Source organism: Megalops cyprinoides, chromosome 7 (assembly GCF_013368585.1).
Source record: "Megalops cyprinoides isolate fMegCyp1 chromosome 7, fMegCyp1.pri, whole genome shotgun sequence".
NCBI lineage: Eukaryota > Metazoa > Chordata > Actinopteri > Elopiformes > Megalopidae > Megalops > Megalops cyprinoides.
In genome coordinates this window covers 7,165,351-7,451,704 of record NC_050589.1, presented here as the reverse complement: position 1 = coordinate 7,451,704, position 286,354 = coordinate 7,165,351, and the positions used below count along the sequence as shown (strand labels likewise).

The window sequence follows — 286,354 nt, the reverse complement described above, 5'->3', positions numbered from 1 at the left end:
CCATACAAATGGCCATGTTACAGAGCTGTTGCAGACTCTTGACTCTTTACCCTGAACAGATCCACACTAGTGTCCTCTGTGCACCACAAGGCTTGTCTTCAGTCCCTCACACTGCCGGTCACTGGCACATAAAAGGACTGAATACTTACTGAGAGATGGTGGCTCTTTGGTGGTGGTGATTTTCCCAAGGATCTAATGCAGTTCATATCCTTACTTTAGAACAATCTTCCTTGGTAAATGAGGCAGAAATATAATGCTCTGGCAAAGAAGCACATGTGATCTTCATTGCTATCGCTGGTATGTTAGACACACGACTGCTAAATGTGTTTAATTACAGGCTGGTGTTGTAAGTCACGGTTATTTGCATGGTATATGGTTGTATGTCTACATTTACTGATGATTTTCATAGAGCTTTTAAAATGTGTTACTTTTTTACAAAAACTTCTATGGCACAACAACAACAACAACAATGACCCCTAACGCCCGTCATTGTCACCCAGACGGCCCGAAACATGGCAGGTGGTCTACCCAGGAAGGAGCGGGGGAAGCCCAGATTCGAGGGGTATTTAAAAGCAAAGGGAGAGGGTAATTTCCACCTGGCCTCTTCTGGGTTCTCAAAAAAAAAGCAAAGGAAGTGAGTTTCTCCAGAGAGACAACAGAGACAGCACTGTGTGAGCCCCTGGGGCTCTTAAAGGGACACTAACCCTGGCATCAGCAGACCTCAATGCACAAATGCTAAGTTTTATACTACCAACTGTAAACACGTAATTTCTAAGAGAATAACCAAGTCAGAAATAATACACTTGGAGTACATGTTTTTTTTTTACTTCCCTAAAAAGCACTATGGCTCCATTACGCTGCTGCTTCATTTGATGTTCACACTCTTTTTCACTCTCTTTTTTGCACCCGAAACTGTGAGCAAGAGTGAAAGACAATGATGTCCCTAGATCACAAGGCGAAAGGGATGCAATGTGTCTGATGGCTTGCATAAAGGGCAGAAATCACATGTAATTAGCACGAAAGAACGCAAATAACCTCTCAAGGCACAGATGAAAGCACCCCCCCCCCCCCCCCCCCCCCCCCCAAAAAAAAACATGGAGGACCACAGGTGCCACGTCTTAGTTCTGTAAGTCTTCATCCCACCTATGTCCTAATTAGCACCCAGACAAGCAGAGACCCGAGCCTGGGCTAGCACTGTCAGACAGCAAGCTACTGCAGGGACAGGTGGACAAGCGTGTGGACACAGAAGAGGACAAAGACAGCAGACGGACCGCAGCATGTGTTCAGGTCTGACTGAGGTCTATGGGGACATGAGATACTCAGTTATCCTCCGTATCACAAGACTCACTGGTCAACCGTATTGCTTTAGATTGGCTTCCTCGACAAATGATCCAGTAAATGTTTTGCATTTGGCCATATTTGTATTTGTATATGTATACAGGTGCATGCAAATCTGTATGCGTGAGTGTCAAGTGTTTATGCAACAAGAGAGCAAGGTCAATGTCCTTTAATACCTATTTCCACTTACTGAGGTGAAATTAACACCGGTATTCTCATGAGAGAGCTGTTATCATCAGGGCCCCTAACCAAAAACCCCTGGCCCACAGAGACGCAGGTCTAATATCATAGTGACTCAATTATACAGCACTTTCCTCAAACCCTGTGCAGAGAACATAGACAGAGGTGTAGTGTGTGAGAAAGAGCAATGATCACACTAGTAAACAATACTGCCACAATAAACACAAACAGCTGAAATTAAATATTAAACCAAGCAAAAACTGGTAGAAAAATACAAGCAACCACCAACAGCAATTAACAAGGGGGCAATTAGCAGAGTATCACACACCTGTTAGGATTGCAAGCATGTGCACACGGTTTTTCGACTTTGAAAGTGACACCGATCCAACGTCTACCACTTCTGGGTGGCAGCATCCAAAATCCCCAGTGCACCAGAACTCAGCTTTTTTACAAGGAGGCTGTCTGGATAAGCACGAGCTCAGACCTCTCCATCCACACGAACTCAAAAAAAAAAAAAACCCGTCCCCATCTCACCGCCCAGCCTGCGGCGAATCGCACTGGACCAGAGCCCGGACGCTCACTGGGCATGACAGCACAGTGGCAGAGAGGGAGAGCGTGCTAAGGCTAACCTCCGAAACAACAAACCCCCCCCACGACCCAATTTTCAAGTCACCCTGGTGTCAGGTCAGTGCAGCTTGAAGAACACTGTCATGGGGAGCAGATTAAAGTGAAGCTGAAAAGTTAAACACCAGCCAGCTCCAGACACCGAAAATAATTTGCTCTTTACATAACATGGATGTTTGTGGGTGTGATGAAAAAAAACTAGGACTTGCTAAGATGTTTTTTTAAGTTAATGGAAAACTGCTTTGTGGATAGATCGAATCATGCCCTTAATCGGTGTCAGCCTGTGTAAGTGCATGTGCGCGTGTGTGTGTGTGTCTGCGTGTGTGTGTGCTTGCATGCGTGTGCTTGCATGTGTGTGTGTGTGTGCATGCGTGGTGCCTGTGTGTGTATGCGTGTGTGTGTGTGTGTGTGTGCGCGACTGTGTGTGTGTGCGTGTGTGTGTGCGTGTGGTGCCTGTGTGTGTGTGTGCGTGTGGTGCCTGTGTGTGTGTGTGTGTGTGCGTGTGAGTGTGTTCGTGTGTGCGTGGTGCCTGTGTGTGTGTGTGCGTGGTGCCTGTGTGTGTGCGTGTGTGTGCGTGGTGCCTGTGTGTGTGCGTGTGTGTGCTGCTGCTCCCCATGCCCTGCGGAGGAGGAGGAGGCGGGAGACTGTGAGGCAGATGAGACGAGCCGCCAGCCGCCCCTCTCCCTCCACGCCCCTCAGGAAACCAGCGGTGCGCTGGGGAGGGAGCACTCACGGGGCGCCGTCTACAGCTGCCCCCCCAGGGAGGGAGAGGGCAGAGAGGGCGACACGGGGGATGGGAGGGGAGGGACGGGGAGGAGAGGGACACGGAGAGAGAGGGAGACAGAGAGAGAGACGGAGGAGGTTCAGGAGGAGATCAAGGGAGAAACAACCCCAGAATAAAGAAAGAGCGGTGACGATGAAAGGACTACAGAGGGGTGAAGGTAACACCTCAGCCAGACCAGAAAAATTCCAAAGAGACACAGTACACAGTAGACCATTCACCCTCTGCCACTTCCAGTTTCAGCAAGCGTGAATATCAGTCAACTCCAGCCCATTCAACTCAACTTCAGTCAATACAAACATAAAAGAATATGTTCATACTACGTCACAGCTAAACAGTCTTGGGACAGACTGATGAGACCTTTGAGCAGGTCTCCACAATATATTTTCCATGAAAGTAACATTAAAATAAATTACACAGTAACATTAAGAAAATGATAGTCATGTACTGGAGGGCGCTGATGTTAATGACCAATGGTATTGACCCCTAGCAAACTGCAGCCTCTCTGACCTGAGAGTTTTAAAGCACAGCTGTGTGTGTGATTCAAATGGATGCCACTGCCTGAAACAGTCTGCTCTACGTACTGGCATCAAGATCTGTCGGTAAATGAACAGCAGACACTGACACTAGTGCCAATTACCTCATTAGACCTTTACGCAAACTTTTATCTCTCATCAACAATAGAATGATGCTCTTCTTGGTTTAAAGAGACTCAGCAAAACCCAGCAGCAACTGTTTCAGTGTTTTCAAAGCTTTGTACTAAAACGTTGATTTGACCCTGTTTACACGACTGAATTCAGTAATTACAGCGCAATGTGGTTTTAAACAAAAGAAATGGCTTAAAATCGAACCGCAGATTAAGATGTTAGTGGAGAATGTAGAAAACAATCAAATGTAGAAATCCAGAGAGACCTAACGCAACGATTTACAAAAACCAGGTCTACACTGAACCATGAACCACAGCAATTGCTTGTTTTCTTACATAAGGAGAATTTTGAAATTAACCCTTCAAATACATTATCTCCAGTGACTAAGAATGCCTCTGAATTCACGTTTGTTCTAAAAAAAAATCCCTTGACTGCCGCCAAATGATGGCAGGCAGCGCAAACAAAAATAATAAAGCTCTTTAAAACCATTCCGCCCCTCTCTTCACTCCTGCCCGAAAAAAAACTGTTAGACGATCGGGTTACCTGTATCACCCGCACACCTCGCCAGCTTATCTAAAACGCCTTTGCGTTGCGTGCCTCACGCACGGTAATCACCGGGAGCCACGCTCAGCAGCCCGTAAGCCTCTTACACACTTCCCTCCAGATTAACGGTTGGATGCGACGACGAACGGGCTCATTTCAGATAAAAACGCAGCGCCGGCGTGGATATATGTGCTAGACCGCGAGTCGCCACTCCGCAAGCGGAGAAGCGCCGACAGATCCGCGATCCGCGCATGACTGAAGCCCGGCGATGTCGTAACCGCTCTTATTTCTAGGTCTACAGATAAAGTGACTAACCAAAAATGTGGATATGGACACAGCTACACAAACAGAGCACAGCTGAGCAGGACATCCACGGAAAAGAACAGAAGAGAGATGAGAAGGAAGACCACGTGCAAGGGCACAATGACTCACCCATTTGAATTATTATAATTAATTTGTTAAGAACATGCTTAATATAGAATACCTGTTTTGTAGCTGTTTTTCCCAGTGAGATATTAGCAATAATCACACGTGCCATTTCATACTTAGGTCTGGGCCGCCATTTCTTAATTTTGTACCCTTTACTCAGAAAAAGTCCCATTAAATTGCTCATGTGACTAAAGCTGACTAAAGGTCGGGTGAAGTTTCTGTTTTCATGAGATAAAAGGCTGGATGCTCTTGGTTTTGCTCTCCACCTCTCTGCAAACCTGTGCTCCTGATTCACGCCCACCAGAGCCAAGCCACAGAGAAAACCTGAGCTTCTGGGTTCAGTGTTAGAGGGGCGAGAGGGAGGGGTGGTGGCACTTCACCTCCAACCCTCTGACCTGACACCCTGACAAGGAAGGCCTTCAGTCAAACGCTCTTCAACCTGACACAGGCTGCTTTGGCCACCAAACAGACACACACACACACACACACACACACACACACACATTCAGCCATTATTCTTCCACTCTAGCACTTCACTCTCAGGAAGAAAGCAACAAAACCCAGCAGGTCCACATCCTCTTGTTTCACTCCACCTTTAAACCCAAGACATTTGTTTACCACTCAAAGCAAATCTGTTTAGCATAAGACTTTGGAAATGACAGGTCTATTCAAACATAAGGAAATATTGGGCCTGTTCTTATTGCATTCTGCTACGGTCAGAATAATTATGATACTGCTGCATGCAATAGAACCTAAGTCCAAAAACAAATAACCTACTTATCTATTGAAGAAGTTTCCCAGACACAAAATCAGAAACCCATAATTTGCCACAAGGTACAAAAGAAAAGATTGAAACACTCATCTGAACTGTAATCTTACCACTGGAGAGGAAATTCGACACCCAGGGCAATCACAGATTGGAGGATGTACCTGTAAGATGCCTTTGGACATAAGGGTCTTCAGACTTTTCCCTGCAGGAGGGAGAGAGGGAAAGAGAGAGAAAGAGAGAGGGAGGGAAGAAGAGCGGCGCATTAACGCTGGGCGTCAGCAGGGAATGAATAATAACACGGACAGCCCAATGACCACGTTGCCAATAAACCGAGCATAAAAGACAGTTCGCTTTAACCGGATTTAGCTTTAGCCATAATAAGGAATACCTATATGTGTTTAAAGCAGGAATTTCTGTTGCTTTGTAAATGCGTAGCTGGTATGATTCGTTCACTCCCCATAAAAGTACAGGTGGTCTGCTATAATCGATAAACTTTGATTTGGTAACGCGTGGCTAAAGTAACAATACACGGCATGTCGCACCATTTGAACTTTGCAAGCGAATAAATCGTTATGAGTAAATACCCAAGGCGGAAAAACAATGCTATGTTAATAACTCAGAAATGACCAAAACACAGGGAGTCAAATGATAATTTTCGCTTATTTACTTAGAAATAGCCTTGCTTCCCTGTGCGCCCCCGGAAACAGGCGTTTTTCTTTGAATCAGGAGTTAAGTATAAGACATACTGAAACCAGGAGGAAGTTGGGGAGCATGGGACTGTGTTCCAAAACTGCCAGACCTTTTCATTCTCTCAAGTCCGTGCCATTGAAGAACTCGTCACCTCCATCCCCTCCAAACATAATTCAGTGCATAAAAATTATTGTATATGAGGCAGTTTGGGGGGGGGGGGGGGGGTCTCAGCGTTAGCCGGATGAATATACATGTTATCACCACTTATAAACACAAGCAGGGATATGAAGCTATTTTTCACCCTCTTTTGCCCCGAAGACAATAAATTCCCCATCCTATTTTCGGTGACACATTTTCAAGTTAGTTCCGTGTAAGTAGCTTGAGGGGTGGGCCAAAAAAACGCGCGCGCACGCACACTTTGTAACAAGAGCAATTTTATAATAAGTAAGACTACCTTTTTAGTCCGAAAATATATAGGTTCACTGTATAGCCTAAACGGTAAAATACCAGCTCCTCTTAATTTACCCATACTTTGTTCTGAAGCATGCGATATTTCCATAAATCGAAAACATTTCCTCATGGTCCACGTTCCCATATTATGCATAAACCATTTCACTGTAATTTATTTGGTATCTTAATTTGGTGGTGTTTCGCACCAGGTATTGTGCGCCACAAATATTATTGTACTCTTCCTACATTGTTTTTATACGAACGTCTGGCTCACAAAGCCATGACTCCTCGAAGAAATGTTACGGACACTGACGACTACATGAAGTTAAACTGCAACTAATCCAAACAAATCCACATCTACATTCATCGCAGTTTCCGATACCTGGCTGCCTCTGGAAACAGCCGTTCAATTGCAAAGGTCCAGGTAACATGCAGTTAGGTTCATCTACGTGGTAATCCCCACTCCCGCGTAAATCAGAAAAATACACACATGCCATACCGTACAAAAACACACATCAACGCATTTCACCTTATTCCAAATGTTGGACTGCAGAAGCCAGTTTCGCTCATGTATGCCAATGAAAGGTGCAACCAAGTGCCTGCGCTTTTCTCTGCTCTTTTTTTACTCCTTTCAGTATACTATACCCACCGTAGCTGCTGTAGCGTTGTGTAACCCTTTAATTCCAAAACGCGGAGCATACTAGGGAAGAGCAAGGCGACAGGCTACAATAACAACAACAAGAAAATGCTATAAAAATATTTATCACGCGTATTCCTAGCAATTCCCTGCAGTTATAAGAAGTATAGAAACGAAGCTGCTTACCCTTGTGCCTGATACTACGTTTCCAGTCTTTGGCAGTTTCCCTTCCACTGACAAACTGGAACTCGTTCGGGGTGAGCCACTCGCCCCGATATTTGATCGAGGGTCCTTTGCTCCCCTGGCAAAGCTTATTAATATATAGAAAAGCCTTGTTCTCTCCACATTCCACCTCAATGCAGGGCTCCCCGTTGTCAAAAAACGGCTGAAAGTCGGGGATGGAGGAGAACCTCTCCAGCATTAAGTCTTCGGGATGGTGGTGGAGGTGTTGGTGATGCAGCGCGGTGTCGTGTAGTCCCAAGTAAGCGCGGTGATGGGTGAAAATATGATCGTACGCCGGTGGATGAGGGGTCACCACAGGGATAGAGGTGGCATTTAAAGGGGCAAGGTATTCTGGCTGGTTGAAGGCAGCCAATGCCATATCCTCCCCATCCAGTCTCTCCTTTTTGATAGCGGGCATGTTACCAAAAGCGTAGCGCTGGTAACAAGTGATTAGCAGCTCGTCCGACCCAACTTGTACGTCCTGTTTTCGGAGTTGGTCACCTCCGGACTTGGAGACGCGGCACTTTGTTTTGCGCAGGGCTCCGTTGTCGCTCTCTGACAGCAGTCCGTTTAGATTCACCCACAGTCTGTCATTCCCCGGTTCCCAGCTTTCAGCAGCCTCGCTCTCCGCCGGGCTCAGAGCTCCACTCGCGTGACGGGCTTCGCCACGCTCCTGCCCACCACCTCTAATCGGACTCGTAAAGCTAATACCTGACATCTTGGAGAGATTTCAGCCGTGGACATTATGTTGATTAAAATGCTTGATTCTATATCAGCGAGGCGCCGTGTTGAAGGAATTTTGTTTTAAAGAGAAACCTTCACGTTTTGTCACTTAAACTAATTTATTTTTTTTTAAACACAGAAACGAGGACACATCGCCCACAGAAATGTTCGCTGACAATTTCACAATGAGCAACTTTTTCTATTTTAATATTCAGAGAACAGTACGATACCTGAATAATGGACTCTAAGCATTGTCATACAGAGTATGATACGGAGGCAAGCTAAGATCACTTATTATCCACGGAGGTGTAACTCCGTGTGCCCCATTTACGTTCCTTATTTTAAGTGTTCCCGTGAAGTAAATGTCTGGAACTTGTGGAGCGTTTTTAGAGGCGTGTTTTTTTGTATATCTCTCTAAAGTCACGCTTTAGTTCAGAGACCTAGACCAAACAAGATTTGCACTCTTCGCCGCTTCTCAAACTTGGCCCATTTAAACAGCGGAGGCTCGGCAAGCGCGAAAATAACGAAGGGGGTCCACGACGGGCGCCAGTGTTGCATAACCTGGACGTGGAAATCTATTTATTTGCACTCAGTTCAACCCAACAGATGATGCACTGGTAGATTATGGCTCAAACTTGAATGATATATTATACCAACTAAATTAAGAATAGTATCGATCATACTTTTTAAATGAAAACGGGTAATACTATTATCTGTTTGATGCAGTCCCGTCTGCTTTAATTCTGCACGATCGCTATCAAAATATAACTGTGACAAATTATTGTCTGATTTATATTAATCAGAGCAGAGGACCACATTTCATATCTTGAATATATGAATCTAGCATCTATGTTGTAACTCCTGTTACAAGTTAAGAGTAGGTCAGCTCACACATAAAAAAATCAAGGTTTCTTGGCTTCAGGGGAATCTATACAGTTTACTTTATAACAGTAAGACGTCTTGGATATTATAAAATCCACATGAGAGATGTGACTTTCATAACTCCTACACAGGGCATCAATAATGATCCCTTCCTGGAGTATAACATTATAGTGCAGATGTTAATATTTGATAATACCTTCGTGGATAGATGTTCAGGCTGAGAATGACCAATTTGCAAGTAACACCATTCCTTTCATGCCAAAAACATCCTCCACCATAGAGCCATTTACCATGAGAACCATTGTCTGGCTATGCACAGTATTGCAGAAGTGGAAGGACCCAGGTCATACGGCTATTGACACTGACAAGCTTGAAATGTTGGACCCACAACTCCAGTACTGTGCCCATCCTGCACTGAACAAAATTATAAAAATCCTGATGCTTGGGCTGAACATTTGCATGTTTAGTCAAAAATGTCTCCCCTCCATTCAAATATCTGTAAGTTGTTCATCATGTCATCAACCTTAAGCCAATCAAAAGCATCACAAGAGGACTGCGGTGCGTGTCATATGACTCACTCTCAGTGTAGCTCCACACACGGAACCCATCAGCCCTGTAAAACAGTGATTCCTCAGGTCACCTTTAGTCAACTGTGGAATTTGTCATCCTCATTTTGGCAAAACTGATATAAACCCTCACAGAACAAAGGAGCAAAATTACCAACAAACAGGGGTTCGCGGCTCACTTTCTGTCATTTTTTTTCCAAACAGGGATGTCTAATTATTCCTTCGTTAACTTAGACATTTAATAAAATTGACCTCATAGAGATGAATACAGTGCTGCACACAATACAATGCAATTTATTATTTGTTAATGTGATTTAACTTCTCTTTTAGCTTTGGTATTTCATATTCACATTTAGTTATTAACCCTTTTCATCATTGTCCTTCCTTGAGCCTTTGACAAGGCACATACAACAATCTCATTTCCATGAATACAGACATACAGGCAATACTTTTGAAAGCATTTGGCACCAGTGACATACTTAACGTATGTCAAGCTCATATGGAAGCTTATCTGACATTATAAAACCTAGTGCCTGAAGTGGTTACACACACACATACATGCACATGCCCTACACATACACACACACACACACAGTATCTGAGTTTTTTCTTTACTGGTTGTAAATTCTACCATTCAGCCACTAAGATGAAGTGGAAAACTAACTGCTGACTTGGAATTCTGCTGTTTTATAACTAGTTCCTTAAATGATTTATTGAAGCCTCTAAATCAGTTTGATTCAGAGGTCAACTTCTATGTTGCTACAGCTACTAATGTGCTGTTTTGGACAACTTCATGCCACTTTCCAAACACAATAAAGTAAAATAATGTCTTTTTCTGGAATATTATAACTATTATTATAGTATATTATATTATTATGCAGCTTTGTTCTCATGGTGAAAAACTCAACACTAAGTGGATATATTGCACAGAACCAGCCTACGAACCAGTGGAATGATCCTGCCTCTATGTCACCTACTAAAAGAAGTCTCCTGACCCATACTTCAGAGTCGAGGCTGGAAGATGGATAAACACATTTTTCAGAGTGTAATTTTACTCTGAAACTCAATTCATTTGATTTAACAGCAGTTAAATGATCCGATGTGTGGCTTGGCACATCTGTGGGACAGAGACCTTCACCGAACTGTGTGAACAAACCTTCAGTATTCAAACCAAAATTAGTGACTCAGAACCAGAAATAAATAAAGAAGTTAAGAGTTGCTCAAACTTTGGCAATTGCACTTTAGGATCTAATGCTTTATTCTTATTAGCTTGGTATAGCAATGTGACACAAAAGTGAAAGTTTCAACTGTCGTTTTCAGTGGGAACCCAATGATCTGAAAACATTGACACAGAGTATATAGACAGAAGCAAAGCATAAAACCCATATCACATCTTGTGGCCTTGTGTGATTCATGACCTATAAGCTCTTCTCTCATAATTTTGGCGTGCTGACATTTAGGGGTTTTTAATGAATAATCTTCAGAGTCCAGGAAAAAAGTGACTAGGGCTGACGAGTTGTGTCTCAACTGAGGCGAGGTTTTGAGGCTGTGGTGTGTGTTGGTTAGGCACACAACACAAAGACTCACTCAGTGGCCTTCTGCTCAATACCAGGCAGACACACACACACACACACACACACACACACACACACAACACCCATGATCACTTCAGGAACACATGGAATAGCCATCCCAGAGCAGAGGTAGACCCCAGTTCGGAGCCCTATAAATCAGTTGAGATGCCCTATGAACCTTTGTGTGGGAACCGGATGAAAGACAACACACCAGGGCAGGAAATGGGATGGAGTGAAGGCATGATGCATCCCTAGACCTGTTGAAGTGGCGCTCATTAACGTCCAATGCCCCCCCCTCCCCCCCCCCAGGCTCCTCATCCTCATACCGAATGGCTGTTCTTTCTGTCCCCCTTCAACCCCCTAAAAAACCCCTAAAAAACCCCAATTCCTTCCCTTCACGGGTCTCGTTATTCAGGAATTAGTGCTACTTCTGGGATGTCAGTCTTAATAAGGGGAGCTGGGACTTTCTCTATCTATGGAATGAAGTCACAAATTCTCAGCTGTGGGGGGGTCAAAGTCAAAAAGCTAACTGGCCCAGAGAGCCCGAAACAGAGGAGGCACAGTCACAGCACTGGCTTTTTCATCACATGGCACACAGGCATGAAAACAGACCACAGCTGCTCAGGTCTACCCATAATACACCAGTCTGAAGCCCCTTCCCCCTTTCTCTTCCTTAGATCAGTGCAGTTGGACAAATGGGCCAACTGTAGGCCTCCCAGCCAGTTACTTCTGCCTGGATATTTCCGCAACTGAGGGACGATGGTGTCAATTCACACAATAAAAACGAAGAAGAAGAAGATTTTGACAGAGTAACAGTAAGATGAAACAGGAAGCATTCAAAGCTAGTGGAACTCACAACCGCATTTCAGCTAGTACATCTCGTAAGAAGAGTTCAGTGATTTCAGTAGAGCTGATTCGGACAAAGGCTGACAGAGTTAAAGTCCTCGTTGCGGGAGGCAGAAAGAGACAAAGTAGTACCGAAGTAGGGAAAGTATGGTGGGTGTCTCCACTACCTGAGCTGTGAGGGTTACCATTAAAGCCTGATCTGAGATCCAACTGGAAAAGCACTAATGGGGATCTTTTGAAATAAGGTGGGCTAATCTTCTGCATAGTGAACAAGGACGGTTAAAGAAATACCCAGAAAACCTATCAAGACCATGGTTTGTAAAAAGAAGTAGCTCTTGCCAGGACAAGCCCTTGGAAGAAATTTGAAAAATTTGCCAAAAACTAAGTACAGTGGAGGATACAAGTCTTCTCCCGCACAAGAGTTTGCACTAAGCCTAACTGAGACTGTGAATCTTAAAAAAAAAAAAACAATCTATTTCATCACATACACACAATGATTGACTGGAAAAAGGAGCGGGCGCGTGGCAGCGCCGCGCACCTTGAAGTGGGGCTGTGGAGCCACGGTGATGACTTTCCCGGGAGGGGATACCCTGGGTCCTCACGCCCACGACCCAAGCCCTCTGTATCACCACAGCCCATGATTCATACGTTCCAGGCAGGGGACTCCCGTGGCACCCACGACCCAGGAAGGGTTCCCCATAAACCAGGGACGTAAACAACTCAGCCTCAGCCTAAATGTCAGAGGGTGTTCAGCAGAAATGGCTGCGTGAGCTCTTTATTTTTTTTAATCTATTTTTATCTCTTTCCTTTTCTGATTAGCGGGGGCGACCTCCTCCACGGTGCGAACGCCAACGTAAAACGCTCAGGTTTAATCTTGCTGCACAGCATGTTACTCCTCACAGTTTTTCCACCAGTGACCTCTGACCCCTCTCTCTTCTCCATCTTGTCATATCTTTACTGTGACAGTCCTGCCAACGGAGTATTGATACACTAAATAGAAAGGACATAGATAGGCCTATTTAAACTTTGCTATTGTGTACTGCAGTTAATAGTAGCTTATGCTGGCGGAAGGTAGGCCTATATTCTTTCCTAAGTTCAAAAACACTGCTCACTTTCTGATAAGATTGTTTTCTTTTTTTCAACTTGATTTTTCAAACCATCTTCCAACCATAAAAAAACTCGTTTTCAACAATACCTTGAGAAGGACTCGGTCTCCCAGAATAGTAAGCTACGACACTTCCTTCAGACCTTTTAAGTATTCCTCATCTGTAATTTCATCATCTTTTCTTGCTTAAAATAAGACACGAATCCAGTTTGTGTCTAAATAAAGCGTATTGTGAGACGAACGGCAGACCGGAGCTTTTTTTAAACTCCTCGTCGTCTGTTGAGAACCCCCCTCGGTTCTCCACCGCCTCCGCTCCGTTGTTGGCAGCGGCCCCGGAGCCGCAGCGCTGCCGGCGGGGGAGAGAGGTAATAAATAACCCGGGGAGAGCAGCGGAGACCGCCGGGCGGTGCACAGTCTGACCTGACAAATACTCACTGGAAAACCATCAGAGAGCGGGAGCCCACCCCTAGTGCTTGGAGCCAGCATTTCAGACATGAGCTGCAAAATATATAGGCCTACCCATATTGGAAAAAGCAGCGTCTCCCTGTCTTTTTCCCCGTCCGTATCCAGACACTTTCAGACACACGGCTGGAGTAATTAACTCTTAAGTGAAGTATTGCATTTCTTCTCCTCGCCCTTGTATTTTAAAATCTACAGCGGTGACGTGTTTTCTTTTAAAATTTATTTGACACTATTTCTTCTTTTTTAATAGAGTACCCTCTTCAGGGCGCTAGTCCTCAGAAATTACATTGAATGAATGTTCCCTAGGACTACATTGGCGCTATCTTAATCTCTATCGAAACATCTTATTATATTAACATCATGAAACACTTCCTAAAATGAATAGATTTCAAATGTGAATTAGATTCATTCCTATCTCATGATGAGATTATGGACAGAAACGCTGGCTAGAAATAGATTCATACAGAAACAGTCTTTCCTGTCCCTGGACACAGTGAAGTAGACGTAGCTCACTTATTTCGGGTTGACAGTGTGATGATAATTGAAGTTTATTAAAACAGTGAAAACGTGTTGTATGTTTACATAAAATACGCGTTTTGTTCAAATGTGTTGTTTAAGAATATTTTCTATAGCATAGTTTGCCTTATGTATATTCTTTATACTACCTTTTCACACGCACGTTTTAACTTTTTTAAAATTACCATAAAGGCAAATGGCAGCACGCAACAACGGCTTTAAAACATTTTAACAGCTAACTGTTGGTGAGTGTCAGATGACGGTAGCACCAACAGCCCGTTCTGTTTCAGTGCTTCGCCAACGAGCAGACGCTGTAACATTAAACCCTCCGGGGCTCAGCGGGTTTATGCTGTCGTGCAGGCGCCCCTCGCCTCGCTCGGCGGATCTGAGGGGTCAGGCGGTTGTCTCTGATCCTCAACGGCGGCTCTTCCACATGGGATTTATTTTCCCAGCCGGATGGACAGGCAGCCGGCCCAGGAGGATACTCATTTTAGACCAGCGTCTGTGGCTGTCAGCGCCGAGTGCGGGGATCGAACACACGACACCCGACCCCGTCGCCACCCTCCCCAAACACCCACTCCCTCCCTCCAACCTCACACAAACACACACCCTAACCCCTCCTGGCTCCACTCCGCAGGAGTCCGTGCCAAGTAGGCCTACACTCCGCCACGCCGAGGCTGGGTCACTGCAACTTCATAATAACATCTGCGTATTTGCACAGTTTATAACCAACGACAGAATAGCGTAGCTCGGGCATATTTGTTAGTCTCTTTGTAGGCTGGTCCAGTAATCCACAAAATTAACCGTAAGTGCTTAAGCAAAGTCGAACCGTATGTCAGCGATTTGCTCCATGACGAATCGTACGCCTATATACCGGATAAGAACACACACACACAAAGCACAGCACCCGGAGCAATCCGTTCGTCGTTAATAATTTCTGCAATAAAGGATTGCGTGCCCCTCCGAGTTTGTGGGAGTTATTGGCACAGGCTTCCTACCACACTTGTGCGAGGCAGTGATAGGAACATAAATTATTTCTTATCTCTTCCGCAATCCATTTAAGGGGTTCAGTATCGCCGCCGCGAAGCAGCACAGACAGCCGACCCTAAAGAGCGACCATTTGCAACTGTTGGTTAATTAATATATCATCAAGTAGAACAGTCAATAGATACCCTCGCATTTCTCACTCAAAATCTTTTTTTTTTTTTTTTTTGATCTTGCGTACTGTAAATGTACAGAGAAAGTTTGTTTTACATCACTCTCTGAGGTTTTAGAAAAAATACAACTATATACACCCGGAATCTAAAATAATAAACATGATCATGGAAACAGTTCTGTACGTAAAATAAATACCGTTTCACGGGGACCTGGATACTGTCTTTAGAAACGATTTTTTTTTTCAATAAAGAAAAGATGAAACCCCAACTTCAGGCCAGACTTCATCTTCTCAACAAATTAATGTAACCATTCCAAATGTTATGATAGACTGTCGAATACAATCCATTACACAATACGTATACATAGAAATTAGAGTGCATCAACAGTAAATTGTTTGTCCGGAGCAGAGGTGCATGTTAATTAAAACCATAATTCTAACAGTAACTGTTCTTGGCTACGACTATTGTATTAAAAGGTAGCGCTAAGGTAGCCCTGTTCAAAAAATAGCCCTAACGAAAAAGACTTTTGTCTCCAGCGTCGTGCCTCGGTCTTTTTACACATCCAAATTCTGGCTATAGAAAGGGTTAACCTCAATGTGGAAAAAATAAATCCCTGATCTCCCAGTTCCTATTGATTTTTCTGTGTGATGTGAAACCAGCAATCAGCTTTGCGGTTTGAAATTGCCCTGAAACCGGAGCCGAGACGTCAATGAGCCGCCGACACGTTTCAATTAGCGAGCCGCCCCAGCCGTTCGGTCCCTCGGGGCGCAGCAGCTTAGCGGGCCGGTCACGCCCCGTAGCCGCCTCCGCGCTCACACGAGGCGGAGGGTTACAGAAGAAGGGGTGAGGGGTCCGAGGAGGAAAACTTGGATGCCACTGACAAGTCATCAATCACTTTCTGCTGGCATTTTCAGTGGCACCATTATATATCATCTATATCTGATTTAGTCTGTACACTATCCACGTTAGAATTCAAAATGAGATTTATTCCTTTTTATTATCATTTGTGAAAGTGGACACAAATAGCAGAGGTTCGTTAGTGCACTGGACACAATAATGTGATTTTATAAAAGGGTTTAACATTTGGGCCTATTTCCTGTTTAATCACACAATTTGTAAGATTCTTGAACCATTTTGTCTTAATAGTAGAAGCAAAGGAGACACACGTTTTTAACTACCTAAATGCTTTAACAGCGCACGTAGTAAACAGCTATAAATAGATAGCAACAAAAATCCCTGTTTCGAGGAATGCCTACGAAAAGGTGGCACGTGCGCTTTTTTGGAAAAGTTTAAGCAAAATACTTCCAAAATACTATTCCAAAGCTGCACTTCGGTCGGAGGACAAGCCCACGTCCTGGCTGATCGGCTCGGCAGGTGCCTGAGAGTGAGGGCTTCACGTCACGCCGAAGGAGACGGGACAGCGCGGCGCCCTCCAGGGAACGCGCCCAGGGACCGTTCGCGCCACACGCTGCCGTCACCGCGCTGGCACTGAACCGAAACGCCCGGCGCAGCCAGTCTCTCAGAACAGTGCCCCGTTCTGTCATGTCACAAGGGCGGCTTGTCACGGGAGTCACCCTGGCAGCATGACGTCCAAAATGCATTTGATTGATTGATGGCGAAATACTCTTTCTCTGTACCCCATCTCTCTCTCTCTCTCTCTCTCTCTCTCTCTCTCGCTACACATAAACACACACACACACACACAGTGTATATAATACATATGTAGAAAGAGAGGAAAGAGAGAGAGACAGAGAGAAAGTGTGTATTTGTTATGTTTGTTTCTGTATTTTTGGTTGTTTTGTGTATTTCTGTAGGGTCACATACTGTGTCTCTGTATGAAAACAAAACATTTTTGGGTCCTACGGCAGTTTGATGTTTGTTCGTGGATTAAAGACATGGTCACAAGTCTGTTTCTGCCTGCACTCCTAGATCAATGCACCATAATCACCTACAGAATAGATAAAAAAAAACATACGTAGAAGATACAGAAGATACATGAAGGAATTGGAATACAGCCCCAACAGGTGTCGCCATCTTGAAGCCCGATCTGTATAACCATCAGGTGAACGATGGACAGAACCATAAATGAACTAAAAGTGAAATTGTGACATTTGTCAAAACACTTATGAATCATGAATATTAATATCCTCACACTCTTGCTGCAATCCTGATAGATCGGCAGTATCAAATGATAAAAGGACCGATCCATATTCAGGTGACCTCACTGCAAAGAGATGGTGAAGGAGGGATAGTTTATTTCCACATTTCAGCACACAAGGACAAACAATCACTTTCCCCTTCATTTCTTCATCCTATGGTTTTTCTCTGTTGTTCTGCTAGTGTCGGCATGTTTCTGCGGGGGTGTGTAGGTTGCAGTTTTTGCATACAGCAGTGCGGGAGAAGTCAGTGCTGTGCGCCTGTGTTGTGTGCACAGGTGTTTGTTTCAGTGTGAGGGAGTGGATAATGGAGTGTGGGTTCTGTATCCCTGACCTCGAGCCATCCCTGCTCCTACAGTTTAGCAACAACAGTGGGCTGCTCACTGTGGAGGTGCAAGAAGGATAGGAAGGTCTGTGTGTGTGTGCGCGCTTGTGTGCGTATGCATGTGTGTGTGTGTGTGTGTGTGTGTGTTTTCAGGGGTGTTGTAGAGGTTGGGCCTCAGCCTGCCTGGATGATCCCCCAGCCTTCCCTCTCTAGTTCTCTTTCCCCCTCATTCTCATTCTCTGTCAGCCTGAAGCTCACCGCGAGCAGGACCCCCCGATACTGGATCAATACCTCTCTTTGCCTTTCATCTGCCCGCCGCTCTTCCTGGAGAAAACCCAATACCGCAGGGCTCAGAGAGCCAGTACTGTCGGCAGCCCCGTGTTTGCCGTTGTGCAGGGCCTGACGTTGTTGCTGTTACTGCAATTGTGTTAGCAAGGGGCACTGCATGTATACTCTGAGTTAGTGTTTGCGTATGGTGTGTGTGTGCGCGTGCGTGCGCGTGTGTGTGCATCTGAGAGTGTGTTGGAATGTACTGACAGTGTTTCTGTTTTAAAATTAATTGCCAGAAATTACATGGTGATTTGATTTACAATGATACAATGACAATGATTAATTTATTGTACGTGTGACTATTCACATACTTTACTTTCATATAATTATTAATTATACTTTCAGATAATTCATATGGCTCTCCACCTCTCTTGACTGTTGACACCTTAACATTAATTCATCTTATTGTGCACATTTCTGGAAAATACAGAATAAAAATATGTGTTTGTGTATGCCTCTGCGTCAGCATGCGTGGGTGCATGTGTGCGTGTGTCTGAGAGTGTCTGAGAGAGAGATAGTGAGTGTGTTGAATTCAGACGAAGCTCTATGAAAGGAATTATACAGTACATATCAACAGGGATGATTCTTCTTTGGGTCCTGACCTGAACATCTGTTTCCTGTCCTGTGGTATCGCCCCTCCCTTGCAATCCACCCACTCCCTCACGACAGGGCGCTCCCCTTCCTGGTCTGATGTTCACGCTGTGATCGGTGGGCCGCCGAGAGGAGGAAGCCTTCGCCTGTTGGAAAAAGGGACAATATTTCACTTCCTGTCCCTGTGCCTGTGGTGTCACAGAACACACGTGCAACGTGGTTTCATCAGTGCATTGAACTCACCTGGACCCCTGATCCCGTCTTGGAGACAGGCCCAGTTGTGGAGTTTTGATCCGAGGCCATTTTTTGAGAAGGTAATTTTTCAAGTTTCCTCACCACATAATCTCATTAACTGAATATGAGCCATTAGGGTTGTATTCGGGATCTGTCACCGTAGGAAATCTTTAAGCCTTTTAATTTGGGATTCCTTCCTCTCCAGGGCAGCTGACCTCTGAACAACCTTACCATCATCCTTCCTGTCTGAGGAGTATCACGCCCCCCCTCCCTCCACCCCCCCCCCATTGGGTCCCCTGGGTGCGGCATTCTCCCTCTTTGTGTTTTTAAACGCAGGAAGGTAGGGCTGAGCATTCCCCAATGTCTTTGTGAGACTGCCGGGTTGGCGGCTTGAGAGAGTTATGGGGGAGAGGTTTGCTCGGTGGCTGTTTTTTTTCTCTCTCTACCGAGGCGTGCGTTGGCCCGCGGGGAACGCAACACCGCCGCCTTTGCACCATTTCTAACCCACCAGTTCTGAAAGGATAAACATTGATGAATTCATCTGACTTTCCACCATGCTGTAGGAAGGAGAAGGCTGCATTGCCACGAGTGTATCCTTTACTTTTATTAACCATTTCATTGACCTGTCCACCAGTCAACTTCCAACACAGGTAGACAGGACATGCAATTAATGGCAATCCAGTAATAAAGCAGGTTTCTTTTTCCAGTAGGTTAGCGCTTCTGTGTTATAATGTTATCAGCTGTTAGAAGACAGAGGTGGCTAATGAGGACAGTTCTCCACAAGACCTTCTTTTTATGTTATACTTGTATCATCCACTAAAGGTCAGGCTGAGCCATTATTAAAATCCACATACATATATATATATATACACATAATTACTCATTATTATATATAATATTTAAACAGAAATTTAACTAAAATACCCAATGGACATCAATGACTTTAACAAATATTCCACTTTTTATTCTGAAAATGCAACATAGAATACAAACACTACCTGGAATAGAAAGATGTATGCATTATTAAGAAATGAACAATGTGCAATTAAGGTTTATATCACAGGAGACAGCAAGACGGATGTGTCTTTGGCAGAGGCCCAGCAAGACATTATGGCTTCTTTTTTTTTTTAGAAAACTATTTTTCCTTTCATTTATGCCATGCTAATGAGGACACATGCTGCTTTTAAATATAACACCAGGTATTCAACAAAAGGTGTGAGGTATTATCTTTTTTATGAAGAGAATAGAAGACATATGGCTCAAAGAAAAAATAACCTGAACATTTTGAGTCTGCACTAAAGAATTGTTGTGACTGGGTGTAAAACCCTTCTCGAACCTGTTCAGAGCCTTTCGGTGTCCCCAGTAGGATTCCAGCTTTCAGTGTGTCGTGAGGGAATGCCTCCCACGCCCCACCCCTTCCCCGAAAAAAAATTACAATCAGGATGTTGTCCAAACAGATGTTTAGTCTGCCCAGACCAGACCGCAGCGGCTTGTTTTTATTGGAGGTCTGAGCCGCCTGCTTTTTCCCCAAACTCTAGGAACGCCGCCTCGTGTGTAGGCAGTTTCCATTCCAAACAGGACGGTCGGGGTCGGGGTGAGGCGGGACGGCGGGGGAGAGTCGGGGGGGGGGGCAAGCAAAGGGGGTAAGCGAGGGGGGTGAAAGCAAACAGGGCAGCTGCCAATCTCCTGGGAATGGCACCCAGCGCTTAGAACAGTGCCAGTACCAGGGGACCTGCTGTCATTCTGTTTTTTTTTTTTTTTTTGGTAAATACAGTAAACTTACCACGTTCAAGTTACTCACTCAGAACAAAGAGGGGAGAGAAGACAAAGACAAGTGCACTAGCTCTCAGGCTTCCACGTGTCTTAATGTGAGGCACAGCTTGTGCCTTGTATGGTGTTGTGGTTGGGTTTCATTACAATTGTGTTTGTGGTCTTCAGTTGGAAGGTTAGACCCACAGCTATTTTTTGACAGCACCACCTGTAGCTAACAGAGGGATCCAAACAATAATAGCTTATTTTGGCGTACAAATACACATTGGTATTTTATTTGCGTCCGTTAGTCCAATTGTCGTCAACATTAGTTTGTCTTGTCTGTGCAAGACAGTGCTTCAGCAGAACTGAATTAGAGCCTAGATGTGTTTTTCTAGAGGTGATTTTCCAGTAGCTTTGTGTGCCCATACAGATCCTTGAATGGGTGTGTCTGAAATGGGTGGGAGCCCCTGTTGTGAGTGTCATGTCCCCTCCCACGACCCCCCCCCCCACCCTCGGCCTACCAAAAACAGGCAGATGTCAACTGACAATCTTCCAAACACATCCATCACAGTGTTTTTTTTTTAATGGCAGCGTTAAAAAATGGGTGTCGGTCAGCAATGACAGCATAAATAAAGTGTAGACGGGAAGTGAATTCAGGACAGCGGAGATCCCGGGCTGACGGGGGCCGCGGCTCGGGGGAACGCGGTGCGGGGGCGCTTCGCGGACCGATTCCTCCCGGCAGGTAGATGGAGTGCAGATCACGGGGAGCGGTATCGGGTGATTAATGGGACCGGGGAGGTGCTGGAGAGAAAGCAACGCGATAAATCACCTATTCCTCGCGACGGTAATTGTAATTGAAATGAATTTGTCTGCCCGCAGTGAGCGGCAATTGATATTGACTGGGACGGCGGTGGTCCTGAGAGGATGCTGCAGATCATTGAAAGCTAACTCGTTATTCGCAGCATTTACGTCAATGATACTTCGTTATTCTGAGGCGGTGCGTCCAAGACTGATCCTCAACTATGAGAATTATACAGAAGACAGAAGTGTCTGGGTCCCTAAAAACTCTGTTTTTGATAGCATGGGTAACTCTTACATCAATTTAAGGAAATGAAGTTCTTCTTATAGTCTAAGAGGTGTAATAAAGGCTCTTCCACAGGTCTGCGACTCCTGTATCGCATATTTAAATCAACACGTGGTAAACTGTGGTGTCCCCTCATTGCGTTACATTAAGGTTCTCTAAGATCTGTATGAATCGCCGCTAACGCAGACAGATATTTGATATATAAAAATACATTGTAATGGCTTCATCCAAGTATTTTACCAGAACAAAATAATACATTAAGGATAAAAACTGATTTATAGTGATCGGATTTTTGATACGTTCTAAAGTTAATACATTAGTTATTTCTGCTGACTCATTTTGCAGAGGTGGATAGCACCTCACTGTGAACCTAACCCTTAATGTGAAAGTACAGTTCACTCCACTTGAGATACCGACATACAAAATTAATCAACCCCATATAAGGATCAAAACCACAGGCCGGGGACAGAATCATTCATACACTAACACCATTTAAAAACAAATTTTGCTTGTAAAAATCAAGCAGCCCACTTACAACAACCAATTTGGGCTCACTTCCTACATTTAATATGGTACTCCTGTCTCAACTGCTACTTCTGTCCCTCAGGTGTAACGGAATAGCATGCAGACACCCCTACAGGGGCTCACAAACCATTTCAGAATTGATCACATTTAATCTGGGTTAGTCAACTTAGATTCCTCAGCCCTCTTAAAGTCTAATGTTTCTGTAATGAATGACACAGAACACAAAGTGATAAAAAATAGGGATTGTGTTTAGAATTTGGGAGAAATAATTAAGATGACATTATTTATTGTGACAGCAAAATTTCTTTGAAATTTATTCACCTGTATGAGGTGCAAAACCTACAATATTTAAAGCACAGAGTACTATCTACGAAACTGGTGTTCCATATTTAAGTACCCATGAATGAACACAAATTTTACAATCTACATTTCTGCAACAAGCATACTCTTGAATTTCCCTCTCTTAGGAATTAACACACAAACAGGAGATGATTTCACAGTCTATTTAAATTTTGAGACGTGACCTTTACAAATGGTTTTGTTATGGAGACATACAATGTCTTTAGCATTTTCAGAGGGCAATGTTACCCTCTTATTTCATACAAATGTTACCACGGCATGTTGGACAGGGTGTTTGACAATTTGACAGTTTTGTAGCAAGAACTTGTAGCAAATGTAATATGTTGCACTTTAATTTTAACTTTATAATGGTATATTTTCTTCAACAGTGCCAGTAGATTTAAAATAGATTGAATCTATATACAATTTCCGTACTGGGTGTAAAAGCAGAAGAAATCTTCCATCATTGATCACAGGGTTCCATTTTGGATCTATATTCTGACACAGGAAAGTATGCCCCCAGCTCACCATGGGAGGGACAACATGTCCTAGATTTTTAACACAGTGCACCAACACCTGCCATTAACGTTTTACTGAATGGTAACGTGTGGAATTGCCTTACTGAGATGAAAGCTGCCAAACTCAGACCACATCAGAAGAAATTAATTGCCGCAACTTAGGACAGTCACAAACAGAGAACTCAGAATAACTGCTTTAAAAAAAATAACCCCATTGTTTTATTTTTTAAAACTTTTGTAGGTTGGTGTGTTGGTGTTGACATCTGCGACTGTGAGGTCTGAAAGCATGTATACACACACTCACTCACTCACACACACACACACACACATACACACAAGCACACATGCACACACACACTCACACGCACACATGCACACACACTCACACGCACACGCATGCACACACACACGCACACACACACACACATACACACACACACATACACACACACACACACACACTCCCTCTCCTCATCTCCCTCCCCTTCTTCCTCTCCTCTTCATCACCTGCCGTAACGTGAATCCCTTCTTCCACAGATAACCGAATCCGGCCGCAGTTTGTGGGCGAGCGGCACATCGGGATCTGCAGGGCTCTAACACCTACACCCTCCAGCAGCTTACAGCTCCCTGCGCCCAATCCTCTTACCCGCTGCTCTGCACGTCCCGTCCACCGATCATCCTCCCCGTGACCTCCACAACGCCACCAGAGAGCTGTTAAGATGGGGCAACATGCTACATCTTTTCCTCCTCTCTGACTCTATATGTTTCCTGTATTTATCTGTGCCTGTGTTTGTGATGGTACCAGTAACTGTGCCTGTACCCACTCCTTCAGCTATATTCAGCTATATATCTGTATGTATCTGTGCTTGTATGCCCATCTGTACTGGTGACTCTAACTGTATCTGTACCTGTAACTTCATCTGGACCTGTAGTATCTATACCTGTAATGTTGTCTGTATCTCTGTTTCTACCTGTATCTCAGTTTGTACTTCCATGCCAAACCCATATCTCTATCTCTATCTGCAACTCTGTGTCTCTGCCTGTACCTCAATCTGTCCCCATATCTGTAACTACATCTGTGTCTGTACCTCTATCGCTACCTGTATCTCTACCTGTATCTCCATCTTTACCTGTATCTCTGTGTCTCTACCTGTATCTCCATCTTTACCTGTATCTCTATCTGTATCTCCATCTTTACCAGTATCTCTACCTGTATCTCCATCTTTACCTGTGTCACTATCTGTATCTCCATCTGTACCTGTATCTCCGTCTGTATCTCTGTATCTTTACCTGTACCGCCATCTGTATGTGTATCTCTGTCTGTACAGCCGCATGCATCTGTAGCTGTAGCAGCAGCTGTGTGTATTCCTGTGCTTGTACCTGTATCTCTGCCTGTTCTGAATTCACACAGCTGCCCCCAGTGCATCATCTATCTCTGTGCTCCTAGCTGTTCATTCTATCCTCCTTTCAACGTGGTGTTTGTTCCTTCTCGCTCTTTCCGATGATGTCCATAGGCCTGCTTGCCCTCTTCTGCCCTTTTGTTTTGTTGAAGTTCCAAACAAAGATTTGGGAGAAGACTTTTTAGGCAATCCCCGTGCAATCAACAAACTCATCCCATCCTCCAAGTATAAAAACCCGACCCACCCCTTCCTTTTCGTGTCAGTGGTTCACAGCATCCCCTCTCCACCTCATCTCCTCCTTATGTTCTATTCCTGTGTATGATGTCCAGTGGGGCGCTGGCTCAACAACCTTGGCCCACGGCAAGGTGTGACCCCTTCCTCGCCAAAGAACTGGCTCCGGGTCAAAGAACTGTACCTTATACTATACCCTATACCCTCAGCAAAAGCAATGCCTTTTATTGTAGTAAAATACATACCAGCTGAATTCTGAGTTTATAGTAGCTGGATGGTGTGCCCCTTTTGCCTTGAACTAAGCAGTAGTGGAGAAGCATTTGAGGAGGGGGGGCGCTGAACTTGAGAAGAATCCTCCAGAGAGGGCTTTCAGCTGAGCCACTCATGTCACTCACAACAGCAGGGAAATAAGGGGAAAATCTGTCCGTGTTCTCTGTGAAGCAAACATGTAAACACAAACAAGCATACAGGCATGTCTATATGGATGCATACAAGCAAACACATGGGAATGCAGATACACACATTCACAAACATCGAGACACACACGCATGCATAATAAGATTACAAGGTTCCTCCTTGAGCATTGAAATCTATTGTATGTGCAAATCAAAAAATGAAAATGAAAATATGAAATGTCAAGGAAAAAAAAACCCAACCGGCAAGTAGCCACTCTACATTCATTTCCATCTTTCTGTGTGCCTGGAATTGCCCACTTGACTTAGCACCAAGCCGTCTGTTAACAAGCTGCTCACTGACAAAGGCATCACTCCACATTCACGGACATGAATTTTTCCTCTTCCCTTATTAACACTGAGAGAGCCATATGTTATCCTTGCTTTTTTTTTTATTCCTGCTTTTTTTATCCCTGTATTACGGAGCCAGGACCAGGCGTAAGCGCTTGTCTCTCATACAAATTCACGCATTTTGTAACCTAAACCCTGAGCATCTGCATTCTGCTGCCTGCCTGGCACCTCAGATGACCAGTAGCTGGTTTCAGTTATTTTCCCCCCCATGAATCTATATTTCATAAGCGTGCTGTGCAGCGGCGTAGCCCAATTATCAGCAGATAAGGAAGAGTGCGCCCCGAAGCGTCGGGAGACAAATTTAGGTGCAGGAAAGCGTTCAGACAGGGACTTTAAACCCCCAGCGGTGTGAGAGCCTCACCAGGCTTCTTCTCTCCTTAACTGCCTCCCTTCCTCACCTGGATGCCCGGGCTCGTTTAACGGCTAAACTCACTGCCCGTTACAGTTGCCTGAGATGCCGAATCACCACAAGGTGGTCTAATAATGGTTGACTACCCTCTCCAACATACCATTATTAATCTGATTTGGCAAAAACATATATGCAATAAGAAAATGACCAATGATAAGTCTAACTGAAACTAAAGCTTAAATTACACTTGCTTCAGTTTGACCCCTCTGATGTATCTGCTCTTGTTCACAGCACCTATAAATGATGAAGCACAAAGATTGTGACACGAAGATTTATAGACCTCTTTCTCTTCAGGTCATAGGATGAAAAAAACAAAGGACTAAGTTACATGAAAGAATTTAGGAAAGGCAGGGTAAGTTTGCTTTGGAATTGTGCTTGTCTAATTAGTGTAAGGTAATGTTGCCCAAACTGTTCAGTGTAACATGATTTCATTTTCATATCAATAATTTTAATGGCAAAATTATTTCTGCTAGTGTTTCTGCTTACCTTTTAGAGAATAATTACTTAGCATGTGTGAGTAGTTTGGCATTTACACACATCTGAAGCTTGTTTGGATAGATTTAATTTTTTTACATGAGCCAGCCTTATTAGGGGAACATATTCTCAGACAGTGACATTGGGGATCTGTTTCAACCAACATTGTAGCACTAGGTGAAACAGAGGTCGTGGATTTGAATCAGGGATCGATTCAAGGGGACCAGCAGACCATATGTTCCACAGGGTAGACAGACCATAGATCAGAATTTTTGCAGGGGATTAGGAGCTGCTTGGAGGGGGTTGGGGGGGTCAGGCGTACAAGGAAACAGAGTAGTGATAATATCAATGTCCATCTCCCCACAGCACATGCAACAAGGACAACCATACATAATAATTCATGACATGATATCATGAGTTATTCAGCATGAAATGTTTTTTGAAGCCAAAGTGTACACAAATATTTTCTCAGTGTAGCCATAGGGGTGAAAGGAAATTCAGCTTTCCGAAATCAGGAATAGTAGAGTCACACACTGGGGACAGAAACACAGCAGTGACGTCAGAATGGGTGGGGGTGGGAGGCAGAGTGTGCTTTTCCCTTAACCCTGTTTCACCTCCCTCCCTCCCTTTCTTCCACTCGGCCTCCCTCGTCCACCTCCCACTGTCCCTGTCTCACCCTCTGCCTTATAAACACACATACACACACACACACACACACACACACACACACACACACACACACGCACACACATACACGCACGCACGCACACGTACTCACACACACACACACACACACACACACACACACACACGCACACACACACACATGCACACACTCGCACACACGCGCGCACACACTCACACTCACACACACGCACACGCACACACACGTACTCACACGTACTCACACACACACACGTGCGCACACACACACACACGTGCACACACTCACACGTGCACACACTCACACGTGCACACACTCACACACACACACACACACGTGCACACACTCACACACACACACACGTGCACACACTCACACACACTCACACACACTCAAAATTGCACCTAAGGAAAACAAACAAACAGTAGCTGACTATATGAAATATTTCTCTTGCATATACGGCAGTAAAACCTGATCATTTGCAGGCAGGAAAAGAGCCAGCTGTGACCTGCAGAGCCCAGCTGGTAACCCTCCACACACACCCACTTGGAAGCAGTGGGAGATGCAGGTCAATGATTGTGTACAGGTGGAGGCCAATTAACTGGCCTGCAATATTTATCACCTTAAAATCTTCATGACTCAGGTGCAATTGAGAATTGAGCAATTGAGCCCTTATTTGAGCTGAATGGAATGCCATGTGTCCAAAAATAAATAAAAAATATGCAAGATAAAAGTGCATATACACATTGACACGTTCTTAAGATCCTGAATTTTCTTTTCTAGGACTGATCCTCACTGTAGTTTATACATCTGTCACTTTTTCGCACACATGCACATTTACATGTGCACGCAGGCACACAAACAGCAACATAAGAAAAAACAAATTTTATTTTAACTACTGAGTTTCAGTGCTCACGCAAATGAAAAAGCGACATTCTACTGACTTCTCTTGTTTTAGGGAGACAACAGAGTCACATGACAGTAGCAGAGTAAAGTCCACAGACAGCCAGGCACTGAAGAGAAACGCGGGGGAGTAGCATCGGTTGCTGTTACTCCCATACACCCCCCCCCCCCCCACCACCACCAAATAAAGGACACAGAGGAGCAGGGAGAGGGCTGATGAGGCCACCCTCAAATCTAGTTCACCCCCAGGGGCCCTTCGTAGAACGTCCCTCCAGAGAGGGGAGGTGCCTCACGTCCTTCAAATAGGAGGCCTTCCTCAGAGAGGCAGAGTGTCCCGAGGGAGACCCACGGAGAATGGAGCGGATTACCTGAGACTTTGACAGAGATGTTAAAATGGTCACAAACAGAGAGAAGCAGCTCCTCAAACATCACCGCTCCCTCTAGATATCTCCCTCATTATCAGCACCTCTCATTCCAAAACCCTCCCGGACAACTTTCTTAGTCAGACAACGAGCGGCAACAACAAATATGCAAACTCCGCCAGCAATAAACCCCGGTCCCCATCTTTCTCCCAATTTAAGGATGGCGCAAACACAGTCTGGTGAGTCCGCAGATGAATACAGTAAATAATGGAGGGAGGAATCTGTCAGGTGCAGTGTGTCCATCGCCCATTACTGGCTGGTCGAGCTGACCATGAGCGTAAGGAGTTTTTTTCTAATGCCCCCCTCCCTCAGTTTCCAAGGCAACAAACTCACAGCTTCCTCTCTTTCTCTCTCACTCTCACTCTCCCTTTCCCTCTCTCTCTCTCTCTCTGCAGAGGTAATTCATGGCCCTGCTGCCTGACGATCAATCAGCAGGCAAATAAGAGATCTCTTTGATAATTCTCTTCAGAGAAAAGGAGACAAAGTTTCCCTTTGACAAGTATGTTCCGCTGCGAGAATCCCCAGCAGCCCCTGACATCTGGTTGCAGTTACCACGGTGACGCATTTCCTGCCAGGCTGAGCGACAGTCCAACATGACTCTCAAAAAGTTAGGGGGGGGGGGGGTGGTAATGGGGACAGTGTCATTTCAAAGTAAACTTATTTCATATACATACGTGCTTTTATTTATATCAGTAATAGTTCTCTGGAAGTTTTCAGTTCTGGAGAAAAATAAGTTGCTGGAGCTCAGTGAAGTGACATCAGGTTATGGTGAATTTAGAGGGGGTTGCACACATGCAGCAATGATCCAGATGCAAGACCTTCTTTCTCTTCAGGTGTTTTAAGAGATCAAATGAAATAATTAATACAAGCTCACAGTGTTTCATCATCAATCCTGTAGATTTAGACAGCATATTGAGTTAGGATTTGAATAATACAACTGAGGAAACTGCAGATTGGCATCATATTAACTCTTTGACTGATGACGGTGGGTGGGTGCCTGTCCAGTTAGTGTAAGGTGATTTGTTTTTTTTTTTTTTTTGGAAGGCGGGCTTCCAGTAAGGCCAGAAAGATCAGGCCTTATTAGCATTGTCTATTTGTATATGTGTTCATCAGAGTAACCGTTTGTAAGTCAAACTGAAGTGTTTCCTTCAGTAGTGAGAGCTGGCAAAGAATGACCCGAGGGAAGAGGAGATACATGGAAGGAAAGGTGTGAAGTGGAGTCTGAATACACATACACATACACACGCACGCACGCACGCACACACACACACTCTCTCTCTCTGTCCCTCTTTCTCACACACATACTCTCTCTCTCTCACACACACACACACACACACACACATACATACTACATACTCTCTCTCACACACACACATACATACTACATACTCTCTCTCTCACACACACACATGCACGCACACTAACTCACACACACACACACACACACACACATACTACATACTCTCTCTCTCTCACACACACACGCACACACACACTCACACACTCGCACAGACACACACACACACACACCCACACACACACACACACACACACACACACTCGCACAGACACACACACACACACACACACACCCACACACACACACACACACACACACACACACACACATACTACATACTCTCTCTCTCACACACACACACACACGCACACACACACTCACACACTCGCACAGACACACACACACACACACACACACACACACACACACACACACCCACCCACACACACACACACACACACACACACACACACACACTCACACACACACACACACACACACACACACCGCAGAGGGAAACCCCGTGCTCTGCGAGCACCAGCACAGCAAGGCCAGAGCCTGAGGATAAACAGGTGAGAGAGGAGGGGAGGAGAGAGAAAAATGTAACTGGCATGCAGCAGAGATGGAAAGAGAAATAACCAGAGCCGCCTGTGTCCGCTGGAGCTGTATGTGTGGGTCAATCCACCCCCATCCTCCACACAGCTGCTCCAAGCACATGGATCTCAGCTGGGGCACCACTCACAGCCACAGCTGCACTGAGCTGCCCTGAATTGGGAGCTCCTTTTCAGAGAAATGCAAGCAGGATCATGGTGACATTTTCAATACTACTGTCTACCTAATGAAGCAACTGGATGTGGTTAGGGTTTAGATTGGGTGATCATTTGATTTGATTGCGGGTCGAGGTTGAAATGGTAGGGTAATCTTACTGGTGTAGTGGCAGTGACCAAAATACTACAGCTCCAGCATGTCTAAACTTTGACGAAACTGTCAACTTTACATATACTTATTTTTTATGGGAAGTGTATACTCTCCTAATAATGCACTAATACAATAGCATATATAATAATGTATGGGTCTACATGAACAGTTTATCTAGCAGAGGTCTGTATTTTCTCAATCTGACAGTTTGAAAGAAACTGACTTTTTTTCAGTGGGGACCTTACAAATAAAGGGGTATTAAAGCCTTTCCAATCAGACTGTTAGGTCTTTATTATGACCACTATCTAAAGTACTGTATGCAAATTAATTAATAAAAACTGAAGAATAAACAAGTATGGTATATTGAATAACTATCAAAGACCTACAAATAAAAATGAATCTGCCTGTTGTCTGAGGCTTTGTAACTGAGCAAGATGGGCCTGAAATCCTATAAATGAGACTTTAGTCAAGAAAAATCACAATTGTTTGAAATACAGGATATTATAATTGTCCAAAGTTGAACATCAAGGATGGGAAATAATCCATACAATTCTAATGTTCACTGATTCTCCCTATGAATTCCAGCCGGAAACAAACTCAAGGGTTAGTGGAATTAATTGGTAAACCTTGCATTGAGTGAACGGGTTTCGTCTAAAGTAAAGGCTTGGTTCAAATCCCCTGACAAATGAATTTGGTTTTAAGCTTTTAAATGATTGTTTTCAGTTTCCGAAAGGAGCGAGAGGGAAAAATACAACTGCAAATGAAGGCAAATTAAAATTTAAGGAGGCGGTATTGATTTGCGGTGATGTCATGGAAAGGTCAGCGCTATCTCGGCATCAACAAACACGGAGCGGCAGGCCGCCTCGCTCCACCAGTCGCCTCCCGGCTGCATTTATTTCCCGGGGAATGAAAAACGGCCCGTGTCGCCGCACTTCGTGAACGATGCCGTCACCGTCGCATTCGCTAATAAGCTGCAGCTCCCACCTCCCCGCACGTCTCTCGCGCTTCTCTTCCCTTTCTCTCTCCCTGTCTTCTATTTTCTCTCTCTCCTATTCTGTTTCTCTTTTTCTTGCTCCTCTCTCACTTTCTTTTCTCGCTCTCTTCTCTCTCTCGGTCGGCCTCTCACTCTCTTGTCTTTTCTATGCTCTTCTGTTTATCTCTCTCACTCTTTTTTTCCTCTCTCTGTCTCTCTCTCCCTCTCTCACTCTTTCCCTCTCTTTTACGCTCTCTCTCTTCTTGGTCTCTTGGTCTTTCTCAATCTCTTCCTTCTCTCTCCCTTCCCTCTTTCTCTTGCTGTCTTCACTCTCTCTCCTCCCTCTCTCTCCTCCCTTGGTCTCTCTCTCAATCTCTGCGCCCATTCTTGTCTCTCTTTTCTCTTCTCTCTCTCTCTCTCTCTCTCTCTCTCTCTCTCAGGAAGCGTTGCGGTAACCTCCCTCCAGCGGTGTTCATATCCTGTCGGAGCCCCCAGGTTCCAACCTGTCAGTACCCGGCTCCCGCTCCGCTCAGCTCAGAATTAACCTCTTCACTGTCTGCAACAAAAAGCGGCGCACCTCTGCTGCACCCGGTCCCGTAAACGTGAAAATAGCTTCCCTTCAAGCTCTTTGTCAGATCATCTGAGCACCCTTCTCCTATCGTTTCATGTCTGGCATGATGCCATTCTCACTTTACAGAGGTTTCGGAAATTTTCTCTGTTGTTGCATCATCTGTGAAGAGAACTTTCGCAGGAGTTACCTTTCACACTGCTGAAATACTAGCCCCTAGAAAGCACGACGATACGGTGGGGATGGTTGAACGTTATTGCAATAGACATCTTTCCCACAGTCTTTTCAGTTAATGGCTACAGCAATAAATATAAAGACTATGCTCAACAATTATGGGTTTACCTGTTCTGAAATATTTAAGCAACAGATATTTCATCAGTTTTCTCTTTAAGGTAAATATGTATTTTTGTGATGCGGTGCAATCATGAAGAAATATCAGAGTAAAAAAAAACCACGCACAGCGTCGAATGTTAACAATTCATCACATCAATTTCACGTCGAAGAGAAAAGAAAGAGATGTCGACGGGAAAAAATCACCCTTCTGGGCAAATGGAAGCATACCATGGAAGCTACCTCGGCAGCACATCAAACGGCTCATCCTCATGTGCACTCACATTAACTCTCACTGACAGGCAAACACGCGGAGAGTCAAGCGAGGGGAAGAAGGAGAACAGAAAAGCACAGAAATGCACGTCTGCTCCTGCCTGTCTCACCTGCGAGGGCTTCTGGCCCTGAGCGGCTTCACCACGCACACACAGCTGCTCACGGGGGGGGCACCGACAGGGAGCAAAGCATGATGGGAGACATCAATAAAGCCCACAGGTAAAACAGCAACAAGGAGGGCAGTCTGGGCCTTGCCTGTGTGACTCACAGTCTAAGTTGTTTTTTTTTTTATTTTTCCACATGGAGAGGAGATAACTCCATCCATGTAAAACAATCAGGCTCTTTCCATCTGGCTATATGGTAATCCCTATCTTTGATTGACTAAATAACTCCCTCTCTCTGTGCCTCAGCTGGTGTGATGAGCATTCAGGCACAAAGATGGCTGCCATGTAGCACTAGATTACATTACATCATTGGCATTTAGCAGACAGTCTCACCCAGAACCACTCACACAGCTTACAGTTTTTACGTGTTATCCTTTTACACAGCTGGATATTTACTGAGGAAATTCTGGGTTGGGAAGTACCTTTCCCAACAGTACTGACGCAGTGCCCCTGCAGAGAATCAAACTAGAAACATTTCGGTTACAAGTGCTGCTTCATACCACTATGCTACACTGCTGCCACTGCATATGGATGTTGGTTGAGGTCAGTCACCCTGTCCCCCACCTTCACTGTATAGTGCTTTGAGACCCTTCAAAGGGGCTATATACTTGCAATCCTTTCTTATTGGCCAAGTTACAGTGTTACACATTGCACATTTTCAACCTCTTTTACAAAAGTTTAACAGGCCAGCTAAGGCGAAGGATCTTGCTCATAGGAGCAGCCCTCTGGTTCAGTGAGCCACCTTTCAGATGCAGAGGTGGCTGGTGACCAACAAAGAGGGGAGACCGCGCTTGACAGTTTTTCACAATTAATAAGCAAAACAAATGCGTAGGCATATATGTGCGTGTGTGTTTTGGTTTGTATGTGCACATGTGTGTGCGTGTCTTGCCTGCATGCATGTGTGTGTGTGCGTGTCTGTGCCTGCATACATGTGTGTGTGCATGCATGGTGGGCGTGTGCACATAAGCCTAGCATTAGCAGGCAGGCGCTAGCACGGCATGCGGATCACCTTGCTCTGAAGAAGGAGGGATGTATATTAACGTTTCCCCGGTGCACTGTGTACTCCTTATTAAATCCCCCTCAACCCCCCCCCCCTCCCCCACCCAGCCCCGTGGTGTCGGGTTCTGACTTCACGGGGGCATTACAGCCCTGCCGAGGAATGCGTCACTCTGAGCTGTGCCCATCAGGAACAGGTGCGATTTAATACCTGAGTGCCGGTGCCCGCGGGGTCAACGCTGTACCGCCCCACTTTGATCCCCGCCTGCTTGGTCTACATGGGACAGCACATCTACCCGGTCGAGCGTGCGTCTGCTTTTCTGCCATAGGGGAAGAGTGCAGGTGAAGCCTGTCAGGAATTTAACTCTTCCTCATATCCATCTGTTAGAGTGAACAGGTTTGAGAGTATCATTAGTATTATGTCTGCACCTTCACCATACTGTAGAGGTGCAGTAAATGACACAGACAAAGAAAAGCCCTGCTTTTTAGTGTAGTTATAACTATGTGCACAAATACAAGGCCACATGCTGCAACCATTAATAAAAAATCCTTGAATGTCCCAACAAATCCCCCAACCATTGATTGTGCCCATGGCAAAATTGCTTTTTTATGTAATGATGTAACATTTTAGTCATTGGACTTCATCTTTTGGGACGTCAATGTTTACTTTGGTTTGTACACCAAAGACTGCACTTAAACTCTTCCATTCACAATAAGTGCTTGCAACGTTTAGCAGCAGCTGAAAATTACAACAACTTCCTTCCTGCATGACAGGAGCGAGGTTCCATTAACGCCATTGTAATAATCGGTGCTAACTAGTGGTGCATTTTAGTGAATGGACTGTTTATTTTTGAATAAAGAAACTACACTCAAAGATACAAGAGAATCATGGCTTATACACTACCACAGACTCTGAAAAAAGTTAATGTCTGAAGCATTCAGAGCTGATTTAGATTTTTTATTTTGATAAAATACACCAAGCCTTATTCTACAAGAAGGTAAAACCCAGGGAACGTGTACCGGTGGACATTTAAGCATTTATAAATCAACTTTGTAAGGCATATTGACTTGACTTCTGCTTGGTATGTCCAAATAAACATTTTCACTGGGTTGTACCAATACATTTTGCAGTTGTTCTGTTTTTTTTTTTGCTCAAGAAAGCTACATGCTAGTTTGAAATTTGGATTTGATATTCATGTGAAATAATTGTGAGGTAACCTACAGATCATTTCCAGAAATGTTCGTTTCAGAGAACAGCATTGGGTGGCCCAGAAGGAGTACATAGAATTCCGCAGCAGAGAGTTGACAACACCCTGCTCTTGAGTATGGCTGGGCTGGGGTGTGTGTGTGTGTGGAGGGGGTCTGAACACTGAGGATTGTGAGTTGTTGTCATAAATCGTTGCCGTGGAGACAGCAGTTTTTAAATTTTCCGGAAGAAGGAACCTCGGCTTAACACACTGTGGGTACCGTAACACACCAGTCTTGTGTGAAAACGCTCATGAACGACTATTTATAAATAATTAACCAAGACATCTGCCGCTAATGAATTATAAATTTGTAAAGTGCAAGCAACAAAGACACAACCTGCCATGTACTAGCACCAGATTCATTGTCAGCCTGAGTCAGTTTTTACGTTAAACGCTTCAGGTTATGCACATGGTTTACACTTACACTGTGTAAGTGTACTGCAGCGTGCCGTAAAGGGATCTCAGTTTGTGTTCTAACTGAGGAATAAACTGCATTGCCAATACCCAGCACTCTTTTCAGTGAGCAGTTTCGGACGCTTGCGCGCTACCAATCAGATGCTGCTTCTGCTTTTGTTGCTGTGTGAGAGCGCGTCGCTAAAAGCTCGGGTCTTTTTTTACCTTATCAGATGTAGATAAGCTCGCACCGGCCTGGCCCAAAGAAAGCACCTGCTGTCTGTAAGGGGAAGTGTGAGTGGTGCTGGACGCTGGTGCGGCCTGCAGGTGGCCCAGGGCGAGCAGGCAGAGAGAGAGAGAGAGAGAGAGAGAGAGAGAGAGAGAGAGAGAGAGAGAGAGAGAGAGAGAGAGAGAGAGAGAGAGAGAAGGAGAGAGAGAAGGAGAGAGAGAGAGAGAGAGAGAGAGAGAGAGAGAGAGAAGGAGAGAGAGCGGCGGGTGAGTGAACAGCGGGCAGGCGGAGGAGACGCCCGAGACACGGCACTGTTGTTCGTCCGTCCACAGAGCGGCACAAGAGGCTACAGGCACTGGAGAAACACAGCTCCCCATACAGTACCGGTCAGAAGTTTGGACACACCTACTCATAGAGGGGTTCTTCTGTATTTTTAGTATTTTCCACATTTTATAATAACAGTAAAGACATCAAAACTGTGAAATAACAGAAATGGAATTATGCAGTGACCAAAAAAGGGTTAAACAAATCAAAACCGTCTTATATATTAGATTCTTAAAAGTAGCCAAAAATATTTTTTAAATAAATTTTTTGGAAAGAAACACATATGCATCAGCTTCACTATTTATATTTGTCTAAGAAACAAATGTCAAGCATCTAAGCATAAGCTTTTAGATCAAAATATCGAAATGTCTCTGAATGCATGTTTCCCGTTATTTTAATCAGGTGTGTCCAAACATTTGACTGACACTGTATGCCTCAGTCAATGCAAACACAGGGCCCAGCTAAATCAAGCAGAACAGGCCTGCGTTCAGCCAACTGACCAATTTGACTTTGACCTTGAAGCGCGTGTTAAACGTTCTGTTACTTTTTTCATTCTTCACAAGTGCAGTTTAGCGAGTTCATTACGAACCAAAATGAATGAAGAAAATGCGCTTGAACTGAAACTAATTATCAGCTGCATTCATTGGTGAGTTTAAGTTCAAAGGTCACCTGTTGATCGCACTTTGGAGACAGTACCAGGCAACTGTCACAGTAGTACACAGAAGCTATCGGTGAGATACAGCATGCAAATGCTGCCAAGACTTATTAATCAATATGTGTAAATAGGTGGCTCGACCGTTGTTATTTGAATAATGCCTCCCCTTCCTCCTTACAACCATAAATTGTGTACACTGACCCAGAGTAGTCATCATACGCACACACAGTATTACGCTGGGGCTGTAATGATTGCCTTTGATGATGATGTCACCATTGAGTGGACTGTTGTTGGTAAACACATTCAGGAAGGAAGGCGTTAACAGATAAGGCCCCAAATCCCTGGTGTTCCGCCCTCCTGAAGTCGGAACCGCTGTGCTCTTCCACGCTTTTTAGCTCTAAATCCATGCCTTTTCCAGAAGAAGGACCCTCACTCAACTGAGTAAAGCGGGAGGGCCCAGCCCTGCAGATATGGCTTCGATCTTGGCCTTTTTTTCGGCAGATTAGCTCCTTATCGCCTCTGAGAAAGCCGCAATTAAGAAGCGCCTCTAATTAGGTTATCTTCAATTACCACATGCTTCTCTCTCACAGAGTGCACAGACCGTCCAAGAACAGCGTCTTCACAAAACGAAAGCCCAGTGTGCTGGTGTCGGAATTCTCCGGCTGGGAGAAATTATGGGAGCGATTGGATTGTATACTGTAACAACGGCAACAATTCTATTATTATCTCACAGAAGAAATGACAGAATTAAGCGCAACCCAGGGAGATGTACTGGCGGCGGCAGCAGCGGTGCCTTATGGGATATATGCTGATGAGGAGATAACGAGAGCTGTCTAGCCTCGGGTGGAGGTGCCCCGGTGTTCACGTGGGCCCCCCCCAGGGGTCAGGCGGAGCGCGGTTACATTTGAGGCCCCAGCTGCGCTAATTGCTCCCCCGCTTAGGCATATCCGCCAATCAGCGCCAAGCCGCTAACGCCGCCAGGGCCCCCTTCCGAGCAGAGAGGAGCGGAGAGGAGAGGCGAGCCGAGCGAGCGAGTGGGCGAGGGAGCCAGAGGAGGAAGAGGAAGCTGCTGGGAGCGCGTGCAGCGAGGGGGGCAGAGAGGGAGGAGGAAGAGGAAGGGGAGGGGGGTATCCCCTGAGGAGGCAGGAACAGAAGAGTTCCCCCATCTCTCACATCCCTGTCTGAAGTCCAGGCTGGACACCCCCTCCCCTGCTCCCCTCCCCACCTCACCCCCCCCCACGCACAAACACACACTCACCCCGGACCCCCATCCCACTCCCCGACCCCCTGCGAGCTCTGAACTCTCTGCCGGGGGGATAGCGCCCCACCGTCTCCTTTATTGCTCCTCTGAAAAGCGGAGAGGGGGGATGATGAAACTCCAGAAAATCGATAGTACAGATGGATATCCGGATAACAGGGTCTGGCATGCTCCGGCGGCCAGGCAATCCGGAGGGTATCCTCACAACATGCGCACAAGCAGAGCGCACAAAACAAGCTGCCGTGGAAAAAAAAGGTGATCTGCCCGAAAGACCCAATCACTGCCCTGCACCTGTTCCCCCTCTGACATATCCCTGCTGCCTGCGTCCACGCACATGCTCTCTCACACCCCCATACACACACACACACACACACACACACGCACACACACAGACACATTTACACACATACACACACAGTCCCACACATATACATGCATTTACACATGCACATACATTCACACTGATACACTTACACACACACACCCGCACACACATACATGCACTTATATACACACACACACAAGCAAACAAAACAAACACTTATATACAAATACTCGCATACTCTCACACATCTGCGCACCTCTTTATGTGCTCACACATACACACACACACACACCCACAAGCACACACACACCCACAAGCACACACACACATGCACACACACACACACACACACCCACAAGCACACACACACACATGCACACACACACACACACACACACACACACATGCACACACACACTCACACACTTCTTCTACATGCCTCTCACCTGCCTGCCACACATAAAATATATATACCGACCCTTACTGTATACTACACCCCATTCATAATGGGACATTCAGTCTTACTCACCTGTGCTTGTGATGATCCAAGCAAATGAGAGAGCAGCGGGTGTTTAAATATTCAAAGAAGTTTTTGCAAACCAGTCAAAAAATTCATCCAACAGCCTTGGCAAACAATTAAAACTCATTATTTCCAAAAATGTTCACAATACTTTCACTCTAAAACATGTCCAAGTATGCAAAAGCAGACACAGAGAAGAAGTCTCATGAAATATGACTAGAGACAAAACAGGAAAAGGTCACAGTGTTTCCTAAGGTCATTAGACACAGTCTGTGTCCAAGCCTGGGAGGATCACAGGGTCAGGGGTCATCCTGATTTCAGTGGAACGAACCATCTTGATAAATGACTGTACCCCCGGGCAGGACACTGGACTGTCGCAAGGCCATTACCCCAATCCATCTCTATCCAGACTGCAATGGCTGCCAGGTTTAACGTCTTTGTCAGGAACAACACTATGACCGCAACATAGCTGAACCTGCTAACGCATTTCTCAGATTTACAGATTTGCAGCAATTAAATGCAAAGTGAAAGATAATGTAAAGAAGATACACATAGAAGGCATATTACTGTTCAGAGATATCACAATTAAACTGAATTAAATTACAAGCATGCACTGACAAATCATTTCCACTGATGATGACATTTTTTTTAAATGTACATGCCATTAAATTAATTACTCGTAACAAATTGCTGTTACTATCATTAACCAAAGTGCAAACATTTGAGGCCTCGGAACATGCAACGAGATGATGAATCACTGAAATCCTTTAGCCAATAAACATCTCTCTAGCGCCATCTATTGAACTCTTGGTTCATTTCAAACACTGTTTCAGGAAAAAAGAAACTTTCCCAGAGGCCTCAGCATTGAAACATAGTATCAATGAACTGAATAAAAAAAAACAGGCGCTGAGGCCAGATAGTGCTTCTCAGAATCATTTGACCTCATGTTTTTTCATTGGTAGGAAAGGATGATGCCGGATATAATGTTTTAAATAACAAGACTCTTATTCCATGTAACGTTAAGTTGCACTAGGGTACCCTTTCTAATGTGGGCTGCAAATTAAATACATTTCTGTTCAATTGGTGTCTCTTACAGATTAAAAACTACTTTGAATCAGACAACTGAACTGGGAGCCACAGAGGACAAAGGACAACGGGTTAGAGCTCTGTTCCTGTTCACCGCTCTGGATCACTATTTTTCCTCGCTCATTGTCACGCAGAGCCAGTGGAAAACTGCCTGGCACAGTTCTGTGCTCGATTCACCAGGTCTGCCAGAGGCCTGCGGGTTTCACCTGCCCCAGTACCACCGTTTGCCCTCTGACCCCGGCTCAACACTCTTGTTTCTATGGGAACCACTGTCCCTCTAAAAGGAACCATAACACTGTGACACCGCGAGCCCCAAGCTGCAGGACCTTGATGACCTCCTTCCCTCTGTCTCTCATGTGCAGGGACTCTGTCACTCACAGCTTTCTGCAGTGCATAAAGCAGTGACCACATTCACAAACACACAGAGAGCAGTACGCTACACCACAGTGTCCAGAAAGGAAAATGACATCTGCTAAAAGAAGGACAGCAGTTACACAGACAGTACAAGATAAACACAAGCCGAGGGTCTGTACATTCAGAGGCAATATCACTTGGGTTACGAGAGATGAGCAAGGCATGAAAAATTATGAAAAGCTCATATTTTGTATGAACACACAATCTGTAACCTGCCATTTGCAATTACAAAGAGCTACAGCATGGGGCTTTCATGCAATGCATATGAACACAGTGATGCAAAAGCAGAAGGATGCTGTGGAGCCGTGGAAAGTATTTGTAATCAGTGATCAGTCTGACTGGCTTCAGATCAGAAGCCTTCTGCCCAAATCATTACGTTTAACAAAAATATTGTAAGTCTAGCCATGGTCCACCTCGCGTGTGATTTAGCGGTGATTATTTTTTTCCTTTGTCTATGCTGCCCTCTTCTGGACACAAAGATGTATTGCATTCAAGTGGCACCTCAATCATTCAGCTCACTGTCAGCTCACAGCCAGCAGCAGCGGATTGACCTCTTTGCTTAAAACCGGCTCTCTCCAGCTGTGTAAGTGCAGCTATTCAATGTCAAAAAATAACTCCTTGAGACTGATGTGAAATCTGCAAACAAGCAGAACATAAATATGTATGTTATATAATGTACATGGCATAATTATCGTAGCTCATAAGCATCTCACATACCACAATATCTACATGGTTCTTCCACTGAGATTCAGCACTAAACATTACAAATTTGTGGCAGACCTGTATGGACTATTATTGGGGCTAAACTGATGCTAAAATTTCACTGTGTATTATAGGAATCAGTGGTCTGCGTATGCCATGTGCATGACAAAGTACAGAACATGCAAAGATACTTAGGAAACAGCTGGAGAGGGAAGCACGATGATGTGTCCATTTCTGACATCTTAAAAGAAATGTTTTTTAAAGACAAAACGCTGAAACTGCACCTCTGCTCCAACTGTGGAGTCTTTAAACTCTCCACCTGAAATGGGGAGATTTTTCACTGCCCTTTTCTGTTTTCACTCTGTTGCACTGATCAGTTTCGGGTGTTTTTTTCTCTCCCTCTCTCACCCTCACTGTGTTCTATATATATATAATCTTTTTACATTGAATAACCCCTTGGGCAGGTGAGTCACAGGGTAACCCCATCCACACTACCAGTGAACACACAAACAGGAAGAGGAAACAATGCCTCTGTAGAGAGAGAGAATTCAAGCTTTTTGTTCTCATTTTTTGCCTTGACATTTACTCAAATCTGTTTACCTGAATACGATGCAATGCAGAGGTCTAACACTTATAGGACAGACAATAGGCACAACCAAATATGGGGACATGTATTGTGCTTCAGCTAATTTCTTCACCTATAGACCATGACCACTGCAAAGTAAATGTTTCTCTTAAACTCCCCACATATTAACCATGAACACACTAACTTACAGAGCACATATTTCAGTCTGTTCTTCATGGAGTGATTCTAAGTTTGTGCTAAGCACGTAATTATACCAGAAACATAAGTTTTACATAGAGGAGTATACTGCTGTTACCATTCACATTAATGCTGCATTACGGAGTGGTTAGTTAATTACAATCTGTCTATGATGAAAGGGAAACTTTTATAGCTTTTAAATATATTAAATCATTATCAGCTGAGATCATCAGCCTTCCTTATGGTTTTCACTGAGTACTCTTCCTTCCTCATCAAATTTGGAATGAAATGAAAATGAAAATCATAAAATGAAACTCACATTTTATGATTGCTCTCACACATGTGAATTGATCAAGGGCAACAATAACAGCCTACATTATACACATAAATTCTTTCTTAAGCACCAGAGAGGAGAGAGCAAGAAAGACCGAGTCCTGGAGGTTTCTCCTGGCTGAAGCAGTGATGAGGGTGGATAAAGGATCCATGTCATGTTCCAGTCCGGGTTTTCAGGGGAACGGCTCTGGCCCGGAGGGGGGTTGGAGTCGGGCCCAGGCCTCATTAACTGTGCTGAGGAGACATATCAGGAGCCGTTTTACAGGCCCGACCCACGCTCGTTACAGCCTCGGTCCTCCCGCAAGCGCTGGGCTCACACACCGCACAAGCCCTCCAAAATCAAATCAAATCAGTCGGCCTGGGAAATAACTATTAAAAAAAGATACAGTGGGCACAGACTGCAAAGCACCCCCCCCCAGCCTGCTCCCCGTACGCACACAAAGGCTGAAACCCCGGGCCAGGCGGGGCGTTGCGGATCGGCCATGTGAAATGGAGTGTGACTTACGCCGCTCTGCTCAGCCCAGCTGAAACATTAGGTCATCCTCTGAGCAGGCGAGGCCCGGGTCAGGAGATGGCAGGAGATGCCAAAGCCCTCAGGTTTTCTTTCTTTTTTTTTCCCCAATTTCGTTTTTCCCTTTCTTTTTTTTCTTTCTAATGTTCAGCTTTATTGAGATCATCTCATTTGCTTTCCGAGTTCTATTTAAATTGCAGGAATATACAGTAAGGCTCAGTGGGTAGTAGTTAGGTCTGAGTCTGGGTTCGAGCTACATGTGAGACGAGTGTTGAGGGGTTCATCAATCTGTGTGTCACGGGGTTAGTCACGTTGTGTGCCAAAGGGGTTAGTTGTTCTGTGTGATGAGGGGTTAGTCATAGGGTTAGTTGCTTTGTGTGCTGTGGGATGAGTTGTTCTGTGGGCTGCGGGGTTTGTCATTCCGTGCGTCACATGGTTGGTTTTCCTGTGTGCAGAAGGGTTAGTTGTTCTTTGTGCCGTAGAATTTCTCTCTCCCTTTCTCTCTGTGCCACAGGGCGCAGTGCTCTTTCATTTAAAACTATCGTTTACTTTATCATAAAGTACTCTGCAATATACTTGCAATGTCAAGACTCAAAGTATTGTATTTCAGATTTTAGTGCAGCGCATTCAACAGGAATTTTGTTTCAACATTTTCAGTGATTAATACAGACAAGCAGAGGGAGCATGTCAGAGTATGGTTTCTGTTCCAAACTGTATCTCATAACTCTCAGTTATCAATTTTCACAACCCTGCCCCTGCTGAGGGTTACACAGTGAAAAGGGTAGAGATGTAAGATTATTACACGTCATAAACTCCCTGGATGCTCAGTCGTTTTGGTTTGACTGCAGCTATCATCAAAGTTTAAGGCCGGGGAAGTACAGTTAAAGGATTTAAATAATAAAATGTAAAAAAAAAATGGTTTGAAAAGCAGAGAAAAAAATTGTTTGAACTTTTGAGGGCTGCATATTGAAGCTATAAGGCCGGCGTGTTCCGTTGGTGGGAGGCTTACTTTAAACGGCTTTGGCTGGAGGGAGCGCGTGTGGTTTGGAACTGCCTGTTCCACTCCAGGCGGCTGTGGAATGTCTTTCTTTTCCCTACGGCAGCTGCCAGGTGCGTTGAAACTGCGGCCGTTGCTCTAGAGGACTCAGACAATGAGAGCTCGCGTTCGTCAGTGAGTGAAACTGCCTATCGCTGCAATTCGATCCACAGCGTGAGGGCATCAGAACTACTGAGAGTGAACACTGTTACACTCACGGGATTAGGAATTAAACCTTGTGGTGACTGACAATGAGAAGAATGTAATTCAGGATATTTTGTGCACTCCATACACGTGTTAAGCCCAGCAGGTTGTACTTTACGTGTGTATCGAAAACTAAACACTTTAATCCACCCTATCAACCACCTCTTTGTCATTGACCATCTAGTCATGACTGTGTCAATACCTGTTTGTTTTTCCCAATGATGAAGGCAGCCCGTATTGAACCAGAGGCAGCAGAAACAGCATCCAGAGTTTGGTACACTAGGGGTCAGGGCTTTCTCATTTTTCCCCTCTCCTCGCAGGGTTATTTCTGAGCGTACTGACACTGAGAACATTTACAGACTCAGTATCATCCTGTGCTGTCACCCTTTCTCCCTGAGACGCAGTGGCACAGAACTACACCCCGGTACAGTGTATCATTTCTTCATTCCCATCCCAGCCCCTCTGTGTACACCGCTGCAGACGTCAGCTGGAAGGACAGGCTACCTTGAGTCGGCAACAGGCCCCGCCTCTTGCAACCACAGCGAACAGATATGAGAAGGAAATACACAGAAGAATGACCATTGCATGCATGCTTTTGAAAATTACAACGTGCTGTCCTGCATAATATATGCATATAGAATACATCAAAATCAACTCCAGTACTCCAATTATTCAAATCAACTTCTTGCAACCACAGCGACAGATATGAAAAAGAAATGCACAGTAGAATGACCATTACATACATGCTTTTGAAAATACAACATACCGTCCGGAATAATATATGCATATAGAATGCATCAAAATCAACTCCAGTACTCCAATTATTCAAATCAACTTCTTCAATATGGAGCACTGAAATTAGATATTACAGTGGCAGCAGCCCTTTGGAGGCATTCATTTATTTAGTCAGTAATAAATGAGCGACAGCCTTTCTGTAATTACACTGGATTCTGTCCTTTTTATTACAATTATAATTTCCTGCCTTGGGTCTGTACAGTGAAGGCCAATGTAACCCTTGAATGGATTATGTGGTGTATGAATGCATGAAGAGTGATGTCCTATTCTTCCTGTTTCAGGTGGAATAATTTGATAAGGTCACCCAGCATCTTTGAAACACAATATTATTCGTCAGGAGTATGTGGGACATTCCGCTGTGGGGAGCAGAATGAAAGGCTTTGCTTTATTTCCATCTCCCTGCTCTTCCGTGCACAAAGAGGGTCAGGGAATCCATTACTCTCTGTTGTTCGCGGCGACGCTGTTTTTCCTCTAAGATGAATCATACTCAAAAGCGCGGGGACAAAGATTGCGCTCCCGAGCCAAGGTGAAAAGAGGCTCTGCCCGCTGCTGCCGCTGCTGTTTTTTTTTCTTTTTTTTTAAACATCTTATTTCAATCTGCTCTCGGGGAGATTTTCGCAGGGCCGGAGAGGTGCGTTTCGGCATGGCGGAGGGGGGTTATCGCCTCGCGGCCGAGGGCTCGGGGATCCAGGGCCTGGGATGGACGCGGGATGATTGATCACGCTGCGGCAGGGCGAAGGGGGGAAAAAACAAAAGGCGATCCGTACACGTCGGGGAAATCGGACAGCGCCCTGGAAAGGCCGGGCCGAAGCGGTGGCAAGGCGATCCATCACGGGGCGCACGGTGAACGTGCAAGGTCAGGGCGCCCCTGGAGCCGCGCGCCTCCTCCGCTTCGACTCCTCACCCCGGGGGGGGGGGACGCGGGGTCACTGCCTCGTCCGAGCGGGCCTCTGTTCCAGCAAACGGCTCCCCGCACCTCAGCCTCTGACACTGCTGTGTCAACGGAGAGGAGGCAGAAAGCACAGTGCGTTTGAAGGCCCAAAGACAACATCTGCGATAAATGGGTAGCCTGAGAACACTTGCCACCCCCCTCTTCCACGACACATCAAAGCGTGCAGCCAATCTTGGAGCCAGTCCTCATTCAGACAGGTGAGGGTGGTAGGTACGACTGACCGGGAAGGTCTCTCTCCTCCCATTGGCCTGTTTGTGTGTCTGTTTGATTTTCCCTCATAGCTGGGCGGCATTGTAGCATAGCGGTTAAGGAGCTGGGCTCATAACTTAAAGCTTTCCAGTTTGATTTCCCGCTGGGGCACTGCCGTTGTACCCTTGGGCAAGGTACTTAACCCACAATTGCCTCAGTAAATATCCAGCTATATTAATGGATAACATTGCTAAAACCTAATGGAAGAAAGTCTCTCTGGATAAGAGTGTCTGCTAAATATCAATAAAGTAATGTAATGTAATAGTTACATAGGCCTGCCTTAACACACACTGACCTCAATCACCTCTGTCTGAGATTGCAGGCAGAGAAGCAGAACTAGAGACAAACGGATATTGTTACTCTCATTGTGGCAGAAATAATATTAATATTGTGTTCACACACACACAGACACACACTCAAACTTTTTTCAATACTTGACTCTAAAGCAGTGGTTCTCAATATTTTTAGACAAGGAATATATGGGCACTTATTATTCCAGCATGCCATATAAGGCTGTCTAGTGAAGATGCATTTTAAAATAATAACATTCTCATTATGCAGAAGACTTATTCTGTTCCCACCCACAATACGAGGACATCAGTGTGTCTAAAAACAGAAACCAAGCAGAAATTGCATTATACATTTCAATGGCTGTTGTCATCTCAGAATACTGCAGGTAATTTTTTTTATTTTGGGATTTTTATTAACTCTTTCACCAATTTAGTGCATGCTGCCATTGTAACAGTGTTGCAATGTCTTCGCTAACAGTAATTACAATTACTGTGCTCAGTGCTGATTTTATTTTCTCACAGTAGTTCGTAGTTGTGTACTCTGTAATATCAAATACTGATTAAGAAACTGCTCTGAAGCTATGGGATGCAAGCACAATCATGTTGATTTTACGCTATACTCACACACACACATTTTGTTAGTGAGGTGAGTGTGCTTCCTCTTAAAAAAGTATACACTCCAAACCATAGAAGTCATGACAGGAGACAGATGTTGATTGGATTATGCCACTCCTCATACAGTAATCCATGGAAGCAAAGAGTATTTTGGTGCATTTGCATTTGATGTGCATAAATACACAAACCGATTTAATAAGTGCTCTCAGCACTTTGTGCTTGAGAGGAATAATTGATGTGGCTGTTGTGACGGCTTTGTAATCAGACTCTGAGTGCAAGGGAAGCTTATTAGAAGGAGCCGCTGTACTCCAAACTTCATTCAGGCGGTGTGAATGGGGTCTGTCTGAAGGCACAGGGACTACCCTCCGCGCTTCTCTGACAGAGCAGGAGGAGAAGTAGGCCTATTAGTCCGCTGTCACCGAGTGACTGACAGAGTACGTGCAAATCCGTCTCAGCAGGTAAGGCTGAATACTTGTCAGCAGCTTTCGGGGCACCAACATGCGCTCCAGACTGTTCTGCCTGGGATTTTTTTCACTTGCATTTTCAGCTGTCTGAGTGGCATTTCACACATCTGACAGCACGTAGAAAGGAAAATAAACTGTGGTCAAATACTCCTCAATGCCATCAGTGAAATGGGCCCAGTTTCATGAAATTCATAATAATTTCAGGATGCAATTCCTGTGTGAAACCGACAAGTTTTATGTTACATTACACTACATTATTGGCACTGAGAAGATGCTCTTATCCAGACCAGTTTTCAGAAGGTTACAATTTTTGCATGTTATCCATTTATACAGCTGAATATTCAGTGAGGCAGTCGTGGGTTAAGTACCTTGCCCAAGGGTACAGCGACAGTGCCCCAGCAGAGAATCAAACCAGCAACCGTTCAGTCACAAGCCCAGCTCCTTACCACTATGCTACACTGCCACCCCATTTATAAAAACCGCTGGTACAGATCTGAAGAAAAACAATCTGCTATCTGATTGCAGTTTCCTGGATGCACTGCAGGGGCAGAGATGTCACTGTGGGTATTCTACCACACCCCCATGCCCCCATCCCATTCAGAATTACCCCCCCACTGCATGCTGGGATAGCAGTGTCAGTTCCTGCCCGGTGCAGAGGTGCTGGGGACTGCGGTGCTGGGCAGACGTTGCGCTCACTGGCTCTGCAGACAGGAAACAAAGGCCAGCTATGGCTGGAATGCGAGAGCGGGGTGTGATTAGAGTCGGTGTCCGGCCCTTCCTCCATACCGAGAGTGCCGCGGTAACAGCCTTCTCATAAAAGCGCAGGGCTACACCGTACACCGCAACCCGTCTCTCTCACAGCCCCGAACCGGTAATGTGCGTAATGGCGTCTTCTGATGTGAGGGAGAGAGGAGGAAGGGAAAACGGGCGGTTAAAGGGAAGTCATTACCGCTTCGGAGGGGCGGTGGCAGTGGCGGTGGCGGCGGCAGAGACGTCCCTCATCAAAACATCCCTGGTGGCGAGCGTCATTAAGGAGGAAAGCCGAGATCAAACGCACCGTTAGCGACCTGCTCTGAAACGCCAGCCTCAGCTCTTCAAAGCGCTGGGGAAGAGCGGCAGAGAAGAGAGAGAGGAGGCATGGAACATGACAAGCACATCTCGCCTCGCTCCCCCCCACCCCCCCACCCTTGGAGTGACACCCCTCCCCCTCTCCGTCTCTGTCACCGAAAGAGAACAACAACCAGGTCCAACCAGGCCCAGCCGCTCCACTTTTAATTAAAGAGCAGGGCCCTCATTTGAAGTGTCGCCCTCCTTTTAATAAATACAGAATTACCGTAATCACTGGTTCAAAACATCAGACTTAATTAGTGGAACAAGATCTGTGGTAAAAAAAAAAAAAGGTGTGTGTATGCGTGCGCGTGTGTGTGTGTGTGTGTGTGTGTGTGTGTGTGTGTGTGTGTTGGGGGGGGGGGGGGTGCAGGTGGGAGAAGCGACTCAAACCCTTGGTTAATTACTCATCCAGAAAGTTGTTTTCAGTTTATGAGGTGATTTTGTGTCATCTCATCACTCTCGGCACTTAATGAGGGATGTGAGTGAGAAGCCCTGAGCTTACTCAAGAGGATGAAAGCTTGATGAAATCGGTCGACATCATGGGCTACAGATCCTCTCTGCCAACTCCCTAACGAAAGCCAACTGAAGTATCTTTTATTGGTAGAGAAGAGCATGTACTTACTCCTATCTTTCTCTTTCATTTAGACTGAATGGAGATAGTTCACTATCACTGTTATTCCTGTGGGGTGGGGTGGACAGATACCACAGTCAAGAAGTAGACCCATTACCCATAAGGCCTTGTGACCTCGCAGACTGCAGACTGCCGGCTGAATCCAATGTCTTACACTAATGGCTAAAACAGCAGTGTCCTGGTACTGTCTCAGTCTCTATTTGCCACTGCGTACAGTCTAAATCTGTGGAATACATCCACGAAATGCAACATGTCTCCCGAGCCGTATTCTATGCATTTTCAGGACAGACTGAAACACAGGCACTGCAAGCAAGCAGACGCCAGAGCAAATCATTTTAGAATGCGCGAAAATGACCCGAGCGTGTTCCGGACCCGGAACGAATTCTGAAAGGTCTTTTCATCATCGCGGAGGAGCCCGTACGGCGGGCACCGGCGGCGTCTGTGACACCGTGGAGAGAAATGCCAAGAAACGGGGGCCGCGAAACGGGGGAGGAAGAAGCACAGAGCTTTGTGTCACACTCGCACGGAACACAAAGCTACACGGTGCTGCCCGAAACAAAGGCTTCCTCCGGCTGACAGCTCTCGAGCAGGGGGGAGGACAGGTGATTCACCATCACAGATGCCACCTTCCCGCAGAAACTCTGACAGCAGCCGAGGAGTATTGCCCCCCCCTTCCCCTTCCTGTCAGCGGCATCAGATTACACTAACCTGCAGTGATACAGTATGACACCTTCTCAAAGCACAGTATCACCCCCCTCTGCAGACATCATGATATCCCTTCCCCTGCCTATGTGGTCTTGCTGGCAGAGGTGAGCAGTGGTACAAGCTGGAGTCTCTGGCTCTGTTAAATAATCTCTGGGCTCTGCTCCCGTCTCTCTCCACCTGAGCCGCTTACTTTGTCATCTTAAAGGGACAGCGTCAGTGCCCTCAGCGTTCTACATGAAAACATAAACATCCATCCTCTCTGCTTGCCACGACCTGAAATCTAGAAACATGGTTTTTAGAATTTAGAATATAGAATTTTAACGTTACAAATCGTCTCAAATTGAGCACATTCTTAACGCAGCCACTTAGTGGACACCACATTTATATTTGTTGTATATTTGCTTATGTTTTACCTCCTCAAGCTGTAAGCGGAGATCATCCAGGCACCATGAAACTTTTAATTTGAAATCAACAGGAGAGGACAGAAATTTCAAGAGCAAGCATATGCTGTTCTGCACTGCGTTCCAGATAAGAGAAATTAAAGTGTGGCCTGCAGATATTTTCCCAGGACAATGGAAACTAATGAGTTCTTATCACAGGCTCAAGGAGATGACACACACAATGAACCCTGTTACGGTTGCACTTCCAAAATTTTCTTATCAGGTGGCTGATTCCACATGGGACGCTGGTGCTTGTGATACATTAAACATGGACCCACGCTATCAGTCAAGATGTGCTAAAAATGAATCTGTGTATTTTGAAAAGCACGCTTCATTATAAAATTATCAGAGTAAACCAGATCTTTTAATAGGGCGTATCTGGTGTTAATTGTCTTTAACTTGACAACTAAGAGCTAAGCAAACTCTGGGGGCTCACCAATAATGGACAACAAAAGCCTCAGTAAGATAGGACCACCACAGGGCTATGTAGTCTGCACAGCCAGAACCACTCCCCTGGGAATCACAGTGCAGTTTGAAGTATCACTCTAGTTTTGTGTTTAACATACACATTTACACAGTATTTCATACAGACTAAGCCAGTATGGCACAACTTTTTGCTTGCCTCCCAGGGCCAACAGCTCATTGGTCTCATTTACAGGATGGCTGTTTTAAACTCCGCCCACTTAAAAACAGGAGCAAAACAAACTGGCAGCTGGCCAAACTGGACCTATCGGGTCCGCACCAACCGCCGACGGCTGAACAACTCACTGTTGTATTAAAAAAAAATGTCACAACGTAAAAAAAATTTTAATTGAGGTTTTCGCTAATTCTATTACGCGCAGCCATGGCATCCCGGCGCCGTGTGAGAAACGGTAATATGAATTCCAGGGGAGAAGCGGCAATTGTGCCGCGAGCCTGGAAGCCGACCAAGAGCGAAAAAGCGAAAATCTCCTCTGCAAAGCCCCCGCCTTGTTCGGCGCGCGCACAATGACAAATATGTCAGAAATGTCTGGGGAACGGCCTTCGGCGCGTCGCCTTCCTTTATCCGCGGAGAAACGGGCCGTTGCGCGGAGTGGGTGTGGGGACAAGCGCTGCGTTGACCAGCGTTAATCTTCTCAGCTCTCCTCCAGACCGACAGGCAGACTGCTCTCAATGCTCAGCTGACAGTCTGAGGAACGCAGAGCCACCCACATAGTGGGTCAATATTTGGAACTCAAGCATTTTTTTTTTAAATTACATCTTCATTGCACTTCTTTTATTTCATTTAAGCTTAAGTGTGAAAAGTAAGTAACACTGGTTCCGTTATCTGCCTATTTACCGGGGATAATTCTTTTTACAGGGGACCTGGTGTGTATACTAGGCTCAGCTCCAGCTTTTAATCATAATAAAAAAGTTGTTCATTTACTACATTTGATGCTGAACATTTTTCACTACTGAAGAGTGTATGTGTGCCACGTTCTGAGGAAATATCTGACAGCTGCATATTTAAGAGAAACGCACAGATGCGAATGTATACAGCTAATTAACCAACTGGACCAGTTAAGCCAGGGAAACTCATTAAAATGACATGCAGCCCTGCAGGGATTGAAATGGCTGAAATGGCTGCTTCTTCTTACAGAGAAGTTACCATGGAGGCCACTGCACAGAGGCTATCCTTATTCTTCGCATTGGGTTCAGCCATTAGAAGAGGAAAGATACATCGTCGTCTCGGTATTTGAACTTGCTCAGTGGTACAAGAGCTTCACTCTGAATGTGCTCAATCTACAGCACCTCTCAGTGGCCCACACAGCTCGGGGGGGGGGGGGGGGGGGGGGGTTGGTAGAACGAACCAGCACAAGGCCACACCCATCCTTCCTTCCACCCATCCTTCCAAAAACAAATGAAGGCAAAACCGAACGATGAAACCCTCATGTGGTGTAACTTAGTTTATTTTAATTCCACAAATTTTTCAAAAAAATTACAAAATACTCAAATGGAGAAAACACAGGACTCACAATTTTTTTCTTAATTATTTCTACTTTTTTTGTTTACACTGTGTCATCCCATGGCGAGAACTACTAATATATACAATAAGCTTCGAGATACCAGTATATATAAATCTTAGCAGTCAGAATTTACACTCTGCTATTGCTGCTTGGAAACGAGAAGCTAAACCATTGACAACACTTAACATCAAAGGTCTGAGACAAAAGCGGGGCGACAGAAAGTGGGGGGGGGGGGGGGGGGGGGATGCCGGAAAAGGAACGTGTATGTTTCTAATACATGGTACTAGACACAGAGACGGGCAGAGGATGGACTGAAATTTTAGGAAGTAGTTGACTCTTGGCTTTTGGATCATCAATACCAGGAAGTTGGGAGTCTGAATTACACCCACTCGTCCTCAATAACCCCACTAGTATCACTTCACAACAGCCCTCATGTTAAAGTAACCATTTGCATTGTTTATTATTTCTGTTTTCCCTCGCTGCGAACCTCCGGAACGATCATATATACTTCATACTGCAATAGCATATATTGGTCTTGAAAGTACAAAAATATACAGTAACACAGGACATGGAAATCTCGGGAAAAAGTTCATGGACTATAAAATCGTTACACATGGTCTGACGCATAACCCACATATGACAGCCAAGCCCACATGAAATAACAGTCTAAAGATGGATGATACAGGAGCCCTGATGTGAAAAGAACAGAAAAAGAGAACACCAGGAGCGGCCGCGCACCACAGGAGGTGCAGACCATGGAATGCAGAGAGAGCCTGGAGTGGCCACGTCCTGTTTGCCTCCACCTTATAGGAAACCCGCTCGCTTGTCTGGCCTCAGGCGTTCGACCCCCCCTCCCCTCTCCCCCCTCCCCACCACACCTCCACCAATCGCATCACAGTGAAAAAACAGTACCACGCGTTATGGGCTCCGGGAGACGGCGGCACGGGGCGTCCTCTGGCTGGAGGCGGAGCGCGGGGAGGAGGGCAAAGGGACACGCGACCGGGTCGAGGGGAGCATCGGCATGGTTGTTTTATCGTTAGCACCGATTTCCGTGTTTCGTCTTAGAAACAAGTCAGATTACACACAACTCAAACAGTGACTCCATACTAAAGCATTAGCCGTAAGGTAATGCCGTTGTGGGATAAAGTCAATTTGACGTGTCTACTTGTACTTTAAAACCGCAGTGTGGGGAAAAAGGATTAGATTGTGTAATTCGTTCACCAATCCTTCAGTTCTTCCTACTTTACATTTAGATTTATTCACTCTAATAAATATGCCAGTAAACCTTTAATTACTTTGGCACAGGGGGAAATTTCAGACAGCAAAATGACCAAATGTGAAAAGTGCATTTCATTTGTAAAGCCAATGTTACAATATTAAATACTGTGTTAGAACTGATGAGAAGCCCTGTCTTATCTGTGGTCTTTCAGTGCAATTTTTCTCTCTCTCTCCAGACTGCGGTCTCAGGGCGCTACTGAGTGTAACCCCTGGCAAACCACTGTCACGGCACACAAAACAGAGCTGCTCCTCTTCAAGTGTTGTTAGGCAAGAAACCCAGGTTTATAAGTTAACCGTATCGGGGAAAACAGTAACAGCCAAAGTCGAGGGATGGATATCTGAGTCCCGATCCACAGGGACGACAGGAGTGTCTTCCGTTTGAGAGATTCGCAAGAGTGTGGATACAATGTCCTGTACCTTTCTGCCAGCAGCCTCTATTCAGGCCATCTCTGAAACCATTTCCTGCTCAAATAATGCCATTGTGCTCCCCTCTGAAACAAAGGGATAATGCTTCAGAACAATAATATTGGAGGTCTAACACCTTGGTTAGGAATCCACACCTAATAATAATAATTATAATAATTATATTTATATATATTATTTACAGACTCAAAAATGCCATGCTGCAGCTTTCTTTTAAAATTATGAAAACTTCCTACAATGTATTAAAATAACTGTTGAATTTAAGATAGCACTTTAAAAGATTTCTGAAATAATGGCCCAACTCTGCTCTTTTTCATCGTTTTTTTTTTTTTCTTCGTTAAGCACAGTGACAAAGTGTCTTGTATTCTAGCACCTACAAAAAACGTCAGGGAAGTTTCTCAGAGAGTTTCACATGCAGGGAAGTCACAATCAGTCTTTGAGGACGTTGTCGCTACTTTGAGGGCTATTATATACCAAATAATGTCTATTTCTTTCAAAATAAAAAAACCTCCAGGACAGGAAATAAAGCCACAAAAAAAATCTTCCGAAGATCTTCTCCTGCCAGTTCTCTTTCCGCTCCTCGATTTCCTCGTTTGTTCCACGGACGCGAGAGTTCCCCTCTGAGACGGGCCCGCGTGCGGCCGCCTGCCGCACGCTCACCCCGCAGGCTACAGCTGCTTGTCACTCTCTTTCTTCAGACGACTGCAAAGCAGAACAGACACCGTGTTAGCACATCACCTGCGCAGCAGAGTCACGACCAATCACAGCAGAGAAACCGCATCTACAACCTTTTAGTACTGCTGCAGACTTTACACTACATTACATTATTGGCATCTAGCAGAGGTAACATTTTTTTTTTTTTTTTACGTTTTCCATTTATACAGCTGGATGTTCACTGAGGTAATTCTGAGTTAGGTATCTTGTCCAAGGGTACAGCAGTAGCACTCCAGTGAGGAATCAAACCTGGAACCTTTTGGGTACGAGTCCTCCTCCTTAACCACTATGCTACACTGCCTCTTCAAGAGGATTATAATACATCATAATCTTACATGATAACACTATTGGTAAGAGAAATTACTAGTAACGAGCTCAGAGTGAGTAAAGAACAATCCGCAGAACAGCTGTGATGCAGGGACTCCGGTGTTCTGGGCTGCGGTGCCGCTTCTGGTTCTGGTTCTGACCTGTAGTAGTCCTCCTGTCCGGGCAGGGGCCCGCCGTGCATGTGGTGGTGTCCGTGCAGCCACTGCTGCTCCATGGCGAGCCGCTGCAGCTCGGCCGACTGCGCGTGCATGGCCTGCAGCTGGTGCGCCGCAGACATGGGCGGCGGCAGGGCGCCCGGGAGGTCCCGCGGGTACGGGGTGCCTGGGAGAGAGGCGCAGCGCGTTACAGCGCCTCCCGGAGGCGGGCCAGGCACTCGCAGCATGCACGCACAGAGTGTGATATCTACAGTGCACTCACAGCTTATTCAAATCAATGTGCTATTGTAGTGGAACAGGGCTAAGCACAGTGTAGCATTTACAGAAAATGTTTGCAAGGGGACAAATTACACTCATACTGCAACTCATTCAAAAAGGTCTCGTCTCCAAATTTTGAAGGCAGCAGTTTCAATACTAATAGTTTCGATACCACACACTGAAAGATATTAGTCAGTGTTGCTTAAAGGACTGAGACGTGCAGGTGTTGCGTCTGGCCGGGTCGGTCCGCTCACCAAACACAGGATGTCGCAGCATCTCATGCTCGTGGGGCGGCTGGCCGAGCAGCGGGTTGGGGATGGTTCCGGGCGGGTACGGGAATCGGGCCAGGTGGGGTCCGGCTGCCAGGGGGTCCACCAGCGGATGGGCCCCGGAGCCTGGGGGACACACAAGACATTCACCACCACCTTCTGTGTGTCAGTGTCGTTTAGTGAAAGGAAGGAATCACATATTTACACAGCACTCTCACGTCCACCAAACATGCACAAACTGTACATAAAAAACAGAAATGCCTAGATTAACTAAGTTTCAACCACTTAATTTTAATGAACCACTCACTTAATTTAAAAGGAACTTTTGGGGGAGTATTTTCATTTAGATTACTTCACAAAGACAATTAAGAGGAGCTGATGACATCATAATGCTCTGATTACGACATCATAATGTACTGACGATGACATCATAATGCTCCGACTCATTACAGGCGTGAGTGGTGACATCACTCTCCCCCAACTCATGCAGACAGTAGAGAGGGAGTTCCCTCACCTTGGTGCAGCGGGTCCTGCTGGTGCAGGTGGAGGTGCGAGTGGATGTGTGAGTGCTGGTGGTGGTGCGGCGTCACGTTGAACATCTGCAGCCGGGCGATGGGGTCGTTGGCGACGGATGCCATGCGCTCGGCATGCAGCCGCTCGGCCGCCAGCCGCTCGGGGTAGGTCATCTCGGGCCGCAGCTGCGGGCCGGCCAGCGCCAGCCGCTCGCGCTCCAGCGGGTTGAGGCCCGGGTGGAAGGAGGCGAAGGGGTGGTGCCCGGCCATGGGCGGCAGGGTGATGGCGCCGTGCCGGGCGAAGTGCTCCATGGGGTTGGCGGCCGGGTGCAGGCCTTCCAGCTCGGGCGGCTTGACCTCAAATCCGGGCTTCATCCTCTCGCGGAGCTCGCGCTCCCGGATCTCCCTCTCGCGGAGCTCCCTCTCCCGCAGCTCCCGCTCCCGCATGGCGGGGTCGGCGTTGTACAGGCCCGGCATGTGGTACGCCAGCAGCGGGTCGGCCGGGTTCAGCGACACGAAGAACGGGTGGTTGCGGTTGGTGGGCGACATGACGTGCGGCCGGGCGTACTCGCTGAGGGTGCGCAGGGCGGGCGTGTCGGGCCCGATGTAGGGCGGAACCGCCGCGATGGTGGTGGGCGGCGGCTCGAAGGACGGCCGCATGTGGGCGGGGCCCGCCATCTGGGGGTCACCCATGCGGCCCTCGTGGGAGGAGCTGGGGGCTTTCTGTCAAAGAGAGAAACAGGAAACACTTCAGATACATGTTCAAGAAGGACGAATGAGTATCTGCACACAGACAACCAGGAAATGGGTAAAAAATGAGGAAGAAACAGGAAGGCACTTACAGCAGCTCTCTCCGCCTCCCTCTCTCGCTCCCGCTCCCTCTCTCGCTCCTTCTCTTTCTCCCTCTCCTTCTCCTTCTCCTCCCGGGCCTTCTGCTCGGCCTCCCTCTTGGCCTTCTCCAGGGCCTCCTCTCTCTTCTTAGCCAGCTTGGACGCCGCCAGAGGGGTGAAGTAGAAGTCTGTCCTGGCGCAGGTATTGTAGCCCCGGTCCAGGTACTTGTAGAACCTGAGAGACACACCACAACCAGGAAAAGTCTCATTAACAAGTCCAATACATTTTATCACCCAATTACCACACAAAGCTAACTACCACAGAGAGGTTATCAGGAAAATAAGGTCTTTATATTATCACGGGAAAGATTACTTAAAAGTCCTGAGCCATGACCCAAAAAGTAAGAACAATAATGACTATCTGTTTAGCACCTTTTTTAGATTTAGTACAAGGCACATTAACTAGAGGGATGAAATCAAACATCATCACTATTCATTACTAGTGTTGATAAAATTAAACTATATATTAATACATGCCTTATAACATACACTGCACATTATGAGCTGGCAGGAAAATAGTGTAGCTCGGATAAGAATACAATATGTATGAGATAATTACAATTTGCATAAAATGACTACACTGTATTGAATGCTGCATTAAATGATGTCAAATAAATGCATTAAAACATTCCTGTTCAAAGGAAACAGCGAAAAGATCCACTTCTGAAAAGAAGATAAGTGGAAAGATTCTGTGTAAAATGATCTTATCTCCTGTGGATAAAGTAAACCTTCCATTAAATTCGCTTAGCATAATGCATCTTTACTATGGATATAAAAACACTTCAGACACAAAGAGATGTCTGCGTTCACTGCAGCTGACAACATTCACAAAATCGATCTTTACTGTGGATATATAAAACTACTTCAGACACGAAGAGATGTCTTCACTGCAACTGACAGCACTTACAAAATCAATCTTTCCTGTAGATATAAAACCACCTCAGACAAAACGAGATGTCTGTGCTTGTTTGAAACATTCAAAAAACACAGTCACGTCTGAGGTCAAATAACTTACTTTCGAAACTTAACAGAATCAAGACCAAGGTAAGAAGCCACCAATTCATTGCGAACAATAATTCTGTCCTGGCAGATTCAATATTGTTTCAAATACGATATGCAAAGGAGTTTGTGACTCATAAATAACCTTTAGTGCGTTAGCTTATTTAGCATTAAAACCAATCTTCCGCCTTTTTTATTGCTGTCTGCATAATTCCCTTCTCCAGCGTGTATTAAGAGGCTCATCACTATTCATTACTAGTCCGGGCACTGCTTAAGAGACAGCAGCACATTACACTCCTATCAAAACATCCATATTCTAAATGAACCGTTTGGTGAAATAACGCCGTAATGAACCTCTTCAATATTCCCTTCCTGATAACTCAAGGCTAACAGGCAATTTGAGTTTTAGCAATATTCTCATCGGCACTGTCTGACTGGCAGATAAAAATCAGTGAAATTATTACAATTTTTTGTGTTGTTTGTCTAATCTTACGACTGGACACAACAGGGGGTGGTAAGATGTGCGATGCTGACCGGGAACAGCCCTGAAGATCGGCTGAGTTAGTGTGAGCGCTGCCCTTTATTTACGGGGCCGCTGGACCAAAATAAAACCTCGGCTCGTCAAAGAGGGATGGATGAGGAGATGAGATCTGAAGGTTGTTCGGCTTCGACAAACAAAAAACCCCCTCAGAAGCATCCATCACCTCCCTCCCCGCCGAGCTCTGACAGCCGAGGACCTCGCGTCCAAAACGGCGGATCACAAGGAAGCCATTTTGGAGGAATTCTTTCGCACTGGAAACGCAGGGAGATATGTACGAGGGGCTATGCGCGAACAAGGCTGTATCTGTTCGGTGTCTGCAGATGTGAGTGAGATCAAGAAACCCAATTAAACCTGTGAGCGGGAATTGAGTTAGCGGTACGCAGAGGTGCTTCAGAGCTGGGGAGGCGGTATTTGGCGGGTGGGAGAGCGTACCGAGCTGATTGGCTGGCGTGGCTGGGCGTGTTGACGATTGTGGGCTCGGGGGAGGGGCTCCGCTGTGGCGGGGGCGGGCTCTCGGGCTCCTCCGATTCGTCCAGGGGCTCCTCCTTGATCTGGACAGGCGGGACCCCAGAGGGGCCGGAGCAGGCGGTGCTGACGGAGGCCGGCAGGGGCATGGAGATGGAGGAGGAGGGGGGCTGCAGGCCAGAGATGGAGGCGGAGGAGGAGGAGGGGGCAGGGGCGGAGGACGGGGGCAGGACGGGTGAGGACCCGGGGATAAAGGGGTGAGGGGGGAAGGGGGGCTGCGAGGGGAGAGGGTGCGAGGACGAGGCGGAGGGGAGGGGGGGCGCAGGGGGAGCAGGGTGACCCGTGGCAGGGAGGGTCTGGGATTGGGTGAGGACTGGGGGCTGGGCGGGCGGGGGCTGCAGCTGCTGGCCCTGGGGCATGAGCTGTAGAGGGGGCGGGTGGGCAGAAGGGGGGTGGTGGGTGGACAGGGAGCTGAGGGGCTTGAGGGCGGGCGGCGGGGGCAGGTTGGAGGGCATTTGGGGGAAAGGGGGCGCAGAGAGGTGTGGAGGGTGCTTGTGGGACTGCGGGTTGGGCAGCTGTGGGATGGGCGTGGTCGGGGGCGGTTTGATGTGGGGCATGGACATGGGCGCGGGGGGCAGCGGCTGCTCCCGGGGGGGCTGCGAGGGACCCTGCGTGGAGGACTGCGTTTGGGACGGGGGCGTGTGCGACTGGGCCTGTCCCGGGAGAGGCGGAGGAGGAGGAACCTGAGACTGAGCGGACAGAGGGAAGGGCTGAGGAGGCAGCGGGTGGGGATGCGGGTGGGGCAGGTGGGCGGGGCCGGCCTGCAGCGGGTGGGGGAGGGGCGGGAGCTGCCCGTGGAGCGGGGGCTGGGGGCCCGTCTGGGAAGGGGGCGGAGCCTGAGACAGCCCCTGGAGGGGCGAGTGAGGGGAGGGCAGCCTCTGAGGGTGCAGCGGGGTCCCGGGCTGGATGAGGGAGAGGGGGGAGGACTGCGGGGGCTGCTGGGAGGGCCCGGAGGCGGGGGCGAGGGAGGGGGAGACCTGCGGTGGCAGGGTGGGGACGCCGGGCGCGGAGGCGGCGGCAGAGGAGGCGGAGCCCGCAGTGGCGGGACCGGGCTGCGATTGGATGACCGCGGGGTGCTGTGCCTGGAGGACCTGCTGCTGGGCAGAGGAGTCCGAGTCACTCTCGTTGTCGCGGGGGCTGGGGATGCTGGGGGAGGAGCTGCGGTTGTCCTGGTCGATGTCCTTGGGGTCGCTGCTGCCCTCGTCGTTGACGCTGCGGCCGTCCGAGCTCTCCCCCTCGCCCTCCCCTTCGCCCTCGCACTCCGAGGGGGAGTCCGGCCGGCTCATCTCCTGCGAGATCAGAGACGCGACGATGCGGCCTTACTCCTGACTTACCCCAAACCCCACTGACCCGACCCAGTAACCATCACCTCTTAACTTAATCCTTTCCTTTACTTCTCTGAAATGTTAATCAAATTGACTTATAGTTTTTTCTTGTAAAAAAACAAACTCATTCTGCAATGTTCTACGCAGCAAAGCACTTGAAATAACAGTCGATCAACACATGCAGCAGCATTAATTTCACAATCCTGAGAGTGAGTATGAGTGCATTAATCAGCACTCAGACTCAGACCTCACAGCTGGCAGCAGACTGAGTCAGGCAGTCAGACAGCGGCAAGGCGCTGCTTACCTGAGTCTTGGATTTCTTCGCCGTGGTTCTCTCGTGCTCCTCTGTGTCGGAAGCTCCCTTCTCTCTCTGGCGTTTGGCACTCTTCATGGGCGAGGGGGCCTCCTCTTTAATCTTCTGCAAAGAAAACCGGTCTGTTTACAACCTTTCTCAGGCCTGTTTTCACGCTCATTGAAAAAGAAAATGTGCGAGACAAGCTTACAAAGGAATGCATCAGGAAAAGGAGAAAAACAAAAATAAGTTTCCCCCGAAGGGAGACGGAACTACACGCAATATGCATACGGGAGTGAAGCTGGCGGCCAACATGCCACTTTTAAACCTTCAAAGGCTTTTTGAGAGGTTTCAGAATACCGGACATAGCAACACTTAAAAACATGCTCAACATTCTTAAAAACAGGCTTAAAGACTACACTGCCATCCTCTGAAGACAGAGAGGGCAGCGACACCGGGAGGCTTCGGCCCTGCGGGACTGTGAGAAGGGCCGGCATTACGGGCAGGCAGGCGCACCTTGCTGGGCCTCTTCATGGAGTCGGTCTTGCTGTCGGTGCTGGAGGTGCTGGCGGCGCTGGGGGAGGTGCGGCCGCTGGATCGCAGGTCCTCGTTGGTGGGCGAGGCCCTGCCATCGGGGCTGGCTGTCTGCTTCTTCCGGCCACTTCGGAGGGTAGACATCTGCAGCGGGGGAAACGGGGAGGGAGACAGAATTCAGAATGAAGAATAAAAACCTAAAAATAACAGACGGAACAATGGAATGGAATGCAGCTGCGGAACAACAGCCCCTTCCAGACAATACAGCCTGTTTTCAAGCAGAGCGAAGAGATGACTTATGGGAATGATTTCTCTTGTAATATAAAATCATTCACGAGCGTTTCAGCTCTTAGACAATAAACGGGAAGTGTAAGAGACACAGGCAGGCTGCGAGACACAGGCGGCGGCTTTGCAGAGCGAGGGGGAACATCCTGCCCTCTCGGGCCAGCCGCGCTCTTTGATTAAATCTGTTGTTTACGGGGGCTTGAGAAAACAGATGTTAAAGGGAAAGCTGGAAACGGGGGCAAGGGGAGAGGGGCGAGGGACAGGCAGGCGAGGGGTGAGGGGAGAGGGCGTACCGAGCCCCTGTTGCGCCGGGTCCTCATGCTATGCTTCCCGCCGAGCCCATCCTCTTCCTCTTTGACGGGTTTGAACATAAACGGCGGGGGGTCGACGGGCTTCTCGATGGGGGGCAGCTCCCCGTACTTCTTGAAGTGGATTCTGCAGTCAGTGCACAGCAAGATGTTCTCGCGGCCCCCGTGGTGCCAGTCCTTGGAAGCTGAAAAGAGCCGTTTTCCATCACGCTACACACATGTCCAGAACAGCAACACGCAGTAAAGCCGGTTCAGAGCTTTTCACTTACATTATTTTCCATTTAGAAGACGCTCTTATCCAGAGCGACTTACACAGGTTACAGCTTTTACATGTTATCCATTTATACAGCTGGGTATTTACCGGGGCGGCCTGGTTAATTACCTCGCCTGAGGGTACAGCAGCAGTGCCCCAGTGGGGAATCAAACCAGCAGCCCTGCTCCTTACCACTATGCTACACTACCACCCCAAATTTATATATATATATATATATATATATATATATATATATATATATATATATATATATATATATATATATATATATATATACACATATATATATACACACACAGAGACTATACTAGATCAATATTTAACACCAACACACACGTCAAACACCCCTCTACCCCTGACTACGAGCTGACACTCACTGCTGATAATACAGAGCCAGAGATGTCAGCTGCACTCAGCAACAGATGGGGAATCAGCGTACCAGCTGTGCTTAAATAAGTTTGGAGTTTCAATGAGGCAAAAACAAATTAGTCACCGGCAGGTCTGATCGAATTAGCCGACAAACATCTTTTGAGGTGCCTGTATCTGTCATAACCGAGGGTGAACGCGGCTGAGATGAGGGGACTGCTGGTTGTGATTAAGGCGCGCCTGTGATCAGCGTGGCGATAGCCCCGCCCCTTCCCCTCTGAGGCGCGTCGGCTTACTGGTGGTGAAGCAGTGGCGGCAGGCGTAGCCCTTCAGCTCCTGCTCGCTGTCCTCGCTGTCGAAGTCATCCTCGCTGGCCGAGCTGAGATCCACTGCGGGACGGAGAGAGAGAGAGGGGGTTCACTCGCACTGCGTCTCCCAGGCCGAAACGCTGAAGAGCTCAGACACACCTGCAGAGTTACACCCAGAAGCAACTGGTACTCGGGAACTGAACCCACTCACACCCGGCTCACCCTCCTGGGTGGAAGTTTCTGTCATGTCAGATTACCCAGATCCGAGGCAGTAAGAAATGCTGTTTAGACAAGCTCTCACAACAATGTGTGTGCACAACATCGTCCGTGGCCACCAAACATGCTTTTCACCATTCTAAGAAACTGTCAGGTTTGATTTCCTGCTTGGAAATGTTATCCCTATCATTCTGGGAAATAAAAGCCTGCTCGACAGCTCATTGGAATAGTACTCTTTGTGGCAACTACAAACATTCATTTGACACTTTTCTAAGAACTTCCTAAAAACTGACTTTTATTGTAATTCACACAGGTCTCTGCATGCAAACCGATGATGCCCACCCCCCCGGCAGCAGAATCCCAGGGAGGACTTACGGAACTCGCTGGAGGGGGGTCGGGACGGGGTGTTGACGGGAGTGGAGGCGGTGCGGGTTTTGATCCTGCGGAAGACGGGCTGTCGGCGGTGCCGGCGGTGGGCCCGGGAGCCAGCAGCCTCTGGGGTCTTCTTCCAGTAGTAATAGAAGGTAATCAGCTCGCCCTGCAAGACAGAAAACACGGGGAAAACCACTGTGTGACTCATCCTCGCTTTGTGCTGGACCACAACACACTTCTGCTGGTTAATCGATCCATGATAACGTGCGATTTAGCCACCCACTGTCTCATCACCCTTCTAGTTAGATGAGTAATTTGTTTTTATGCTGTTACTCAGGAGGAATAAAGCCAGTCAAACCCGTTTCAAACAGGATCGTTTTATCCATACCCACCAGAAACACGGCATTATTAGATTTCTGAAACCATTCAGAAAAGCTTTGCTTCGTCAAAAACAAAAAAAGCCACAAATGTTTAATTTGGTATAAATTTATGTAGCAGTTGTATGGAAACAATCTGTTTCCTGGGGTTTATTTTACTTTAAAGCTACCAGTCAGACAGCACTAGATACTGCCCCATTAAGAGCCTTTACACCAAGCATTAACCTTAGAAATGAACTGAAGATTAAAGATTAATTCAGAATTAAAAGCCAAAGACATTTCTTTTGAAACACAAGACACAAGTGTCACAAGTCTGCTAAAACAGAGATGTAAATAAAGGCTACAAAAACATTGGTTTAACCCATTTTAAATATTAACGATGACCTAGATAAAACAACAGCAGTTGAGTTCATTACATACTTCATATAAAATTCACACCATTATCTTTGCGTATGCAGTCTTCATTAAGGCTACTTTACTCACAGCATGACAGTGAAAATATTCTAGCGTTGCTCGCTGTGCAATAAAATGAAAATAAGAGCTAGCGGTGTTATGGTGGTCTTAATGAGAATTCCAGCTACACAAAAACCTCATAGCTTAGTCCCACTCCTGTCACTTTTCTATAATGAAAATACTGACCCCTAATGGGGGACCTAATGGGGAAAAGGAAAAATTTTATCTGAATTTTATCTTGAGAAACTTGGAATACATGCTGCCTTTTAAGACATGTTTTTCAGATTTAACATTAACAGTCAGACAGCTGTTAACGGTTAGCCAAATGATTCTGTTTTTTAACATGAGGGGTTTCTCTAAAATAATCACACTTTTTTAACACAAATGAGTGACCACCCAAAACAGGGGTGCTCGGTTCAATGTTCGAACAGTAAAACAGCAATCCAGGCTTTTTGCTCTAAGAAGAAACGTCGGGCAGAAACAGAAATCAAGGCTATTCTACAAACCTTGATGCAATATGCAGGCAAAGTGCACCACAACCTCCTCCTTAAATCATCCCTCAACATAATTATTCAAACAGAATGCGTCAAGCCACCTAATTAACATATTAAAGGTGGCCAATTACAGGGATTTTTGGCTCGTCTTCCTTGTTTTTATCGAGGACGAGGACACGGACACAGACACGGCGAGGTTCACGGAGGTAAAAAGAGAGAGAGGAAGAGGGGGGGAACGCGGGGAAGTCCATGCCAGGTTTTATCTGCAGACCGGTGTGTTTTGCTGCGGCCGTGTCTGTCCCAGGATTAGAGAGCGAAGCTGCTGAATGCTGGGTATTAGGATCAGTGCATTGGTGACTGCCTGGGTGGCAGGCACTTGAATGGGAACAAAAGAACATGTCGGGGAGAGCTTTGGCGCTACAAATAGGGAGTGAAATGGCTCCTAGCCCCTTCGCTGGAAGAGTCAATTGAACTTTAATCAAACATTCACAGTGCGCGCTTGCCAGGGAGCAGGGCGTATAAATCTACTCGCACAAAAGCCAGCCAGGAAATCAATACCCTACTGAAACATTAACACATGCAATCATGGATCACAAGGCTCTTTTCGCACAGGCAGCCTGCACAAATTAACTGCTGCTTTCCGCCCACGCTCCGAATAAAACGCATAACCAAAATCTGTCGGCCGTTATGCCGTTTACCACCCCCCCAACACCTCAAACGTAACCCCTTTGCATTCATACCCCATTTATCCTAATCTATTCATTCATCTGTAGCACTCTGCAGAAAATGCGCCACATGCCAAATACTAATTGTGGCGCTTTTAGCGTCCCTTTTAATGTTTACAGCATGGCTAACTGATGGGAGAGAACAGTCATCTGGTTTGACAGGGTCTGTTAAACTGGAGCTGAAAGAGAGCTGGGGTGTCTTTAATGCACTTCCATGTGCACTGATTGCTTTCCCTTTGCGTTTTTCAGCTGTTGTGCTTGACATAAATTAGTCATTAAAACATCGCTCCCTCTAATGCGCTAACAGGTTTGCAGCAAAACACTTAAGCACTTTCTGGCAGCAGGCAGGAAAGGAAGGGGTGCACCTGAAACACGGCTGGATTATTTACTCAGTAGAGCAGAATATATCTGTTTGTATTCATTGTTCACACTATTTACAGGGAACACGGGTCAAAAATAAAAGATATCATTATGTTTCATGATATATCAAGCGCTTAAAGGTACGGACAAGCATTCCGGATCGCACACTGAAAATCTATAACCCACCACAGATGATGCACCGCTCATTTAGAATGCATGCGCTAATTTGCTGTGAAAAGCAAGGCTTTCTTCTTTCGCACAAAGGACCTGCAGCTTCACATCAAGCTGTTTTGAGCTCAATTTATTTGTAAATAATGGAACTACAATGCACAACCTACACACTAAAAAAAAAAGTTTTCCTATACATTTCTTTGAGACTTTGCACAATCAGATGGCTATCCTTGGATACCCATCTTTTTTTGCGACCGGGTTTTTCCATCTCTGTCCGCTCTAATGAAAAGCTCTGGCTGGTATTGAGGCCAGCCTGCGTCACCGGCTGGAGGAGAGTGGGGTTCTAGGCTTACAGGCCCTGGTTTGGAATGCACAACCACGTGAGCAATCGCAGTGCTCAGCACACACCACAAAGTGACTGCTGTGGAGCCAGAGCTCTCTCCCAACCTGTGAAAGCACGCTGTTTCTCAGGGTTAGAGGGAAAGGCAGTCAGGTGGAGCCGGAGCACTCTCTCTCTCTCTCCCGATCTGTGAAAGCACGCCGTTTCTCAGGGTTAGAGAGAAAGGCAGTCAGGTGGAGCCGGAGCACTCTCTCTCTCTCTCCCAATCTGTGAAAGCACGCCATTTCTCAGGGTTCGAGAGAAAGAGAGTCAGGTGGAGCCGGAGCGCTCTCTCTCTCTCTCCCGATCTGTGAAAGCACGCCGTTTCTCAGGGTTAGAGAGAAAGGCAGTCAGGTGGAGCTGGAGCGCTCTCTCTCTCTCTCTCTCCCGATCTGTGAAAGCACGCCGTTTCTCAGGGTTAGAGCGAAAGGCAGTCAGACGGCAGGGTGGTCATTAAAGCAGGGCAAAATGACTGTGGAGAAACTGCAGATCTCCTGGGATGCGGTAAAGGTGTTATCAGGATTCAGGTGGGCGTAGTGTCTCGCTCCTCATGTCAGCAGTTCTCATATCTGCATGGACAGCTCTGTGTAATAGCTAGCTCTGTTCAGCCGCTGCTACGCCTGTCTGCTGAAACTACACATCAGATACGTCAACAGGCCGATGCATGGCAGCATTAACCTCTCCTTCAATCTGTATAATCATATGAAAGCTCCTGTTATTTAAATTATACATATACAAATATTTTACATTTTATTCTAAGATTATATCAAATAAGGTTTGGTCTTTAAAGTGTATTCAGTATATGAAAATTTAATTCATGTCACTTTGAAGCAACAAAATTGCAGTTTTCTGCTATTTTCTGAATATACTGTATATTGTAGAATATACTGTAAAATCAGACAAATTATACAGAAAATTAAATATAGTAAGTGCAAATACTTCATATATGCTGTGGTATACCCTGCATTTTGCAAAGTCAGAGATGCACTCCTCATACTCCACTGTTTCCGAAATTCAGTGAATACTTTCTGAGACTCCCTCCATGTGGCTGTGGGTTTCCTATGGTTTCCATCCCTACCCAAACCCCGTCTGGGACGCACATTCTGCCCAGGGCTTTGTGACTTAATGCAATTGTGTAAAAAAAAAAAAAAAAAAAAGAAAGAAACCTAATAAGAAAAATATGATTTGACTTGGTACTGATGTTTTATCTTGCACTGACATGATTTTTCATGAGGAATTAGATAAGCCCTGTGACAGTCACCTAGTACAAGATGTACCTCTATGCAGAAGGCTGCCTACATTACTGAGAGCAACGCCGTCTATGTGATGTACTCTCCAAATGAACAACCGGCACCATCCCCTTCTCAAATCCATGTTTATAAACTGATACAACAGATTTCTCGGTTTTGAATCCAAAAAACCACAAGGGAAATGCTGCAGTTTGTCCCGAGAGTAATGGCATTATGTCCTGATGCCTTCAAAAAAAAAAAAAAAAAAATCACTTCTGGAAGAAGTACAGACTTCCACAGGGCGCATCTGGAAAGGTGGAACCGAGGCTCCTCTGACTCATAGCACCCTGTGCTAGTGTTAGCGGGGTGTGTGACATTTCTCTCCAGCTCAACATACTGGCCAATTAAAGGGAACAAAAAACAAATCAATTAACAGAAATACATTAATAGTTAATGTGTTGGTGGTTGCTATTTGGGAAACACTACGGCTGAAGTGCTGAAAACTTCCCCGCGCCACTGTTTTCAAATGAAGCTTGCACAGCAGGGTCTGCAGGTTTCGTGTATGAATGACCTGCTCTTAACTGATCTCTCCTGAGCCCAATGGATGCGGGCCCTCAGTGAAGAGGCTTTTCGGGGCCTGCGTCCTTTTGTCCCCCCCCCCGATGGCCCCCCCCCCCCCCCCGATGGCCCCCGCCCCGGCAGCAGGGTGGGTACTGGCCCGCGGCGCCTCTGGCTCAGTCCGCGCGGGGCGCAGGTGCGGCCCGGGGGCTGGCAGTCGTCCTGATTCCCGGTCTAATTGAAGCGCGCGGATCAGAACCGTTCACCGGGGCACAGCGCCGGCCTCCTGCAGCAGCTAATGAGCGCTCGCGGTGCGACTCGCCTTCTCCTCCGCTGCTGCGGGCTACAGATCGCAACGTCCAGAGAAAAAAGGGGGGGGGGGGTCTCACACGTGAGCCTCTATCCCCCTTTCTGCTCTCCACAAATTTACAGAGAGAACGGCGAGAAAAGAAAATGCATCAAACGGTCGAATACCGCCGGCAAAAACATTCAAGGGATCGCCGAGCTCTGCTGTTAACATGTTGGTAAACACTCCTTGCTCAACTAAACCCAAAACCTTATCACCCCTCCACACTGACACGGCAACCTGCTGGAATGCACACATCAGCGATGCGATATTTAACGTCTGCGCTTGGACGTGACGAGCGAGGAGAGGTCAGAGATAAGGACTGCGAGGCGGAGGAAACGTCAAAGGGGGATCGTTAGCATCGTCCCTGACGTTCCCGAGGAGGAGAGCGAGTGACGGCACGGAGGCCGAGGTAATAAAGGTGCTACAGAGAGCGTCGCGACTCGGCGGGAGACGCAGCCGCGCCTGCCTTCCACGCCTTTGTCCCGTTTCATCTTTTTATCCGGCTCCCCCTTCAGGCTCCTCTCGCATTTGGCACCTGCTACACCACAAACAAAACCAGATTAAAATACTTTATTTCTGCCCTCTCTGTGTGGGGGGAGACCAAAGACGAACAACAGAGCACGATTCATCTTTTTTTTCTGCTGGAGGGGGACTCGTCTCGCACGGGAGGGGAATATACGAGGCCTGAAAGAAGGCTGAGACAGAAAAACAAAAATAAAAGATATTCTTGTGCTTCACGTATGTACGCGGATTCACTCTGCGAATTACCGTCAAAGAGACAAGATTGACAATATGAATTACCTGAACAACCTGCATGCGTCAGAACGGTTTCCTGTGAAGCCAAAATAAGAAAGTTCACCACACACTGAGCTTCTATCAACATCAGAAGAGTCACAAGCTCTTTGTCAAGATGGGATGAGGCAGTCTGCTCTGCACCAGCGGTAACGTGGCTTTTTTTTTTTTTAACGTGCTTTTCTTTACGTTGAGTAGAAATGTCAGCTTTCCAGCGTTTTCCACTTGTGGCCGAGGGGAGGGGGGGAGGGCGAAGACTTCCTTTCCCTCGGGCCCCCGAGCGAAAATCCCTGGCCGAGCAGAATTTTCCTCCTTTTCGATGTTCAGGCTTTTCCTGGCAGTGGACACGAGAGACTGCGAGGCGTACTGCAGCCTCCACCTCTGGCGCTGAGAGGAGGAAAGCATTTGCCCAGACTCCCGGACCTGATGTGTGACCGAGCGTTTAATATTGGATTTCTCCGGCTCTCCGCAAAGTCAGAGGGACAGAAGGCGGAGGAGTGATGCTTTGCAGAAGCAGTGGGAGAAAGGCATTTACGTTTAAGCATGAGACCGTCTGAGTGCATCCCTCAACAACAGAGAGATAAAAAAAGATAACTACTGAACTCCTGAAAGAGATGGCTCCTGAGAGCAATATCACCCATACAATTGCATGTTTTTACATTGCACTGAAGCACTGTTCACCCCATGTTTATTGGCAAAGGATTTTTAATGACAGGAAATAATTTGTGGTGGTTGATCTGAAAAAAGCAGTGAACTCCTGAGCGTCAAACGGCAATACATTTCCTTAAGTATGGTTCCTACAGTATGGTTTCCACTTACTGTAGTAGATGATCATAACGTGCAGATATCTGCATCTAGACAATGCATGCATGTTGAGCCTGACCTTTTTCTCCTATGCATGATCTAAGAAAAACGGCAAGTCTTTAGAGAAAGAAGGTAAATGTTTGCCGTCTCCATTATTCCCTGTAATGCAGCGCTGACGCAATCAGCAGAGGGAGGGGGGCACCGAATCGCTCTCCTCAATCCACCTCTTTCTCTCCTGCTCTCTCGCTCTCTCCTGGTAAACAAGGCTAAATTACAGGCAATTGCAAAAACATCTCCTCCTCGGACACATGGCCCTAGACCTGCCTAAAATAAGGGGAGGAATGAAACCCTCCCTGTCAGATGCGGGAATGTCCTTGTCCAACCCCTGAAAAAGAGTGCATACATGCATTGGCCATCTCCTCTGGTTCGCCATATTCCTCCCTGTCCTCCAGTGGGTTAGGCTTCCTTATTTCAGGGCTCTGCGTTACGCTGTGTACTAGAGAGCATGAGACAGTGACAACATAAGCTTGGTATTAAGAGATGTTTTAGTGCGCTTCCATCTCCAGGATATTTCTGGGGAGTGGATTAGCCGACAAGGCAGGGGCTTACCTCACATCTCTGAACTGATGCTGCTTTCAGAGCCGACCCACTTGCAAAGGAGGATCACGCGGGGCAGAGAGAAGCTGGGGGGGGGATTCCGGTTTCGCCCGACGGCATCCACCGCTAAAGCGTTTATTTCGCAAACGCACGCACGCACGCACGCACACACGCACACACACACAGATGCACCCCCTTGCCACACGTACATACACACATACATGCACCCCCTCGTCACACTCATACACACACACACAAACATGTGCACGAACATGTGCACACAAGTGCACACACACACACACACACACACACACACACACACACACACACACACACACACGACAGAGGAACGCCCCCCCCCCCAAATCATCCCTGTGTATTCTGCAGCAGCTTAGGCAGGGATGGAGAGGCGTTCTCCCTGAGCCGGGTGGGTGTGAGCGCTGAAGTCATGTATTTACACACTCATCCGAGCTCTGGCCTGCGCTGGGACAGATGGTTTCTGTTTTTCCTGGCAGGACTGCCATGGAGCCACACGAGGCCCCTGCTCTGACACACGGCCAAACGGTTTTTCTGCCACCAGAAAATGGAGGGAGGGGAAGGAGAGCGAGCGGGAGAGAGAGTGGGACAGAGGGATGCTGCGCTCACGGCCCGGTCTGATTTTACCAACTGCAGATCAGCAAAACACTCAGAAAAATACATACGAAGCAAGCTGTATGTGCTGTAACATATACAATGAACATAGCAAGTACTGTATGCTAAATAAATAAATGTAAATGTATGTAAATGTACATTTACATAAAATAAATAAATGTAAATGTAAATGTATATTGCATGTAATTATTTTCTCATCAACGTTATGTATTTCCTGTGCAGCTGGTGTGGTAAAGGGACACTGCACTGCAGAGAAGGTCCTTCACTTTACAAACACTCCATCCATGCCTCCAAATAACAGTTGTCAGAACAGTAAATATCACTGCAGTTCTCAGTATTATATAAAAAAATTGATTCTGACATGTCACCCCATCCAAAAGGAAAATGAAATGAACCCGAATAACGGCCACAGCAATGAAGCTGACGGCAGCACAGACAGGGGTTCAGAGTTTACGGCCAAGGCCAGGCCTTTACTGCTGGTAATGAGAAGCACGACACTGTCTAAATGTTTTCGTTGGCTACCACACACCATTAAGTGGCCCTATGCTGTCAATTTGTAGGGATCTGATGGATAAGACACAACTATATCTCACTGTTTTTAGTTTTTAATTTTTTTATATTTAACCTGGTAGGTTAACCAGGTAGATTCTTAAACATTCAGAACAGTCTCATGTCTACAAGACATCACATTTTATTTAATGCTTACCAAGCATGCAAGGAACGCTGAATATGTAAGTGTAATAACCAAATCACCCATTCAGAAAAACGAAGCAAATCTCTACATGATACACCTCCTCTGAGTCACCGAACAGCACCATGGCCTACATATGCTGTAGTGACGTCAATGCGGGGTTAGTGACGTCGCGCAGAAACGAATGTGCTGCCACATGTTCTAAACACCGCTACATCCCCTGCTCACAGCACTTCACCTTTGACGCTACGCGCGAGTCATGCACCTGACCCCCAATACATGGTGCTCTGACCAGTCCGAAGACCCTGGTCAGCCGAAGCCTCTGTTACACACAAACGAGCAGCTGCTTCAGGTCACACAGGCCCTTCCTCAGACTGCTGCTACATGCAAATTTGACAAAAAAGCTAACTTCACGTTAAGTCAGCGCCTGTGTGTTATGCAAATGCTACACTTTGCTGCATTTTGAGGTGGTGAATTTGAATTCAGCTCAGCGCCGCGGCAGCACCGCACTCGGTGCTAATGGCAACGGGGCGGGATTCTCCGGGCGGGAGCTGACATTGTAATGCAACTCTGGAGCAAGGTCAAACTCCCCACAAAGTTAACTGTGTTTAATGTAAACAGGGACATTACGCGCAGCAGAGAGGAGGAGGGAGGGAGGGAGGGAGAGAGAGAGGGAGGTGTGAAAGATACAGCAGCCTTGGCGGGAACGGCAGCTGAGCGGGACCCCGAAAAGGTAGCGCACCCCCCGCTGTGCTGTGGGTTTGTGCTGGAAAAGGGCGAATAAGCTCCGCTTTCACAGGTCAAAGATAGCCGAGCAGAAACACCAGCAGGCCCATTTCCCCGCGGTAGGGGCCCTCGCCAGCAATAACAGACTGTGTGGCGAGGGCGAGAGTTTCGCGGGGGGTCGGTCTGTCCGCCTGCTGACAGACCTGCGTGGACGGAATGCTGTCACATGGCCACATGAAGGCTGCAGCAGAGAGGACACAGCAGGACGCGCAACATGTCATCCGCAGTGCTGCCATGCCTTTTAAAATGTACTGAGAGTGACCCACGGACTTAATATGAACCAGGCTCCTCCCACATAACATTACATTATATAACCTTACATTATTGTCATTTAGCAGACGCTCTTATGTACAGCAACTTACGTCTGTTACTTTTTTTTTTTTTTTTAACATTTTTAATGTTATCCATTTATACAGCGGGATATTTACTGAGGCAACTGTGGGTTAAGTACCTTGCCCAAGGGTACAGCAGCAGTGCCCCAGCAGACAATCGAACCAGCAACCTTTTTGTTAGGAGCTGTTACTGAGATTAAATTAACAGAGATCCAAATAATAGAAACAGTCGATGCTGCTAAGCCTCGTGGCATTTTTAATTTTTCAAGAAACCAGCATTAGGCCTGTGTGCAGAGAGGAAGCTATCCTGTCAGCTCCATCCAGCTGCTCATAACCGAGTGCAAGGCTCCCAATTTTAGCCTTTTTAATTAGCGCCCCGACCACAATATTTAGATTGGCGCAGTGCTGTGGGGGCCGGCTGCGGAGATGAGCAGGCAGCGATGAATTACATGTGACGTCCGCCCCGCCACCACCGGGGCAAACATCTGCTACGAGGCGGTGCGGCGAAAACATTTCCATCATCTCGGCCGTCCCCGTCCCAAAATTACAGGGCTGGAGGGGGCCCGCGCCGGCCGCTCCCTGCGGCGCTCCAGCTCGGCGGTTTCATCTCGTCTCGGCGGCCCTGTTAACGCCCGACACCGGGCAGCATCCGTAATGTCTGTTTTCGCCATTTCGCCCCCCCCCCCCGTCCTCATTGAAAAACGCACAGAGACATCAGCCCCCTCCAGCTGGACCCAACGCCACCCCCCAACCCAACAGACAGAGAGGGACGAACACAGTTGCTACCCTGAGCTATTCTAACACACACCTAAAGCACACCTGCCACTAGTGTGATTTTATTAGACTCTATTTTAAAGAGCAGGAAATGGTGGGTGTTTTCACATTGTGAAATGTTAGCCAGAGATGGTGAAATGATACGACCCTCGAAATACACACACACACACCCCACACACACGCACAAGAAAACACACACACACAGATGCAGACACACACACAGACACACACACACACACACGAGAAGGAACACATGAGAAGAAACACACACATACACACACGCACACACACAGAAGAAACACACACACACACGCACACACACTTACTCCCTCCCCTTGCCCTTGATTTAGCTTTTATATAAAAGCAGCATTCCTGAGCAGCATTCAGGCCCAGAGTGTTTACACAGCAGAGGGTGCTTGCCCTTGGCAGGGCCAGTTTGAGCAGGCCAGGCACTTTGTGGGAAACAAAGCTAATCAGGGCTGGGGCGGTAACAGTGAGCAGCAGCAACAGCAGCAGCAGTGGCAGCAGCAGCAGCGGCGGGGCAGCACTGCACTGTATCGCCCCACCAAGCCCTGGCTGCCCGCCCAGAACTTCCACCACTCCCCCCCCCCCTCTCAGAGTTACTCATATCAGGGCCTGGACCCAGGGTGCCTTGCAGGAACAACTGTGTTCACGTGAGGTCAGCCTTCTGATAGGTCACAGACTCGCCATGCGAAAAATATTGAGAGCATTTTTTTTTAGGGGGGCATTAAGGAGGGAAAGGGGGAAACACTAGCTGCCATTACTCATTCTTTACTGTACCCCTTCCCTCCTTCAAGGACAATTCAATCCTTGAAATGTTTTTTTCTTCTTTTATAGAGCGAGAGAGGAGGAGGTGGAAGGGACACTCTTATGAAAATAAATCGTTCTTTTCCTCAGGGGTACAGACTGGCACTTAGGCAGAGAGAGAGAGAAGGCTTTTCCTCACAAAAGCCGGTTGGACCTTAAGCGAAAGGCAGGTTTTTTTTTTTTTTTAGCTGTGAGAGAAAGCTGGCTTTTCATAATGTCAGAAACGCCTGCACTTTCGCGCCGGTGCTCTCTGGCTCGCTCTCCTCCCCTGCTCTGAAAGGGCAGGTTGCGTTCGATCCGCGGAGCAGAATGAATCTTTCCGGGCCCTCACGCAGGAGGAGGACTTAATTGAGAGGGAGGAACTCGGCATCCCACAGGGCAGACAGGCTGTCCGGGGTAAATAACAACACTGCCACCGCTCAGTCTGCGAATATGTGGCTTTTCAAAGCCACAAACAGGCGAATAAAAAAATATATATAACACACTAGAGATGGTGGACTCTTTGACAGATTTGAACATGGAATTTATAATGCAGTCTAGCTTTTCATTTATGCATCTCTCCATCATATATCATGTGTGAAAATTATATTAGCCTCACTGAGCTAACGTTGGTATGCTAACCCGCATATCCACACATATTTACAGTCCCGTTACACTCTGCTGCATTGCGAGTTAGGCGGAGGGGCAACAAGGCTAGGAACAAAGATTCCTCGGTCCTCCTTCCCTCCCTGCTCCGACGTCTGAGAGAATACGCTGGAAAAGGCAGAATAAAGAGCTTTGCGTTTTTGAACATTTCAAAGCGGGAACACACTGCTACTGCATTTTTTCCTGCTTGCTTATTTTCAAACGGTACATTTTGGGTTAGAACCTCTTTGCTGCACTGTCAGAGGAAAGAGAGGAGAGAGAACAAAGGTGTCAATCAAACAAACCCTGGGCAGGGGAGGTGGACACAGTCCTCCTTAGCAGGTATTCTGATGCTGGCTTGTTTTCAACTACTAAACTCTTCGCATATTTAAGAGCTGTGTTACTTTGACTCGAATAATATCTTCTCAGTGCATTTTATTTTAGGTTTAGCATGCTATTGTTTTGTAATATACATTTTTGTGCTGCAATTTGGACAAAGGACTTTGCTGAATTAAATAATAATAAAACAACAATCACCACTGTGACACTGAGTTGTGTAGGATGTGTGAGAAACACGCAGGCAAGTCCTACTTTCAGTTGTTTGGCTGTGTAGCTGAGTCTTGGTTAATTATAACGAGCGTTAACTCTGACCCAGACCAGGCTAGCTGTTCACACAGTCGCTCACTGGTTAACACTGCAGTGGCAGTGGAAGCGGAGAGCAGCGTTTAAGAGAACCGCAAGCCAGCCAAGGAAAACAAACACAAACATTCGAGAGGGAAAAAGAGAGATAAAGCAGGAAGCAGAATGGTTGCGCAGGCTTGCCTTCTGTAACGGCCTTCATGGTGAAAGACGCTTAGAGGGCATTTTGTGGGAAGAGAGGTTTAGTGTTCACGGGTTTTTTTTTCCTTCTTCCATTGCCATGTTTCACTTTCTTGAATGACACTATAGAGTTTCTCCCCCCCTATTCATAGCATTCGCTCTGTATTCGCGTGCATTTTCTCACATCACAATGGGAGCTGGTGTGAGCTTGTACATGTTCTGTGAGAGTATGCACCAAGCTCGACCACTGCTCCCTGTCAATCAGTACAAGAAGTCACTGACACAATAATGTGTGCGCGCTTGTCTGTGTGTGCACGTGTGTGTGTGTGTGCGTGTGTGCATGTATTTTATTAGATGTGCAGATTTATCTACATGTTGCTGGTTACAGAGGGAAGCCACATTAGTAAATTATCACAGTTATCATTCTGATCAAACCACGGTTATACAAAGTAGACCGCTGTCATGTGTCTTAAAACTAGAACTGTCAGTCCACTTTGCGCTGATTAATTTCCACATTAATTAGTAATTTACTGACTTATTCATTCATTTAAGAGTAGGTAATGATGAGCAATGGGTTTTAATTAAACTCTCAATTACACCTCACTGTTGAGTGCTGACGAATGAGTCCTCTGCTAAAATAATCAAAAATTAAATATTTAGACAATGATAATCTTGATTGTTTCAATTAATCACAAAACTTGAAAGCTTCCACTGTTTAATCTACCAGATTTACGCACAAATCTGTACAAGTTAAACAAATCTGCACAAACAAGTGAGCTGGCCAAACTGATCTCGGCTGGAGAATTTCAACTCCGTGAGCTAGAAGTCTGAACATTGGAATACATATTACAATAAACTACAGTGTTTAGATCAGTCTGATCTTAGATCAGTCAGACTGCAATACTCCTAGTATTGTTTTTTTCTTTTCATTTTTTTGCAATTACTCCCTAATGAATTCCCAGCTGTTCAGCAGGGTGGTACAGTGAGGTCTAATATCACATTTCCTTCAAGGCCCGGCTCTCTGACCCCGAGCAGTCCGGTGTGTGCTCCGTTACCTCATTTTGTAAACAGCAGCGCTCCTTGACCTCGGCAAGAGGGACGCTCTTATACGATTCAGCTGACGATGCATAACAACACGTCCACCTACAGCACCCTGCTCAAAACACAACTCTGCGGGTCACGCTGAGAAGGGGCCGTGTCAGACCGCGGGGTTTGCTCTGATTGGCTTGCACAGGTGATGACGAAACATTGCTAACAGCGTGAGACCGGCCTATTGTGGCGAGCCGTGGCGGGGGGGGGGGGGGGGGGGGGGGGGGGGTGGGTTACGTAACATTTTATTAAAAATGCAATGTATGTGTATAGAGGGGGAGGAGCGGGGCTCTTCAGGAAGACATTTCAGAATTCATCAGTAGACACACTGCCCCTGAGGTACAAACACCCAGTGGTCTCTCATTTCAGGACTCATATTTACAGGGGGCTGATTCCAACGTTCCATTTAAATGGACTGGGCCAAAGTACAAGAGGAATTAATGGCTGTGTTTTTAGTTTTCCCATTAATGACAACACATAGTGGGCTATTCCCTGCTCGTTCTTCTCAGATGATTACTGGTGAGATACGCTGAGACCCTAACCAAATGTGATAAAGCATACGCCATCAAAGGACAGCGCTGGGGACACGGAGTCAAACTGGGACCAACTAAATTTGCCTGCCTATACAGTCCTGTGTTTGTGTATTTGGGAATTACTTGACATACACCGGCTCATTTATGATCTGTGGACAATTTGTTTATTAGCTCTCCTCTTTTAGAAGACTTCAAAACATTTTTTTTTCCAGCTTGACCAGAGCAGTATGAGTACATATACACTCTAGCAGCCCAGTGGACACATATGGAAAATGTCATGATGGGTGATCCTGACTACTGCGTCGCCCACCTCCACAGACTTATCCAGCAAGCTGTGCCGACCCTTCTGTTCACGTAAATAATTCCGACCCCAAAATGCAATCAAGACCCCCTTAACAGCTACTGGCGTTCCTCTGCTGGTAACCCACAGTGTGGACAAGTCACACTCACAAGGTGAAAAGAAAAATTGGCTGTTAGGAGCTACATTAAAGAACAAGCCCTGTAGCCACTGAACTAAGTCAGAAAGCGATGACGACAGATGTACCAGGGAAAAGTGATTCATTTACACAAACAGAATACAAGCAAAAGAAATAAACATCAGTGTGAGTGTTTCTGGAAAATGATGCATCTGATTTAAATGTGTTAACAGCTGATCCTGGGGTGGTGTCTGTACCTTTCCAAAGAGTTGCAACTCCTCTCTAGTTTTTCATTTACCTCACAGATATATATAAATATACTTTTATTTGACTTCCATGAGAACTCACAGCCCGGAACCATGTTGCTATGTTATTATAGACGTAATAATGATAGGAATACTTTCACTAATACAGCTGGCACTACAATTACGTAATCCAACAACAATAATAATCATACAAGCATCTTGCAACATGCTCAATTTCCTCTCTGTGTGAGGCAGCTGTTGATTGACAGGCCTGCTGAGGAGGTGCGCTTGACAGTTCTAGAATGTGCACGGCGTGAGGGTAGATGGCACATGACGAAGGAAACTGAAACCAAAACAATCAGTTCCAGTTCAAAGGTCGCAATCAGACTTGACTGATATGCTCTACTTTTAAATTGCATGAACACTACAAAGCATTCTCCCGAGAAGAAAAGTGAAGAAATTTCAATTTTCTGTGCCTCCTTTCTCAGCACGCACATACTCTACCGGTATTCATGCAGGCCTTTCCCACCCCTATCTAAAACCAGTTAGTGCTACTTTGTTTAGACAGCTAACTTGGTGGTAATGTTGATGTCTGTCTTCTCACAGAATAACAAGGGAGAGAAGATCAACAGTACAATGTAAGCATAAAGTCTTAAAATGGGAGCATGCCGCCAAGAGGATATTTTTAATTTTCTTTACTTTTTTTAGCGCAAATAACACAAGATGTCCTCAAAACTCATGCCTTGCAGCCAGTTTTTAAATGTGCTCTTGCATGTGCTCCAACAATATAAACTGAACACATATGTATGTAATTTTAATTCTAAATAAACTTCGCTCACCTTCACTCTCACAGCACTCCGGCTCGTATTTCTCACAGAGAGAAAATGCTCTGTGTTACTTACCGTTTCCTTGTTGGGCAGCAGCTCCTTCCGAATCCTGAAGAAGTTCTTGCCGTACTGCCTCAGCCCTTTAATGAAGCGCTTCTGTTTTTCCACAATTCAAATGCAAAAGGGAAAGAAAAAAAAACAAACAAAAAAAAAAAATTAGCCGCAATCAACACGTAGGTTACCACAAAACATACAGTTTCACAGAGCCACTGTTCTGTTATTTATTATTTTTTTTTTTACAATTCGTCTGAGGTTTACAAAGCTTTTGATCGTAATCAAGAAATCTCAGGGTTCAAACTCGAGTCCCTGCGCAGTTACGCAAAGGCAAAAATAAAAGGAAATAACAAAAGCAGGAAGACAGCCTTAGCACACAAGCCGCACAGCGGCTGTAAACATCACAGGCTTTTTTTTAACATTAACGCTGATAAATGATAAAAATCTCAGTGTTATAACCCTCAAGTTCAAAGCCGAGGAGGAACTTTGATAAGTTCCCGTGAATCGGGCAGCTCGACATCTCAGCGCACAGAGCGCTTTCCACGGTTGAGCATTTCTGCCGAAAACACTTAAAATGCAGCCCGGATCCTTCCACAAATCAAGCGAGTTCATGAGTATACTTTAAGCCTGAACTCTAGATGTACATACAACAGATGTTTAAAAAAAAAAAAAAAGGCAAGAGAGAGAAAGAGGAGAATGGAGAGGAGCACGGACAGAAACCCCGAGGTTATGTAAAAAACAACACTCCCAAATTAACTTTCACTTCAGACGCAGAGCAACACGCAAAATTTCCTCCCGAATCTGAACAACACACCGATGAAAGAGGGGAAAGAAATGTTAATACCTGTTCCTTTAAGAGCAGCGGACTTCGCGAGCCGCAGAACGCTGGCAAGCCAGCGAGCAGACGAGCGACAGATTTACTTTCACGCTCCCGAGGCTAGCTCTCTCCTCAGCGGTCTGATCCCAGCCCTCTCCACAAAGTAACTCCGCCACGAATCGGGGGAAGTCCGAGGAGAGCGTGGCGCAAATCTCCGCATCCAGCCACAGGTACACCGAAAAACCCCAGCCACAAATCCACAAAGTCTCCCAAGGTGGGCAGCTCCTTCTTCTTTTTTTTCCTCCTGTTTCTTTCTCTCTTTTTTTTTTTTTTACAAGCAAGAAATAGCTTGTCACTCTCTGCTCTTCCACTACAAAGGGGAATGCTTTACATGTGATCTTTCTGCTAGAGAGCCTGTGGTCTGCGGCGAGCCGGAAAACCTGGTCTGGAGCGCGGGGCTGCATGGCATGGCTCGGAGCGGAGCTGATGTCACCCGAGCTCCGCTTTCTCCGGGTCCCTCTGCCCCATGCGGACACGTACACACGCCCGTCCGCCCAGCTACCCCTCATTTTAACACCCGGCCTCCTTGTACTGCCTTTAAAGAGCCAGCTATCCTGCATCACCACATGCTTTAAGAGTTCTGAGACACAGGCACACAAGCATACACACACACACACACAGGCACACACACACAAACACACACACACAGACGGAAGGGAAGCTGCATGATTTGTGAGGGAAAAGGGCCTAGCCAGGGTAAAAGGAGACGTGCAGGGAGGAAACTGCTACAGAGTCGCTGCACAACCTCAGAACAAGCATATTCTTACATACAAAAGCACCGTTTCATAACCACACTGTTTAACCAGATTGTCTAGCATTTGAAATAACAAGATTATCAAAGCAGAGTCTGAGGGTCACATAACAAACACAAAGTTGTGGGCCCAAAGCTCACTTAACGCTCCAAATAAGACAAATAAAGTGTTAACAAAAGAAATTAATAACATTTTCACTACCAACACACTTCCCTCTGCCATCTTTGTGCCAGGTTATATATACAAACTTATTCTTCAATAGGATGGTAAAAAGTAAAAGAGTATTAATGTAATGGTTTAGTTGCATTTACCACCAGAGAAAAATAAATATTTGATTGGCATTAGAGGCTTGGAGGTGGCAGGGATTAGCCAGTAGGTGGAGCCAACTACACCATTAGTGTTCCTGCATTCACGTCTCATTAGACGGGTCCAAATATTGCCAGTTAAAGACCCTCAGAAGCACCTCCATTACATACTTACAGTGCTTGTCAATAAGGATACATAAACTACAGATTCAAGATAAAAATATCTTATCAAATGAAACCACAGCAAACTACCCTTTGGGAGCTGACTTTAACCAATAAGGCCTTTTTCAGTAGTCACCCCACTGAAGTGGTCACCTGTGACGTTCCCTGACCTGGCACACTCTTCCTCACGGCAGTGAGGATGCGAAAGAAAGCACAAACCTTGTGCGGGGGGGGGGGGGGGGTGGTTGGGGGCCACAATATCAGTGGATTCAGAACAGAACCCAGATGAGAACTGAATCTATTTCCACCTGTAAAGCAGTCATATCCTCCTGCAATATCAACCGTCAGTTTGAACCTGTGATGGGGAACAACAGAAATAACATAGGGGAAAATACCACATTTCATATTGGCTGTTTCAAAGGAAAACAAACAGCTGACGTTTCTGAGGGACTCCCTCCGCTTCACACAAATATTGAGCTGCACGCACGCGCCCGCAAAAAACAACAACCAGCTCTGAGTGTGGCCTCATCAACGAAGGTCTTGGGTCTGGGGGCAACGAAAAAAATCAATTACACCTATGACTGCAGCTGGTGATTCTGCTCCAATTAAGTCACCCTAATTAGGTTTTCCCCCACAGCAGTGTTTACACTGCCTGCCTGGTAGTCTGCTTGGCTGGCTGGGAGAGCTGTGCTTCGCCTCCCGCCCTCCCTCTCTCTCTGTCTCTCTCTCTCTCCCTCTCCCTCTCACTCCCTCCCCCTCCCACTCTGTCTCTTCCTCTCTCTCTGTCTCTCCCCCCCTCCCTCCCCCTCCGTGTCGGCTCCAGTTTAAGGCTCCATTTCAGCGGCCCCGGCTCTCTGCGCTCCCAGCCCAGCTAATAAATCATCCACCAATCTGCTGTGTGAATCACTCCGCCTGTGCTGCCGCTGCTCCAGCCTGCCGTTGCTAGGCAACTGGGGGACGGGACGGGGGGGACGGGGGGACGGGGGTGTGTGTGTGCAGGAGCGCTACCAAATTGCCAGGCGCTCTGCTGAAACAACAGGCTTCTCTATGTCAGAAACTGTTCCAGAGATCTGGCTCTTTTCCCTGATTCTGACTCGCTTGCCCTCTCTCTCTCTCTCTTCCTGTGCTCAACAGTTTGCGATTGTGAAGTGGGAGAGAACACAAAACAGAAAAGAAGACGAGGGAGAGAGGAAAAATATAACAATCCAAAGGGCATTACAGCAAGCTTCCTGCTCATAAGTTGATTACTGAAAGAAAGCCATAGAGCTGGGTAAAATCATACATGCACGAACATAACAGAAGAGATATCGTCAACACAATCACACACAAAACTACTAACACACACACACACACACACACACACACACACACACACACACACACACACACACACACACACACACACACACACACACAAGCTTGGTTTAATAGCGACCGCTACATTAATGTCTAAAATCATTTTACCCATTGTTTTAAATGGCCGCAGAGAACACCAAAGGGAGTCCTGTTATCTACATATTGAGGGAATTAAATTTTCATGCTATTTCTCTCATCTTTTTTTAAATGGCTGATTATATTTCACGTACCACAACAGTCCTGCTTAAAAACACAAGCTACACAAAAAGTTTATAAACCGGAAAACGTAATATGCATTTTGAATGATATGGTATTCAAATGTTCTGTAACTGCAAATACTGACAATAAAAATTAATTATTTTATAAGGCTCTCCTTCTTGACTGTCAGTGAGAAAGTTACCAAATTAAAGACTTGTTCTAACAAAAAATCAACTAATGGTTCAGCCGATCAATCAATGACCTCTAGGTCAAATGCTAATAACCTATTAAAGCTGCATTCATGCTCGACAGAGAAAAAAAAACTGCAAAAAAGACCCAAAAGGCAACCCTCTCTGTTCTTTTAAACATACTAATTTTCCAACAAACTCATTTAAAAAATAAAAACTAAACAAAAATGTTGGCTACTTTAATGAAATGACCACAGACAGTCAGAAGTGATCTATTGTCATGACACGTCAATGAGCCAAAACAGTTTAAAGAGCAACAGTTTAAAGAACAAATACTGTTACTAGGAACAAATTTGGCATCACTATTTCCAGAATGCATGCTGCTGTGGGACCAGGCCAACAGTGTCAGGAAACTCCGGGACACTCCCTTCCCCCAGACAAAAGCTGCTGTTTAATAATCACTGCGTTTTCCACAGAAAAGCAGGAAAAAATACTCAAAAAAAAAAAAAACTGAAAGCATGTATTGATGATGGTTATTTTGCAAGGAATGAACCAAACTGCATGAACTTTCATTTTGCAGAAACCTAACTGAGCTAACCTCCTTACCTTTCGGCCTGCCTCGTATTTATAGCCTTCCACTGACAGCAACTTTTCATAACCTAAAACCTTCATTTTGGATATGCGGTTACCCGAAACTGAATTCAATAACCGCTCTGTTTTAAGACATTGTTTTAAAACAGAGAAACACTGCTACATAAATACTGTATAAATACTAAAACATGCTTTCCTAATACTCAAGATGCTTCTCACTATCACTGTTGGGTAAAAAAAACAAAAAAAAAAAAAAAACAAAGTAGTACCTGTTTACAGAGGTAGCCTACCAGCATTGGCACCAGGTTTGTACAACCCTAGGATAAGTGACTGTGAAATACATGGTAACAAATGCTTGTGATACGAGGCCTCCATTTCACAGTTCCACGGGGACATGGGGGTGGGGGGGCAGAATGTTTGGGTGGGCGGAACGTTTGCGATTGTTCTGTAAGGCCCAGACATCACCACAGGGTGGCATTTCTCCCGCCTGTGACCGGAACATCACTCCACCACCCAAGCCATGTATCCAATGTGTGGCCTCATACATATCCATTCATCACACGCTGACAGGCCGGGAGATAATACACAGTAAGTCTGAGGAATTGATGCCCCCTCTCAGGGTAGATATAGATCAGCCTGGCTGAGATATTGAGTCCTCTGCTTGTTATTGTTTATTTGTCCCCCTTCGCGCTATCTGATGGATTCAGGGAAGAATATGGGGTGGAGAGGAAATATATTGCCATCAGGGGAATTTCCCAAGTGATCATTAAAAAATATATGTGTGTATATATGTGTCTCTATATGCATATAGACACACAAACACACAAACACACACACACACACACACACACACACACAGCTATGTTACGATTTCACAGTCACGGCAACATTTTAAAATATATCTATTTACTACCTCATGTAATGTAGGGATTTCACTGAGGCTCATACTAGAAAAAGCAATGAATACGTTGACACCACATCAGAAGAAATTTACTTGAGGGCGGCGGGACTCCTGCCAACACTGCTATTTTCCCCTGCATCTGACTCCCACTAATATTCTTCCTCACACATACTTAACCACTGTATTCACTGCATTTGCTGAAAAGGGATGCATTACTGTAATTTAGTGTATCTTGTGTTATTTTGTTTGGGAGAGCGTGTGACATGCACACCGCGGGTTTCTTTTCAAAACTGAAATGTTGGTGTGCTCACGCTACCAGGAGTGTGAAATCGTGTGAGTCTAGTGAAACATGAAATGCCAGCGGGTTTCACCGATGACTAAAACAAGCAATTTATGATTCATGTAATCCTGGTCTTTTCTGATCTCTTACTGGGTTATTTATTCCATGCAAATCCATCTAGGGAGATGTTCCATGTTTTACCAGCCTGCTTAACTTATTTGTACATGAGGAAAGGATATGTTGAAGTAACTATGAAGACAAGCAATGTGCTTTCCAATTTACCAAAATATTACCTATTTAACAGAAAGGGGCTTCTTAAAACAATCAAAAAAAAGTTGAGACTTCAAGTAACCCTGGCCTCTCATTTCTGATTCATGGATTTGTGGTTTATCATATCCTACCTGACCTACGCAACTGCTCCTTCCCTGAGCACCAAACAGTATGTGGACAGATCTGCTACCACCGGGGGAAGAGGGAGGTGGAAAAGGCGGGGGGGGGGGGGCAAACTGACCCTGGAGACGAGGCAGATGCTGTCAGTTCAGAGGCAGTCACTGTCACTTTCACTCACATATCAAAGAAAGGGGCAAAAAGGAGAGGAACAGAGAGGACAGGAACTGGATGGGGGGGGGGTTGTAATGTGGAGCGGCGGATGAAAGACAATAAATAAAAGAAGAGGAGTGGAGAGAGAGAGGGCCCCGCGCTCAAGGTCAGGGGTAAATTTACACCTGTCCCTCAAGGCTGCGGTGCTGTAAAGGCACAGCGCGAAATGAGATCACTGTGGGCTGCGTCCTCGGCTCTGCAACTGCAGGCCGTCTGCGGGCCGAACCCGCCGGTGGAGGGGCGGAGGGGCGGAGGGGCGGGGCTCTCAGGGACCGGGCAGGATCCAGCACCAAAATGCCAGGACCTTCAAGGATGACATCCGAGGCTTTCAAGGACCTTGTCTCAAATATTACTATTGGTAACCGATGCCAAAAAAAGGCTCGTCAACAATGACATTCACGTCACAGATTTCAGGCTTGTGCCCTGACTGAAAGGGTCATGTCTAACGACAACAACAGTTATTTAATACAGCACATTCTACAACCAGGGCTGTCACAAAGCGCTGTACACAGATTTCCCTCCAAGGCCAGTCTGGGCAAAACTGAAAATTATTCCCTGCCCCCTAACCATGAGGCCATTGACTGACCCCCCTGGAATAAATACAGCTCATATGTGCAGTGAGGTATGTGCAAATCATCAGAAAATATGCATAAGTATTCTTTTTTATATGCTGTCAACAGATGTCACTGTAATGTGAGTTCATCATACTTTGAAGCATGGTGCCTTTTACTAATGACATTAGCTTTCCAAATCATGTACATGTTCTTGCTAGGATAACGCAATAGCATGTGTGGTTAGCTAGCGCATTTCAGTTTTGCTCATGATCTTTTTTATATAGGGTAGCTACACAAACAAACAGATTATAAGATAGTCAACCAAGCTGTCTTATGAGCTAGTCTGACAGCTCTATAAGAGAGACGAGAGATTGCTTCTCCATGTTCCTTTTCATCTTTACCCTGGTCAGCGGTTGCCTTTTGGCAGAGTAGCTCATCTTGTGAACTTGAGGAAATGATCTGATAGCAGACCTTTCTTATCACTGTCGGCTTAAAAACTATCTGCATTCACTGTGTTTCTTATTCCTTCATGTTAATGTGTGTCAATGAATCTGTATGCCATCATTTCAGGAGGGAAAAAAAAAACACTTCAGCAAACTAACACAGAGATCTTAAAAAATCACTTTAATGACTCCGATTTTAAAGGTATGACACCAAAGTCATTTTCACTTCACTAGACCGGTCTGGATAAACGTATGATCGTGTGGTTAAAATTTTCAGCTACGCTGCAATGCTGAACTGCGACTACCTGAAGCTCACTCACTGCGTGTGGAACAGTACACTGAAACAAAAGAAATTACACTGGTGTTACTTACGCGTAATCATTCTCTGATGTTGGCTAGCTATGATTCCAGACTTCTTATTCATCTTACCACAGAACTCTAGTGACTAAGACATAAAAAGCTTGCTAAGTGCACTGATCTAGTCTCCATAGTAGCTAAAAACAAGTAAATAAAATCTATGTACACTTTATGAATAATATAAACCCTGTTCATAATTATTCATTGTCTATATGGCAGACATCCGTAACCAAGAGAACTTCCAGTTCCAATCATGTGGTTACACAAGCATATCCGATATCATGCCTGTTTACCATACATAATTGTTAAAAGTCGATTTATTGACTCGCTCATATGTCACTGCACAATGTGGTGAACATGTTTATTGGCAGTTGTTTTTTTGCTGGTTTGTTTTCAACAGCAACAAATCTTTTGATTTTTTTTCCCCTTCTTCATCTTTTCATTTTGCTATTGAAGCGTAAAGGCTTGATCCACCCAAACAGAAGAAATCAGTGGTTTTAACAGCTCGAGATACAGGCGCATTTTCACACGAATAAGAATATTAAAATCACGAAGACCGGCTGAGTGTTAGGGCCTTTTCCTCTGGTTGGACCAGGGCTCCAGTAATCAAGCTGCTGAAAGCTAATTAAGAGCGGGATGAGGGTGAGGTGTGGTGTGGGGACGAGGTGCTTGGTTCGGCAGTGAGGCCTGCCCTCAGCCTCTTTGCATAAACAAACGGAGGGGATAACTCCGCACGCACAGACCGGGTGACTTAATCTGTTTTGATTAGCTACACTTCTGCCTCGGGCTCCGGCTCTCTTTAAAAGCATCCATCACGTTTAATTAATAGTAAAAAAAAATGTTTATTTATTTATTTACTCATTTAAAATCTGGTTTTGGTGATGGATTTTCAAGGCTGTCTGACACGAGCTACCTGCACAGAAATGATCAAACCAGGCTTCTCCCTCAGGGTGACAACAGGCTTTTTTTGTGTATTTTCATCTATGGCCCACTGCACCTATTCCATACACAGTAATCTAATCCAGTATGTGGAGTGAAATTATTCACTGCATGCAGAATAAAACACCGATTAAGATCTCACAAATGGTATAAATACATCAGGGTACAGTAGCCGAGTAGCTGTCAACCAAACTGGCACCAAAACTTCTATGGTTTCAACTCTATTGCCATCTACACCTTCATAGAGCGTGAAAATGTTTTTTTTTTTGTATGCAAGTAGCTCTGCATCTCTAACATGCAATTTGCAGCCAAATCAGAACTGCAGGAGATAAATGCAATCATCTTAGTGCCTCGTCTTTCTCTGTGTGGAGATTTATACTGCCAGGTGTGCTCTCGGGCGGAAAACAGGATGCAGCTGCCCTGAACTCTCAAGGAAGACGGGCCCCGATAAGCGTGATTCACTGCGCAGCAACCCCGCGCATATTTCTCCCACAGACCTTTATCACACACGGACTCGCACAAGCAAATCCCATTACAAAGAGAACAACAATATCTCACAAGGAAAGATGGCAGAATGGGACCCGAGCCAATACATTTCACAAAGTAAACATGAGATGGAAAAATGCAGAGTGCCGTCTTTAAATTTGACACGGAAAGAAGGGCAGGAAAGGGCCTCGATGACAGCTGAGCTACCAGGTAAAAGGTTCACGTTTTTGAACCCCGGCCAGGCGAGTGTAAAGCATGTCTTACCACTTCATCTTCAGACCAGCACTTCTCGATCAGCTTGGGAACTGGCTTCTTCACCAGCCTCTGCAGGGCCTTCCCTGCGTCGTAGTTGCTCTCGTGAAGCTATGGGGAGAAAAAAAAGATCAAATTATCAATTTATATAATACATCAATATACATCTACCTTTATCTGTTATATATACTACATTAGATTACATTATCGGCATTTAGCAGACACTCTTATTTCTAACCCTGGCCCTATTTATACAGCTGGATATTTACTAAGGCAAATGTAAGGCCCAAGGGTATAGCAGCAGTACCCCTGCAGGGAATCGAACCAGTAACCTTTCTGTTATGAGCCCTGCTCCTTACCACTACGCTACACTGCTGCCCCGCATATATGGTACTATATATTACTAGTATATTTTCCAAGCAATGCATTTACATTTATTCACTGAACTGGTTTTAAGAGGGTTATATACGATTATATATGCTGCAGTCCTCACAAACACGGCTATGATTCTTAAATCGGCACAGGGCTGTCATGACATCATCCCCACAGATGTGTCAGAGATGCAGGCTGCTTTTTATTTTCACAGCCGGGATGGAAAGCGGAGAAATACCAGGCGAAAAAAAACCCGCCGCCAAGACAGTGGACCTAACGGCAGAGAAGAGCCGGGAGAGCGGCAGGGAACTAAAGCAAATAACCCGAGTCACTTCCACATCAGGACACTGTGTACCGCCAGCAACGACGCCGAGGCGAGGGGGGAACAAAGAGTCCGAGCATCGATCCGCCCGGAATGAGCTCCGCGGAGCGGGCGGCACCTGTACCTACAGCAGCCAGGACTCCTGCTTCTGCTTCTCTCCTGTCTTTTGTTTTCAGGAGATCTCCTTTCAACCGGCCAACGTGTCAGACTCGGCCCGCTCTCCGATCTGAGCCTACAGAGAGCACTGTGTGCATTTCTTCCACCATCACTATGCTGCAAACAAATGACACCTTTTAGAATTGCAGATTCGGGGCGTAAAAAAAAAAAAAGGGTCAAGAGACAGGTGACCCGCCATCCGCATTTATTCCGCCGCCCCGCCGAAAGTAATGTTCTATTTATTATGCTTTATATCGCACGGCGCATTCCCCTGCATTTATTTTGGACGCGGAGGAGAAATCTCCATTATCATGCATCATGCAGCAGGTGCTTTAGGGTAGAGGGTCTGGATTAGCATATCTCCCCCTGCCCGCCTTTTTCACCGAGGGGCTGATGGTGTCCTCTCTCCCCCTGCTCCCCGTCTCGCCCTGCCACAGCCTGTCAGTGCACAGCGGCGAATGAATTCCCCCTGCTGGCGAATTTCAGCTGTCAGGAGCCCAGCGAGAGCTGATGAACCCATGAATTACACCTTTTTTTCCCCCCTCTCTCTAATGCATCAAAATATTGTTCTTTGGTGCTCATTTATAACGTCGTTCGGGATACGCCCCTCTTTGTCTGTGACCTGCTCGAGGCTCCGGCGAGTTTCTGTCACAGAGAGCCAAACTGGGGTGAAATATGCAGGGTTTCGGAGAGAAACTGTAGGAAGATTTTGGAAACACGCGGAAGACGTGTTCCTGGAGACCTGCTTTGCCTGTGCATGTGCTGCCCCCGAGTGATCCGTTACGGTAGTTTGCAATTTAATGATGGGAGTCTGACCTGCTACTCAGGTGCTGCTGGCCTGCTAGCATCTTTAGAGCCGACCTCTCTCGGTGCCCTGAACATTTCCCTGTACTCATTGGGGAAGAAACTGCTTCTGTGACTCCATTTTGAGGAAGCCATAGGAAGAAACATTTCAACGAACAATGCCGATTATGCTCATATCGAGTGGGCAGCTCAGAAGGCAAATGTTCATTTTCTGGGGTGAGCCGTGAGCGATACATGGAAGAGACCCCACAGCCTTAAGCGCTGTTAAAATAAATATATTTCCCTACAGGAATTTTACAGGATACAGGCCTACTTCCATTTGGCTCAACTGGGCTTATCATCAATCTTGCCACTATATCTGAAGCTGGCCAACACACTGCCAACCTGGGTCAATATGCTATTAAAAGGCCTCGGGCACACACCACAGGTACGGCCAGTCCATAACTAAGTCCGGTCAGTGGAAAAAGGTCACCACAGCCTGCCAGGAATACATCCGATCTGACCATTTCCATCAAAGGACAAAGCAAATTACGGGCTGCGCAAATATTATTATTGGAGGGGTGTTGAATAAATCATGTATGACACAGGAGCAGAGCGATCCTGCGTTTTCTTTAGAGCCGAACAGCTCAGATGGCTGTGTGTGTTGGAGGCAGACGAGGCAGAGACGCCATTACGGAGATGAACGTTTGCAATGTGGAGGCACTCGGGCCCCCCAAGGGACGCCCCCTCCCCTCATCGCGACTGCTTGTTTGGTAAACCTTTGCCTGCGGACTCGACCCGCAGCGATTCTGCTGCCTAGAAACACTGGCTCCTGCTAAAGCAATTTCCTTGTAAAGCTCGACTCCCAGATGATCAATTACGGAGAAAATGACTCTTCCTGGTGCTTCTGGATGCTCAGAAAAACCATCCCCACTACTCCCCCACCAGCCTTATTGATGTCTTCTTATGTGTGACAGAAATCCAATCTCCTTACTCCTTCTATCTTTAGATCTCGTCTCTGCCTCATTGAATTTTACAGTATAAATATTGGAAAGGCTTTATTTCTAAAAATAATTGTGATGGTGCTTATTACTTTCTAATAATGTCTAGTAAAAGCCAGTGGCTGTAATTATCTGAAACGTACTCCAGAATGCTGGTATGAATTAGTGTGACAGCAGCCTTTTAAGCAGGGCCGTATCTGATGCACGCTACTGTAAAAAGACAGCTGTGGAGGAGGGGAGTGAAGCAGACGCTGTTTGTGTGCAGAAGCATCATTAAGAGACAGCACCGCAGAAGACATTTTTTATTACTAGAGAAGCCACGGTATGAAGGGAGACGAAAACTCTGCTTCATGGAGGCACATGACCAAAAGTGGATATAAGCTAATCTGAGTCTTATGATTCAAACTGGATGTGCAGTCTTTCTCACCTCTAACCCAACCCTGTAACTGTAAACTGTGATAGTCTTGGCTTCCACATGTAGAGGAATGAAAAACTCACATGACTATTTATAAATACTGTATAAAATACTATCTGTATATATAATATATGTTATATCACATTAGTTTATATTTTACACAAAGTAATTGGAAAAACAAAACTCCTCAAACACAGTTTTGACCACAGCATCATCTTCTATAATTAGATAATATGTTTATAGATGTACCTCTGGAAATAACTTGTGGAAATTAATGCTAAACAGTACACATTAAACAGTACATTAAAACTGACATTTCAGATTTTTCAGATTTTTTTTTTTTTTTTGCTTTAACCTGTTAAAACATCTGTGCAAATTGCAGTTAATTGCTTTAGAAAGCAATATGTGGAGTTGTGTTGGGTATTTGTGGTGGAGGAAGTAAATTCATTAACATGTCGTGACACTCGGCACAAATGCTAGACACATGGGAGACTGAGGGGGGAGTATATTTATTCACCTCTAATAAACAGCAGCCATGAAAAGCCATCTCAAGTCATTTGCAGCGTGTGTTTTAATTAAATGCCAAATGAGAGGTATTACCTTGTGCTTTTCACCAGCCAGCCTTCACCAAGCAGAAATTACATTTATAACCAATAACAGCCACTGCACAGCGCCGACACCTCTTTCAATTTATGAACGTTATTAAGCAAACACACATTCGCAGGTCGCCCGTTACGTTCGAGGAGTGACTGCAGACGTTGTATCCTTTCGCCTCTGCCTTCTGCAATTATCAAAAACTCTTTCGTGCAGGCCGCGGTGCAGGGGGTGGGGAGTATGATTACATAAATAAAACTCTGCAGGAGATGCCTGTCTGTTCTCATTTATCCACAGCGCTGCCCACGTAACTGATACGCTTTCACAGGATCCAGAGAAAAAAAAAAGGGGGGGGGGGGGATGGGGGAAGCAAATGGCTTTTCACACCGCGTTCCACTGTGAAATAAATCAAGGCCTTCTGAGGGGTAGACTCGTTTCGCGAGGCAGATTACGAAGCTCCGAATGCTCTCCTCCAGAGACGGACCAACAGCAGCACGGGCTGTCTCTCCACAGTCCACAAATATGAGATATCAATTCATACTATATTCATACTCCGCTACCACTTTGCGCACTTTGTTTCATATACCTTGTTTTTGGCAAAGTCGAAAGCTGCAGGATTTGATGGGAGACTAGCGGGGGCGAGGGGAGATGTGGCTACTTACCGTGTTTAAAGCGTTTAGAGTGGTGTCGTCCCGCGAGGCAGCTAAACAGCCGTCCTCTGTGGATCCCCCATCGCACATTCCCGCAAACGCTGCCATGCTCCTGAACACAGCCGGAGAAGGAACAGATTAAAGCTGTCTCCATATGCAGCTCAGACACACTGTGCACACCATCACCAAATCAATAAAACGGGGTGTTCGCCCCAGAATGAGAAAGTAGAGCACCGATCCTTGCAGGAGGCTGGGCAAGGCTCACTGTGCAGCTGTCACTGAAGGGCAGACTAGCAAAGCCAGATTTAAATTCGTGACGCATTCAGTGGGGACCGGTACGTCCCGTTTGTGGTGGTTTGTTCTACACGACAGCTCCGGCAGGTGGTGAGGCTGCCAGGTGGTGTTCTGGGTGCTCACCTGGCTGCCCTCAGGTACATAAGCAGGTCACAGTCGTTCACCCCCGGCATCCACACCAGCTCCTCGTTCTCCGTCACCACCTGGCCGCCGGGGGATGGGAAGGGCTGAAGCTCCGGGAGCTTGGCCTGATTGGACACAGAGCGCAGGGTCAGCAGTGACATCACAATAATAGTAATTCTAAAGGTGTCAAGTATCAATTGTTTAATGTGCATTACAACTGATAATGGTTTCATAAGATACCTGCCTTCCAGTTTAGCCTAGCTCATAACATTTCAATAGAAAGCTTAGCTGCCAACGTAGGAAGCAAAGCACACTTCCAGTACCTTTATCTGAGTCTTTTTATGCACACCTACTTTCACAATAACTTCCATATAAAGCCCAATTTTACTATTGATGTAAAAGCTCCAAATTTATACAATGGGAAGTATCTGTAGGAAGACATAATTGGAGAGACTTCAGCACTGACAGACTATCAGACTCACGTTGCCTGTTCACTGACTATATGGTGCCACCTCCATATGTTCAAAGAACTTTATACATTGCTCATAGAGCGTACGCTGAATGAGTTTTCAGTCATACACTACAGCGCAGACTCTCACTGGCTTCAAAAAGACAATGTCTAGAGTACATCCACCAGCATGAAGACAGAACACTGGAGAGAATAATAATTCATAATTATCATATTGGCGCAACCGAAGGACGATTTCTTTGATTTTTTTTTTTTTCTTTTTTAAACTGCGCGCTCGAGGGTTGTTATTCTTGCAGAATAATGCTTGTACAGATAACTCGGCTTGATCTCTGCCAAGAAAATGCCCGTGGGTTGGGTACCCAGAGACCTCATTACCAGGCCCGGGCTATCTGCTGCTGCGACTTCACACAGCCTGGTCTTTCAGGCGGCGCTGGGCCGGGAGCCTAATAATTATTCCACATGACTGCATTTTCAAAATATGTTGGTGGGGAAAGGCATTACACACAAGACGCAATTATGAGTGCTGTTTCCATTACGTCGTTTCATCCTAATGCCTTCAGAGTGAAGCTGGCAGGCTGTACACAACAATATGGCCGTCTACTGTCAAAACATGCAAACTACACAGGGGACCTCTGGTGTCTGTCTGTAACATTGGTGTACAACCCCCTGCTCTAACAGGTTGGGTTCAGGTCAAGGGAAGTGGAGGTCACACATGCTTCAAAAAGCATCAGTTCTAACAGGAGTGAAATAAGATGACACACACCATGGAGCTACTCCTTTCAGTTCCTACATACAGATGTTAAGGCCTTGACACTTTAGTGCATATGCATGATTATACTTGCCTTTAGTGGGCTAACAGAATGTGAATGATCAGTAAAACTGGGCTGGAAGAGCAGGAAGCAGCTTCACACCAGGAGCTGTCACCTTCATCACTCTCAACACTAGACGCTCGGTGTGGGGTCAGTGCAGGAGGGACGGGGGAAAAGTTCTGTAACTTCCAGCCTGCTTTACATTTTTAGAAACAGCGTGACCTCATTTTAGATTCAGACTCGTCCCGTTAGAGATCTCTCCCAGGAAGAGTGCAGGGCTTCTGCCGAAGGAAACGTGAGGCTGATGAAGTGAATGAGATATTAAGGCAGTGATATCGGGTGACAGGGCTTCATCTGCAGGCCTGGCTCTTTGCGCTCTGTGTGTGTGTGTGTGTGTGTGTGTGTGTGTGTGAGAGAGAGAGAGAGAGAGAGAGACTGGGAGGCAACACAAAAAACTAGCAATTTCATTTCATCCAAACTCCCTGCGAAGATTACAGAAAATTCTGAAGGCAATTATTTCCTTGGGTTTAATTTACTCTCTGGTTTTATTTGGCGATTGTTTCACCTGTACAAGGAAATAATAATTCTGTTCCTTGCATACCGTTGCCATCTGTCAGAGGAAAAAAGACCGCTACTGCATAAACTACAGAGTGTGAGAGGAGAGCCCATCAGCAGCACCACTACAGCGTGACGCTGCCTAATGTGCTGCTTAACATGACGCGGTGATGTCAGTGAGCGTGAGGCGAAGCTCCTACCTGGTGACTCGGGCCCACCCGGATCTCCCCCTGCGTGCTGTTTAGCCGCCTGGAAGAAGAAGAAGCAACAGGACGGTTCAGATCAGCACAGAAACAAACCCACCAATACAATTACAGACAAGCATTATGACATCATAATCATAAAGTACCCCTACCAGAAAGGATTCTCACTGAACTTAAAAATCTTAAATGATCTTGATCCTAGCTATCAGTATTGACACCCACAACAGTGCAGGTGAGAAACAACAAAGTTTTCAGTGAAATGATGAGCATGCAAGCATCAATATTCCAAGAAGCAATTCAAGGAAAAAAAAAAACATGGCCCTCATTTCACTCTTAAGAGTTAGTTAAGAAGGAAGCTTAACTTTTCCCCAACACACTGGAAAATGAGCACAGCTGGCACCCTAAATCAGTGTGGGGAAATGCTGCACTTACACTTGATATATCACATTTCTTGGCAAGGATGCAGATTTTAAGATTTCGTGGAATTGTAGTAAAATGCTCTGGCAATAAAGAAAAGGCATGCTCGAGAATGAAGCAAGAGTTACAGGTCTCCGCAGATTTGTTTTATGGAATACGGACACCTGTGCAATACGGATCCCAAGCCGAGTTCAATTAAAAACAGACCTGCTCAGCACTCTCTCTCACAGTTCCAAAAAAAGCAGGGTTACCCAATCCTAGCCCTGCAGGGTCACGGTGTCCACAGGATCTTATGCCAGTCCAGGGGTTACTCTCCTGATTCAACTAATTAATTCTGAATGGACGAACACTGCTTTCCTGTCCACTTCAGGTAATTTTTTTTTTTTTTTTAGATAAACTGCTGAATTGTGGCCCTCCATGTGAAGAGCTTCAATAACCCTGTCACTTGGTTACTGGTATGTACAGCCAACCAATTAAGATGGGTTCTTTGTAGACTTGGCAGCACCAAGCCTGTGTAACAGTATGAAAGATGCCCTCATATCAAACTCAGGACAAAACACTGAGAAGCTCAACTAAAATAAACAGTGAGAGCTAATCTCCTCATAAAACAAGGAGAAAGTCAAAAGTAATGCTTTTAGTCATTTCTTCAATTCTTCAGTCTTAAAACTACATGCTCCAGAACAATTCATTTTGCAATTTCAGCCTTTGTCAAGAGCCTTTCCATCACCCACTTTCCTTCCTTTAACTTCAAAATGTCACACGCAAAGGAAGGAGGGGGGGCTGAGGTCGACAGCCTCGGCACCACAGATGCGCTGCTAGGGCTTCTGCTGCGGTTAGCCACATTCTGGCCATTTACTTGTGGTTAAAGTCAAGATGAAGCCGTGTTTAGCGGCGGCGGCTGCGTTCCACAGAAACCGAGCAGACTGACACGGGCCGGAGGGCGAGCGATATCCCAGCAACATCCTGTCACTGAGGGTTTGAGGAACAGCGGCTGGCAGATTGACGGCTCAAAAGGATGCCCTATAAATGCACCCACTGGCACTGTATATATTAAATAACATTTCTCAGGGGGTGGAATCATCTACCTACCTACCTGAACCATTTCACATTTTCGTATCCATTTTCTAGATGTGGTTAAAATAAATCACAAAAATAAGCATAACGGCTGTAAATGTTGAGATTGTTGTAACAGATCTACGTCTGCTCGTTTCTGCTGAACTAACATTACACAAGATGAGGTACAAGAGCCCCAAACACAGGAGGACAAGCGACTTCGAAATGGCTGCTGAAACAAATTCCGGTAACCATAGCGACATCAATTTAATAATAGTGTTCCGATCTCCAGCTGCAGTGGATTAAAGAAAATGACAAGATGTTCCTTTGAAACAGACCCCTCCCCCTCGTTGCCATGGCAATAGCCAGATTTTTTTTTTTTTTCATAAGGGAAAGCACGGAACAGCCCAGAAACTGTCACTATGATTTGCATCCAGACAAACGCACTCTCCATCACAGGGGCAGGCTTGGAGGAAGTCTGAGGGGCCAGGTCTTCCAGTAACATTAGAAGTCTTCAAATCATAGCTCCCTAATGGGTACACATTAAATACCCCCCTCCCTGTTTCAGCAAAGCAGAGAGCATGGGACTGTCAGACTGATATGCCAGGCTGCAACAACTGTGGCAGCCAGATGCACCACACTCAGACGCGACCGCGTTGTTATACCTCTTAAAAAGTCAGGATTACTGTGAGCGACGTGGAAGCTTTCAGTACATTAGGAAAAGCCTGACCATTTTTTTTCCTCCTCTAAGCCTCACGACTGGCAGGGAGACTCAAACTATTTAACCCCAGAGAGGGACAGAGAAAAACAATCTGTTCGCTCAATTTGTATATGCAAATGTTGAACACTTAAACATATTGTAGTGTGTCACTGTATCCTAATGAATCTGAAAATGTTGCAGTATCCTCTGTAGCTAATAAGTTAAGACCCAAACATACAAAGCACTGTCCAGCCTGGTGGTAACAGGCTCATGAAGTTTCCTATAACTGAAAACTGTGGTGGGCCCCAAAACAATGCAACTATTTAGTGTAAATGTCCAAGAACGTGATAACGCATTTACAGAAATAGCAACACTGAGTGCGATAAAACAACACACTTTTGATGCAATTAAAATGTGAGCATTTGCCTGAAGTTGCAAAGTGAGCTAGATATTTCAATTTCCGTCATATGACTTACAGCTGTACTTAAATTTACTGCATATGACCTTTGGTCAAGTTCTTATGGCATTTACAAGCACATTTTTGCCCATATTTAAGATTTATTCACAGGATTGACGTAACAAAGACCTTTCTTAAGACATTTACGTTCTGAAAATAATAATATACTTGGTCTTGGGTATGTTCTTCTCATTCAAATTGAACTTTAAGTAGAGTGTTGAGTGGCAGAAATGCATTTAATATTGTGATAGATATATAGGCTAGTGGATTATACTAGTTATGTAAATTACAGTTATTGTCTGATGGTAGGACATGAGGGGTGATGTTCCACCTCATAATGAAGTCCACAAACATTTATGACAAGCTACAGACATCATCTACAGTAAAGAATGCCACAGTGAAAGCAAGGTCACATCCTGTCATTCACTGTAATACTAGCAAGTTACAGAAAAACAAACCAAATTCCTTCAGAGCTTTAACCAAACTTTTAAAACGTAAGTAGCAAACGCACTTTAGTAATGTAATCCACTATCTAGGTTAAATGTAATTTGCTATCTTCAAACTGTATCTGCTTCTGGCTAGTAATACCCCCTAAGTCAGCATAGTGCGCTTACCTGTGGCAAGCTACCTAAGATCAAAATATTCACTTCTGTTTTCCAGTCATTATAATGTCAACAAGAGGTTACCTAGCTCATGACAAATTCTTGCTGAAGTTAGAGAACTAGTCTGCAAAAATGCAATTCATATAAATGGATAATTAGCTTTTAATTTAGTTAACAGTTTAGGGAAAAAGACATTTATAATCCATATGGTTCCATCTGCAATCTTGCAAGCTCATGCTGTATGGTGCCCCTTCCAATTAAAAAAACAAGATAAAATGATTTATACTTACTGTCATACTTTCTGTATTTTCCATAGAACAACATTTGTATGTTCATTAATGATGGTCAAACATGCTAATTTTGCATTGTTTGTGGTGGCAGTGTAGCATAGTGGTTATGGAGCAGGACTCATAACCAAAAGGTTGTTGGTTTGATTCCCCACAGGGACACTGCCGCTGTACCCTTGAGCAAGGAACTTAACCCAGAAATGCCTCAGTAAAATATCTAGCTGTATAAATGGATAACATTGTAAAAACCATTAACTGATGCAAGTCCCTCTGGATTAAAGTGTCTGCTTAATGCAAATTATGTAATGTAATGTTTACTACCCAGAACAGAAACAAAACTAAAACACATCATCTGAAAGCACCATGCCTTAGCAGGTTGTTTATGCATCTGGCTGAAACCAAGCACACGTCTAGCTAGAGAATTTAAACTATTTCCTTTTTTCAGCCAGGTATACTTAAAGCTAATCTACAATAAAATTTCAGCTACTTCATCATCACAGAAAAGTATCAGTCAGTGTACTTTCAAAGGCTGGAAAGAAACGTTTAGGGACCAATAACAAAAACCTGAGAGGAGAGACAGCCAATGGATCCAGTACTGTTATGTAAGCATGTATGCAAAAATTCAGATATTTCCTCAACTAAAAACTACAGCCTCATTATTATTTATGACTGTTTCCTCTTCCTGGGTCTGACAAATAATTGGTACATAGTTGAGGTGCCACTCTGGTTTGCTACATGAGGTTGAACTGCACTGGACACCCTTTTAGGTGAACACTGTAGGCTATAAACCTATGTATGGACATTACCCACACATTATACAGGTAGGATAAAAATGGCAGGAAATTTCACTCTTAGTCGGGTATCTTTACAATTACCAATCAGCATATCTAAATGGAGACTGAATGCAATTTCTATCTCCAGGGAACTGTAAAAGTGTACTTACAAATGTACCTCAGAATAGATTAACAGGACACACATAAACACCACACCACAGGTGGCCTTCGCCATAGCGCCAGTTCTCCGAGTTTAATTTCTTCATTATTGCACTAGTCACCCCTGTCTCAATCTGAACTGTCAACAGTGTAAAGCCCTCGACCAATCTCCAGTGTTCATTATTTCCAACATTACTCTGGTTTAACTTTGTGACATGAACACGAATTGATACCTGTAACTGTAAGACACTGACATACCAACAAGCACCAGCATTTCTCCAACACATTGCTATACATGGGCTGTTCACCCACCAAAAACTAGATTCATGGTAAAGGTCAACCACATTTTGTTTCAACCAAAGACGTGTGCGTGTTTGTGCCACTAAACAAATAATTTTTCAGGAGCTGTCACTTAACTGAAGCATGACCCAAATCTCTCCTGTGACAGCTTTATTGACCAGACTTAAAATCGTGTTTCAAATATATATTCAAATCTGCAGCTGTTCCCATTTGTATGTGACAAGTTCAAGAAATGTTTGATATCCAGTGAGCTAAATACAGTACATCCACACATGATCTACACTACTTACAGCAACAACACTCAGAATAGCTCCAAGCGTGCTAATCCACTCGGGTGTTAAATCACAACCATGTTACTAATGTTGAGATGCAGTGATTGAAATGATTATAGCAAGTTAGCTGGCTAGCCATGGCCAGTCAAAACAATGCATCACCCAGCACTTTGACTCGACAATCGGGACAGCAATCAAGGCTAACCCCGCCCCTTCCATCAATTTCACCCAATCCTTGCACAAGTGTGCCAGTCCGTCCAAACATTAGCTTCATAGCTAACTAAATACAGTACTAGGCCCCAACCTTTATTAATATCCGCTCAGAACCCGCTGCAGATGTGTATACGCTGACATTATTTTTGTGCATGCATGAGCCTACGGCGGAGCTCCCAGCCGCCTCCTACGCCATGTCATCTCGGTTGTAAACACGGGAATATAAAGTGCTGCAAAATGGAGTCCTGGCAAGCGTCGCTTCGTATGTTCCCGAGGCAACACAAATCACGGTGCGGAAAGAAAGTCAATCGGCTAGCTAACGATGCACGTCTAGCTAGGTATAGTGATCAGCAAATCGGTGACAAGTGGGTGCACAAGCGCGACAGCAACTTCGCATCCTGCAAGCCTGGCTAGCAATGCGCTATACACCTGGCTAAATGCTAGCTCGCTAACCATTTACAGTAGCACAATGGATAGCTCACCAGCTAGCAAACTGTGACGGCTAGCATGTTGACGCTTGCGACAGTACCACCGCATCTGCAACTCGGTTGTAAATATTTTTAGGTAGACCGATTACTGGCGATCTAAACGCGTTGCATCCTACAACAGCGGAGATCGGAACGAGACAGCAAAAACAACGGAGCGGTTTCATAAACAGGTGAGACAAATATACAAACCTACCTTCGCGGACTGAACAGGTCATCCATGTCGGAATCGAAGTGCTTGCGCTCAATGTTGACAGTTTGCCTGCTGTCGGGGCTGGGATAAAACTGTCCCTACCCACCTATTTCTAAGTACTCAAAATGGAGGCGCACGCAATCTCTCGGAGAGGTTTTCACTGAGCTTGTGCTATGACCTCAGCCTTCACGCACAGCGTACAAAGTTCCCGTTTCGACAGACACAACTGAGCATGTGCCGCGACCTTAAACACAGACACGCTGGAAACGCGATCCATCTCTCCGCCAGTCTTTTTTTTTCCATAAACAAGGCCGACTGGCGAAGCCGCTGACGCCCAGCGCTGCATACCAAACAAGCAGGGGAGGGAGGGAGTCGGCAACGCGACAGGCAGCCAGAGAGACTGTGGGGCCCCGAAGCAGGGGTTTCCGAACACACAACAGTCACGAGTCCAAGCCTGAGAGAACCGTCACGGCCCCCCCCTGTGGCGCCCCGCGCTGGGAATGAATCCTTTTCGCACCTTCGCACAGATTTTCTTCACGCCTGAAGGGTCCTTTAAAAACTAACCTTGGGTAGCTAAGTGTTTATTTAGCACCGGGCATATACTTCATTTACAACGAAAATCGGATTATTTTTGGAACATTTGAAATATGAATCTTTTGGCGATGCAAGTGACCTGTCCGTTTACCATGACCTATGCGTGGAATGAGAAATTAAAATGAACAAGCTGCATTTCTTATCCTGTAATCGAACATAGGTAAAGACAGGGAAAGGAAAGCGTGACTGATATAGAATGCTTCTTAGAATAATAAAAAAGTGCACAAAGTACACATATACAGTATGTTCACACTCTTCCTCCTGAGTTAAGACAGAAATATTGAAGAATGTATAGTCTGACACTTTACTGTATCACAACAGTATATATATATATATATATATATATATATATATATATATGTATATATATATATATATATATAATATATATATCAATACCGGTGTCTTATTTTCCTTATTTCCTCTCAATGAATAATCTTTGTACTGTATCCAATTATGCTATGTTATCTGAAACACATGGTAGCTGTGTTCCAGCTCTCAGTTATTAATCTCTTTAATGAGAAAATATTTTCTCATGCTTATTTATATTGATTGAAAGCACAGTCGCCAACCTTTTCAATCACCAATACTTGATAGCTGAACAAACGGTCAACTTAGATTCAGCAGAAATATGATGCAAACTTGGAGACCGTTACATTGTGAGTTTGTATAATAACATTAAATATAATGTACCTTTTAACAATGTGCATATTCACATACTGAAATACTCCATATCTAGCTCTTCTTCCAAGCTGGAGTTGTTGAAAATTGAATAAAAGTTGATAACCTAACAGCACATGCTTAAAATGACTGATGTCACATTAAAAATGTCACTCTCTATTAGTCTGTGTATACAGCAGTCACATGTTCACATATGGCGTTTTTTTTTTTTTTTTTTTTGTATCTGTATCCCTGAACACGTGTAACAAGTTTTAGATCTTCACAGAGTACATCTTTATCTACAATTCCGAACAATCGGTGTATCCTCATGGCAGGTGGACACATTGTGCAAAGCTGGCACTGGCAAAAGCTTGTTAATATCAACAAAAGAACAGAAGATACTGCATGACAGGATTCAGAGGTCTTTTTGTACAATGGGGAAAAAAGGGCAGGAAAAAAAAAAACGATCAAGAAAGCTTTTCATCCGAGACCCAACATGCACTTTTCATCGTCTAGCTGAGAATAACACCAAAAGGAAGAGGATTAATTAAGAGGATTGCTCTCAGAGCGTGGCCGCTGATAATTACAACATGCTCCTCTTAAGAATAGCAGTGTGCACTCATCTCCTCCTCTAATTGTGACAGTCGGCATTGCATTTTAATTTGCCAGGGTGTTAGCCACCAAGGAACACCGCGGGGAGGAGTTCTGTGTTCTGCCTGTGTGCATGCCGCAGATCACAATATTCCATCTGTGAATTCATTACTTCTTTTTTTTTTTTTTGCTTGTATGAGGAGTATAATTTATTTTACATGACAACTGCCAACTCGTACAGCGCTCCCCTGGGGGAATAATATGCATTGACCTTTTATGGCTCTGACTAAATGTCAGTTTCTGTTCCTCGGGCAGCATGATGATTTACGCACAATACAAAAGATCAGTTTTAAAATGATAAAATAATATCCCTCTCTGAGCATTTGCAGCAGGAAGAGGAGCTTGATCTCTGGCACATTTTGTCTATCACTGACTGTGATAACATAGTTGTGTTCAGTTAAAAATCTGTATTTCTTTTTGAGGGAGAGCTCAAGTCGTGACATACGATGTGATGTTTTTTTTTAGTCAAATTAACCAAAAAAAAAGTTTAAGTCAATGATGTAGAGGTTGTACTAATGCATGAGAAAGTCCAAAATGGAATCTCTCAGTAATGGCATCAGTAATGCGTCAGTGTTGGCATTACATTATTACATTTGTTGGTAACCCTAATATCACCTGTTACATTTTTCCATTTTCCTTTTATTAGTTGTATTTCATACGTAATAAACCTGCTGCCTGTATGTCACACTGTACTGACTGCTGTGTGGTGTTTTTCTGTCCACTGATGAAATGCACCTAAGAAATATCATGTCATAGTTTAGACTTTAGACATACAATCCCTGTGTGGATGCTATATGGTAACTGCGTACATGCCTGCATGTAATGCTTGTGTAAAGAAGCCATTAGTAATGTTCTGATATAAAGTCCTACCTTGAAATATCTGCCTCTGAATATGGCAATATCCACTTAATGGACTGTCTCCTACTGGAACTATCACTGAAATCCAGCCTCCTGTAAGGTATAACAGCTGGCCCAGTTTGGGGCCTGAATTCCCAATGAAACAATTAACGGCATGTTGGAAATTCAGAAGGTAGCCAGAGAAGCAGCAGAAGCACCACAGCTTGGCTGGTTGTCGCTGTATGGATAGTCTGGAATTACAGCAGGGCAACACAGACATTCTGCAAGAGGCTTTCATTTCATCACTCCCAGCTCGCTTCTCAGCCTTCCATGTTCAGACGGCCATGAAGACAGACATGAATGTTTTATGACATGTCGCTGTGTGCACTGAGTGCTTCTTGCAGCATGTGAATAAAGCAGAGGCAGTTCACACCGCGGAAAGCTAGCTTGTGCTGGGTCCTTAAATCAGAACAAGCTGGTATATGTGGTGACAGAAAAGATAGCTACCACATCTTTGTCCACCTCTTCAGTTATACTGCAGGTATATGGAACCCTATGATAGTGCCACACTGCATACTATTTTAGCTATTCTCAATTAATGCAACATTTGCAACATTTAAGTCCATTTAACTATATGGTGGATAGAAAGAAATCTAAATTGCTGCACTAAGCAGTCATTTAAATGCTCACTGGTTTCCACAGTTTTCTTGTCCTCATGACAACAAGAAAAACGGAAATGTCAATGACACCTCGAATGTGACCCAGTAGGAACTTTAAAATGCCTGCCAAGGCGTACCTCCTCAGAACAACATGAAAGCGTCAATCTGTATCAGCTGCACAGCATACTCTTTTCCTGGTTCAGAACCGACCCCCATTCTAGGGCTACATCACACCTCCTACAGATCCGAGGCATCTGGTCACTTCAGTCATTTTTGACACCGTCAGGTCACTCTTTACAAACTCATGTGACTAGCTGAAACAGACAACGACCATTCACAATTCCTGTTCCTAATAATCTTGTGTATTAAACACTTAATATCTTTAATATCGGGCCCTTTATATGGTATCAAAATGAAACGGCTTTTTCCTTTTCAGTCATATTCTATCTATTCAAACCTGGTTTTAGGTGGATGATCTTCCACTTTAAATGAGTACCTGCTTGGAAGATTACTAGCCATCATTCACAAATGTCATTAAAGCTCAGAATATGATTTTGCCAGTGAGCCACAACTATTGAAAAGTCTTTGCTTTAGTGAGTCGTTATCAATGTGTTCATGTAATCATCCAGTACTGGATGTGCATATAGGGCTGCATGTTTCCAAATCTAGTTCGCGTTCATCCTCTGAAATCAATACACTGTAGCAAATCAAACTGGCAGCAGTAAATGCCAAGCCAAGAGAGCAGAAATGAACGGCTACACTTTCTACAATGTCAATTTATTATTGTCCTAGTATATTAGTATATTTGTGCTGCTTGCTGATAACTATCATAACTCTGCAGTAGTCAGGGTGTATGACTTATCCTCTATTAAAGCATATAAGCACTGTGTGCTCCTTAGCATTTTTTGGTCTTAATATTAAGAAATATGCAAGCTCAGCGAGAATTTGATATCACATATTCATGATCAAGTCCTTTCTTAGACACATATTCATTCCTATAGCCTGACACAATTTTGCAGTGGGTCGAGATGGTTCATGGTTTTGTTGTCTTAAAATCAGTATTATTGTTCATTTTGGAAAAAAAATCACATTCTTCACCAAAAAGAAATCTAGTCATGTGGTTATTCAATCAGTGTGTTATTGGAGTGCATCTTACCAACAGAAGCTCATACTGTGGTTAATGCTAGCATGCTAATGGAATGCTTGTGGGCCTCAGCATCAGAGCTAGCTTTAACTGCTTGACCAGAGGCAGGCTGCAGCGTTATAAAATGATGTTATAAGCATTATAAGATGACAGCACTAAATGGGCCCGTCAGTTTACTAGCTGCAGCACTTCCTCCCAAACATTGTTTTATTTATGTGTCTAATGCAATTACACATGTTGAGATATGTGGAGTGTTCTGTGCAATAGCTGAACTACACATTGCTCTGTGCTACACATAATATACACAAATACCAACAACAACCCAGCCAATGACAGCTTGTCATTTATCCATCCACGCATGCATGCACACACGCATGCATGCACACACGCACGCATGCACACACACGCTCACACACACGCACACGCGCACACACACACACACACACACACACACATACACACACACACACACACACACACACACACACACGAAGCCTAACCATCTATACATTTCCCTATCACAGTATTCAAACAGTGGTCTCAGGCCAGACCTAACAGTGTTCAGGCCGCTACATTCTGTCTTTCTCTGTTTGTGTTTGTGTTTGTGTGTGTGTGTGTGTGTGTGTGTGTGTGTGTGTGTGTGTGTGTATGTGTGCGTGTGTATGTGTGCGTGTGTATGTGTGCGTTTGTGTGTGTGCGTTTGTGTGTGTGCGTTTGTGTGTGTGTGTGTATGTGTGCGTGTGTGCATGTGTGCGTTTGTGTGTGTGTGTGTGTATGTGTGCGTGTGTGCGTTTGTGTGTGTGTGTGTATGTGTGCGTGTGTGCATGTGTGCGCGTTTGTGTGTGTGTGTTTATGCGTTGCCATGAACGCGGTGACGGAGCGCCTCTCAGCCCGAATGCGGCGCAGATTGCAGGCAGCTTTAATCAGGCCAATACACTGCAGCAGCGGGAGGCGGAGGGGGGAGAGAGATTACAGCCGGCTGCTCTGGGTGGTCTGACAACTGATGTTAATCTACAGTAAGTGCCGCTCCTTCAAAAGCCCGCGACTGGAGGATGTTTCCACGCCTGCATGAGGGCTGCCAGTCCTTTATTTCTGTACCATATTTCACTCTGCAGCTGGGTGCGATTGTGCATTGTGTATTTACTAAATGGCAGAAATAAATGTTAGCGCTCCACCTCGAGATGAAATAGAGTACCGTGCTTTATCTCGGCAGAAATGCCCTGCAGTGCAATCGTATGGGATTCTCTCCGAATGAAATTTACCGCTAGGTCAAATCACAGATCTCACTGAATTAAATTTAGGGCGGTTCTGGAAAAAAAAAAAGATGACTGGCGCTACAACAGGGGAGCGCTAAAGCACCTTAAACTGGTCCATAATCCTTGAATGATTTAAAAAGGAGTCGTCACAGACTGCAGCATTAGCACAAGAATAAAAGCAGGACTTTAGCCCCAGATTCCAAACATTAAGAACACATTTAATAACATAATAAGAACAAGCACAACAATAGCAACCATTATTATCCAAACATATATCCGAGCTCTAAGCAGGCTTATGTACACTCCTCTTTCGTACCAATCCTTGCTTGCTTCCATTCTATTAAAAATGTGAAACTGAAAAGGACAAATAACATCCGTAACATACATTCCAACCTGCCATTCAGAGAGCGTGAGCATACGTTTCATATTTCTGCAGGCTTGGACAGAGTTATTTCAAAACACAAGAATGCTCATAAGCTGCAGCTAAACATAATCACCTTGTGTGCTTATCAGGCCCCCTGAAGCATTAAGGTGCTAATTATATTACAAATAGCCGAATGAGCTACAACACCACATAGCCTTTTCTCAATATGCATCAGCTGCAATCTCCTCTGCCACCTGTAGGTGGCGCGGAGGTCATGTGATCACCCCTGTCTGTTTGTCTGTCTGACAGATGCGGAAGGGAGCTGGTGAAACTACCACACATCAGATAAGGACGAAATTATTCAAATTTTTTGGCTGATCCGACAACAGGTACGAGAAGCAGAGCTAAGCGTTCTACAGAGGGACACTCCAGTTATCTACTGTAGCACTGTGAGATCCAAGCCTTGGGGTTTGGGCAGGAGAGGATTGGTTGTGCAGGCAGATGAGAGGGGACTCGTTCTTACCTGGTCTCTGGGTTGTATCCCAGGATGTAGAAAAAGGAGTCAATGCGGGCTTTGAACTCCCTGGCAGCGAAAATGTCGGAGAAGTGGGCAATGTTGCACTTCCCTCTGAAACACAAAGGAGCATTCATTACAAACGGCACCTTCCGCCAAAGCTTTCACAACATTTTTACCACTGATATTGCCTGGTGAACATTCGATGCCATTAACGTGTTTGTCAGTTAAAACGCGTGCTCGTAAACATGCTCGCGAAAATGACATTAACAAGACAGACGAGGCTGCCGCTCCTTACTTATTAGCACGGGCGGAACACGACAGCCCGTCATCTTCAGTGGTGTGTAACACGCTGCAGATAAAGAGGACCCCGACGCGCACTCTTTTCTGAACGCCGCGCAGAACCACGGCGGCTAATAACCACATCTTGATCTAATTTCACCTTCTAACGGCTTTTTTTTTTTTTTTAAATACATCTCCGGATCCACGTCTGGATCCTTGGCGGGAACGGGCCTCGCTGTGACTGGCTGGCGTTCCATGGCCCGCCGGTCCCAGAGAGGAATGATACTTTCCCCCTCGCAAGATGAAAGGAGGGGCGCGAGGTTTGGGCGCCGTATTACGACACCCCGCTGGAACTCGGTGCGTTTATCGAGATCTCTGGGAGCGGAATCAAAGGGGGCTCTGTGGGGCAGGAGCTGCTGCTAATTTGCCCTGAAATCAGTGGTTCTGACATGCGGCTTTGAGCGTGGCCACGGCGCGCTCCACATGGTTTTCGTTAAAGGAGGGAAAAGGAAAAAAAGAAAATCACATGCGCAAAGGGAAAAAAAGATTGTTAAAGAACGACACTGATTTCCAGCCTGGACAATAACCATGCCTGTCTCTGTTTTTTTGAAGTTAACCATGACCAGAAAAGCACTGTTACTGTCAAAAATGTTCTGTATGTGGAATAATGTGGGCCAAAGCCCAAGCCAGTTACAAATGCTTAATTTAACTTTATGTATCATGTTATCTACAAAAATACTACTTTCAAGGTGAAATGCAATTTTAAAACTCATACCCACAAAAGAAAGCTTGTCTATACATATGAGATATGTCCCATTTCTGGCTGTAACTAGAAGCTGGAAAGCCTATGGAACAAAGAAGAAAACTTCCGAGCCTCAGGCGACTTAGCACGGGACTGCCCGACTGGGGGTATAATTTCACACATTGACAATGGAACCAACAGAGTGCCAGCATGGAACCGCAGAAGGAAATGGCTACTCTTGTGTGGAGCTGTGGCGGTCGGAATCACAGCCAGCCCTGGCTCCGGTCAGGCCTCCACCTCTTTAGACTGCATCTCGGTTCCACCTCAAACCCTAATCCTCTGATACCTGCTACTTGTATTACTTGTAATACCTGCTGTTCATTCTATGCTTAGTATCACGTGTTTTAGATTCTGAGATCTAGTGACTGATGTATGGTAGTATGTGCGCTTGGCTTCCCTTAGTTTCTAGGCTGTCTAGTCAGGTGAGCACAAGTTAACTTGTGGTAGGGCTTGAATGGTGTTCTGCTCACACTCACTGGTCTGGGAGTGTTGTTAGCCTGGTCAGACACTGTTGCACATTCAACTTGAATGGATACACCTCTGTTCATTTGTGCTGGAAGTCACTCTGCAAAAGAGTGTTTGCTAAATGAATGAATGTAATGTAATGTAACATGTGCAGGTGTGTTGCCAGGTTCCTCACCTGAGCGCAGCAGCATGGTAGGTGTCCACGTAGTCTGAAATGAAGAGCTCCCGGCTCTTGACCACTGGGTCGGTGATGACGAGCTCTCGGCCGGAGTCTGTGGGAGGGAAGAGTGAGAGTGAGGGGAGGGGAGGGGGATTGAGGGGGGGGCCTCTCTACATCTGGCCCGAGCACTGCTGCCTCCGCCGGGTCCCGCGTGTGCGGGGTTGTTTCGGGAACACCCAGCGTGATGTTATTCCATCGCGGGCTGATGTGTGTATCGAGTGCGGGGAGATTTGCGGCCGATAGCCTGGGAGCGCTCGCTCAGGGGCCGTGTTACAATAGAAGCTATTTGCACTTCACGCCCCCCCCCCAACCCCCCCATCCTCCCCATCCCGCGGCTCATCTGAAGGAGCATTATCCAGGGAACAAAGCAGATGATTGCTTTATTCTGTTTCCCTGCGCCTCGTCCATTTCAGACAGTGCGGTCGCATCCCCCTGTGGTTATTTTTCATGTTTTATTGTTGTTACAGAATTACACACACACACACGCACACACTCGCAAACACACTCTCTCACTCTCTCTCTCTCTCTAACACACACACACACACACACGCACACACACACACACACACACACACACACACACACACACACACACACACACACACACACACACACACACACAGGCCCTTCTCGTATTTCCTCCCCTTACCGTTCTCATTGTTGCGGTCCTGCACCAGGTGCTGGTACACAGAGTCGGGCACCTCGGACTGCCGGTAGTACCACTTCACGCTCATGAGCAGATGGTCCCGTTTACTCTGGAAGGGAAAAGGAGAAAGGAAAAAAAAAACATCCAGTAAAATAAACAGACGTCGCTTGTTTGTTAACAGCGTCGCAAAGCGGAGCCTTGGCAGACAGACCCCTTTCCCGCCCTTTGGTTTACAGCACGGCCTCCTCGGCGAAGCACGCCGCGGAACTAAGTCAATTAAAAAGGGATTGGACACTCTTAATTCTTTCATAAAATTTGCATAAAGCATCCCTGTGTGTTTCAGTCTGGGGGGGAAAATGTGAAACACAAAAACCTTTATTTTACCTTGCTATAAAGAATTTACATCAGCGTTGTCACAAATGAGGGAAAAAGGAAATCCGAACAGACATCTGTTAAAGATCAGTGAACCGGTGAGGAAGAGGCCATCAATATTCAGCCAGGCAGTGAATTCTCACTGCTCACTTCTCTGGTGAAACAGTACCTAAAACACTGCCACCCACTGTCAATTACAGGGACTAAATGTTCAGGAGACACCTGCAGTTCCCGTAAATTAACAGTAAGTGGCAGCACTGAGACAGAGATCGGTTTCAGAAGCAGTTTACGACACGGCTAGGGCAGCAGAAAAAAGGGAGGGAAAAAAAAAACGAAGGAGTCAGACACTGTGTATTCATTCACTGACATGAAATATTTATTATCCCTCCATACAAACCGACCTGACCATTCAGAGCATTTAAAATAACACAGAAAGCCGCACAGCTTGGAAGCCCTTACACAAGCAGCCAGAAATCACAGCCGTGCACAGAACGACTGTGGATACAAGCTCCCAGTCAAAGAGGACTGTGTCACTGTGCCAGTAATCAAATATAGGAGGAAACAAAGCATAATCTTCATCTGGGGTGACAGTGGGACAAGTATTTACAGGCATGGCCACAGCAGCTTTAACACTGCTCATTGTCTGAAGGCTCTTTCAGTGTGGTAGCTGGGCTCATTATATCAGCCAGAGCATTAGGGAGGGTAAGGCATTCGCCCTCTCACTGGATTAATGCACACACACGCAGGGAGGGAGAACGGCTGTCAATTACAATTCAGAGAGTAAAAAAAGTAACCTAATGGCTGTCTGTCAGAGACGGCGGCAGAACGGGGCAGCAGTCTGGCTGAGTTAGACTCCGCCGCTGGTTCGCAGTTCACCACAGCTCAGACAGCATACCCTCTGCTGCTCACATGAAAACACACCGCACAGGACAAAGAACACTATTTACAGTACAACATTTTTTAAAAGCACAATATAATGAATTCCATGTTCACAAGCTCACACAAATGCCCGCTGGCACGCACACACACACACACAAAGACACAGACACAGACACGCACACACGCGCACACACACGCACACACACGCACACACGCACACACGCACACACACACACACACACACACACACACACACACACACACACACACACACACATAAAGGCAGGGAGGCACACGCGTACACACACCATCTCCATCACTCCTCTTACACTAATGACAGGTTCTGGGTCTGGTGATTTATTTCCTGCATTTATTTCTATTGAAGTTTATGGAAATCAGATTATCACCTTACAAACGCCAATGGTGAGGGAAAAAACCTACACTCAATGCTGTCACAACGTGCTTCAGTAACCCATAATCGCCATACGCGGCCTTTTGCCGGGGAAGCTAATTAAAAACCCAGTGTTTTCCATGGCGATATTTTGGCTCCTGTGGGGATGGGGGCAGTTGTGCCCCGTCAGCAGGGCCTCCAAGTATCCCAGACTGCACTTCCTCCTCCCCCGCACCGCTGCACTGATGACGCTGACTGCACCCCTATGTGCAGCTCTGTAACTGCCTCACACTACTTCAGCGCCTGCACGTCACATTTCATAGGCAGCATGTAGGCAGGAAACCAAGCTGTGTCCGCGCAACACAAACTGCACTGCTGTGGATGTATCCAAACACTCCAGAGCAGAGGTGTACAGCAAAAAGCACACAAGTCACTTACGCCTCACCTCCAGTCCTGAGCCTGAAACCTCTGACCTTTCCCTTTCTGGAGAGTCTATAGACTGGAAATGACTCTTTCATTATTACACCCTAATTGTGTTTGCGTGTTGCACCGAGCAGATCATTGCACCGAATCAAATTATGGAGGTAAGTACTCTTAAGCAGTCAGGCCGGAGAGCGGAGGCAGAGGCAGGCCGTTAGAATGACAATGCCGAATTGATTAGCGGGCATTCTGAGCCACGTTCGCAGAAGCTGCGGCGGCCATCTCTCCGTCCTGGGGCCTTCTCCAGTAGCTCCTTCCCTCCCCTTCGTCAGGCCTGCTCTGTGTAGTGAAAAAAAAACCTGACTCTCTACCTCGGAAGAGAGGAGGGAGGAAGGAAGTGGGAGAGAAGTGTAGAGTCCAGGTTTTTTTTTTTTTATCTCTAACTCGATCCAAGTTGTCACTTTACACCAAGTATCTGCGAGTCGCCCCATTCATCAAGAGGGGGGATCTGAAAGGGAAGGTTTTAGCCGCGTATAATAGCAACAGTTGTAGCCCTCATGGTTATGCGACACAGAAGATGGGACTAAAGCATTCCACCATACAGGCTGGCCAAAAAACACCCCCCCCCCATGCCCCCCCTCCCCTCTTTGCTCAGGCCAGCCCTGTTTGACTTTGGTCTCTAATGACCGTTCGCTTCTTTTGTACGTGTGATGTGTCAGTGCGGCGCCAGGGAGGAATCAGCCCTCAGAGGGGACAGAGAGCTTCCCCGCTCAACACCGGGAGGGATGGGAGGTGGCCGAGTCACTGCCGAAGGTGCGGCGCCAACGACTGATAACTCTCTGCCAAGTAACGAGGAAAGGGAAGAGAGGACTGAGTCATGGCTGTTTGATGTGCCCTCGGTCCGCACTGAGGCGGAACAGATGGAGGGAAGACAGAGAGCTGAGCGGGGAAGGCTGCGAGAGAGTGGGGCGGGTGAGAAAGAGCAGGGAGGACGGACTTTTAAAGGGAGATTAAGGGCGCGGGGCGCTCTTCACAGAGCAGGGGAGGATTGGCTCTCAGTGCGGTGCTGGTGAGGCCATGGAGCGAAGGGTAAAAACGAATGCTTCATCCCTCAGAGAAGGAGGAAAGGAGAGCCCAGAATCTCAAACGAGTCCCTGGGTGAGGCCGAAAGTCTAAACCTGACCGGCAACAAAGCCCAATTATACCTCGACTTAAGCACCTGAACACAGAGCTGCAGCGTGGCCGTTTCGTGGGGGGTTTTCTCCTATCCCCGAGACAGCTCTAAGCCTCGCTGCCAATCAGAGGGCTTCCCCAGTAAACCGGGAGTGCAGGTTACCTACACCAGCCGTGGATCTGAGGCCTGGAGCGATGTGGAGCCGGGGGGGGGGGGGGTTGGGTGGGTGAGGTCTCAGAGGAGCAAAGGGTGGGCCTCAATCTCACCTGAATGATACAGACAGGTGGGGCAGGGGGGCAGAGAGCCACTCATTTCCAGACCCACCGGACCGGTTGGGAAATGCATAAACCGGAACTGGACTGCGGGTTTGAACCGCCACGGTATGGCCACGAACAAGCCTCGCTCTCACTACCCAGAATCCCCCTGCGATGTTCATCTGTCCTCCTGTGGATGAGGGGGGAGGCGTACAGGGCCGCGCTGTCATCCAATATTTATGTGTCTGTTTAGCGCCATCATTAAGCAGAGCCGCCGCCGCGTCCGTGACAACGCTCATCCGTAACCCGGGCGGCTTGCCCGCCGTTCCTCCCAGCGGCCGCGAGATTCAGACACGCCACACGCAGACGCGGCGGCAGCAACCCCCCCGATCCTGGGACACACCGGGAGCGAGGGTCCCGCTCCAAAACCAGCCCTCCTTATCCCACACTGAGGGGACATTAAGTAAAAGCAGACCCCCTCCTCTCTCTCTCTCTCAGCACACATTAACAGAAAATCCGTGTTTATTTTCTGGTGTTTCGGCTGCGCCTCTCCCTCGCCTGTCGCTCCCATTATGTGAGAGCCAGCGTGCCGTCGGGGAGATCGAGCGGGATCTCCTCCATCATGCCGAGCGGCTGACGGGAGACCGCTTCTCAACCTTGATGAAGGAGAGAGGAGAGCGAGGGAGGGCTGTGTCACACCAGTGCGGCTGCACCGCCGTCTAACAGAGAACACAGGCTTGATTACGGCTTCCAAAAGACACGGATTCATCTATGGAAAATAATCATCTCTGAACACATGATATGATTATCGAGGGAAGGGGAGGGGGGGCCGTGCTGGGAGACTGGCGGAATGATGGATCTGTTTTAGTAGGCGTTTCCGCCCCGCTCTCCGCTCTGATATAACACAAGCCCCAGTGCTCCGCCAGCATGCAGCTCCAGTACATATACTCCGTAAGCACTTCCATCTGGGCTTCAGCAAACCATGACAAAGAGCACTGAGCCTCACACAGCCGTGTGTCAGAGCTGCAGGGGCCGCTGTGCTGTGTGGCTCTGAGCACACACACACACCCCTACAGAGGCAGGCAATCTCTCTCTGACACACACACACACCCCTACAGAGGCAGGCAGTCTCTCTCTCTGACACACACACACACAAAGGCAGGCAATCCACACACACACACACACCCCTACAGAGGCAGGCAATCTCTCTCTCTGACACACACACACACACACACACACACACACACACACACACATACACAAAGGCAGGCAATCCACACACACACACACACACACACACACACACACACACACACACACACACACACACACACAAAGAAGCAGGTGGATGGACACACACATTCAGACACACAAAGAGGTAGGCAGTCACACACACACACATACACACACCATCTCCATCATTCCTCTTACACTAATGACAGGTTCTGGGTCTGGTGATTTATTTCCTGCATTTATTTCTATAGAAGGTTATGGAAATCAGATTATCACCTTACAAACGTCAACAGTGCAGTAAAAAAGAAACAGTGGTTATTTTTGCATTTATTTGCTAAACATGTACTTTGGAGCAACAATCAAACATTCGTCAGAGACAAAGGCTCATTAGAGTGACGTGCTTCTCAGCCTTATGAGGTTCATGCTAATGACAGTAAACAAGTGTTAATTAAATGTTTTCTCCTTGCAAAATCCTGTGTACAGATTTTCCCTCCTATGTATGTCAAAAAGAACAAATGGGGGGGGGGTGTCAGAGAGAAAGAGAGGGGGAGAGAGATGGAGAGAGAGAGATGGAGAGAGAGAGAGAGAGAGAGAGAGAGAGAGAGAGAGAGAGAGAGTCACAGCTGTGATGAAGGCTCTGTCAGGACCTTTGCACCGTTCAGCACTGTGTCTCTCTCTCTCACTGCCTGTGCTATTTAGATATTAAATCTCCATTCGCTTTGAAGACACTCTGCCCATCTGTCATCCTGGGTCTATATTGGATTTGATGAGCATTAGCCAGTTCAAAGTGGGAGATTTTCACTGTAACAAAGCCAGGCTTCTCTCTTTCCCCCCTCCAACCTCCTCCAACCCCCCCCCCCCCCCCCCCCAACAAATGAATCCCGTTTCAGAGAACAAGCACTCTGACAAAGCACAGTGGAGCTGATCTTAAGACGTGTCTCTTTCCTGCTTGTCCCTCCGACACGACAGGAGGTTAGGGGACTCTCTGACCTCAGTGACCGCAACTAACACAGCAGTGACCATCTCCACCTGAATCTATTATATTACACCCTCATCCCTTAATGCCTTGCAGACACTCGAGTGACATCTGTAAACACTCACATTTTGAACATTGTCACTAACGGTGACCCCTGACTACCTTAGATTCATGGCATGGCATTATCGTCATTTAGCAGACGCTCTTATCCAGAGCAACACAGGGTACCATTTTTACCTGTTTTCCATTTATACAGCTGGATATTTACTGACACAAATCTGGGTTAGGTACCTTGACCAAAGGTACAGCATCAATGCCCAACCGGGGAACTGAGCTAGCAACATCCCGATTACAAGCCCTGCTCCTACGCTACACTGCTGCCCCCTCTGCTATACTCATACACCGTTCAAGTAATTATGAACCAAAAGAAAAACAAACAAAAAAACAATTGCAAACCCTTGAAACACTCTAGTTTTCTGGCGCCTGTGACCACATCCTGAAAGCCGGCAGGATGCTTGTATGCGCCAGCATCTGTGACAGTGGCATGTGTGGCCACGCTTTCTGACGTCGGCTTTCTGAACCCAAGCTGCCAGTCTTGGGCACCTGCATGGAGCAGCGTACTCAGCTTAGCTTGATGCTATGCGTTACAGTCACATTGGGCATCCAGAAAAAAAACACATTAGCATCAACAGGTCTTTTATATATGTGTGGCGTTGTGGTAAGGAGCAGAACAGAACAGTAACTGAAAGGTCGCCGGTTCAACTCCCTGCTGGGACACTGATGTTGTACCCTTGGGCAAAGTACTTAACCCATAATTGACTCAGCAAATATCCAGCTATATAAATGGATAAAATTGTAATCTACTGTATGTAAGTCATTCTGGATAAGAGTGTTGGGAGTGTTGTAGATGTAGATGTGTCATGTATAATATACTGAATTATATCGTTGTTGTCATTTTCAAAATACAGGCCAATGTGAAGTGAGGCAGGATGTGAGAGAAATTAAAAACTCAATATGGCAGGACAGTGCTGTTGTACCCTTGGGCAGGGTACTTAACCTGAACTGCCTCAGTAAATAGCCAGCTGTATAAACACAAATGAAGAACATGAAGGAAAAAAAAAGAAATTTCTGTCACCTGGGATAGAAGCATCTGCTAAGCATATGAAGAGCAGCAGTGTAATTGCTGGAACACACTGACAGGATCTCAAACTGGCCTCCACCGATGACAGAGAAACACAGGCTAGCGTTAGCGGGAGACGCTGTTTGCCTCTGAAGGAGCCTGTTATTAGCACCTGTGACAAACACCCTGCGTGGTTCATTACATTATTATTATTATTGGCATTTAGTGACTTACATCGGTTTTTACAATGTCATCCATTTATACAGCTGGATACTTAGTGAGGCAACTGTGGGTTAAGGACCTTGCCCAAGGGTACAGCAGCAGTGCTCCAGCGGGGAATCGAACTGGCAACCTTTCGGTTATGAGTCCTGGTTCTAAACCACCATGCTATACAGCTGGATGGCTGAATTCTATCGCAGCTGTGGTGAGCAGGCGGTCGGGCTCCCGGGGAGGGAGTGCCAGCGTGCTGATTAACGCACAGCGAAGCAGGAACAGAACAACTATCACAACCACTATTAGCAGCGCCCTGATCAGAGGCATTCAGCGTTCCCTGGCACAACAGCGTCCCCACAGGGGGGGGATCTGCAGAGACGGAGGCAACGGCAACGGCAACGCCGGCGCGATACGCACCGACACGCAGATCCCAGGCAGAACAGGGACCGCGCTTCGCTGCAGCAGGGCTCGGGTTACGGGCGCTGACAGATGGGCAGGGCAGCTGCAGAGTGCGGTCTCTACTCTATAAACCCGGGTTTGCTGGGCCCGCGATGGCCGCCCGCACGGCGACCACCGGAGGTAATTAGTATTGGATTCCACTTCTGCGGCAGCTCTGAGGGGGTAGGTTTCCTTTGGGGTGGGGGGATAAGACAGTGGCGCACCCCCCCCCCCCCCCCCACCCCCAAAGGAAACCCACACCTGCTTGTTCCCGCCACTTCAGAACCTGTTTCTCTCTGCTGCGCTCACACACTGTGAAATCACAGCCAAACATGGCTAACCTGCGCCAAAGCACAACAGCCAAACAAAACCGCATGCTTTAAAAAAAGGACAAAGAATACAATAAATACGCTAGGATGCCCTGTGCTACCAACAGCAGTATGTCTTTAGGAGAGCGACACTACATCCATCTGCCACTATGTTAGTTTTTCAAATGCTAAAGCAGGCGTATTGCTGGTAATGAGCTTTAAATTCAGCGTATATCCTTCTTTCATTCCTTCATCCCCCCCCCCCCCCATGTAAAATTCGAATCCACCGCAAGGGCCCTGCTGTAAGTACTCCAGCCTTGGTTTAGTTAGTCCCCAGCCTGGGTTCATTTCCCGCCCCCCGCCTCCTGAATCCCATCGCACACACACACACACACACACACAATGCCTTGCCTTGTTAGCACGCCCTTCGTGACTGAGTCATCTCGGCCGAGCGGGAGAGAGAGAGAGAGAGAGAGAGAGAGAGAGAGAGAGAGAGAGAGAGAGAGAGAGAGAGAGAGAGAGAGGGAGGGAGAGAGAGAGAGAGAGAGAGAGAGAGAGAGAGAGAGAGAGAGAGAGAGAGAGAGAGAGGGAGAGGGAGCGAGGGAGAGAGAGGGAGGGAGAGAGAGAGGGAGAGGGAGCGAGGGAGAGAGAGGGAGCGAGGGAGCGAGGGAGAGAGAGAGAGAGAGAGAGGGAGAGGGAGCGAGGGAGGGAGAGAGAGAGAGAGAGAGAGAGAGAGAGGGAGAGAGGGCCTTTCAGATTTGAAACATGCCTGGATGTCTAATCTGGGCGCGGAGGGAAGTGGCGGCCACAAAGCAGCGGCGCGGGCGTGATTGAGCGCGGGGTAATGGAAGGCAGGAAATGAGAAGTCCTGGTTAAGCCACAGCTAATCGATCAGCGAATTCAGTCGAGTGTGAGCTGAGCTGTGAGTAAAGCGGCTTGGAGGTATCAAATACTGCCAAACCCCCCCCCCAATACCCACCCCCACCCTTCCCTCCAAACCCCCCCCCCCAGATCTGTCTGCCACGCACCGCAGGGTAGTTGGCTGGGACAATGGGCTTTGTTGCTGGTGCTTTTCTTTGCGCGGGGGTCTAATTGCTCTGGTGACTTGCGATGGCGGTGAATGTTTGATTTGGCTGATTGAGCCACTCACCTTGCGCTCCTGCAGCGCTCGGCGGTTTGGGCGTGGAGCCACTGCTCCGGGGCAGGGAGGAGCTTTGTGCGAAACAGCAGCTGTTTGGGGGCTCTGTCTAAGGCAGCCTGTGTTGTGGTCAGTTGACTTGAGTGGAAGCACAGCTGATGGGAATGTGTATATATATATATTTATATTTATATATATATATGACTGCCCCCCAACACACATAAGCGCGCTCAGCATTGAGAAAGAAGCCTTGAAAGGAAGAAATAAAGAGTGTGAGAGGCTGTTCAGAGGCTGTTTGCAGCTGTTTGGGCCTTTTTGGAGGCTGCTGGAGCCTATTTTGGGATGTTCTGAGGCTGTTCAGAGGCTGTTCAGAGGCTGTTTGGGACTGTGCTAAGACAGTGGAAGCCGGTTTGGAGGCTGGTGGAGCCTGTCTGAGGTTGTTCAGAGGCCTCCGATACGGCGTGGGAGTGACAGTAAGGCCAGAGCACCAGCTGGTCCTGCTCCCCACACAATCCGCACACTTAACGGATCCCCATCTCCTACTTCTCAAGGTGACGCAGCTCTCCCAGTGATACACTGACCCGCTAATCCACCAGGCTCTTTACACACTCCACCCCATTCACTGCGACCAGACAATCTGCCTCGGCCGCCCGAAACGCAGTCACCCACTCCAGGAGGGAGGGGGGGGGGGGGGGGTCCTTACTGTGGGGGGCAGGGGGGCAAGGCAAAAACGGAAAAAACTACAGAGAGAGGAGGCAATGCACAAAGAGAGGAGGCTTCGGCCTGCTCCCGCGTGACCGACGCGGTATACAAAACAGCTGCAAAAACACGGCAGCGATGACAGTGGAAGGGGTTATATAACCAGAGCCTGCGCTGGCCTGCGTGCCCTCCCAGCGTCTAGACAGCCATTAATCACAGCCTGCGGACGGCTCCGCCCACCCCACACCCGGGCCAGGACAGTAAATAAGGCAGCGCTGGGGAAAAAGAAAAAAATAAGTTGTAAACATTCATCGCTAAGTAGCTGACTGCCAGTCTTACACAAACATCTTAATAGTTATGAGAGGGCGAGGGAGGCTCTGAAGGTGGGAGCAGGCCCACAAGCCCACACGCGCAGACACTCAAAGGCAAGGCAGCTGCTGTGAAGTACAGATATAGAGGCCGAGCTTGTCCTCGCTTCTACCCTTAGCTTTAAATAAGAGGCGCACCGTGTCCCCTGCCTCGCCCCTTCCCCCCCCCTCTCAGAGTGGCAAAGAGGATGGAGCTGACCCCGCCGGGACCCGGAGGAGAGCAGCCGCGGGAGTCTCCTTATCTCTGCCCCGGGGCCAGGATGCTAATTCTGTCGCCACCGGGGGGAGGGGGGGGATCACCTGCGCGGACTCGCTCGCCTCCTTCCTGTCTAATGACATGAACGCTGCGCCGTGCCGCACTCCCCAATGAAATGGCAGCCCGTGGAGACGGAAAAATGGAGAGGGGCTGCCTGTGAAAGCACATCTCGCCCCACAGACAGCGGGCACATCAAACCCAGATACGTGTAATGGTAAAATACACACACGTGCGAGCGCACACGCATGCACACACACCCACACACATACGTGGCCGCACACACACACACACGCACACGCACACACACACACCACACACACACACACACACACCACACACACACACGCACACACCTCCAGTCATTTGATCTACAAACCCACAGGTTTCACCGACAGGGAGGCAAAAGGTTTTACGGCAGGATGGGGAATTACTGAGTTCAGCTCAGCGAAGAGAGAGAATGGCCGTTTGCTGCAGGGGAGAGACGGAGAGAGGGAGGGAGGGAGAGAAAACAAAATGCTCCTCTCTCACACACAGGCAGGGTGAGGGGTCATCACTTTCTCCCCGTCTCTGGTTTACTCCCAGCATGGCGTCTCTCAGCTCCGTTTCACTCTTGCCTCGGATACCGGTGGAGAGCCGCCCGTCCTCCCAAGGTGACGGCCACGGCAGGAGGAGGAGGAGGGGCAGGGGGCGGGGCCTAGCGCTCCAGCCACAGACATCAGGACCTCCGTGCGCCACCAACCCCGGCTCCTCTTTTTTTACAGAGCGCGTTCAGAAAGCCGGAGGGGATAAAAAGCAGCTCAGAGTAATTTTAATTACACGTAATGGGCTGCAGCCAACACAAAAAAGTATTTTCATTTCCAATTTTTCCACTCAAACGTGTGCATGTGGCGAAGGGGAGGCCGCAAAGCCCGGCCGACACAGCGGAAATTTCCATTCATTTACTAATCTGTTTTCTATTCTCATTTTGAAAGAGGCATTTTTATTACCAACATGGTATGTTGACATCTTATGTAGCTGCTTGGCTTAGATATTTGTAGTGCCACATGTTTGAAAATAAATAAATAAAAATATATAATAATAATGTGGTAATGGGCTACTTAACAGCTGGCAGCTTCCGAAACTTGTTTCCATTATTTCACAAAATTGCCCGCAAGTCCCCCGAGAGATATTTTCTGCCCTATATCTCACACCTTCTAACAACAACAACAAAAAAAAACTTAAACTCCTTCTTTTTCCCCTCAGAAGCGACCATCTTAAAAATCGGTGTCTGGTCCAAGTGTTTCAGGAACAACAGATTGACAGTAGACAAAATCGTGACTGTAAAATGACCTTTACTGGTGGAAGGCGGCACAAAAACGCTGCCTAAGAAAGTGCTACATACAGCATGAAACAGCAGAGCGATGTGCTGAGTCCGCTGTAGGAAGCGGGAACGCTCCGACTTCAACATTAGCGCTGCTGTCACCCCAAGTTCATCCTCAGCTCCAGAGTTCAGCATTCACTTGTTTAAGAGTATTTTTTAAATCAGCATTGGATAGGGTGACCATACGTCCTCTTTTTCCCCGGACACGTCCTCATTTAGAGATGCATGTTTTAGGTCCCAAAACGAGGACACGTCCGGGGAAAAGAGGACGTATGGTCACCCTAGCATTGGATAAATTAGGGGAGACTCTGAGGCCTAAACTCAATTTCATCCCCCTATAGACCGCTATCACCTTTTTACACATTTCTGCGTGCACTCTGTTTTCCTCTTATTTATTTTTTCCATTATAGTAACTATACATAGTAGTATTCAGGCTGGCAGGAAAAGAGCGTGTCTCAGGGCACCTCTATGGCTAGCTGCCTATTCACCACAGTTTGGATGAGCTGTAATTAAAAAGCATTGTAAACACACTTCATGGGTTTTTTTCTGGTAATCAGCCACAGATTTCAGGGAAACATTTATCCCTCGGACTTAATACAGCTGCAAAAAAAGCACTCTCAAACTTCCGTGAAGCGCTAATTACGGTGATGTCATTACCTCTACCAACTTTACGGGAATACACATAGCCGTAGCCGTTAGCTCCTCGGCTCATTAGCAAGCTAACTAAATCATCTGGCCGGGTGCTGCAGTATTATAGCAGGCTAGATTTGAATGTCAATGGGATCAGCTGCCTGTATCTGTGCAGTGCAACAAAACACACACACCGCACCAAAATGTTTTGCTACCTTCAGTGCAGAAGAATATATAAATTGTGGCATATATGTAAACAGAGCTAACCGTTCCATAACGACAACACCGCAGGTATTTTGCCAATTTGAATTTGTTTTTCATTCTGCCACATCCATGACATCTGCAACAAAACTCAAAACCAGAGCATCAAAAAACACACATAAAAAGATCAAGGAGGAGACAGAGCAGGAGTGACGTTTCCGCCTCGGATCAGCGCGTGATTGCCGGTAACGGTTATTTTCTTAGCGCGCGAGGCTGCGGGCGTAACAACAGCGGTCTGTAACGCCGGGCGTAAATTACACCCCCTTTCCCCTGTCAGGACCAATCATCCGGCAGACGCCAAACAAACAGCCTATCATTAAGCTTAGCAGTGAGGAGCGGAGCATGGTGTGTGTGTGTGTGTGTAGAGAGAGAAAGATCTTTACATCTCATCTCCAGCTGACTGACACGCAGTGTGTTTGTTTGCTTTAGCGCTAAGGCTAACTTCCCAGGACTCTTTCATTTCGTTTCAAGGTGTCGTTTCTTTTTGTTCTTTCTTCTGCACCCAATGAAAACTAATCGGGGTCCTCGATCGGTGGAAATTTTCCAGGTCGCTACTGTGCTATCGATTACACCCGCTCCTCCCAGGCAGCATACCCCCACCCCACCGCCAGCTCTGATCAGGCTTGCTCCCTGTGAAATGCGCTCTCTCCCGGTTCTTTACACCGCGGCTCGCCAGCGTGCTCGCAGGAATGTGCAGAGGCAGTGAGAAAGAGAGAATAACAGCCTGTGTGCTCAGAGGAGAGAGGGAGAAGGAGCGCTGGTCAGGAGCCTCTCTGGTGATTCTTATCAGATGAGGTTATGAAACCGAGCTGTGATTGCCGTCACGGTGGCAGCTCCGAACAGGCAGGCTCACAGCTGCGAACCGCGGGCCCGCTCTCACAGGGCGCTTTCATTACAGTAATAACGAGGCTGGAAACTTCACAGCCCCGTTCCAGACACGTTTTTTTTACCGCCTGCGCTCCCCTCCTTCCTCCTTTAAGGGCCCTGGCTCCTTTCAAGGCTTCCAGCAAGAACCAAATCAGCAAAACACAAAGGAGCTAAGCGGAGACAATGGCTCTTTGTACAACAAAACACACAGAGCGCATATCCGGGGCATCGGGGAAAGTCATACTATTCACACATCGAACAATAAACGCATTCTTCACCGCGGACTGTTGACCTGGCTAGACAGACAGAGCTTAACAATCCCCAATCAACAGGCCTAAAATAACCCAAAGCTTGTAGAACCCAAGCACACAACCCATAAAATCACATTTCCCAGTGCTTGTATTTTATGTAGACACTTAAATGCTTTTTAGTTTTTACTTCGGGAGGAGGAACAGTATCTTTTGGTCCACAAAAACTGGGAGGTACTCTGAAGACCGAGCGACCTGGAAGACCAAAGAATGGCACAAAGACTTTACATTATTGTCATTTAGCAGACCCTCGTATCCAGAGCAACTTTCATGGGGTACAGTTTTTTACATGTATCCATTTAAACAGCTGAATATTTACTGAGGAAATTCTGGGCTAAGCACCTCGCCCAAGGGTACAGCAGCAGAGCAGTGTCCCAGCAGGGAACTGAACCAGCAACCTTTTGGTTACAAGCCCTGCTCCTTACCACTATGCTGCACTGCTGTCCACTTCCTGAAAACTACTTCACTTATTCCCCACCCCGGCAGCCTTGATGCTGCGAACTCCTCTGTCACACACACGAAAAACACAACAAGCTACAAACCCCAGACATTATGCACACTCTTGCCACCACTTGGCATTTAAATGTCATTTACAGGAGCAAACAGTTTGTGCCTAATTACCGCTTAGTACCACCTCCAGTACCAGGCGCTTCCGAGCGAACTGGCCAGACGCTGTGCAGTGAGGCCCTTTAGGCCGCGGTGCTGTTTAAAGGGAGCTCACCTTTGAAATGCCAGGGGCCGTGCCGCTCAGATCGTCTCAGCGGGGCTCCTCCCCTGCTGTTCGAAACGGTGGTGCGCGCCACTGACCGGGGGCGGGGGGGAAGAAGCCACAGCAGCAGCCAGAACTGGCAACCGCTCTTAATACACAGCTCTGTGCAGCCAAGGGAGAACGTCCGCAGACCTCCCCTCTTAAGAGGAAACCTTACAGCCTCTTTGAACAAGCAAGGTGTTCATACATTACAGGCATTTAGCAGATGCTCTTATCCAGAGTGGCTTACATAGGTTACAGTTTCTTTTTTCTTTTACAATGTTATCATTGTGAAACATTGTTATAACATTTAACAATGTTAACAACCTTTTGGTTACGAGTCCTGGTTCTTAACCACGCCCCGTGTTCAGGCCAATGGGGGCTGCAAGCACATCCGTGTGTGCATACCCTCCCAGGTCCCCTCGGAGCCTACCCCTGAAGCAATGGCTTCGCTTGCCCTCCTCGTCAAGAGGGGGGAACGCCGACAAAATGCGGACTCGTGTGAATTCCTTCCTGTGAGTTTTTTCTGGATTGATGTCCCTCTTACTGCGCGCCTCTCTCTGATGATGTGCTGGTGAAGTGCTAGAATGTGTCCAGGTGTGACATTAATATTAATACCCCCGCGACTCGCCTGCAACATTGCTGAAAGAAACAGGTTCCTCAAGAAACCCATTACTCTCCCTTTGGAAGAGATCTCGCCTGATAATCTCCTCCAAGACTGCAAAATCTAATCTTTGCACTGACTTTGAGATTTGCGATTCCATTACGTGTGGTGTTAGCTGCGGTATGAATTAAGAGCCGTATCCGTTTTCTGTCCCCCGGGCGCAGTTTGTATTGCTTTAAACGTTCGGTATTTGAAGGAGCTGAAGGACGTGCCTGGAAACACGCGGGCCCGTGTGACGTACACAGTGTACCGCTAGCGACGTTAGTACACAAGCACCTGCGCGACGCAACCTGCCAGGGTCACACAGCAAATCAATGCACTTCACCCCCACTGCAGGAACAGCATGTCTCTCCACATTCAGCCTGGGACACAGGCCTGCACCATATAGGAGGAGATTTATGAACTGAGTCACCTCAACTCCCAGCATGCCTTGGGGCTGAGACACTTCACACCTCCCAGACAGTGAATTAGCCTTTTTTTTTAAATTCACAATATGAGAGTGAGCATGGCAAATGATCTGGGCTTTCTCGTCCCGCCACTTTATCTTAAACCCATAAGGAGAGGGTATTACAGCGATCCATAACTGGGATGTAAAGTTCAATAGCCCAAGGTTAGCGTCTGGCAGCGCTAGGCTACACCACCGCGCCAGAGTCTTGCTCCTCTCTCTGTACAAGGCAGACGAATCCCTCCACTGTGAGGCTCTGTCTGTAAGATCATGATCCTGTGATCCACCACTGACTGCTGTGCAGCGTGTGGAGGGAGGGAGGGGGGGAGGGAGGGAGGGAGGGAGGGGAGAGCAGATAAATAAAACATACAGGCTTTTATGCCAACTGATTTGCAAGGCAGAAAATTACCTTGCTTCTGCAAGTACCAGCTGTAATTGAATAGCGAATTAATTTCATCTCGTGTATACACTCGTACCATAAACGATGCTCCACCATCCAAAAAAGTTTTTATTTAGCAATGTGCAAGAGACACTCGCTTTTAATTCAGTACAGAAGTACAAGGGATATAAAGACCGCTCAGTTCTACACTGGATCTGCACTAGGAACTACAGAAGGGAGAGGACATTTCCATAAAGGCGCATAACCGCTTCTACTTCCATAACAAAGTCCGCATTTCAGCTCGGCAGAACCACACCAAACGAACACTGCCCTTGAGAAATTAAAATTCTCTTTTTTGTGTGTGTGTGTGATTGATCGAAACAAGGACACGTCTTAATTATTCAAGAAGGAACTGAGCTGTAAAACAAATTTAAAAAAGGAAAGAATAACAGAGAACGAATGGATTGGTCTGTAACATTAATTACTAATTAATACCATAACTTGGGGGGGGGGGGGGTGTTATGTGCATGTGAAACAGAAGAGTGTGCTGTGTGTGAGATTAACAGAGTGGGGGGATGGGGGGTAGGAGAGCTGTAGGAGTCGGGAGTCCTTGGTTTGTGTGAAGAGCTACATACAAACAAAGGCTGCCAGGATCTCCTGGAGTGTGAATTACAGGGATAATGAAGCATGCCGGAGCGGGTGGTAATGTGGGAAGAGGCTGCCGGGATGGGTTCTGGTGGAAGTCCCGTGTCAACGCACTCCTATTTGGCGCTTTTGGAGTCCGCGGCGGTACCGCCTCCACGGACCCGGTGCCTCTGTCCCTTTCACCCACGCACAAACGCGGGCCAAGCCAGCGATGGAGGCTCGTCCAATAAGCATGCAGTAAACAGCAGCGCCGCCGCCTGTACCGATCTGCTTCAGTAGGATGACATACGACACAACAGTCTGCTCAGAATCATGGATGCTGTGCTGCTGGAAGGATGAAGGAACAGTCCGTGATCAACGTACAGCTGTTACACACATCTTTGCGCCTGAGGAATCTGTATTACCGCAATTTAAAATATTAGTCATTATTATGCATTATCTAGCCGATGTCCTTATCCTGGGCGACGCAGAGAACGTTACAATTTACAGCGTCAAACACAACCTGTGGTAGAACTACCTAACAAACAGCTGCTGAAGTGTACCGTCAATGAGACTACACTAATGCATTCTGGGACATAAACATGGCCGGTAAAATTGCTAAATTAAAGATGGGGCTGCAAACAAAAAGACAGGAAACAAACAAATGGTATTGAGGTTTTTAGGACTGTTCTGTGAACTCTCTCCTAACCCCACCTCTTCCGCCCCTGGCCAGTCAGCCCTCCCCAAGCCCTCTTCCACCTTCAGGGCTTTTTATGGGGCCTAATTTGCAACATGTGTTCTTTGATGGAGGGAGCCGTTCAGCTCCCGCCTGGTGTAAATCTCTGTTTCCGCAGCCTTTTATTTGCACGTCATCCTCCAGACGGGCCAGAAATCACACCCTCCGAACAGGGACAAGGGAGCGAAACTCCGAAGACGCAGGAGAGAAGAGGAGGACAGAAAATGAGCCTCCTAACATGTCCGCACCAGCTTTCTACATGCAGCTTTTCTCCCTGCCACCCAATCATTGAGCACGGCTCAAGTTCCGTCACCTGGCCTGCTGAATTTCACCCTGGCAGGGCACTAATCGATGGGAACTCATGAACCAATGCACCGACTTTGCCTTCATGGGAAAACAGCAGCTCACATAACCATGTTATCATAGGCCAACCTTGCTCTGAGAACACTTTCCATGAACACAAGGGGGAAAACTCAGCAGCCACTGTCAGACAAGCCTATCCCATTAAAGCAAGACCAATCTGATTTTCAGCTTGTAAATTTCCATACAGAGTTATGTTAAAAGGCACCCAGGGCTGCTCCCTGTCAAAATAAAACACAGGGAAAGTGACTAGTGGGCAATTTGCTTATTACACCCAACTAAACACTTTCTCTGCGGTTCACTTCAAAAATCAATATCAAATTCCAATAAGATTTACATGTTTGCCTAAATGATACCTGGAAGGTAGAACCAACTGCAATTTATTTCAGAGAAACAGCCTTACAGGTCCTTTAGGAGAAAAACACCATAAGAGGACTTTGGGGAGCTTTGTCCTCTACAAAAACAATGAGACATTGAAATCACCTCTACTGACAAGCAGTAAGACATCTGACAAACACAGCCATGTTCCTGTGAACACGCCTGCTTCGTTACATTAGCGTGTTGGTGGCTGTATGAGAGGAGTAAAATCCAGTCCACGCCGCACAGCACTGCACCCCTGATGCTGAGCGGACAGGGAAGTTTTGTGTTTCGGATCTTCCATCAGAAGCCCCATATGCCACCCACACTCATAAATAAATGATCACATGCTCATGTTAAGGATTTGTGTCAAGAGCTGAATTTAAATAATAGACAAATTCTATACACTTGTGAGCCGCTGTGTGCAAACAGAATTATTCAAACCATAAACTCCATCTGATAACCGAAATTCCCTTTGGTTTTGAAAAAAGACGTCTGTATGAACTGTCAAAAGCTCACATATTCCTCACATAAATGTAAGTGCATTATATTGCTGATAAAATGACCTAGTCATCGGTGCCTCTGGTTTCTACTGGTTTCTCCCAAACTGCCTCTGCTTCAAGCATGTAGCAGGTCCACTGCACAAAGAGCCAGGCAGAGCTTTTACTACAGACAAGCTGATCCCCACACCCAGTAAAGCCTCCCAATCTGTCAGGACACAAAATCATTCACATCATATGTTGGCCTTTTGAAAAGGTCAGATTTGGGGAAAGGTGAATGATACTGGTCTTGACAGCATTACACAACAACAAACAGGTAATTTTGCTCACCCAGTGAAGCTGGAGAAAAATGTTCCCTTTGGCAGGTCCTTATATTATATTACATTATATTACATTACAGCATCCTCACTGAATTTTTGCTGTCTTGGCAGCAGGCAGTATCAGGTAAGAGAAGGTTATTGGCAGGCAGTTATATTTAACAGTCAATGGACTGCACTTACAGTAGCCCTTTAAAATCTGATCAGTCCAAAAAGTAGGCAGTTTTTTTAAGAATGATAAACAGACAAATTACCAGAGCAAGAAAGAGAACTGTCCAAGAAAGCTCAAGAGCTTAACTGAACGATGATCTCAAAATAAACACACAAATGTTCACAACACATGTTTGTGAAGCTAAGAAGACTGCCCTACTTCAGAACGCACCTGCCCTGCGATTTCCTTAAAAACCCCTTCACGCTCCATCATGATGACGGGCCAAGGGGACCCCGCCAATTTAATAACCTCCCCCCATCCCGTAATTACAGCTCCACAATGGCTGCTTTTTTTTCCCCACATCACACCCAAACAGACACAGATACGGGGGTTCAGAATTACCTGCCTGTTTGTATCTTATTACGCGTCTCTTTTTTATATCAAAGCGCAGAAGAGAAGATGGAGTCAAGTCTCATTTTCCTTTTAGAGATAAAAACACACAGCGGCAAGTGAAGGCCCCACGCTCCCAGCCTCAGATGTTAGTGAAGACATCACAGGAGGCAATTTTGCCTGTGATGTGCCAAAAAACTGCCACCGTGGCACAACTGAATATTTCAAGGATCTGAGCCTGCAGATGAAATTAACACAGGGATTTTTCCGCGCGGCCTGGATAATTTTTAATGCATAAAAAATACCTGACAAATCTCTCCACGCCGGGAAAGCCCGGGTAACGAAACAAAGAGAGAGGGAGAGAAAGAGAGGGACTCTGTTTAATAATTTAGCTCCCCGCGTCAAGGAGGCCGTATCGATTCTGCTTTCAGGAGCCTTATGAAAACGTTATCTTCAGTCTCCCAGCCCTCGGCCCCGGCTATCCCGCCTCCATCTGCCAGTGTAATCACCGCGGCCCGTTTCGGTTAGCCCCCCATCCTTGACCCCGGCGGACACCTCCATTTTGATTTCGTCCCCCCCCCCCATCCCCCTGTTCCCCTCTCCTCCTTCTCCTCCTCCCTTCTCCTTATCCGGCTATCCTATGGAGAGTCCCGCTGGCCGCGCAACTGGTTGCCATAGCAGCGTTTACGGAATGCACTTCGGAGTAGAAGCGGCTCCAAAAAAATAAAAAAAAAAGAAAAAAGAAAAGGAAAAAGATTTGTGATCATAAGGTGGCTAAACAAAGAATGGATGCTGCTGCTGGCTTTTCAGAAGACTGCAGTCACTCCAATCCCGCCATTTGTTTTTCTTTATTAATTTGCCGCTGCGCCCCTGTGTGCAATCAATCTAAACGCCTCGCCCTTCAGAGACGACGTGCTGGAGGTTTCGTGTCTTCTCCAACAAACAAACAAACAGACAGACAAACGAAGTTGTAACAAAGGAAGCTTCTTTCGCCCCCCCCCCCCCCCCCCCCCCCCCCCCCCCCCCCCCCCCCCCCCCCCCCCCCCTTGGAAGTTTGCCCGTTTCTCGACAGCTGCTTCGCGGTGTAGGCTGTGCACACTCTCGCTCAAGAACTTCATTTCATTACAAAAGAGCCGCAATAACGCTCCCATCAATGGAATTTCGAGAGTGCCAAAAAAACAAAGCATATGCCCCATTAAAGAATATTAACCGGAACTGCCCTCAAGCAAACATTCTGAATTTTACAACACGTTTCCCAGCTAAAGTACTGTGGATCCCATCCTAGGAGGGTTTTCACAGCATGGAGAGGGGGCGGAACACAGCCCAAATGTCAGCAGTTTGCAGCTGCAACATGCAGAAGTCCTAACTGGGAGGGTGCTGCTGCATTCCATTTCGCCAGATGGACTGTCTCCAAATGACAGCTTTCAATACAGGAGGAATGATCCGAAATACACTAATAATGCATTGGTTTTGTTCATAAAACACTACACTGCACACCATTATTTAATCTTAGAAAAACGTAAGATATTTGCTATGTATGATTTTTTTTTTGTTCAGGGTAATAAAAATAGGCACTACATTTTCATATTGTCTTGCATACTGTCATGTTGAAATAAAACAAGGCAAAACTGATTATTCCATCTGTATGAATACAGAGGACTGACTTACTCTCTCTCTGTGTCTCTTTACCGTCTCAGCTGTAAAGTGTTACACTGCCCTGGGGTGCACCAGATGTATGCTCTGCTCTGACCAGACTTCAAGGGGAGCAGGGCAGCGGCAACATACTTCCATCCAATACATTCATCTCACTTACAAGCATATATGTGTGCATGTGCACGTGCACACACACACACGCACACACACATACACAGACAGACACACACACATGCACAGACACACACACATGCACAGGCACACACACATGCACAGGCATACACACATGCACAGACACACACACATGCACAGGCACACATACATGCACAGACAGACACACATGCACAGACACACACACATGCACAGACAGACACACATGCACAGACACACACACAGAGAAACACAGACACACACACCCCTCTTCATTTCACACCATTTTCCTGTGTTTTCTGTGAGTTGAAAGATTAAGATATCTGCACACTACACACACACAGCAGCACTTCTTCATATGTATGTATGCAAATGAGACGGCTCATTTCTACTGGCTGAATGGCCCCTGGAATACGGGGGGGGGGGGGGGGGGGGGGGGGGAGCACGCCGACTGTAACGCTCTGAAAGACAAACCCCGCCCCTCCCCTGCCCGCGCGGTCGCTCTTAACGATGGCAAGATGGCAGCGGCTGCTGTTGCGCTCAATAAATATTAACAAGAACTGCGACTGATGGCTCTGCTCACTGGGCCATAATTGCATTTCAAAACGTTCCGCAGCGAGAGAGAAAAGGGATGGAAAAAAAAAAGCACCGGGAAGCCTTTCCGGGGGGGCTCCCAGACCAGAAACACTCAGCTAATGCACCAAAAAACAACGGTCTCAATGAGGTTTCAATCACAGCCAGAGTGAGCGTTTAACAGAGGCAATACATTAATTAGCTTTTTAATGCCCCCCTCCGCCTTCAAACATTCACGCCTGCTCACCACACAGAGCGTCCATTTTTTCTGTTATTATTTAAAATGAGTACAGTGTAAGTATGTGCTTTGTCCTTTAAAATTGATTTCTTTTTAACATGCAAGTCACTGAGTTTAATTTGAAAGCTTAGCTGTTGAGCAAGAGTGGCAAATGACTACATTTTTGTTTTGGGGGCATGCACATTTTATCCATTTCAGTTCATAAAAACAATAAAACACATGATCACATTAATCATGGTTACTGAGAAATGCAACAGTATCATACAGCTTTAATGTGTGGTTCAATGCAGAAGATGACCCGTTTTAAATATCCCCTTAAATAAAAAACGGTATCTTTCAAAGAGGTGTATTTAGCTAATGGTCTCATGCATAGGAAATTCCTCCCAGCAAACAGCCCGCATCTAAATAAAACGCTGCGAAACTTTTGTTGGTTCACACATTAATGCACATCTATTTGCATCTTTATCAAATAATTTTTAATTAAGGCTTTGAATTAGCTTTTGAAGGCTCCGTGATAAGCAGTAAACCCATCATGAGAGAATTGCATTGAGTGCATTAGCATCTCATGCATACAGGAGGTAATATATTTTCTGTGCAGCAGGAAGCCTGGCTTTTGTCTTATTGAATTAGCTCTACTTGAAACAACTCGCACCGCAAGCAGTGTCTGCGCAAACAGCGATCGATGTTCCTTCCTTTTAATACCGCCTGGCATTTCTTCCACCGCCGAAAAGATAATCACATCATTCATTTCACATCCCTGTGTCCTCGCCATCCATTTCGCTCTATTCTTCTCCCCCCTCCTAATCACTCCATGTGCCAATTTTAATTTACGTCCAAATTCAACAAAATATCAAGAAAATAAGATTACGGCATTAACGGTGTTGCTTGTGTTGGCATTTAATTAAACGTGTAAACAACTTGCATTCAAGACTCCCTTATGCGGATGTGGGAGATTCTCTACAGCAGAAAGCAGACGGACTGATTAGTCTAACCTGGAGAAGGAACTGTGGCTTCACACGTCTTAAATGTAAAATATGCATGAGGGGCTAAAATAATCCCTTTTAAACACAGAAGCGTTTTCTTTCGTACTTCTGCGGCAAATAAAAACATCACTCCTTGCATGAATCCTTGCAGATGATTATATTGTACATCACACCTAATTAAATGTCCTGAAGCAGAGAGATCCTGGGAAAAGCAGGGCTGTTTTGCTCTCCGCCACGAGCCCCAGGAGAGACGCCGCAATCACTCCATTAGACGGAGAGCCGTTGCACAGCTGAGGTGACCAATACTGGCAAATTAGTTTAGCCAAAGGGAAGAGGGGAGGGGGAGGTGCTGACAGCAACAGAACCAGCCATCAAGCTCATACACAAGTCAGAGAAGATTGGACCTGAGAGAGACACACGGAGAAACAAAGAGGGGGGGGGCTGAGAAAGATCAACTGACAGAGGGAGAGGGAGAGACAGGGAGAAAGAGAGGGAGATAGAGACAGAAAGACAGAGGGACAGAAAGAGAGAAATAGAGACACAGGGGGAGAGGGAGAGGGAGAAGGAACGAGAGAGAAAGAGGGAGGAGTGAGAAAGAGAGGGAGAGAGACAGAGAAATAGAGAGAAAAAAGGGACTGAAAAAGACTGACAGGGAGAGACAGAGATAGGGGAAAAGAGGAGAGACAGAGGTAGAGAGAGAGAGCAAGAAGGAGATGAGAGAGAGAGAGAGAGAGAGAGAGAGAAATAGAGACAGGGAGAGATCCGCAATGGAAGGAGAAAAAGGAATGATCACCAGCCGGGCGGAATGGCGCCGGTCTTGTGATTTCATGCCATTTTGTCGCTGCTGGTGATAGGAATCCAGCAGCATCACGAGGAGCCATCTCCACCCGGGACACAAAATGCCTTGGATATCAAGCCGCCCAGCGTGATGACCCCGAGGGAGCAGGGGCCCTTCCCAGAATAGAGTTTACCCTCCTCCGAATGCCGGCTGACTTTACACAAAGGGGGACATTGCGTGTGAAATAAAAGGAGCAGGGGGAAAAAAAAAACACTTGGCTGAGCATGTTAATCTTGTTTAATGACTATCAAACAGACGTAATGGACTGCAGCCAGGATGTGCGTATTATCCTAATGGAGGCAGGCTTCCTTGAAATCAATATGCGCTTGCTAGCTGGGGCGAGTCGCTGCAATATTTATCGAAAACTCGCTTAGCCAGGTTTGTTAACTTAGGCTCAAAATAGAGGCCCATTATCACACATCATCTGGAGTGGGAAGCGAGTACCGGGTTTAGCAGGATACAAATGGGCACCTCCAGTGTCCCTGGGCACAAACACAGGGGAGAAAAATCATCTACTGTATGTCACACAAATCTGCAAAATGGAGCAGGGAGAAGACAGCAATTAGATCTAATTATGATCATTTAAAATGAGGGCCCCCTCTCTCTGCAGTGCTCTCTTCCTCCGTAGCTGCAGGTTTCTGTTCCGTGCAGTTATTTCTTTCTTCCTTTACAGCGGCGGTTTGACAACTGATTTTAAAGTGCGGTTTTTACGAGCTGTGTGGCGGGAGCCAATGTGTTAACGCAGCAGCAAATGAGCGCTGAGCACCGTGGGAGCGAGCTACGCGCCCGCTCTGCCCGTCCGCACACCCTTCTGCCAGTCCGTCCCGGGCCGCCCCGCAGTGGCGAGACAGTTAGGGCCGGGACACAGGCGTCCGTCCAAGCGGTTTTAAAATTTAGAACCTATCAACGGTCAAGATGAGAGTGGAGTAAAACAAAAGAGTGGCCAAAAAGTGGAGAAAGTTGATGGCAAAATGGGAGAGAGGAGCTTGGACATTAAGGTGAGACTTTAATAAGTGTGACACCAGGCTATAGTCACTAAGCAGGCCGTCCAACAGCACTGTGACGCAATTTGCCCATTATATGCAAGTAATTCAGCGCATTTTATGTCTTACGATCCCTGCATTAAAGCACCTGATTGGCTGCTGTGGTGCGATGCCAGATGCCTAATTGCCAGCCCTGTAAAAGGAACACTCTGCTTTACGATGGAACGTGGCTGCAAAAAGCGTCTGGCTGCCAGGTGAAGTCAGGGTGGGGGCCGGGGGGGGTTGGGACCGCCATGTTCCTCTGCTCGCTACAGACGGATGCTGGTGTCCCAATTATGAGAGAAGTGTGACAGGCGGAGGTTGGGGGTCGGAGGTCAGAGGTCAGCGGCGCGGCTCGTGTTCTGCCGGTGCAACCGATCGGCTACGGATGCTGGCGCAAACGGCGCGTGTCTCCCCCGGCCCTGGTGGTGCCTCCCTCGGCGAGCTGTTGACGTCCGGCGTGGGTCCAGCCCACAGACACAGCCACACAAACAGCTGCTTGTTACTCACACAGATAAAGGGGAAAAAGACGAGCGTCTAATGGACTCCTGCCACCGCCGGACTCAAACCCTTTGGAACTGCACTTAATCAACGAGCGGATTAGCACAAAATACACTATATGTTATTATTGGCAAGAAGAAGCTTCCTGCTGTCTTCAGCGTTTTTTGCCTGCAATCCGATTAAGGCTGGGATGTGGCATGTCCCACTCGCCCCCCCTTCGCCAACACCCCAACTCCTTCCGCTGCAGCCTGTCCGGTGACCTCACATCATCACCTCGGACGTTCTCTCTCATTAAGGCTGACCCCCCCGGTCCTGCCTCGGCCCCCCCGTCGCCAGAGGGCACCAGTCCACACGGCCTCTCCCTGCTAATTGTTAGATTGACGAGCGTCACAGCGGGTCTGGCTGTTTGCTTTAATGTGCTTATTTATTTATCACCAGGGCTCATAAGGGCCCCCCTCTCTGCAGTCATTTCCATTTCCTGAGCACACATCATCCTCAGAGATGCCCGTCCTGCCAATAACGGGACGCCGAGCGATAAGCATTCTGCGGCCAAATCAATCTGTGGTTTTACTGCCCGCTACGCACAGTTCCGCCTCAAAATGCCTGTCTACCTCACGACAATTCCAACACCGAGCTTCACCCACTCATAGCCATATCACACAAATCAGACTGCCGTGTTTCAGAAAGAAAACTTTGTATAATAAGAGAAAAAAAAACTACACCAGAGACAGAAAAACGTATAATTAAGCTGATTTTAAATTCCTGCAGTTCACGGCATTTTTGTTCGTTGACTTTCAATTTGTACATTAAGAATGTAGTGAAAGTATATGTAGTGTGCTTACTAGCACCAAATATGTACTTTGTTACTGATTTTTTTCTCCAACCTTTTCATGTTTTCAAATGCAACCTAACAAAACTTTTTCACAGGAATTCTCACGTCAGTTTACACCTGTAATTATGAGATACTTGAGGAATAAACATCCAGCCGCTACATTATGTCACCGTTCTCAGACAGCGGCAGCTCTGTGTTATCTCTGTTCAGAAAAAGATATCCTTATCACCGTTCAGGCAGAAGCACGGCTGCAGTGGAGGTATCCTGCTATTTTACTCTCCATAAAACAAACTGCTTGCCAAGACTCGCCGATGTTGAAAACAGAAAAATCAGCAAGAAGTGAAACAGCCTATTAACCGAGGTTACAATGAGGGAGGATCAAAAATCAAGTTTATACACTCGCTATTTTTCAACACAACCTCCCCTGACGTTGATACATTTATCCCAGCAATGTTCCTGTCTCAATAACCCCCTCAGAGCAGGACTTCCTTTACTGCCCTCTGATACAACCCAACTGGAACAATTACCTCATTACCACAAGATAATTCCCTCCCACATAGGTGAGGCTTCAGTTAAAGGAAAGAGATTAAAGTTGTGTGGCGCAATAACAGAAAAATTAGGGGTGTAGGAGAGCAGGGTCTTATCTCCTGCAGGTATCTAATCACTGCTCCTTTTTTTCAGTTCCTTCCATTTTTCACGTTACGCTGTCAGCCTCTGTGGCCATGCTGAATACCCATAAAGGCAGCGGTCTATAATGAGGCATGCCTATTCAGTGCCTACCCTGAACATCGATGAAGAGAGCAGCGAGTCTATAATGAGGTGTGCTTCCGTGTGAGATGTGATGGCTTATGTAAATGACTTCAAGCTAAAAGAGAACCAGCCAGCTGGGCAACGTTACAAATTTTTCAATCCACCCCCGTAGTTCTTGAGACTGATATAGGCTCAGTTACCTTATATTTGGACAATCACAGAACACACCAGCACCTCCACAGATTATTTCCTATTCCTTTTCCTACTAGGGGCTGGGAAGAAGGGGTTTCATCAGCAGTTTGCTTTATGACTGGAGTCCCTGCTGGTTTCTCGGGTCATTCAGAAAACCTGCTCTTTACGTTAAAGGATACCTCCAGGGGTAAAGTGAACATTTTTTTACCCCACAGCCTCCATGCGGGTAATGATAATCTATGAGTAACATAATATGAACCAAAGTGTCTGAGATTAAACATTTCTATTAGGAGAATACAGAGAGAGGAACTGTCAGTCAAAATCGAGCACAGCACATAAGGCATGATTGCAATGTCAACATCTATTTGCCAGCAGGCAGCTAGCTAGCCCACTTTCATGAACATTACTGTAGCGACTTAGCAGTCAGCGGATGAATAATGTTGCCACTGTCAGGGGAAGGGTAAGGAGGATTAGAATATGGAAAAATCTGTTAGTGGCATTATGAGCAAAATTGTTTAACAGAAAGAGCTCTTTGTGGCTGTACTTAAACACTAACATGTCAGCTTGCCAATGGCTAGCTAGATTATTTTTCAAATGCTATTTCAATGTCTACAAGCTATGTAAAATTATTAACAGTGGCTAGCTAATAACAAGATCTCCTGCAGGTAGTGTTGTTGGTGCAAAGGCTGTACAATAATCTAACATGAGCTAGTTAAGTACATGTTCTGTTAATAATATTATAATTGTTGCTAACAAAGTCACTAGCAACTATACAGTATTCCCTTTTAGCTATTATATATTCCCTCCCAGCTATTATAGTTATTCATTTTATATGTAGCTACCTAAAATGGGACCTATTTTATGCAAACAATTTAGAACTTGGCTTTAACACAGGAATGAATGGACTGTATGTGCATATGCAGCCCTGGGAGGCAGCTTGCTCACTGCAACGTTTTCTGTGGAAAAACCACCGCAGAAACGTGCGCTAAACATCTGACCCACTCCAGTTCAGAGAGACATTAATAGTAATGCACCTAACCACAAGGTTATACTGTCATCTCGAGAAAAACACTGAGATGTAGCCAAATTCCAGCTACTAGCATGACCATGCTGTATAAAACCCCTTCTGCAAATCAGAAGACATCTGATGTCAGAACCCAACCAGCAAAAAAAAAAAAAAGACACAAGCCTCAAAAACACAAGGCAGGGTACACTGCTAAGGACATGTGGTCCCTCTTGACCGTGGAACCACCAGCTTCTTCTGAATGTTTAGCTCACAGGTTTCAGCGCTGTAACTGTCTGAGCTACATTCCGCATGCTCCTCTGACAGCGAGGACCGGAAACTTCTACGACTCGCCTTCTCTCCTCCCACTGCTGAGGAGCAAGTGCAACTAGGTGTCTTTCTTTGCAAGTACATGAAGGCAGTCAATTATTCCACATCAAAGGCTGTTTGATCTCTCCTTCACAGCACTTAGACGAAAAAAAAACAACAACAGAAAGCCGCAGCGATAAGCAGGGCGGAGATGGAGTCCCCTGTTTTTCGGGCAAAGTGGGGGGGAGGAAGGAAAAGGTTACTCACCAGTTTGAAATCCTGAATGCTACAGATGAAGTAGGGAGTGTTGGGTCGGCGGCTCTCAATATATACACAATCTGGAAAACAGAGAGAGAGCGAGAAGGGTTTCTGTGAAAACCCGCTTTACGATCTTAACAATTAAAAGAAAGAAACTCAGGGGGGAAATGCCATCTGTAACTTTATCCACTCCATCTCCACTTTTACATTTTTTCCACAGTCGTATTGAAATGCAATCATGTTCACCTGTACTTGCTTTGTACAAGATGTAATCTGAATACCAGAACTTAAGTCTCTTGGAACATCATATGTCAGGGTTTATATCTGTACAATAAGCTTCCCTATCCACTTCCCAGGTTAATACCAAATGAAATGGTGAAACGAGTTTAGTCATTGCCACTATTTGGCAGTTAGAAGCTACCTTCTTCCACAGAATAATCCAAGAAAAGAACATTCCTGCTCTATGAACTTGCTGTAATATATAAAAACCCACAGACAGTTTGATCAGTGTAAATGTTTTTTTCCCCCCACTTCTTAATGCTGCCAAATTGCATAACCTTTCCGCTACACTCGGCATCGGTGGTGCATTGTGTGCGTGAATGGAGGCTGAGCAGACCGGCTGGGCTGCTAAATTGAATGTGACTGGTGGTATGGCCAGGTCGTGAACCCTCATCTCCTTAACAAAAACATTCACGCTGCAGAGGACAAAAACAGACAGGCACTTCTGCTGGAGAGACCGGAGCTGGACTGAGGATTCGCACAAAGACAGGCACGCACATAGGCAGACACGCACACACACACACATGCATGCACACAGACAGAAGCACGCATACATGCACACATGCACACACACGCACACAGTCACATAGCCACACACACACACACATGCATGCACGCACAACCACACACGCACGCACGCACACACACACACACACACACACACACACACACACACACACACACAGACAGAAGCACGCATACATGCACACACACGCACACAGTCACATAGCCACACACACGCGCATGCACGCACAACCACACGCGCGCGCACACACACACACACACACACACACACACATGCACACAGACAGACGCACACATACATGCAGACATGCACACACATGCACACAGTCACATAGCCACACACACGCGCATGCACGCACAACCACACACGCACGCACGCACACAGTCACATAGCCACACACACACACACCCGCATGCACGCACAACCACACACACGCGCACACACACACACACATGCACACAGACAAAAGCATGCATACATGCAGACATGCACACACACGCACACAGACACATAGCCACACACACACACGCATGCACGCACAACCACACACGCACGCACACATAAACACATGCACACACATAGCCATACACACACGCAAGCGCACACACACAACTACACATAAACACAGGCAGGCATGCACACTCATACATGTGCGCATGTACACATGCACAACAGGCACCCACGCGCATGTATGGGCATACACACATGCACACAGGCATACAAGCACACACACATATGCACATGCGCACAGGCATATAACCACACATACTGTACACACACACACCTCCTGCCAACAGAATACAAACCCTATCCATTTGTGAACTCTACAACTGGAAACAAAGGTATAACCTTAAATGCACTCTGGGGCCTAACGTGACTTCTTGCTTTGAGCAACCGTGTCCTCCAACGCAGACGCTAGGCTCCACTCTCATCTCTCCATATCAGAGATTCCCTGCAGTCAGGCAGACGCTGTTCAGATTTAAGCAACAAGGGCTTTCTGCCATTCTTATTCATATTAGGCCTTGCTTGCACCGCAGAGCAAGCACAAGCACTTGGTATGGAGGACACCAGAGCGCCGAACCCCTGAGATGTTTATTAAACAAAGCAGTCGGTGCACTGGCAGACTGGGAGATCTTGCTGTCTTCTCTCTTTCCCACTCCCTCCCTCGCTCGCTCGCTCGCCAGCGGAAAAAAAAAAAAAAAAAAAAAAACTTCTGGTGTGGGTGGTTGTGTTCCTCTTGTTCTTGTTATTGCTCGCTGCCAGCAAACAAAAACACGCACGCACCGTTGCGAGACCAAACGGCAGCGTTCACGCCTGCACTTTGCTCCCAGCATGCAAAGCACCCAGAGACCTCTGGGCACACCGGCTTGTGTCCGCCCGGCTAAAGGTTACGTAGAGGTGGACGCTGTTTAAATCTTCTGGCTTTCAGTAGCAGGGAAGGGGAGAGGCGGGGGGGGGGGGGGGCTGGGGAAGAGAGAGCTGCTGCTTCAAGTGTTTATCGACAATAAAGGCTGCATGCAGCGACCGCACTGACAGGGAAATAAATGGATGCAGCGGCTCGCTCTCTCTCTCTCTCGGCTGAATAAACGCTCCTCGTCCCCGGCTCGCCGCAAAGGCCGGCTCCAGCCACCAGCTCAAGTCTTTATCCTGCCTGTATTATAACACTGTGCAGCGAAATATACAGGGGGGGTTACGGGAAGCCCCAGACGGCTGAGGTGGGGGTAGATTTTGCGGCGTAGTGAGGCACCGGACAGAAACACTGGTACGCTCTGGTTTAACGGCGGGGCTCTTTGCAGAGTGACCGCGGGTTAATGTTTAACGAGCACAGGGAGTCTTAAGAGGTGACCAGGCTCACAGATGGGTCCTACCTGCTCCGAGCTGAGGCTGATCACTACCTGCTCACAGAATCGCCTCGACTCCCTCGGTTTTAAAAGGAGGAGAGCGCAGACAGGATTAATGGCTTTACACAAACCTCCCCCGAAAAGAACTCAGGGTGCCGATTGGTCAGGAGCTGTCTCGGCCGAAGAGGGAACCGGACGGACCGATACCCAACGACGGTCGTCATGGGTGACCCGGCGGCCAGCGGGGCCTGGGGGACGCAGAGACACGTGGTAGCAGAAGCAGGCTCATGGTACACGTTCGGTACAAGCCTCCAATACGGCCCACATTTAATATCAGCTTCAGGAACCTCTGCCTGCGACTGTTTACCTGCACAATGAGGCAACCCCCGGATTAGTCAGGGAATTCGCCTGCCGACCATAAAGCCGCCGCTGACAAAAGGCAGGAACAGCTCCATTACAGCCCTCTCACTCTGTCAGTGAGCTTGCATTTTTTCTTTTTTTTTATTATTTATTTGTTTCTGCTACCGCCGTTATTGATCTTGTTTCGGTTTATCTGCTGGCGGCAGCGGGCAATATAAACATTCAAATCGGTTCGGCACAATGGAAGCCATTTGTAACGCCGTAAAAAGCCCACAAACCCAATTTTACAGGAATCATCCCGACGCAGGGGTGGCCTTGTTATCTGTGGCAATTTGAATGAAGAATATTTTTTTTCCTTTTTTTTCCCCCCCATAATCGATGTCACTTGGACGTCTTCTCCGACTCACACCGGGCATCAGCGTGCCGGCTCCCCCTCTCAACCTGGTGCTCAAGTCATTTACAAGATAAAATAAATGAAAATATCCATCACCACATTGTCTGACCTGTGGGGGAGACATGGCGTTTGTCAGAGGAGGGGGGGGGGGGGGGGGGGGGGGGGGGGAGTGGGGGAGAGGAAGGGAGAACAAAAGGAGACAAATCTAAATGAAACAAGATGACATGTTTCAAACAGTCAAATCAATATCATGGGGGGATTTACTGGAGAGAATTGAGGCTTAGCGTCCCTGAACCCAGAGAGTGCATTCATCCACGATGCACTGGATCCTCTAGCTAAACAAAAGGCAACCCTAGCCACTGAGAGGCACACACAAAGCAGAGAATTAGGAAAAATAAAACTGTGCATATGGCTCTTCCTTCAGCCAGACAGCAATATGCACACATGCGCTAAGCCAAAAAAAAATGTATGTGTATATATTACAGACAAGGTCAACATTAATGATACCACTCTGGAACAATTTAATCTCATCTTAATCTGGGGAAACAAAACACTCATGTCTTGTTTAAACTCTGAACCGTTGAACTGCTAGGGTTTTTTCCAGTGCTTTTTTGGCCCCTCTGATTTTTCTGGTCAGGTGTCTTTTTTTGTAGCTGAAGACTTACAGTTCCCTGAGACCCTGTGTTTTCTCTGAGCTGCCATTAATAATTTTATTGGCCAACTGAAACATCCTGAAAGGCGGTAAAAGCCATCTTAAAATAAACATGTGAAACATTGCGGGGAATTAAAACACACCTTTAAAAAAAAAAAAAAAAAAGGTCCAACCAACTGCCACGCTGCTGTCGCTCGCTGCTCTTTCCCCCTCAGAACAGGAAGGGTTTCTGCGGTTTATGATGTGTGGCATGTGCTGAAAGCACAGACCTTTAAACCTCCAATCTGTTAAACATTCAAGCCATTTTGTGATAAGAAAGTGCTCCTCTCCATCTCCTCGGGGGGACCGGGGGCTGAGGTGGAGGGGGTTTTGGGAGTGGGGGGGGGGGGGGGGGGGGGGGTTTAGTGTTGTGCTTCAGGCCTTTTGTGAAATTCCCAGTGCCCCCCCCCAGCCCTTCAGTTCCACCTCTCTAAAACAGGAAAGAGGGAAGAGGCTTGGAGGGGGGGGGGGGGGGGGGGGTTCCGTTCCACTAGACCCCGGTCGTCTCTCAGTTTGATATTTGCCATGTAGCCGATATCCTCCCTGCAGCTCGGGAACACGGCGCTGGATCCCGCCCCCCCCCGAAACGCGATCCGTTCGGCAGCCATTACTCCTTAATGCACTGTCACTCCCCGCTTTAGCGCATGAATATTCATGGGGAGCGGGAGCGAGAGGTAAAGCAGAGGCCCACTCTTCAGCTGCGGCTCATTGTTCAGCCAGCTATTCTCTGCTGCCAGCAGAGCGTGGCTAATTTAAAACACACCTTCGCCCATAAAAAGGGGGGGAACCGGGACCTGTTTTACCTTCCTCGGCAAATGAGTTCTCATTTCATTTGCCACAGCAAGAATGGGAAAATTAGCCGCACATTTGCTAGGTAATGTCAGCTTTTTTTTTTTTTTCCTTTTTCCCCCCTTTCACCACCAGCCAGCGATGGGTGGGATGGGGTAACAAGCCCACAGGGAAGGAGGGGAAGAGGAAGGGGAACAAAAACATTTTCATGTGAGGAGCGGAGCAGCAGGCGGCAGGAAAAGTGAGGAAACCCGCTGCATTTCGCGCACTCGGCACATGAAAACGGGAAAACCCACAAGGCTCAGCGCACTGAAAGCTGGGGGAAAGCTGGATGGCGGTACCTTCACAGCCGTTCCCTTTCAATGGTATCAGATTGCTCACGCTGTCCAGTTAAAGAGATTCTCAGGAGACGCGAGACAAAGTCCTATCATGTATTCTGCCAGCGTTAATTCAGACTCAAACGCTTCTAACACGGATAATAACACTGTTAAAGGCAGGCCGGGCTGCAGCACGTGAAGAGACCCTCCTAACGGCTTCCTAATTAAAGAGCGCAAGGAATGCAATCTTCTAGCAGCAGGAGGGAAGGCCGCTCCAGTCTGCTTTCACGCCCCGGCTCAAACCCCCGCCACCGTATAACTGAGCAGACCGTTGGCCTGCCTCCTCGCTTGTGTCACTTCCTGCTGGGCGCCTTCCCCCGCGAACACGACACGACGCTGTTTCTGGGCCCCACATGCCACGTCCTCTTCACGCGACTCGAGCCCCTCTCTTCAGATACACGCAGCCCCACGCCCCAACCCATTCCGCACCTGCTTCACCCCGTCATCTTCACATTGAAATTATTCACGCTCGCGAGGTAACACGCACCCCCTACCCCCCCACCCCGTAGACGAAGCGAATACTTTAGAGCAGATTAGCTACGTAAAACCTCTGAACCACCCGCTAATGGCAAATTATGACAGCCGACTGCCTCTGGGGAGAGGAACAGAAGCCCTCTGACGGGCGGCAGCGGCAGCGACTCTCTCTCATCCACGAACGCCGGGTGGTTCGGTTCCAACAAAAGCCGTTTCAGGGCCTTCCCACGGCGCAGCGTGGCGGACCGACTTGTTTTAAAAATACGGAACCTTGTTTTGAGTTCCCAGCTTGGCGCACGTCCAACCGCCCTGTTCAAATATGGCTAACCATACATCATGGTGTAAAGCTCTCCCATTGTGCCGCCGAATGCTAACCGGCGACGGCGACGGGAGTGTGCGGAGCAGCTCAGCTGGGTGCGATTGATGTCAGACGTCTCGCTAGACGGGTGGGGCTCAGCCTGGGAAAAAAAAGAGGAGGGGAGGGGCTTCTTTCCAGTGTCAGACCTGTGGTTTCCTCATTCCCCCTGGCAAAACGGCGCTAATGTAAAAGCAGCTGGTAATAAGATGAATGTAAAGGTGTGCTGGTGTTGGGCAGAGGGAGGTGGATTTAGTGTGGAAGCAGCACAATAGCTCATGCAGAAGGCAACCTTGTTCCTACTGCTGCTGTCTGCTGTCTGCGTCAAGGTTGCTGTTGTGGAAACACCTCGCTCTCATCCCAGTCGAAAAACAAACTGAAAAACGACCCCTCTTGCAACATTAATGCGGCCTTCAGGCGGACGCCTCTCGACAGCCCGGGGGGTCTGGCAGCGCAGAGCTCAGCCGGCTGATAAACGTTTCGCTCGGCAGAAGGGAAGCCCTGTCATCTGCCTGTCCTGCCATTACCCTAATGACTGGCCTCAGTGACGTGGGGCCTGTGACACCAGGGGAGCTGCGAGTTCAACTCCAGCACAGGGAAGCTGGTTAACACAGCACGCTACAGCATCACGCACAGAAACAGAGAGCAACCCTTTACTTTACAAACCGACAACCAGAAATACAAATACAAGAAGGGTGGCCAGGAGATGGGTAATTATGTATAGTGGAATATTTTCTACTGTTTGGTGACAGTTGACAAGGTTTTGTGCTGCTTTTCCCCCCCTACTCTCAGCATACAGTAGCCTGAGGTAAAAGACTTTACTAAACAGTCATTGTTTGCGTTCCATCTCAAAATCAGGAACTCTAAATGCCAAACATTTGAACTGTTGATACAAGCAGCCTAATTAGGCTATTTGTTCTTGTAAAAGTGCAGTGACTTCATACAGACGGCTATCGCTGGGTAGCGTGTATCTGCTTTATAACAGCACCACTGCAAGAACAACTTCTGTGTTCTGCCATTTGACCAGCAGGGTGAAAAATGCCACTGCACTTGAGATTCAGTGTGTGCCGTCTGTGTCTGTGTCTGTGTCTGTGAGCGATTGAACCGGACACAGGGCCAAGCAGCCCGACCGCCCTCCTGTGCTGCTGACAACAACATGGGGTCCTGGGAGGCTGTGTAATTAGACGACAGCTGCCCAGACACCCGCAGACCACTGGGAAGGCGCAGGGAGGCCACCCTGCGGGGAACGTCTGGAGGGTCTGAGCATGGCTGGGGGGATCCGTCAAAACCGCGCAGCCAGAAAACCTGCCGGTGCCTCTGAACAGGGCGGGCGAAAAGGAATACGGACCTCCCGGAATGGCCCTGCCACCGTAAATATAGACTCATTTAATCCAGCAGCGCTCGGGGGTGATAATATTGGTGATTGACCACACTCGCGCCGCTCTCTTTATTCCAGGGGGCTTAATGGGAAGAGAAAAGGGAGTCGAGTGGCTGGCGCGGAGGGAGGCGTCCCCAGAGACGCCGCGGAGAGGGGGCGCTTCTCTATGAGCCCGGAGCCGGGGGGGGCTAAGGGGAGAGGACAGCTAATGGGGGCACTTCTGTCCGAGCCCGCGGAGCGAGGGGGAGGGGGCTGAGGAGAGAGGACAGCGGAGAGGGGGCCCTTCTCTCCGAGCCCGGAGCCTCGAGGGGGGGTGGGGCTGGGGGGGGGGGGGGGGGCTGAGGAGAGAGGACAGGCCCCCTCTGGTGTAACGTGCGCTGGGGGGTCCAGCGTATTGATCTCCATCGGTCTGCGTGCTTATAATCTCCTCTGCAGATCCATAATCTGGCTCTGCGCGGCGTATATCCGCAAAGCTGCACCGGGGGGGGGGGGGGGGGGGGCGGACAGGAGGAAGCTCTGTTCAAAGGCCCCCGATCGATCGCCCTGGCCGTCCGGCTCTTCCTGCCCGACCCGCCCGCAATACAAACGGCCTCTCTGCTCTCCCCGGCGCCGAGACACGCGCCACCTCCGAGCCCGCCACAGACACGCATCTGCTGCAGCCCTGCAGCCAATCACTGCGCGCTAAGCTGCCCGCGAAGGCGCTCCAGCGCTTTCCTTCAGAGAGGCACAGCTACGCGGCCAGACAGGCAAGCTGTGAGGACGGCATCTGCGTGCTTCTCCGGCTGTCCTTAAAAACGATTCTGCACGTTTGTAACGTTCAGTCTAAAGGCGCAAGCGTTTCGAGCGAGGCTTCGGTCCCGTCTCTGTCGGCCTTTCGCCTCGGCAGGGAGTGGTCAGTTTTATACATTGTGTGTCGCTAGACGAAAATAAAAGGATTTAACATTTAGCAAAGCATAATCCAATCCAGGCTTTGTGCCTGCTTAAGCCACTCAAATCAGATCTGATTGCAGGGCTGCCTCAGCAAACGACGACAAAAGACAAACTACCACTCTCACGCAGCAAGCCGAACATGAGGAACCCACACAAAAAAAAACAAGGGATTTGACGACCGAAATCAATATGCATTTAATAGTACTGAAGGCTTTAGACGGGACATCACAAGATGGAGCGTCTCAGCGGTTAGAATGACAGGCCTTTAAGCTCGTTACCCACACTTAAACCTATGGACTGCTCTTAACACACACAGCATGTGACTACACACACACAGGCAGGCAGCAAATGCAACTGGGGCCGAACGAAAAAGAGAAGCAGACGAAACAGCGAAATGATTATCACTTGATGACACCCTAAATGTGTCAGATCACTCTCGCTCTCGCACATTTGGTGTTTGCACAAGGCCTTGGAAACCTCAGGCCTCACTAGGTTGTGCCTCGCACGTGTGAACGTGGCTTGCACACCATCACATTACATTATTGGCATTTAGCTGATGCTCTTATCCAGAGCGACTTAAATCATCGACAGCTTTTTATAATGTTATCCATTTATATAGCTGGATATTTACTGATATTAACTCACAACTGTAGCTTAAGTACCCTGCCCAAGGGTACAGCAGCAGTGCCCCGGCGGGGAATCGAACTGGCAGCCTTTCGGTTACGAGCCCTGCTCCTCAACCACTATGTTTCACTGCCGCCCCAACGCACTGCACGTGTCTTGTGATAAAGATCAAGTTCCTGCTCTCTGCACACCTACGCGGCGCCTCACATCCTGCCTTTCTGTGCCCGTCACCGGGCTGGCACTTCCTGCACCGACCCGAATTCACCGCACCTCTCGCTGTCTGCGACCTCACTGCAACATCCCAGGAGCCGGGCTCCATCCCACACACCACGCTCCCCTCCAACACAATGACAACAATTCAGCTCTTCAGCTTCAGTGTAGCATAGCGGTAAGGTTGCTGGTTCAATTCCCTGCCAGGGCACTGCTGCTGTACCCTTGGGCAAGGTACTTAACCCAGAATTGCCTCAGTAAATATCTAGCTGTATAAATAGACAATGTGTAAGTTGCTCTGGATAAGAGCGTCCGCTAAATGCCAATAATGTAATGTATCCATCTTTAACAATCTTTACTTTTCGTCCTATTTTAAGCTTAGAGCAATGTATTCAAATTCCTATCAACTTCTACATCACGACTAAAAGACCTACAACATTCCCCAAAAGTAAATGTTTATTTTTTGTGTGTTTTTATTCTGGGTTCATCAGCTTCACAGAGCCAAAGTACACCCTTGTACTGCTCTGTATAGTAGGTGTGCAGGTGCCCTTAACACGCAGCAGGAAAACATAACATCAATTAAGTAATCCAATCCAGATTCATTGTGCTCTAATGCATCTTTAATGCACCTTTAATTTCACATACCTCGCCTGACTGTAGTGCATCTCTCTGAAGAGTTAAGCAAGGTGGAGGGTGGCAGGGGTGGGGGGTGGAGGGGGGGGGGGGGGTATACTGGCTGTAATTTTCTTCGCATAAGAAAGCTAAGCATTGTGACCGCACTCATACTTGACCTTTCCTAGACAAATGGAAAAGGAGACCATCGTGATTTAGGCCTGCAGGCGCAGGCTGCAGACGCCGCTCGGATTCTCGCTCACGCACTGACATTCTCCCCCCCCCCCCCCCCACCCACCCCCTATCCCGAACACCCAACCCCGGTCTGAGGCACTGAGATTCGGAGGAGCTTTGAGAGGAGGCGGCCTGCGTTTTTACAGCTCGGGAAAAGGTTACTGCTGCTCTCTGCCTCCGTCTGCATCAGTAATAATAATAAAGTCCTGATAGGGCACCACGGAGCGTCCCCAGATATAACGCTCTCCTCTCTCTGCCAGGAGGCAGCACTGCTATTATCTGCCCTTGAAAGCAAATCAACTTGAGCAATACATGCCGTTTATAATGTCTGATCTGGTCAAAGCTGCTTATGACAGGACTTGGTGAAAACCAGCGCCAGCCGTGATGTACGTCCGGGATTTGTCAGACCGAGACTGTCACAGTTTCAGGCCGTTTTAGATGCCAGGCTTTGGCATTCAGGTTTAAAATCAGATAATAGCTAGTGCTTTCCATGGACTCGCCTTTGTTTAAACTGGATCATAAGCAGAGATCCTTATCGTGGTTTTGTTTTGTTTTAAAAGCACAGGGACATCTGATAAAACGGGTTATCTGATTTAATTTAATTATCATAAAAACAGGTGCTGCACAAGTGACGGGGGGGACTCTCAATTCCAAGAAAGCAGGACGTTGAGTCAGGGCAAAGCAGACACAAATCCGGAGCAGATTTCACACACAGACAGTTCTCACACAGACTTTGTCTCCACTGAGCAGGTGGACATGGGAAATTTCCACAGACTGAAAGAAATATGGGATTCAGAGCAGCATTTCCTGTGTGTCTGTGTGTGCATTATGCATGTGTGTGTTTGTGGTGTACTGAGTGTGAGTGTGTGCGTGAGTGTGTGTGAGAGAGAATGTGTGTATGTGGTGTGTGTGCACTGTCCGGTCTGTAAACAGTCCTCCATGATGGAGGTGATCTCTCCGTTCTCTGTGTGCGTGCGTGTGTGTGTGCGCGCATGTGTATGTGTTACATTGTGTGTGCTGAAGGCAGCACTCACCGCCGGGTCTGTAAACAGTCTCGTCCTCCGTGATGAAAGAGGTGATCTCTCCGTTCTCGGTGCGCTCGTAGCGGGACTTCTTCTTGGGCAGCTTCTTCTTGCTCTTCTTGCTGGACTCCTCGGTGGTGGCGCTGGCCGCGTCGTTGTCCTCGTCCTCGCTGTGCTCGCTCTCTGCATAGTTCTTGGCGCCGCCCTCCAGCGTGCAGCTGCGGCGGGGCCGCGAGCTCTCGCTCTCCCGGGCCTTGTCCCGTTTGTCCCGGTCTCTGTCCCGGTCCCGGTCCCTGTCCCTCTCCTTGTCCTTGTCCTTGTCGGCTGTCATGATTCGCCAGGTGCCTTGCTCTGTCCTCTCACGGCTGGGCCTCCGTGAAAGGTAGACTGTGAGCCTGGGCTTCAGTCTTCTGAATTTACCACTTCAAATGCAGGAAAAATTCAGCCTCACCAACAACCCCGGTGTTTCACAAGAGCTGCGGACAGCAGAGGACAAAGAGAGAGATGATATTAGCAAACGCAATACACGCTGTCACTGCTTACAGCACGACAAGTCTCTCAAACTGAAGAGGAATGAGGGGGATAAAGATTTAATAGGTAATTCCGCTCAATTCCCCCTACCGTAATCAACACAGACAAGCACCAGTAGCAGGGAAACCGCAGCCGCGGAAGCCTGGGATACAGCCTGCGCCCAATCAGGCTAATCCATCAGGGGCGGTTAACGGCGCTGAATGTCGGCGGGGGCAATGCATCACCGATCCGCCCCGCGCTGTCTTCGGGCGCGTGTCCTCGGCCGCGTTCGGGGCAGGCCCCTATCAAATAAACACCGGCTTGACGCGGCTAGCCCTGTTCCCCCTGCTCATCTTACCAGCGGGATGAGAGAATGCTTTCCCTGCACGAGGACCTAAACAAGATTCCCCCCTCTTGTATTATCTCCAAATAGGTACCGCGGCGAGCCTTATAGGATATTAGGCTTACAGGGCAATGGGATTCTTTTTGTCACCGTTTCGGCCGACTTCATCCCGCTTCCGTGTATTATTTCCCCCTTCCAAACGCTACGCATGAGGCCGTGGCCTCTGCATGGCTGTCGGGACTTAAAATGAGCCCCAAGCCATGGGGGACACTGGGGGATTTCGGTTATGTATCCCAGTCCAGCCGACTACACCCTGTGCAGAGACATTACCCTGGGTTATGCATTTCTTTTCCTTCATTACATAATTGCCATTTAGTAGATGCTTTTATCCAGAGTGACTTACATAGGTTATAGGTTTTACATGTTATCCATTTATACAGCTGGATATTTACTATTTAGAGGCAATTAAATGGCTTGTCCAAGGGTACAACAGCAGTGCTGCAGTGGGGAATCAAACTGGCAACCTTTCGGTTAAGAGACCTGCTCCTTACCACTACGCTACACTGCCACCCCTCCCAAATCCAAACGGATTCTCCCCTCCCAAACGTGAACTGAACCGGGTCGAGCCGAGGCAGAGACGGCAGCACACGGTGAAATCTGCCTTTAACCTCCCGAACAGCGCGGCCTGTTAGCCCTGCCCCCTTTCCCGAGTCGTCATTAATGAAAAGGGACGGCCGGGCCACTACCTCACAAAGAGCAATGCTCTGCAGGGCGAAACAGCGTCACGCTGCCGCGGCCGGCTAACGGGCGAGGCGCTCTCACTCGCTTGGCCAAGGTCAGCGCTTTCATTTCCTTATCAGATCAGCGGAGGCGTCGGCTTTGAACGCAAGGCCGGAGCCAGAGATCCAAGCGCAAACGGCGAGCGAAAGGAGGGGGGAGGGGAAGCAGACAGGCAGGGGGAACGGAGAGGTGTGTCAAACAAAAGATTTGTTTATGGGGGGAGGTTAGACAGAGGGCGGGGGGGGGGGGGGGGGGTTTTGGCAGGGGCATCGGCGCAGTTGACAACAGCACTCCTCACTGGCAGCCTGTCATCTCCAGAACAGACACCAACTGACAGGGCAGCTGCTTGTGTCGCCACGCACAGCGCAGGCTATGCTCCCCCGATCGGAGCTCGGCGGGCACAGCGCTATTAATCACCCGCCAATGAGCTGCTGCTGCCGCGGCCACTGGGACGCCCCTGTTCCTCCGCTGTCCTGAACGACGCCCTGTGCCGTTTGTATGGCATGCATATATACAATAAGCGATATTAAAAAGGCTGCGATACCAGCGGGGTTCGCCATACGCAAAAGCGCTTACCGCATGCTTTTCAAAACAAGTGTGACATTAAATGGGTCGGGATGTTTGGGAAGAGGATAGTATCTGGGTTTATATACCTTTCCTGTGCTGGAAATCGGGGACTGTAAGGAACAGCATCCAGACAGTGTCCTTTACATCCAAACCCACATACCGCTTGATGAGTGATGCTTTCGGCAACCCACCCCTTGTTAAAGCCGAGCCCCCACCTCAAGCCCCCCTCATGCCCCACTGGTGAGGGTCGCGACCCCAGATGAGCGGCATGGCGACCGGGTGAGAGAGGCTAGGGGTTACAGCGTCTCTGATCCCAGAACAGGAGCCTGTGAGCCAGCAGCTCTGCTCAGAGGGAGGGGGTGGGGGGTGGGGGGGGGAGATTCGGCAACCACTCGAGGGCCTCCGGGGGCTCTGCCGACAGCACCTCATTTCACCCACTTACATTCCGCCACGAAGTCGGGAGGTGCAAGCCGCTGCCGTTTAAATAAAACAAACTCCTCTCTGGGAGGCGCGTTAGCGACAGGCCCTCTGCCTCCCGGCCCACAGGGGCGGCCTCCCTGTTAGCAAGTCTCAATAATGAACAGCACAGCGGGTTTCCATTACAGAGAGCATCTCTAGCCCTCTCCATCTGTTTTTATCACTATTTATTCATTTTCTCCTCTAACCCGGACTATCCCAACACGAGTTCTACACTCATCGAAACACTTAGCTACAGATAAATAAACAAGCCATCAGTGCTGGTGCAAATACTTAGAGAGAGGCTAAATTTAACATTTCAAGCTGCAAGTTTTTTTTTCCCCCTCTGGCGGGGCGGTCTACTTCATCACTGCGGTCATCAACAGTCTGCATATTTCATATTACAAAACCACGGACAACAACGAGAATCTGCAAGCAATACAGAATCATTTCGAGGGCTGGAAAAAAAAAAATCAAACTGCCAATCAGAATCAAAGCGGCCATTTTTAAGAGACCGCAGATTCTCCAAACGATCGCACAATCAGAAGAACGATTTAGTGATAAAAAAACATTTAGACAGGTTTTCAGAGATCAAAAGAGGCAGAATAGATTCCACTGAGCCAGAGGAAGAGTGTGAGATCAGTCTTTCTTTGCGGTGACAAGCTGTACGCAAATCCCAAGGACCTGACGGAAACACACTGCATTTAGCAGCAATGCACTTTAAACACAAAGAGCACCAGCCCGAAGGCTTTCAAGCTTGTCTGAGAATTAATTATTCAGACATATTTACAAACCTCCTAACGTCACATTACAATGTTCAAATTCAAAACACAGACAAGGAATTTCTGGTGAATGCTTAATATTTTTATTTAATCTACACATGGACTTTATTTACATTTATCTATTCAGTTTATTGTTCAGCTGTGCATACAGAGGAATTAAACCACTTTTTTGAACTGGGTTTAAAGCTGCAGCTGAATTAATAAGACCGTCCTATGACTTTCAATGTACTGAGGCTTGAACCGTTTTTGTAATAAATGCATCCTTTTAACCACAGCTGCAATGGATTACTCATGGATCATTTATTGACCGTGCCCTCACACTAAAACGCTGGTCTGGTTAGAACTTGTTCTGCATTAAACGAGTCATCACGAACCTAAAACCAACAATGAATATTGAACTCCGTATCCAATGTACATCCTGACCCCAACACGCTGTTCTAGCAACCACCTGCCAAACATCACTGTGTAATGCATTTGGCATCAGAAGAAAAACAAGCCTCTTCTGGCTGGAGTGCATTGAAGATGTTTCTCCAAGGTTCCCGTCATAAGTACCCCTTCTGAAAGCTCTATTATGACTGCAAGCAGAGAGCAACCATTTCACAATGCACTGTAAAGCGCTTTCTGCAGAACTTGCTTGACCCACTGAACGCAGGTGAACTCTGTGAACCTTGGTTTTACCTCACCTGCTATGCCCATCTTTGGGTTCTGTTCTTCCCCAAAAACCGTAGGGCGGAAACTCTTGTCTTTTCAGTCCTTCCGTGAATCAACCGGCAACCAAGCTCCTGTTTTTTTCCCCCCCCTTTTCCTCTTTCCCCCCCCTTTTTTCGGAATACAATGCTATCAAAGGGCCATTTTGTGCTTGCAGAGAGATGGGTTCAGCAGGTAACTGCGCAATCTCGCTCGCGCGGCGGGAGAATGGCAGAGCACTGAGGCCAGACCGCTGAGGCATGTGAATGACTGTGCCACAAGCCCAAACCACCGCTGTTTCTCTCCAAAAAGCAAGCTTTCCCCTCCCTTTTTCCCTCCCCAACACAAATCGCACCACAAACACTCTGAGAAAAGGAAGACATCTCCTGCTCTGCTCTTAGATGTGGGGGGAGAGAGAGAATCAGAGTTGATGGTCTCCATCAGAACCCAGGCCTTCGCCTTCACCATTGAGTTCTGGGGCTTGTCACTCAACAGAGTCTTTGGACTGAAATACAAAACACTGGCATGCATGTGAAAGATTGCACATCAATACGTGCTACTGCCCCGGGGCTTAAGACCTACTCTCCAGCACCCAGACATTCAAATCCATTTCTTAACGCCATACAATACTCACAAAAACAAAAATGCCTTTACTGCCAATGAGCATGCTTAGCAGACCATAATTTACATAAGTTTATTTCTCTTCCACATAAGAAGCTTTAAGAACTTAGTGAACTGCAACATGATTTAACACACACAAGTTTTCTACTAAATTAACACAATTTAGGAAACATAGCCTAGTCATCACGGGAATTCAAGGTAATTCAAGTGCATTTTGTGTATAGGATAAAGTGGAAAATGTGCAAAAAAATGCTGGTCTGGAAGCCTAAACATAAACACTCAGAGGATAAGAAAAATACTGTGCCAAATTTAGGCTTGCTGCCAAGCTATATTTATCTCAGTATTGACTCAGCACACAGTAGGAAAGCCATGTTCAGTGTCAGCCTCAGTTCCTGCAGAATGCTGGGGTCTCGTTCTCCATGTTATGAGTTTGTGTGGGTACGAGCGTTCCCGTCAACCTCATTTCCTTTGGAAAAATGTATCGCCTGCTCTTGTAACTGCCAACCCCTGCAGAGACTAATTTAGTGTGCGTGCGTGCGTGCGTGTGGGGTGGGGGGTATCAGAACAGCGTGAGTCTGGTCACAAAAATGGTACTGCTTCAAACCTGCATGTCTGGCTTGTGCTCGAAACCCCCAGAGATTCAGAAAAGGGCTTTGATGATGGTAAGCAGAGACCGAAACAACCAAAACTCTTTCGAGGTTGCGCTCACATATTCCTGTTTGCTTCCAAGCAAATGATGTGTCTTATCATGTGTACCAGCTGCGGTTCACCTTGGTAGCTAGGTCAGTCTCGCACTTTATTCTTGCTGAACCTGGGAGAAGTCCTGATCATCGCACAGCTGAGGATCAGTAGCTACGACATTTTAGCATCTTCAGTTAGAAGAGGACACCACATTACACTGTCATGTCAGGTTGATTACAGATGGATTAATCTTGCTGCCTGAAGTAATTGAAAAAACACCTGATTTAATTCACGTAATTAGACTTATTTGAGTTTGAACTCATTTGACATACCATGGCAGAGGACAGTGCAATACAAAGTGTAATATGGAGTTACCTACGAGTAATTGATTTAAGGATAATTTCAGATCAATCACATCATTCAGTAATGACTTGAAAGGGAGGGGGGGTCACAAACAGGAATTGCCACCAAAATCTGAGTATCATCCATTATGACAGAAATGATGTATAGGAAGATATGTGCTTTTGAATGCACTGTTAAATGTAATGCTTGGTTTATGAGGAAAGTGTGTAGGAAATGGCAACCTGCAACACTTGTGTTAAACTATATTACACAAGCTAGGTGTAGTGCATTCATTGCATTATGAAACAAAAAAAAATAATTAACTTGACCACCTACAACTTTATGAAAAGCTATACCACACCACAAATGTGAATAATATAGCCTAGCACTGAAAGCAGGGGCATGATTCTGACTGGCTACACTTCATTTAGCTGTTAGGAAGCATACCAGGCAGCAAACTGTATCTCGACAGCTAGTTAATTAAACTAAACATCAATACAAGATACACGGTAGAAAAATCATCAAAACAGAAGAATAACTCATCAAGGGTAATCATTCAAACTCCTCATAGCCACTCCTGGGGAGAATTGCCTTGAAGTCCATTCAAAACCCTTGATTATAACTGCAGCTCTTGCATCTATTATATCCATTACATTCTTATCCATTATACATTTCCTCATTCTCCAGTATTGCTTTGGGTAAATCCATCTAGTCAGCTACACGCCGCAGTTTACAGGACAAATGTGCATATTTGTCCGTTTTTTTCTGTAGTCGGAACCACAGGCCCAGTTGTGACTACGCAAAATCAACGCAGGAACGAGACGCCAAGACCAAACAGAACTGTCGGGTCAGAACCAGCCGGCTCTGAAGCTTTTCCCCCGATAAGAGCCGGCCTAAGCGTGAACACTGCTAAAGCGTTCGGTGAGCACTCCCAGAAGCCCCCAGGGCCCCCGAGGCGGCGCCGGCGCACGATAGCAGCTTCATTTCGCAGGGTAATAACTCGGGCCTGGGAGCTGCCGGGAGCCGCAGAAACACTCTCCGCCCGGCCGCTCGTTTGCACCGCCACCAAGGCAGGCCTCTAAGTGCCTCTAACAGCCCCGCTCGCCACGGCAACCTTTGATGGGTTTTGACAGCGTTGCCACAGAAAATGGCACACCCACCCCCCCCCCCCCCCCCCGCCCACACACACACCCACACACACAACCCCCACCCCCCCCCCAAGCACAAACTGTGTGTGGAGGGCCTCTATATACAGTACGTCAGGGAGAAGATGAAGGCTATGTAGCACTGGGTGAGCAGCAGCGGTGAGAGCTACAAGTGCCGGCTATCAAAAATCTCCCTCTTAATTGAGTTTCACCAAAGCACTGGGATTCCCTAATAGGAAAGATGGCTTTTTCTAAAAAACGCTGTCTCCTATTTATCAACCACCCCTGGAGGGAGGCTACGGGTGGGCAGACACTTTACGGGCCCCGCGTTACTTGATTAATTGTAAAAATATTTTAAAAGGGGAGTGGGGGGGGTATGAGAGATGTGTTAAGAGGAGGCACATTAAAGCTCTAAATTGAATTGTTATTGCGTATCTGGAATCCCCCACAGACGCCGCTTATCTGAGTGCCATTGTGCATGCAACTTGATTATCATTCCACATCAACGCAAAATGGATTCACGCAGAACACTGACCGAAAGCGGAAAGTTCAATAGCCGCTTTCTAGAAAAGAGGGGGGAACGGAGATGGCTCTGTGCGGTGCGAAGACACGCCACTCCGGCGTTAGGGGACGGCAGAGCTTTCAGCCGCTTCTCCCGAGACGTTCGGGATCTCTCCACCAACAAGCGCCGCTAACTCGGATCCTGTTAGCATATGGTTATGAATTTATTTTTATTTTTCCCCCTCCTCTTCCTTTTCCCCCCCCTCCTCCTTGTAGGGTCCTTTGATCCATCCATCAAGTGAATTAATTGTCTTGTCAGTCAAGAGCGGGTGTGAGAGATGAAATGTTGGGAGTGACAGCGGTGTGTATAATGGGGGTAATAAAAGCCGCTCCCGCGCTAACGTTCCCCTAATCAAACAGTGCCGGCGTCTCCCTGATTAGCACAATGGAGGGGCTGTGTGACAGGCAGACAAAGGGAAAGCCGAGCCGTGCGGCGGCAGCGGGGACAGGGCTGCGGGGACAGGGCCGTGCAGCGCGGACGCGGAAGACCCGCCGGCTGCCGTCCCTGCCTGGAACGCCGTGTCACCCTCACACCGTGCAGAGACTGCGATTACCCAATCAGAGTTTGTTTCATAATGTCATAGCGGTATGACACCGTGAGGGTCCCTGAGAGAAACTGGGTAACGGTCAAACTGGCAAATAAACAACTCGATTATGTTCAATCGTTCGCAACACGTCTGAATGAAACACATCTATATATATCTCTGGTCAATCACAGCTTTTTTCATATTACATTACATTACATTATTGGCATTTAGCAGACGCTCCAGTCTGCTTATCCAGAGCGACTTACATCAATTACAGGTTTTTATAATGTTATACATTTATACAGCTGGATATTTACCGAGGCAACTGTGGGTTAAGTACCTTGCTCAAGGGTACAGCAGCAGAGCCCCAGCGGTGAATGGAACTGGCAACCTCTTGGTTACGAGTCTTGCTCCTTAACCACTATGCTACACTGCCGCCCCTTGCCTCATCAAGGGTTTAAAGTAAGGCACTTACCAAGAGTACAGGAAGCTAGCTTAAATCAACAAACGCACAGGGAAACATTAACTAAAAGTAATATAAGCATGTCATCGCACTAATCCATGTGTACTATGATGGAGATGCCAGAGAGCCCTGCATGCTCTTGTGGGACACCTCGCGGCCTCCACTCCCCCCCCTTCCCCTCCCTGACTCCTCTGACCCCCGGAGCCTGCTGGCAGCTCAGCCATTAGGTCAGCATGTAGAGACCGCTCACAGACTAAATTATTTACAGTTACCTGTTGCCGTTTCACCCGACCCCTCCGAGCAGATGGTGCCCGGCGAACAAGCCCTGCATTCACAGACCTGTCCCGGCTCGGCCAGGAGCACCACCGCCCCCGGTACCGCAGGGTGGCACCCGCCGTAATTATGGTAGGGCCTCCTCTCCCGCGCCCGTCAGGCCCCGGACGAGGGTCTCTCAGGAGCCCCGATCTGTGAGAATAACCCCTCACTGTTTTACTAAGACATTACAGTTAACATGCATTATAAAGCTCCTCACGGTACGCACGCCATATGGCTTTCAGCCTCTACGCATGGGATGAATTTAAGCAACGGCGAAGTGCGGAGCTTTTTCTGGAGCTGGGAAAAGGGGGTCTGCCTGTGTCAGATTTTAGACTTTCCTCAGGAACAAATGAGCGATTGTCTGCACCGCAGACAACGCGCTTTCAAACGCTTGCGGGAAAGCAGCATAAATCATACTTCAGAAAGGCTTCTGAGCAACCGCTGCTTTTAAACTATAGCCTACCATGAGGGCATGTTGTAAATATAATTCTAAATGTGTTTCCTTTCACTGAAAAAAGAGGGGTGGGGGGGGGGGGAGGAGAGTAATAAAAATCCTGCAGGAACAGGCAGGATCTGAGCGCCTCTATCCTCCACGGACAGCTCATAAAACATACATCTGACTATTAAAGCTCCAGCATTCGAGCCTAACCCTGCACGGACCCTGGGAAAGACACACACACACACACACACGTACACACGTACACATGTACACACGTACACACGCACACACACAAGCACACACACAAGCACACATTCACATGCATGCTTGCACACGCACGTACACACACACACCTCAGTATAATTCTCCTCCTTCAAAATCTTTTAAAACCCTTCTTTACATATATATATATTTTTCCAGGCAGGTGTTTACAGAAACAACACAGGCAGGTCCCCAGAACAAAGGGCCTGTGCCGTGTGTGTTCAGGCTGCAGTCTTAAGCAGCGTACAGTAGCGCTGTAGCGATCAGCAGATTAACTCTGCCCATTCATGTGTGAAATGGAGACTTGATCCCTGAGTGATAGTGTGCGCTGCCTCCAGCAAGCAGCCTGCATATTTCTCATCATTTCATAATGCCAAACAACTGTAATATATTAGATTACACATCACATCCTTCAGTGCGCTCGGAGAATGTGGCCCTGTAAATACCTTGTGTTTAACAACAAAAGGGCTGCCGAGGGGAAGCTCTCTCCTCGTGCACCCTTTCCGAGCGGAGCGGAGTGGGCCCGGGCTTCCAGCTCACAGGAGGCGCGCTAACTGCCAGATCAGATAGGGCCGCGCAGGAAATGCTAGCGCTCAGGTTCTGTGCAGCTGTGCGATTCGGGGGGGGGGGGGGGGGGGGGGGGGAGAGAGAGAGAGAGAGAGAGGGAGAGGGAGAGAGGGAGAGGGAGAGGGGGGCACGGAGGAGCAGGTAATTCCTTCCGTTCCACGACAGCACAAAGAAGCCGCTAAAAAGGGAAGCAGAAACATAACATCGCTAATTGCTTTGAGGACGCTCGTGAAGTTTTGACACTTTTTTTTTGGTGAGGGTAAGAAGCAGGTTGCGTTCTTGCTGAATAATAAGATGAATAAATATGAAAGTGAGGTTTATTTCGTTTTTTCACAGAGGCTCGGCCTGTTTTCTCACCCCAGTTCAACCCCTCAGAAGCGGAAAGCAGAGAAAAGTCAGTCATGTGAATGGAGAGCAACATTCTCCAGGTGATGTAGCGTGACGGTGACACACCCCGGCTACATCACCAGCCAGCAAAATCCCTGCAATTCACCGGACCGCACTGACTCAACACTGCAAAATAACACTCATTCAAAACACTCTCTGGACCACAAACTCAACAGCCAATGTTGTTCTTTCTACACAAACTTCTTGAAGCTTTATTAGACATGTGAAGATCTACATCAGCCATTAAGTCCTCATTAAATACTTACAGTCTCCTGCAGTCTTTGCAGTGTTACCAACACAAACACATATAAGTTTGTGTTCGACAATGCTATGACAGCAGGACATTGAAGGTCCTAGGGAAAATTGGATAATTGTCAAAAAGGCAAATGAACAACCAAACCCACAGCCAAATTGGATCAAATACAGCAAATTCAGTTATTTTCACCAATGATCACTTGCAATATATCTGAAAGAAACACATCTATATCCCTGGTCAGTCACTGCCTCATTGAGTGTTTAAAGTAAGGTGTTTGCCAAGAGTACAGGAAGTTATCTTAAATCAACAAACGCGCAGGGAAACATTAACTAAATCCAATGTAAGCATGTCATCGCACTAATCCCATGTGTGCTGGGTAGCGATTGCAGGAGTGACAGTGCAAATTTCCATAACGCTTCATAATACCTGTGGAATCACCGGGTTGTGTACTGCCCATCCTATAGGCCATGACTGCGAGAGGGCCACACACCCTGGCACATACACACTATAGCACAGCAGCACAGTACTACAGAACCCGACCCACTGCAATGGTGAAAAAAGTGAAATTGAACTGCTTGTGAATTTGCTTGGTTGTAGGGTTTAGGATAAAATCAGCCACTGGGCGCCCCCGCGGTTTGGATTCAGGGGACAATGACGCCACCCCCCCCGGCCCCTTGCAGGGGAAAACAGTGAGGGCCATTGTGCGGGCGTGCTGGAAACAGCGCACCTTTATTTAACTGGCACCGAGGAAACACCGGCTGCAGCACACCTCTCTCCTCACCGCATTTATATATACACTAAACGAGCAGTGCGTTACTCTTACAGACAGCTGAAAGTCTGTATTTCTGCTCCTAGCTGCTCAACACACACAGCTAATAAAAAAAGCCTGTGAAGCTGAATCAGGGTTGATCTTTTCCTGTTTCTTCTTTCAGCGGTTCCTTAAATCTGTTCCTGTCCAACGTATATACCCCAAGCTTATAGCTGACAGCAAGGGTCTCTCTACCCATCAAGCTTTTAAGTGCTTGCGATTAGCTGTGATTGGTCAGGGCTGAGAGAACCCCCAATCCCCCCGCCCCAAACCCCCACTTCCCCCCTTTTCCGTCATCTCTCAGCAACTAAGGTGAGGATGTGGGGATCACTGTGACCTGTTCTGCGTTTTCGTACTCTCCACTTAGTGGTAAGGAGCAGGGTTTGTAACCGCAAGGTTGCAGGTTCGATTGCCCGCTCAGGCACTGCTGCTGGACCTTTGGACAAGATACTTAACCCACAATTGCCTCAATAAATATCCAGCTGTATGAACAGATAACATGAAAAAACTGTACCCCAAGTCACTCTGGATAAGAGCGTCTGCTAAATGACAATAATGTCATGTAATGTACGCGTCTAATGGCCGCCGTCATGTAAAGGAAAGAAGAACCGCTTCCTTACTCTGCCAGATGGAGCCGGCTGATTTACGACGCCCCTTTCACACGGCTCTGCATCCGTGCCACACTCATCAAACAGCGCCGTATCACATAGCAACAGTCCCCGCGGTAATTACAACGCCCCCTCCCTGCCGCTGACGCTGGGGCTAGGGCACCAGCAATTAGTGCAACACCTCTGTATCAGAGAAAGGACAGAAAAAACAAAACCCCTCAACGAGCATGGAATATTTCGGTAACCTGAGATTCGGTTTATTTTATGCAAAGGATGATCTGAGACCAATTAGATCTGAACCAATTAGATCTTGCGCTAAGCGCTATTGATCCCCGCATGTGTCGTTATTGGCCGTAAAGAGAAGCCCGTAATCCCACACCAGCGGTTAGAGCCGCGGCCGTGAGAGTTGCATTCCTGACAAGCAGACATTCAGCAAATTACAAAGGGGGATGTGTTGTATTAGGCTGCTACAATACGCCCACTCAGAACACAGGAATAGAAGGCCCGCCTGAAACTGCGGGGAGGGGGGGGGGGGGTGTCGAATTACAGCGATGTCCATGGCATCGCACCCGAGGCGGAGAGGAGGATTCTGGGTCGCTCCACCTCGGTGAGTAACTACACGCGAGACGTCACCCAGGCCATCTCGTCTCTCCATCTGACTCTGGCTATCCTTAGCACAGCACCGCTGTGGGTCACGCCATCAATGCAGAGGATTTGTTTAGCAAAATTACTGGGATGGGCGTCAGCATTCCTGGTGATTTTACACACATGCTTCATGCCACAAGCGTATCGAGTTAACAGCATACATTAAAAAAAACAGGCACCAGCAGACTTCCAGGACGCTTGTGCCAATGGAGGCAAACCCTTGATGAGTTCCTAATGCCAAAAGGCCATAAAAAGGGGAGAATGGGGAGGAAAAACTGGGCCTTCCAGAGAATGCAGAGCACAGCACATTAACACACTGTCTGCAGTAATTTTCTATACTCTGTCGCTATACTTGCTGTATGCACTTTTGTAAGTCGCTTTGGATAAAAGCGTCTGCTAAATAAATAAATGTAAATGTAAATGTACAGCATATCCACAGGAGAACAAAGTCACACTATTATAACTATAGTTGTAATATTAGCATATAATTGCACTGAAGTTCTTTTACACACGTCATATCGTCCATGCTGTGGCAATACAGTTTTCTTGTGATTATTAATACCACCCAGACAGGTCAGCTTTTTGGGCTGAGGGACCTCTTAAGCTTTAAATGAAACCAAACCAAAGGGATTCACGACACACTCGTACAAGACACAATCAGGTACTATAATAACGGGTATTCTGTGACAAAGTGCACCTTTCTTCAATAACCAAAGAAACCTCTTCAAGAACTAGGCGGAATTAACGTCAATAACTCTGTGATTAACATAATTAATATTTAATGTAATTAATATTCTGCTCGTTTGCACTACTCATGGCGCACTCCAGTTACCATGGCAACTTGGCAAAAATCAATAACGGATGTTATTGCCACATCTCATTTGGCTCTTATTTAGAGCACTGATGTAAGAAAATGCAGACAGATCATTCACTGGAACCCAGTGCTTACGTCACAAGGGAGTGTCTGTTTGAGAATGCCTGGCTTCCCACCTGTATGTTGTGTGCTTTGCATAAGTGAAAACATTCTATAAGCAGGACACTTTAAAAAGTTAAAACACTTTAAAAAAAAACAGATGGGATTTTCCAGTTGATCAAAAAACGCGTTTAAAGGGTTAAACACTCATTGAAGATACACAACTAGTCCTGTTACAAGCAAGGGGGCAGATTTGCATATGACGGACACAGCTTTGCATTTCCACGTGAACCTCTGTGGAACAGAGCAGAACAGGGCGAGTTGCACTTCCATCGGAAACGGGTGGATGAAGCAGTGATTTTGGCCCCTGTGTGAACATTAAAGTGACCAACAGCACCATCAGCACAACATTTTTGTTGTTACAAATTGATACTTCCTTGGTATCGGAGCAGTTTCTGAACAAGCAAGCAACACGACTAGCTTTAGATACAAACAGGGGGCATGGTAGTCTTTATCTAGCCCCTATACTAACAGCACTGAAAGAACACAGGAAGACCAACAACAGTTTTCCCAGGGCAATTGATGGTACAAATAGAAATGAACTGATAAGGCAGTCTCGAAGTGAGCTACTAAAGCATATCTGCTTGTTGCTGGTATCAACAATGAAACATCCACAAAGCATTCTCTCAGCCTAACTTGATGGTTCTTTCAAAATTCCCAAAACTATTAGTTCCAAACGTTCTACTTTGCATACCGCGGCTGAAGTGCGCGGGAGAGATGTTTAGGGAAGTTGTGTTCTGTTCGTCACGAGGTTGCTAAACGGCCCCCGGGCTTTGGAGAGAAACGACACAGTGCAGCTAAAGGAGAAAACCTCCTTCTGAGATGCACAGAGTCAGTGAGACACACTCAAGAAGAGCAGCGAGCAGCTGTTCTCATACGCACTAATAACCTTGGCCAACGTACCAATTCCATTACTTTATGGAAGAGTATGAAGTATAAATAGAAGGTTCATTTCTCACCACCAGACTGTTTCAGCTCCATTTCAACTGTGCACCCCCCCCCCCCCCCCCACACCAATCATTAAATATTTATCCTAGCAGAGTGGCGGATCTCACCGAGGTGATAAGCATTTAGGATCCCAAATCTTTCTCCTTTCCCTTACCCCCCCTACCCATACAACAGACACATTTATTCAAAAGGATTATCTACAAGTGTTCCTTTAATCAGTGTGAGCCAGAACTGCAGAAATCCCCCTCCAATCCAGACTCCTGAAGGGATACCTTTTTTATACAATCCACTCTATCTTCCTCACCTTTATCCGGGAAGGAAATCGCACTTTTTATTTGTGGAGTGGATAGGCAGGCAGATTTCAATATGAAACCCAGCCGCAACAATGTTTTTTTTTAACTCCTCGTAAGAAGGGAGCACAGTGGGGATTTTCTTCTACAGTAGTATCTTTTTCTTTGCCATTTTCCCCGCGCTTGCAGTTCTGTTCTTTCCTGATGGCAGAGATATTGCATTTTCTGCTTTCGAGAATAAACACCTGCTGGCAAAGCCCGAGCTGTCCCCACTGCCTTCCACTAGCCCGTGATGAAAGACACGGAGCCTTCGCAAGACGAGGATTCCATTTACAGCAAAGCCGGCAGGCTAAAAATCAAGAGCTCCCGGAAAAGAGACAAAGACAGCGAGAGCGAGGGAAGGGGGGGGTGGGGGATCACTCTCGGTTCATTGGTTGTAACGGAGGCAGATGTTTAACACAGTGGCAATGTTTATCATCTCCGGCGTGCTCTCATGCTTCGTCTTTGCGATGTTTTCATTACAAACTTGCTGTGTCACTTCCAATTTCTCTCTTTTCGCGTTCGCATGAACAACAAAATCAAGTTTATTGGTACAAGGCCACAGAGCTGTAACCAAAGAGCTAATGCCGGTGTCAAGTGGACAGTGCCTCTGGACGCAGGCCAATAGCTGAGGGTTAGATTGTGCCATCGTGACAAACGCTCCAGGAAAATAGAGGACTGCAGATTATTCTTCTGTTTTTCCTCTGTAATTATTCTTAGATAAAAGGCTTGCAGCCTTTAACCAGCTAGCTGTAGCTTTCTAAATGAGACATTTTGCCGCACAAATTACTGCTGAATAACAGAGTCTTAAATAACAATACAAGCCCAAAAAAAACAGAAAAAAAGACTGTAGAGCCTCAGGGATCTGTCAGCACTGCTACTACACTACAGGGCATCCAGAGAAACATAATCTTTAAGCTTTTGCTGGTATTCTTCTATGGTGCGCATTCTCAGTTATTCCAGGCCTTTATGGCTACTGGACAGCAAGAGAAACTTTCATGCTGGTAACGGGAATGTAGAAAACAGATAAAACTAGCCAATGCGTATTCCTAAAGCCCACAACACAGACAAAGGCCTGTCTGCTGGGCCACCCCCTTCACGTTTCCGTGGTTACTCAATCAACACCACTCTCGGGTTGTGAGCTTTCACCCTGCGGAGAGGGTGTAGTTGACCAGCGAGCGGTGCAGCCCTGTTTCAGTCGGTCCGGAGTGAAAGCTACAGGCCGGGGCGGCGTGGATGACTGACCACAGCACTGCGTCACAGAGAGGGGGGCGAAACCTCGCTGGGCTGGGAGGACCGAGATCGACCTGATCACTGACCCGCACCGTGACCCCTCAGGAGAGCATTCGCCTGACCCCCCCCCTTCCCCTCCCCCCTCACCCATTAGGTCATTCCGCTGCCTTACATCCATCTGCTGCAGCACACCACTACACTGCACCGCCGGGAGGACTCCCAATCACCAGGGGGGAAAAAGCACACACTGAGCGGAAACACCTCATTTGGCTGAGAATATCACACAGGGAAAGCACTCTTAACTGTGGCTGCTAGTTGAGACCCTAGCGCTGTTTGGGGGAGGTGTTGTGGGCTCGGAGAGCAGTACACAACGCACACACACCCATTAAGTGCGGCGGTTGCTCCTCTGCCCTGGGACAGTGAGTCACTTCCCACAAAGCCCTCAGCTCCCGGCTTCCTACCCATAATGCACCACTGCTCCCATCCCAAAACTACACACTTGGCTTCCCCAGCTAACAGTATTTCAGACAGTTGTAACAGCAAAAGCCTAAACACTGTTCACTACTCAACTCCCAAGGCAAAGGCAGAGAAACAGGCCTACAATGTGCCCTTCCACTCTGCCAGTCCATAAAGCTCAGGGGGAAGCGTGTTCATAAATATTAACCCTGAAAAGGTTAGCGCCAGGTTAGGGGGGCGTGCCCTGTGTACCAATGTGACCTTGGGCGAAAGCAAGCGTTGATTTGTGTAAGTCTGTGCATGGGACCCGGGGCTTACGACGACAAGTCTACCTGGTTTCACACAGTTTATCAAACCGCATGCTGACATTTAGAGAATGTGAATTATGCTACTTTTGGCATACTTTGCTTCAACAAGAATTAAAATAAAAGTCAGCTTATCTTTATGCCGGCTATGTAATTCATGTGCACAATGAAAAATATGTCTGGCTGCAGGCGGCTTGGTGGCTCACTTCTCAGTTCCTGAAAGGGATCTTTTTTCACTCTTTACTAGCATACCTCTCCTGTTCATGCTGAACGTATTATAAGAATGCAACACTGGAGACAGGTCTGGAACAAGGAGGGACCATGTACGAACTCAACTGTCTCGTTCAGACACAACAGCAGAAGATTAAGTCGACAGAGGACTCCTACAGCTACAGAAAAAGACCAACCGTCTCACGGGAGATGACCTTCCTCTTGTTTACACGGTCAACTCAAATGCAGACAGCGCACATCTCCGAGCTGCAAATCTATTTCCTCACTGTAGGTCTAGCGGGTTTCTGACTGATTACATTCGTAACCCTGCCCAATCCCACTGTGTTCCACTCCCGGCAAGAAAGATTTCTCCCCCCATTCCGAAAGCACCTCGTTGTGCTTTCAGTCATTTACATTTTTCAACAAAGTCCTAATTTGCCACTTCAAAAAAGGTCATCAGCTTCAGCACTGCCTAGGGCACCCCCCTCGTCATCTCCCTAATTAATCTGAAGAATGAGATCATGCTCGAATGAGACAAGATCAAGTCCTATGTGCTGTCGTTTCTAATGACTATTTTGCTAATGCAGAAGTCTGCAGACGTACTAAAAGACAATTCAGATTCCGCCCAGATAATGAATTAGAGTGACCCCGACTAGGAGAGGCACATCCACCGTGACGGTCTTTAATCCTGTTGGTATTTTTGTCAGACAAACCGCAAAACAGGAGGCAAAAAAAAAAAAACAACAGCCACTTCCACTCTGCGGATGATGAAACAAGTGACCAAACCAGACAAACAGAGTATGAAACCAACGGTGGAAAAAACAATGAGGCAGACTGAGGCCGTAAATAAACAAATGCTAATCTACAGAGCTGTTGCCATGTGTGCTACAATGGGCAGACAGAGACAGGAAGGGAAGCTTTTGATTTCCTATACATTCCTATTATGTCTTTCTCCCTCCTCTTCTAGAATGATTGCTCATTTCTTTCAGCCAATCAATAATTCCCAAAGGTAAGCCATGTAAGCGCCTTTAAACTGAAAATCACCTTTAAGGACATTACTAAAAAAAATCATTTTACCCTGCCCTCAGCCGTGCTCCTGGCACAACAAACCCTCTAGAGAAAATTGCTTTTAGGGAAAAAAAACAGCTGTGCTATACCATTAGTAAAACACAAACAAGATCAATGGACAAATAATCAGCAGATATTACCATTTAAAGCATGGCCGGTTATCATTAAGAAATGAGTGGCTGCTGCATTATTCAAAGGGTGATGCATAATTCAGAGTTAACAGCAGGTTTAATGCATTAATAAAGCTCTGATAAGATTACACTTGTTAAATGCTTACACTTTAAAATAAAATTTGAAACCAACGTACCCAAATATGTATCCTCCAGCAAAAACACATTTTCAAGCTTAAGCCTCGGATCTTACTGTTCGACTGTCCTTAACGTAGCGGTTATTTCTCCTGGTTGGATAACATGGATTCACTGCCCCCAGATCATGTTCTGGCAACCTTTTGTTCAGTTAAGTCACACAAGACAGGGCTTTGGGATCTTTGCCTTCTTGCTTTCCCTACAGTTGTGTCATATCATTTCCGGTGTACAATGTTCTGTGCTCACAGTCTCACGAAGCCATAATTTCAACATCAAGTCTGGTGCATTCAATCCATATAACCATAGCCAGTCAGCTGATATCTGGGGCTTCACAAGTATTCCAAGTTTTTGATGTAGTTTCAAATAGAAATGTTCTTCCAGCAACTGTGTATTTATATCGAATTTGAGTTCCTTCTTGTTTAGTACAACAGAGAAATCTTTACATATTTCAATTAGAAGAATGCATCCACAGCACTCTAGAAACACTCAGGAGTTAATTACTACATAAATATGTAGTTAGGCTAACTTCACTATGATAGCTTGCTGGCTAACTACTAATTGCCTGTTAAACTGTACACATTTAGGCTATTTTCCAAATAACCTAACCAAGCATAACTGTGTTTATGAATACATTAGTTGCCACTACTAAATATTTAAACAGTTGTTTCATTTTTGAAATTTACACAAAGAATTTTTCACTGACGTGCTTGAGGCCACTGTGTCACTGGAAAATGGTGTTTTTTTGTTCACTGGGTCACCAGTCAAACTGAGCAAATCACACAACTGACAGGACCTGTGAGGGACATACATCAGACACGCCTCACGAACGTATAACAAACCTGGAAAGCAGGTGGGCTTCAGGCTACTGCAATTTCACTTAACCACACAATTAAGCCAAGATGCCCCCTACGTTAACATGTGAGGGGAAAAGACATCTCCAATGGCTTTACCTCTGGGCTACCACCAAAAAATCAATTCGACCGATTTCCTCCTCAATCTCATGATGCACTGGTATGCTAATTATAACACACTTAAACATTAGCGTGTTGGTTTGCAAAAGGGGGGACTGCTAACAATTCCTCTACCATTAGACTGCAAAAATGCGTCAACTGGTCCACAGACGGCAACGTACACTGATCAGAAAAATAAAGCCTTGCAGGTGAGGTATCAAAGCAAGCCCTTGTTGTGATGCCTTTCGGCTTTCCACGGCGAAAAAGGAAGTGGCGAGGAACATGACATTAACTACAGCTGCCCTTTTTCTAAATCATTAACTGTTACAACATGCCCTTAGGCCCTGTGCAAGGCCACTGCACTGCCACACTTAGTGCCTCCGTGTCTCTCTCTCTCTCTCTCTCTCTCTCTCTCTCTCTCTCTCTCTCTCTCTCTCTCTCTCTCTCTCACACACACGTTTCGACTGAGTTCCTCCAATTACCCATGCATCACCATCCCCTGCATTCATAAAACAAAAAGAGAGAGAGAGGGGGGAAAATGGGCTACACAAGCAGTTTAAAATCCAGTAAATTCTATCAAGCGGACAGATTAAATAACATTCCTTCACTACCCTGTCAAGCACTCGGCTGCCCCTGTGGGGAACCGATGCGGCGCGGCACACTTTTAGGAAAACCCCCTCTCTGTCTGTCTGAAAACATTACCGCTGATCCGGCCTCCTCCCTCTGATTCCATAAAGGTGAGACTCGCGCAAATCCACGTTCTGAACGCCTGCTAATTCGCCACACGCAGCCTGTAGGATTTGTTTTTTTGTTCAACAATTACGGTCTTGCCAATCACGATTTTGATTTTATTAGCCTGAAAATGTGCAAAGCCTCCTTGTTCATAATCTCCACATTGCAAGTCCTCTTTAATTGCAGTGTACTCCATTTGCAAGATTACCTCCACAACTTCTGCAGGAGCTCGTCACCAACAGACGAGGACCTTGACAAATTATTGTAGCACATTGTCATGTTATAAATAAAGCCATTAACAGAGTGCTCATGGATTTTTGGGGCTTGAAAAACATTGTCTTATTTTAAAATACATACATACATACATGAAAATAAATACCAACATACACATTCTACAATTCTTAGCCTACCACACCCAGTCATACTACTTCTAACCTGCCAAGTGTGTCATCTGTAAAATGTACAAAAACGACCCCACGACATCATATCCACTGGACTTTCCTCCACCCCATCCACCCAACATACCTTTCCACCCTACAGCAGTGACCTCACATCACATGACACTCTATAATACCTGACAACATGTCTGCTAACTAAAGCTGCACCGCTGCTAAATAAACAAAGACAAAATGATTCCACCTAACGTTCAGCTGTTTTCACTGCCACCCAGGGGAACTCAGCCATTCATGTCTCTCAAAGAGACAGAGCGCTGCTGTAGGTAAATCCATCTATTCACACGCCCACACTTAAAGCAAAGAATACATAAACACGGTAACTCTTCAAATTAGTCACGCCGAGGAAGTCAAAACATGCACAATTACACATGATTAAGAATCATTCAGCTGGGTTCTTTTCTTCTTTTATTATTTTTTGTGTGTAATATGCAGCCCTAGCCCACGGTGTTGCGTTCGGAAAAGCTCTTTGTAAATACATCCTGTAACATTAGCGGGATTGACTTCCTCCTTAGATACACAGCAGCTTGGAGATTTAATTATTCATTCAGAGTTTGCCATCTGACCTCCTGGGAGGCAATCAAAGAGACAAAACATATCTGAGGAAAGGGGGGAGGTTTCTGTTGAGACCAACATGTGACTGATTTCTGTTAATGTTCACACCCCAGCAAGGTGATTAAGTAGCAGATCAATCACCCGTAGCAGCCAGCGCTAAAAGATTAAACTGCTGTAAGGCAAATATGGTAGGGCTATTCAGACACCTCCAAACAAGCTGAGCAAGGAGGGGAAAGTACAGGTTGGAAAACAATGTACATTCCCTACGCTCACCAGCAAAGAAAAATGTGTCATAGTCTCCTGCTTTCCCCGCCCTGATGACAAAGACGATCTTGGCCCCTCACCAGGCACCCCTGTAACCTTTCAGGTGAGAGGCTCTGGGTGAGCCTTCAGTCATCGGGTCTGCTCTCTGCACATCTCCTCCAGAGGTTTCTCTAGGGAATTCAGCCGGAAGGCTCTTCCAGTTCGATTCAGGTCTACCCACAGGGTCTTCCTCAGTCTGGAATCCTCTCAGAGATGGAGAAATGTGGAGATCTGTTTCTGTGCTACACCAGACTACACTTCCCTTGTGTTATGCTATCGTTTGATATGGTGATGACTTACTGGCAGCTGGTGATGGCTGTGTCCTTTCCTTACCACTCTGTCATTCTTTTCACAACTAAACATCATTCCATGTGTCTGAGGTGCACTGTCCTTCCAAAACACAGCATATTAACCAACAAAAAAAAAACTGCCTATGGCTTGGCAACTGCTATATGCCTTAGCTTACATATTTTACCCCTTCCATTTCAATAGTACAAACTGGGTCAGAAGACCCTGATTAGGCCTAATTTATGCTTTGTTTGATAACATAGATTTGGGGATTCACTTTATGCATTTGACATACATTTTCCTTCATAACTTTGCTGCAAAATCTGTGCATTTCTGGTGCTATTAGTTACGAACAAGTTACAGCTGACCTTCACTAGCAGTATCCAGGGGATGATGAAAAATAAAACTATTACATGGAAAATTCTCTTTAAGCCAGATCAGACTATACCTTCACACCCAAATCATTTTCAGCTACAATTGCCAGCTGCAGCATTTATTAATCTTGGTAGGTCAGAAAAGAAAAAAAAACTCACGATGTAACCAAATTCTGTGCCTTTTTTTATCTAAAGTCCCTTGCTTTTAACACAGCAACATTATGGCCAACTCATGACAGTTATTCATGAGTGCTTGCTTGATCAACAGCAGTCTCTTCCAGGTTCTTAGTGAAAAAAAGGGTAGATTTTACCAGCCTCCCTCAAACTTCAAGTGGCTTTTCCCAAGACAGCCGTTATTCTCTCTCTTTCAATCCTTTTGCAGCCTGTATTTGCACACGTTCAGCTGCACTGACTGCTCCCTCTACTCAGAGACACAATTTACAAAAAAAAGCTTGCAATAATTTACAAGGTAGCACTTTTGGACATTTTCCCCACAGGCGTTAAGGGAAAATATCTTAAGCTGCATGCCAGGCACAGAGATAAGTAGGGAAAACCCTGAATCACAACCACTCTGGGGCTCGGTCTGTGCCTTTGTATCTTATTTGAAAATTATCCTCTGAAGGAGACTTCCCCCAATTCCCCCCCCCCCCCCCCCCAAGAACCCTGATCAGATACCGTCACTACAGGAACATTCTTCTTAGCAGGTTAGCCATACCTGAGGCAAACGTGAGCCGTTTCCACAGCGAACCAATCCAATCGAAACAGTATGCTGGCCAACCCCAACATACAATAGTCTCTTGGCCCAGTGCCTGGGCAAGTCAAGCATAAGTCGACCTGTTTATCTGCTCTTGTCACTATGACATCAGCGTCTGCCAAGTGTGCTCAAGGGAGAACAAACAAATGACTATAACCCTTTTTACACATGTAATAACACATTTTCTTTGCATCTACACTTTCACTTGACACCTGGGTTTTTTTGCTGAAGGAGACCAAGAAGTGCATGCTGCCATTGCATGGCTGGGCTGCGTTGAGCGCAAATGTTGGGGGGGAAAAAAGTTAAATAAGTGATCACTACACCCCCAAACAAGATAATCCCTTTAGATCTTAGAGAAAGATCTGCAAACCCGTCCACACTGTCATTTGCTCCGCTGTCTCCTCCTCTGACTCTTGAGACGTCCCTCAGAGCATGTATCTGGCAGCTGGCTACAGATGTGAGGCAGATGGCAGGAAAGCACGCTCCTTGTGTGCTGTCAGCGTGAAGCACTAGCCCCTGGACGTACCGGAAGTGACGTCTATTGATAGCAACCCATAAATCAAAACGCAGTCCCCTGTACTGATCTGCACTAGAATGGCACACGTTCAGCTCAACACAATGGAAACCTGAATTAGCTCTTTTCAATCTCACCATGCGTCTCCACAGTATTCTCCCAGATCCTCTCTGTGTACAGTCTGAAGGCTGACAGCCGGTTAACTGTTCTCCCCTGCTCACAAATCCAGCTTTATTCTGAAATTCCGTGTTGTGCTGCTTTCCTCGGTCGTTCCAAAAAAGCTTTGTTCTTTCAAATTCCCTACATGGCTCAGATATATTCCTTTGTAGTTCACGCATTCCTCGGCATCTCTTCTCCTTTGAAAGATGGAGCAGACCGAGAACACAAAATCTACACTGAGTAACATCAAAAATATTAATTAGGCTGTAATTCTTTTACCAAAATGCTGGCAGGGTTCCCTCTCACGTTTCCACTACATTTCTTTTTACAGAATCATTCCTATCTACTGCTAGCCTCAGCCAATCAGGAGAGACTCAAAGGTGTTATGTTTCTTTTACAAGATGGAGGACAACCTACCAATACTGAGAAGAGGAAAGTAAAGAGTTGTTCATGGAGAAATGTATGATAGGTTACCAACTACATGAGGTCTTGTTTGTCTTATTTATTTTAAATACTTGCTCACAGATTGCTAGACTCATTAAGTACCCCTTTGCAAGAAGGTTTACCATGGCTTGCGATAGGCCGCCCTGTGTCTAGCCCCAACTAGCAGTGGTGAAAATTCCAGCTTGTCCAAGCAATGACTCATTGATGATATAAGTTGCTCTGTTATTCTGGCAGAACCGAGTGCTTGCCTAAGTGGACACAGCAAGGAATAGTAAATTCTTGACCAAATTACTATTTTTAGATTAGACCAAGGCCAAGCCAGGAGAAACTATTTGAGAGACAGATAGTCAGATGATAAGATGAAGGTCACCACTTTAGTCAACCAAAGAAAAGACGCTTTTGGCTCTCTAACTGTGACTGGCACTGTGCTACCTCTTTTTTATATGAGATTTGGTTACTCTCACCTGATTGGCTATACCTGGTTGTGGAAGCAACAACTCCACCAATGGTCAAAAAGGTACACTGGAAAATGACTCTGAACAACTAAAACAGTTGCTTTTTTGTGCTTTCTACACACATTTCTGGATACAAGGCAATGAAACACAAAGCTTCAGTCTGACATATTAAAATCAATATTGTAATCAATGTTGTAAATGCCTTCCATTTAACTGCTGCCAGCATGACAGAAATGTACATTTTCAGTTAAACATTACAGAATTGCATTCAGAAACAAAACCAATGTCAAAGATTTCAATCAATACAAGGGAGAAGCCAATACAGAGACCACAAGCAACTGTCAACCCAACACCCTGCTCTTATCTGTATGTCCATATGTTATACCACAGACCTAGTTTTAAATGCTAAAAAGTCATATCACTTTTTGAGAGGTGAGGCTCTCATCCCTCTATATGATATTTCAACACAAACTGTAATGCCGCAGATTAAATGTTAAAACATTTATTTTATATTAAGGAATTTCATTTCTGTCATAGCAATCAATGTAGTTCTCAACATAACAACTTGTGGGGGGGGGGGGGGGGGGGGGGGGGGGGGGGGCTTGGAGGAGGAGCTCTGAGAAAGAACATCTGAGTTACAAGCCACCAATTTCCAATCAATTATCTCCAGCCACTGTGCTGTGAATTAGAAAGACAGTGTTCTCCCACTTCAGTGAATTAATCACATCTGAATCATTAAGCCAGGGGTCAGCTCCCAGTTAACACGAGGCAGAGAGAAAAAAAAATGCCACAGGAAACTGAAGAAGGCTACAGATGAAAACTACCACCAAAAGCCAATTACGTTTTTGAGGACTCTAAATGATCTTTCCATAAAAATTCAGAGAGGGGGAAAAAAAATGTCAACTTCCACTATAAACAAAAGAGAAAGCCCTCCAGTGAGACTGGTTTAAAAAAAAAAAAAAAAAAAAAAAAAACACGCCTGCTTGCTAGGAGTCACACTCTGCCATTGCCCATCATGGGTCTGTGTAGCAAAATCTGAATGGACCATGTTTAAAACCCACAACAATCTCCTATACCAACACATCTTCAAAAAAAAAAAAAAAACCCTGGAGGTAGGCACGCATATCTGGATTCCGATGAAAAATAAACATGACAAACAGCACCGTAATTAAAAAGAGAGGAAGAGAGTCTGTTTCCTCTCCGCACACACAGAATGGTGGCAATGGGAACAATCAGACACAGCAGCCTGCGAAACATAAAAGCTCTCTCTTTTTAAGTGCCACCCCCCCCCCCCACCTCCTCCTCCCCAACCCACCCATCACTCTTGCTCTTTCTATAACAATCGCATCACTGAGGGCTGACTAATCACACACAACTCTACAGAGTCCCGAGCCGCATGTGCTCCTCTCATGGTTTATGCGCTCGACAACAAAAGGTAGTAAAGCTGATTTGGCTGCCCCCCCCAAACCACCACCACCCCCCCCCACCCCCCCCCCATCTCCCTTAACAATCTGCAACTGGTCAAGCAAGTCTACCCAATACCTCCGCTCCTGCTTGGAGCGTTCTGAGTAAACACTCAGTGATAGCTCATCGCATCCCCACCTCACGTGAATGGAATTTTTAAGAGGATTTCCGACCGTACGTTTATTGCTTTGTTGATTTATTTCGAGACCGCTACTCTATTTTACCACGCGGCCGGCGGACGTTAAGATACCCTCACAAGTATGTAGTTCATGTATGAAATATGAGTCTATAAATCTGACACACGGGGGGAAGCTATGAAATAAGGAATTTCACTCTTTGCATTACCTAAACTTTCTGAAGAATTCATGAAAATGAAACACATTATGATTGCAGATGTACAATAAGTTCACACACTACATGTATGAAACTTGTGCACAAACTACTGTCTACAGTATTGTCTTGGTATGCAAATTGTGTGGCCTAGGGCTCTGCATATGCAAGACTAATGGAATATTCATTTTTAAAATCCTAATAGAATAGTGACAAAAAGCTTTTGAAAGAAATTGAGACCACTTGTAGGTACTCTTTCCTGAGCTAGACCCATCTCCTAGAGAAGCTTTCCAAAACATTAGCTTGCTAGCCAAGTTTTACTGCAGTGTAGTTTGCCAGTTGGCTAGCAAAGCCAGCTTGGAGGTTGCTAGAAGTCATATAAGCATTTCCATAGCGACTGCACGCGCACATCCTTCATGTGTTTTATCAAAAGTGAAACACTCCTATCTGAAAGTAGTGCTGTAAACTTGAAGCTTTCAACCTATCACCTCAGTGAGTAATTGCCAACATTCCACCCCTCCACACACACACACACACATCCTCTCTCACACCCCCCCCCCCAACCACCTCTACCTTTTTTTTTTTTTAATTCAGTGCCGCTAATAATACTCACCCGCCAGTCTGATAATAGTTACGGTCCAACAGTCTGCTGCAAACAACTTCCACCGCAATTCCCGTCCGCGACGACGATTGACCCGTCCGAACCTTCCCTTCTTGGCCTGGGCCAAATCCAAGTACCAGGGCTAAACAATAATCACGCAGGCATTTTATCCGTTAACAGCCGCTGCCCATGCAGAGGCAATGGGCACTTGCCTCAACAAAAGATGGCCTTGCCTTGCTAATTTATTCTCACACGGATCGCCGGGGGACTCTAAAAACGCACGACTCACTCAGTCCGCTTCTTTTTTTCCCCTTAGCCTTGCCGTGGCTCTCGATCTTGAGAGTACGAAGTAGTAGATTACAGTACTGTAGTCTGTGGATAGGAAATCAGTGAGTTCGCCGTTTACCGACTCCGCTTCCTTTTTCACACACGCGCTCTCCTCTCCCCCTCTCTCGCTCCCTCCCTCCCTCTCTCGTATGCACACACACACACCACGTTCTCCCTATCTCGATGTGCCCCCCCCTTACCCTCAGCTGTTCCACAGACGCATCCACACGGCTGACCTAGTCTTTCTTTATCCAGACACTAGTGAGAGAGAATTACACCCCCCCCCCCCCCCAACACAAAAAACGGCCAATACAAAAACATGGACTGGAGTCAAATGATTGTCGGGACAACGGAGCGCGATGGGGGATCGTGATTGATGGCAACTCTTAAGAGCATGGTCGCCTCGAAAATGCATCGGTAAGCAAGATATTGAAGCCAACATTCCCGAGCGTGATCAACCGTTCACATTCGTAGCTACTGCAAGGAATATTAATGCAACATTCAGACGTGTAGCTGCAGATCTAAGATTTTTTTAAACGAGAGAGGAAACACCATATGCTAATTAACCAAGAGGTACATTGTGTGTATAGATATATACATGTCTGCACAAAATAACAATCATGAACTGGACATGGTAATGCCTAATAAACAACGATTTTGAGATATGAATTTTGTTCCGCTTTTTAAGATAAATACTGCAAACACAAAAAGGAGTGAGAGACATTGTATGCATTGCCGAAATGTGCTCTGTAGGTTGTCGCCCTCATTTACATATGTAGTAATGAATTCATCGCCCATCCCTCGCTTCGGAACAGCAGCGGTTAGGTTTCAAACACTTATCCATTCTTCAAATAAACACATGACGTCAGCTGTTTGAAAAACACAGCGTGGAGTGAGTAAATGGTTCTGCCCCGGCCCTGACATGTTTCATTTTGTTATATATGTACGTTCACACAATAACCCCGTGACATCGTGCTCCGGCGCATTTTTCTCTGCGCGTTTACCCAGGAGGAGTACGTGTATTCACGCCCTTATTGCACGTGATATTAGGAGGCAAAACGGCACATACTTTTAAATTAAAATATATTGACAATTATGTAGTTATTCCCAATTCCCCATCTTAATAATAAAGCATATAGCAATCATTCGATTAGAATCATTTTCTTTCTGATTCAATGGATTCAATGGCTGCAACTAAAATGTGCTTCAGTCCTGCTGTCTCTGAAAATCCATTAAGAACAAAGATGCCTTATCAAGAGGCACATGACTTTCGTGAAACAAGTAAACCCTGCATATTTTAAATACCCTGAAAACATTAAATCTGATCTCGTTAATCCAATCAATCATTACCAGATCAGCTGAAATATTGACCACGGTGCCTCTTTTTGAGTCAATATCAACACCTTTGCTATTTGAGGATGCTGCGCAGATCAATAGGAATTGAGTTTGACATAGTGTGGGTCCTTTATTCTGGCACAAACCACACTGCCTGTCAGGTTTCGGTGAGGGGGGGGGGGGGGGGGGGTCCCTGGTGATCTCAATGCTGGCAAATGTCCCCCCCCCCCAACCGAGTGAGTCGGAGACAGAGTGACTCCTGTTCGCCCTCCCAGCACAAGGCCTCTCACCCAGGCTCCTGACGCAAATCGCCTCTTTCCTCAGCACCACTCACTTGAGCTTCGCTTCTACAAGCTGAAGGCTGTCAAGTGTGACGCTGAATTTTGCAATTATATCTTATTTATTTTTTTTTTACCCCCTTCCCCAGCCACCCTGAAAGAGTACACGGCCAGCACTTCAGCCTTTTTGACAGTTCTTAAATTGTAAGGTGTGGAACTAGGTCCACGTACATATGGGAAAAACGCATTTTGCACACCAAATTTCAAAAAGCAAATGCATAAATATCACCTCATTGAAATTAATGGGACCATCATGCTCAGGTGACAGATGGGTTCCCAGTTTAGGAAAATTAACCAATAGCAAATGTTCTTCTTTTTTATTGACGTGCACACGCACCATTACTTTCCTTTCTAAAATCAATGGCTGATGGAAAAGCTGTTAGAAATAAAAGCAACCAACCATCACATGAAGGCCAAGGCAAGAGGATCTGTAGAAGTGGTCTTACTCAGCTGTGAATATTTTATCCAGCATTAATACTACTGACAGTATGTTCAAGCACAATCATAAACCCACACACAAAACATACACGGTTAAGTAGGTGGCTTCTGTAAAAGAAATCCTGCAGGCTCATCTGACCAGGTAAATCATTACAGAGGGATGAGTGTGCTCCCGTATTCTTACTAAATTTCAGGCAGAAACAGCTTTGTTACACCAAATCAATAGCTACTGAAAATCAATTAAAACAAACGAAGTGCAAATTTACACACTTAACATCCTTGTAAGGTTTTTCAACCTTTTACTCCCTGAGGCCAACATATTACTACAATTATGACCTACTTATGCACAACTATAAAATATACATACAAATATTACAAAAACATTGTGCTGAAATACATTTGCCAGGTGTATATATTTACATTATGTGTGCTTTGGTAATTCAGCCTGATGCACACAGCTGCCTCAACTGGCATACGAGGCATTGTTTTTGAACCTTTTTTTTTTTTCCATTTTCATCCTTAGCAGTCCAAAACACTGATCATGTTGTCAACCCGGTTTTATAATTACACACTGACTGCGGTGCAGTCACACAGTAAACCACATTTGCACTGCATGGCAGCCTCGCTGTAGACATAACTCACCATACTGATTCAATAAGCACCACAATGGGGGCTGGTTCTCAATACTTTGTCAAGCATCTTAAGTGGCATTACAGAGCTGGCTGTGGCCTAGGGCTGGGCCCCCTTCTAGTAGTTGAGAATTTTTTTTTTTCTCTAAGGGACTGAGTGTGGAGAGTGGTGAGGGGACCAAAAAAAAAAACAGAGAGATCTCATTTTGCAGTACGTAAATGGGGAGGCTGGTTTGCGAGTTTCATGCCGCAATCGGAATCGGCTGGTGTTAAATCCCCCCCCCCCCCCCCCCCCCCCGTTACGCAGGCACTCGCTGCCGTGAGCGGATCCAGGGCATTAGCCACGCTCTACACTCCACCTCCAGGATTTCCCGGCTCCTCCGTTTATCACATGGCCCTGTCAAGTTGGGCACCATTAACAGATAATGAAAGGAGACAACCGGTGCAGTTACAAGCAAAGCACTCCGCATTCTACAGGCCTAAGCATGTATCTGGGAAGCTGACTGTGTCTATTCAATCCTGTTCAGCATTCAACACTCCCTTACAACACCTCCAGGCCTGCTACCTCCACTACAATGCATCCCCCTCTTTTCTATCCACACACATTTTTATAAGCTTTTCCTTTTTGCTTTTGTGATATAGATGCATTTTTTTTCATACCACAATGGCATCTGATCCAAAGGGGGTTATATATATATTTTTTTCCTTTGGGTGATTCTTCTTTCAGAATGGATTTCCACAATGGTTAAGTAGGCACACAAATAACCCTCATAAATAACACAGACATCTTAAAATTGGCGGAAAAAAAGTAGAACATATTCATTTCACCTTGCTTCCAAAACACTTGAGACTGTCTATATTCTCCCTTAATACACTGAAAGAATCACACAAATTATAACGTTACGCCCCTCATGTAATTTTTCTGATTAAAAAAAGCCTTGTTATTTCAATCCCCATTATGTATTTACAGTAGCCTCTCCACATTTATTTACAACCTCATCCTGCTTGTGTGTGTGAGTGAGTGTGTGTGTGTATAAATAATATATATGAATAAATACACATATGAAGACAATGCACCGTGTTTACTTTTGCTTTTAACAGATTGCCACGTCATTGAAGAAACACAAATGAATCTGTGAGCGGATGCTTGCTAAGGCCAGAAAAGCCCTGCGAGACCAGCAAGTCAGTCTCTGGCTGGAAGAGCACAAAAAAAGTGACACGGGTGAGCGAGTCAAGCATCTGGGGCCCTGGCCCCTTAAGCACTCACATCCACTAACTTCATTTACTACATCAGCAGGGACTGAGAGGATCACAGCCTGTTACAGCAAAATTAACCTTCAGAAGTCAGATCTGCCTTTTTAACTAAGCTCAAGCCGACAACGTAACTGTTTTAGCAAATAGTCATGTTTTTCATTTGGACGAACAGCAGCTACTATAAGGCCCCTGCATAACGGCTCCTATCTAAGATTATATTTTTTCCACATATGCTCCCGAAAGGCCACATCCAGAAAGAGGATCCAAGCTGAAACAATGGGAGGCCGATTTGCCAAGACTTTCCAGATGATCTCAACGCTGCCCTGTTTTTTTTTTTCTTTTTTTTTAACACCTCTTTCCCTCTATCTCCAGAGGTCACATTCATGCCCCGATCCCTGCTACCAGGAACAAACAGTCGCCTTTCCCTTCAGGGCATGCGGCGGGCAGCCCCCGCTCGCACCATCGGCAGCTACCTCCAGCCCCCGCCCCCCCCGCTTCTGCTGATGAGGGAAACTTTTCCTCTTTCTCCTCCTCGTCGCCCCCGTGACCTTTTAATGAGTTTCGCGCAAGTTAATGGCACCCAGAGCAAGGGGAAGGGTGAGGAAGCAAGCGGGGAAGCACGGGGCAGACGCTAGCGCGGTGGCATGGCGGTGCGGTGGCTTCTTACACAATCAACAGTGTAAAGAGTGTTGGGGGGGGGGGCACACAAAGAGATGTTACTACTAGATAACATGCCTCCCTCAAAGCACAGGATTCTCAGAGCAAGGAGCCAGCAGTGTCTACACCGTCCACACCGACACTTTGACTTGTTAACGTTAAAGGGTAGCACTTTTCTCATGTGTTATACGGAATTTCCTGCCGAAGGATCTTACCGATTCTCCTGCACACACAATACAAAACCCCCCACACACAGACATCCTCTGACATATAGAATCATTCTCGCAGCTCAGAAACAAGAAAATTATACATACATATGTACATATGTGTAAAGCAAGTGTAATCAGCTGATCAGAAGACAAAGAAGAATGTTAACACTGCCACTCAGAAGCATTTAATTATCCAGAGCTATGTACTCAAAACATGCATCATAAGCCTGCAGTTTACAGACACAGATGCACTCCCTTGGCTGCAATGATAGGAATGTTTCATTACTAAGGACATCATCAATTTAAATCAAAGCTGAATGGTTCTTATTTATTCGGTTGCTTGTCTGCATTTGGCTCTGGCACAAGCCGCAAAGTCAGAGACACACATGTTCACACGAGTACGTTTACACACATCCTACAAAAACAAATGGAAATTAATTTTTTTTCTTCTTCTTCTTTCCAGCACTTCCCTAAAACCACTCCCTCTGACAATAAAGCTAAATAAGCAAATGCTCTTCCAGGTGGTTAGTCACCTGGCAAACAACCCGTGTGTGTGTGTGTATGTGTGTGTGTCTGTGTTTGTGTATATGTGTGTGTCTATGTGAGCGCATGTGTGTGTATGTGCATGTTTGTGTGTGTCTGTGTGAGCATGTGTGTGTCTGTGTGAGAAAGGGAAAGAGCCGAGGGAGGGGGAAGGAGAGGGAGTAAGTGTATGCCTTAATTCCATGTAATGACACGGTTGAGAGCTACTGAGGAGAAACGCTGCTCAGAGACAATAAGCAGACACCCTGTCACCCTTCCTTCCTCTCTCACTCACACCAGCACTCCTACACACAAACCGAATTAGAAACAACCTGTCTGTGAGCAAAGATTTCTCCCCCGGACTACAGCAAGACTAATTGTCTTTTGTTTCCAAACACATGTAAAGCTGGAAAGAGACCGAGGAGAGATGGGGAGATGTTTAGCACTGTGCACTGTAACTGATTCATAACAGGGGGGGAAACAGCAAACTCTCCCATTCTCACACACTCACACACACACACACACACACACACACACATACACACACACACACACACACACCACACACACACACACACACACACACACACAATGTTATGAAGTAAAAAAAAATGCTTGGAGGTGGAGTCCTTGAAAACTCCCTTTGTGATTGTGCTGTAAACGGCTCCCCCCTCCCCCCCACCCCCAGCACATAAGCAGAACACCGCAGGTGCCACTTCACAGAGCCTTGCATTCCACTCCACTCTCCCAGCACTCTGTCGGCCTGCGTCTGTCTGTGTCTCTGGGCAAGATCTCGCTTCAGAACAGAGAGCGTTTCAATGCTGCAACCGAAAAAAAAACCAACAACAAACGAAGGAGGATTAGAGTTGCTCATTACCCGAGAATGTGTATCTAAAATAAACCGTTGAGCAGAGGATACAGATCTCGGCCCTTGAGCCTTTTTGATAAAGAAAAGCTTGTCTTAATGTCTAAAAAAAAAAAAGTCAACTGGATTTAATTAATGTCATGCTGCTACACAATTCACAGCACATGTGTGAAGCTATCCAACCTACCCAACTGCTCCGCCTGTCTGCTGTCCTTCACGTTCTCATGGTACACTCTATGGAGCAGAATAAACTGAAATCATTTATGTTTCCATTGAAGCAGAGGGAAATGAAAATGACCATGTCTCCCCGCACAAGTTCAACTAACCAGTGGTTCCACTGCTGGAGTGCTTAAAATGGTGTGACTTAATTCCATACACTGCCATCCTGTGGATGTTCTGGGGAATCACACTCTCATTTATCTGCAGTGCAATTAAAATGCATGCTGTGCACATACATTTCCATTGCATTAACATACAGGCTAATTAACAACCCAGGGCAAATCCATTACTAGCCTCATCTGAATTCTTTCTGGTTTTACACAGTCGCCCAGCACTCAGTCAAGACCATATGACTTTTCTTAATTCCACTTTGAAATATTCTGAGGAGCACAGGAGAAATATCCTTCTGACAGAGAGGAAAAGCCAAGAACACACACGTCAAATAAAATCCCCTTTGACGGTGGACTTCAGTTCCTGGTCCTATAATCACACTTTATGTTCACAACACTGTAGCCAGGAAGTGCTTTCTAGAGAAGGATCAGTTAAGTTCAGATGGCAGGTGGGTTGTCAGTATTTTTTACTTGTACTTCCCAACATCATTACCCATGAGGAGCAGTTCAGACAAACGTTGGCACATTGCCCTTGAAACCCCACAAAAGAGAATATATCTACAGCGCCTTATAAAGATTATGAATGTGCACATGTCCTTCAGAAACACCAAAACTAAAAAAAAAAAAAACTACCTACAGGTGTACAAGGGAAATAAACTTGCAATATTAGGCATAAAATGTCCTTGTTGCCTGAGACCTGTGACGGCAATCTTGCTTTGTTGCCTTATATCTCTTGACAGGTAGACACATATCAGAAACTCTGCTTGTGTGGGTGAATGCAAACTGACGCAACTCGTATAAAACAGGGACGTGACAGAGTAAACAAACCAATTCTCATTGAATGTGAATGTGAGGCATATCAAGCATAATCATTTTGTTGTGGTTCATAAAGTCCATTTTGGCCCTTTGCACTCTGTTGTATTGAACAGAGCTACTGTGGATCTTAATAATGTTCCAAGTTTGTGAAAACACTGTCGTACAAGTGCACTTTACACTTTACCCCTGGGCAGCAGTGTAGGATAGAGGTACGGAGCAGGGCTTGTAACCAAAAGGTTGTCGGTTTGATTCACAGGGACACTGCAGCTGTACCTTTGGGCAAGGTACTTAAGCCAGAATTGCCTCAGTAAAAATCCAGCTGTATAAAAGGATAAAAAATTGAACAGAGGTACAGCAGATCATAAACAATAATGTTCCCTGTTTGTTAAAATACTGTCATATGAGAGCTCGTTGCACAGCACTCACACAGTGAAGACTAAAGACACGACGAATGGCAAATATGGAAATTCCCATACAAAAATGTTCCAATGTTCAATATTATAGCAGCTCTAATAAGCAACGTTACAGGTTTGAAAAACAGTGCTGGAAGCACCATGTGAAAAGTGGGCGGCAGTGTAGCATAGTGGTTAAGGAGCAGGACTCGTAACCGAAAGGTTGCCGGTTCAATCCCCGCTGGGACACTGCTGCTGTACCCTTGGGCAAGGTACTTAACCCACAGTTGCCTCAGTAAATACCCAGCTGTATAAATGGATAACATTGTAAAGAGCTGTAACCTATGTAAGTCGCTTTGGATAAAAAGCGTCTGCCAAATGAATAAATGTAAATGTAAGTGAACTTACTAGTTCAATGAATCACATAGCACTGTAGTCCATTATCCACTGCTTCACTCAGTATGCATCTTTGGATGCGATTAGCTAGCCAACCACCTTCTAATGAGAGAGATGTGCATGGTGGGTAGTTAGCCAGTGAAATTTAGATCGATGCATTAGGTGGGGGATAGAGTAAATCTCAGAAAGTCCCACTTCATTCTTTCTCAGCATAATTTTTAGGCCCAGTAAAATAGCGTGTGTGTGTGTGTGTGTGTGTGTGTGTGTGTGTGTGTGTACGTGTGTATTCAAAAAATATGAGAATCACTGCCATGGATAACCATTTCAATTCATTACAGTTATGTGGCACAACAATTTGCTTAAAAAAAAAAAAACCATAACCATGCCACAACCACATTCTCATGTGTGTTGCTTTGCGGTTGTAAGCCAGGATAAACTGCTCTTCTAATGCGATCTAAGGGCATCACTCAGAAAGAACCTTACATTAAAAGCAGATCGCTGTACTGCAGACTCAGCTCCAGGTCATTAGCACTGGAGAGAGATGGCCAAAAGGGAGGCTGAGGATATCGCAACATAGGCTTTAGCAGGAAGGGAGAAAAAAAAAAACATTTACAAAAAACAAGCCTGTAAGCTCTACTGGGGCTAGAACATGTTCAATGATTTCATACGCTAAAGGGCAGCCTTTCAAAGTGCTCCCAGTCTGACACAGAAAAAGCCTCTTTAATATCCATTATTCAACAGAACATGCAAAACGTCAGGGGTGGCAGGTAAATTTTTTAAGGCCAGCTGTAGCTGCTGTGATTCTGAAAGACACAGAGAGGCCCACAGGCCTCAAGTGATTGAGGATCCTATTAACGAACTGGGAAAAGTGCTTACAGCAGGGGTTCCCACTAAAAACACTATTTGCACAGAAACAATATTGAGGTGAGAGCCTCAATGTGGGCTTGAATGTGCCAGAGAGAGGAAGGCAGAAGGGAAGGGGGCGAGAGAGAGAGAGAGAGAGAGAGCAGAGACAGGAAAAAAAAGAACATCTGTTTTCACTACGGTGTCCCCCTATCGCTGTGATCCCACTGGCCACGGAGCTAAAAGGAAACAAAAAGTGCTGACACCATTCATCCAGGCCCGTACCCCCCGCTGTGAAATGGCAATCTGTAGAATTGCTGTGAAGGCTGACATTTAAACGGGCAGCTGGTTGAATTCCCAACATCCGGTGATGAATATGCAAATAAATTAGAGCTGGTAAATGTCAGTCAATGACAAATCAATATTCATCCTCCTCCAGAGAGGGCCAAATAACGATAAGCGGTTACACTTTATTCCAACATCCGGATTCCTCCTCTGACTCAATCTCCTGACTCAACCGCGAGCGAACCCAAACATCCGCGCGGTGTGTGGAATTTTCAGCTCAGAGTGAGCACAGTTTACGATCCCCCTTTGATTAAGTGACATTGAATGAGGGATGTAGCGCGTGTGTCCAAATACCGCCCCAAAGGATAATTTATCCTCCCCCCTCCCACCCTTCTTTCCTGTGTCAAATTTTCACTGGCAGTTTAAGTGAGGAGACTCTCCAACGAGCCCATTTTTACATCTAATCCCCGTGCCTTGATTTATTAAGAAAACACAGGGCTAGAATGTCTGCTTGTGATTCGTTAAACGGATTACTGCCCAATGAGAGCGGAGAGCCGCGACGCGGAGGGAGGAACTGCGGGGCGGAAATTTCCCCTCTCCGCGGCGGCGGCAGCGGTGGCGGGCTCGGCCCAGCGATTTATACCAGAGCTGCTTCGGCACTCCCGCTCACCTCAGAAGGAGAGGAGAGAGAGACGCGGAGCTCACAGCCAGCCAATTACCAAAGTCATTAAGAAAGCAGCTATCCAGCTTTGAAAATAGCACCAATGCATCATTACCAGATTTACTGGCGGCACTTTCCTTCTTCAGGTTCAGAATGACATTGTTAAAACGCGCGGAGGCAGAGGTTGTGTCAAAACGATCACGCCTCTCCACACCCAAGCACCGTTCAGATTATGATAAAAGGACTGGAATGCACAGCGTTTTCAACACTGTTGTGATCCCAAACATCAAGGTTTACATACACGTGGTCATGTTAAATCATGGTAAAGAAATGCACAGGGATCAGGATAGCCAGGCGACTGAGGTTGAGTGGCACACATATAAGCACACAGTCTTGTTAGTAAAAGGAATGTGTGAGAGAGTGGGGGCAGGAGAGGAGGGGGAGGTGATTTGGTAAAAAAAAAAAAAAAAAGGAGGGGGGGGGTCCATTGAAAAGGAAAAGTGCAGGACAGCTGTATTTACTTCTGTAAGGCAGAGACTAACCTTGACTGCATTCACTTCCTAGCTCTTCACCACAGTCCCTCTGAGGCTTATCAAGCACTGCAACACACACACACACACACACACACACACACACACACACACAAACGAACAAACAGAAAAAAGAAAAGAAAAGCACATAAATAAAGGAAAAAATATGCTTAATATAAGGAAGTTGTCAGGATATCTAAAAAGCAACACAAATTACAGAAGGAAATAAATGAATAAAAATATACATAAAACTGATGATAAACCATAAGCAATTTAAAGGAAGAGTTTTATTTAAAAATAAAAATGAGCACACTTGACAGAAAAGGAAAGCTTTCTGATAACCCAAGTGGCAGCTTTTTTATGACATCATATAGCCAGCCTTTTGACAGGTTGGCCCTGGCTCCATTGTTAGGTGACATGTTCCTTGACTGCTCAGTAATAGCATTGTAAAGATGAATTTCAGGGGTATTAACACTGCCCTCTAGAGCCCAATTTACCCCCCGCATACACACACACATGCTCCGCCTGCCTGTCTCCCTCCCCACTCCATTCTCCCCCTGCTCTCTCTCTCCCTCTCTGCTGGAGCCGGGAAATAAAACCATCACAATCCTGCCTCACAGCACCTGCTCAATAACAGTGACATTTCGCATTCAAGGTCCGGAGACAGGAGAGGTTCACAGCGTTTACTGTGCTTTCCAAATGAAAACATAAAGCAGCTGGAGGGGCTGATTTATGCAGGGGGAGCCATGCGCTCCAGCTAAACCCCAGGATTTCACTTAGGAAACAAGCTCACTGCTATTCTAATGGGCCTCTGACAAACTCACCAAACCCACTTCTGCTGAAAGTGTGAATTTTTTTTCCCCTTTCTCTTCAACTCTTACATACCGTTACTTCAGTTACATCATTCAAACATTGCATTTACCCTTTTCAGTGTACATTTGTATACATATTTACACACACACACACAAACACACGCGCACACACCCTCCTCCCTAGCCCATCAGGGACATCTGTTCCATAAAAGCATTTCGACCTATGCAATTACCAGAGATAAAGGTTATTAACTCCGTGGATTAGATCACTGTATTAAAATATTGATTTTTTTTTTCTTCAAACAGCTGCAGCATCACTCAGTGCATCGTACAGATGGGCCTCCTTACAGCTGGGCGTGGGAAACACCACACTCCACTCAATACCACGTCATGCTAAAGAGCCGGGTCCTCCGTCTGCGGCCAAAAAGTCGCATTATTGACCCGGAGGAACGCGGACGCAAACCGCAGCACCGCCGGGCCGCCGCGTCCTCCTACAGCTGCGTTAGCAGACAAATTTCCGTTGGAGAGACTGGTGTCAGTGACAGCTTCTCATACTCAGAGAGCTCCACTGCTGTGTGGATGGTGTGAGTTAGGCCACACCCCCCCCCCAAAAAAACACCCTCCTCCTTAGGTCAGCCTCATCCCAGGATACGCCCCTGTCCGGCCTGACATCTCAACCGCTACTTTCAGGGCCGAAGTTGCAATCCGCCGCTGACAAGAGGCACCAGACTGCACCCACCCTTCAGTAGTTTGCTGATGTGTGAGAAAACGGACAGCTTTCATGAGTAAGCCTTTGTGTCACAAATTTACAGTGTGCAGGGTTTTTTTTTTTTCCAGTACGCCCAAAGGGAAGGAAAAAAACCCCTCTATAAAACTTTGTGAAATGCTTTAATCAGTTGACGGATGGCTACAATTACAGTGCTGTAAAAAAAAAACGCAATCCCTCCCATTATTTTTAAACACAAATGAACGCACTTTGTCTGCAGACAAAGCAGCACCAAGCACAGCATTCAAAGGGCAGTAAGATTAGGCAGGGAAAAAGGCACAGCGAGAGGTCCATTTGATTTTCAGACAGAGTGATGTTATGGGCGGCCCACTTTTAAGCACTTGCAAACCATACGTAGGTGTATCCATTCCCTGACTGTGCAATTGCAGGGAACCATAAAAAATATTCTCAGTCAATTACATATTTGCATAGAGTTTTTTTTTTTTTTTCGTGAGAAAGAGAGATGCCGTTTCAGAGTGAGGGTGACTGCAGTTGGTGTGCTCGGTCTACCGCAACGCATACTGTTCATCTTTGGAACAGAGTGACCTCTCCCTGAGCGTCGCCAGAATACTAAACTGGCTGTCGCAAAAAAAAAAAAAAAAAAGAAGAAACGCAGGAAACTGGGAAAACTGTGCCCAGAGCGGCGTGTTCCGAAACCGCACTCTACCCTCGTCACCGACCTGGCCGAACATTAACGAAAAGCCGGACCGATTACCTGACGATTAGCGGGCGCCGAGAGGCGGCGGCCATCCATACATTAACTTTGGGGCGAAATGGATTGGGTGTTCTCTGCTTAGCCGAGCGTGGCCGCTCTCTCCGTCTCCACAGAACAGCGGGGTGAGAGGAAGCCACAATGACAGGAGCGAGGCTCCCATTAGGAGAGCATTAAGCCGTCAGCTCCAGGCATTTATCAACACAACACCGTTTAGGGATGGGTGACTTCTTGCCTCTCCTTGCTTCGTGCGGAGCGAAGGCGGGTTAAAATGTTAATTATGAAACACATTTGGACTTTCACCCTCGTTTTGGCGTGGCACTGTGCAAGTTATTGTTTTGGGGCAATTATCTGACAATGATGAATATGTTGTGTGGTGTTGTGGTAGCCTCACTCCATTGCTCTTATTGGCAGTTATGCGCAGTGCAAGGTTGAATATCTTATATGGAAAACATTCAACCATCTCATTATACTAATGCATGTACAAAATAATTTAAAAATTGGAGCTTAAAAATTCATTCAAGACATCCTCTAATCCTCTCTTTATGAATGCTCAATGACCAATATTGACCAATATTTTCCAAAACGCCGTTGACAAATAAGGAAGTACTTTCCCACACTGTCAGAAACAGACAGAGGTTATACAATGTATTGCTGCAGTTTATTTAGTAAAGCACTGTTTGTTTTTATGGCAAAGCAGAGCACATTATGTAGCAGAAATGATTACTGAGCAGGAAAACCATTCAGTATTCCATTTCTTTTAACAGTAAAGTAATTTATACACTCATATTCTAAATAAACGTCTTTTGAGAATATCTGTTGAATGTTAGGTCGGGTAACTGTTCTGGCAATAGCACAAGCATACAATGCCAGCTAGCAGGGTTTTTTTGTGGAAGATCTGTAAATTGAGTCATATCTTGTGCATCACCTTTATTGAATGGGTAAAATATTGTTGTGTTTTATGGAAGTGGGCATCCGCTACCCGCTCGAGAGGCCTTGGCTGACAGACTCCCATGAGGCTTCACACCACAGCGTTATTGTTTTGTGTTTTCAGGGTTATTGTTCGGGGCTGAGCTTGTTGTTTGATATCTGCAGGCCAGGATATTGTCGTGTGCGTGGAGCGCGCCCTCACCTACACGTGTCGTCACGTGACCGTCCCCTCGGCGTGAGCCGTGTCATGTGCGGCCAAACCCCCTACCACTCGCCTCGCTGTTTTCCGCGCCTGCCTGTGTACGCCATAATGTCCCTGCCAGCAGGCCTCTGCCCGTGGGAGGAGAGCAAGACGCTGTATCAATGTCTTATTACTCTCCTGTAGGGATAGAGGGTACAGCAATGATGTCTGTAATGAAGGGCACAATTTGTACAAACGCTACTGTAGAAATTACGATAATTGTTGTTTGTTTCGTGTTTGGTAGTTTTAGACTAATGTGAACTACACCGAAATACTGTGGATGTGACAAACAGCAAGAAATCCAACTGTGAACAGTGCACTATTTTTACTTATTAGTAGTAATTTAGGGTACTGTAAAGATTGTGCTAAAACACTGCACTAATAAACTGCCTTAATTACAGAACTATATTGAAGAGTAAAAAGAAAAATACACCAACTGTTGCCAGTGCTTTGCTGTATTTTTAAGCAGGAAATCTTCTGCAAATTACATCAGCAGTACATTTTCATTCTAAGAAAACATGGCAGGCTGCAGGCCTAGTTAGCAGATGTAGACTCTGTATAAAGGGTTGAGAAAGGCACACTTTTGGGCGTGTGCCCTTTAACTGCCCCCCAGTCACCTTTATGTTACTGTGAGATGAGCAACCCAATCGGCCCCATTATTTTTACCATATTACATACTATATGATCATAGCTTTTTAAGAATATATTTCTATTGCTTTACTGCTATATTAGCGCCACAGATTCAGTATGTAACCCAAAATATAATGATGGGGATGTAATTGTCTTACATAAGCATGATGATGATGATAATAATTATGACAATATTTTCAGGAATGCCACACAACCAGAGGTGGAAAACTCCGGCTTCAGAAAGTAAAAGTCCTGCCACATATTTGTTCCACCCATGCACTACACCACCTGAATTTAATTAGCACAACTCTTCGGCCAGGTAGAGGAGCTAATTAGTGAAATCACCTTGTTTAGTGAATGGCTAGAACAAATACATGGTAGGACTTTTACTCTCTGAAGCCGGGGTTTTCGACCTCTGCACACAACCCATTAGTAAGCTTTAAAAAAATTAAGCCATGGTCCCTCAGTCAGCGCTTACAGTGTGACTGGCTGTCCCTCCCCTCCCTATCTACAGGGATGTGTCTAGTGTCAGTCCCGCCCCCCCACCCCACCTGGCCGGAGACGTGACGCGACGCACCCTGTCCCTCCACCGCTGTCGCCGTGGCAATTCAGCGGCGACCGAAATGATGCCATTAAGGCGCGGGCGGGCAGGCCGATTCTGCTCCACACGCTTCCTTAAGCAATTACAATCACAGAGATGATAGTCACGTCGAGGCAGGTGCCGAATCAAAGCGGAAATTGACTGACATTTTCCCCCTCGCCTGAAACCTGAAACCAAATAGATTTGCAGGAAATTGTTTTAGAAGATGATTCCACTGAAAGCAAAGGCAGATCATTTTTTTTCCTTCAGGAGTCATACACAATACACTGAGGTTCTGATGTCTGGTGTTAGTTTGTATATATACAAATATATTGCATATTTGTATATCATTTTTGAATGTACACACACACATTCCCACCCACACACACATATACAGATATTATATATATATATATATATATATATATATATATATATATATATATAAATAATATACACATATACACATACATACCTACACACACACACACGTATATATGTATAAAATACCTACACGTATATTTTGTGTACGTATATATATGTTTTATATACAGTGTATTATACACACACACACACACACACTCACTCACACACACACACACACACACACACACACACACACACACACACACACACACACACACACACATTTTTTTTTCCACGCACTTGAAAACAAAATGCAAACAAATCACATGCAGCGCTGACCCCCATACATACAGAACACCCTCTCCGGATTCCCATCTGTGCTCATTATACCATACATCATACATGCACATACACTCAGCGGCCACATGTAGCACACCCCTCCACGGCAGAACGCAGGGATAAAACGGACCTGATTATCCACCCAGACACGCTGCCCCGCGCCCCGTGCTGGAAATATCAGCACGCCTCTCGCCTACCGGCCGCCTGCGTGCCGAGATCATACATCAGCATTACTCGGGGAAGCGGGGGACCCGGGGTCAGCTTCATTTCCTACACGTGTTACCCGCTATCAAAATCATGGCAAAGAGCCGGCGTTTGAAAGCTTTGTAGATGTAATGTGGAAATAAAGTAGAAGTGGGAGAGAAGCAGAGAGCTACTTCACATAAAACGGCCACGCGGGAGAGGTGATTCTCCAGGCTCGCAGTAACCTGTCTCCTCCCTCCCTCCCTCCACACAACCAGCCTTGTCCACTTCTCAACAGCCAGCCCTTAGGAAATTGGCCTCCATGCTCAATTCAGGCGCATGTCAGAGCCTTAAACGACAGCAGAGCCCCTCACACTGCCTGATCTCGATTTTACTCTCCACTCTACTTCCAGTACATAAGCCGGCAGGAGATAGGAATTATAAAGAAAAACGCTTTTTTTCTGGGCATGCTATGAAGATTAATGTGAGCATAGAAAGCGTACAATATTTCTGTCAGCGTTAAGGGGGGAGGGGCAAACATACAGTATATCTGTCATTGCAGGGGGTGAAACGTTTACTAGGCCAGGGCTGAGGATAGAGCTGGATGTCCAGCTCTAGATTGGGGGTTCAGATGCAAAAGGGTCTTATTTTTGCTCTTTACACCAGTCATTTTACACATGCACATTGACCTATCCCTGTTTATTTTCCCCAGTAACTTTCTGTGCTTCTGCATTTCCTCAACTGATCACGCCAAATCTTTCTTTTTTCCCCATGAGCAGTCGCATCAGTTTTTGTTACAGAATCCTTCCATCTATCCTTCCGAGCTGCAAACTCAAAACAGAACACAAACGCTCATATAAAGCCGCAATGGCATGATCCTGACGTCTGACTTCAGCTTTAAATGAAGAAACAGGCCTGCAGACAGCAGGGGTAAAATTCATGTTCAGTTCAATAAATGAACACTAAGAAAGCGAATAGTCCTTTTGGGCCCAGAAGACAAATGACAGCAAAGGAAAAAAAAAAAAGGCCTTTATAAAGTTATGAATGCATACTTTGAAGGGGTCCCCACTGCACAGAGAATCTCAATCTTTTCATCTCGAGTCCATAATGGCATAAAAATGTGCTTCAGAGAAGCTTGCAGTCGTGTTGAGGAGGCGGATAGCATGGGTCTCCACGGATTTACATCCACAGAACACACGGAGATAATGCTATCTCCTAACTCGCACGACTTAATGTCATAACCTCATTCATAATAAGCAAATGGGAAGCACTTAAGGCTTTGCAACAAGGAGAGAACAGAGGGTGAGGGTGCATTCAGACAAAATGCTGTTCCGTCCACACACAGCTTATTTAAATCTGCCCATTCCTGCGGTTGACCTAGACCATTATTATTGAGGTAACGATGTGTACTTTGTGCTCATAGACTGGCTGGTGAGGTTGCAGCCGGATCTGGGAATTCTAGAGGTTTCCACACAAGCTCGGCTGTGAAGAGGAGTAATTAAGAGCGATGAGTATGGAGAGAGCAGACTGCCAGTTCGGGGGGTCTCTCCAGCTCCGTCCGGAGGACAGGGCTGTCACGGCCCCCTCTCCCGGGATGGCTATTTTCAGACCCTCAGACTTCAGCACAACAGACCGACCCTTTCTGTCTGTGACTCAGGAAAGGCCACTACAAACGACAACACAAGTACTTCCTTCCAACTATTCTTCTGCTCGGCGTTTCCCCTCCGTCGTATTTATATGGGTGTCTCAGCTAACACACACACACGCACACACACGTGCACCCACACACGCGCGCACCCACACACGCGCGCACCCACACACGCGCACACCCACACACGCGCACACCCACACGCACACAAACTGAAACAGAGTAGCAGATGGGGAGCATACCAGGACTCTCTAATTAAAGAACCCAGAAGTTCAATTAAATATCCCAACACAAGGCCTGTCGCCTCGACGGGCCTCTTTATTAACACAGGCAGTAACATGCTTTGTGGAACAACAGAGGCCTGTTCATTATGATCCAGCACCAGGAAGAAAAAAGGATTACGAACGGAGCCGCTCAAAGCGAAGAGAGGCATTCCTCGCTCCGACCTAAGGGCCCTTGGCTTTCTTCTTTCTGTCAGCTATGTAGCATGAGGAAGGAGAAGCGTGCTTTCAGATATTAACTACTTAACACACGCCAGAAGACATTCTACACAGTTTTTCAATTAGAGGCTTAAAAAGGGAATATTACATGCCAGTGTGAGCAGTCAGTATCCGTTTTGCAACCCCAGAGCCTAAACCGCAATTCAGAACCAGGCTAACATGATATAAACTGACTCGCAGCCAACCACAATACAAAAACGGTCGCTCGTGTCAATATCCTTTGTCAGGGTCTTTTTTTTTTAAAATAGCTTGAATCTCTTCCACCCTCTTCCTGAGATCCCCCGAGCGCAGCCTTCAGCGGCTTCCTACACCTGCATCTGACACCTGACACCTAATCTGTGCTCCTCCTGAGAGATGCTCTATTCCACACCAGGAGCGGATGGGCCCCGCCCACTTCCTCCCCAACAGCCACCGGTCCATCGCTCGGGGGCCGATCTTAATTAAAAACCACGTAGGAGGAGGGGGGGGGGGGAAGGGGGAAGCAAATCATTAAGTCCAGTGAGAAACAGTGACTCATTCCAATGCCTCTGAGACTGTTCGGCTGATAATTTGAAACTTGACTTATTCCTCACGACATCATATTGGTGAAAAACTGCAGCCCCTTCGCCCCCCCTACACCCCCCCACCCCCTCCGCGAGGCACGAGGAGGACCTTGAGATCTCTGACAGACATATGCAGCCGCAGACCCGCGCAGCCGGTCTGTCCTAGCTCAGGCCAATCAGCACAGTGCCCTTCCTGCCCTTGACTCGGCCCCCTCATTTCACTCCATTCCCTAAACAACGGATGTCAAACCCCTTGGCTCATCCCTTTTTCTTCCGTTCGGCGGGGTCCTCTGTCTCTCTGATAGAAGTGATAAATATTTCAGCGCTATTTCGGGCAGTCACCCAGGCGCAGTGTATTTTTGCCCCGGTCAGAAATGATGGTTGACAGAGGGGGGAGGGGAGGGGTTGGGGGGAGGGAGCAATGCCTCGTCCACATCATTTGATATTTTTCCTCGCGGTCCCCGAGTGGCCTTTAGCGTGCTTTATTTCACCGTCAGGGTTCAGCAGAATCCGCTCGGTTCAAGCGGGGGAGAGAGTGTCGCTAAGCTGGCGTCGGGGGAGTTTCCCCTCAATTAAGCAAAGGTAAAGCAATGCCTTTCTGACGAGTTGCCCTGAATACATTACTCTCCTGTCTCGCAGAATACTCCTTCTGTCAGTTACACTAAGCAGACAGAGGGGGGTGGGGCCAGGCAATACAGCAACCACCATATTTTTTTTCCCCCCTTAAAGAAAAACATGGTCATTTTTATCACTACATAAGGGATGAGAGTCCGGCTATTATGAGAGATGTCCGGTAGTGCATTCAGACATGCTACGCTCACCCCTCCCCTGCCCCCCCATCAAACCCTCCAGGGTTGACAGCAATGTAAACACGGCAGCTTGTGCACCAAATTCTAGGGCAGCGTTTTATCAGCTATGACAGGCTTGCCGGTGTCGGAATCAAATGCGCAGTGCAGGAAGCAAGCATTCCCTTTAATAAACTGCCAGGCAGAGTTGAGGGTGCGAGAGAGCCGCGCGCTCGTCGGGGGGGAAACGTGACGGCAGCAGGCTTCCCCGGGCGCTAGCCGCTATCACACAGCGCACGTAAGAGCGGGAGTCGGTATCGCCGCGCCTACCAGGAGCCGTCAGAGGCGATTACTCCCGGGTCCCGCACCGTGCGCGGGCGGGGCCGCGCCGTTGCTGCGTCGCCCAGACACCGCCCCCAGGACCTGTCAGGCCCAATTAATTACCCTCCACCCATCCCCACTCCCACCCACTTCTCTTAATACCTTCCATTAGGACCTACAACAGATAAACACATGCATCAATCTGAGTGATTTGATGCTTTGAACATCCCATCAGAAAAAAATACGCCAGACAGCTGAGGGGCTCCAATCTGATGTGAGGCCGTGACAAAGGCACTGTCACCCCGGTTCGGGAGGGGGAGGGGGAGGGGGAGAAGGGGGGTCTCTGGGAATAGGAAGCTTTTTTTGGTGTGTGGCCAACAGCTATATCCAGTCAGGCAGTCTGGTCACCAGCCACTCACACTGTCATCTTACGTGGTCACATGAGAAGGTCACAGAGGGCAAGGCCCCTGAGGCCACACAGTGCCCTGTGGGTGACAAGGGCAATGGTAATATTTAGCTTAGCCACATGGCTGAAGGACAACACACAAAATATACCCCTTACTCCCCCTTTAGGCCTTATTTTTGTGGACACCTGCATGTCATACCCCACAGGGCCCTAAAAAAAATCCTTTTTATATCACGCACAAACATCCTTATTATTTCCTTTACTATTGTCTACCTAAGCTGCATGGATGAGATGTACAATTAAAAATAAATCATCAATAAAAAATACTGTTGTTAGATCACATCAAATTGCACATTGTCGAAGTCTTACTCATGTTGCAAGTTCTCACGAAAATAAAGAATGGCTTTTTCAGAAAACAAACAGAAGCCTTTCTTTACACACCTGTAGTGTGCAGGGGCTGTTCAAGGACAGCAAGGTTAGGAATAACAGGCTATAATTCAATATGAATGAAAAGAAAGTCGCCTTCTGTGTCATTCCATTGGGTGGGGATTTCTTTAGCTGGGCCAACCTTTGGAAATGAATCTTTGTCAGGGTATCTTTTCCATTTGTACAAAGCAGCTGTTTTATGGCAATGTAATACAACTGGTTTCCACCATTAGAAGGATGAGTCAACATAACCAATATCTGTAGAAGAATTTAAGGAATTGGCTTTGCAGGGTTTCTTTGTGTTTGAAGGAATCTTAATTTATGCAAGGAAAATCTTTCTTCTTTAACAGTCTTGCTAGCTTGCTAACTGACAGTGTTGGCAGGTCTAATATTTATATTCATTCAGTATGCTGTGCAGCAGGCTAAATCCTGCCAATTTCGTTTGTGTGCATTTTTTCAGCGTGCACATCAGTGTAGGTTCATTTAAGAACGTACCTGGCTAACCTTTTTCCTCCTCAATAATAAAATCCTATAACAATGTGCAATTAGTGCAGGATGACAGATGTGGGATGGGGGGAAAAAAGCAGTGGAACAATAAGTCATTTCTAAAGGTGTGAAAACATTGACTATGCAGAATTATAATGTCTCTTTTCGTTCAGCTTTTGTTCCACGTAACGGCATTGAGTGAACAGGCTCGGCTCACTTGCCCCTGAACATGGCTGCACCAGTCAGGAACACAGAATTCATTTTGCATTGACAGGTAAATAAGCAAGAGGATCGAAGCGACCGTCTAGGCTTCAGTTACGACGTGCAGTTTACACACATACTCCACAGAACACCGTAGGATCTAGGCTGTCTGTTCACATTTACGCAGGGAACGTTAGATGCATTAATGCGAGATAAACAAGATGGCTTCCATAATCCCCTTATGGAGACACAAGCACTTTCTTCCTCATTTCTGAGTGTGATATTTAAACAAAACCAGGAGTGTACTCCTGAGAAAAAGACAATGGAGAGAGAGAGAGAGAGACCTGTGTGTTGTATTTTCCAGGGCTTTAGCAGTCTGAGCCTAAAGATAGAGGTGCAACTGATTCTATTTGTATCGAGAATCAAACAGCGCCTCTTGACAAAACGGCTCAGGGTAACGGCAGCCCAGACGGGTTTTCATCTGTGTAACAAAATAAAGAGAAACCACAAACCCCCCTCTCCTCTCTCTCCCTCTGCCGTTTATTCAACAATCAGCAATGCTTCCCAAAATGCCAGCTACACAGAGTGACAGATGTAGCCAGACACGGCGATTGACCTAAATCACTCTTTTCCAGCATGTTAACCCCAGTGTCTCCTCAGACATGTTTTCCAGAAATAACACAGAAATCAAAACAGTGAAGGAAGGGGGGGGGAAGAGAGAAATGTTTTAAAATGGATGTGGGAGGGTGCTGGAAATATCAGACAGAAATCCCTTCCTGTTTAATTGCCCTCTTTGTTCACCTGCCATATCGGCACGCTTTATTTGAGAGAACCAAAACTGAAACAAAAATAATTAACTGCGAAACTAAATGGGTACAAAAAAAAAAAACACGCATCAAAGAGTATTGTTTCCTTCCATGGACATGCTGCCAAAAAACAGCCAAGAGGGGGAAGCATTTGGGAGTGGGGGGGTGGTGGGGGGGACTTCACTTTGGATTCTGGGTTTTTTTTTTTTTTGGTAATACAACTAAATGAAGGATGGATCAATGTTCTCCTAATTTTTAAAGGTCTGTTTATGAAATGCAATAATCCTTCATTAAAAATGCAGGCAGCGCCTGGGCACACGGGGTAGCGTAAATGATTCATGGTTTGATATCTCTCCTGTATAATCGTCTCCTCAAGGGAGAGCGCGCTGCACTGCACACTACCCACACTGTCCAGGATAAAAAACCCCCCACTCCGGGATGAAAGCACAGCACCACAGACAGAGGGACACAAAAGGGGGAAAAAAAACCCCCGCTAAAATCAACACACCGCACTCACTGAAAGAACAATAAAGCCCTCAATGCAGATTCGGGAGCATAGAAAATATTTATGGCAGAAATTTAGTTATCTAATGTCATCAGTTATTTATAAGACCTGTTTTTTTTTTTTTTTTACCTCTGCCTCCATTTTTCTCTCCTACTCTCTCCTCTCTCCATCTTTTTCTTCCTCTCTTCCCTTTTCTCTCCCTTTCTCTCTCTCTCTGCTGAAATGAAGAGATTAAGGTTGTTATGTGCGTCTGCCTCCGATTTAGGGAAACTGGCTAATCATAATGTAGACAGTTTAGCGCAATCTTGCATAATTAACCGCTTTGCAGTAACCACCTAATGCATACTAATTTGAAACAAGCCACTTCTGCGGCAGACAGACCATGAAGAGCCTCAGACGGGCTGGGCTGTAGCTCAGCTCCTTGTTACTGGAGCTAACAGGGCGAACGTCGGTGTCGACGTTTATCAAGCGCGCACCATCACAGTGTCATACTTCTCAAAGAGCGTCACCCTACTACCATCCCCCCCGTCCCCACCACCCTCTCTCTGACCGCGTACTACTGCAGATTTTTCCAAAGGTCAAGCTGGAAATCAAACGGAAAGGTCAAACATCATTAACACACAACTAAATAAACAGTCGGTCGCAATTCCTGCAACAGCTGTTGCATGTAATGTCTCTGGTATAATGCAGTCAGTTTTTTACGACGAGTGTCAGTCTTGCCCCCCCCCCCCCCCCCCCCCCCCCCCACACCCACCTCCCTGCTCCTTTCTCTCTAGATTTCAGAAATCACATTAGGATTGTTATATCCTGTATTGATCCTTATCCGGGGCTGGCTTTTGCTGCTGCTTCCAGACCAAGTCACAAGGATCAGACCACTTAAGCATGCTTAAAACGCATTAATATTAATTGCAGCAGTCTCTAATGTGATGACGCAGGCAAGAAGCCGAAAGCAGCACATCCAGTGCAATGCACCCGTCGAATGTGCGTTTGTGTGGGAACGCATTATCGCATGGGTTTTTAAAAAGAGCCGTATGTCTTTGTAGTGTAATTTGTTCGTTTTTTTTCTTCAAAGCAGACCAGTATCCTCACACAATTACAGGTTCTCTTGGACTGCATTCTGCATTCTCACGCAAGACCTGTGTGTGTATGTGTGTGTGTGTGTGCGTGTGTGCGTGTGTGTGTACGTGTGCGAAGGAGATCACGCATTAGGTTAGATCACCACCAATAAAAACACATTTCTTGAAAACCATCACAGGGCATAATAGAATGTCCTTATCTGTGCAGCGCTGTGGGCTCGCCTTTTATGTCCTTTGAGTCTATTCAAGGCTCTTTCTTCTTATTACTTTGAACAATGAGCGCTTTTTATGTCCCCCCTCCACCACCCCCCCACCCCACTAAGAGGGATAATCATGATGTAAATATGGCACATTGACAGAGATGAATCTGCCTTTTACTCTCCAGGATGGTAAAAATAAATTACACCTTCAGAGGAGTTGGGGGGGGGGGGGGGGGGGGGTTTAGCTGCACCACCACAGGCACTCCACACCTCTCAGACCTTCCCTTCAGGTCCTGGAGGAACACAGAAGGGCTCCAGATGTCAGCCGCCTGACAGTTATATCTCTCTCCCATTTCCCTCCTCTCTCTATCCTTTCATTTCTACCGGCGGCTCGGGGAGAGCTGACAGCAGATTTTTTTTTCTTTTTTACATAGCAGTTTTGCGGCGCGTTTGTGCTCCTTCGGACGATTTCCCCCCAAGACTCATCAGCGCGGCATTACCAAGTCAAATCAGGCAGCGCTGCGGAGTGCTACACACATCCAGGAGGGTTCATTCAAACACCCAGCGGCTTTTCAGCGAGGGTTACACAGGCTTCTCCGAGCTGCACGGGGGAGAAGAGAACACAATCATTACCAGCACAATGCCGTGCTTTGCAGGGAAAATTAGATTATGGCGCATTATTTTGGCGTGTATTTCGTATGCGTTTTCAATGTATTTGCATGTCTCTGAGAAGCCGTTTTTTTTTTTCCTCCCCCCTTATCTGATGCTGTGACCGTGCTTGTGTTCCCTGTTCACAAGCGTGATTTCCCTTGCAGAGACTTCTCGTTTTAAAGCACGTCTCATCCACTCTCTCCATCTGCCTCCTGTCCTGCCTCGGTCTCACTCAAAGCTCACTTTCATAGCGCTTATCGCAGATCCCCTGCGTTCGGGGAAAAAAGGTCGACAAGCTTCGCAAAACAAGGGGGAAAGAAAACCTAACAACAAAGGGAACCTAGTACTTTGTGTGCTTTTTTTGTTCTCCTGGCCGCAGAGGCAAGACGCAAATCTCAGGGGGGAAGAGGGGAAAAAAAGCCGTACCGTGCACTGTCAAATGTGCCGTACAGAGAGCTCGGTGTCGATTCGCTGAGAGGGCCATGCCACGCAACCCCACCAGGGCCACGCACCCCAATGCTTTGATCCCGTCTTTCCAGAACCAGTGCGTACAAGGTGATCTCCGCAAAGTGACAAATTCTCTCCTCCGGGAGTGAAATTTAACCTGCCACTGTCAGGGGCATTATTTGGCCTTCGTTCCTGCTCATGGTCACATGAGCGGGACACCACCTTCCCTCTCTACGTTCTATTAATTTGCATTTATACACAGTCGATGCCAGACAATAAGTGACAAAGGGGCTGGCTTTGTGCGGTCGGTGAGCCAATTGACTGATGCTGTGTGATAAACCTATAGATGATGACTCCAATCCCTGCAATGAATAGCTGTTAAACAGAATATGCAATATACGCACACCTGTGTGCTTTCAGCAAGCGCCTGCCCGAAATCTCCTAATCTTTCAGGATGAAAAAAACATGTATCAAGGAGAGGCAGTGTAGCATAGTGGTACAGAGCCAGGCTCATAACCAAAAGGTTGCTGGTTCAATTCCCTGCTGGGGCGCACTGCTGCTGTACCCTTGGGCAAGGTACTTAAGCCAGAACTAACTTTGTAAATATCCAGCTGTATAAATGGATAACATGTTAAAAATTGTAACCTGTTGAAGTCACTCTGGATAAGAGCGTCTGCTAAATGACAGTAATGCAATGTATCTGATATTGATTCTCCCATGTACCCTCTTGTTAATTGGTGGAACAAGGCAAATCAACAACCGCGCCGTTCCCGCTGCTGCTGCGACGGTAGTGACACATTGCAGCACTTTCCTGACGCCGAGATCACAGACGGTGGGGTATTTTCACAGAGGAGCAGTGGTGAACAGCGGGACGGGGCGCAGCTTCCAATGCAACACCTCGCAGACGCTTCCCATGCTTTGCATATTTTTCCCTTAATTGAATTGTTCCCAATGGCAGGGGTGGAAAGAATATTTCTTTGTGAAAAGACACCTCATGCTAATTACTATTCAGTGATGTATGGAAAGCAGAGTGCTCAGTCATCAATGGCTTCCTTGTATGCTACCACCACCACCACCACCCCCCCTTTCCTGACCCGTGAGCTTTCCCCAACATTAATTGCGTATAAAATGGGCCAGAAATACAGTTATTGTCTTCGTTTGCTGTCAGAATGAAAGACTTATTTCTAAAGGATGAGCTAGTAAACATTACTCAGTGACCATTGTCCAGGGATTAAAATGGAGTGGAATATTATGGTGAATAATATTCACCATTTCTGTCAGTTACTGAAACAGCCTCATACACAATACTCACTGTTGTACTACTACTTTTGAATAAAACACACACCTCCTGGCTGGGTGTAGTAAAAAAAAAAAATTTCTGAAAGCTCCCCAGCCTGTGGCTTTCTCCACACTGAATGTGATCCTCCCCCTTCCTACTCAACCCCGATGGTACAGGAAAGAGGACAAATCCAAGTCAGGTGACAACGCTTTAAAACACGCCTCCAAAACCGAAGCTGCCCGTGACAATTCATTTCACACAGTGTGTCCATGAAGGAATCGCATTAAACAAGAACTGTGTGGGGCAGGCTCATGCTTTGGTCGATGAGCAGGTTTGGAAAGAAATCACCTTTTACTCTAGTAGGGAGAAAATCCAGTAGGGCAGTAATCGGCAAGCGAAGAGACAGAAATCGGTGAAGACAGCGGGTTGGTGTTGGAGCCCCTGTGACAACCTTGCGCCAGCCTCCAGGTCAGGGTGCCTAAAAACATATCTGACAGCCCTCAGAAGGGAATGGGAAGAGCAGAGAATTAGCCAAAGACAACAGCCCCATGATCACCTGTCTATTCCCATGGACGCATGAATGTTCTGCACAACAAAGAAAGCTCTGACTGCACAGAGGGAGCTGAACACAGTCTTCCACACACCAAGAAGAAGGCAAAACATACTCACAAGGAGAGACATGTACATGGGTAAACAGACCAACACACACCTAACAAACAAAATGGCGGGCTCCTGTTTTACTCAAAATGGAGTGACAGTGTTACACCAGATGTGGAACTGGACCACTTCTGTTGACGGCTCAACAGTACTTCACTATGAGTTTGAATTACGGCCGGGTGACCAAAGCAATGGTCACCCAAGACTTGAAAGGCTTCAAAGAAACCTTTAGATGAAGGAGAAAAAAAAAAACAGGACAACTTCAGTTCCATCAGAAAAAAAGGGACTGATGTTTGAAATCAATGAGAAGATCAATGTACTGTTCCCTCTCTCAAGACCAGCAGGAGAACAGAACACGTTACATCAGCAGAGATAACCATCACAAAGGCCATCTTATGCTTCCCTCTCTTTCTCTCTCTCCCTCCCTCCCCCTCTTTCACTCAGTCTCCGAACACCACGGATGACATTTTCACCCGTACCGTGACACAAGCGTGGAGAAAACCCGAGGCGAGGCCATGCCGTGACACCTGAGAGGAAGGCGTGGACGGTGAAACGCCACAGACGGTGAAACGCCACAGAGGGTGAAACGCCACAGAGGGTGAAACGCCGCGACGTGGCGTCTCCGTCAGAGCGGCCTGCCGCAGAGACGCTGTCGTCGCGAGTCCTCGGCTCCTTGGAGTTAATTAGTATTTCTGCCGCTTCATTTTGTGCGAGAGGCAGGAAGGGGAGGGCTGATTGCCTTTTATTTCCCTTGCCTCATGGCTCCGGTGCCTTCTCCTTCGCCTTTATCGCTGCGAGATCCCGCAGATTTACTGCCACATCGCAAAAACATCCATTTCGAATCATTACAAGAAACCGCTCCAGGGAACATTAGGAAATTTATTTCACTTATTTTCCATCCTAAACAAGTGAACTTTTTTATGGGATATTCCTTTCTTTTTACGGTCAGCTATTTTACAGAACTGTAAAATAAACGTGCAAGGGTTATGCATCACCCTTTAATATACCCCTCTTTTTTCACATCACCAATAGCAACAAAGATTCCGCACGTAATAAAAAAACATGAAAGGTGCCAAGGGGAATATATACTTGCCATTTCTGCACCACACTTAATATTCAAAATTGTTATCAGGATTCCGGCAATAAAGTCCCCTGTTCACCGACCAGCGTAGGACAAAATTGCCTCCTTATCTGTTTGTGTTTGTGCAGATGGTGAGAACGGAGCTCGAAATCTTTCCTGTGTTTACTGAGGCATCGGAGAATAAATATTGCACAAAAAAAAAAATAAATAAAAATTCTTGCCATGTTAAATTTAAATTGCACTCCACTGGAAAAGAGAGCACGTTTAGCTTCTCGCTGTCCTGGACGCAGTAGAAAAACCCAGCCAGCACAGTATTAGGCATCAGTAGACATGCTAACAAACTGCTTTCTGTTCCCATCCAGGAAAGAGCCCCAGTCCAACCATCAATTTAAAGTTGGCTCAAATCAGTACATAAATCAACAGTTGCCCTGAGATTCCTCTGCCCTCGCAACAATCCATTTTGTTTAGAAACAGGCCTTCCATTTCATAGAAACATGCTTGCAATGGCCCAAAAACAAGTCCAGCATTAGGACAGCCGATTAGGGAAAAGCTCTTATGCTGGTGTGATCCCTATACTTTCCCACTGAACAAAATCTTGGATATGGCAAATCAGCACTTTCCACTGCTCTTTATGCAGCATAATACTTTACCTCCCTTCAAAAGAGGATAAGTTCCCCACACACATCAGTATTTTAATCCCACTCTGCTTCCCCCCCCACAGGGACACCACTAATACATACAAATATCTCTCACAACCAATGCTGTCTCTGTAATTCTCCTTCTTTTATATAGGAAACAACACAGTCATGAATGGTGTGACGCATACGCCTTGTACTGTCTCATCTAATAGAGGAAGCGCAGCATGTATAGGCCAGTGCTTCTATCTCCTGCCTGGGACTGTCAGTACCACATCTTTAAAGGGCTAGTTATCTTGTTAGAAACCCCTATTCTAGTTCTAACCTGTAAAATCTTATTCCACTCCATTCCATCTTATCCTGCAGAGGATATGATTTTTTTAATGCTTTTCCCCCCATTTCTGTCTTTCAGTTCAGTTTTATATTTGCACCACGTTGCCTTGAAATGTGCAGGAACATGTCCGCTTTGCCATATTTTTGATTAGCAGAGCACAAACACAAAGGTGAGAAGAGAGAAAGATAGCCCGCACATTAAAATGAACAATCTGAACATAAAAAAAAAAGAGACAACCTTTTCCAGGACCTCTCTTCATCACATGAAATACTCTCTGTCACCAGGTTTCGTAACACGTTTCTGGTTGAATAAATGTGTCAATATATTTCTCGAGCCCACCCTGCGTTTTCTTTGAGACCAAACAATGAAGTCACCTTTTGCTGTGACAACCGCTAGCGGCAACAGATTTATTACAAATTGATCCATTAGATTGCACCGCTGTGGTTTATCGTTAACTCTTGTTTCCCCTCCCTCTCTCTTTCACCGTCCCCATCGCTCCCTCTGACAGCTTTTTTTTTTTCCCCCCAGTGGCAGTGTATATTAAACTGGAGGCCCCACTGAGGCTAATATCACACCTGTCCAGCGACCTCATTCTCTCTCTAGAGGGGACGGGATGAAAAACAGAGAGACCCTTCTGTGCCCAGTCAAATCTGTTTTCTCATTCAAGGCGGCCACACGTCGAAACCTGAGAAACACAAGGCCGAGTGAGGACAACATGGAGGAGCATTAGCGTGCCGGGGTCACACAGCAAGACACACATTGGGCCACGGGGCACAAAGAAGGAACACCTGGACAAGCTAAGTCCACCGCCTTAGCTTACAGCCTGGACTCTTACACGCTCTGTATTCCTCTCACTGACCCCTCTTCACTTCCAAGCTCCGATCCGCGTTCTGCATACACGGCACGTAATAGTTAAAGCTCGAAACGTGAGAGCGCTGTCATTAGGACCGCCTGTCCCACCTAGTTTATTACCCGGGCTAACAGGATGCTCAGGCGGTGTATCTCTCACGCCTGCCCCATGTTATTTTCAGATGGAGGGGATTCGTTAATGCGCAGCCAATTGCCTCACTGCATAGTGTCAGACCTAGCCCCATTCACACCGGCGCATTCAGATCAACTGAACTGACATACTCTCTCAATGTAAAAGGTTACACTTCCTGTTCCCACATTCAACGCAAAATACCCTGCTCTGAGGATCATTCTTGTTCTGTTGGTAAACTCCTATATTATTATCATTTATTATATAAAAGCCACCAAAAAATAAAATGGTGTCATGAGAGGACAGGGTCAAACAACCGAAATGCAAATGACTGTGTGTATCTTAATTATTGACTTGACTCTCAATGAAATAAATCAATTACACACACAGTACATCCTGACTGCCCATCCTTGAAGTGGGCCATAACCCAATTTCTGATTGGCAATTGATTTTCATTTATCTTTTACTTTAGCTTTGTCAGGGAAATATTCTAAGCAAGCTGGTGCATTTCACTTAACGGCTTGCTAAGTAGAAACAATCTACTGTTTAAAATGTAGACTGGTGTAAAATGTGTGAACTGGGATACGCTGGAAAAGAGGCATAGGAGCTGCAGCATGGTAAGAACCTTCAGTGGGGCAGCTGGAGGGGGGTTGGTAACGCCCTGTATTTCTGCGCTGCGAGCGCCTTGCCGTGTTAGTGGATGAAGCAACCACCTTCCTAATTGGCAGCGTCACAAACAACTGTGCACTCCAACGAGACCATGGAACCGACTGGCTAATACATCTTTATCCTTTTTTTTTTTTTTTTTTTTGAACTGCAGTTACAAGCCTGTGCTCTCGCTAGGAAGCCAGGCCCGAGCAGTCAACGGCGCCGAAACACAAAACGAGGTTTGTTACGTTTCTGTATCAATCTAAATAATCCCGAGGTGCGCTCCACTTCCTACATCTGCTTCTGTTTTACTTTGAAATTACAAACAGTCTCCTCCAATCCCGCGGGAGGATTCCCAAAGCATCGCTCCGTCTGATCTGCAACGACATCTTGCAGCAATCAAGGAGAAGTCCTCATAATTCTCCCGTTCGTTTAAAAACGCTGCCAGCACACACTCCCATAACAACCCTAATGCAGTGCGGCTGGATACACCAGCACAATGCCAAAATAATAACAACTTCCTATTAAAAAAACGTATATATACATACACACACACACATACATTTGTATGTATGTACATACATATACATATATTGTGTGTATATATATATATATATATATATATATATATATATATATATATATATATATATACACACACACATACACATAAATATATATCTATATATATATATATTTTTTTTTAATATTTATTTATTTATTTATACATATGTGTGCATATACGCGCAGACACACACACACACACACACACATACACATATATATATACTGCCCTAAATAAAGCGCATGGAGGAAATACAATATAGATGCAAATGAGGAAGTTTCTACTATTACTCCAGTGTAATTAACCCTGATCGGAGCTGCCCTCTGGCTCTTTCAGCTGAAACACACTGATGTAAGTAAAAGCAATCCTTGACAGAATTTAAAGGTCTTTTGTTATGCGAACAGACCAAAGACTGATACGTGCAGAGTCTTCCAGTCATTTCCAGTTTAAAGGCAGTTGAAGCAGTGGACTTTAACAAGGAAACTGGTTCACTAACAAATGAGCTGGTAAAGGACCTATTCCAAACACATGCGGCCAGTTAAGGATTTCAGAGCCCAGGACTGACCTCAGAGAAAACTGTCAAGCCAACTCTGTGCTTCCTCACCAAGAGCGGCCTATTGGTGTAATGTTACACTCAAAAAGCCAAACCTGAGTTCCATTCAAGACTATCTAACACCTAGCCATTTAATCATAAAACGGTTTGCTCATTAATTCAGCAATGAACCAGAGAGAGGAACACTGGAGTCAGGTTTCTAAGCTGTTCCAAAAATGTTTTTTACGAGAGACGTTGCCTTCACTACTTCAGAAAATAATATCTCCAACTATAGTAACAGATTACATTCCAGCATTTCACTATGACGTAACCAAGTGTAGTACAGTAGTATTTGTGCGTGAATGCAGAGAAGGGGGGGGGGGGGGGGGTACAGGGAAAGACAAAATGCACCCGACAGCCACAATCTAGGTATGATCAACCTCTCCATGTCTAGAGGGGAAAACATGGCTCTTTTCTGCTGGTGTACCCTTTGTGTCAGCCTAGTGTCTTACAACAACACAGACATAGGAGGCTCTTCTGCAGCCAATTACCATTGTTTTGGCACTTGCAACTGAAAAAAGGGGAAAAAAAACCATCTTTTGAGAAGAATGAGAGAGCTGCCCTGTCGTATGTGCTGCCGTTAGTAAGTGCTGACAGATTGTTAAATTTAATGAGTACACTTCTCTTCAATACCCCATCAACAGCTCTTTGAAATAACATTTTTTTTTTTTTTACTTTGTCCAGAACGTTAACTTCTAAATGTGACAGGGTGGGTGAAAAACGGGATTTCAATCATGTTTTTTTTTTTAAAGGAGGCAGAACTGAGCGTGCAACTGTACAACACCTTTTCATTACACTTTCAAAAAGATGCCGCATTCCTCGTCGGCACTGACAGGACACAATTTAAGGGGAAATTATCAAATCAAGACAAAATGGAATTTGCATCTCTGACAGCACTCCACCCCGCTTCATCTCCACACCGTGCACAATAACACCCGGAGTGCACCCTCATCTATTTAACTATTAAATATAAAGAAGTGAGGCACGAGGCCATTTCTACTTAATAATCATTGCTTGAATCCTATGTGACAGCTTGTGTTTGTTCCAGGTAATATTACAGAGCAGGCAAACTAACCTCCGATAACCTATAGGCTGCGCCATATCAATTACCCGCTGTCTGTGCCTTTTAACAACACAATGGAGCTTTTACAGTTGACACAGTGAGGAATGAACACTGCAGGCAAAGACAGCATGTCCCTGAGGTAAAGTACATCACTTAAGGACTATCCATTCGGTGTTACGTCTACGAAAACAGCTCAAACGAATGTTATCCCGATAAACTTAAAATAAAGAAACCTTGATTATCATTGATAATCAAGCTTGGCAAATTAGAACCACTAGGCCTTAAGGATCTGTTGCACCTTTCCTTTATCTTGTAACAGAGATTGACTCCACGGTGCATTCCACTGCCATTGTGGCGCAGATATGTCCTCTGTATTTGCTGAGGGCAAGGTTCAGAGGGGGGGGGGAGATCGTGGGAGAGCAGCAGCGTGTCACCGAGCAGGTGCCGCGAGGAGACGCCGAACGCTCCCTGCCTTGATGCTGACAAATCGGCTCACGAGCCAGGGAGAAACAGAATAAGCAGCCGTTCACATGGGATCTCCCTTCAGCTTGTCTGACACTTTAGAGGAAATGTCTTCCAGTTACCAGACATTATTTACAGCTCTCCCAGCCCCTGCTCGGCTCGCACCCCACGGCTGCGGCTCTGGATTGCTCCCTTTGATGGATTCCTGTATAAACTCTTCCTCTTCAAACTGACTTTAGTGGTGTTGTCACCGGTAATGCAGCACGGCGGTTAGGGAGCTCGGCTTCTTACCGACGGGTTGTGAGTTCGAATGCCTGGCAGGGCTGCAGCATTACAGAAAAATGCATTTAACCTGAACTGCACCAGCAAAGCACCTTGTACACATTTAGGTAAATATACGCTACAGTCCTTGCCCTGGTTAAGACTGTGTGTTAATTATATAAATTCATACAGTTGGAATTAAACTGAATTCCACACCATTTCTGATTTTTCCTCTGGAAAATGCTTTTAGACGAGGGAAGGGGCAGCACGTTTGAGGTCCTAGCATAGCGCATGCTGAAAGCAGAGTTGCTGCCGTTATGGCCCCGAGAGACGGCAGCAAACAGATTAAAATCAATAACGCATTTCTTATCGCCACCCAGTAATCTTCAACATGGTGATGGAAACATTACCAAACATAAACAGTGTTACCTGCAGAACAGGCTACACGACTCAATAAATTAGGGATCCTTACAAGGACCAGCGTGGCGGATTTCTTTGGATTGAAACAATGCTGCTGAAAACGAAGGAAGAGCAATGTATTGCCGATTTGGAGCAGTGTACAGCAATGCAAAAGACCTCCGGAAAATAAAACATTACATTTGAGTTTTAATTATCGACCAACCATCTGTTCAGTGTCATGTTCTGTGGGGTTAGCTGTAAACGCCATTGCATAGTCATGTAGTGCTTAATTTACAGCCTCATATAGTCTTGAATACCATGTAAAACAAATTCCCTTCATCTCCCCCACCCAGGAACCTCTCTCTGAACATGCCATGCCATCTGACCCACGTCATTAATATGTTCGCGGATGTGCATTGTCCACATTCTAAACGTGGTTCTAAATGCTCAACCTAAGAACACCTATTGGAGAAAGAGACTTTTATTTATCGTTGCTACAACAGTTTCACTGTGAAGGCTCTTATATATTTCTCTTAACTACTAAACAGAAGGCCTGTCTGTTGAAAGAAAGAATACGCCACCCACCGCCTAACATAACATCATTTACTGCACAGCATAGGTTATGTCACTACATGACAATAATGTCATTTATTAACACAAGGAGAACCTTGGGCTATTTTCTGCTAAAACAAGAAAGAAAAAACTACGAGTACGTCACAGTTATCACTTCAAGCATATATCTGACAGGAGCTTATAATCAATGTTACGTTTTCTCTCACAGTTAACCTTTTATTTCCACACAAAGCCGTGCCTTGTGTCTTTTAAATCCATTCTGTGCGGTGTGGTGCAAGAATGCAGACATGGTCTTTGCATATGTTCATTTCACTTCAATCGACCTTTCATTTTCTCCAGAAGCAACACAAGATGCAACAAAAAGAACCATGAGGCCACCAGGTACTACAAAAACTCTGCTTGGTGATTGGACAAATGCTCTCTATGAGAACAGGAACTAGGAATGTGAAATTTAAAAAGTGATTGTACAGTATAAACAACAATTCAATGCAAATACAGAGAAAGGGAAGTAAGGCACTTTATATGTGTATGATCACTGAGATGACTGATAACTTATGTTGTTTAGTACTGTGTACAGAAGTGTAACAGGCAAGGATATTGCTCTTATATTGTTGAGGGACAACTGTAAATGCCCAAGTAATAAGCCACTGCATAGCTCATAACATAGCACAGACACAGTGTACCTCTTAGCGTAGCATACAGGTAGAGTTCAAATTTAGTCCAGAATAGCACAGAAATGTAGCTTAAGATGCCTTTGTGACCTTGGCCTCTGACACTGTGACCTGAAAATCAATAGGGTTCTCACAAACAGCAAGACAGTTGTCTCCTAAGGAAGAGGGAAAGGCGCTATTCATTAAATACTAGCAGGCCAAAACACCTGCCACTATGTGTCAGCCACCCACTGACAGACTATGGTAAAGCTGATTGGTTCAAACCTGCCATCATGTAAAAGAAAGCTTTGAATTTTAATCTCCAAACATTTACTCAACTGTTTATTTTACATAAGGCAAAAATGATATAAAATGTCTGTCTTATATATAAACAGAAACGCTTTACATAGCCCTAAGTAAGAGAACATATGTTAAGAATGTAATATTACGTAATACCGGTCATTTAAAAGCTGTATGACCACTTCAAACTGTACATCCGTGTGTTGTCTAACTTGTTTACGATTTCAGAGAAAAAGAAAAATATCCTACAGACTAAACTAACTGAATGATTTCAGTAGACTCAATAGCAGAAAACATCTGAGTGGAACAGGCTACATGACTTGCTATCTGCAGACGGACCTACAAATTGCATACAGGTCACAGCAGTAGATTTATTTAACTCACTCTTACATGAAAAGTCATTTATTATCATCGTTCATCTGGAAGAAGCTCCTCAAAAGCTATTTAAAGCATATGGGCATTTTGGTAAGATTCAAAAAAATGTACAGGCTTGTCACAGGAGCACCAACAACAAAAACATGGATAGAGAAAAGCCAGCAACACAATAAAAGGCTTCAAGTCGACAAATCGGGATGAAATATAGTATTAAACAAATTATAATTGTGTCCTTACAGAGCAGAGCAATTATCCTTAAGAGTAACATACCTACATTACTTTAACATGCGCAGAGCACCAAATAATGATCTGTAGAAGCAACATTACCCAATATCAGCTAATACATGGATGTCAAACAATAATGCATGAAGGCATCCTTACCCTTCAACACACCAACATGCTCACAGTGCCAAACAATGATTTGTAAGAGCAACACTTCTTCTGTATCAGATTTCACCTGGCGTTTGGAATGACCTGATACAGGGTAATTTGACTCATGCAAAACAGCAAAATGAAACATGTTAAACGGTTTAGAACAGCAATTACCTTCAATCTAAAAGTAGCAACAACGTGATGATGATCTCTGTGTCAGTAAATGGAAAAAAATAAATATGCTGTGGCAAAATGCACACAGCTGAACATTAAAAATGCAGAGCATCTTAGTGCTGTTCTGTACCCAGCCTGATTTCACTGCACAATTCAGATGTAGCTTTTCTCTCATGCCCATTAAGAACATTTTCATGCCTTCAGGCAAATTCAGGATGATCACTAATGGAGGAATGCTACAGCATATGACTCGCTCTCTCCATCACTCTTATTTTATCCATCTTAATGAAAGCGGAGGAGAAACTCCGTTGGTTATAGTAGTTTCGCAGGGAGAACAGCTTTGTAGACCAAATTGAATATGACAACCTTGAAAAGCTGACTGTAACAAACTATTACTCTCATGAAAAAAATCTTTCCATATCAAATAAAGAAGTAAATAAGGGAGGCACTCCACAATTCATCAAAAGGTAAACAGATGCTACACAAATAATAACCGTTGGGTTGACACACTGCTCTGCTTGACTATCCTATTTGCACAAACCACCATTGTATTAACAATAAGGCAAAAACAATGATCTATTCAAGCATAGCTAAACATATTAATGGATTTTTATTATGCCACATTCACATCTAGCGTGCACAATTACAGCTGTGGCATATTAAATGCCTACTACTGAAAAGACATATTTGAATGCATTCTGGGCAATTTTAAGGCAATTCAGTTTTTTTTTTTTTTTGAAAAGGTTAGGCATCCACACGCCCAGAAATTCTGCCATGGCATAACTTAACAGCACACCTATAAACTGTCTTTTCAGTGACAAATTGGAAAATGTGCTCAGCTTGCAACCTTTAACGCAAAACATGTTGGAATATTAAAATGCTGGAGCAACCGGTGTTTTGCTCCAGAGCAAATCTGTCAGAGTACTAACAATAAGACCTGCAGTATCAGTGCTTTACTGTTCGGGACCAACTGTACAGAAGGATGAGGTCATTGACATAAGTAAGGTTATTGTTTATGTTGTTAATATTTAATAGGATTCATTCATTGATTCATTTGTCTCAGCCAAACAATCTTGGTACAAATACATCTTGCTTTTTATAGTTCAGTTACGCCAAAAAAAAGAGTCAAACGCATGTAAAGATTTACCCTTATTTATTGTATTTCCTCTCATTCGGCAACGACAGTGCACTGACTTAATCTAGTCTTCAGACCAGTGGCTGGAGTGCATTGTTCTCTTGACATGCAGGCCATGTTGGTTCCTTTCTTTGTTAGTCTTGATTTCAACCAAGCTTTCCATTCAACTAAAATGACCTCATCACCTGTGACCAACAACCTCTGACTGATGAGGTGATGTAATTTGATGGGCGGCAGTGTAGCTTAGTGCTTAAGGGGCAGGACTCGTAACCGAAAGGTTGCTGGTTCGATCCCCGCTGGGACACTGCTGCTGTACCCTTGGGCAAGGTACTTAACCCACAGTTGCCTCAGCAAATATCCAGCTGTATAAATGGATAACATTGTAAAGAACTGTAACCTATGTAAGTCGCTTTGGATAAAAGCGTCTGCTAAATGAATAAATGTAAATGTAATTCTTATCTAAGACAGTCACTTTAGCAAATTTCAATCAGTAATGGATGATCAATCTGACTCCAAAATAAATTAAGCCAATATCCAAAATCCCAAGGCTACACTGTATTTTTTTGAAACATACACAGAGTAACAAGTTTTATTTTGCTGGTAAAAATACAGAATAACACTAAACCTTGCTGAGCCATATCAGACTTAAAAACAATATGGCGAACTGTCTAGCAAGTGGAAAAGAAAATGAAGACAGGCTCAAACATAAAATTCCATGGGGCTTATAATGCTGAAGTTAAAGCCAAAGCCTTATCATTCACTTTGCACTGCTGATTGGTGCACAGTAAGTACCTTGCTTATAGTTTCTGATAATGGACAGCAATCATTAGATCAATGGACCCATAAAGCATAAAATGTAGTGGATCTGCACAGTGAACTAAACCAATGTCCTCTGCACGATCAAGCAGGGCGATTGTCCTTCACAGACTTTATTTACCAGGCTGAGGAGCTTGCAAACATTGTGAGGGTGTACTTTCTGTTTGTCATGCAGAACTCAGAATCAAAATGGCCAACCACTGTTTGAAGGTTGCCTTCCACATATCAATCTGCATCAAACCGCTGTACACTTAACAGCACTGTTCTAGTTGCATGTTTGACCACACCCTGAGGATGTCAAGTAACTGTAAAAATATGTATGATGGAAAGCCATTACAGCAACAGTCCACACCACCTCCCAGTCTCCAACTGGTGAAAGCTTAATTTTGAGTGACATGCTGCAGCAGGTGGCTATACAATCCAGTCAACTTGCATACAAATGTGCACACACATTTACAAAGGCCTCAACACAGAGAGGATATCAAAGGAGCTTACCCACAATTATGAAGACCGCTAAAACACCAGAATGCATGGCTTAAATATTTAGACATTGCCATCGTTCGACATCATGTGCGTTTGATTCCGGTACCAAAACAAACCACAAAAACCATTTTCTTCTTCATTGGAAAAGACAGCCTGAACATACCACACTGCAGTACAGAATCTTAGACGATTATTTCTGTTACAATGTATTAATCATACCATTTAAAAAATACTCAACCAAAAGTCTATAATTCAAAGACCACCACGTGTATCTTTCAAAATATATGAGCCACTTTTTCCATGTTATCACTACTATTAATTCCTTTGTCACATTGAATTAACTTAATAAAAACTGCAGCAATAATCTGCACCTTCAGAAAAGACAATGGACTCTAGAATAATTTCATCACTCACACAACCCTCATTTATCATTTATTTACAGCTATGCGAATAATTTAGCAAAAAGACTAAAAAAATAAGTTTTGCGGGGCATGTCGAGCCTAACAAAATTAAATGCGTTGAAATGCGTGTTTTTTTCCCCTCCCCTCTTTGACGTGGATTGATATACTTCGGACCTTCCGCATTAGGAGCTTGGAACAAAGGTGCAATGTATCCATGCATGCAGCACTTTTGAATAAGATTCTCATGTAGCTAAACCACAATGGCAAACCTGACTATCTACGCAGCGTGTGACAGAGTGGGGTTACGGGAAGTGCATACAGCCATTCACAACAGACACTCCTGCTGAACACAACGCCGTTTTGTTCAGATATCTCCAAATCGGTTGCTTAGGGCGCCTGTCTACCATGCTGAAAGACAAATATATAATTAGCTAACTAGAGGTTCAACAACGCAGCCATGTTCAGAATCCAGTTTCCTGCTTTTAATATTAGCAACATGTAGCTTTAAAACTACCAAACAACCTGACAAATTTATCTGCCAAGATAGCTCTGGAATAATGAAATTGACGCGGATTTTTTTTTTTTTTTTTTTTTTTTTTTTACATTTCATCAGCTGTAATCTCCTGTCTAGACCAATTACACAGATTTACTTATGAAGAGGAGCACCTAGCTCGCCAAATAGCTGGAAGCAGCAAACGAATCAGTCATTCCACTTCATAAAATCTGGCGATTTACAGCACAAACATTGGCTATCTGATCAAAAGCAAACGAACCTCAGATAACTTCGCTAACGTAGCAAGCCTGCAATATTTTTTTCTTTGCTCTTGCAAGTTAGCCCACCAATTAGCTCTGTAGCTACAACATGGCAACAATGAGTCTCTTGCTTACTAGCGTTATGAAATGTATATTTTGTCACACCAATTAGCTAACCAGCTAGTTTCCCATGATATACTGGCATTGCCTAAACCCAGTTTAAAGGACAAAATTTCATACCACCGTTACCACACATATTAATGATATCAATCTACACAACGGTAGTTAAGTTAGCAAGGTAGCCATTTGATGTTAGTTAGCTATCTAACGGTATATTTGTTAATGACACGTAATTTTGCTATTGTTAAAGGCTGTTAACCGAAAATATGCAAACATTCCAAAGAATGTAGTCTCCACTACACTTAAGAATGAGTGATATAACCAAAGAGCAACTGGATACCTAACCAGTACCTAAGGTTACAATTAATTAGATAGCCATCTAACTATAACGGCTGAAACTGGTCACGAGTAGACAAGCAAGACCCTTTCAGTAATTACAAGCCTTTATTCTAACATTAAAATGCTGGTTGTAGCAAGATAGCCAGTTAGCTTGTTGAGAACCATTCGACAATAGTTTCTCTAGGGTCCCTGACCAACTAGCATTAGATAGTTAGCTATATGGCTACTCCACTTAGATCACAGCACCACTTGTTAAATTGTAGCTGCTAGCTGGATTGATAATGTAGCTAAACAGCACACACGCTATTTAGCTAAAGGCCGTTGTCTTTGACATTCGCGACTGTCACAATTCATTTTAAAAAGGCATACTTTACAATCCACTACAATGTTCCCAAACACCAATTGTGCACACACTGGGTTTTTATATGATGCCATTTGAACTTACCTTTTATCTTGTTCTACAACATCAGTGTTTTTGTTTGAGATCTGGCTGCAACAACAAAAAACAGGAGGCAGTGGAATCGTTAAGTGTAGGGAAAAGTGTGCAGCTACCACTTCTGTGTTTTCTATAAACGTAAGCGATCGCTCTTGATCATTCGTGTTTTCTGTCATAAATATTTATGGTTCTGAATAAAGTGTGAGTAAATATCAATGTTGGGATTTTTTCGCTCCCTCTTCAGTCAGAGAAAGACACTTCTAGCTTGAGACCACCTTCCTGCGAAGGGGAATGGTGTAAAAGAAAAAGGTTCCGCCCACCTTCCAGTGTCGTACACCTTGATTGGCTACCCTGGTGTTTTTTGGCACAATACCAGCCAATGAAGATTATCAATTTGTGATTTAAAAGGGAGAGTGGCTAGACAGCGTGTGTGTCTGTAATGTGTTGAATAGACAGGTATTTGATATTAACGCGAAAGAGTTTATTGCTTGCTAACCAGTTAGATAGCGAACTAGCTATTGATTGCCTCTTTCAAGATAAATGTTAATTAAGAGGTTGTACGCGCTGTTCATTAATAATTAATTTGAATGGCTGTATTGACCATTCATACACAACGTAGGACAATGTTGGTTAATTAGCCCGTTTGCAAGAAGGGTATTGGCTAGCTACCCAGCTACGTTCCACTAGCGTGAGAAATTAGGAATTTCGCTTGCTAGTTAGTCTCTTATTTACGAATTCAAGATCCGCCCAATAAGTAATCCTTGCTGTAAGATAGTTCGCTGTCTAGTGTGCCAGAAAGTCTATCCGTGAGATCGCGTAAAAAGTGGCGAACCAACGCTAGCTAGTTGCTATGCGTACTCGACAAGCTATATGCTCGTTAGTCTTGCTGGCAACATTATTTATTAAGCTACCGGTGTTCAGGTAGCTGTTTCGTTTCCGTTATCTCAACGAAAAATGTCACCAGGAATATATTTTACCTTTCTGTCTATGCTAGCTTTTATTCGCCTCTTGGTAGTTAACTAGCTTTTAATATTTAAACGTCTTCCTTTTGTGTTCCATTATTCGTGTATTAATTGGAGCTGAAACAAGGTACGCATGACGTGTTAACATGACATGTGACGTTTTAGCTCACTAATACTGTTCGTCATTCTAGATTTTTCATTGCTCAGTTGAATCGGAGCACACGGCATATAAAGATTCCTAGAATGCATTTCACTTCAACAAATCACTGAGTCGACTGTGGTGTGTTACTGTTATTATTATTATGTAGTACTGTGTTTTATTTTACTTTTTATTTTTTAGTTGCAATTTTATGTATCGCATCTCTTTGTTTTTATTCTGTCCTTTCCTGTGAACGTTTTTTTTTTCCCTAAATTGTCAACTACTTCTGTTAGGCACTTACTGTTACAGCAATGTATGAAAGGTGCTGCATAAATAAATGTAAGGATGTCCTTTAATAGGGATGGCAGTGAGCAAAACTATACCACCCCACTAACCTTGGCAACTTACTATGGTAAATTCAGCTCTTAGGTCTGTCCTAAATGAGCACAGCGTTCTCTACACTTCAGGGTGATGAGCTTGATATGGAGCCATCAATATATCTCTACTAACAAAACATTTCTCTACAGTTAATCTTTGCATGTGTAGAACTTACAAAAATGTGCCCAGGTTCATGGCAGCTCCGCAGTTTGGAGTGAGCATGGGACACTGCCAGTCAGGGGTCAATCTATCTGATTACTGCAATAGTTCAAACTAAAACAAGCAATTGTTAAGCTAATTATTTCTCATTTGTTAGTGTACTGTAAACAAAATTGCTACAAAGCTATGAGAGTACCATACGACCTGTACCTTTAGATTCACGTCTATCCAGTAGGTATTCTTTGAAATATTCCAAGTGCTTTGCAGTAATGGCAGCATTGCTCACAGCTGGCAATCTTGCAGAATTGTATGTTTAGTAAACGCGGTGTCTGCTCCTTATCTACAGAGAAATCTCAGCAGTGGAGGAAATGAGCTGTGAACTCTCTGGCACCATCTGGTCTTATTTTAGCTTTTTTCTTTCAGATTTCACGGGTGGTTCTTTGCATATATACACATTATTTACATTCATGGCCCATCAGAAAAGTAAATCTGCTTCACCTGTATGCTCTTCAGAAGACTGGATGCAAATTTGCAGCTCTAAGTAAGTGAGCAAGCCAAACTATTTATCTCCTCAAAAGTGTACAGTATCATAAGGTACAATGGGCTTTGAAGGCATGTAAATACACATAATTGACATCTGCAGAGATATCACCATGAAGACAACGAAGGCTTCTTGAATGTATGAAGGAGGAACACTCCTTAAGATCATTATCCATTATCATTTTAATTGCATTTGAGTTTTGATAACATGGAGAGTAGGTGTAAATTGAGGATAAGATTCAACAGCCCTGTAACAGCATGATGAAGGCATGCATTTTCTGCAAATGTGAGGGCTATTTTGCTGCACAGTGGAAAGGAGCAGAGCAAATGACAAACTGGCAGGCTGTAACACTACACTGCTGGAGAGGGAATAAAAATGTGAGAAAAATGGTTTGTTGGTGTGGTGTAATGATCAGAGGTGGCTGTTTTCTCTTCTCATCATGATTAAGGCATCAGGAGACCTGCCCAGAGACACCACGTTGGCAATGGATGGCTTGTTATTTTATTGCAAGATGACAAGCTGGATGAATCGAGGAAATAAAAAACAGATTCTGGGATTTTCTCACCGAAGGTAAAGAAGTGCTGTTGAGAATTCTGCAAAAAAGGGAGAGAGAGAGAGAGAGAGAGAGAGAGAGAGAGGGTAGGAGAGAGAGAGAGCGAGAGAAGGAAATCCACAGAGGCTTTGTAATCAGAGAGAAAACAACAGGAACAAGTAGATTATTAATACAGGGTTTTGCCCACCCAAAGGAATCGGCATGAAACCTTCTCTCTGCAGCTTAAAAAGAATACATGTTTAATAGGTATTCTACAAACATAATACCTTCACCAGCCCTGCCAACACCAAGCAGATGGCCTCAGCCTAATTTCCATTGCAAAGATACGTTGTTTTGGCAGCCATTCCAAAAATATGATATTATGTGCTTTCCTTTACACAATAAATGCAGCAATACAATGGATGCTAAGCCAGTAGTAATCAATGTATTATTATAATATTAATTATTTTTTATTACTTTTTATAATAGGAGCAGAATAAAAAGGCTTGAGAAATGAGATTAAAGCCAGCTCAGAATCTAGATTTCAGCACACAAACCAGGATGTGAGCTTTGCCATAATGTCTGCAATGCCCCTCCCAGGGGTGTGTATGAGCACACACATACACACACACACACACACACACACACACACTCAAACTCCTCATGATTATTCAGTATGTGTTCATGTAAATGTAATTGCAGGCATTTACTTTAACCTTTACATTCAATGAAAAAGAAACACGTGGAAGAAAACACCTATTGTCTGTTTGTCTAAAATTGCAGTAATTAAGTGTGCAAAATAATAGTGTTTCTCTCATAAGGAGGCTAGTACACTTTTCATTTATTTTGGATATCCTCTCACCAAACTTAAATAGGAAATCCACTCTATAAAGATATTACAACACAAAATAACTGATTTACACAGAATGGCCTATGTGGACATAACAATAAATGGATGAAACAATAAATATGAAGAAATTATCTGGACAAACACTTAAGAAAGATAACAACACCCAGAGTGCCTTTGTAGATAGGTTAGTGTGTAGTGAGGAGATTATTGTAAATTTCTCAGAACAATGGCCTGTGAGTTCCAGCTCAAATAAAACATTTTTGAAATGCTTTGGAAAGCATACATGTAGAGCCAAAACTGAACAACAGAGGGCGGTAAAAATGCTTTTCAAAGCCTTGCTCTGGAAACTACAGGAAAATAGCATCACAGAGGACAGAGGTTCAGAAGCCAAATTGTGTATCCGTATCTGTATTTCTTCTGTTTCCTTTCAACTTTCAACAATTGCATCAATTATATTTTTGCATTTGCAAGAAAACAACGTTGCTGTCAGATGTAAACCAGTCCTGTTCAGTATGTTGCTGTATCTATGAAGGCAAAAGTCATATCCAAATTTTCTCTAAATATATAATAAATAACAGTCTACAGGAGTGCTTTTTGTGTATTTGAAAAGTTATGATGTCCATGTGATTTAATAAGCAAATAATTCTGGAGGACTGAGGGTTATTCAGGGTCTACATTACTGTCATTTAGCAGAGGCTCTGATCCAGAGCGACTTACAGTTTTTTTAAGGAAAAAAGCAAATAATAAATAATACAAAACAAACTTTTGTGAAATCTGTTGAATTGCTGCCCACTCAAACCAGAATCAAGGTCTCTAAGTCTGTCTGAGTACCTATGTGTGTATTTTCTCATTCTGACAAACTTATAGAAACCCTGACTGGATTCATACCAGAGGCTGTCACAGTACACTTTTTAACATTAACATAATGATGATACTTGATGTATTTATGGCAAAATAATAGCTTATCTCAGCCCATCCTAGTCATTCATAATGACAGTTCTCTTTAGAAGAAATTTGACCTGTTTCATAAAATAACTAAAGGTGGGCTGGAACAGGAAGATTCAAATACCTTTAAATCTTACCACAGGATCGCTTTAACAACATCAGCTTGAGAAAACTGGCAAGAAGTGAAAGTCTGTTCCTCCTTGAGAATGATTACAAACCCCAGCATGACCATATTCTTACTAAAATGACTTAACAAATGACATTCAAAAAACATTTAAATAGGTTTATATAACTTTCAGGGAAATAGGAGTCACCATCCAGTATTAGCACTGTAATTCAGTGTTACAATGAAAATAGGAAAGAGAGGCACTGCACATTATTCCAGAGGAAGTTATGCCAGTGTGTAACCACAAGGTGGCGCATGGTGATCCTGAAAGGATTTATTTGGAGAAAGAAGGGGAGCACGTGAGAGGATGGCACTGTACCTGCATGCATGTCTAAGGGATACATCTGCTATATGATTAAAGGGTCTCACCTCATTAGCAGGGTGGCTGAGAGTCAAAGGAGCGGACAGGCACATCCAAAATTGTGCCACTCATAGTAATATATTCTCCCAACATTATCTTGGTTACTGCCCAATGTTGGAAGCTTGATAATGACCCCCTTCCCCAATTCATAAATGGACAGGCCTTATTTTGGACATTTTTGAAGGACTGATAATCCTAAAGCTGTAAACTGCAAAATAAATGTGATGTACCAAGCAATGATCCAGCAAGTTAGTATATCTAGCATTTTAATGCCTCTGAGCTTTGAGAGTAGAATTAAACCACCAAAACAGATTGCCTTACAATTGCTTTATATGGAAGCAGAGACCTTTCTATTTAAAATACTGAAATGTTACTACAGCAAGCTTTTTTCAATTGTGCTTGAATGCCCCTTTTAATTGAACAAAACCACCCACCTTGATCCCTGCTCAAAGGGATTGATTTTAATATTCACATATTGATATTGACAATAATTGATTTTAATATCCATATATTTACCTCAAATGGTCTGATAAAATCTTAACAAATTACTAATCATCTCATGCATACTGGTCTTAGATATAATTAATCATGAGATCTTTTTCCTGTGTGAAACAGAAATGAATATGATTCTTAGATTATAACGTCCTGCATGGTTTCCTTCAAGTTTGGTTGGCAGAGCAGGGACTCACCTGACAGCCATGTCATGAATATGCAGTTGTCTGATTGGTTATACCCATTGCATTATTAACAGCCTCTAGTGGGAGCTGTCAGAGCCCAGGGAAGCGCCCCTGATACAGGTATTCGAGGGACCCTTAGTAGCAGGAGTGGAAACTTTTTCCACATCAGTGTGTTATTACTCCTCATGGGATTACAAATAACATTGCATATAGCTGTCAGATGTATCCTGTTCTTGGCCTCAAACGTGAATTTAATTGCAGACTACCAAGATTAACTTTAGAGATTAGTCAGGAATGAGGAAAACACAGGTCTGATGTTTACTTTTCTTTCTTTTGTTTGACTTTCTCTACATAGTGGGGTGTGACAATGTTGTGCGTAAGGAATTGGAAATGCAGCCAGAAGGTTGCAGGTTTGATTTTAGGTCTGATGCGGGGTCCTTAACCTGATCCAGATAACATACAATAAAGCGATCAATTTAGCCAATAATGGGCAAGGACATCTGTCAAATAAAAATAGTTATGAAATAAAATGTGAGAAGCCAAAATTCAGATTTGCTGTAGGATGGGTGGAATTATACAGTACCTTTGAAAGATCTCATAGGATTTTACATGGGTATGGCTCAGATCAGCCACCATCAATGTGTAGCATCCATCTGGAGAATAATGGCAGCCATTTTGTGCCAGAACACTCGGCACACCTCATGAGGTGGAGAAGGAGGGCATTATTCAGAGCAAAGAGCCAGATTCAGTATTTTGGCAAGGATGCCAAAAATGAGGTCTTTAACAACCAGGATGAGTCAGGACGTTGGTTTACTTTGGTTTATTTATCTATTTATTAGATAAATAAATAGATAAATGTATACATGTTCTTGGAAACTCCTGCATAATAAAACTAATCCAGTTTAAGAACTCAGGTAATCTCTCTAGTAAATAAAAGTAAGGTTCCTGATTCTATCAAAAAAGAAGCAACAATTAGTATTAGGGTTATGTAAATGCTTTACAATTACAAATAGAAATAGGTCAATGGACATTAACAAATAACAGAAACGTTTAAATGTTCTGAATGCCAATCCGTCCTTCTAAATTCCCCTGACATGCCTCTGATAGAGACAAGCCCCTTCAGAATGGCCGGTAAGAGTGAGAGTTTTTAAGCTTTTAAGCAGACCATTGGCTAACGACAGGGTTTCAGAAGACAAGAGTATCATGAATTAGGGATGCAATGACACCAACTACTTATAGTGTCCTGTACTACAGACAGTGCAAATAACAGAGTTTAGTGGGGTTAAAAGAATGAAACTACACAAGAACAGTGTGCATCTTATCTGTTTCCAGGAAGGTTTATTTCTTGGTTCTGCCACACGTACAAGCAACAGTATAATTTCTCAGAAAGGCGACACATTGCACAAACTCTGCTGCCTCGGGCAGCGCTACAGCAGACTTAGCTCTTTACTAAAAACAAACACTCATAATACAGGAATCACTACAACTTAAGGTACAACAATAATCAAACCGAATAAAACCCAACTAAGACCTATCACACAATAAGAACATTTAAAGGACCAGTGCTATTCAGATGCCGAAGCCTAGGGGCAGTGAAAGGTTACATGATCGTGGAAGTTCCTTGCAATAGCCTAGACTTGGACCTTAGTTTTCAATGCCATTCCAGCTGCCTTTCTCTCTAGGACAAGCGATCGAGTGTGGCTTGTTTGCGGGACTTTATGCTCGCTGTAAACACAAAGGCCCAGGGGAGACTGCCTCTTCAGTTGAGGGGGTTCCTGAAATTTCTCCCGGCGAAGCGAGCCTTGTCTCCCAGCTCCTCTTCAATCCTGCGGTATGATTTAACAACATTTAAAAATGGGCAATTGCTAAACAGTCTGTTGCTGTAGTAGAAGGATATATAGGGCGGCAGTGTAGCATAGTGGTTAAGGAGCAGGACTCGTAACCGCAAGGTTGCTGGTTCAATCCCCGCTGGGACACTGCTGTTGTACCCTTGGGCAAGGTACTTAACCCACAGTTGCCTCAGTAAATATCCAGCTGTATAAATGGATAACATTGTAAAGAAATTGTAACCTATGTAAGTCGCTTTGGATAAAAGCGTCTGCTAAATGAATAAATGTAAATGTAAATATAATGGTAAAATTCTTTTATGAACTTGACATATAAGAACATACCCATTCAAACTCATAAATATCAGACAGGTTACATTACTGCTTAATGCCTGGTCTCTGTTTCGGTGAGATGTGAGGGATTACAGTAAGACACTGTGCCAAAGAGCTAGGCTAAAGATGTGAGAATGTACGCTTATTAAATAACACCTTCCCTCACCTGAGAAGTTGATTGTACTTGGCCAGACGCTCTGATCTGCAAGGTGCGCCAGTCTTGATCTGGGAGGACAAAGATGCTCATTGATTCTTTTGTTGGCAAGGGTATACTTCAGAGTATCAATTTCCCACATTATTTATATTCAAACAAATCAAGGAAATAATAAGCAGAAACAGGAAGTAAACAAGGCTTCATGTTCCGTTCATCTCACCAGGAATGCTCTGAAGAGACTGTGACTGTGAAGAGACTAGTATAACAGTGGCACAACTAAACACAGGTGTTAAACCTCCCATACCTGCCCAGTGCAGAGTCCCACGACCAGGTCAGCAATGAAGGTGTCCTCAGTCTCCCCTGAGCGGTGGCTGACCATCACGCCCCAACCGCTGGACTGCGCCATCTTACAGCTGCAGTGGGGGACAAGAGGAAGATACCAAGTCAGCTCTCATTGTGGGGGGACTCCCATCTGTCTCGAATCAAAGCAAAGAGGCCTGGTGGGTGACGTACGCCTGCAGGGACTCGGTGACGGAGCCGATCTGGTTGACCTTCAGCAGCAGGCAGTTGCAGGCCTTATCCGTCACGGCCTTGGCGATGCGCTTTGGGTTGGTCACCGTCAGGTCGTCTCCCACCACCTGGATGGTGGTGTTGGCGGTAAACTTTGACCACGCCTCCCAGTCGTCCTGGTCAAAGGGGTCCTCAATGGAAACCACTGGGTAGAGCCAACAGAAGCACACTCACTCATGAGAAAGAACATCACATATGCAGAAACCATCTACAATGTATCTCAGCTGCACACAAGTGTCCATGAACCACTCCAAAATATTTAATTATTTGCCTATAAAATATTTTGTAGCTTCTCTTGTAAAGAACTACAAAAAACTGCCCGCGTTTCATGCCTGCAACTATGGTATCAACTGCTGGAGAAGCAATTATTCACATAGGATGTCTGTTGTCGTATCATGATTGAAAATGGGTTATTTTTCCTTCTGATAATTTTTTATTTCAAGCACTCCTGCTTTTGCAGGATGTCGGCGGATGCAATCTGTGCTGATTGGGCTTCAGGTTGATAACTACATAACTATTAGAATGTGCTGTATTAAGAGAAAAAGGGAAACGGACCAGGATAATCCTTGACAAAGCTCTTGTAGAGGTCGGCCAGCTTGTCAGAGCTGATGTAGCGGCTGGGGTCGTCGGGGGACTTGAAGTCCAGGTCGTATTTCCCGTCACGGTAGAACTCGGATGCGGCCACGTCCATGCCGATCACAATTTTGTCGGTGTAGCCAGCCTTGCTGATGGCAGTTTTCAGCAGTTCAAGAGCTGGGGACGAGGAGTAATTGGAACCGTCAATGATTACACTATTCTGTGAAAGTTACTTGTGCTACTTACCTATCAAAATTATGAAACACAATCCCTCTGAAACATAATTTCTGTCTGCCCAGTCATTGTGGTAAACTATACAGAGAAAACGCTCCCAGTTTCCTGGAAGGCAGAAATGAACGGAAGTAGTTGCTAATGACAAACGCATTATAATTATAATGCAAATGCATTATGGGAACTATGCTTGAAGAGAGCCTGCTGCTATTACATCAACAGTTGGAGAGGCAGCTGCTGACAGATCTCGCCCTTTAAGCCTCCCTCTCTAGAAGCTGGGCCAGCTTTCAGGTGGCTCATCCAGTGGCTGAGAGTCAATTTGCTTTACAGTATTACATTAGGGTGTTAATTTGGAAACCATCTGTTGTCACTGTAGAGGCATGTACAGCAGGGCTAGGGCCTACAGGAGCTAAGGCAGCCCTGCTGTTTGGCTGCACGTGCCTTGTGTGACTTAAAGCTGAACGCAGTGGATATTCCCGTGTTGTTAAGTCCTGCCTTATACTCTGATGCAGTGAAATAAAGGCAAATGGGGTATGCTATTAATGTATACAGAGGGACTCACATTCCCATAATTCTTAGTTCTGATCTGACTATGAAACTATTTCAAAGTAGTTGTGCAGTGTATCGCCACGTCTGCCTCACCTTCCTTGTTCTCCAGGATGTTGGGGGCGAAGCCGCCCTCGTCGCCAACGTTGGTGGCATCCTTGCCGTACTTCTCCTTGATGACGTTCTTCAGGTTGTGGTAGACCTCGGCGCCAATGCGCATGGCGTCCCGGAAGTTGTTGGCGCCCACGGGCAGGATCATGAACTCCTGCATCGCCAGCTTGTTGCCGGCGTGGGAACCACCGTTGATCACGTTGAAGGCCTTGAAATCAGACAAGTGAAGAGAGCATAAAGTACCTGCACAAGGACGTAAAGAGGTTACAAAGACATCTAAATTCCCCCTTCAAACTGACAAAAAGGGAGCATGGCAAAACCTGCACATTCAATTACAAGCTGAGCCACGCGTACTACTTCCACGTTAAGTCGGGGTGGCAGTGTAGTATAGTGGTAAGGAGTAGGGTTTGTAACTGCAAGGTTGCTGCTTCACTCCCCTGCAGGGGCAATGCTGCTGCACCCTTGGGCAAGGTATGTAACCCAGAATTCCTCAGTAAATATCCTACTGTATTAATGGATAACATGTAAAAATTGTCACCTCCGTAAGTCACTCTGGATAAGAGCATCTGCTAAATGATAATAATATAATGTAATGCAATGTAATGTGATGTACTGTAATGCAATGTAAAGTAGTTTCTATCCACGACGTACAGGAACCGGAAGAATGACTTCAGGGTTTCCAGCGAGGTCAGCGATGTGGCGGTACAGGGGGACGCCTTTCTCAGCTGCACCGGCCTTGCACACGGCCAGGGACACGCCCAGGATGGCGTTAGCACCGAACTTGGCTGGAATTTGATAAGTAAAATGAATACGCTTTCCAAACATCACAAAACCATACCAAAACACAAGGTACATGTTACATTTCACAGGCTGAAGTGAACTGTACACCCTGAATGACCAGAAATCTTTGCTTACACTTATTCTCAGTACCATCCATGTCCAGCATCAGCTTGTCGATCTTCTCCTGCTCCAGGACAGAAACGCTCTGAGGAGAGAACACTCGTCAGTTGGGTGTAAAGGCAGGATGGTGAAGCCAGCCCAGTGCCGCACCTTTTGATTTTTTTTTTTGTTTTTTTTTTTTTAAATCACAAGGACATTCTGTTCCAATCACCAGTCATATTAAACATTCAATAAACATTCACTTTATCGTGAATATAGATTGTATGATTTAGGTGATCCATCTCGTTACATTTCCAAGGGCACTTTCACAGCCGCCAGGAACTCTGCATTTCACTGAACACCCCCTGTGTGAAACGGAACACTGGTGGCCTTTGTAACCTATAGTCAAGTTCTCCAACATCACAGGAAATACAAAAGGTGGCGCACTGACTGATTTTATAATTTAAGACATTTAAGACACTACCAGTTAATCAGCAAGGTAAGCTTCTTCAAAGCACTGATTTATGTATTTGTGCAAATACATATTTCTGTAAATACATACTCCTTCTATAATTATCTGAAGGCTGTTAGTTGCAGAGAGATTTTTGTCATTACAGTCAAGTGCTTGACATGTATTTAATACAGAGCCCTTGCACAGACAGCATGATATAACAGCCCAAGAATTGCTAATATGCTAATATGCTACAACATTTTGCAATTTTTTTGTTTCCCCCACAATAATACATGTTACGTCAGTCAAACAATAAATGTTCCTACCTGGCGAACCAGGGCAGGTGCAATTGTTTTATTGATATGCTCAACAGCTTTTGAGACACCTGCAAGGAACAAGCATATTCATCACTGACCCAGGGAAAAGAAACGCGCAGCAGGCAAAACTAGACGATCACAGAGCAACACCTTTTCATTCGGGATAAATGGGGACTGAGACATACAAACAGAAAGAATAAGTGTGAGGTGGGGAAATTTTATTGATTTGATAAAGATGTTATTGGGATTTAAAAAACATCTGTGATCACCTATGAATGCCTAATTGAGTTAGTGGTCAAGCCAAACTGATTTGTCATGCTTTTGAGAGATTTTTAAGCTTTTACCCCTCGTTTGTGTTCTCCCACACTCTTTTTGATTACCTGATGATACAAAGCTGGTGCCAAGAACTCATTAACATATTTAACAGCTTTTTTCACGCCTGATAGAGAAGAAGAAAAACATGGAGTGAAAAGGGAAGAAAGGAAAAATGAGAACACAGGCAACCCTCTTTTCACCATCGGAACCAGAACCAGGTGGAACTATGGAACCAGCACAATGAACCACCAATCACAAACCAAAAAGACGGCAGGATTCCAGTTCCCCCTTTTCAGTGAAGCCCCACCCACTACTAAGACCAGCCAATCAGAGGAGGCTGAGGGGTATCAAAACTCCTACATCAAGATGGCTGGCAACCTTTACTGTATGAACAGAAAGATAAGCTGATGGAGAAATGTTTGCTCCTAAGTTGCAAACAGTAATAAATATATTCTACTCATCTCCAGAATGTTAACTACGACCATAGTTTACAAGAAACGAATCTCTCCCCGGTGTCTAGGTCCCACTGTCTGGGTTTCAACAGTGTCTGCTTGTCCAAGTGAGATGATTATCTCTGCCATTCTGGCTAGGCTAAATGTCCACTAAGCAGCTGTTTTTTTTTTTTGCCTGGCAATATCTGCTGCTGACAGAGCAACATGGTCATGCATTCTGACAGCTCTGCCCACATTCCTGGATCCAGTTAGCTAGTACCAGCTGAAGTAGCACGGCTCGGTGTTTTACAGTTCTCACGGGGCTTAACAGACAAAGCAGTGGAAATGCACACAGAACCGGTGCTTCACGGATCCACCTGGTTCCAGATCCAACCATGGAAAACAGGCTCTTGAAAACATGGGGAAGGAACACAGAAATTACTAAAGCAAATAAAAGGTTGTGGAGTTGAAACAGAAATAGGCCTTATATCTCCCTGCTTGTGCTAAATGGCAGCTACTAGTTATTGCTTCAGTTTCAAGCAATAAAAAAAAACTGATAAAGCTGAAAAGCCACCATCACTGAGAACTGAATATAGAATCAGTAGTTTGAATTTTGACTGCCCAACAGTTAATGTATTGGTCTGTCTAATGGGACACTCAAAAAAAATCTACAGTAGGTGATATGACATTGTCTTCTCTCTGTGTGGTAAAACACCTGTCTGCCAGGAGGAGAAGTGCATGGAACACACCTTTGCCCAGGTAACGGGACTTGTCATTGTCACGGAGCTCCAGGGCCTCGTAGATGCCAGTGGAGGCACCGCTGGGCACAGCGGCTCTGAAAAGACCTGAGAGGGAAGACATGATAAAATGTATTAAACACATGGGCATTCTTGCACCACCATGCTAGAAAAAGGAAAAGACACAAATATACCTGAACATAACCTAATCAACAGACAACAATGGAAATGAACAGCAGAAAATTAATTTGTAGGCTTCCAATGACTGATGTATAGTAGCGTACTTGGCTTCCCTTAGTTTCTAGGCTGTCTAGTCAGTTTGCATAAGTTAACTTGTGTTAGTATGCGAATAGTGTTATGCTCTCATTCACTGGTCTGGGAGTGCTGTTAGCCAGGTTTAACACTGTTGCTCATTCAACTTGAATAGATACACTTCTGTTCTTTTGTGCCGGAAGTCACTCTGGATAAGAGCGTCTGGTTAATGAAGGTTATGTAATGTAATGTAATAATCAGCCAGTAAATAAAATAGTTTAACAATTCTAGTAATGTAGGGCCACAGTCCTGTTACCTGTAAGTTAACAAGTGTTTGATAGAAGGCAAGATGATGGTTTCCAAATTATTATTTCAGACTAAAAATGAAGAGGCACAACAAAAAAACTATAGCTCTTCAGGGATGGATTCACCCATCTCTAATCAAAAGGATAACCTAAATATTTAAGATGGAGGCAGTATTTTCTGTAGTAATACAATAAGTATGATCAAATTCACCCTCCAGTCCCATCTTTGCATATTAGCAAGTAGAGGTGTCAAAGAATGAGTGACAGGACTGGGAGACATCCAATCAGAGACAGACCTGCAAAGGTATTTGCCCATTATGCAAGATCTGTGTGGCTGAAAGAAGGGCTCATCTAAGTGTGAAACGACACACGAAAGCATGTGGCGTTGTGACACAGACAGAATAACTCCTGTCACCAAAGGCATGTGGGGCAGAATCCACACGCACCCAAAGAGGCCCATTTCGGCTCAGCCGTGTGTGGAAAATCTGGGCCCAGCTTTCATTCTCGGTGCTTATCTCACTGTAAACCAGAGTCAATGCAGTGTCAGGGTCTGGAGATCAAGAGGGACAAAGGAGCTTAACCAGAGATTTGAGCCATGAGCCAGGGCTTAACAAATCATCTGCCCCAAGGAAACCTTTGTGAGGCCACCTGTAATCCTTTCAGCCAATCAAAAGAATCGTGGTTTTGTGGCCAAGCAGCTCTGAGATAGACTGTTACGATGTTGGGGAACTAATATCAACTTAGATGTGTGCATTATTTATCCATATCACTACTTTGGATGACTTACATTGTCGTGCTATTTAATGGAATAATAAAGAGTGATACCAGTCACACTAATCAAGCTCTTATGGTTGGCCAACAGATTCTACATTCACAGAGATGGAATTAGTGTAGAACCTGCCCCAGTCATACGTGACGGGAAGAAGCACAGTATCCTTTCGGGACCTACCCTTCTGTTGTCAATACTGATAGCACAAAAAAAGAATGTTCTCACTCCTTACAGCCATTTGGGAGGGGGGCGGGTGGGGTTTGAAAATAAGAAGACTGTAACTGCTTACAAACTTGATCTGAGGAACAAATATTTAAGATTTATTTCATCGTCACATATGCTTTGGGGTGGCAGTGCAGCATAGTGGTTACGGAGCAGAACTCGTGACCGAAAGGTTGCCGGTTTGATTCCCCACTGGGGCACTGCTGTTGTACCCTTGGATAAGGTACTTAACCCATAATTGCCTCAGTAAATGTCCAGCTGTATAAATGGATAACATTTTTTTTTTTTTTTTTAAAGTATAACTTATGTAAGTCGCTCTGGGTAAGAGTGTCTGCTAAATGATGTAATGTAATATAATGCCTCACAATGCGATTTGTGTATTATGCAACAAAATGTGATAGTGACGGCTGGGGCTGTTGCAGGGAAGGCCACACGCCTCTCCCTTCGTCCCCCTACATGCCAACCTCCTGTGTGGGGAAACGCCCAATGTCAGCCGCAGTTGCTGCCAGACAACTGAGTGAGCTCCCATGCAGTTGACATCAATTTCATCAATTCCTCCAAGTGGCGGGAAATACGGGAAAATGCATGAAACCCCCAGATAGCTAACATTATGATAAAGATTACCGATATCATTAATGGTACTCTATGGTACATCAACATCTCCTGTTTTTAATGATTTAATCTGTTATGATACTTAGTTTGTTTGCCATTTCCAGGAATTTGTTTTGCACAAGGTCAAAAATGTTTTATGTTTCCAGACCCAGTCTAGTGAAGCCTTTACGCAGAAAACTGTCAGTTTAAGCACTGATAGCACATTCATTCATTAGGCCTACACAATAGGACTGTATTGTTCGATTCACAATAATAAAAGGGACATCATTACGAGCCATCATTACGATTAATCAGGATTAATCTTCTGTTCTGGGTCTGAAAATAGTAAACAGCAATTACACAAACAGCAAACTGAGCTTTGAACGGTGCTCTTCAACTGATCTTTCACTTCCACTGTTCTTTTCTGTGCCACTGAAAGAGATGCCAAAATTATTTTGGCAGATAGTAGAACACAAGGGCTTGTGCAGAGTCCTTCATTTAAGAGGAAACCTATGGCCTGTATGAGATGCTAGTCAGTGAGAAAAACTTCCCAGACAAGTAAAGCATTCTTTCTTTTTGTCCATTTCATTGAAACGGGGGCATTCCCACTCAAAGGAACACTCAGATATCTTATAATCTCACTCCAACATCAATTAGGCACCCTACTTAATTAATGGCCTTGTCATTAATGGCCAAGCTTTCAATCAAAGCTTTGTTTTAGGCAGTAGGGCATGAAAAAAAATGAAGGAAATTTTTCATTAAGAGAGAAATGCATTCCTTAGAATGCATCTGCTTTAATGTTCTTCTACATGATCACGGTTTCAGCTGAAATCTTCCAGCTCTGTGATGGTTTTTTATTGGGAAAGATATACAAAAATCGACTTTGGTGAGATGTAGCAATAAGACTGACAGAAGATACCCTCCGAGAGTGTGATCACTTGATTCCTTAATCAATTACTTATCCGCAGTTGTGTTTTCACTAGCCGATCCATTTGAGAGAATGGTTTTCATTTCTGCTGTTCACATGCATTATTGACAGCTTCATAAGATACATACTTCGGACACTCAACGTCCCCCAGCGCAAATCACTGCAGAAATGTGTTGCAGCCCAAGCAGTGTAAAATTACATCAGCTATTTTTATTCCATTACCACTTGATCTCCAGTTTCATGGGTACTGTAAACCCGCTAGGGAGCTCGGACCAGTGGACAGGAACAAGCCATGGCCTTCACATGTTGCAAACAGAACATCAATTGTTTTGGGGCTATTACACTTTGTTATTCTGTCAGCAGGGCCTCAGACATTTAAGAATATTAATCTGATGGCCTCTCTCCCAATCTCAAGTTACTCGGCATTGTCGCTTCAGACTCCATACATAAAGCGTCACGTTACATTCTAAAGGGAGTTATACCTCCTTTCACCGCCGGACCAAAGGGCGGCCTGAATTATTAACTTTACATTAAATATTCATAGTGATTTTGTCTGGGTTTACGGTTTTCAAGAAGCATTATTCGGTCCCGTGTTTCGACAGGTCAACGTGTGGCACGCTGCTGTTGCCCGTACCTTTCTTGGTGTAGAGGTCAACCTCCACGGTGGGGTTCCCACGTGAGTCGAAAATCTCACGCGCGTGGATCTTCAGGATCGACATGGTGCTGGATCTGCAGAAGGAAGGAAGCGGTGACTTTCAGAAAAGGCAACGCCAGCACTTCAGACCATGTACACATGCTAACACGCCTGAGAATTACATACATTACAGCTGGAATGGCGCAAAATCTGGGAAGCTAAGGTCTCACACACCACTAGAATTAAGTCGAGATTCTGTACTCTGTGTTACCACATCAGGGCTCTGCAACTGTTCAGAAGCCATACAGTGCTGCCCATTGGTCACTGATGCTCCCCTATTAGTTATAAAATACTTACCATAACTCTGGGATACACACAGTCACCAAATGTTTCAACCTATCTGCCCAGCTATTTCTCTTATCATTTCCGTTTTTATAATGGTAGCCGTTTGTGGACAGGATAATTAGACCCCCATGCTCTGGCAACATATTAATAAATCCATCATCTTCCATGAGTATTTTCATCTTGGCGCTCCCTCTTCTGCATTTTATCTTTCTTTTTCCAAGGCCATCTTGATGTGTTTTGTTGTGGATCTACTGGAACAGGTATTAGTGACATTTTTAAACTTGCTTGGTATCCCCTCACATCTACAAAGGTGCACAGAATCGGGCAAATTTGTCTAAGAATCACGGCAAACTCAAAGCTCAAAAGGGCAACTGAGAGCTAAACTGGAGATGGAATGATTGTGCGTGCCATTGGGGTGGCAGTGTAGCATAGTGGTAAGGGGAAGGGCTTGTAAGTAAGAGGTTGCCGGTTTGACTCCCTGCTGCGGCACTGCTGTTGTACGCCGAGGCAAGGTACTTAACCCAGAGTTGCTTTAGTAAATATTTAGCTGCATAAATGTACAAAACGTAAAAACTGTAACCTATATAAGTCACTCTGGATAAGAACATCTGATAAAATACTGTAATGTGTATCCTACAGTCCCAGCTGAAGCATATTCTCTTCACTACACTAGGGGGCGGAAGGGTGTGGGAGATTGAAAGGCAACACCAATTCATTAGAGAGACTTTTCTCTCTGTGTCAGCTCATCTGCAGACACCAGAATCACACTTACGACAGACTGAGTCTGTGTCCAAGCAATCTGTCCCTGACATACCAATGAGGAATCAACCAGAAAATCACTTCTGACAATGCAATGACAGCTTACTTTCCAAGTGAGAAAAAAAAAGACAAAATCATCATCATAGCATCACAAAGCCAGCACAGTTCAGAGATGGAATCTATATTAGGGCTAATCTCTGAATGCTTAGTGTTTTGAGCATACATGTAACTCCAAGATGTGGCACAACAGGTATATAGTGTTGAAAACCATATAGTAAATGAATTCACTTACTGACCATTGTGAAGACACATCTGTGTACTTACAAATATTGTGCATCTCCCAAAATAAATTTGTCACATTGTGTTTCCACACTAGAATCATGCAGCTCATGTGATGTGGGCGGAGGTGGGTTGGTCTCCAAGGCTACTTATGGACTCTTTCTATAGCAGGGCATAAATTTTCCCAAGTGGCAAAACATAAATTGCACTAATCCGGGTGCACATAAACAAGGGGGAAAACTCGCACTGCGACAGCGTGGGTTAGCAGTTAGCGAATATGGCCACATTTTTTTCCCACCTCGTGAAAACTGTCATGAGGCAGAGGACATGCAAGTGGTGCAAAACAAGAACATTACGTAAGAATGATGAGGTGGTGGCAGTTGTTGCTGACTTGACTGTCCATTAGGCGGTACACACTGCGGGTGGCTCTTTGCAGTATCTTCAAGCGTAGGGACACACCCATCTGTGCCATGGGGATGCTCAACCCCATGCTAATACTCGGGTTTAACCATCCATCCACAAAACTTTCAGGAAAAACTACAAAATAATGGCAGGGAGGCCAGGCTCAGACATCAGCATCAAAACTAAAAGAACTTTTTGTTTAAAAAAAAAAAAAAAAAAAGCTTAGCAGCTAGCAAGAGAATAAGTGCAATGTCACTGTCACTGACACCTAATCTTGCCAAATAAGACTGAAATGGAAATAGTGCTCTGGTAGGCACTCTAAATGTAATAATGGTACTTTTCACTCATTTTTATTTAACCTTTTAAAACAGACTCTAGCATTGTTGTTTGATGCTTTGGTATAGTACTGCATGCAAATCTAGTAGAAACCTACGTATAATCACTGGGAACTGCAATGGATGCATTTTTCAGCCACTAAAAAGACCCTTTTCATGTGTTTGCATGTGTATAGGATGCAAAGACAGCAAAATGAGATGACCACACATGTGCCCAGGAGCAATGTGTCAGGATATTGTTTATGTATTATTGACTGTAACATTAATTCTTTATGAGGTCAGGTGTTACGGTGCCTAACTGAAACAGAATGAGAGAAATTAAAGAAAATGTACAACAGAGGAAATGTGGACTATCTGTATGATGATGGATCCAACACTGTCAGCCAATGGGCAGGTGGATGCCTAGCCTAAAGACATTACCAAACAAACATGGATGGAGATGAGAACTGAGATAAGGAAAAAAAGACAGGGATGTCTGAGCTAACTCACTTACACACTGTGAGAGTGTAAATGATTTCTGTTGGGATCAAGTGAACAGAATGCAACCTGCAACCTGCGGCTGGTCATGTGTTTTACAACCTTCTACATCCTCTGTGTAACAGATGTCTATGTCTTCCAGTGCCAGGCCTGGCTGAACAAACTTTCCTGTATATTAAGTTGCAGCCCATAAGACTACATTTCCTTGCTAATCTGAAGCTCATCGGCTGTACCATGTTTTTGAGGATAGCTCCTGAATGGGTAAACAGAGTGTCAAGCAGCCCCTCTGATTTGTTGTAACTTTAGATTTGTGGACATATTTATGACCTTGTGAAAGCAACAGTTTGGAGGTTGTGGTAGGAGAGCGCTCATTCACGCATTTTGTTTTATTTGACAAGCCTGGCCATGTTCATGTTCGCCCTTTCTAATAGATTCGTTGACTCAATCTTTCCACTCTTTGCGGTCAATGTGGTCGCCTATGATGGTGGACCAATGGAAAATGCTATGGCTTCACGTATCCATGCGGAAACTTGCCTCTGGCTACAGGGCAGAAGGAGAAACGGACAAACACCAGTGACATGTGACTGTGCCTTCTCTGCACTGCGTTTGATGGGGTGGTTATGAGTAACATTAACCAACTAGTGTTTACACAGAAACAGAAAACCACTTATTGCGTGGATAAATAGACAAAATTTTCCAGACAACAGACTTCATTAGCCAGTTAGCTAGCTTCATGCAAATTAATGTTTCTGCTATTTGTACATTTCAGTGATAACTAATTACAGAATGAAAACACACGTTGCTAAGGTTTAATTATAATAATCAGTCCCCTCCCATGACAGTTGGGACGCGAAAGACTACCTAGTTATCCGCGAACAAACAGCTATCTCACCAAGATGTTTATCCATTAAAGCAGGTGGTCATGCATTCATTCATTTGTCGTCTATTGTGTAAAACCGTTTCCTAACATCGCTAGCTAGCTATCTGACTTGGTACCCGAGTGAAGAAGGAAAAAAATGGCGCAAGAATGGAAAAAGGACGGTCACAGACCAGGGAACAACTTGGCTAGCTAGCAAGTACATTAGGCCAGTTTGTCTGGATAACGGTAACATGGAGAACTGCAACTGGCTGCCCTCTCAAATGCATTCATTTCGTCCTTTGAGTACAGCGTGTACGGCGGGATGCAAGGACAACATCGAGCTAGCTTAGCTATCTAGCAACATCATTGGAAGACGCTTACAAGCGAACACACCCCCTTTTCCTGGCCTTGTCAAATCCACTGCAACTTACCCCCTAGCGCCAGAGCACATCTACAACATTGTTCCACACAAAGACAGGTACTTCTAACAAAAAGGCCATTTAATAATCATTTAAAGAAAACAAACGTGTACATTTTTGTTTTATCTTGCAGCTAATCAAAGTCGGTGCATCATATGAGCAAAACCATACGGTCTAATTATATAGTGTTGCAACCCAAGACATTTTTCTATAAGCAGAACTGCTGGAGATGAGGCGTAAGTTATTTTAAAACGTAGCTTCCTACAGTTACATCATTCTGTATGAGTTTGTTTCTCAAATAAGTCGAATCCTCTTACCTCGTTCTAGCAGGTGCAAGAGTGGAATCGTGCGTCTTCCTCGCGCTGGGGCAGGCAGACAAGGAATCAGGTGAAGTTCGGATCCTTTTCAATGTTTGAGATCATGAAAGGAACATGAGCAGTGCGATCTCGCCATTTCATTGGCTCGGCATGCCTCACACGACACGCCTTCAAACGGGGCGAGGGTGTGAGCGCGTTTCACCAATGAGCTCGCCGCTAACGGTGTGCCGATGCAGACATGTGTGCTCATTGTACTGACTGACGTTGCTCAAAATTGAGATACCAAATCGATGGAAGTCGTAGGCATTTCTTGACGGTAAACGGCACATTGCAGTAGATCAATACATACACTGCTCTTTGTGGTAACCTATTAAGTCGGAGCATGGACGACTTGTTAGTAAAACTAAAAATCCCTTTTACTTAACTACACAGGGGAACACCACGCTTAAAGCAAGCATGTTTAAATAACATTTATATTCTGTAAACCTCCTTGCTCGGGGCACAGCTCATTTTGCAACGCTAAACAGGTGTCTATTCTAAGGCTTCCCAAAACTGTTTCGTGGTTAAAAACTATTATTGCAGTAGTGTAATTTCTTAAATCATACAAGTGCACACGATGTACACATACACGGAGCTATTTTTGTCGACACGCCCACTTCTTCAGTCTGCAGAAACCCCTTCTTCAGTTACCAGAGGTTGCTGCAGTGCCAGACAAGCGCAGTGGTGCAAACCCGAGTACGTGCCTGGAAGCAGCAAACCTCTGCGTCACAATCGACAGAACATGTCCTGCGTGTGCATGCCCGTGCAATTTTGCATGGAACATGCAGAATCTGCATCTGATGTTAACACATTTGTGGTCGTTTCATCCCTCCAAAATTAGTGAGTGAGCGTATGCTCTACACACAGATACGAAGAAGTGTAATGTGTCAGGATGATAACCACCATGTAATCTAACCGGAGAACACCCCTCCGTTTTATTCCTTGCGTGGGTAATAATAGCTCACGAGATGCAATTTATGGAATCGTGAGAAGAATAAGGGATGCCAATTTTTACAGTGTGGAGTACACCCGGTTTTTATTTTAGGAGCTAGTTAACTGTGATTCTGACATCCAGATCATGCTGATGAGAAGCACCACACTGGTGCGATTGCCCCGCCTTATCTAAGAAACATCAATCATTTTGCCTCCCATTACATAAATCTACACCATCCACCACGTGCGCCTGATGCATGCCACGTTTTTCATGCACTGAATTCGTGTGTTGTACAGAGAACGTGCAATGAATGCAATATGGCATAATTAAAAATGTAGGGAAAACTTGCTGCACTGATTCTGTTACAATAGGCCGCATAGTCATATGCAAAATCATAGTCTAAATCAGTAATTAGTTGATTAATTAATTTGACTCGGTCCACTCACAACATTGCCATTTGTCTATAGTACATTAACTATTAGGGTGAAAAAAATCTGCTACAAAGGCTTTAAAATACTCCTGATTCCATAAAAATCCCAAAAATTAATACGGCTTATGATAAAATTATAATATTGTGAAGAGATGCTTGTGGGATGTGAAATATTGAAAGGATGTAGAAATTCCAGTGTCTCACGCTTCCTACCTCTTAGTATCCACAATGTGTTCTCAGATGTAAGATAATCGTGTATATGAATGTATTTGAGAGTTTTTGTTCAATAAGCGGTTTGCAAACGCAGAGTCACCATCTCTGACTGAAGCGGTGCGCTCATGGCGACAGAAACCCCCCCGTGACTCACACTGCAGTCCAATTCAGGAAGAATCTCTCACCTCTATCGTAGCAAGGACGAGCGGTGTAAGGCTGAGCATCGGCAATGGCAGCTAGTCGCAGTGACCTTGAGGACAATAGGCACATGAGTGCGCCATCTTGTGGTTTCCGTGAAAATATCTGTCTACATATAGCTAATCATATTAAGCAAAAAAAAAAAAAAAAACTGTTTTAAAGCAGTATATCCGGACACACACAAATACTCGTGTTATTCGTCAGGTTACCACATGCAACGCAAAAGGATCCAGGATTGTTATTATGACTTTTGTAAAGAGAAAATAGGTGTGTACGGCTGTTTTTTTTTTCTGCTATACTGAGTCAAGCTCACTGTAGCATTAGGCTACATTAGCCCTTATAGAGAAAAAAAGAAGGGTAGAAAAATGGTTTACAATTTGCAAGTCACATGTACGCTGGATGTTACCACTGGTAATATGGCTTCCACAAACACAACTATTACTACTACAACTAATTCTACTGCTACCACTACAACCACTACAGGAAATGGATTCAAAAGTATTTGTATGACTACAAATGACAGTGGTATGAGTTCCCCTACATAAGAGCATCTGAAAGATAGTCCCCCCCTTCCCTGCCAGCATATATCATTAAGATATATTTTAATATACTATAAAAAGAAGGGCTGTTTATATATCTACCATAAATCTTGCTGACACTTCAATGCAACTGTATTGCATCTTTTCCCTGTTACCTTTTCCACCTCCCAAGAGCTAAATCAACCTAATGTATTGGCTAAACATACTTATATTGCATTGAATTAAGATGAAGAAAATTTATCGCTGCATGTATGTGCCAAATCACTAGTTGCACTCAAAACGTTGCACATACACAGCATGCAACCACCTATAACATAGCCTATTTCATTATTCGGCTGTGTTTCTTATGCAAGAGAAGTACCTGTGGATATACACATTTCAGATAATTTACTATTAGAACTCCACTAGCTGTCCATCAGTGTCTCTATTCAAAAACATCATCATCATCACCATCACAATTAATGAATTAATTTTGGAGATGCCCTAATCCAAAGGTGACCTATAGAACACCAGTAGATTTTGTTACATTTGAATGCATATACATCTACAGTTCTAGGCTGTGTAGAGCACTCCAGACGTTTGTGTAGTCAAAGTGATTTGTGGGAAATGTTGTAACAGGAAGGAATGTTGTCAACATAGCTTCCTGCTGCTTTCACACATGCTCTATCTGAACCTTATTGAGTCTGCTGTGTTGTATTGTGATTTAACGATATAGATTACTGACAAAGAGACAAATTTACGCCAGGTGATTTCAAATTTATGCCAAATTAATTCCTACACTAATTAATGACTTTAGATGAAACAAACATTTAAAACGATAATGTATACAATTTGTGTTACCCATTGCCTCTTCACCTCATCTGTAAAGCTCCAGGCTAAATTAAACAATTGTACTATTTAGATTATTGCCCATGGTAACCTGAGTAACGTTTTGTTTAAACTTACTTCCCTGTATTATTCAGTTGTGCGCTGAGATGAAAAGTCACTTGTCAAGGCCATTCCAGATGTAACTTTGAAGCTTTCTTTGGGATTAATCTAAATAAATAAAATCAAACAGCCTGCTCACAGTAGATGTGGGCTCTCGTAAGAAGTAAACAAGCGCGAGTACTTTCAACAAAACGCAGATATGCAATAGCATCCTTGTGAAAAGGTTGTGTGACGTTGGGACGTCGATCGCAGCTACTTAATAACACACGCGCCTTCGCTGATCATAAACCATAAAAGCGGGCCCAAGGCATTTTGTGTGTGAGCCATTTGCTAAAAAGCCCAGGGAGTCGATAGCATATTCTGGGTTCTTTAAACCACATTGAGAATACGAACAGAACACGAACTCGCCAAGGGGCCTCTCCCATGGGTGTCGACACTGCTTAATTTCAACCTCAGTCGCAGCACCAAGTCAAGTCCAAAGCCGATAGACAGCCCGGCCGGAATGGAAACTTTCGGAGTTTTTATACATTTTATTTTTGTAAGCAAAGTGTTCACGGTGATTGCAGGAATACATTGGTCATATAAAGGTAGGTATATGTTTTCCTCTACTTAAAATATTTATGCATTCAATGTTCTCTAATATCTGAAAACAACAACAAAGTATGTAACAGGTACTCGTCAAAACTTGAGACGGATTAGGTCAATTTCTAATTTAACATATTCCATAAATTCTGGTTAACACACAACTCTTCGCTACAGTCTCATTTCCAATCACTGGGAACCTCTAACTGAAACTCAGCCAAGTGTGGCTACCCACGGCAGCTTTCTGGCGTTTTGCGCGCTTTTAATTTGGAAACACTGGGTTATTTTATTTCACGCAATGAAAAAAGGGTGATTCACACCAATATGAGAAATAATGGCGAGCTACTTCTGTAGCTGTTACAAGACGATAAAAGCCGACAAATGGAGCACAGCAACGGACTGTAGATTTCACTTAATGGCATTACATCAAAATGTTGCGAAGTGCGCACAATTAACACCACAACTGCAATGCTGCCAATATTCGGTTTTCTTAGCAATAGGCACCTTTTTCATGGGAAGGAAAGTACGAAGCACGAGCAGGCGTTGAAACAGATTTGTACTGTTTTGTATTGTTTCTTGTCATTTGTTTAATGCTTGCCTTTTGGTTCCTGTTTGTTTAGAGGGTGATCTAGACCAGATGCATTGGCCTGAGAAATACCCGGCGTGCGGCGGGCGAAGGCAGTCTCCCATTGACATCCAGCGCAGGAGCGTGCGACACAACCCCCGCCTGCTGCAGCTGGAGCTCTCAGGCTATGAGACTCAGAGGGGCAACTTCCTAATGACCAACAACGGACACTCAGGTACAACCGACTAGACCAAATCCCCCCCCCCCCCCCCCCCCCCACTCCACCCTTAATTAAACTTGGATTCAAAAGTATTTGTCAATCCCAGAACGACCGCATTGATTGACGTTTTTGATATGTATTATTTGTGACTAGAAGATTGTTGATCGTGGACACTTTCTCATGTTCTTTTTAAAACCCCGTTTGCGATTAATTGTTGTCGGCCAAGACACTGGTGTTCTACACGTTGATCACACGCTACTACATTGAAGAGGGTTTCTTTGACATTTGCTGCCCTCTTGTGTGAACGTTCTTGAATCGCAGGTTGAAGAAAATAGACAAGAGGCAGTGGTACTGCTGTTTACGCCAAAGGCCTTTGCCTATTATGGTAACGTAGAACACGATGAATACGTGAAAATGCATTAAAACAATATCCTTTACTGAATCATATTCATAAAAGGACAAATGAATATTACACACTTCTATTAGCTTTGGCTTTTATTTTTGGTGTTATTTCCATACAAACAGATAAAAGCTACAGTACCACTGACAGAGACTGACATGCCAGAATAAACATCTGAATCTGGTGTTTTCTCAGTGTTGCTGAGTGTCGAATATGTCAGTGTGCAATCAGCTGAGAAAGCAGACAGTTCCCCACATAAATTTCCCTCTGCAGTGGCAATCAATAGTACTGAGTGCTAATTACTGTGTCCCTCTATGTGGAGCCCCTTCATCAGGGCTAGAATCACAGGTGCTCAACTGCAGTAGTCCCATTAGCTTTCTGCAGAGGAATTTCTGCTTCAGAAGTGGTAATTAATATCATTTTATTGTAAAGGAGCTCTGGTGGTTGTGACCTGGACTCTTAGTTTGAACAGCAGTGATTTCACTATGTTTTACTTCATATTGACTGCTCTGTCATCCCCCTGTCTGAATACTCTGGGCAGAGTATTATAAAATTACTGTGTAAGTCTGTTTGTCACATTGTACTCTGGTAGTGGAGCAGTATTTTTCTGCAAACAGAGTTTCTTGCCCAGTGATATCTCTCTAGGACATTGCACACAGTCTCTCTCACAGAAAGATGCAAACTGCCAAATGTTATGTGCTGCTGTTGCTGGTACACTCCATAAAAGGTTAAGTGCTTCATATCTCTTCAGTTACAGCTACTTCAGTGTCTTGATATGCCTACACAGAGTTGTTTTCACACATGCTTGAACTGAAGAGTTTCATGCACCATCATGATGTTCATTCATTTGTCCGTGGGATTCACGAATTTCGAAATAAGTGACACACAGCGCAGGTATGCTTTAAATGTACACTGCAGAACAAATGTGAAAAGCTGTGAAAGCTGTGGAAAAAAATGTGAAAGCAAGCTGGTTTTGCTGGATTGCGGTTGTGCCTGGGTCTGCCCCTCATGTCGACTGCTTTAGCGGAACCACACGTCCTCTTCATCTCTCTCCCCACCCCTTCTCTGGCCAGTTGAAATCGACCTGCCCCCCAGCATGGTGATCACCGGGGGTCTCCCGGGCCACTACACGGCCGTCCAGATGCACCTGCACTGGGGAGGCTGGGATCTGGAGGCCAGCGGAGCCGAGCACACCTTGGACGGCATCCGCTACATGGCAGAGGTGAGCCGCACTCCACAGTACTGTGTCTTATGATACCTCTTCTGTATCATTTAATTAGTAAGGGTGCTCATTGTGCTGTTAGTTAACACACACACAAACACACACAAACAGCTAATGCATTTAATTGTTAAAGAGAAGGAAGTTGAACAGAAATATAACAGATCCAATCATTGCTTAAAGTCTCAGTTTGTTTGAAAGTTTGAAGTTGCTCCAAGCTCCAACAGGTTATGCCAAGTATTTATCTATGTTTGATTTTTGTTTGATTGGTAATCAAAAAAAGGAACAAGGGTTTTTTTTCCTGAAAAGTGTGATCTTGTATATAATTTGTTGAACCAAAAATGTGTATCTTATGTACAATGTGAACATAATGGCAAATGTGACATTTGCCTTTTGGTACCTACAGTGCACAGTGGTTAGCAAAAATGGACAGGACAATTACGACAGCTGTAAGCAATGCATTGCACTGTGGTGGCTTTTGTCTGCCCCTGCCCTCCCGTATTCTCTTGCTTCTTTCATAGAGTTGAGGTGGGAAAGGTATTGGTATTGGAATTGGTATTATTTACCACATCATCTTTGGTGATTTTTACCACCATATCTCATAACCTAACGTTTTATTTACAGACATATGCAATATAGGTCGTGTTATGGATCTAAACTGGTTAAGATGAATATCTTGTTCTCTAATGCACAACAGGAGTCAATCTCACAGCCATCTAGACGTGCTTCAAATACAGAAGCAATACTTCCCACCCCCAGGATAATACTTTATATTTACCAGACTACCAGACTTCTGTATTAGGAATGATAAAATGCATTGGCATTTTTTCACTCTTCATTGGCACTTTTTGTCTCTCTCCCTCCCTCTTTCTCTATCTCTCAGTTCACATAGCTTCAGGGCTGCTTTGATTTTCAGGGCAAGTCCCACTCTATGAGAATGAAATGTGATGCTTCCTAAATAATCGTAGGGAAAAGAAAAAAAATTCAAACTACCCATTCGTGATTAAGTTCATATTCTGCTCACAGCCAGATGCACGTTACACATGAACAGGGCAAGCCGAAAGATGTTTTTTTTCTGTCTGTTGTCCGTTATTTTCCATGAATCATTCAGAGAAGCCGGCACACTGGAATTGCTATGTGTGCTGGGGGTGAAAGGGTTAACATGGTGTTCATCCACTATTTCATCTGCTTGGCCTCTGTTGCTACAGCTACATGTTGTCCATTACAATTCTGACAAGTACAAGAGCTTCGCCGAGGCCAGAGACAAGCCTGATGGGCTGGCTGTGCTGGCGTTCTTCTACGAGGTGAGATCTGAAAAACCTCAGAAGCCTCTTCCATGCCTTTGTCCTCCCCCACGGCCATATAAAGCTACATACACCGTCTGGAGTGTGACTGAAATAACTGCTTAGTCACTGAAGAGACATCCAAGAGAACACATACAGTTGCCCTGGCTTAAACTTACACAATGCATTGGTGGAGCTGTATGGGGGCAGTTGTTACACTCAGGTGAACTTCCACTTCATAGCAAAGTGAAGGAGCTGAAACCTGAAAACAGTAAATTTATTTATATCCTGCTCAGGGGTTGTAGCCACGTTCCACACTGTACAAAAGCTGTTAAGGTAGCGTCGCAATTCAGCGTATGGCTTTTGAAACAGTCCCGCAATGTGCTTAGAGAAGGGGTCACAGACCCCTCCCAATGCTAACTGCTCTGCGTGAGGCCTGAAACCAGCCCCAGATGACCCTTTGCCCTCTGTTAAATGTGACACTGTAAGCGCGAGCCCATCGATCAGCTGAGTGGGCGCTGGCTGTGAGTGCCAGCCCCATGGCCTGGCAGTGAGTGCAGGTCGTTAACAGCACCCTGCAGTCAGCTCAGTCAGTCACACTGCTCTGGGCGATCTGTCCAGCCAGTTCAGCGGGGCAGCTGCAATACTGTCATTACTCTAGGATTAAATCGACTTTTGTTGGAAACTCAGAGATGGCAAATCCTATTAGCCCATTTCCCCCCCACTCATGGTTTCTTACGCAATGCACACATACATATGCATGCATACATAGACTGCAATTTAAATTGAATGTTAGCATGCGATTGTTGGCATGTTGCTTGTGTAGTGTATTTTATTGTGCCGGTTATTAATATTTTGGTATGTTACTCTATGTACGCTGTCTCACCCAGACATAGCAGTCTGTAAATGTTTAATATCTATCTGTTGGCTGGGTTGTGTTTGATGAATGTTTAATGTCGGGGTATGTGTTTTCTCTCCAGGATGGGCATTTTGAGAACACTTACTATAGTGATTTCATCTCCAACCTGGCCAAAGTCAAGTATGCAGGTGATGCCTTGTTTATGCTGTGATTGATCTCATAGGCGTGGATCTATCAATATTCCCAGATGACATCTTTTTGACAGCTTTTTTAATCCACTTACATCTACCCATATCTCAGTTTTTTGCTGATTTTTTTTTTGTAAAGGGCAATCCATGAACATCTCCACAATAAATGTGCGCTCCATGCTGCCAGAGAACCTGTCACAATTCTATAGGTATCAGGGATCGCTGACCACACCCCCCTGCTATGAGAGCATTATCTGGACTGTGTTTGACACCCCCATCATGCTCTCTCACAACCAGGTACACCCCTGAAATCAAGTACATGCATAATATTCATTCACATTGCCAGGTATACATAGGCAGTGTGTAGTGATCTATCTCAAAACATCTTTCCCAGCTTGTAAACATCTACACTATATCGATATACTACACTACAGTGTACTATGGGATAGCAGTGTGGCGTAGTGGTTATGTGCTGGGTTTGTAACCAAAAGGTTGCTAGTTTGATTCCTTGCTAGAGCACTGCTGCTTGGGCAAGGTACTTAACATACAATTGCCTCAGTAAATATCCAGCTGTATAAATGAATAAAATTGTAACCTACTGTATGTAAGTTGCTCTGGAAAAGAACATCTGCTAAATGACAACAATGTAATATAATATTAAAAATAATTGTAAGTATATTGATTAAAACATACCATACTGTATTTGTGTTGGATAACCATGACTATCATAGCTAGAAAACAATATTTGTTCCAGGTCATGATGTCACATCTCACTCATTCACTCAGATCAGAAAGCTGGAGAGCACCCTGATGGACCATGAGAACGAGACCCTGTGGAATGACTACCGCATGGCGCAGCCCCTGAACGGCCGGATAGTCGAGTCTTCGTTTCTGCCCCGTCTCGGTAGAGGCAGTACGTACATCAGGGTCAGATGCACGGGGAACGGTCCGGCTGTCAAACCCGACTCACCTCGCTCTCCCCTCTCCCTTTTCTTCTGTAGCCTTCTGTAGACAAGAAGAAATCGAGTCCAAACTGTTGAGGATAGAGGGTCTGATCACAAGCCTGGGCAAGCACATATATTCAAGTACGTCACACATAACATTTACAACAGTTATCCATTGGAGTCTGTTCCATGGTAGAAACTGTGAAGTGTACTATGGGTATTTTCCAGTATTGTGTAATTTTTGATAATGTTTCCAGACACTGGTGGGGATGCAAGGTCATTTATAATAGCTATAAATAGTTCTTGCAATCACTTCTATGGTAGAAATTATGAAATGTACTTGGCTTTTTTATATTTCTCAGTGTCATGAAACTATTTCATTTTTGGTAAATCCAAATTCAAATCTTTGATTCCAGACACTGGTGGGGATACAAGACCGCCCAAAACTGGTGAGTGCTTTTTGTTATTATTCATACAACAGCTTGCTTGGGTAGTGTTGTGTCCTCTCTGTAGCTCAAATAACAATAGAAGGCACAAACTCTCCAGTCTTTGAGGTGAATCAGTAGCTGTTTGAGGAGTGCTAACCCCACGCCAACAACCCCCCCCCCCCCCCCCCCCCCCAGGGCCGCAAGCGCTCTCCCCGCTGGTGCTGCACTTCACGGAGCGTAACACGGGCAGCTACGCACTGGTGCACCACGTCCACCCCATGGACCTGCACTCTTTTACGGCCTGCATGCACATCCGGCCCCTGCCGGGAGGGGTGCACACCGTCCTGTCCTACTCCAGCACCGGCCACGACAACGAGCTGACCGTCACCGTGGGCTACGAGGTGGGCCTGTGGATCGGCAACGAGTTCGTCAACTTTCCCCACGTCTTCCGCTCCCGCGACTGGGGCAACTACTGCCTGACCTGGGCGTCCCACACCGGCGGGGTGGAGCTTTGGGTCAACGGAATGGTGGGGGAGGAGCAGTACCTGCGGGCGGGGTACGAGCTGCGGCCAGGCGGCACCCTCATCCTGGGCAAGGACCAGGACGGCTTCCTGGGCATCTCGGACTCGGACGCCTTCGTGGGTCACATGACGGACGTGAACGTGTGGGACTACGTGCTGAGCCCCTCCGAGATCCGCGAGCAGGTGACCTGCGGGAACGGCACCCTGAGGGGCAACGTGCTTAGCTGGGGGGTCACCAACCTCAGCCTCTACGGAGGGGTGCGTCTCGAGACCGACCACAGGTGTCCATGAGGGGGCGCCACACACACATACATACCCAGCACTGGCATGTCAGCAGTACACACGCATTGTAACGCAGTTATCTCGACACACTACAATATGAGAATGTTGAACCTCAACAGGGAAAAAAACCCTTGGAAGTCTATTCTGGCAGCAACAAGTGCATTGCAAATATCAAACATAACAACCAAAAGCAGACCGACATCATGTGATAATTCATCGAGAATATTACAAAATTACACATCCGTCATATATTATCAAGTATGTCAGCTTATATGGTACACATCATTGACACGATAACATTGATAATAAGATCTGCATAACCGCAGTGCATTTCTCAGGCTCTGTACTGTAGTACTAAGTACTTGGTCCACATATTTGCCTTATTCATATCTGTGTATCAAACATCGAACAGCTTGCTATAGGCCATTTTGTGATTTTATGCTGTGCTGGTTAATTCTGACACAAACGGCGGGAAAAACAGAGAGGCATTTCTTTCTGTAAGAAAAAACAACCTTGGAAACTCTGATGGTAAAGCCAGATGGCCATCCTTGTCAATGAACACATCAATTTGTCATTAATTTTATTCTTAATAAAGTTTAACCTAGAGTATGCTTTGGAAGTTGAGCATTCTAAGTTACGTTTATTGTACACATTTACACTGGCAGTGTTTTAAGAAAATCAAATAAACTTATATCAGTGACAAACCATGGCAGCATTACACTGGCCAATTAACCTGTAATCCTGACAGGAATATGGTGGACAGAGCTAGAGCTGTCACTCACAGCTAAAGAATTGTGCGTAAATTGTGTTTCCATGTTTAAAATGCCTTACAAACCTGATAATACTTGGCTTTGCTTGTTTATATGTACATGTAAATGCTAATATTCTTTGCCTGTAATGCATGCTCTTTGAGCAAAATGTTCAATTCCCCTTATTGCTGAATACCGGAAATTTGTTTGCAAATCAGACGTAAATACACACATAATGTGAACAGTGAAATGTAATACAGAAGTCATTTTTCAATCTGTACATTTTTTTTTTCACATTTATAGCACCCAATTGCTAGTTTTCATTCCGTTACCATGACTACTGCATGTTACATCAAACCCTGATGATGTTGTGGCTACATTGTCCTGTGAAATTCCCTGGTGTAAATGTTCATCATTTGTTTGTGGAGGCTTGGATGGTAGAAATATTAGCAAATATCTAAATGCACAAAATAAAACCCACGCAAAGATAAATACAGCTGGTGTGTACATTCCATAACCATTAGAAAGAGGAGCTGGCCAGTGACTATTGATGTCCACATGAAAAATCAACAGGAAAAGATGTGAAAGGAAACCAGCCATCATGTTGCTACTCTCTATCATTGGCATGGGTTCCTCCCTCAGAAAGCGGTGACCTTCATATCCTCCTGTAAGCTTCCTCTGGGTTTCAGCTCTTTAAAGTCCAGGTCTTCGGGGTCCACGACGATCTCCGTCCCGTTCTTCTCAGCAAACAGCTGGCTGATTTCGAGGAAGGTCTTGTTCTTGGTCTCTGGGACGACTATCCAGATGTACGCCAGAGTGGCCAGGCAGATGAAGGAGAAGATGATGAAGCAGTATGTCCCCAATCCTTTCTGTAAATGAACACATGCACACACACACACAGTGAGAGAGGGAACCCATGAAGAACCTTTCTAATACCCTTTATATTCATACCACAAAATAATAGCCTCAGGGTGAAATGTGGGTTTCCTGTTTATCGTGATGGTGTCTTGGCAACCCCAGCTAGCACAGCGAAAGGTGGGAGGAGCAGAGGGAAAAGCTTACTGGGGAAGACCATGTGTGTAACATTACATTGCATTACATTACATTTATTCATTTGGCAGACGCTTTTATCCAACTTGACTTGGAAGTGAGGCAGAGTACACCACAAGCAAAAGCCATACAAGAAGCCACAATAATAGAAGTGCTGAATGAACAAGTTTCAGTAGCTGGCCAGACAAGGGACAAGCTAGCTAGTGACACAAGTGCATTAAACCATGAAAAATTCTATATGAGAATTGAGAAGAGGCAGTCAGACAAAAATGGTCTACCTAACTAGTTCTCCCTGTAAACATTTAACGCATCCAGAAAATGTATATCAACATCAAGGTTCAAAGGTCTGTGCAACCTGACTTGGAATCTCTTAACCCCTTAATGGCAGACTAGACACATGTTATGAGAATGTGAAATGTACAAAAGTCACCCAGCCACCATACGTCAACCAAAGATGTAAAAATACATTTTTACAATACGCAGACCAAGCCACATACATCAACAATGCTCAACATGGGCCCTCTTTCACATCCCCCGTACCTTCTACAGCAGGAAGAGTGAAAGGGGCTGCCGAAAATGCCTACCTCCATGAAGGGGAACACCAGCCCCACGGTGAAATTGGACAGCCAATGCACCGAGCCGGCGACCATGAAGGCAGCCGGCCGCGACGACTGACGGAACATCTCCGTGGTAACCACGTAAGGAATCGGACCTGTAAACACAGACGGGCAGGTGGCATCACTGAACCGCACGGCAGGGTCGGAGGTGCGGGGTGAGAGGATCAGACGCAAAGCACTTCCACAGAAGGGAGCACAAATAGAAACCTTGTTCCAGCTGCACACTCTGCATGTGGTGCATTCTGGGAGTGTTGTCAGCCTAGTCTGACACTGGCGCTCACTTAACTTGAATGGATACGCTTCTGTTCTCCTGTGCTGGAAGTCACTCTAGATAAGAGCATCCACTAAATGAGTGTAATGTAATGCGTCAGTTACACATATTCATTTATTTTGTGGTTCAAGCTCTTTTCCCATTTCTGTTTTTAGTCCATAGTTTCCTTCAGCCTTATGAATTACATTCAAAATATTGAATTATTGAATTCTGAAATAAATCCGTAGAAAATACATGTGCAAAATGCACAGATCCACTGACTGCATGTCTGCGGGACTCACTGGGTCCGATGGCATGTCCGATGACGTAGATGATGACACAGCAGATGCTGAGGTAGGGCATCCACTCCACAGTCTCCTGTCAGAGGAGGAGCATCTGTTAGCGTGAGGGGACTGGCAGTGTTCGATATCCTCATCAGCAGTGTTATTTGTTGTGGCTGTGCAGTAACGGGGCAGCGGTGTGGTAGAGCGGGACCATTTATAAAACATTAAGCATTAAAATTATAAGCTATTTTAAGCTGTTCTGGAAAAATGTATTTATGTTTATAATACGATACCTGTTTGTGATGGTGATGCAGTATCTGTGGTATTTGCGTTGTTCATGCAGCATCTGTATTATTTGCATTGGTGATGCAGTACCCGTGTTATTTGCATTGGTGATGCAGTACCCGTGTTGTTTGCATTGGTGATGCAGTACCCGTGTGGTTTGCATTGGTGATGCAGTACCCGTGTTATTTGCATTGGTGATGCAGTACCCGTGTTGTTTGCATTGGTGATGCAGTACCCGTGTTGTTTGCATTGGTGATGCAGTACCTGTGTTATTTGCATTGGTGATGCAGTACCCGTGTTGTTTGCATTGGTGATGCAGTGCCTGCGATATTTGCATTGGTGACGCAGTACCTGGAAGGTGAGGGCGATAGTGAGCAGCACACAGGCCCCGCAGCAGATGCCAAAGCCACTCAGAAGCAGCAGTTTTCTCCCAGTGGCCTCCACAATGAATACCTGACAGCAGGGGGGGGAGCTTTCTTTAGCACACTCTCATGAAGCGGACGCACAAGGACACATGTGCTGCAGAAAGCAGCCGCACGTTTCAAATGCTTTCCAAATATTCACATGCTGTCCTCAAAGGCCCAGGTCCTATGACTGCAGAGAACAGCCACACGTTTATTATCCTGTCAAAAAAAAAAAATCTAGTCACGTGCAGTGACTCAAAGACTGAGATCCCGTGACTGCATAAAATGGCCTTGCATTTCATATGACCGCAGGAAATGGCCACACATTTCATACGCCATCAAAATATTCACCTGAAGTCTTCAAGGACCAAGGTCCTATTAATGTAGAAAATGGCCACGTGTTTAATATCCTGTGAAGATATTCCTCTAGTCTACAGTGGTCAAAGATCAAGGTCCTACAAGTTCCTTTTGAGCTTCATTGGGATGGGATATAAATAGCCCATTTAAAAGAAAAAGGATGTATACACACCCATGACCTGACGAAGACCTCCATGGTTAAAACGTGGATTGATTTCACTATTTTATACAGTTTACATCATTACAGATATTTCATACAGGCATTACAACCATTTCATACAATTCATAGAGAATCATTACAAACAGAGTGCAGGTGCATTAATTTCTGTTACAAAAATGGTCCAGTCCAACAAGCCTTACCGCAGCAATGGTCATGAAGACGTTCACAGTCCCCGTTCCAACCGTAACGTACTGAATGTCGCTCTCCTTGACACCCGCTGAGCCATAGATACTGTCTGCGTAGTAGTATATCTGTAGACAGAGAAACAATTCGCGTATAGTCTCAGTGGCTAAGAGCAGGTCATCAAAAAAACTAATCAATAGATTGTCATTTCAGTCTTAGTTTTCATACATTACTAATTATTAAGCTCAGACACACTCAGCATTGCTGGTTAGATGCAGAAATCCTTATTGAATAACGCATCAGCCTGTTTTGGGCAATCTATTTCAGCAGGCTGCTACGAAACCTAAGCGTGGGTGGTTTCATACACAACCTCCAGACAGCGCAAGCACAGATGTGTCCACGCGTCCCCTCGGCAGGAGCACGTTGGCAGTGTGTTAAGGGGCGTAACAGAACTCCAGGTGCGTCACAGAGGACACAGCGTCGTACCGCGTTGACGCCCGACAGCTGCTGGCCCATGTTCATGGCGATGATGGACACCAGCTGCCAGCGCAGGGAGCGGAAGGAGAACAGGTTGAGCACGGAGAGGCGGCCCTCCGCCCGCTCCGACTGATCCTCCAGCCGCATCTCCTGCAGCTCCTCGTCCACGTCCTCCCAGCCCCGCAGGCGCTGCAGATCTGCCAGTGCAAGGGGCAGGCATTACAGTCATTACATTCATTTAGCACTTAGAATTGCATTACTTTACATTCATTTAGCACTTAGCATAATGTTACATTACATTCGTTTAGCACTTAGCATTACATTAAATTACATTCATTTAGCACTTAGCATTACCTTACATTCATTTAGCTCTTAGAATTACATTACATTCATTTTGCACTTAGCATTACATTACATCACATTCATTTCCCACTTAGCATTACATTACATTCATTTAGCACTTAGCATTACGTTACATTACATTCATTTAGCACTAAGCATTATATTACATTACATTTGTTTAGCACTTAGCATTACATTACATTCATTTAGCACCTAGTATTACATTACATTACATTCATTTAGTACTTAGCATTACATTAAATTACATTCATTTAGCATTACATTCAGGCATGGGTCACTATCATGAGGGAGACCCGCATCAAATGTCTGGTCATAGCAGGATTCTCATTAAATTACATTACATTATATTATTGGCGTTTCGCAGACACTCTTATTCAGAACGACTTGGGAGTTGCAATTCTATTCATTTATACAGCTGGATATTTACCGAGGCAATTGTGGGTTTTGTACCTTGCCCAAGGGTACAGCAGCAGTGCCCCAATGGGGAATCAAACCAACAATATTTCGGTTACAAGCCCTACTTCTTACTGCTATGCTACACTGCCACCCTTATTCTAGCTCCACAGGGAGAGAGATCTGTCAGCTTGCCTTTTATTTTCTGCTTGTTTCTATTATGTTCTGTCTATCATATATGCATGGAAATTGTGTCACCTACCTCCATGTCTCTTTTATTTTTTGATCTACCCTGCTTGTATTGTTTTCTATATCCATTACTACACTTTTCCTTAGTCTCTCCCATTCTTAATCGCCTTTCCTTTCGTGAAAATGTTCCTTTCCTCAAAAGGAAATCAAGCCAAATGGAATTAGTAGTTTTTTTCATGAAAGAAAAGATGATTGGGGTCTTGCCCCTTCTCAGTGGTGATTATGTTAATCAGGTATATAAAGAGCTCTGAAACATCCAATATCCAAATCCCCTTTGTAAATTTTACCATAAACTCTCCCACCATTGGCATCCTTTGTGTCCAGATGAGCTTGCGTGAATCAAGCATGAGCGCAGTGCTGAGAGCTGATTGGAGGTTGAAGGGTGTGGGCGTTACCTCTCCGGGCGGTCTTCTCGTCCCCCTTCTGGATGAGCATGTACCTGGGGCTCTCGGGGAAGAAGGGGAGGAGCAACAGCTCAATGACGGCGGGGACACCTGTCAAAGCCAGCATGATGGGCCACCCTGGGGGACAGAGACACATAGAGGGGAGTGATGCAGGAAAAGGGAGTGACAGGGACCAAGAGGAGTGTGGCGGCAGTGTGGTGTACTGGTAAGGAGCTGGGCTTGTAACTGAAAGGTTGCTGGTTTGAAACCTCACTGGGGCGTTGCTGTTGTACTCTTGGATAATGAACTTACCCCAAAATTGCCTCAGGAAATATCCAGCTGTGTAAATGCATAAAATTGTAAGTCACTCTAGGTAAGGCTCCTTGTGTGGCTTTTTGCTTGTGTTGTACTCTGCCTCACTTGTAAGTCGCTTTAGATAAAAGCGTCTGCCAGATGAGTAAATGTACATTTAAACTTAGATAAGAGTGTCTACTAAGTGACAAAAATGTAATGTATTGTAGAGTAGTCCCGTGCTGTGCTCCTTACCTGAACTGTGGCCAAGGATGTGCCGTATGCCGAACACCTGGGCGGTGAGGATGCCGATGGTGATGAAGAGCTGGGGCACGATGCCGATGGCGCCCCGCAGGTTTTTGGGGGACAGCTCGCCGAGGTACATGGGCACCACGTTAGAGGACAGGCCTACAACGAGTACGGTAAGACACATTTAAACTAAGTCCAGTCTCTGTGCTCATGCCAGCCTCATGTCTGTGTTCACGCACCTGCGCAGATGCCCACCAGGATACGGGCAACGATGATGATCTCGTACGATCTGGCCGCCTCGCTCGCCCCCATCATAATGGCAGGAACGATGGAGAAGATGTTGTTGAACAGGAGCGTGCCCTTCCTGTCGCGCAAAGAGGAGGAGAAACGCTTTGAGACGGTTAGGCTCCAGATGGACACTCAGCTGGACACAGTGTAAATTATTGAGTATTATCAGCATCCGCTCCAATTCCAAAGCAACTGTGTAACCAGGTCATGTGACCGTGTCACAATCCTTCAAAACCTGACGTATTAACCTCCATCACCATCAAAATGTGAGGCATTTCATTCATTCTTGTTTTCTGCACTCCACAGTTATGTTGTCTCATATATACTGAATATTAATTCACTGGGAATTTGTGCGATCTCAACATAATTCATTGTTACTGCAATACATATCAAGGAAAAAATACTGAATTGTTACATAGTGCTGACATAATGAATAGGAATGTGCACAGAATATAGACATAAATTAATGTTAATATAACAAATTCATCATGAAGAATGAGTACTGAATTAAATATAAATCAATGTTCATGTAATAATTCATTACAAGGGATGAATATTGAACTGTTTCATAATGAAAACTGACACAAATAAGCAGGAATGAGTATGAAATTCAACACAAATCAATGTTAATACAATAGTACATCATGAAGACAGTCCTGGAGTGAGACAGCACAAAAAAAAGCAAACACAGCCACCAGATCTCTCAGCAGATGTGTCAGATGGTCAGGATCCTTACCGTCCTATCTTGTTGACCAGAGGTGCCACCATCAGGGATCCAAAGAATCCACCAAGGGGGTACATGGACACTGACAGGGACCACAGCAGGGTCAGGAAGCTGTCTGCCATCGGTGTCCCATAGCGATCCAGGTACGTCTGGTTGTAGAACTGCTGCATGAACTGTCACACAGAGAGCGCGCGGGAACGACGCACACAGTCAAACGGATATGAAAATAACATGTGGGTATTATCCGGATGATGAATTAATAAAAGCACAAAGAATGGGGAAAACGAAGTAAATGTTACCGGTGCCGGAGAGTTGACCACCGCAACGTTGTAGCCATACTGGAAAGATGAGCCAAAGGTGGAGATGAGCGTTGCCAAAGCTAAAACAAGAGTTAACCTCTGCAGACAGAGAGTAAAAAGGAAGCGTCAGCACCCCCACTCCACTTGAATTGCCTGTTTTGCACCCCGCTATAGGGGTATTGTTATTTCACTGAAAACATTTACATTAGAAGTTGTTGAAGTTTTTTTTTGATCATTGTAGCCCTTAATCTGTATTTTCAGTACAGTAATGCTTATTGTAGCGTGGTGTGACACATTGACACTTGTTAAAATGTAGTCTGCATATGTTATTGCTCATGTGGCTTTTTTATATGTGCTTATGTAATTTACCTTGTAAGTTGTTCTGCAGAAGAGTTCTCTCAGTGAATAAAAGTAAATGCACAGCAAGGGGTAAAATGAACAGATTTTTTCTTTGTCACTACATCCCTTGTGTATTCAGGTTGCACAATGTTGTGGTAGGGCTTGAACAGTGTTATTCTCACCCTCTCACAGGTTTGGGAGTGTTGTTAGCATGGTCTGACACTGTTGCTCATTGAACCTGAATGGATACACTTCTGTTCTTTTGTGCTGGAAGTCTCTGGATAAGAGCCTATACTAAATGAATGTAATGTAATGTAAATGCACCCATGCTATTTCCATTATTTTGATGGTGCAGACCGCTCTTGTCCCTCAAGAGAATAAACCTCATCCACTTGTGCCCCTAACATGAAGGTAGCTGCAAATATTCTATTTCAGAGATTTTCCAAAGGTCAGAAAAAAAGAGATAGAAATGAACTGAGACACATCACAGCGATGTCTCATACAGCATGATTCTACTGAATTCAGCATGAATATATCAGCTTTCAAGGATGTTTATTTTTTTCCTATTTACTATGTTAAGCTACAAGTTCTATGATGTCAGGCTTATGTTACATCAAGAGAGGTGTTCTCGAGGACTCCATAGGATACTTCTGTGAGCACATTCATCAAATTTTTAACTGGTCTGTTGATTAAGCCAAAGAGTGTACGCATTGGAACATTAATAATCAAACAAAAAGTAATAGTATTTTATCACAGCTCAAATGTAACATTATTGTCAACACAGCTCTACATTTTTTGATAAGACTGCAGCTACCCCAAGTGAACTCACTCACCCCTTTCCTCTCCTGTGGTTTCTCTAACATCTTTTCGTCCCCCATGTCCGCAAAGTCCCTCCGCAATCTCCCTGCTCACTGAAGCTGGTGAGACCTAAACAAAGTTACAAAAGCAATAAGCCAGTAAGCGCAGCAGCTTCAGATGAACTTTGAACTTTGGAGCAGACCTGGGAACAGTGTTTACTGCCATGTCATGTGTAACAACATGCTCACGGGTAGATCAATTACATTAACGCCAGGAAATTATTTAATAATAAAAACATTGGCCAATGAAGTTGCGGAATTGATAAAAGGCCCCATCACGCATACGTGACAGAAGTGAGGACTATCACTTATACTGATCACCTGCATGTGTGATAAAAAGCCACTTGCTGATAAAGAGCAGATATGAAGATGGTGAACTTTATCACTTACCTGAATGCCAGATGTTACATAATGTGATCCAATGGATTGGACCAGTCTGGATGCATGCCAAGAGTGAAGTGCAGTCCCACACACGTTCTGTGCAGTCTCAGTTGATGGTCTTTAGGTTGTCTTTGTCCTTGTATGATCAAAATTGATTCACTTGGATACATGTACTGTATGTTCATGTGGACAGAATGTTTTACATCAAAGTATCCTGATATCATGACTTTTAAGTATAAAACTTCACATATTTAAACAATAAGACTAAGCAGCTAATTAATACTCCTGCCATTTCTTGCATGAAATGTGTGCTCATGGTGCAAAGGAAACAATATATAATAAATCCACTTCTTACGCTCAAGATCTCACAACAGGGTTACAATTCCTTCAAATAATGTGACATCTGTCAGAATCCAACTGTCATCTAGTGCTATCATCAAAGATATAGGTGTTGCAATTAAGGCAAACCTCTCATTTTAAAGACGTGATCATGTCAATCAAATAAAATTCTGCTGCTACAAGATTAGACTATTGTCATGCTTTGCTATCTGGATGTGTAGACACCCCTCTGACAAGTCTTCAAAATGCAGCTGTTCACCATCTAACCAGACGGAGGAGGAGACCTGAGCACATAACCCCAGTGTAAGCTACTCTTCTCTAGCTACTGATCAAATTCCGCAATTGAGCATAAGTTACTTTTCTCGTTATTCTTCAGGCCTTAGCTGGGCGTGCCCCCCCCCTGTATCTCTGAGATCTCTTTTTCCGTTTAACTCCCCCCACGAACACACAAGATGCAGGCTGTGCTGTTATTCCAAGAGTAGCAAAAAGTACTACAGGTGGTTGAGCCTTCTTCTATCGAGCTCCTCTCTCATGGAACAATCTACCTGCTCATGTTGAGGACTCTCTCTCAGCCTTCAAGTCTAGGCTTGATATCTTACCTTTTCAGCAAATCCTTTAGTTGAAGCATGGAACTGGAGGACTGACACTAGTCATAGAGTCTCTGGCAGATTGAGCCGCCAGTGCTGTCACTGTGTCATGGTATGGTAACTCCTTTTTTAGCAGTTCCAGCCGTCATCTGGTGGTGACAGCCTCAGGTCTGCCCTCATGACAGTGCTGACCCTCTGTGACCCATAGCTTAACTACACTGCTATAGCCTTTTTCTCTCAGGGTTTTGTCATTGCACACAGCCTGTTCCCTACTACTACCCCCTCACTCATTGGTCAAGCCTCTCTCTATGTGCCTCTCCATAACAATGGCATCTCTTCTCTCCCCTTCCCACTCTGGAGAACCTTCTGGAACTTCAGATACAAGGAATGATTGAACAGCCCACTCTGACTCCCCTGGTCCAGGTACAGGTATCCAGGTATCCAGCCACCTGGTCCCACCAACCAGTAGTCCCACCAACTGGATAATCTCCTTCTCCTCAGACTTTTCACTCCCTACCATTGCTCTAATTAAACTGTTCAGTGCCAGCCAGAGGGAGATGGGCTCCCGTACTTGAGTCAGATTTTTCTCCATGTTTCGTCTTTTAAATGCTATAGGCTTGACCTTGGGGGTTCAGGCCTGGGGTCTCTGTAAATCTGCTTTGTGGCAAATTCCCTTGTGAAAAGCACTATACCAATACAATTAAACTGAAATGAATTATTGTTTGTCTAAGTCTTCATGTTCAGAAGTAGTTTCAAGTTTTCATCACAAACAATTATGATGAGTACTAATGTTCACCATATTTTGACTATGCTTGCAGACACTTGAGAGAAGTCAAACACTTCTATTCCTATTGTCCACTACTGTCTCTGGAGCTTTTCAGTGATAGAGTATCAATGTACTTAGCAATAAATATGCGGATCAATACGTCCTTACACTTGTGATCATAAATAAACATGGTATTAATGTGCTGGAGAATGATCTATGGGAACAAGCAGATGACATCAGGATAAAGCCTTCTTAAGAGCATCCATAAGTGGCCATCTGAAAATAAAAACATGTAAAAAGAATGAGACATTGTACCTGTGTGACACTGTCTATGTGAGGAACATCTGACACACCTACATGAGTTAAAATATGGATGTTTACATCACAAAGGTCATAAATAATTATATCTATAATTCATTGTAACAGTTTCATGGGCCTGTGTTTCTTCAAAACACCTCACTGCATAGACATATTTCAAACACAGCAAGCATTACTGTAGTTACTCAGAAGAGATTCAGGTTTGCTTAGAGTGTCAGTACGTGTTTATCTCATGCAAAACTCACTCAGCTAACACAGAATGTTGAGTTTGTATATCTATTTCTGTTTGTATATCTCTATGTCTCTATGTCCTGCGTGTATGAAAGATGTCTGTAAGCCGAGGCAAATAAACACGTAGAATACTCCTGCACTCTGGCTCCCACGGCTTGGCGCTAAGCATCGGATTTGATCTATGTCTCTCTTGCTTACAGGCCATTGAGCAGTGCAGCGTCCCAGCGTGCTTTAGAGAAAGGGGTGAGGTGTCTGTTGCTGTTGGCTGCCTGACCCCGTCTGGCACACTGTGAAAATGGAATGAATGAAACCCTGAGCCACTCTACTGCTACGGGGGAAGAGCAGGATAATGCGCATCAGCTTAGACGTAATTAAACCTGACACTGTGGTGGTAGCTGCACTTAGACAGGAGGCAGGATGTTGTGACTCAGTGGCTAAAATACCCCGACTCTTGCAGTGCTAAAAATACGCTTATTATATTACCACCTGCTGTTGAATTGTCCCCTGCTCGACAGCCTAATTGATTACTAGCTTTCTGCTGAAAAAGAATGCTGCTAGCTTTCTCAGAATAGTCAAAAATACCGTTCCAGCAAATGCACGATGCACGGGGAATTGCAAGGCGATGTACTGCTTTCTCAAACTCTCTGAAGGGCTGGCCTCTCTGCTATGCCTACGGCATGACGGGGGACTGTTCTAAAACAGAGAAAACCATTAGTGTTCCTCCAACCACAGCTGTACGTTGGAGCGCTGCCCTGTGGATCTGCACTGATTCGAATCACTGCAGACCATCAGCTGCCTCAGCTGCTCAGACAAATTGAAATGCAACATGGAAACCTCTGACTGTGAATTCCACCTGAGGCCGTCCTCTGGGAGGGGAGACACAGTTTACCTGCTGCGTCCCCAAGTGAAGCTTGAAATCATTGTCAATTTTGCAGTAATTGAAAATGAAGATCATAGAATATTTTTATTGGAACGTATTAAGAGCGTCCTGATTAATGGCCCTTAAAAGGCAGGTTAGGAAATATTTGGTATGCCTAACCAAGCAGTTTCCCCAGGTTTTATTTTCACACTGGACATAGTCAAAACAATGCCTTGTGCCTTAAGGTACACTCCCGGACTCACTTAACTGTAATCTACAAGACCACAATGCATGAAATAATCTACTTCTCACAACAGCTGCAGAGAATGGTTTTTGTGCTCTGTCTGATCGTTTAAATTGTTCAAGCGCTCTGACCCTTATGACATCACCTGATTCAGCCTCGCTTTGATGAGCAACACGATCAAGTCCTGTCACAGGCTTCATTTACAGAAGTTGGGTGCCACCTACTGGTCTTAAATTTGGATTACAAGAGGAGACACGACCACAGCAATGCATAATGCTGTAAATGTCAGTTTAATCTATCAAGGAGACCATGAGACCAAAAAATTGGCATTGGATTAAACCAAACCTCACAAAAAACATTAATCACGGTGGCCTACAGCGTGTTGCCAATATTTCAACTGAGTTCATTTTTCTCATAAGCATCGCATTGATTAATACTTGTTGGCTTTTCAGGTGGTGTACACCAAGATGACCTTACATCAGACACATAATAAAACCCATGATTTTACTGGAGAAATACAGCTCAGGGGCTCAACAGCAGTGTCTAAATTGGGATTTAAACATATTACCCTCAGGTAAAGAGTCTAGAGGTGTGACCAATATATTCCATGCTACCCTATAAGCTCCTATTAATGCATATTCTGACACAATGAGCTATCAATGGTCCCTTTCTAATCAATATACAAACAGCGAACTCAGTGTAGTTCCACCATTCAGGTCTGGACATTATAATTCATGTATCCTGTATCTCAATATCCATTGATGGTCCATAAATTAACATCTGAAGACATTTGTTGATTTTAATCTCTCTTCAGTCACACCCTTACATAGGGTATCATAAGTGTTATTATCAGGCTGTAGTTTATTTTGTAAATGCATTGTAAATTGTGTCATTATGCTATTTGACTATTATCATTTTTAAATGCACGCACATATGTAGTTGCAGTAGTTGCATATTTGAATAATTAAGCTGTACTGGATGCAGCCCAAGTGTTAAATGATTCTGCGCTACTAATATAATGATTATACAACGACAGCAGAAATATGCAATGCTAATTAACACACTGAAGTCTTTGAATAACAAAGCAGATAGAGATTACATTTGGCTCGCATTTATTCAAGGGTTTGTGACTGAACATGTCTGTAACACACTGTGCAAAGGTGAATTTTGTGCCTTTATCAAGTATTATGTTAACAAAGTCCCATAAAATTGCATATTGTATAAACAACAAACAAAACATAAAAACCCATCGAGATTAATTACCGAAACCATACACATGCAGTGCCAGTCAAAATTTTGGACACAACTACTATTATTTTAGAATAATAATAAAGACATCAAGACTATGAAATAACACAAATGGAACTATGCAGTTACCAAAAAAAGTGTTAAACAAATCAAAATTATCTTACATTTTAGATTCTTCAAAGTAGCAAAAACATATTTTTTAAAACAAAAATTTTTTTGGAAAGAAATTCATACATAGGCATCAACTTCACTATTTATGCTTGTCTAAGAAACAAACTGAAAGCATTTAAGCATAAGTTTTTAGATCAAAATGTCTTTGAATGCAAGTTCCCCATTATCTTAAACAGGTGTGTCTAGACTTTTGACTGTTACTGTATACTTTCCACATCAGGGATATCAAGTGGCGTAGTGTCCAATCAGAACAGTGCTTGACTATGCCAGTGCTGAGAGCAGTTTTTGTACAGCCTGCCTTTGTCCTCCATTCACCGACCCTGCCCTCCAGAACACCTCCGTACAGCGAGCGAGGCACATAATAAATCACACATCCTGAGAATGAACATGTTTTTAATTAAGACCACCATTGATTACACCCGGATCACTGAGGCTAGGGTACTGACCTGAACAACAAAGATCACCTGCCTCAGTCCGGCTCAGCCTCCTAATAGGAAATTGCTTTGTGGAAGCAAACTGAAGTGCACAGAGGTATGATAACCCAATTAGTCAAATAAATGGATTGCAGTATAAAAAAGGTTATTGTGTGCATTTTTCTGTGGGATTCCATATAGTTATACAAATGACCTTGGTGACCTCATCATCTCAAGCAGCCAGTTGAATGCCTTTATGATACTCCACTCCCTTGGAGCCAGTTAAATAGATACTTTTGAAACATTTATTAATCTCCACCTTCACACTGTGTTGCATGCTGGCACTGCTTCAGAGAGCCGTCATCGCAGAACTCCGCGTATAATAAACCGTCTCTCCGTCGTTGAATAAAAGCCTTGCGTCTCTATTGTGGGTGAATGACAGGCTAGCAGCTACACCACCTACGAGTAAATAAATTAGGTGGGCAGGCTGCCCGCAACAGAGGAGAAAAGGACAAGGCGGATGCGAATTTCTCCAGCGTGAAGCCAGCTCGGTAACCCCAGAACCGGTCCACGTGCAACCCTATACAGGGGGATCCTCTCTCCAAGGGTAGCGAATGCAAGTGGTGCCATTCTGCCTGGGTCCGCAGCATGGCGACGGACGCATCTCCTCCTCCCACCTCATTGGCCTATTGCGCCTGGGCTCCTCCTCTTTACCCATCAGCCAGTGAGGTTCATTCATCCATCTAGCCATGGCGGGAGAGGCTTTGAGCGGTTTAATCCTGCGTTGTGGACCATCCTCACCCTCCCACGCTCACGTCAACTCAGCTGAAGCACTCTCGTGAAGGTTAGTCACACTGGAAAATGCACTCCATTACCCTCTCATATTAATCAGCCTTTCAACTCACAGCACAATTATTCAGAGCCATCAATCGCCCCAGTTTGGTGGTTCATAAGGCTGTAAAATGAAATACTGAAATTAATCTTAATGTATTTTGTGTATACCTCAATATAAGACTTCATGCAAAGTACCATTTTTTAAAGACATTAAAGACATTTAACTATAACTGCTTGGAGGTGTAAAAAGCCTAGCCAATAAAGGCCAGCATGGTTGTCCTAAACTTCTAAATAAAGAGGGTTTTGGTGAAGAAAGGGGTCATGAAGGGGTCAAAATGCAGTACTATCTATGGCAGAGATAAAAACCAACCTGCAACTATTACAATATATACATCCAAAAGACTCACACAGATAATTGTGTTAGATTCTGTAATTAAAGTGCTCAGTACTGGTGTAGTCACTTGTGATGTACAGTGATTCATGAATAGCAGAACAGATACCATTGACAGTAATAGCCAAGATATATGAAAGCTGTCATGGATTTGACAGTAATTGTCTTTGAAGCACTGAAGCACTAGACATGAGTGTGATCAGTTTAATGCCAGAAAATATGTCAGGGCATTTGCAGAACATTACACAGTATAAAGTAGGAAACAATTAAATCAGTGACAACTTTCAACCTAATGAGTGTGAATCCACATGCATGTGCAAACCAAAAAATACACCAAACATAAAAATATAAAATGAGTTTGGAAAATAATAATATACATGAAAGAGTAAGACAAAAAAGCTCAAGCTCAGGTCTCTCAATAAGCTAGTCTTTTTCATCTTTTGGAATAGTAAGGTTTGCTATGGGTGATGGTTTTCTTTGACCCTTGCTGACACTTGCAGACATTGATATGACAGCTGAATGTTGATACTCTATTCTACGTGTGTTTATTTGCCTTAGTTGGTTGATGATTGACTCATGTTCAAAATATTGTGAAAAGTCAGGTTAAAAAAAAAAAAAGTTTCACGCTCTTGCGTTCAACAGATCCAGATATTTCCCGTCAACAGCATCCACAGATCATGATCCAGAGCCTGTGTACTGACCCAGCACCAGCCTGCAGATGCCTTTGAGGCATTCAAGTGATCTCATTTAAGCCCAACGCAAGCAGTCACACTGCAGACCAGCTGCTGGGATAACACATGAAGACCAACCCTGCGAGCTCAGGCAATTCAGCAAAGTCCTAATGATCATTACCTGCATAAATCCATCCACATGGGCCCTTGAGAGTCTTTAAAAAGCGAACGATCATCATCTGGAATTCTAAACATTGCACTGAAGTTTAACTTCAGAATATGTATCATATTCCATCTCGCTATAAGGCCCAGAGAGGTAAGCTTAGGACTCCGAGGCCTCCGTTTTCATAAGTATGGCAGTCATCTTTATTCACAATGCAGCACGGGAAAAAAGAAAAAAGTAGACAAATGACCAAGCAACTCGCAGACACCTCCCTGCTCCTTTCAACACTTGACATTTCACTTCTACAAGCTAGCATTAAAAAAAATAAATGCTTTATGAAACCACAGCTGCTGCTCTGCACTTATGTCATTGGGAACTTGTGAGTGGGGTGGAAATTAGGTCGCTCAAACCGTCAAAGCCCTGTTATTCTCTCGCCAAACTTCCATACGTTGTTTCAATTATCTTAAAGTCAGATACCATTTTTAAAAATTCATAGTTCACATTTACATAGTTACAACTGGTAGTGCTTCCATTATGTTTTGTGGTTAGTATGTGTGGTTCAGGGGCATGGATGTGTATCTGCTACCTCATTGTGTGACAGTGAGCTTTGGCCCATGCATGGAGCGTATATTAATTGCTGTACATGAGTGGTAACATAAGTCATTAGTAGTCATGACAAATTAACCTAACCAGAGCTGACATATAATTCAGAGCACCCTGCTGAGTGATTCCATTATGTAAATCAATTCATTTCATGTGTGTGGACGTTTCTCCCCTTTATTGATCTAAGGCATGCAGGTTTTCCAACAGCATGTCACATGCATTGTATGATTTGAATTATGGGCTAAGGATCATGCATACAGAACTGTAGGATGTGGAACACAACCCATTTCTCCCCTCCTCTGTGGAATTTTCCAGGAATGCTTCAGACTTAATGTGATCGTTTCTTAATATTATTCAAAGATAGTTCTTATTTATTCAATAAATATGTGCACCCTGAAGCGTAGTAGACTTTCATTATCTTTGTGAAAGTGACTAAGAAAGCAATTTTTCAAGACTTAATCCACTATTCAGCATGTTATAGTTACTCTGCTCATTAGGAAAGACGGTTGTAATAATACAAAATGTCAAGCTTTTAAGGTGTGCACATGAGCTGAACTGAAATAACTTTAAAACCATAATGAGTCCTTTTAAAAATGTTCTGCTTTTATTTTTATTCAAAACATTCTCCTCCCAGCTGTTTTTGTGTACAAAAATTGTACTTTCAGACAAATAAACATATAATTCTATGCAAAATATGATTAATAAAAATATTATTTCTAAAGTGTTTACAACAACCACTGACTAAAACTTTGTTTCATCTTTATTCCATTGAAAAGCAGCTGGAGGAAAAACATAATAACATTCTCCAGGTGAGTTATTCCTCACTTTATTTCTAAACAGCATGAATCACTCAGTCATGTTAATCAAATCAATCGTTGCAGGATTTAAACCTCTTTAGCTCCATTGCTGGTAAACCGAGGGTGCTGTGTGTGGTCAGGTTAGACATAATTCTATAAAAAGGATTGGGTCCTCCCGTATTAAAACTTACAGACACGGGTTAAAGCGTTACCAATTTTCCCCACGAGTTTCTAACCGAAATCCCTCGAGAGACGATGAGAGGGCCGAGCTTTCATGCGGTACCTCTCCCTTTAATGACCTGACAAGAGGAGTGTCATGTGGTCCCGAAAAGTATCAGTCGTGGACCTGTGAATGCGCTCTCCAATGCATGCTTCTTTTCAAAGCTACCTCGCAACACAGCACACTGGTAAATTTGCCACAAGCACACTCTCTTCTTTCCATTCACAATATTGAAGAAAGCAGCAGCAGCAGCTAATCAACCTGAAGTTAATCGAAAGTGAAAGCACTTGACCCGTTCGTGCATGCGGGGTCAGCAATAGATTATATCCTCTGATCATGTGACCCGCCTCACTTTGCCCCGGGGCATTCTCCGAGGTGAGAGTGTGTTCATTACATTATCTGCCTCGCTGTGGAGTGGATGCAGCCATAAAAAGCTCATTAGTCTGCATTGTGCAGCACAGAATACTGATATCCTGCTTGGCCCTTCTTTACGATACTATTATGATTTCTCATAATTATAATCAATGCGGACACATACAGAACCACACAGGTAAGCGCACAGGTGCAATCAATGAACACGCAGATTCACTAGCCCTCCTGAAGAAGAATGGGGGGGGGGGGGGGGGGGGGGTATGACTGTACATGACTTATTTTCTATTTACTTTAAGTTTTTCAAATTATTTTACGGATGTCGAAGCTGTTTCTTTCAGATGTCATCGATTTATTTTAAATTCCATTTAAGTTTTTTGGAAGCCTGCAGTGTTGACAGCATCCCTTGTGGAATTTGGCTTTAAATATGACTTTAAATAACAAGTCCCTATAGTTACCACGCCTGGAATACGGTTTGCCAATAACGTCTTACCGCTTTAAATAAAGTCATTTGGACCCGCATGTTTTGAATCTTAATTCTAAGTTTGATTAAGAGATATTGGTCGCGTTCGCTGATGAAATCACGTTGAGCCTCTGCTGACTCAATTTGCCACTCCAACTCATTTTAAACACAATTTAAACCTTGATACATATAACGTTGCTTTAATGTTGAAAATTAAACATTGATTCAATTTGCGCATCCGACCAATTTCAATGCCAAATCCACACAATTTACCCGACGACTTGCAATCGATATTCCGCGTTGAAACTACATTGTTAGTCCTGTCTTCGCCGGGCAGAGAAGCACTTTCGCTAAGGCGCCGTGTACGCTACATTTATAATCATAACGAAAAAGTCGAGCAAAGATTTGAACACACTGTTTAAAAATATCGGCTGCACCGTCCACTCCGAGTTTGCTAACTCTCCTGTCTCTTCCCCCACATTTTATCGCTGACCTCAGTCATATTCGACCTTCCTCAACGTCCTTAACCGGAGTCCCTACCGGAAAGTACTGCGGTCGTCTTAGATACATAGAGTACTACTTAAAGCGTGATGCTTTTATTTATTTATTTATTTTACCACAAAAAAGCTCAACTTTTTCTGATCTTGGAAAACCCTGTAGCTAACTGAATGCATTTAGGCGCTTTATCCAGCGCCCACCTATAACATAGTACTGCTGGTTTAGATTTCACTGCAAGGTCACGCCAAACGCAGCAGAGCCTTCACCATAATTTCCTATTGTGTAATGTATAGCCACACACATGTACCACCAGATGGCGCAGTTTGTTTAGGAAAAGGTGAATGAGTCTTAATGAGGAAAGTAGATACTGACAATGTTATTTAATCATTTTATTAATTTGTCATCATGTAGTCACGCTCACTTGAATCATACAAAAAAAAAAAAAAAAAAAAATCCAGCCAACAGCATGGAGTTTTGGCAAACAAAAGTGTAACTGTTTACTAAATCATGAAGAAACATTAGCATTAGCTAAAGGTAAAATAAAACCTGTGGATGCCCCACTCATATGTATCTAAATACATAGGGGAATGTACAACATGTATGATTTTACACTGTATGTCAAAGATATACAGATAATTGTGTATAGAACATAACTGTGCTAGCAAAGATTTTACAAGATAAAATATCTTATAATACACTCTATGCATGCACATAAATTGGAGAACAAAGCTTTGTGAGGCAGAAATATCTTTTTCATGTGCCCTGAACTTCTTCTTTTTCAGAGGATGTATCACTGGTGTTCAGACAGAAAAGGGTTATGATGAACTCACTGACACACCAGCACTGGTGTAGATCCCATGAAGACAGAGATTACACAGAACAGGTCCTCCAGGATATTCTTGATAAATACCATGTGCAGGAATGCCTCGTAGGCAAACCTGCTCTTGTGAATGAATCTATTTGTAATGAAAAGATTGATTAAATAATTGTCGTTTTTAATTTTGCAGCCAGCTTAGTGATTTCAATGACAGAACATTTTGGTGGGCAGCTGCAGTCAGGGGGACAGGGCAGTCCTTGGGTCCACATACCTGCATTAATAGCAAGGTACATGGCGTTCAATCGTAGTGAACTCAGCTGTGATTTTACACACATACACACATACATAGCCAATATATTTTGCTCAAAATAATTTATGATATCCATGTTCTTTTTTTAAACATTATTAAACTATTCACAGCCAGGCTATACTAGGCAGGTTCCCACAAGGCACAGGCGTGACCTCTCCTCTCCTGCAGGCAGGTGTGTTTTATGAGGATGATTTGAATTGTTGCTGCCAGCTGGCCATTGGAGGAACATTAACTTGCGTATTTTCATATGTTCCCCATTTTTGATGTATTATGTGTACAATTCATGACATACAGCATCAGACGGCGTTATGATTTTTAAGTATCTATCACTAATCATCTCTTTGCATCACATCAAATGTATAACGAGTATATGCAGTACATAAACCAGCTGATGAACTAATATGTTGACTTTGTAACAACTGGCATAAATCACGTAAATATTTCATGCAAATGCTACCGAGATTAAGCCACATGATTCATTAAAAGAGGGAGAGAGAATCACTCTTAATCAGTGAAAAGAATTTGAATGCAGGAGAAAAAAAGTGAACACTTATTTCCCAGTGCTGCAAACCTCCAAGCCGCACCACAATGATTAGTGCCGGCTTCATTAAAAAACCTTAATAGATCCAGCGGATGCTTACTGCACTGCTAATTTGAACGGCGCTCTCCCATTGTGACGGCGGACAGGGGTCACGGGGAGAGGGACACAGTGAATGCTGATGTTACTGCGTCCCCGGCTGCAGCCGGACTGCGCAGAGCGCGGCAGAGCTGGCACTGCACCGCAGGCTGCGGTGGAGCTGCGGCATGCAGGAGGCAGAAAATGCGCTTCCTCCCGACTGACTGCAGCCAGGCCGCGATTTGGCTGCTCCCCTTTTCCTGATGTGCTGTTAAAAGAACGACAGCAAAAACATTGAGCCTCTTTGGCTGCGGCGTAGTGCTGAGGTGTGGTGTAGTGGTATGGAGGACGGCTTGTGAATGAAAGGTTGCCGATTCCCCGCTGGGGCACTGCTGTTGTACCGTTGGGCAAAGTACTTAACCCACAGCTGCCTCAGTAAATATCCAGCTGTATAAGAATGTGTAAGAATTATATCCTATATAAGTGGTTTTGGATGAGAGTGTCTGCTGAATTACATTAATGTAGTGTAATGCTTTCCCATTGATTCCCAGAGATGCAATGTCATTTTTGGCTATGACTGAAATAGACGGCGGGAGACATGGTAGTGTCTCTCACAGACTGACAGACTCATTGACTGACTGAGCAGCTCCCACACTCCTGGGAAACTCTCAGAGCCACTGTGTTGGTCTGCAGCTTTTGAGCAGGGCCTGTTCACTCTGGCTCTAAGGCTGCAGCGTCTTCCCCCCCTCCTCCCCTCCACCCCCCCCTTCCTCCTTTTGGCACTGCAGTCAATGCATTATCTGCAGCGTAAAAGTACAAAAATCAATATCTCCCTCCCTCCCCCTCTCTTTCTCCCTGTCTCCCTCTCTCTCTCCCTCTTTCTCTCCCTCCCTCCCCCTCTCTTTCTCCCCCCCTCCCTCTCCTCTCTCTCTCTCTCTCTCCCCACCTCTCTCTCCTCTCTCTCTCTCTCTCCCGCTTTCTCTCTCTCTCTCTCTCTCTCTCTCTCTCTCTCTCTCTCTCCTCTCTCTCTCTCCCTCTTTCTCTCTCTCTCCCCCCCTCTCTCTCCCTCTTTTTCCCCCCCGCCTCTCTCTCTCTCCCTCTTTCTCTCCCCTCCTCTCTCTCTCTCTCTCTCTCCCTCTTTCTCTCCTCCTCTCTCTCTCTCTCTGTCTCTCTCCCTCTTTCTCTCCCCTCCTCTCTCCTCTCTCTCTCTCTCTCTCTCTCTCTCCCTCTTTCTCTCCCCTCCTCTCCTCTCTCTCTCTCTCTCTCTCTCTCTCTCTCTCCCTCTTTCTCTCTCTCTCTCTCCCCTGCACAGTAACTCGTGGGCTCTCTCTCTCCCGGTTGCTGGGAACAGGAAGCAGGCGGGAGAGTCGTTCTTCTCCTCTCCTCTCGCGGCCTGCAGCACGCTCATCTTATTTACTGTGCGTTTGGAAAGCGCAGCGCGTGTGCCGATTCCCCCGTTGCCCCCGGGGGGGGGGGGGGGGGGGGGTGGGGGGAGATGGAGGCGCTGCTCTCCCACTTATCTCTCCCTCTCATGCCGTGCCCGTTCTCTCTCCCTCTCGGAGGTGCCTGTGCTGTGTTGCTGAGGGGGTTTCTCTTTTGTCGGACGGATTGCTGGCCCTCGTTCTGTTCCGATGCTTGACTGCAGCAATATAGGCCAGAGGACGTTCAGCTATGGTGTGAAGGGTTCTCTCAATGCAGGCCAGCACTGGACCACAGGGCCTGAAGAGGAAATGGATTGGGGAATGCAGTGGGCAAATAATACTTGAAACTGGGAGTTGTGATTTATTATTGTTTCTTCATTCACATACAGTAATACACAAAGCTGAAATGATCACATATCTCACAAAAAATGAGCTCAAATGCTGACTGTATGGTATGATATGAGCTCCAAGTCACATATTTTAAGAAGCATACATTGGAACGATGGACAAATTATGACCATTTCTGTAGTGTCGTTTTTAGGTTGTAAGTAGCCTTCCTCAGTGGTCACACTCAGTGATGTGTACCAAGAAGTCAATTAGTTTGATGGGCTTTGTGCCCATGGTGTAATATCTGACAGTCTCTTATATACCAGAACCATGCTCGAGACAAGAGTGAACATCCTTTAGGAAACAGTATATGATAGTCACGTGATGCTCTGTGTGAGAGAATATGTCTGCTTCAGGGCATGAGAGGCCGGGTTCTGTCATCACGTCTGATCTCGTGTTACACTGCATGTGTGCTACAGAACATGGAATCGGGGGGTAGGATTTATCTCATGTAAGAGAAATCCAGAAATTATTGGAGGATCCCTGCTACCGGCTTTCAGCAACATCTGCAAATTCCCCGCTATTGATTTTGGCAAGGATTTTCAATCTCTCTCCCTTTCATTCTTAAACCGAATGAGACCCACATCTCGCTATTAAGAACAAACACGATTCTGACGGGGGTCACATGTTTTATTCATGACTTAACCTATTTGGAATATTTGTTCTAGAAATAACCTAATGGGTTGGAGCTTGTGAATGGTAAAAAGGGACCAGCTGCTTAAATCCCCCTCTCAGAGGGGAGTTACATCCCCTCCCATACACACTGCTGTGGAGCAGCCCGTGTAGCTGCAGCGAGCGCGGGCGTTTGTGATGTCCCTTCCCCGATTGCTTTGCGGCTCCTGGCCGCGCGTAATGCAATGCGTGCCTACTGAGCACGGTAAACTGACACTTCTGCTGCAAACGGATCCCCGGGGAGACAGAGGGCTTCTCCGCTGCACCAGGAGACTGGGGGGGGGGGGGGGGGGGTCTGGAGGAAGCCTCTTCCCACCTTCCAAAACCTTCCTGCTCCTCCTCTTTACAGGTAGCATCTGCATTACACAGCCATCTGCGGTTGCGGCTCTGCCGAGCAGATTGTTCATCTGTCTCTCGTCCCAGCATCACCTCCTCTGCTTGGACCTGCCAGAAACTGATACGTCCTGATATTCTACACCAGGTGCTGATCCTCACTACTTACCATCACAGGATAGTAGCACCTGCCTGTTAACTCAGCCTGGTGTCTACTACCTTCCTTTCAGACTAGACTGACAGCAAGACTATATTTAGCTAGATACTGCATAATAGTTATATGTAATGTTTTGGTTTATTGTGTAACTATATGTATAATGGTGATTTATATATTGCCTTCCCCTTCACTCTGTGCTTTGTCCTTGAATTTTGCTTTGTTCTTTAAGTTTGCGTAGATGGTAAACATTGCAAGGTGCCCTAACTCAGTCCCCCAAATCAGGGGTTCACAAACTTTGTCCACATTGGTACTACGCATTTAATGATGTGTGTGTAATCTCATTTTCCACATTTTACACTTGTATAACACTGAATGTGTGAAACCCCACATGGTGACTAAGAGCAACACTTACAAAGCAAGGTCTTCCCAGATCTGCCCCCCCCCCCCCCCCCCGACCAATTGGAACTGGGGCAGGTCTGAGCTGTGGGTCAGTGGGAGGATGGCCTTTTTGGATGAGGAGGCTGGGGGGGAATGATGACACCAGGCACAAATCTACACATTTATATGCACAGAAATGTCTACAAACTGCTTGGTGTGTTTAAGTGATCAGAGACCTGCACATGGAGAAAAGAGAGTTCCTCTGAAACATGCCCACTTCCTCCTTGTGAATTTTGGCAACACAGCTGCCTCAGCTCCACTTACATCAGTTGTTTTTAGACAGTATGTACATCACTAGGACTTTAAAATTAACATCTGCATAAAAGATTACACTGAACACTGTAAAATGCATGCACACATATTGCAGACACACATACTGTGATATAATAATAAGCATACAGACAGAATGTCATGTCATAATAACCTGGGATTGCTCGGAATGCAATATTCAAAATATGAAATACTCTGGTAAAACTTTAAATGTTTTCTGTTTATTGTAATTACCAACAAAACAACAAATGTTCATATTTGGTCAAACTAGGCAATTTTCAGCACTGACATCTTCAAAGAACATTCCAACAATAAAAATACAGATAAAGCTTAAAAATATTACATTAAATAAAGTCTTAAGAGAAAGGTTTTAAACAATCATAGAATGCAGTCATACATTTACTTTTAGCTTAATAAAATACATTTTTGAAAGGGGTTCAAACTGAATGATTGTTAAGACATCAGTCATGGTGTACACACTAACATTTGGGAACTACTGGCCTTAAATAAAAATGATCAATTAATTAAGTAAAAAATAATAATTCTGTGCTATGAAACCTAATGCAGAGAAGAAATTATTATATGTATTTTAAATTTAAAACTGTCATATTCAAATGAAATTAAATTGATTGGTTGTACTAAATTGTAGAGCTGTGCTCTAAGTACATGTGTGAAAAAGAGGTTTCTGGTACTGTGACAAAAAACACACAGCCTCCATTTTTGTTTAAGATCGGATTTTAGGCCGATAGGAGTTTAGAATCATTCACATTGTCGTCACTTTCTGACACAAGCCGTGGCACTGCCAGGATTGTTCAGCTTTTAAACATCACAAAAGCTGCATACGACTCTCATCTCTGCTCTGAGAAGCCTTCCCACCACCAAGACACAAACACAGGGAATATGTGTGCCTGGTGACCCGCAATCAGTGGACGTTAATAAGTAGCATTTCCAGAAAGCATCGTAATAAGCAAGCCCTCTTTGTAGGGGACAAGAGATGGGCATTTAGCCTTCCTGACACAAAAACATCTCTGACCAAATGCCATTGCCTGCACAAACCCTTTTTGTGTCCAGAGTCACAGTTTGGTATATTTCTTAGCACATCCAGATGGAATGTAACTGCATGTGTATATGTGAAAATGTCTCAATTGCACAGCTCGTATGGGTTTCTGTGAAAATGTATCTTGATGGTACTCACAAAGAATCTACCCTTATGTTTTCATATGTGAATATGGTTGCCTTGTAAACATGGATACCTTTAAAAATGATGAATTTTTCAATATTTTTAATGCGATAATCTTAAATTTTATACAATCAAGACATTCAATCATTCTAAGAAACAAGCATTTTTGTTTAAGCATGGAATTAATATTTGTTTGATGTGCTGATCTGTTTTTGTGGCCAAAACTGTCACTGTCACATCTGAGAGCCCTCACCTGTGTATAGTTGTAATAGCGGTGATAAACAGTGCCTACCTTGCCCGTCCATGTCACCCCGTCCAGCCCGTATGTTGTCAAGAGGCCTTACAGGGTGAGGAATTTCTGCGGCAGTATACTTGCTGATTGCTTTATTCTCACTCCTCACAACAACCAGCTAAGACACTGCCACAGAAACACCCACAGACAGCAGTTCCTGGAAGTCCCACCGAAGGAACTGTCGCCAGAGACGCATCTAGAGCAGCCCCTGGTCCTGGAGCTGCCCTCCTCTTTCCACTGCTCTGTTTCCCTATCGGTTTTTCAGCAGCGGCTCTCTCTAAGAGGGGGGTTCCTCTTGGCAGCCCCCGAGCACAGAGGCCTAACTCCGAGGCGCTGCCTCAGACCCACAGCAGGAATTCGGCGTTCCGTCGAAGGAATGTCCATTGTTCTCCCGGGCCTCTGTGTGACGGCAGGCATGGGACCCGCTGTGGAAGGGGCTGCTCTTATCCGGCATTTCGGTTTCCTCAAAGAGGAAACCGGGGTCTGCGTTTCTGCAAGAGAAAGAATTCATCTACATGACAAAAAAGCTACCGTAACGTAAATGATGTATGAGGCAGATTAGAACGGCAGTCGTCTCAGAAAATGAATAACCTTGAGATGGATTTGCTCTTACTGTTGACGGTGAAGTGGTAAAGCTTAGCAGAAAATTTACATTATACTGGATGTTGTAAGGGGTACCTATCATTCTCTTACAGTGACAGTCAAAGAGGAAACTTGAAATTCCAGATAATATCCACCACCTACCAATGATCTACTAAATATATCGCTGAATATACTACTGGACTTTAAATTATGTCATATTTCATACTGGAAATCGTATCTTGGATAGAAGTAAACAAATCACCTGGTAATAAAACAACCCACAGCAGCTTATTAGAATGAAGGCAGAGCAGTTCACAAAGAGATGAGTCTCCAAAACTTACCATTACGGGGTCTGTGTCACCTAGCTGAGTGATCGAACAGTGCTCGTCACCTAATGCGTGCTGTGACATAAACATCCCTGGGACCCTGCCAGGGCACAGAGCAGGATATCTTTTTAAAAGCCTCTCTCTCTCCCTCTCTCTCTCTCTCTCTCTCTCTCTCTCTCTGTCTTTTTCTCTCTCCCTCTCTCGCGATCGCCACCACGGAAGTGACAAGTCAGGAGTACCGCTGCGTCAATACGGTACGGGAAACTGAAAAAAAAAAAAACTCCTAACGCGCTAAGAGGAACAGAGCAGGAACCTTCCACCAGTGAACAGAAACGGAGACGCTGGTGAACAAATACGGAGATCCCCCTCCAGCTGAAGGGCCAGCTCGGTAATTCCGCAGAGGGCCAGGCTGAAGCTGCACCCCCCCCCCCCCCCAACCTGCCACCCCCCAGGTGGAAGAGGAATCACCCTTCTCACGACCGCACAGCGGCCGCTCTCGCCGTGTGAGACATGACACAAGCAACTTAATCCTCCAAGTGCCCGGCCCCGAGAAGTGACAGCCGCACCTTGGCTTCAGAGAAGTCACACCTTCTTTTGTTGCATCATGGTAAACATCACAGACTGTGAACTCCCCCTTCTGACTAAACGCCTCAAACATTCTTCCCAACGAAAGCATCTGGACTCATTGAGTTCCGTTCTCACTTATGCCAGCGTGGAGCATGAAGAGAGGAGGAGTGTGTGTGTGTGTGTGTGTGTGTTTCTGTGGTTGGGTGTGTTTGTCCTTTTGTGTGTGAGAGCAAGGAGATGGGGGGGGGGGTGGGAGGCCACAGTGGTGACACAGCGACGGAGGCCGGATTCCAGCCCTATCAGCTGGTATTCCCCACAGCCAAGTTATTCTAGGAAGGCAGGGCCCATTCCTTACGCTGCTACAAGGACCCGCCTGCCGACAGAGCACCTCAGATATGAGGAAACGTTCTGCACATGACGGTGCAAGTGTGAGTGGGTTGTGTGTGTGTGTGTGTGTGTGTGTGTGTGTGTGTGAAAGAGAGAGAGAGAGAGAGAGAGAGAGAGAGGGAGAGACAGGGAAAGAGAGAATGAGAGAGTGACAGAGAAAGAGAAAGAGATGGACAGACAGAAGGAAAGAGTGAGAGAGAGACAGACAGAGAGAGAGACAGCGAGAGAGAGAGGGAGGGAGAAAGAAAGAAAGAGGGGGAGAGAGAGAGAGACAGCAAGAAAGAGAGAGGGAGGGAGAAAGAAAGAAAGAGGGGGAGAGAGAGAGAGACAGCAAGAAAGAGAGAGGGAGGGAGAAAGAGAAAGAAAGAAAGAGGGGGAGAGAGAGAGACAACAATAGAGTGAGAGAAGGAGAGAGAGAGAAACCGGTCGTTCCATGACCTATTGAATTCCGTGCTATTCGTCTCTCCCCAGCTAAAGCCTTGACTGTAAGCTAAGACTGATTCGCATCGGGTAGAAATGAAAGCAGATGAGGGATTTCTCCAGGCCTGACAAAATGGAGTGCTCTGTGACACAAAGCCGAGCCTCGTAGTCAGGTGCCACGAACAGGGCCATAAATTCCCGGCGGAAGCGGTAAGAATGACTGGGGCGTGAGGATTGATCGCACGCACAGACCGCTGCAAGCTGACACAATAGACAGCCAATCAAACGGAACCTCTACACACCAGCTGATAAGGCAGTCCGGCCTCTCCTATCTGCCCTGTAACGATCACACCCCCCCCGGCAAGCTTCTGCTTTACCCAGTCAATGTCTCTCTTTGTTGCTATGAACGCTCCCTCGCTGTACTGCTTCCGCACCATAAGGAGGTCACACTCAAACGGGAAGGATTCATCACTGTCAGGTGTTTCTTCCTCATCAACATTAAACACAAGCATGCATATGATGTGATTAATTCCCATCAGGGTGTGATTAGCTGGGCATTTGTGAAACATGACGTTGAAGCTCAACCCAAGGGTAGTGTGGCTCCTACTTCCAATACTATCTTTTGCGATTCTTGCTAGTTTCCCGAACCACCGCCACAACTCACCACATTGCACTGTGTCCAGCCTTAGCTTTCTGATTTGTCACTTTCACTGAATTTCACCAAAAAAATTGCAGTGCGTGGTTTAAAATTCATGGACAGCATTTGATAGATTTTCACCAGTCTTTATCAGATGTCCACAGACCTACCATTTCACAAAACACAATTGTAACTGTTAATTACATTCTCCAAGCACGCCTCACTCATGATGACATTCCAGTGGATTTTCTTTATCACCATAAATGGGCGGTAAAAAAAGTCACTATGGCAGATTACATAATTACAGCCAATGTGAATTAAAACACTTCCACAGCACTTTTAATGAAGCCACACTTCCACGCTGTACGTGAAACACCAGGGAGTCTTCTCTTTAATCCTTCATGGATGAACTGCTGCAGGATTTGTTAAAACGTCTATTCATTCAGGTTAACTGCCTACACAGTCTATATCTTCTCAGTCAGGCACAGTACCCTCTGGAAAAGCTTAATGACACCCTTTAGCAAGGCCCATGACAAATATAACCTGTAATATTTTGAGAGCGTGTATAAGAGGCACGTTTTGACCCCCGATAGGTTCTTTAGAAGGAATAGCCTCTGTAATCAGAAACACTCTCCATCTTATCTGCAGCTCCAAGAGCAGTGTGATGGCCCTGTCTGCACATGTTAGCAGGTACTGATATCTGTGCTCAAGGCAAATCAACCCGATCACCTCGGCCCTCTGGAGGCGATGACACAGAAGGGCACGATGACTTCCTGTAAGTCCTGCTTTTCTCGCTGACTGGCATCGTTGGCCGGTTTCGCCGTCTCGTCGTCTTTAAGGTTCAGAACAGACCACAGATCAGCTCTGACTTGCTCTGAGGTATGGGAAAATGACTTGCAACTTCTCTTTCCTTGTAAGTGATTTTGTTCTTTAAAAAATCTACCAACGTACAGAGTACTACAGTAATATTACTGAGCATGAGAGAGATGACAACATGCTTGTGGAGCTGCAGAACAGTGGGTTGATTCCACCCACCCCATGAATTGGGTTGCGAGGCTTGGTTTTGCCCTTCTACTCAGTACACCTCTACCTTTCCCCTGTGTTTACGGTTCTCTTTCAAGGAAATGTGTAAAGTACGTGCACGGGGGCGTAACCCCCAACACGAATGTGATGTCAACAGCAAGAGAGGCTGGGCCCTCTCGCTTCAGTGTGGCACAAAACTAACTGTCATGTCAGATCGTTTTCTTCTCTGATTCCCTTCCTGTGAGTTGGTAATTTAAAACCCGAGCACACTCACAACTGTATTCAGTCCTCCTAGGGATTCCGTTCCAGAAGATCTGAAAGATTCCGTTTTGACTATCAGAAATATTTGGATATCTCTATTCAGTCTAGCCACAATGCACTTCTTGTTAACTTTGAAAAATGTATTTACCCAGTATTGTAATTTTTGTCTTTTTAAATTTTTTTTTCATTTTGTCAAATGAAGAAACGGTCAATTTTGTTTAATTCAGTTTAATACCAAGAGAAAGACCGCAACCCAGCTGACAATAGTGAGAACCTTGTTCGCAGTGGTCTGAAATGTCAGATTATAGTGTGGGTTGGCCAGTTGTAGCTATAATTATATTCCCAGGGAAAAAATGTAAATAACTTGGCATGTCACGGACATTATTGTAGTCCCTGGGCAACAGTTCGGCAATTGTAAAACTGCTCTTTCCTTTGCAGTCACCGGTTCCCATCTGAGCCCCCCCCCCCCCCCCCCCCGAAGCCGCGTTTCCTCTGTAGTTGCTAAATCACGGCACTGCACATCTGTCTCGTGAGCTTGATGGCTGCGGCCACATGGTAACGAGGAATTCCTGTCCGCCCGGGCTCTGATGCAATGCCAGCGCAGCACCGGGGCGGGAGGGGGGGTTGGGGGGGGGGGGGGGGGGGGGGGTCAGGAAGGCAGCGGGCGACGTGCCTCCACCGCCTGGCAGACACACAAACGCACCGTCTCACGCGCACGCTGGCACGAGGCGCGGGGTCAGTCCCCTGCCGCTTTCGTTTTCCAGCGCCAGCGGGGTCGGGCGGGGTTGCCTGTGCACCCTGTCCGCTGTATACGCCGAGGACGGGGCGCGCACAGCTTTAGAAAGATAAACACAGTACAGCATGCGGGTGCAAAACTGCCTTTTGCCAGCAGTGCAGAGAAAAAGGCAACAGGGGCTGTGGATTCAGCACAATGCCCCGATACCTGACAGCGGGAATGTGGCGCATGTCTGTGAAATGTGTAAAAGCCTACACCCGACAGCTCTTTATGTATTTATCAAGAGATTTGCTTTTACACCACGAGAAAAAGAAATGAAATATATTCAATACCCTGTATAACCTCTGTGTTACCCTCAAAGCGTCCCCCGAATACACACAGAATTCTGTGAAAGTTTGATAAGCCAAAAAGTGATAACAATTAATCCTGTCTACATTGCACTATTCATTTCCAGAGCAGACGCCCTTATTCATGATTGACTGTATTATCCAGTTACACAGCTGGGTATTTACTGGGGCAATCCAGGCTAAGTATGCTCTTCAAGGGTACCACAACACTGCCCCACCTTGGATTAAATCTACAACATGGTGGTTACAAGCTCTGTCCACTAGTCACTGCCAATGTATTCTTCATAAGCATTATGCAGAAAGTACAATTGTAAGTGGATATACAGTACCAGTTAAAGGTTTGGAGACGTTTATTCTTTATTTTTACTATTTTAGAATAATAGTAAAGATATTAAAACTATGAAATAACACAAAATGGAATTATGCAGTGACCAAAATTTACAGTTAACAAATAAAAAAAATGTTATATTTTTCTTCAAAGTAACCAAGTATATATAAATTTTGGAAAGAAATTCATATTTAGGCATCAACTTCAGTATTTGTATTTGCTAAACAAACAAATTTCAAGCATTTAAGAGTAAGTCTTTAGATCAAAATGTCTTTGAATGCATGTTTCCCATTATTTTATTTGGGTGTGTCCAAATTTTTGACTGACATTGTAGACACAAAGAAAGGTTACCTGTTAATCAAAGCAATATGAATCTGTTGCACTTTGCTAAAAAGTTATGTGAACTACCCATGTTGTTTGACACCGAACGCAATCACTCACGTGAGAAATCTCAGCAGTAAAAGCCAGGCCATGTTGGCATGGTGCGAAATGGCGAGATGGATTAACCTTTTCACCATTTACTGTGAAATTAATCACATGTTTGCATTTTCTCCGCTCTGTGATTCATTGAGACAACAGATGTGCCCATGATTCATCGTGTGCTGTTTTTTTTTTAATAGACAAGCATAACTTACTTCTGCTTCGGGTACGAAAGGAGCTCGACGGCTCCTCGGTATGACGCTTTCGGGATCAGCAGAGTGCAAACGCTGCACTCAACGTCAGCTCGCTGCAGGACTCCGTAATCAATCTGTGCCCTATTTGCGGAGTAGTAAGTGCATTAATAATCAAAGACCCCCCCCCCCCCACTTTCAACACTGGTCAACGCAGAGATCGGCACATTCTGCTGGCATGAGGCAGGGCTATTACTTTGAAGTCTAATGGTCAATCCAATTGTCATATAATGGATTATGTGAACGCAGGAACACAAGACAGTTTAATGATGGGAACAGGCCTTTCATTCTATCTGGGCTCATCATTTCACCTGTAGTCTAAAGTGTATTTAGCACTGCATCGAATGTGGGTTTGAGCAATTGAAGGGTTTGTGTTTCCACTACCAGTAAGCTATTCCATGTATTAATAAATCTCTGTGTGAAAAAATACTTGGTAGCATCAGTATGAAATCAGCTTATTTCCACCAATGTCCTCTTGTTCAGATAAATTCTGAAACAGCATCTGCACCCTCTTTGACCACTACACTTTGCTTGCAGGTTTGATACATAGGATTTAACTTCTCTTTTTCCTAGGGGTACAGAACTCAGAACTGCTCCAGAGTTCAGGAGCAACAGACGATGTGACTCTTTTCAAAGGTTATTGTTCACAGATGTCATGTGACCTTGTGGCCAGGAAGAGATGAGAATGTGAGAAGCATTGTGTTGGACTTTGCGGGTTTTACTTCCCACATTCCAGGGAACTATATTCAATGTTGATCAATTACTCTGTTTCGGCATATTGCGCTGGAATTTCCTTTGCTCGGGCCTTTTTTTAGGCCTGCTAGTCCTTGTATTAAGTGACATTCCATGGTATTTTTACTACTGATGCGTACTAGATGTAGGCTTGTGTCTCCTATTAAAGTGACATCCACAGTTTGGGCACTTGAAATCAAGTGCAAAAACCATTTACAATTAAGATGATAGAGGTCGTTACAACTTATGACCTCCTGATTTTGAGCTAAGGCCCTTCAATTCTGAAAATAAATTGAAAGCTGGTCAGGAGTTAGTACGAGGTCAGAACCTAGCCAGAAATTATGCAGTGTGTGAAAAGAATACTGTAAACATCAAAACTTCAGTATTCGATATTTGCTTTGACACAACAGGCACAGATCTCTGTATAAACCGCACAAGCAAGTAATTATAACAAAAACAATATGCTTTCGTCGTTCATTATTTAGATTTGCTACAAAGAACGTATGGCCAAACTATGATGTGATGTCATCAGAAGGACATACACTTACAGCCTCTCACCCATTCTGCCTCATTCCTGCCTGAGGCCTACCTCAGCTGTAGCTTTCTCCCGTGCTTTTCCTCTTATAAACAGGTAGAATCTGCCCATTTTCCCAGCAGATGAGACATGGTTTCTTCAGTACTCCACAGGAGTGTCCAAACACCCTGGAGAAAGAAAGACACAGGAAAAAAAACAAAAACCCCTGACTACCAGCAAAACCACACATGAATTTCTGCAATGCCCAGAATGTGAGTCAGAGAGGGGGATTTGGCAGCTCTAGCACACAACATCGATTTCCTCCGTTGTTCTTCGTTCGAGTCGCCGCTGTTTGTTCGTGGGAGAAGCTGTAACGACCAACGGCCCAGACCACGATTCGCCACAGCTGGCTTCGTAAACGACCAAAACGTCAGCTCTGTGGTTGGGTTTTTCACATGACGGCACAGTGAATGGACATTCCAGTGAGTAGGCAAGTGACAGGAAGCTGATTTAATTTCGAAGAAACATCAGACAACCAGATAAAACACATGCAAGACCTTGCACATGTTCTTCTCTGTTTGAGTATCTCTACCCCATTGGCTCGAGAGCCCAAGTCGAACTCCAGAGCAAGTTGATATAGAGGGTTGTTTTTCCATCAGAGATCTTGTGTTTATTCCAACAGCATGTTTCATTCAGCATTCAGATGTATTTAAAAACATGAAACTGGGTCCTAACATGCGACAGTCAAAGAAAGAAATATGTTTGTTGAAACATCTTGTTAATCTGTATTTGCACTTAGAACTATTACAAATAACATATATACATATGAAGTAGAATAATATAATTAAAATAATTATATATAAAATGTAATAAAAGAAAGGTAATTGTTGGAATGAGGTGAGGGAGTATGACAGTGGAATGAATCACTTCATTGATAATGTACCAGCATGCCATAGGGATGACGTACTATGCAGAATGCAAGGAAGCGGCATGCTTTTAAACTGCAGTAACTGCACGGATGCCTGTCGTGGGCTGAATTACAGAGGCGACAGAACCCTTGTTATCTACACCGTCATGGCTGTCTCTCAGTGCTATGTCTGGTCTCCAACGTCAGTGTGTTGAGCTGACCACATAACTGCCCCCCCCCCCCCCCCCCCCCCCCCCCCCCCCCTGCCCCCCCCGCACTCTTTATCAGACAAGCCTCTGCAAGTCAGGACATGTTACAGCGCTCAGCACTCTCAATGTGACTCTTTTCATTGGATATGAGAAAGAGAGAGAAACAGAAAGCATGGGGTGGGGCAGGAGAGGAGCGTGATTAAGTCAAAAGATGTTCGAAAACAAGGCGACGAGCAGAAAAAAGAAAACCAGGATTCCAAACTTTGCTGAATCATCATGTTCCAGCTGGTCATCATATTTCCCGGCCACTGGGAGGTGATTGATAATATTGCAAATAGGAATGATAAATGATTGACACAGATGCATTTTCCCAACGCGTTTAAAAACTCCATTAAAGCAGCCTGTCATGCAGAGCAATTAATCACAGTCAACATTCACATAATCAGACATTTAATAGACACCCCCCCACCCCCCCCTTCCAATTCACGTAAGGTTGACAAACCAAACCTGAGAGAAAAGTATCTTACTATAATAATGCATTACAGTAAAAAAGCACATTTTAAAATGGTTTAAAGTTATTTCTAACCTGTGGTTTTCTATGCATGCGTACCTCTGTGTGACAGTTCTCTGAATTAGGTTTAGTCTGTGTAAGCCGTGACTATAACAGTAAATTTGTTATTGATTTTCAAGGTGTTGCTTTGACCTTTTGCTTTGGCATTTACACAGAATGTGCCCTTGTAGAAGTATATGATATTGAACAGGTTTAATACAAGAACCTTGTTTTTGGTTGGAAGGTAGTTTAAAAAAAACTTTTTAAAAATGTGAGAGAAGCTTTGGAGAGTAGTTTTGGAGAAGTTATAAATTGATGAAAATATACTTTTTAAATTCTTCATTCCTACTTCATATTCCTCTATTATTTCAGTAGTGTTCATGGAGAGAGTGGCACCTTGTTGTGACCTAAGGTTGCTGACTCCTCCTATGTGAATAGAGAGGAAGAGAGAAAAGGAGGTGAT

General features: G+C 45.3%; 5 protein-coding genes across 12 annotated transcripts in view; 1 reads left to right on the top strand and 4 right to left on the bottom strand.

The window, feature by feature from the left end:
• The window catches only part of LOC118781432 (sterile alpha motif domain-containing protein 11-like), a 61,164-nt gene extending 52,777 nt beyond the window's left edge, over positions 1 to 8,387 (bottom strand). Inside the window, exons 1-2 of one of the 3 annotated variants that reach the window (XM_036534479.1) lie at positions 7,275 to 8,387; positions 5,422 to 5,513 (exon numbers count right to left, since the gene is read on the bottom strand). In XM_036534479.1, the coding sequence (XP_036390372.1) occupies positions 5,422 to 5,513; positions 7,275 to 8,028 (846 nt within the window). In that variant the 5' untranslated portion in view covers positions 8,029 to 8,387. Of the gene's footprint in view, positions 1 to 5,421; positions 5,514 to 6,980; positions 7,020 to 7,274 lie in introns of those variants that run through there. The other 2 variants (XM_036534480.1, XM_036534481.1) reach the window with 2 other exon arrangements.
• A 44,730-nt stretch (positions 8,388 to 53,117) lies between these two features.
• Positions 53,118 to 218,383, bottom strand: LOC118780934 (arginine-glutamic acid dipeptide repeats protein-like). 6 transcript variants are annotated; one of them, XM_036533715.1, is made up of 22 exons: positions 218,143 to 218,383; positions 149,926 to 150,389; positions 138,827 to 138,897; positions 110,183 to 110,288; positions 109,489 to 109,585; positions 107,774 to 107,878; positions 95,172 to 95,220; positions 93,139 to 93,263; positions 92,734 to 92,833; positions 88,441 to 88,539; positions 79,209 to 79,289; positions 63,234 to 63,396; positions 62,631 to 62,723; positions 61,680 to 61,879; positions 61,084 to 61,245; positions 60,580 to 60,693; positions 58,858 to 60,239; positions 56,838 to 57,060; positions 55,998 to 56,718; positions 55,469 to 55,639; positions 54,942 to 55,122; positions 53,118 to 54,462 (listed from the first exon to the last, which is right to left on the bottom strand). In XM_036533715.1, the coding sequence occupies exons 2-22, from the start codon at positions 150,242 to 150,244 to the stop codon at positions 54,429 to 54,431; spliced, it is 4,596 nt and encodes a 1,531-aa protein (XP_036389608.1). In that variant the 5' UTR covers positions 150,245 to 150,389; positions 218,143 to 218,383; the 3' UTR covers positions 53,118 to 54,428. The 6 variants fall into 6 exon arrangements, with proteins under 6 accessions (XP_036389608.1, XP_036389610.1, XP_036389609.1 ...); XM_036533717.1 differs by having other exon boundaries at positions 55,469 to 55,609; XM_036533716.1 differs by lacking the exon at positions 218,143 to 218,383 and adding an exon at positions 176,879 to 177,378.
• A 6,777-nt stretch (positions 218,384 to 225,160) lies between these two features.
• LOC118780485 (alpha-enolase-like) lies at positions 225,161 to 239,383 on the bottom strand. Its single transcript, XM_036533006.1, has 12 exons — positions 239,214 to 239,383; positions 235,022 to 235,116; positions 231,333 to 231,428; positions 229,847 to 229,905; positions 229,106 to 229,175; positions 228,842 to 228,975; positions 228,176 to 228,398; positions 227,282 to 227,479; positions 226,670 to 226,871; positions 226,461 to 226,569; positions 226,169 to 226,227; positions 225,161 to 225,669 (listed from the first exon to the last, which is right to left on the bottom strand). The coding sequence occupies exons 2-12, from the start codon at positions 235,104 to 235,106 to the stop codon at positions 225,603 to 225,605; spliced, it is 1,302 nt and encodes a 433-aa protein (XP_036388899.1). The 5' UTR covers positions 235,107 to 235,116; positions 239,214 to 239,383; the 3' UTR covers positions 225,161 to 225,602.
• Positions 239,384 to 242,995: 3,612 nt separating this feature from the next.
• Positions 242,996 to 249,993, top strand: LOC118780291 (carbonic anhydrase 6-like). Its single transcript, XM_036532721.1, has 9 exons — positions 242,996 to 243,080; positions 243,696 to 243,875; positions 245,334 to 245,482; positions 246,688 to 246,783; positions 247,743 to 247,809; positions 247,949 to 248,106; positions 248,596 to 248,722; positions 248,811 to 248,894; positions 249,377 to 249,993. Exons 1-9 carry the CDS (start codon positions 242,996 to 242,998, stop codon positions 249,991 to 249,993), a joined length of 1,563 nt encoding a protein of 520 aa, XP_036388614.1.
• A 418-nt stretch (positions 249,994 to 250,411) lies between these two features.
• LOC118780740 (solute carrier family 2, facilitated glucose transporter member 5-like) lies at positions 250,412 to 259,293 on the bottom strand. The gene is made up of 12 exons (XM_036533408.1): positions 259,212 to 259,293; positions 258,040 to 258,138; positions 257,753 to 257,913; positions 256,968 to 257,092; positions 256,735 to 256,887; positions 256,201 to 256,326; positions 254,810 to 254,997; positions 254,341 to 254,451; positions 253,571 to 253,672; positions 252,953 to 253,028; positions 252,368 to 252,495; positions 250,412 to 251,602 (listed from the first exon to the last, which is right to left on the bottom strand). Exons 1-12 carry the CDS (start codon positions 259,254 to 259,256, stop codon positions 251,372 to 251,374), a joined length of 1,545 nt encoding a protein of 514 aa, XP_036389301.1. The 5' UTR covers positions 259,257 to 259,293; the 3' UTR covers positions 250,412 to 251,371.
• Between the last annotated feature and the right edge of the window lie 27,061 nt (positions 259,294 to 286,354).

Coding starts and splice junctions, on each gene's coding strand:
- LOC118780934 (XM_036533715.1), bottom strand. CDS start 150,244: ATGACAGCCGACAAGGACAAGGACAAGGAGAGGGACAGGGACCGGGAC. Junction 88,540..92,733: donor CTCTAAACGCTTTAAACACG/GTAAGTAGCCAC, acceptor TTCTCCCCATAG/CTTCACGAGAGCAACTACGA. Junction 61,246..61,679: donor CCCGGCGCAACAGGGGCTCG/GTACGCCCTCTC, acceptor CCCCCGCTGCAG/ATGTCTACCCTCCGAAGTGG.
- LOC118780485 (XM_036533006.1), bottom strand. CDS start 235,106: ATGTCGATCCTGAAGATCCACGCGCGTGAGATTTTCGACTCACGTGGG. Junction 231,429..235,021: donor TGACCTCTACACCAAGAAAG/GTACGGGCAACA, acceptor CTTCCCTCTCAG/GTCTTTTCAGAGCCGCTGTG. Junction 225,670..226,168: donor AAGTACAATCAACTTCTCAG/GTGAGGGAAGGT, acceptor ATCATACCGCAG/GATTGAAGAGGAGCTGGGAG.
- LOC118780291 (XM_036532721.1), top strand. CDS start 242,996: ATGGAAACTTTCGGAGTTTTTATACATTTTATTTTTGTAAGCAAAGTG. Junction 245,483..246,687: donor GCATCCGCTACATGGCAGAG/GTGAGCCGCACT, acceptor CTGTTGCTACAG/CTACATGTTGTCCATTACAA. Junction 248,895..249,376: donor GGGCAAGCACATATATTCAA/GTACGTCACACA, acceptor CCCCCCCCCCAG/GGCCGCAAGCGCTCTCCCCG.
- LOC118780740 (XM_036533408.1), bottom strand. CDS start 259,256: ATGGGGGACGAAAAGATGTTAGAGAAACCACAGGAGAGGAAAGGG. Junction 257,914..258,039: donor TGGTCAACTCTCCGGCACCG/GTAACATTTACT, acceptor TCTGTGTGACAG/TTCATGCAGCAGTTCTACAA. Junction 256,888..256,967: donor CCTGGTGGGCATCTGCGCAG/GTGCGTGAACAC, acceptor TACTCGTTGTAG/GCCTGTCCTCTAACGTGGTG.